Below are 288,358 nucleotides of genomic sequence, written 5' to 3'. Positions count from 1 at the left end.
TTTCGTATTTTCAAAATGACATCTCCAAGATCCAGTTAAGGAAAACATTAATCCTAAATATTTGAAGGACTTCACTAGTTCAATAGGTTGCCTATCAATCTGCCATGTATGTTTTTTATACCTATTGGCAAAAACTTTTGTCTTTTTATGATTAATTTTAAACTTGTCTTGTGTTGCTAGTTGACTAAAAGCTTTAATAATCTTCTTAATCCTTGCTGTGATTGTGACAATAAAATCATATCATCTGCATACATGAGAACTGGTGTTTTCTTAGGTCCCAATTTAGGGGGTACATAGTTGTCATTATCCCTTAAATCAATTATTAATGAATTAACATAAATGTTAAACAGTGCTGGTGCTAACAGACAGCCTTGACAGACACCATGAGTAGTTGATATTGGGTTTGACAGTTAGCCAGCAGAATCCAATCTGACTTGAATTTTAGTATCAGAGTGGAGGGCTTGTATCAGCATCAGCAATCTTTTATCTATTGATGTTTTAGTTAGTTTATTCCAGATCTGTTCTCTACTGATAGAGTCAAAGGCTGCTGAAAACATTTGGGTCAACTTTTTTGAATATAGGGACAACAATATTGATATTCCATTGCGGAGGGTAGTAACCATTATTATTAATTTCTGTGAATAGAACTGAGAGAATAGAAGGCCGCCAATTTGGCGCTGCTTTATAAACCTCACCTACAATTCCATCTTTGCCTGGGGCCTTCCCATACTTTAGAGTTGCAATTCTTTCACATATTTCCTTAGAGGAAATGGGCTCCCAAGCTGGTAAGTCTTTTTCCCCCTCAAAAGTATAACTTTTGAATTATTTATAGAAACCACTGAGCAGGGATGTAGCCGGGGGGGGGGGGTCTTGGGGTCCGGACCCCCCCCCCTTCCGTTAGAAAAATTAATGGTGTGTGCTGCTGCGCTGCCACACCCAAGCCCCAATATAATGGTGGCACTTAGTCTGGACCCCCCCCCCTTCCTAAAATCCTGGCTACGTCCCTGCGCTGAGGAATTATTTCTAGGGATTTCATTAAATAAATTATAAAAAATGGGATTCCCAGACATGTGAGGTGATTTTGGGTTCAGTTAAAGATTGCCTATTTGAACTTGATTTATTAATGAGTTTCCAGAATTGCTGGGGATCTTTGCTTTCAGCTGCTGCCATAAGTTCCTTCCATTGTGAACTAATACAGATCTGTTTTTTGTACTTTAATAACTTCTTGTAATTGCTTCATACTTGATAATTATGGTAAATTAGGTGCCTTATTTAACTCAATATAGGCGTGGTACACACCACCAGGAAGGCGCGCGCACCAACCACATGCTCCCGAACCCTACTACGTGCGGGCAGCGCCACTATTGAGCAGCACTGCCCACATGGGGGGCATATTGAAGTCATGTGGGCATCTGAACGCCCACACGTCTCTTCCAGGAAGTGGCATCATAAAGGCTGCAATGCAGCTCTTACGACGTCGCAAACGAGAGCTGCTCTAGGTGGCTACTTTTTTTGCTGCGCAGCGGTGCCTTGCTGTTTGGTTGCCATGGCAACATTATGCAGCAAAAAGGGGCAGCGTTTTCCCACCCGTCTCAACCCATAGTTAGCAACTCATGAGATTCAAATAGAAAGGATTTTATCAACTTCATTTCTTCCAAGATATCTTTAACCCATTGAAATAATGATTTACAATTTTTCTTCTCTCTCTTCAATTAAAGTTAAGAAGGGTTCTTTCTCTGGTTGGGCATGACATTGTGCCAGCTCATCTATTTGCTTTGTTACAAAATTGTCCAGTACCTTTCCTCTCTCCTCTTGTTCCATCCTAGTGATGAGACAAACATTTTCTGCAATTGCTAACTCAGGTGCCAATTTAATGGTGCCCTCTTCTGAGCCCATCTCATGTGTAGAGTATCTGTGGTCAACTGACCAATCTAAACTAGGCTCTGGGGGTGATAAAGATGTATCCTCAATAACTGCTTCCCCTCCTTGGGAGGGGAAAAGTTTAGTGGTTTTCTTTTGTTTCATTTCCTTATTACCTGGTGAATCTCCAGATAGTAGTTGGAATCCCTTTTGCTTATAGCCCTGTCTAATAAAAAAACATTTTCGGTATATAAAATCCAATAGAAAATAACCAGATGAGGTAGATTTGGTCTGATAACAATAATCCCAATCAAGATAGTGGTGCAAAATGTGAGTCCATTTTTGAAGCATTAGCTTCAGAGACCTCCCTGCCCTCTTCAGTCTGGTAATGGAGGGAAGAGCAGTTTTTATAATTGCCGCTTTTGCGTTCTTCCTACCTCCAGCAGGGTGGTGTTAGAGGGAACGGAGTCACCACTGGAGCCAAAGCCTCTAGCTCCTCTGAGCCCTCCACAGACAGCTAATGGAGGGAAGAGAAGTTTTTATGGTAGCGGCCTTGGTCTTCTTCCTACCTCCAGCAGGGTGGTGTAAGGGGGAAGGGAGTGGCCACTGGGGCCAAAGCCTCAAGGTCCTCCTTGTCCTCCACCTACTGCATGATGGAGTCACTAGTCCCAGCTTCTGCCAACCTAGCAGTTTGAAAGCATGTAAAAGTCCAAGTAGATAAATAGTTACCATTTTGGTGGAAAAGCAACAACATTCTGTGCAGCCATGGTACCCAAATGACCATGGATTTGCCTTTGACAACACTGGCTCCCTCACCTTAGGGAGCACCGCTCCCTACAGCTGAACATGACTAGACAATCTTGTCAAAAGGTAAACCTTTACCTTTTTAATATCTTAGGATTTTTATCATGCAAGCCTCATTCCCACTTTGGTCCTGCCACAACTATGTTATTAAAATAAAATGAAGACATATTGGATTTGGAACTTTTAATATTACAACTCCATAGCCTATCAGATACCACCAGGCATCCATCATTTGAGCAAGCGTGCACAAGAAAAATTATGAGATTTTCTTGCCTAATTTACCAAAGCTCATATTATTTGTAAATTGGAAACTCTACCATAATTTTACAATGGAAACCTGGGTGGCAGAGAATATTAGGCCTGTGGAAGAGATTCAGATGAAAGAATCCTGCTGTCTAATACATTTTTTTCCATTTCATCCGAAAGACACAACTGTGTCCTCATTTAATTCCATTTAGAGATTCCTTTATTCTCCATGATTCATCTGGAGTATTTCCCCCCCACCCCCACCCCCCCAAAAAACCAGTTAATATTTAAGAGGTATCTTGGTTATGAAAGAACTTCAAGGTTCTGCAAGTAGATATGATTTTCACACAAGTAAGAACTCATTATAATCCTAAATTGGCATGGTGTAGCCATTCGAGTGTTTGACCATGGTCTGAATCCCCATTCAGCCATGGAAACCTCCCAGCTGACTTTGGGCAACTCACATTCTCTCAGCCTCAAGGAACATAACATCCTCAGAATAAATCTTGACAAGACAATCCTATGACAGGGACACCATAAATTGGGGTGAATTTGAAGACACACAACAGTATTATAATCCCAGTGAGAATGACCCTGGAAGGAAGCATATACCTTCTTAAGTCTTCTGCAGCGTGATAATTACTGAGAAGGAAATTAGGACCACTAAATAGATTGTGGCAAACTAGACATGGATAACTTCCTTTAATTAAATCTAATTAGCCATATATTTCAGATGCATGAACATCAAGGTGACATTCTAAGTATTACATTCTGGAAAACAAAAGTGGTACATTTAAATAGATTGTCAGGAGTGACATAGGCTGAAGGTGTTTCATTAAAGCTCTTGAGTGTGACATATATCTTGGAATGTACTGGCATAACCACACCATTGGGGAAAATGCACAACAAAGCTTTTGGCAACATCCTTGAGATGCTATCCACCATTCTTTGCTTCCCCCCTTCGCCACTTTTTGTGAACTACTCTGAAGTCTAGAAGTTGATAACTGACACTTTCTCATGTGCCAATACAGCAAATAGTACTGTGGTAGACTGTTTCTAAGTCTGTTGTATCTTAAGGCTAGTCTTCATATTACTTCAGTCTTGCAAGGAAAGCCAAAATTGATCTGCAAAAGATAGTTTTGCCATTCTACCACCACAACTGGTAATACTGCTGATTATGGAAGAAATGTACATTGGCCATGCATAGCTCTTGTTTCTCCAGATGAAAGTAATCCCTAGCCTCTTTTGATTAGAAATTGAAATTCCAATTTATTACAAAAGAAAGAAATCCAGCACTGGAACACTGAATCCCTTAAAGACAAAGAAAACCTACAGTGAGTCAAGTTATTATCATGTTATTTTTGCCTAAGGAACTGAAAGAAATATGTGAGTTTCAGGTGTCTAATTTAACATCTAATTGAAATCTTTTTGGGAGGCTCTCTGGGAATAGAATTTGTGCTCTATTAAAGAACTGCCAGTTTCTTTTAAGATTGCCCATGTGATTTACGTGAACAGAGACACCTCTGAAGGGAGGGAGGTCATTTTCATTTGCAGCCACTGCACGTTCAAATTAAAGGGGTAAAGAATCTAATGCTCATATTAATAACTGGAACATTTTGCCAGAGGCGTTTTGTAAGGGAATGCTGTAAATAAAGCACCGTAACCTGATAATTCTAAAAGACTATTATATGTTGGCCCTATTGTCCCTTTATTTAACTTGTGGGTAGATAAGAGTGGACTAAAAGATTGAAACTGTCCTCTCCTGACATCTGTTTTTAATCACTTGGGGCTTTCTTCAGCTTTTGGTCATTTTTAAATAACAAGAAAGATGTTCTTTCTCTCCCCTGCTCCCATTACTGTTGGGTATTTAAGGGATAGGTGGTCAACAAAATGCACAGGCAAAAGATGGCAGCAGATACATGTAGACAATGAGAGATGCTCCAATGTACCTTAGATTAGACAGATGAACATTCATGTGTGTCACATCCAGTGATGATTGGTACCTTCCATATCAGTAGGGCCGTAAATCAGTATTAGGTTTTCATCTGAACTTTACAGGAACTATCAAAAGTACTGAAACCATTTGGGGCATGATATCTGGCATCTTAGATAGATCTTTTAAAGTTCTGATTAAAATTCTACATGGATTCACCACCCCTCTAACATGGAAGCCACCAGCTCCCCCTGGATATACTTCTAAAAGAAATCACCTCCTCTCAACCAACAGCGCATATACATACATACATACATACATACATATAATTCTCTTCCATTCCAGCATTCCTTGAAAATACCAGCCACAGATGCTGGTGAAATGTCAGGAATAAACTCTTCTAGAACACAGCCCCATAGCTGAAAAAAACACAAAAAAACTTGTTTTATATATTTATGCCTTTAGGGCTGAAGAGTGGGGTATAAATACAATAAATAAATAAATAAATAAATAAATAAATAAATATTCATTATTTCTGTTTACTGTTTTCCTTACACCTAATAGGTCTTGGGGTGACACAAATGCACACAGAATCCAAAAATCACAATATAACAGTCAACTAATCACAATAAAAGCAATCAGTTAAATGCAGTACAGAGCAAAACATAGACAAATCTAGTAATATCAGATATAAAAGTCCTGAAAAATTACAGAGAAGCAACACAATTATACAGAATATTAAAACCTTAGCTGCTGTTTGTGTTGCCCCCGCCCCCATCATCATCATCATCATCATCATTCTACCCTTTCATATAAAGTACAATAACATCCAAAATCCACAAAAACAGTGATACATTTATTGGGACAACCAAAATGCACAACATACATCTTGTGTCCTTTTGAAGCTCCACTGGCATCTTCATTAGGCAAAGGTGTTAAAATCAAACAGCATAAAGACAAATATGAAGATGTTAGTCACAGGTCTGCATTTTGTTAAGATGCTGTTGTTGCTCTTAGTTAAGATGGTATGGAAGGATATTCATGCAGGCAAGTCATTTCACTCTCCGGCTTGTGGGCTCTGGCTGGTCAGGCCCCACCTGGAATATTGTATCCAGTTCTGGGCACCATAATTTAAAAAGGATGTTGAGACACTGGAGTGTGTCCAAAGGAGGGCGACTAAAATGTTGAAGGGTCTGGAAACCATGCCCTATGATGAATGATTTAGGGAGCTGGGGATGTTTAGTCTGGAGAAGAGAAGGTTAAGAGGTGATATGATATCCCTGTTTAAATACTTGAAGGGGTGTCATATTGAGGAGAAAACAAGCTTGTTTTCTGCTGCTCCAGAGAATAGGACCCGGAACAATGGATGCAAGGAAAAGAGATTCCATCTCAACATTAGAAGGAACTTCCTGACAGTAAGGGCTGTTCAACAGTGGAACACACTCTCTCGGAGTGTAGTGGAGTCTCCTTCCTTGGAGGTCTTTAAGCAGAGGCTGGATGGCTATCTGTCGGGGATACTTTGATTTAGATTTCCTGCATGGCAGGGGGTTGGACTAGATGGCCCTTGTGGTCTCTTCCAACTCTATTATTCTATGATTCTATGATTCATGATTCAATAAAGAGCTGCAAAGTTCAGAAAATAAAATGTTAATCTCATTAGTAACACCACAAGGTGTATAAGGCAGGGATAGAAAATTTGTGGCTTGATAGTATAAAACATTAGTTAGCTATGCTGGTTAGAGCCAGTGGGAGTAACATTTCAACAAACATGGGAGGGCCACAAGTTGCCCACCTCTGAGATTATGTAGAATACACAAGAAGGCCTATGCTTGGTGTGATCTTTACTTATCCTTTATTAAGGAGGAAAGATATAGGTTTATGCACACAGCCAGAAAGAAGTATATGTCTGGAACAATGATGCATATCCTCCAACATTTCACAAAACTGGGACGTACATGGCCAAGCAACATTAGAGTCTGGTCAACATGGCAAAAGTTATTAATGAAGACTATACAAGCTGCAGCAGATTGCTTTTGCCAGAACCTACACAAGGGCAAGATTTTTGCCTTCTCTTATCTGTCTACTGTTAGTGCAACCATGTTTTGCAGTTTGAGTTTAGTTTGCAGCAACTGAAGTAAGCTGAGGACAAAAGGGGGGATGGGAGAAGAAGAAAAAAACGGAGGCATTTTAAAAGCAGCTGAGAAGTGGGATGGCAGAGGATTAATTAGGACTGTCCTTGCCAAACTGGAAAAGTTGGAGAGCATGTCTTTTTACTGGGAAAAAATGAATGGTACTTTCACTGAAACTCTGCTACTGCTGGCACTGCCATTAGGCTTAGATGCTGTTAGTGAGCAGTGACAGTCATTCCAGCTGTTTTCCACTGCTAGAGGATAGAGTCATGTATGGCACATAACTTACCCTTGAGGCACCTAAACTAGATTGTTCTTCTGGTATGGTGTTGTTGAGGGCAATAGCCTATTGCCAGACAAAGTAAGATCCAGCTGCCTGTGTTGTGCTTTGATTAAGAAGGAGCACTACCTTGCCCTTCATCTAAGGCTGCAAAATGCCCTGTTGTGATTCTTATAAAATAAAATTAGACCAGTTACTGCTTCTCAATCTTACTTTATTCCAAGAAAAGCCCTTCATCATCATCTGGGACCCTTTCACACTATAACACTATAGTTTAGCACTATACTTTTATTCAGAATTTTAATGATTCCACTTTAGCCACCATGGCTGCATCTTATGAAGTGCTGAGGTTTGTAGTTTGGAGAGGCAATGGAAATGTTTGGGCTGAAAATGCTAGGTGTCTCTCCCTAAATTATAAAACCAAGAATTCTACAAGATGCAGACCCAGCAATTAAAGTGGATTCATGGTGCTATAATTGTGCAATGTGGAAGGGCTCAGAATAAGCCCTGAAAGCAGAACATTGTGGGTAGCTTCAGAAATGTTGGTTCTGTACAACCACCATTCTGGGTCACAGCCAAAATTGGATCTTGGCTCATTGTTGGCCTTTCTCTCTCAGAACAAGTCTTCTGACTCTTTAGAACTGCCTTCATCTTCAATCCATACCTTAGCTTCCAACTCTGCCAAGAAATACTCTCTGTAGACAATGCTACCTATGTTTCAGCTCTAAGTGCATTAAAATCTAAGGGCAGAAACAGAAGTTGCAGAAGATCCATAATCAGATCCACCTTGTATTTTGTTTTCATTTTTCATTTTAAATTCCCCTCAAGGGATTTAACTTTCATTAGAGCGGAGACTGTGAGAACAAAGATATTAAAACATTTTCCTTCATGCTCCCCCCACCCCATTTAAAGTGCCATAGGTCTAACTCAAGATATTTTGCTGCCTGAAGCAGTGCTACAAACTATTCCAGCACTACCCTACCATCACAATTCAAGAAGTACAGCACCCATAGTTATTTGTGAACCTAAGCCAAAACATTTCACAAGTTCTGCATCTTCCTTTTTGAGAGTAAAAATATAAAAATACAATAAATTGATAACTAGACATTCTCTTTGTTTTTATGACACCAGAATACTACTGCTTGAGACAGTAACCCCTCTGCCTATTGGTAGGGCCATTACAATCATAATATTGTTATTAGTCCAATAGCTGTAGAAATAGTTGCATGGTAGAGGTATCTCTTTTTTCTCTCTTGGGGACAATATTAGTTTGAAAGTGCTTTGTTTTGATTGAGGAAATCTGTTGGAAGAAGGGTCAAATCTCCATTTCCTCAGTGTCATTGGGTTCTCAGCAACCTCTTCAAAATAAAAAGAAGTTAGGAGTTGTAACCATGGATTTTCAATGTCTTTCTGAGAGTGGCCCAATATATCAGTGGCTAATCTGGGGACAGAGATACAGTGTAAATCCTTCCACACTTCAATAATCATATAAGCAAAACAACCACTGAATATTATTCCCTTGGTGACTTATGTCTTCATAAGTGAACTTACGTTTATGGGAAATAGAATTGGGTGGTTTCACAACATCCTTATTCAGCAAGGGGCTGCTGTTACTTTACTAAACAGGGGAGCCAACAAAGTGAACCTTGTGCATCAGTGTCCTATTTTACCTTTCAGAAACAAACCAGAGGAATCAGCATCCCAGAGATTTTAAAGAGCGAAAGTGTTCAAGCTCACCAAAAGTAAGCTGAGAAACAGAGGTACTCCAGGCTGGTCCATGACATTTATGTTTCAGTCCATGCAGGCAGTCCAAAAGGTTATCCAGAAGAGTAGTCAGCAATCCAGGCAGAATTCAAGGCAAACAAACAATCAGCCACAGAACACAGTTCTAGCATAGCTTTCTCCCAAGAAAGTTGGTTGTCAGCCACACTTCTCCAGGGAGGTGCTGGATTATTTATAGCCTGCCAGGATCTTGCAGGTGCTCCCTAATTGCAGCATGCTTCCTATATACTGTAAATCCTGCTGGCATCTATGCCTTTCTGTGTCCTGACAGCTCCCCATGTGGGTAAGTACAGTGGGCTCTTGGTATCCACTCGCGTTCAGTTCCAGGACCCCTTATGGATACCAAAATCCATGGATGCCCATTAAATACAGTGGCAGAGTAAAATGGTATCCCTTATATAAAATGGAAAAATCAAGGTTTGCCTTTGAATAGTTTATATTTTTTTTAAAAAAATGTTTTCAATGCATGGATGGTTGAATGTGTGAATAAGAATCTGTAGACACAGAGGACTGATGATATTGGTAAGTCTGGCTCTTCCTCTGAGGGTGATGGCTTCTGGGAATTCTGCTCCTATGGTTGCTGAAGGCTCTGCTCTTGTGGCTGCTGGAGCCTCTCCTCTTGTGACTGCAGATCTAGGATGTCCTCTGAGTTCTCAGGCTCTATATCAGAGCTTCTCAGAGTCCATCCCAGGGTCATGGTGTCAGAACATGATAATTGGTCCCAATGCACAAAGGGAAGTACAATTGCACTTTCCAGTAACCATTGGGACATTCTTCCTGGCATCCCATTATGCATCTTTGCAATTTGCTAACAGGGTTTCCTGATTCCTCTGCTATGTAGCTACATGTACATAAAGTTACATAATGTAGACTACAAAAGAAAATTTCTGCTACGGCCTTGAAAACATTCCTCAGCTAAGATCCCAAAAAGCACAGTATATAAGGAGTCTTTTCCAGAACTGCAGTCATTCAAGACTCATCTTTTGTAATCCTGTTTTAACTCATACTGATCATTAGAATCTTGTGCTAGTGTTCCATTTGAGGCAGAAGCAATCTCCAAATTGCAACTTTCTGATAGGATGATTAAATTAAAAACAAAAAAAAATCCTTTGCTCTAAAATGAGCATTGGCTCTAGTTCATCTATCATGAAACTTAATGAGCTGAAATAAGCTTGCAAGCATTCCTTGCCTTCCTCTCCATTTTTAAAAAATGAAATTTTGATGTAGAAAAAAAAAAGGCTATTTTAATCGGAAAAATATAATGATTGCTGCTGATTGAGCATTTCTGCTCTTGTTTAGTAAATTACATCACTATCTAGGTAGCGTGTAAAGTATAAAGTCCACCTCTGCTGTGGAGTTAGCGTGTGTGATTTCTGAAGTAGTATTTTTCACATGAATCAGTGAACCCCTGAGATACTGTAGAAACTTTTCAGCAGTTTCTTGATGAAAAGCTTAAGAACAGTACACCAGCAGAGCCATCTCTATAATTTTTCTGCCTGAGGAAAGGATAGAATGCCATCCTTACAGTATCTTTCCATACCCTCCAACTGTCCCAGTTTGGTATGGACAGCCCTGATTAATTCCCCAACCATCCCACTTTTTCAGCTACTTTTAAAAAGTTCTAGTTTCTCTCCCCTCCTTCCATTTTTCTCTTTTGCCTTCAACATACTTTGATTACTGCAAACTGATCTGACCATGCAAAAGTAGTTTGCAGTCTCCTGAGCAGGGGGAGTGGAGAGGAAGAGTGATTTCTCCCCATTTCCAGTTGGCTCAAGCAAAAGCAGACTGACGCAGCCTATCCTAGTTTGTGTGTTTTTCCTCATTAATTATTTTTCCCATCTTGGATCATACTCTGATGTTGCTTAGCCACATATGTCCCAGTTTTCATCTAGGAAATGTTGGAGGGTATGCTTCCTACATACAGAGATCAGCCACAATGATATTTCCATCTTACATCTATATCAACATTGGAATAGCACCATCCCTGCTACCTGAGCATGCCAAGGTAACATGACGCAGGAGTAGACAGCTCCTAAGAGCAAAAGGCCACATTGGCCTTACATGAGACCTTGGAGGTATTCACACCCTCCCACCATATTTTCCAAATGCTGCCATGTCTATGTCTTGGGTTGAATAAGCTGAGAAGAGGCTTTTTTTTTCCCAACTAGGAAGTACAGTAAATTGAAAGACATCATTTGAGTCTAAAACAGCTGGGTGGTGGTCGTGCGGAAACACAACAAAATTGCTCACCATGTCACCCCAGGAACATAACAAAAGGGGTACTAGGGTTCACCTGGTGGCCAGATTGCCTTGTGGACCACCTGTGGCCCACAGATTACACTTCCCCAACCTTTGGTTTAAGGGGTACCTGGCATACAGGAAAGCATCCACAGCTGTGTTCTCTAACACTGTACTCCTGATCCACTAGTACTGACACCCTAAGGCAGCTGCCTCACTTTGACTAAGAATGGGGATAGTCCTGTACTTTCATGAAAAACATCTTGCCGGCACCTACAGATGTTCCAATCTCTTAGAGATATAGAAGAGCCCTGAATCTTTTTAAGGCATACTCTTAGATCTTATATGGTTTCGGTGAAATAATAAATAATTAAATAAAATAACATAGTAAAGCACCACTAATTAAAGACTGTATAAAATCACCTGAAATGTAAAATACACACATACCATTAATCAACAAATGCCTGTTTAAAAGAACACTAAAAATGGGGCCAAACTACCGTCCTGTGGAAGGGACCTTCACAGCCTGGGAGCAGCCATTAAATAAGTCCTCTCACAATTCCACTAGACAGAGCTGTGACATTGAAGGAATCAGGAGAAAACCCCTCCTCAAGGGTCTTAAGATTTGATTGGTCTCATTTAAGACATAAATGGGCAAGATACAAGTTACTGGCCACATATGGCCCCCAAAGTCATTTTTGAGACCCACCCTGGGCCTCCCCTGGGGGATGCTTTTGGAGCATCCTAAACCATTTTAGGGCTAGAAGATGCCTTTTTTTAAAGCAGGAGGTGAACAGAAAGTGACTACCAGTCACCTTATATTGTTTTAAAAAGTGTTTCCTGGTCTTAAAATAACCCAGTGGTAACCATTCAGTATTTGTGTATAAGCAACAGTTTGAATTGTTACCAGATATAAATTGGTATCCAATGAAGGTGTTATATGTTCCCTGTAACCAGTCCCAGTCAACACTCACCACAGCATTTTGGACCTGCTGACGTTTCCAAACCATCTGCAAAGGCAGGCCCGTGTAGATTGCATTACAGTGAGAAACTAAATGGGATGGAATCAAAGCGTGTGTCACATTGATGATTCCAATAACCCCACAACATCTCGCTTTAACTCTCTGCTAGCTTCTTTTGGCCTCCAGCCACACTCCAACTCTTCAACTAATTCTCTTGGTCACTGTCTTGACCTGGTTCTTGCTGCAAACTGTGCCATTTCTGACTACCTGGCACTTGACTTTCCACTATCTGACCATCATTTAATCTCCTTTGCTCTCACTTATACTCCACTTCCTCGTCATACTGTTCAACGCCATTTTCGTGATCTTCAATCTGTTCACTCTAACCATCTTGGTCTGACCCTGGATTCATCTCTCTCTTCCCTAAATCTCAGGGATTCTGCTGATTCAGCAATGTCTTTATTTAACTCCACTCTTTCCTCAACTCTTGACCATTTTGCCCCTGTCTCTGTACGCACGTCTTCCTCTAAGACTAGGCCTCAGCCCTGGCTTACCCCCAACATTCAGTTTCTCCGGTCCTGCTCTGGAGCAGCCGAACGTCTTTGGAGAAAGTCCAAAGAGTGGGCTGATTTTATCCATTTCAAATTTGTTCTTTCTTCCTTTTCACGGGCCCTCTCTATGGCAAAACAGAATTATTACAAATCATTGATCTCCGCCAATGAGAGGAGCCCGCAGCATTTGTTCTCCACCTTCAACACTTTGCTTAAACCTCCCTCTCCTCCTGTCTCTTCATCATTCTCTCCTAATGACTTTGCTAACTATTTCATCTCTAAGATTACCACTATTCGCTCTGAGATAGTCCCTCCTGATTCTTTTTCTGCTCTTAATGTTCTATCGCCTTCGCCTAACGTATTTTCTGTATTTCCTCCTGCTTCTTTGGATGAACTCTCTACACTTCTGAACTCTGCCAAACCTGCAACTTGCTCTCTTGATCCAATTCCTACTCGTCTTCTAATCTCTATAGCTCCCTCCTTTCTGCCCTCGCTTCTCCATATCTTCAATCTCTCTCTTTCTACAGGCTCCTTCCCGTCGGACTTCAAACATGCTCTCATTTCCCCAATTCTGAAAAAACCTTCTCTTGACCCCTCCTCCTTGTGTAGCTATCGTCCGATTTCTCTTCTTCCCTTTCTTTCTAAGGTTTTGGAACGGGTTGTCTATTCGCGCTGTCTTGAGTTTCTTGAAGCTAATTCCATCCTCGATCCCTTTCAGTCTGGCTTCCGCCCAAGGCATTCTACAGAGACAGCTCTCACCAAGATCTCGAATGACCTTTTACAGGCCAAGGCTAATGGCCTTTACTCTGTTCTCATCCTTCTTGATCTGTCTGCAGCCTTTGACACCGTTGATCACTGTCTTCTAGTTGATATCCTCTCTGATCTTGGGTTCTCAGACTCTGTTCTCGACTGGTTTAGATCTTACTTGTCTGGCAGATCTTTTGCAGTAGTTGCAGGTGGTCAGATTTCATCTCCTGTTCCCTTATCTGTTGGAGTTCCCCAGGGCTCTGTTCTGGGTCCCCTTCTGTTTTCTCTCTACACACTGTCCTTAGGAAAACTCATCAGCTCTTTTGGCTTTTCCTACCATCTGTATGCCGATGACACCCAGCTGTATCTTTCCACCCCTGACCTTTCTCCAAGGCTTGAACAGCAAGTTTCATCTTGCCTCACAGCTGTCTCGCAGTGGATGTGCCATCGGCGTTTGAAGCTCAACATGTCCAAAACGGAGCTTCTTGTATTTCCTCCTAAGCCCACCCTTCAACGCTCCTTTTCTGTCTCTGTGGACAACATTTCTATTCAACCAGTCCAGCAAGCCCTCAGTCTTGGTTTTATCTTTGACTCTTCTCTGTCGTGTATCCCTCTGATCCAGACCATAGCCAAGGCTTGTAGATTCTTTTTGTACAATATTGCCAAAATCCAACCATATCTCTCCGCCTCTACTGCCAAGATCCTGGTCCATGCCCTAGTGGTCTCACGACTTGATTACTGTAATGTCCTCCTGGCTGGGCTTCCTCTTTCTCACCTCCGTCCTTTAATCTCCGTTCAGCATTCAGCCGCACGCATTATCACTTCCACCCACCGCTCTGACCACATCTCTCCTGTGTTGGCATCCCTTCACTGGCTCCCCCTCCCTTTCCGCATTCAGTATAAGCTCCTGCTGTCCACGTTTAAAGCCCTCCATGGACTGGCCCCTCCCTACTTATCAGACCTTCTTTCTCCTCACCTTGCCACTAGGGCCCTCCATTCTGGTAGTCAAGGTCTGCTGTCTCAGCCCAGGATTTCCTCTGCCCCATCCCGGATTCGCCCCTTTTCACTCGCTGCCCCTCACTCCTGGAACCTTCTTCCCCCACAAGCAAGAGCCATCACTTCTGTTACCAGCTTCAAAACAGAGTTGAAAACCATCCTGTTCAGAGAAGCCTTCCCAGGCATTGCATAATTGTCGCTTACTATTTGATGTTCTTTTGGTGCCTGTTTATCAAACCATTTCCTGTATTGCTATGTACTGTATATGTATTATCCTACTTGAGAGTATGTATTTTCCCTGGAAAATGATTAACCATCCATTATGAAGCCTCGCCCTCCCTCCAGTCCATCTGCCTTGGTCCAGGCCTTGGAGGTAGAGAGGAACTGCTGGACCTCTTACCCTTTCCCTCCACCACTCCCTTCTCCTTCTGTGTCATGTCTTTTTAGATTGTAAGCCCGAGGGCAGGGAATCGTCTAACTAAAAGATTGTATGTACAGCGCTGTGTAAATTTACAGCGCTTCATAAATAAAGGTTAATAATAATAATAATAATAATAGCTAAATCTGACTTTTTAGGTAGATTCACAGCTGTCACACTTGCTTTAACCGTGCTTTAACTATGCAGATGCCCTCCTGGTCACTACTGAAATCTAGGCATCCAGGCTCAAGGCTGAAGCCAAGCTGCAAGCCTCCATATTCAGGAAGAGTGTAACCCCATCCAGCACAGGCTGAATTCCTATTCATTAATCTGTCTTTCCAGGACAGCTCTGTCTTGTCTGGGTTAGGATTCAATTGGTCGGTCTTTATTTAGTCTGTTACTAAAAACAGACACTAGTTTAGTAACAAAACAGGTTTCTTGGTATTAGATGGAAAGGAGAGAAAGAATTGGATGTCATCATTATACTGTACAATAACATCCAAAATCCACAAACCATGATAGCTATATCGGAACAAGCAAAATGCACAAAATACATGTTGTAAGCTTTTGAGCCTCCATTGGTTTCTTCATTAGGCAAACATGGTAAAAATCATACAGGAGAAAAAAAATTAAGATGATGTTAGTCCCAAGCCTGCATTTTGTCAAGATATGATGGTTCTCAGTTTAGGTGGTATGGAGGGACATTCATGAAGGCAAGCCCATCCTCCTTCTGACCATGTGGGTATTCCAGGAAATAAAAAATTAAGTTCCATTAGCAAGACCAAAAGAGATGCTCTTATTGAGATCCAAATTGCCTCTTTCCTTTGTGAAGCTACAAGCTCTTTTGTTAGGCATAAAGCATACTGTGACACCAAACATCAAAATTCTGGATAAACTCTTCCAGTGTGGTTTCGTGCATTTATTGAACAGAATAGGGATAGAATCCAGGGACTGCACAGGCCAATGCCCAGGGTGTCAAACAGAATCACTGTCTGCCCCTTTAGGGAGGACCTAAGCCTCTGTAAAACAATGCCCCAAATCCCATCCAGAGATTCATAAATTTATCGCACAGGACTTGGAGAACAGGAACGGAGTAGAACAGAAGGGAGAGGGAAGGGAACAGAAGGGGGGAAAACAGGTGTTATCACACAAAAGAACGCCACTGATGCTGCCGGGAGTCCCCCAACAGTTCCCGATCCATCCAGCCAATTTTGAGGGAAGATTCGGAATCATTCTTCAAAACCGGCTGCTATGGGACGGATGGGGAACAGTTTGAGGACTCCCAGTGGTGTTCTCCCATGTGATAACATAGGTTTTTTCCTTATTCCTTTCCCTTCTCATTCCCTTCTGTTCTACTCTGTTCCCATTCTGTTCCGCTCCGTTCCCATTCTCCAAATCCTGTGCGATAAACTTAATCATTTCTGAGAAGGCAGCAGAACTAACAAAGGCACACTCTCTCAGCCCAGTTCCCAGTGTAGGTCATCTACCAAAACAAACCAAGCCATCTCCATTTCATAACCAGGCCTGCAGCCACACTGAAATAGATAATCTGTAACAGAATGAATAATTTAATGGAATTAAGGTAGGAATTCAGTTTTGTCCTCTGTGAGATGCAGGCCAGCATATTTTCAGATCCATCCAGGGAGTATTAACCATCTTTACCTGCAGTAATGACTTGTTAGATGGTGAAAAGCTGTGCTGTTGTATTTAATATAATCTGTAAATGTGACAATAACCACTTCAGAAAAAGAATTCATTGTCTAAAATTAGAAACGAATAAGAAGGCGATGTTCTTTGAGCAGTTGATTTATTGTATTATATAATGGCATGCATCATAAAACAGAAGCTCTTTCCAAAAAAGAGGAGAATTATTGCAATGTGTTTATTGTTTTTTAAAAAAAACAATTAAACAACTGCAAAAAAAAATCTCCTCAGGCCATTTTGTGCTTCTCTACTGAAGAGGCATAATTAAAACCTCTTCTAGAAATCTACAACTGGGAAACTGTGCTTAAATAAATGGGTAGCTTTATGTTGCATATGTTTTGAGGAACACACAAGACCCTGGAGTCCAAACAAACCTGTGAATCAAGCTGGCAAAGATGTTAGAGGTACTTGCTCCTCTCCTTTTATGAAAGGTTATCTATCACCATCTGCTTCATGGGAAGTATTCTAGTGGCAAAAAGGAAACAGACAAAGATTACATCACAGATCTACTCTTCCTGAAGCTGCATTTTCTCCTCTCTTCTTCCTTCTCAAAGAACCTACAGGCAAAAGGGATGTAAATTACAATTGGTTTGATCTTTAGACCCTATTGCATGGGGTTAAAATCCTGGCTTTCCTTTCCCAAATTCAGTCCTAATTAGGGAGGAAGCCAGGTATTATCACAAAAAATAACCACCGAATTGCCGCCCAGGTCCATCCTGTAAGCCAAAGTCAGAAGCCAAACATTGTGTGGATGACATTCACCTCTATTACCCTTTTTCATATGCTATACCAAGGGAAATGGGAAATTCTGTATCTGGATGTACATGTGTGTGGATGAAGCTTTAGAAACAAGCTGGGAAGATGCTGAAAACAAGAACTGCTCAGCAACAAATCTGCAAAACATAAGGCCAATCTGCTACCTAGGATGGTGAAGTGGTATGCTTCAGGTGTAATGTTGAAACAGGAAGGAATAAAACAAGAATTGGTGAGTGAATAGTGCAGCAAAATAATTTTTTAAAAGTGCTATCTTTCAGCGGAGAACGAGTAATGGCCAATAAGCATTTGAGCTCAGCAGAACTGCCTCTGAAAGGCACTTTGTCTAAACACCCTGAAGGGACCAGAACCTACCTGATCTAAGAAGCTAAGCAGTGTCAATCCTGATAGACACTTGGAAGGGAATCTATCAGGAAATGCCGGCGCCCATAGGCTATATTCAGAGGAGGACAATGGTAAACTACTTCTGATTATTCCTTGCCTAAGAAACCATATGAAACCCATGAATGCACCCTAAGTTGACAGGGAACATGAAGGCAGTGAAAGCCACTGCTTAAGGGGAGGGGGAATAGCAGAAACTGTAAGTGCTCTGTGACATTAAAAAGAAATCACTTCTGATTTCTAAAGCTTATTAGTAACGCAAACAATATTTCACAGCTCTTTCCATTGTTAATGAAGGAAAGTGGGGGGGGGGGGACTGGCAGCTCACTCATGTAGGGAGGCAGGAAACATGTCAAAAGTGAAGGTTGTCCCCTCCCAGTCCTGATTGGCTGGCATCACAGGACAGAATAATCAGTCAGTTCTCCTGTTCCTAGTCAGGGTTAATCAAGAAACTCTTTCTGAGATACCAAAAAAAAAAAAAGGGGGGAGGGAGGAGGGACAGGCTTCTGCCTCAATGGGAGATTTTATGAAAGCTGTAGGGTTTTGTGAAGATCTAGCCAGTATCTCACAGCTGGTTTAGACTGCTAAAACAGTGCAAGGGGATGATGATCCTAATTAAGCTGCTAATTACATTCTCAGCGGAGGTGATTAATTAAGAACAGGGATGCTGTGGATGCTGCCAGTGGCACCATATAGGAAGATGGAATTGAGGAAGCACTGATCTTGAAAAGCTGAGGAGGATTTGGATCCTACCTTGTTTACTCCCACAGAGCAGTGCCTCTCTGGATGATATGTTGATGTAATCCTGGGATTCTAGTAGCTGTTCAACGTAACAAATTTAGAAATCCTGCAATTCTGTTATCTGCTTCTTTAAAAAAAAACAGTATTATGAGAAGCAGGCAGTTACTAAATCAGTGAACATTGTTAATTGAGTCACTTTATTAGACAGTGCTCATTAAACTCTCTCTTTTTTTAAAAAAAGTATTTAATATCATGAATCCTACTGAAGTTCATAAAATGATAGACCCACTCATCTTGGACATATTTGTTTTTTAAATCCTACCAGTGCAAGATAACCAAGTGGTCATTCAGGCATCAGGTTTTTTTAGTAGGACCACGTAAATAATCTCACTCACACATTCCAGGTTTGTTATTCACACTATGGAACCACATGTATGCACATCTCTGGGAACTTGGTTGTTCTCATGTGCTAGCACTCAAATAAAGATGGGGTCAACTATGCAAATGTATTTGAACACACATTCAAGGCATGCAGAGTTTTATCCCAGTTTATCCTGGGTCTATATGCATTGGTTATTCACACTGCAGAAGATGTGAATCGTTTTTTTAAACCCAGCAGAAAAAAACAATATTAATTATCCCAGGTTAAGTGGGACTTTTGACAGCCCCCCCCCAAAAAAAAAACCTTAATCGGATGCATTCAAAATGCATGTGAATAACAAATATTCAGCCCAGATTCGCTCTGGATTATTTTCACCATCTGAATTGGTCCCAACAAGTCTTCCTATATGAATATGTCAAATTCAGTATCAGTGGGAGCAAGGTGGTATTATTCCTAATCATTTAGTCTGAAATTAATAATTCATGTTCATTCCCATTAGGGTTGCCAGGTGTCCTTTAATATAAGGGATGCACCTTATTTCATAGAATCATAAAATTATAGAGTTGGAAGAGACCACAAGGGCCATCCAGTCCAACTCCCTGCCATGCAGTAAATCACAATCAAAGCGTTCCCAATAGACGGCCATCCAGCCTCTGTTTAAAGACCTGCAAGGAATCACACTTCAAGGGAGTTCCACTGTCAAACAGCTTTTATTGTCAGGAGGTTCTTCCTAATGTTAATGTGGACTCTTTGTTCCTGGAGCTTGCGTCCATTGTTCCATGTTCTACACTCTGGAGCAGCAGAAAACAAGCTTGCTCCATCCTCAATGCGACACCCCTTCAAATACTTAAACAGGGATATTGTATCACCCCTTAACTATCTCTTCTCCAGGCTAAACATATCCAGCTCCCCAAGTCTTTCCTCATAAGGCATGGTTTCCAGACCCTTCACCATTTTGATTGCCCTCCTCTGGACACACTCCAATTTGTCAACATCCTTTTTGAATTGTGGTGCCCAGAGTTGGACACAGTATTCCAGGTGAGGTCTGACCAAAGCAGAATAGAGTGGCACTGTTACTTCCCTTGATCTAGACGCTATACTTCTATTGATGCAGCCTAGAATAGCATTGGTCTTTTTAGCTGCCGCATCACACTGTTAACTCATGTTCAACTTGTGGTCTACTAGGACTCCTAGATCCCTTTCACATGTAGTCTCCTTAAGCCAAGTGTCTCCCATCCTATATCTATACATTTCATTTTCTTTTTTTTCTTTTTCTTCCCCCCCCCCTAAGTGCAGTACCTTAGATTTCTCTGTGCTGAAAGTAATTATTTGAGGACAAGAAAGCTAATCTCTTATAGGGTTGGCAGGAGCCTCTTATTACAGATAGGTTGGAGAGTTATTCCTTTTATAAACAAGATGTCAAAATAACATGTATTTGGAGGATGCCTTTCATAAATATAGACACATATGCATCATATGAGATCCGTCAAATTACTAATCTAGAAAGCTTTTAAAAAGCCATTAAGACAGATCTCTTCCAGCAAGCCTTCCCGGAATAAAATACTCAGCCACAAAAAAGACTTCCCCATTTATTGAACTCTGCCCATAGTTATTGTTGGATTTTAAAATGTTAGTTTTAGTCTTATACTGTTTAATCTTGTTTTAAAGGGGGTACTATGTATGTATGTATATATTTTAGCTTGTTGTACGCCACTTTGATTGCCTGGCAAAAAGCAGGATAAAAATTAAAAAATATATTTATTAATTTATCATGTAATTTATGAATGTGGACAATATGGTAAGTTCACAGATATATATGTTGCAACAGAAATGAATACTTCCAATCTTTATATAGACAGAAACCAAACTTAACAGCTACTTCCTGATTGTCAACCATATATGTCATGGATTTTGATTTTCCCTTACTGCTCTTTTTAAAACATAGTAACATTACTTCTTATTCAAGTGTGTAGACTATGCTAGGAATAGCCTTGGTGTTTAATAGCTAGTCCTTTTATGTGATTAGTTATGTCTCATATGACTGCCTCTTTCTCTTCTCTCCCTTGTCTGAATTTTGCAAGCCAAAGTGTCAGTCTACATAACCTGTCACAACTTAGTATGCTGAAGCATGGCAGGCAGATGGAAAAGGGCTGAATTCTGACCATGCATTTTTCTGTGCAGATCTATCCCCTAGAACACTTTGCAACACTTGAAAACAGGAGAATATGGCACAGAAATATTTGTTTTCTACTGCAGTGAGAAGATTATGTAATTATGTATTCTCACATGCATGGGTGAAATAGTGGCAGATTTACATTCTTATTCAGGGGGCACAAAAATGGACTCTTCCTAAGTTTCACCAGCCCTTCCTGATACAGAATAGGGTAGGGAAGTAGGGATATGTTGCATCTCTAATTGGAGCATGAAGAGGACAAACTAGCCAAGATCCTCTTGTTCCTGAATAAGGAATTAAAGAAAGAGGGAGACTAAACTGATTCATGGCTAAACCCTGGAGTCTGGGAAAAGGGTTATCTGAAAGAAAGTGATTTCAACTTAAAATGGGGAGGTTTGAACTGTGTTCTAGTAATAAGCTTCTCACAGAGATAAACGCAGCAAGCAAGATATTTGTCCTTACCTGAATGAATATCTTGAATCTAGGCTCTCATTTTATGTGGTGATGAAGTGGGGGAAAATGCTTCAGCAGGCAACAGATCCAACAACACAGCTAGGTGTCCATCTTGCTTTCCCATGACACAATGCCAGGTGCTTGGCTTAAACAAAAGTAATGCTATCTCAGGTACTTCATGATCACCTATATAGTTTGCTGCCCATTGGTCTTTCCTGAGACATTGCTAGTGACTTGGTTTAACAAAAAGATAGCAATGTCTCAGACTCTCAAAACTTGGACTCATAACTATATTTGGACCAGAGGGGCACTGAGGAAGGGGCAGTGCTGTGGGCCACAGGTACTCCTGAAGCACTTATAGAAATCAGCCAAAATCTTCTTCTTGTCTTTGTGTTGTTGTTGCTTGGCTTTGTTTTGCTTTGCTTTTCTGTTTTATTTTACTTTGCTTTTGGAGGATTTGGGGAGAGCCAGGAAGGTTAAGGTGCCAATTTTTCAGGTGGTTTTATTGTGTTCTTTAAAAATATTTTTGTCCTTCCATTTCTATATATGAAACACTGTCTTCCTTTGCTGGCCCAGACATAACAAAACTGGTTAACTTGGATTTCCAAAAATCCTGCCCATCAGCATCCCTGACCTATACACAAAGTCATTCTTTGGTCCAGGGAAAACAAAATAATATGGAATAATCATTCTGGTAGCTAATGATAGTTCTCCTATAGCATGGGGCATGCCACTTAATTCTTGTGCCCTAGAAAATCTTACTTTTCTCAGAAGACTCTTAAGGGGAATAATTAGGCAGTACCTGTTCAGCGTGTAAAACAGTAGTACTGTGCAACAAGATATATACTTCACGGCTGCCTATTGCTATTATGTTCTCCGTAGATTACTTGGAGGTCAAAAAGGACTCCTCTAGCAATGAGGATTTTTGTGTAAATGATATCTTTGAGTGAAACAAAGCAGAGAAGTGCACCTCCTACAGCAAAGGAAATGGAGCATCTCATAAAAGCATAATAGTTAACACAGTGGTCATTATCCCTTTTATAATCACCAATAAACGAATAATAGAACGATTATCCCAATGTGGTTCCCAGTTCCATCCATCAAGCAGTATTACACAGTGCAAAGAGGTGATCATGGTAGCGGTTTTCCTTCTTTTAAAATGGGTCTGTGTTTTTTAAATGTCTGTGATAAACATTTAGTGCTCCAGTTACTCCAACAGCAAGTGGAAGCTGCCATCTCAGCAGGAAGATGCCAGTTCTACACATCAGCCCTGACTGAGAGCCCAGTTAATAATACTCAGGTTTTCTTCAGCTATAGATCTGCCAATAAACAATATTGGCAGTTATAGAAATATGCTTACAAATAGGGGTGGCAGCTGACTTTGGTATCAGTGGAAGCAGGGCTGAATCTGCTTCTGGTTTGAATCTGAACTTTAATAGTTAAATGCTAACCCTTTTCTCCAAATTAGGTTCATACCTTGGATAACTTCTGAAAGTTCAGAATAAACCCTAAAGTGGGTTCACCCACAAGCAATGTAAAGAGCCAATAACTGCCACTGCCTGAAAAGTTGTTCCCTGTGGAATAGTTTAAGATCTTTGTTAGTGATGCAAAGAACATACTTTCACTTTTATGTGTGTTTCTTGTGAAACTGTGAGCTATGTTTGTTTGCTTAATCAGAAATGTGGCTGATGCACATGTGTCCTGTGATAATGCTTCATTTATTCAGTTGATTGATCATTTATAAAAAGTATAGCAAAGCAAACAGTTAATTGCTAAGTTTTTGTCATAGACTCTATGGCTTCCAATTCCACCAAAACTGCCTACTTCAGTCATACAGGAATAGAACCTTTAAAGCACTCAGCCTGAATGCTTTTTCCTTTGCCTTATTTCTTAAAAATGTAAATCAGGCAGAATTAAGAGGTACTGGGACTTGCAGAAAAACAAGATTATTTAAAGTGTGGTTTCAACATTGTAAATAAGAACAGAGTGGCATCCTGTTAGTGGGTTATTGCTGTGTGCCTTCAAGTAGTTTCCAACTAATGGCAACCCTAAATATGTTATCATGGGGGTTTCTTGGCAAGATTTGTTCAGAGGAGGCTTGCCATTGCCTTCCCCTGAGGCTGAGAGCATGTGACTTGCCCAACGTCACCCAGTGGGTTTCATTGCTGAGTTGTATCAAAAGCTATTCCCCAGAGTCACAGTTCAAGACTCAAACCACTATGCCACACTGGGTTACAATATCCTAAATTAGACTTAGGACATTCTAACTGCTTCATATCCTCATCTGCAATTGTGGCACTATTGCCATGACTGGAAATTACTCTGAAACCCACTTTATAAATCAATCAGTCATTTGGAAAGAAACTACCGATTTGGAAAAAAAATGGCTGCTGAAGCAACTTACGGGGCCCAAATTCAGCACTGGAGGCAATGGGAAGCCATTTTGAGAAAAAAGTCTGTGCAATAAAATCAGCATAATTTCCAAATTTGAGCCAATTTAAGTCAGGCACTTGAAGCGGTACAATAAGCTCTTGAGACTGTTGTATTTTGGATATATCATGAGAGGATATGACTCACTAGAACAAACAACAAAAGTAGAAGGCAGCAAGAAAAGAGGAAGACAGCATACTAGTAATATATATAGTCAAGAGGCTCCCTCCATAACTGTCATCTTTCGGCCTGCGAGGGAGTTGACCAGGCAGACCCAGCTCCATCAGGGCTAGCCTGAAGGATGAGGCTCCTCCCTCTATAACTGTCATCCTCCGGCCTGCGAGCAAGTTGACCAGGCAGGCCCAGCTCCATCAGGGCTAGCCGGAAGGAAGAGGCTCCTCCCTCCATAACTGTCATCCTCCGGCCTGCGAGGGAGTTGACCAGGCAGGCCCAGCTCCATCAGGGCTAGCCCAAAGGAAGAGGCTCTTCCCTCCATAACTGTCATCCTCTGGCCTGCAAGGGAGCTGACCAGGCAGGCCTAGCTCCATCAGGGCTAGCCTGAAGGAAGAGGCTTCTCCCTCTATAACTGTCATCCTCCGGCCTGCGAGCAAGTTGACCAGGCAGGCCCAGCTCCATCAGGGCTAGCCGGAAGGAAGAGGCTCCTCCCTCCATAACTGTCATCCTCCGGCCTTTGAGGGAGTGACCAGGCAGGCCCAGCTCCATCAGGGCTAGCGTGAAGAAGAAGAGCCCTCCCTCCAGTCCATCTGCCTTGGTCCAGGCCTCAGAGGGAGAGAAGAACCACTGGACTTCATCCCCTTTCCCACCACCATTCCCTTCTCCTTTTGTGTCATTTTTTTAGAATGTAAGCCTGAGGACAGGGAACCATCTAATTAAAAATAATAATTGTAAGCGGCTCTGATAGCCATTAGGGCTGAAGGGCGGGGTATAAATACCATAAAATAAATAAATAAATAAAATATCTATTAAATAAGCCACAGCCCTGAGTCTAGAAGATATGAGCAGAACTGTTGATGATAAGATGACTTGGAGGTCTCTCATTTATAGGTATGTCTTGACAACAGTTAACAACAATTATGTTAGAGTTTATCTCTGTGGGTACTCTCCAGTTTGCAGCCTCTGAGGCTGTACATTATCATGCTCATAAAAATCCCTGACTTTCCAAAATCCTCTTCTATGTCAGTAACAAAAACTCCTGTTCACAAAACAAGATAAAGGCTGAGATCCTACTTCAAGTGGGTACAGTGTAATGCTCCACCTTTAAAGTTCCATGTCCTTCCTGCACCCTGTTAGCTGTTTAACTGGAGGGGAAGGCTATGTGGCTATGTGGTATCTTTCCTGGTAAAGAGGGAAGTAATTCAGAGGAGGAAGATACAGTTTGTGCAGACTTGGAGCAGAGAAGAAATGAGAATGCACTACCATCAATAACAAACATGAGCAGCCCTCTCTGGTCTTGACAGCTCTTGAGAGAGAGAAATTGGATAGGATACAAAGGATAGGAGAATAGTCGCCTGCATCTCATTGAAAAAGAGATATATCCATGCATAAGCCACACCTATGCATGTATAAACAATTATTCTGCCCCCCCACACACACACACACAATAAAAGGTTGATATCAGTTAAATTGACATGGTTTCCTCCTGTGGAATCCTGGGACTTACAGCTTGGTGAAGTACTTAATATTCTCTCCTACAGAATTCTAGCCAGTCTCCTCCTGAGTTATGGTGCCTTAACTCCCTAGCAAAAAAATCCATTCCTAGTGTAGTTCTCTGGCAAAAAAATCTCTGGCTCCATCCTATAGAATTTTGAGATGGGTAGTTTGGTGCAATTTTCTGCAAGAGACCTCTAGTGGTCTACCTAATTCAGATAGAGTCCAAGCGTCCACAAGGGCTCAGTCCTTGTGAAATATACTCGAGTTGTTGACAACCTCCAGCAACATGCTGCATATATATTAGCTGATATCATATTGTTAGTTTTTAATTGTTGTTTTTATGCATTGATATTGTGTTTTAATATGTTATACTGTTTAATACTGTCTTAAGGGGGGAGGGATAAAGTGTTTTTAATTGTCATATTTTATATTTTACTGTTGTTAACCGCCCGGATTGGTTTGCCAGAGGGCGGTATACAAATAAATATTATTATTATTATTATTATTATTATTATTATTATTAGTTCCAACTAGAGTAGATCCATTGAATAAACAGGACTTACAGTTAAGCCATTTGATCTACTCCAACTTGGGACTAACCAGCAGGATTGAAAACTATTTTCTTTAAAAATAAAAAAATAAAAACAGCATTTGCTAAGTAGAGGACATCTGTGCCCATAGTTTTGATTCCAAAATGAAAAATGGGAAGTCTCATGCCATTCAGTCTTACTGTGCTGCTAAAATAAGGCTCCTTCCATTGTTAGAATTCATGTTGCATGCCTGTTAAAGTGTTGGCCCTAACTTCTACTTTCCTGGCTTTGTGAAGCATGACCCAATCTGAGATAATTTTAATTCTGGTCTTAAACCACGGCTTTTTTTTTAAAAAAAAAATCTGATTTGTTATGTAACTTTTGAATATTAAAACCTAGCTTATTTAATACAAGGATGTTAGAACAGTGCTCCGTCTCTGAGCAGTATCTTTCTCTTTTTCAAAATAATGTCACCTTAAAAATCTGAAGTAAGAAAAATACATATACTACAGCAAAAAGATAGCAAACTGTCATGGTTGAAAAACATAAATATACCTATACATATTCCTGGATTAGAGTCTTCATCTGTGCCAAAAAATTTAAAAAAAAACAGAAATAATTTGAAGTAATTGCTTACCTGGATAAATGCCCAGTAAAAATCATAAGGGAATAAGCTATGTTGTGCTTAATTGTTCTCCTGTAGCTCAAAGCAAAGACCTTGAAACAATACTATGAAAGTAATTAAAATAAGGAAAAGTATCAAAATGTGAACTTAAAGTTTTGGAAAGCTTCATGCAAATAACATGGGTTTCATAGATGTAAAATAAACATTTATATAACAGGAAAAGCAGAAAGATTTTTTTTCTTTAATAAAAGCCTGCCACTTAAGTCTGACACAAGTGATGTTTATTCTACTGTTGGATTTTAGAAGTTACATTTTGGAGACTATTTTGTTATTTGGCAAAGTTACCAAACTTTTAACATGTTTCCAATTTTTTTTTTTTTTTTTTTTTTTTTTTTTTTTTTTTTTTTTTTTTTTTTTTTTTTACCTTCAGCAATGTTCATGGGAAAATGCACAATTTTGCTTACTAATGCTTACTAATTTTCATGCAGGAAAAGAAATTGTCTTCCTCCAAAAAGAATGTTTCCTGGATTGTAGCTACAAAAAAGCAACAACTAAAAAGGGAAAAAACTGTATGGTTCACATGTCATGAGAACTTGTCACTGGGACAGACAATAATTTTGTTTCCTTTTTCTTTTTGTGGGCAAAGGACCCGAAGAGTGCTCCAGCATTACACACTCAAAATACCAATGAAGAAGACAAACAGAAATTATTTGAACTTCAAAAGGCCAAAAACAAGAGAAAATGGATCATGAGGTCATTACAATGGAACATTATAATGGAATACTAAGCTGTTCTGAGAAGTGGCTTCTAACAGTGGTGTTTGGCATGTTTACAGAGATTAAATAAAAGAGAGCTGTCACCAAATGACCGTACAGGATGATTCAGGCCAAATTTGTGCCTTTTAATCACCTCGGGGCTTTTGTTGTTGTTAACTGCCTTCAAGTCAACTTTGACCTATGGCAACAATATGAATGAGATATTTCCAGATCAACCTGTCCACCACCACCCTCCTCAGCTCTCGCAGATTCATGGCCATGATTTCTCTGATTGAGTATATTCATCTGGAATGTGTTCTTCCTCTTTTCCTATTGCCCTCAACTTTACCAAACTTTATAATCTTTTCTAGTGAGTCTTCTATTCTCATGATATGGCCAAAATATGACAACTTCAGTTTTAGTAGCATCTTTTACAAATGTATTTTAAAAACAGAAGCATGGCAAAAATGGTGGAGGCAGAATGTTTAAAGGCTCCAGCTTCCAGCCTCATCTCCCCTTTTCACTGGACTTCAACTGACTTCATGGAAGAGCACTTGATAGGCACTATCAATGGAATCAGGGGGCAGAATGACCAGATCTCTTTATTTTCCAGGACATGCCCTACATTTCAGCATTTTGCCCAGGAAGAATTTCAAAATGTCTTCCATTTTGAGCATGACTAAGAAGCATGAATTTGCACGTATATGTGTGTTTTTAAACTTTTATTTGTTAATGTCCTACATTTTTCTTGAATATCCTAATTTTATGGTGCCTTGTCCTCCTATGCAGTTTGGACATCTGGTCACCCTGGCAGAGTGCTGGTTCCAAGAGGTGGTGAGGTCTGACCAAGTCGCAGAGAGTCTGATTACATCACACTTCATCACTACCACATAATCTGGCTCAGTGTTTTGTGAGAGTGGCTAGAGCAATTAGTTTCAATCAGGCCTCTAGGGCAACATCCACACTGCATAAATAATCTGGTTTGACACCACTTTAACTGCCATGGCTCAATACCATGGAATTTTAGAAACTGTAGTTTTGGGAGACATTTATCTTTCTCGGTCAGAGAGCTCTGGTGCCACAACAAACTACAGATTCAAGAATTCCATAGTATTGAGCCATAGCAGTTAAAGTGATGTAAAATCAGATTATTTTTGCAGCCCAGATGCAGCCTGGGAGTATTTGGGGGGCACGGTTGGGGCAACTAGCCCCTATTTGGGCCTTGGGTAGAGATGTTGGCCACAGTTGGTGCAATTGGGCCCCATGTTGGCCTGGGTGAATGGGGCTTCAGTCAGACAAACCAGTTAAAGCCCTTACTGGCCCTGGGAGAGCAGGACTCTGCTGATGGAGAGGACAGTTATGCTTTCCATATCTACATATCTTCCCTTAGTTCTAAGCACCCCAATTCTCCCAGTTTGGCTTGAAGGCCTCAGGACTTTGGACAGCTTCTGTAAAATCAGCCATATCTCCTGTAAACCTCAGCATTGGTTCACTGACCCAAAACAACAGTTATTTGCTGCCTCAGAAGATAAGAGTGTAAGGACTGTACTTTAAAGTAGGACTGACATTCTCATGGGTAGTCTATTTTTCTATCCCTAGGGCCAACATAAAGACTTTACAATCAATGGACAGCAAATATTTCCTGCTGTAACTTCAGCTCTCCCTCTCTCAAACATACACACCCCTACCCCACCCCAATGCCTGCAGTTATATCAGCTTTTGTCTCAGCACCACTTAATGTGACAAAAATGTGTAGTCATGCCTAAAACTTTTTGTACTGTAGTAACAAAGACAAATATTAAATGTTCTATTAACAAAGAGATAATGGAAGCCTTGTGGTGCTTTATGAAGCAGAATTCTCAATCCCATGGGGCTAAAGTAAACCCAGAAGTGACTGGACAATATATTTAATATATATTTAAATCCAGACGTGAATGGACAATATGCTGAATCAGAAAAATAGCAGAATCCTTCTGCTGTTATCAGTAGTTTCAAGTTTCTGTGATGCATAATATTCTTTTAAAAACTACAGTGAGCCCATAGGGGAGAGGACTCTAATTGCTGGATCTCCTCTAAATTAAACACCATTGACCAGATTTGGTCAGTAATATTGCTAATGCTTTCTTAATGCATATATTTTTGAGTTCTCCCATACCAACTACATTTTGGGAGGAAGCATAAGTTTTGTATTGGGAAGTTCCTTGATATTCAAGGAGGTACATGCCCTGTTGAATTATTTACCTGTTTCTGGGAAATTAACAAATGGCCAACAGAAGTGGATTGATTGCCCCCTGTTGACTGCCAAAAGATTAATGCTTCATAACTGGAAATATCTTTTTTTTTCTCCATCTGTGATCCAGTGGATAGAAGATCTAACATTTGAAAGAATGATGAATGGACAAAATTTACAAATGGACATATATTTGGACATTTGGTCAGCTTTATAGAAACTTAAGACTAATGCAGTTATTTTTCCTCCTTTTGCATTTTGATCTTCCTGCTTTTGTTATAATGGAACATTATTGTATGTAACTATACTCCCTTGGTAATGTAAATAAAATAAAAAAATAAAAAATCCACCCATTTATGTAAAACACCACATTTAAATGGCTAGTCCTGCCATTCCACAAGCACAGAGTAGTCAAATTAGTCTATATTCCGTTCCAATACAAAACGACAGGACAATGCCTTTTGGCAGGAATATTTATAATGAGTATGACACATGAAGCTGCTTTGAGGACAGGAATGGATAAAGAAAGCATTCTTCTGGATTGCTATGAGGGCAGACTGAACAGTATGCAATCTCATGTGTTTCTGGGCATTAGCACAATTGTATCTGGTGAATCTACTGGAAATGATGGACAGCTCTAACAGGTTGGCTTGCTTTTGGTTTAACACTAATGTGAGAATGTCAACACATGCCATTCTGAGCACCACAGTAACTATGCATTTTTGCCTGAGACAGAAGTATTCAGTCTGTCCATTTATATACACATATAATCATCATTTTTCTCTTCCATCTCTTCACACACTGTACAGCAAATATTTGACCTCCCCTCAAAACTATCAGGAGTGCCTCCTTTTCTATGCATATCTACTGCGGTCTCTTCTTTCTCCCCTTGTAGTCTAATGTGAGTCCTGTTACCTGCTTTCCACCCAGAGGCTGTGATGGGAAACACACTGACAGTTTTCTTGTATCTCACAGGAGAAACATTCCTGTTTATTCATTCATCATTCAAGCATAGAAAATGTGTTTTCTGCTCCAGAAGAATCCATTTGGGATATTTGGCTTTTCATCACTTTGTCCTCAAAATGGGGTGGGGGGGGGATCACAACATCCAGAAAAATACAGTGTATCCTCCCAGAAAACAGCTGTGTAAAAGAGCATGATATAATTCATTTAAACACAATAACATCCAAAATTCACAAAACAATGATACCTTTAATGGGCCTACCAAAATGCACAAAATACATGTTGGAAAATTTCAAAGCTCCACTGGCTTCTTCATCAGGCAAAAATGTTAAAAATCATATGTGTGTGTGTGGGGGGGGGGGGGGAATGAGAATGTTAGCCACCAGCCTGCCTTTTGTCAAGAAGTGGCTGAGTCCAGGAGGGACAATCAAGAAGCCAGGCCCCTCCTCATTCTGGCAATGTGGGTACTCCAGGAGATTTTTAAAATGTAAAGTCCATTAGCAAGACAAAAAGATATGCTGCTCTTGAGATCCAGGTTGCTCCAGTCCTTTGTGTAGCTACAGGCTCCTTTGTTAGGCAGAAAGTGCTGAATTTCTAAAGAAGGCCTCCATGTTTTGCATTAGGAAATATGTTTAGGTGCATGCCAAATATAACCCAAATGTTTTAGATTTGTTGGAGGTAGAGACTAAGGTCTGTTACAGACAGCCAAAATAAAGCTGCTTCGAGTCACAGTGGTGATATGGTGTTTCAATGATGCATGCATCCTAAGAGTCCAGAAGCCACACCAAAGCCACGCTCCAGTCCTTAGGGCTGGTGCGTGGCTTTGGTGCGACTTCTGGACTCTTAGGATGCATGCATCATTGAAACACCATATCTCCACTGTGACTCGAAGCAGCTTTATTCTGGCTGGCTGTAACAGGCCTATGTCCCAGACCATAGGCCCTCTGTTCTGGTTTCCACGGAAGACATGAAGGGGATAAACAGACTGCCCCTAAGAGGTGGCTTCTCCCCGCCCTTGGAAGTGCTGGGTTGGGGCCACAGCAACCACACACCACATCCCCAACTCGGCAGTTCCACAGTGCAAAAAGAAGCCACAAATAGTGGTTCCTTTTTGCACCATGAAAAGGGTGCACTAACCACTGTCGCCACAGCTGTTCCACGGCTCTTTGGCGCAGTGCATATAAACGCTGCACCAAAAACACAGAGTGATGCCTCCCACCATGCAGTGGGGCACGTGGCATCACACCAGCATCAGGGCGAATGGCATGTAGTTGCCACACCCCCATTCTGCCCCCACACCAGCGTTTATCAACGGTCTGTTTAGGCTCTTAGTCTGAATATAGTATTTCTCTTGTCTTCTTAATGCTTTCTTGGGATGAAGAGAGCACATTTGTAGTTTTCCCAGTATTGCAACTTTAGACTCTATAGCATATACATACATAGATTAAGCCAAACATATCTATACAATCAGAAAATAATATATATATTTCATTTAAAAAAAACAGGATGGTTTACTCTTTGTTTTCAGAAAACTAGTCCAGTTATTCATAAAAAGTATACACATGTACATACTTCATGGGCAAGATTAGACATGTTTTTGATCTCGTCAGTGTTTTGTCCTCAAGTAAAAAGCATAGATATGATGACTAATTTTACCTCGGACCATAAATCTGTAACTATGGTTCTGTCATTCGGGGTTCGTAAGTTTTCATGGAGATTAAACACAAATCTCCTTAAGGAGGAAAAATTAGTAGAAGAGGCTAAACTAGAATTGGATAATTATTTTAAAGAAAATACTAAGGAAGAAACCCAGATCGAGATAGTATGGGATGCTTCAAAAGCCGTCTTGAGGGGCTTCTTTATAAAAAAAAATGCTCAGAAATGGAAAAAAAACAAGGAATAAACTATTATTTGAACTTCAAAACCAGCTACGAACAAAAGAAAAGGACCTTATCAAAAATAAAAATGATAAGAATCTTATTTTGGAAATGGATATTATTAGAAAACACATATCTATTCTATTGACAGAACAAATAAATAAAAAGATTAAATATACTAAACAAAAATTCTTTTACTCTGCAAATAAACCTGGTAATTTTCTAGCATACAAACTGAGAAAAGAAATTTATAAGAAACAAATAACGAAGTTAAAACACGGTGACAGACTATTTACTAAACAAAAAGAAATTGAGAAAGCGTTTACAGACTACTACGCAAGTTTATTTAAGCAGGATAATATCTCAGAAGAATTAATTAAAAGATATCTGGATGGAAATCGGGAAAAACAGCTGGTCCAGATGGCTTCCCAATTGAATATTATAAAACTTTAATGGAAAAAATTGCTAACCCTTTGAGATTGGTAATGAACAATTTAATCTGTGGTAATATCCCACAGACGTGGCTTGAGTCCAACACTGCATTAATTCCGAAGACTGAGGATGCTCCCGAACCAAAAAGCTTTCGCCCCATTGCGCTACTTAATGCGGATTATAAAATCTTTGCCGCTATTTTAGCCAACAGACTTAAGCTAATACTAAAAGAATATATCCATTCTGATCAAGTAGTTTTTTTACCGGGAAGAAGAATGAGGGATAATATTCGCCACGTATTAAATCTTATAGAGTACCATGGGAAAAGTTGTGATAGAATCTTGGCCTTATTATTTGTTGATTATGAAAAAGCTTTTGATAGAATTAATTGGAAATTTATAAAGGAAATTTGTAAGAGGGTTGGTTTGGGTGAAAATTTTGGTAGTTGGCTAGATCGAATATATCAAAAGCAATCCGCTAATCTAATTATAAACGGCGAAAGAACCAAAGCAATAGATATCCTTAAGGGAACTAGGCAAGGATGTCCGTTATCCCCTCTGTTATTCATTTTGGTTTTGGAACTTTTGAACAACGAAATTCGTAATAATAATGATATACATGGTGTTAAAATGAAAGGGCAAAATATGAAGCTCAAAGCTTATGCAGACGATGTTGTGATATCATTTTCTCAACCTCTGAGGGACATTGAAAGAATGAATAGAATACTTAAACAATTTGGTAATGTATCTGGGTTGGTTGTTAATAGAGATAAAACTGTTTGGTTAATCATCAATATGAATAAGAATGATAGAGAGGATTTAAGAACGCGATCTGGCTATAAGCTGGTAGATAAGGTAAAATACTTAGGTGTATGGCTTACTAGTAAAAACTCGGAATTATTCAAAAATAATTATGTAAAACTTTGGCAGAATATTAAAAAAGACTTAATTCAATGGTCTAAGTTGGGGCTTTCGTGGATGGGTAAAACTGCTACAATCAAAATGTCTGTACTGCCCAAAATCATCTTTTTATACCAAACGATTCCTATTTTAGAAAATGATAGACCCTTTAAAGACTGGAACAAAGAGATCAGCTGCTTTATTTGGGCTGGCAAAAAACCAAGGGTTAGATTTAAAATTCTGTGTGATAACCCGACAAAAGGCGGTCTAGGTCTCCCAGATTTGAGGGTTTACTTCTATGCTTGTGCCTTCGACTGGATGGTCGAATGGTTTAATCTACAGAATAAACAGCTTTTGACTTTCGAACTATCTGACACAATTTTTGGAATTCACGCTTTTTTATTTTATAATAAGCTTACAGTTAATAAAGAATTTCTTAATCATTCTATTAGAAAAGCGCTATTCCATGTTTGGAATAGGTTTAGGAGACTACTATACCCAAAATTACCACTTTGGACATCAATTAACGAAGCGTTCCATAGAAATGATGTGATAAGGGAAAATGGCTGGGTAACTTATAAAGATTTAACTGTCATAGATAACAAATCTGGGATACTGAAACTAAAATCGCAAGAGCAATTGGAAGTTGAGGGTTACAACTTTAATTGGTTTCTGTATCTCCAAATTAGAGAAAGATTTCGCTTAGATTTCAACTCTTGTAATATTAATACATCATTTTCAGACATGGATAAAATAACCATGGGCACAAACAAGAAAAGGATTTCCAAACTTTATAATTTTTTATTAGATCTAGAAATGCATGACGAAACTGTAAAATCAAGCATGGTTAAATGGGCACAGGATTTAGAAGAAGCATTACCATTGTCGCAATGGGAAAAGACATGGAAAATTAGACTTAAATACACTGCCTGTATTGCCTTAAAGGAAAACTATCACAAGATGCAAAATAGATGGCACCTTACTCCTTTGAAACTCAGTAAAATTTATAAAGATCAAAGTCCAGCATGTTGGAAGTGTGGTACTTGCCCCAGCTCGTACTTACACATGTGGTGGAAATGTAAAATGGTAAATAAGTATTGGAAACAGATTTATGCTAAGATGAAATTAATTGTAAAGAAAGATTTTATTTTCGAGCCTAAACTTTTTCTCTTAAATATGATTTCAGATAGTAGTCTCAAGATCAAACATGGTAAACTTCTTCTTTATATGATCTCCGCTGCAAGAACAACTCTCGCAGCGCATTGGAAAGGGGAAGTAATTCCATCTTGGAAAGAGTGGATTTTAAAAGTCATGGATCTCATGGAAATGGACAAATTAAGGTGTTATGTTGAAAATTTAAATTGGAATGAGGAAAAAAAGATTTGGCTTCCGTTGGTAGATTTTTTAAAATCAGAAAAAATAACATATAATATATAATTTATTGTGATAGAACTTTGGTTTGTAAACATAACAATCGTATACTCAAGAAAATTACTTAAGTTATAAATTTTTCTTTATATAATTATATAATTGTAGGTAAATGCAAGTGTGGTAAACTCTATTTTTTCTTTCTTTTCTGTATTATTGTATAGCCTGGCTATGTCATGTTCTAGCTTACTCCACAGGAAGTCAATGTGGATGTGTCTGTTGTTTTTTGTTAAAATGTTAAATGTTTAATGTCTAGTGTCTTATCATGTGTTTGATGTATTTTATATATTTTTGTGATAAAATAAATAAAGACAATTGAAAAAAAAAGCGGGATACAAATAAAAGTTATACTTTACTTTACTTAAAATACTGGACAAATACAGTGTGAGCAGAAAAAGGAAAAGGGAGATATCAGTCCAAAAGACAATGCAAAAATAATCTAGTTTGAGACTGCTTTAACTGCCCTGGCCCAGTGCTAGGAAACTCTGGGAACTTTGGCAGTAAAATCAGGAACTGCATAAAAAGCAACATGCTACTTGCCTAGTATATGGTTTTAAGAGGAACAAGAAAGTCACTTTCTTTGACACTCACACCCACATAGTTCAATGCAACACAGCTGATTGGTCTCATGTAAAATGGCTGATGAACTAGCAATACTTAACAATGGCCCAATACAGCAAGATGGTTTCCTAGCCAGGGGGCAGTGTAATAAATGTGAACTGAATCTGAGACTTCCTCTAGTATTTTGCCCTAAATGATTTAAAACTGTTCCCTCATAAATTGTTTGTGAAATTAGTATTGCTGCACTTTTTGGGCTAAAATACTCTATCAGCACTTTTAATGGTGCCAAGTTGTGTATTTAGTCCTTACTTTAGAAAGAGATGGGAAGAGAAAAACAGTCACCTCAGTGCAAGTAGCAAAGGGAATTGTTCTACCTTCCCCCTGGCTAGGTGATAATTGACTCATTATTTGGAGTTATAGTTTTCAACTTGCCAAGATCCAAATCCACAATGTTAGTCTTCAGGACATGGTTCAAAGCAAGTCCCAAACAAGAGGACACAAGATCAAAGGAAAAGGACAGCAGAGGAAGAAGACTTAAGTGATGTGAGAGCATTCAACTGGAAGACACTTTTCCCCCTAAGCTCAGTTTTAGCAGCTCAAAATTTCTGTTGCTACTATCTCAAAGCAGCTAACAAAGTGATAACAGCAAGGAAGGAACTGTGCAAAGTAGAATTATGTCTCTGAGGAATCTATGTACCATGCTTCATAATCAAATGTCACTCAGAACTGTGTTTCAGGCTACAAAACATTTTTCTTTCAAAAACATACCCTGTTTGACATGCCTGTTCTTTCCCTTTTCTTGTCCATCATTTTGCTGAAACTGCTTTTAGTTTCCCATATTCATCTGAAAGTCAAAGCTCTATCACTGATTTTAAAAGTTAGGGTGTGTGTGTCCTATACTCATCTATTCTCCCCACCTACAGGCTAGTTTCCAAAGCCAAACTGGTCTTGCCCCTTCATTTCCATACACGTTAGTTCTCCATGTCTTTGTTCACTAATGACCATTGACCATCATTAAAATCGGACTTGCTACTTCATTTCCATACACAAAGGATTTTGATTTTGAATTGATTCTCACATACCAGTGCATATATATATATATATGTCTGTCCCTGGTTTCCATTCCACTAAATGCATCTGAGGAAGTAGACTGAAGTCTACGAAAGTTCGTGCTGCCAACTTCTTTCTTTCAGTTAAGCCTGATACAGACCAGCGCTTTGCACCAGCCTGGGGCCAAAAGTAGGGCTTGGTAGAGCAGAGCATCCACATTCTCCCAAACCCTATTGCACGCTGCGGGCAGCATCTTAGTGTGCCGCCAATTACACAGGGTGCACTATAATGACATTGCTCATTCACATGCACACATGGCGCTGAGCATAGGGAGCATCATTAGGGCATGGCATGACCCTTATAGTGCTGCTGTAGTGCTGGCAAAAGAAGCTCCTTTTCAGGGTTTCTTTTCCCAGCAAGTTGGGAGCATGACATGGCAGGGGCTTGGACTGGATGGCCCTTGTGGTCTCTTCCAACTCTATGATTCTATGATTCTAGTTGCCACGTCCCCACCCCAGCATTGAGGGGAGGCACAGAGCCACTCCTTTTGGGTTGTCTGTACAGCCTCTTAGTCTCAAAGGTGCTACAAGATCCCTCTACATACTATTCTACAGTCTAACACAGCTATATCTTTGAATTCAAAAGTTAAGGGGGTTATCACTTGCCACCATCCAAACAGAAAACATATCATAATTGTCTTGATGTAAGCCTTAAACTGGAAATTTTTATACATACTGGTAGGATTCAAAGACATAGATGCATACTGTGGAAAATCAGTATGCAAAAGGATCTTGTAGCACCTTTGAGATTGGAAGAAAGAGGTTGGTAGCATGAACTTTTGTATACTTGAGGCTATTTCCTCAGATGCATCCATCTTAAGTAGGCTCAGGTCTATGAAAGCTCATGCTACCAGGCTCTTTCTTTCACTTTACATATACTGATTAGTGTTGAAAACATATCTTTAATTTTAGATAGAATTAATAAAGCTATTTGATCCAAAACAATGAGCTTTCCATTAGTTATAACACATAATGCCTACTGTAGGTAACTTTCCTCTACTTCACTTTACTTCAGTTTTTTATTTTCCATTGTTCATCTCATCTGTCTTGATTTATTCCTGTCTGTTATCACTGCAGCAATTCAGTATGTTAAAATCAGTTGCCATGTACATTTTTAGTCTTTGGTTAGACTTTACCATGGAAATCTTTCCTGTTTGCTACTCCTTGCTCATCTGACCATATAAGAGAAAAACAAGATTCTACCATGGTTTAGCAGTAGCATTTGCTAACAGATATCTAAATTTGACTACATGCATGCATTCAGTTGAATCACAAGATTTATGCTCATCTGACCATTGTCGTTTACTGTAACAAAACCCTCCTTTCTCTAGTTTTAAAATGTGCACACATACAACAGCTCCAGCAGATCCAATGGTGTCACTTGAGGGACAAGGTGTTCGTGTATTAAGCAGCTTCACTTTCGACTAGCTGTTGTGCAGTTTAAGTAAAATTCCAGCTCTGATCCAGAGTATATGGTTTATTTATCACATTTGTGTCTGCATTTCTTCCACAGAAGTCAGAGTGGATACACATGGGGTGACTCTATCCTGTCTTTGCAGCTCCATAGTATAATGTAATCTTTTTGTTGTCAACTGCCCTTATAATCTACACCCGCACATTGACCATAAACACTGCTGAACATAACACTGGCACCTTGGCCAAACAGTTTCCATCCTCCCTCATTTCTCCATGGTGCAGACTGGGGAGGAGGGGTGAAGCCTGGCAGAGTCAACTTATCACGGTTGACTCTTTGCTAGGCTTCACTCCAGTTAGCACCATGATGAAATGAGAGTAGGAGGCTGAATAACAAGCCTAATCACTCAGCAGCACATTGGCTGAACAGCTTCTGCCCATGAGGTTCAAAAAAAAGAACATGGCCTAGTGGTTGTTGTTGAGGATGATTCTCTGATGAAGAGCAGGGTGATCCTGCAGTTTCACTAGCCATGTTATTTCCTCCCATTTAGTGGGAAAATACCCACTAAACACATCCAACACATCCATTCCTTGAGCCTCCCTTCCCCTTCCATCATTAATCAAGGAAACTTTCCTCATGAGTAGGAATCACGGTTGGGTGGGCAGAAATCATACCATAACATTCAAAGCAGTGATGCTGTACACTCAACATTAAAAATAAAATGGCAACAACACACTTGCCAGAAGGAGGATGTCACCCACCAGAACAACCTACATATCCCAGGATTCCATACCACTGAGCCATGGCAGTTAAAGCAGCATCAGACTGCATTATTTCTGCAGTGCAGATGCAGCCTTTAAAGCTAAGCAGGATCAGGCCTGGTTAGTATTCGGATCCCCCCAAAAATAACAGGTGCTCTTAGCTATATTTCAGAGGAAGGCAATAGCAAACCACCTCTGGGCAGTCCTTCCCTAAGAAAATCTTCATTATAAATCAGCAGGCAACTTGAAGGTCATCATAAGTCAACAGGCAACTTGAAGGCACATAAACACCCACTGATCTATGCAATGATCTTCAGGCTGTGGCTAAAATTTGTAATACTTTTAATGAATTTTAAAATTGGTCATTGACATTTAATAAATGAAAAAATGTTTATTTGGTCATCCATCATGACCCTCTCGTATTCAAAAAATTTGTTAACCACTCTGGCTGAGGGATTTTAGGAGTTCTAGGAGTTTTAGCCTCTCAGAACTTTCCCCAGTTCTGCTTCTATCTAGTACAAAAGATTAGCACTGCTATGAAGAAATATGATTGTTTTAGTTATGCAACTGAGAGTTGAAAAGTCATTAAAAAATTAATTTGGAATGTGGCCTGACTTGCTGGCATAAATCATTTCGTAGAGAATTTACTGTCAAAGTCTCAGCCCCCCCCCCCCCCCCCCCCGCTTTTCTGTTTCGTTGTTGATTAAGGATGCCCATATATGAGCACTTTGCCCATACCCATTTTCCTCAATATTGGTCTAGTACAGTAACAGTTTTTCCTTTCACACATCTCAAGTGATACTTTGTTTTTGTATGATGAGAGAAGAACATAACAGGATGGTCACAAAATTGTGACCAATAGGAGACTACCAACCTTATTTTCCTGATATATCTTTTCCAATGATTTGATAAAATACATCAATTTAAAAGGGGGGAAAACACAACTTCTGAGCTGAAGCTGTATCCTTATTTCATGCCCTGCTTAAGTTCCCGGGGGATGACAGATTAATTTAATTAGTTTTATTGAACTGCCTAGTTGCTTTTATTGGCAAAACCACTCATATGAGGCCTCCTACAAATTTCTCTGGAGGATAATGCCATCCTATTGGCCCATTTTTTAAATTAAAGTAAATTTATTGCCCTGCCTTGTGTTATTTTCAGCTATAGCTTGTGCCATTAAACTCACATTTGTACAGTGCCTTCATGGCCACTTACAGTGAGAAGCTGAAAGTTTGATTCGCTGCTTTCTGCCACCCCTAGTCCTGAGCATGATTAACGAATAATAGGAAGCAAATACATATTGCCAAATGGACTGTGAACTAAAAACACTGCTCAGCATTCACCAGGGAATTAAACAATGCTGACCAAAACAGCACAGCAGATGCCAGTTGAATGCCACCTGGAAGCACATGATGAGTTAGTCACTTCTCAGCTTCCTGTTTAGTTTGGTTTTTCTAAGCAGCTTGTGCAAAACAATATAGTTTTAAAAGCTGTTAGCATACAGATACCGAGGTTTCTTAGGCGCAGTGACAAAGAGTGACACTTGTGTAACACTTCAGATCAAATAATACAAGTTTTGTCACTGAAACTAAAGATCAGCTGCCTCAAAGATAGATAGATTCTCTGATCTCTGGAGATACCTCTGTTTCACTCTGTAATTGGCAGAAAGTAGGAATAGTACATATTTGAGATCTTATATACATAATATGATCACTGTCAAAGCTTCAAAGTAACTAACTGTGGTTACACAGTTATTAGTAATTTTCTTTTCAAAGTAACAAAGTTATAGCTATACTACATTACAGTTGCAACTTAATGAGAGGTAGCTGCAATTGCTTTGTGGTGTAACTGTAACAGTTATAGTTGCAGGGAACTGTCTTTACTAAATGAGGGAAGAGGAATATCACATGCTCAAATACTGGCTCATGCTATGTCACATACTGCATCATGTTTGATTGTGGGCATTAAGGGCCTGAACAGACAGGCCAAGATAAAGCTGCTTTGGGTCACTTTGGAGATATGCTGTTTAGATGACGCACACATCTTAAAAGGCCAGAAGCTGCACCAAAGCTGCGCTCCGGAGTGTGGCTTTGGCACGGCTTTTGGACTCTTAGCATGCATGCATCATTTAAGCAGCATACCTCCAAAGTGACCTAAAGCAGCTTTATTTTGGCCTGTCTGTTCAGGCCCTGAGATAATGAAAATGTAAATGGAAAGAAAGTGTATTTTGTATTCTCCTAGTGCAAAACATTATATGGCCTCTAGAATTAAGATGTTTTTAAATAGCTAAAATTAACTATTCTTATTACTTTTAGAAAACAGTTACTTTTTAACAATAAAAACTAGTATTTTAGACCTTGGAGCAATGTGTAACTATTTTAAAAAAAAAATAATAACTTTCCATGCTCAGTCTCAAGGTGGCAAGGTTACCTGTTGTTGTTTTTTCCTTAATTGTGTGTGTGTGTGTGTGTGTTTAAAAAAGATGAAGAATGAGAGTAACAAACTCTTGAGTGGAAAAGCATGTCACCTGGACTGTCAGTGTTATATTTCAGTGGCAAATTCCCAATAAATACCTTGTTGGATGTTGTTTCTGCCTAATAGTTCTTTTGTGTGGCCAAAGGACCGTGGCCAAAAAGATAAATATATGGGGAACAACCGCTGACAAAGGTGCTATAGGAGAGCCACAGAGAGCAGGAGAATCCCTGACTCAAACATTGCTCATGAATATCCTGATTGGAATAATAAAGCCACTTTTAGCTTTAAGCATGCCAAAAAAGGAATGGAAACTTCTTGATGCTAGATCCAGCTGCTTAATGAAGAAAATGGTGGGTGGTTTACGAGTGGATGGTATATTCAATATGGACAACTACCAAAGTTTTCCCCTGACACCCTCAGGGTGAGGGACCTCATGGATAGTTGAAAACCAAAGCAACGGTAAACAAAAGTCCAGTTCTGATTTTGAAAAACTGATACGTTTTTATCTCAGATTGGTGGGGGTGGGCGGGGGGTGTCTCCAAACCTGTTTAAAAAGTGACCTGCTACTCCAGGATGTTTCCAAGAGAGGCAATTCACTCCTTATTATTATTATTATTATTAAACTTTATTTCTATAGCGCTGTAATTATACACAGCGCTGTACAAAGTCGGTAAAATTAGAAGTAAATAAAAGCCTGCCCAAGGCGTACATTCTAAGATAATAACAATTAAAAGAGGAATAGATAAAATTACCATATAGAAAGGAAAAAACAGAGTAAAAACATCAAATATCAAACAAATCACATCACATCAAATATTGTCAAACAGCCAGATAACAATCACAAATTCCCTGAGAACGCTTCCCTAAACAATATGGTTTTCAGCTCAGCTTTAAAGCTGGTTAGGGAAGTGATGAGCCGTGCATGCAGAGGAAGAAGGTTCCAGGAATGAGGGGCAGCAAGAGAGAAGGGACGGATCCGGGATGGGGCAGAGGAGATCCTGGGTTGAGAGAGGAGACTTTGGCTACCAGAGCGGAGAGTGCGAGTAGGGATGTAGGGAGAGAGAAGATCAGTTAAATAAAAGGACAGTCCAGGTTTCTGGATGGATTGAAGGGTACAAAACAGCTTTGAGGGCCACATCTGAGACCTTTTCACACCAGACAATTTTAGCACTGTGATTTTAACTGCCATGGTAACATCCAATGAAATCGTGTGATTTGCAATTCAGAGGGGAAATTACATTTCTCTTCCAGAAATCTCTAGTGCACCATCAAACTATAAACCCTATAGGATTCCATGCAATGTTGCCATGGTAGTTAAGGGGGAATCATAGCATGATAATTGTGGAGTGTGAATGGGATATCTGTAGTTTCTTACTGGGATTCAGAAAGAACAATAGAAATTAAGGAGGAGGAGGAGGGAAAAGGAGGGTGAGTAATGAATATTGATTAACATGCACTTGTTGTTGTTGTTGTTGTTGTTGTGTCTTCAAGTTGTTTGCAGGTGTTGTGTGCCGAGGGTGAACCTATCACAGGGCTTTCGTGACAAGATTTTTTCAGAGTAGGTTTGCCATTGCCTTTCCCTGAGACTGAGAGCATGTGATTCCCATGGCCAAGCTGGAAATCAAACCCTGGTCTCCTGAGTAGTCCAACACTGAAACCATTATGCCATGCTAGTTCTCAACATGCACTTAGAATATCTTAAAATGTGAGCATCAGCATGATGTAGTGTTTGAGCACTGGATTATGACTCTGGAGATCAGGGTCCAAAATATCTGGTTGGCTATGGAAACCCACTGGGTGACCATGGGCAAATCACATTCTCTTAGCCTCAGAGGAAGGCTAAGCCCTTCTATGAATAAATCTTGCCAAGAAAAACCCAAAATAGGTTTGCCTCAGAGTCAGGAACAACGTAAAGGAACACAAGAAGAGGAAACCATGCCCTATCAGGAGATGCTTAGGAAGTTGGGTATGTTTAGCCTGGAGAAGAGATTGTTGAGGAGTGACATGATAACCATGTTTAAATATTTGAAAGTATGGCACATTGAGGATAGAGCAAGCTTTCTTTCTGCTGTTCCAGTGACTAGGACCAGGAGCAATGGATTCAAGCTTCAGGAGAAGAGATTCCACCTAAACATTAAGAAGAACTTCCTCACTGTAAGAGCTGTTCAACAGTGGGATATCCTGCCTTGAAGAGTGCTGGAGTCTCCTTCTTTGCACATTTTTAAGCAGCAGCTGGATGACCATCTGTTGGGAGTGCTTAGATTGAGTATTCCTGCATGGCAGGGGGTTGGACTGGATGGCCCTTGTGGTCTCTTCCAATTCTACAATTCTATAATTCTTACTATAACAATAAATCTAAAAAAACAGTGCATTGAAAAGTTATATATTTGAACTACTGCTCTGAGAATGAAACATGTGTACTCTCTCCATGTCCTGATTTGGCAAAAAATAATCTCAGTTAATCCTCTCTTGTCTCACTTTTCCAGCTGCTTTTTAAATGTTCCTGTTTTTCTTTCTCTCCTCCTTCCACACTCCTTCTTTGTTCTCAGCTACCTCAATTGCTGGAAACTGAGGAGAGAAGTAGACAGAATCTTGACTTCAGGGACGTAGCCAGGATTTTGGGAAGGGGGGTCCAGACTAAGTGCCACCATTTTGAGATGCTAAGAGCCCCCCCCCCAGACACAAAATGTAGGAAAAATGTAGGACATGATGCACGACAAAATGTAGGACAAATTGTAGGATGTTCAAAAATGGAGAATACACCCAACTAAAAGCCAAAAACATTAATAAAAACAATATAAATTCATGTTTCTCAGTCATGCTCAAAATGGAGAACATTTTGACATTCTTCCTGGATAGGAGGTTGGGATATAGCTTTGTGTGTTAGACTAGGAGGAACTTCCTGAGAGTAAGGGCTGTTCAACAGTGGAACACACTCCTTCCTCGGAGTGCAGCAGAGTCTCCTTCTTTGGAGGTCTTTAAGCAGAGGCTGGATGGCCATCTGTCAATGGGGATGTTTTGATTGAGAGTTCCTGCATGGCAGAATAAAGGAGTTGGACTGGGTGGCCCTTGCAGTCTCTTCCAACTCTAGGATTCTATGACTCTGGAGACCAGGATTCAATGAAAATCTGATTCTCTCCAACAAAGAAGGCTAAATATCTTACATGGGGTTCGTGTCAATGACGTGGCTTATGCATCATGTCCAAACTGTGCGGCGTACAAGGGACATCACAGCGCTTGTCACACTCTCTCAGCCTTAAGGGAAGGTGAAGGCAAATCCCCAAAAACCATTGGGCAAGTCACATTCTCTCAGCCTCAGAGGATGGCAAAGTCAAACCCTCTCTGAACAAACCTCCCAAGAAAACCTCTTGAAGGCACACACTCACACACACCCAAGTCACCAAAAGCAGACTCTCTGAAGAAACCAAGAAAACTGTCAGGCTCCCAATTGCCACCCCCCAAACAACAAGAGGCTGTGCTTCTAAGAGTAACAGCTTTATTGAAAGTAACAGCTTTATTGAAAGTGACTTCTTTGTCAGGAATGAAGATACATAGTTACAGATGGGTTATATAGTCCTATGAGCAGACCCACCCTCATAAAGCAATAAAGTTAATTAATTGGATCAGTCTTTCCCGCGCAGTGAGGAATCTCCACCCCGATGACGTACTGTCCTCTCGTCCGGGCTCTCTGGCCTGTTCTCAAAACAATTAAGTTCTCACCAAGCGTTATCTCCTCCTTGCACCTGTGACCTTGAAACCCAGACATCTCTTACTACTGAACTAATTATTATAAAATCTTAACAACCTATGAGTATATGTAAGAATGGTTATACATCCCATCACCCACAACCCAACATACAAGACAGCATATAAAGCATAACCTAACAACATACATTAACATCATGAACATATTAATATAACAGCCTATAAGTAGTAGCATTAACTCCTAAGGTTAAACTCACCCCTCCCAACACAAGAGCAGTCTCTGCCTGGCTGGGTAACTCCCTAACATTGTAACATTCCAATCCTAATAAGCAAGCACAGAAGCTAGCCATCTATCTATCACCTTCTAGCACATTCTAACTAACCAATATATATCAAACCCATTATATTCTTAATCAACTAATATCTAAACAAAACCCTAAACTAATAATCCCTCTGACAGAATCCCCAAATGAATATATAAATGACAAATGAATATATGAATGCAGGGGAGTTCTGACAGTCTGCCCCCCTGAAGATACACTCACCCCATAGAAAAAAACGAACAGCAAAATATCAACAACAAAAGCAAACTGCCATAATCAGTACAACCTATAAAGTTCAAAACTGTAGCATCAAACAAAATGAGTAACTTAATTCAATTCAAAATTCAAACTGTAACCAATCAACTCTCATAAAATAAAACAAAGGCATTATGTGATTATAACTAGTAATACAAGAACTTCATCAATCAAAGTAAATCAAACATAGGAACAATACAAGAAAACAAGCATCAATCAGATATAGTAACATATCATAAAGTAAATGTGTCCCAAAGACAGTACAAACCCCAAACTGTTACAAAGTTATGCATGATTAATAACTAAAAGCAGTATCAAAGAAAATAGAACTTAACTTTATATTACCATACTCAGTAAGGATACTCATACAGCATTTGAAATACAGGTAAATAGGCTCAAACCCAATACCAATACTATCTAAACCAGCATATAAGTCCCACAACCCAAATCACCCAAAGTCTGAAGTATTATTAACCCAATGTCCAACACCAACAAAAATATCCTTGCAATGTGGAACCTCCGGATTCTTGCGTCTCATCAATCTCTTCTTGCAAATCTCCAAATCTCTGCGTTCAAGTGAGCAAACATTCACAGCATTCAACTTAGTTGGGCCCTTTTGGGCTTTCCCTCCCCCCGAGAGACCACAAGTCAGCCAAGCGGCTTGCCGCTTGAGCTTGTCTTCTTCAGCCAGCTGCTGTAAAAAAGTTGGAGGCAATTTAAGAGCTCTTCTCTCCCTAGAAGCAAAAGAATCTGGCCCATCAGTTGGCAAACAAGACCAAACTTCTCGAGGCTTGACAGAAGCTCTGCCCGGCTTCGTGGCTTTGTCCTCCACCTGGGCGAGGACCGGCTGACGTTGTCCTGGCATCTTTTTGGTAGGCCACTTAATTTTAGTCTTTTTGCAAAACATAACCTCCTGGCCAACCATCTCAAAGGCACTAGAGGAAGCATGACTAAACACATGGGCTATCTCTGCATTTAAAGTCTCTGTTCGACGGTTCTGGTTTGATTGAACTTTGGTAGTCCCTGAATTCCGGGGACAGTCTACGGCAACCTTGGAAACCCCCTCAACAATTCTGAACCTGGAACCAGTCTCTGGTGTCAGTGCAACCCTCCTCCTCCCCATGGAGTTAAGGGTGATCTCTCCCCCTTCAGGGCAAAATCGGATGCCCTCACAGGCATCGGTAGCAGACTCTCGAGAAAAGACTTTTAATTTCAGCATATCATGGTCAAGTTCTTGCAACTCAATTGCCTTAATAGTTTGCGCAGCTATATTTTCTTTAAGTCTGGCTTCCAGCTTCTCACAAAAGCTGGCTTTAGAAGCACGCATAGTCGAGTTTATATGGCACAGTCCTTTAATCTCTGAAGCCTCATTGTCACTGCGATTGTGTTCAGGGAACACCTGGCCCACCGGCCCAATCTCAGCAAGTTGCTGGGACACCGCATCATCCTTTAGGGGCCCTTCCCCTTCTTCAACATCTTGGCCCTTTACTGGCACTGGGTCATTTGGCTTGTCCGCCCCTTTTCCCAGACTCTGGTCTATGTCAATGCCTTGGGAGGTTGCCCTTAGTGTTAAAGCTTGCATTGCAAAAGAGCCAGCAGTTTCGGTAGTTGTCTGTGCTGATGCCTGGCTATCTCTCCAGCGCAAGTTAAAGCTTTGAGAGATTAATGTAGCCGTGTCTGTCATCTCCCCAGTCCCATCCGGCGAGGCTGGTCTGCTCCATGGCTGTCTCCGCCAGCTCAAGGCTTGCCACCACTGTGGAAACCGCACTGGGGCCCCTGGGGGGTCTGGGCTTGGTGGTGGGGTGGGGGGCATCTGGCTAGGCTTAACAGTCTCCTCTCGGATCTCCCCCACCCCTGCTTGTTTTAGCTTGAATGGGCACAGTCCTTTGTCCGGTGGCAATCTCTGTTCAGGCCCTGAAGGCCATGATAACTGGGTAGGCTCTGGCTCTTGGGTTTCTGGACCATGTCCTCGCCTGTGCTCCTTGTGGCCCAAAGCCCCAGGTTCCGGGGCTTGGCCCAGCACCCCACCTTGGGAGTCGTGCACTGCGCCTCTGGTTTGCCTTGGGACTCCATTCCCCCACCCTTGGGCACGTGGCAACACAGGGGCCATCCACTGAGTCCCAAAAAAGGGTTTGGCATTGCTCACCATTGCTGGGGGTCCGTTCCCAGACGCCGGTCTCACCTCTGGCCGAATCTTCCGTCCTCCGTTGCTCGATTTTGATCCGCTCAACTGCCCGCTGCTGGTAGTTGCTTGGCTGTTGGAGAAGTCCTGCTCCAGCTGTCTGTCCTCCTGTCCTCTTGACTTCCCTCCTCGGGCTGGAGCTGGAGTTATTATTGTTGTAGCACCATCCTCTCTCTCCGCAGTTGCAGCATCTAAACTCATGGTTCCCTGGATTGGGCTTGGCTGAAGTTGCTGAGGGTTAGGAGTTGCACTCCCCATCTTTTTGGTGATCTTCAAGGATGACACCAGAGCAGCTGGGCCATGACTCCCTTTGCTCTGGGGCTGTAACTTTAACTCTTTGGTGGCAAGTCCTCCTGAGACTGTAGAACACTCAGCCACGGGGGCTTTAGCATTGGGTCTCGGGATGTCATCAACTCGGTGTGTCTGAGGCCTCTGGGTCGCTGCCGTGGCCCTCTCTGCCTCAGATGCCTCTGCTTGAGACACCACCCACGCTGTTGGGACTTTCCCTCTCTCACCCTGGGGCTGCTGCCACTGGGTTCTCTCCGTGGGTCCTGCTACAGCCTTGGGTCTCCGGCCCACCCCGTTTTGAAGGACAAGGTCTGGCCACTCACCCCGCTGCGACGGCGAAGCCAACTGCTTCCATCTTCCTTCTGGGTCTTTGGCTTGGGTCTTGGAGGGACCTCATGCATTCCAACACTCCAACCCAAGTCTGTGAGACATGCAATTGTATGCCTCTTACCCGCTGAAGAATCTCCGCCTCCCTTGAGGCTTCTGGGACCTGGCTCTCCTTTGCAGCCGTCTGGCCCCGGCTCCACAACTTCAGGGCAAGCCGTTTCCTCCTTGGAGACAAGATAGCCGCCACCCGGCTCTTCAGCCCCCTTCCTTTGGGGCTTAACTCCTCCAAGCAGCTTTCCCTGGTCCTCCTGCCCGTCTCGCCTGTTCCCTGCTCCAGGTACTCCGACAGACGCTCTGCAGCCCTTGCAATCTGCTCCAACTGCAAGGCGAGGGCGACACACTGCTGCTCCAGTCGCTCCTCCATCAGGCAGGTTTAAAAAAATTAGGGGAAAAGGGAATGGGTGTAGGTTGCTGGGCTTAGAGAGGTCAGCAGAAAACAGCACCTCCGCCCGAACCCTACAATGGTGATTCCTGACAAACTGTCAGGCTCCCAATTGCCACCCCCCAAACAACAAGAGGCTGTGCTTCTAAGAGTAACAGCTTTATTGAAAGGTAAAGGTATAGGCAACAGAAGTGACTTCTTTGTCAGGAATGAAGATACATAGTTACAGATGGGTTATATAGTCCTATGAGCAGACCCACCCTCATAAAGCAATAAAGTTAATTAATTGGATCAGTCTTTCCCGCGCAGTGAGGAATCTCCACCCCGATGACGTACTGTCCTCTCGTCCGGGCTCTCTGGCCTGTTCTCAAAACAATTAAGTTCTCACCAAGCGTTATCTCCTCCTTGCACCTGTGACCTTGAAACCCAGACATCTCTTACTACTGAACTAATTATTATAAAATCTTAACAACCTATGAGTATATGTAAGAATGGTTATACATCCCATCACCCACAACCCAACATACAAGACAGCATATAAAGCATAACCTAACAACATACATTAACATCATGAACATATTAATATAACAGCCTATAAGTAGTAGCATTAACTCCTAAGGTTAAACTCACCCCTCCCAACACAAGAGCAGTCTCTGCCTGGCTGGGTAACTCCCTAACATTGTAACATTCCAATCCTAATAAGCAAGCACAGAAGCTAGCCATCTATCTATCACCTTCTAGCACATTCTAACTAACCAATATATATCAAACCCATTATATTCTTAATCAACTAATATCTAAACAAAACCCTAAACTAATAATCCCTCTGACAGAATCCCCAAATGAATATATAAATGACAAATGAATATATGAATGCAGGGGAGTTCTGACAAAAACCCACTAGGCAAGTAAGTCACACACTCTCAGCCTCAAGGAAAGGCTGGCAAAGGCAAACTCTCTGAACAAACCAAGAAGACCCACTAGGCAAGGAAGTCACACACTCTCAGCCTCAAGGAAAGGCTGGCAAAGGCAAACTCTCTGAACAAACCAAGAAGACCCACTAGGCAAGGAAGTCACACACTCTCAGCCTCAAGGAAAGGCTGGCAAAGGCAAACTCTCTGAACAAACCAAGAAGACCCACTAGGCAAGGAAGTCACACACTCTCAGCCTCAAGGAAAGGCTGGCAAAGCAGGATGTTTTGAAATTTCTCCTGGGCAGAAGTGTAGGACGTGTCCTGGATAAAGAATGATGTCTGGTCACCCTGATAAAATGGAGGATGTTTTGACATTGCTCCTGGGCTGAAATGTGTGCTGTATCCTGGATAAAGGAGGACATGTGTCATCCTACCAAAAATGGAAGACATTTTTACATTCATCCAGGCCAGAAGGTTGAAACATAGGACACGTCCTATAAAAGGAGGACATCTGCTCATCTTACAAAAAATGAGGACTTTTGAAATTCCTTCTAGGCAGAAGTCTGAAATGTAGGATGTGTCCTATAGCCATGAGCCAGAAAAGAGCCAAGCCTCAATATCTGGACCCCAGAACATACTCCAACTCCCAGAATTCCATAGCAATGAGCCAGAAAGGAGCCAAGCCTTGATATCTGGACCCCAGAACATACTCTAACTCCCAGAATCCCATAGCAATGAGCCAGAAAGGAGCCAAGCCTTGATATCTGGACCCCAGAACATACTCCAACTCCCAGAATTCCATAGCAATGAGCCAGAATAGAGCCAAGCCTCAATATCTGGACCACAGAACATACTCCCAGAATTCCATAGCCATGAGCCACACAAGAGTTAAGTCGCTGCCAAACCTGGTTATTTCTTGAGTGTGGATGCAGCTTGATGCAGCCTCTTGTCCCTCCCTCCCTCTCCTCCAGGGCTTTTTGGCTCCTCCCCCTCAGGCCCCGCAAAAAGTTTAGGGGCGGCACTTGCGCTCCTCCTGGCTTTGCCAGGGCCGGGAAGAGAGAAAAGGATGCTTGTTGGAGCGCGCGTGTGCATGCGCACAGCCCCCCAAAAACGCCAGGGAGAGCGCCACTTCTGCTCCTCCTGAAACCTAGAGGAGAGCAAGTGGCGCTCTCCCCGGCGTTTGTTTGGGGCTGGGCGCCTGCACACGCATGCTCCAACAAGCACCCTTTTCTCTCCTGCTGAAGGGGGGGCCCGGACCCCTGAACCCCCCCATGGCTACATCCCTGTTGACTTCCCAGTAGGCTCAGACAACAACAAACTGCTGACGCCTCTCAAGTTCTGTGTTCTTTCTCATTAATAAGATTTGCCATCTTGATCACACTCTACTGTTGCATTGCTGCACACCTCCCACTTTTCATCTGAAATATTGTAGGGTATGCAATTTGTTGTTCAAACGAACACTCAGATATGAGTGAACACAACCCACCTATGCAAAGGGGATAAAAGTCCAGAAAGTTTAAATTTGTATTACTCACATAAATGAAAAAGTCCTTTCTCTTTTTACCAGTGAATCTGCAGCAAGCCCTGTTCCTTTTTAAAACTTTGGCGGGATGCAGACGGGCAGGAGAAGACGTCTTGGAGGTGTATTCTGCTGAATACGGAGCCTCCAGACCGCCCGCCCCGGGGACGTGCTTCAGGTGTTGGGGCTTCCACACGGGGGGCAGTGAAGACGCCTCACCTGGGTCCGTTTTGGACCCGTAGCTTCTATACCGCTGCCTCGGAGGACGCCGCAAAGAAAGGGGCAGCTTACGCACGGGCGGCCGAAACCGCGGCTTTTTTTTTCTTTTGCCGCATGAGAAGTGCGCAGCTGCGACACTCCAGCAGCAGCCGGCAAATTTCCCTTTTGCCGGCTGCAGAATGCGCATGTGCACATTTAAAGCGCCAGGCCCCTTTAAACTTTTTTCCCCGCCCTGCCCAACAACAAAGGTGGCCTCCTGCCAGCTGGTGATCAGCTGATGTTGGCATCCTTGCCCGCTTGTGCATTGCGAGTGCCACCACTGGCATCATGGATGCCTCCTCTCCTTTGTTCCCTGTGGTCTTCCTGAAGCTGCAATCCACAGCCACAGGTGTCGCCGGTGCCACCACCGTCTTCTCCGCCTCCTCCGCCTCCTCTGCCCCCTCTGCCCCCTCCGACCCCTCCGCCCCCTCCGGCCCCTCCGCCTCCATTGCTGCTGCAATGGAGGTCCCATCATCCACCACCATAACAGCTGTAGACTTGGATGACAGCAGCAGTGATGATGATGATGACACAGAACAGCGCACGGCAGTGGCTGCCATAGCACTTCATCAGGCTACTGTTGGCGGTGCCATGGCCCTGGCCAGAGTGGCACGCCTCCGCCGATGCTGGAAGGTCCCTGCATCCCAAGACTTGTGGGACAACTTTGTGTCAACCATATGGTCTGATGAGCAATGGAGGCATTTCTTCCGAATGCCCCGTGCCCTCTTCCACAGGCTAGTGGGCATCCTGCGCCCAGAACTGGAGAAGGCAGACACAGTGATGAGGAAAGCCATCCCAGTGTAGAAGAGCGTGGCCATTGGTGTCTTTTCACTGGCACACAAGTCCAGCTACATTGTGACGGGGGCGCTGTTTGGGACTGGCGTTGCCACCGTGGGGGAGATCGTGGTGGAGTTTGCCCTGGCCATGGAGAAGCTGCTGCTGTCACGGACCGTGTACCTGGGGAACGCACGTGAGGTAGAGACAGCCAGACCACCTTCCCTTTCATCTTTGGCAGCTCTGTGATATTTTGTGTCAAGTGTCACCCCCTCACTGTACATTTGCTGTTCTTGCTATGGTGCAGTTGCGCATGTGTAAAAGCGTTGTCATCTCAATTCCTCTGTTTCTCTCCCTTTCTTTCCCCCATAGATTATGGATGCCTTTGGTCGCCGCGGCTTCCCACAAGTGGTTGGCCTCATGGACGGGTGCCACTGCCTGATCATACCACCCTTGGAGCTGAGGAATGCCTATGTCAACAGAAGGGGCTCCTATTCTGTCATCCTGCAAGGGACATGTGACCACACAGAAAGGTTCATGGACGTGGAGCTCGGATGGCATGGGTCAGCCCACGATGCCAGGGTGGCACGGAATTCTCTCATCTACGAGGCCATAGAGGCTGGCATCTATGTGCAAGGGAACCCCAGCATCAACATCAGAGGCCAGCAGATCGGGCCCCTGATACTGGCTGACTGTGCCTACCCCATTCGGAAGTGGCTCATGACACCGTTTAAGACCCCCCACACTCCCAAACAGAAGCTCTTCAACAAGAAGTTGAATCGCGTGAGGGGGGCCGTGGAGAGATCGTTTGGCAGATTGAAGGCGAGATGGCGCTGTCTCACTGCCCCACTGCTGGTGGCAGAGGAGAACGTGGTGCCCATCCTGGCATCATGCGTCATTCTGCACAACATCTGTGAGACCAAGGGCAGGGTCCTGGATGAGGGCATGCGATATAGGCGCCGTTTTGTGCTGCCCACCCTGGGAGCAATCACGGCGGATGAAGAGGATGCCAAGAAGGCAGCAGGGGAGGATGTGAGGAAGGCCCTGGCAGATTTTTTTCTGACAAGGAGAATCTGAAGGATGGCTCCTGTGCCATCATCTGTGATGTCAGAGTGCAATGTTCTGTAATAGCATAAGCACATGAATAAATGTATCCCATTATCCACAGTTTGAGTCTGCCTATCATTCCTGATCTGTGCTGTGGGCATGTTTTGCCACGTGCCTGAGGGGGACACACACAAACACACACACACAAAAGGTCTCCTGGCGCCTGTTTTCCTGGGTTAAAAAGATACATCAGCTCCAACTGCCAATTGCCCCTTTGACAATGTATCAATCCCCCTCAAATTCAAGCTTTCCTAATGGCCCATTTGAATGTATCAATAGGGCACCCAGAGGGCATCTATTGGGGGAGAGATTCAAACTGCCCCTCTGAAAGCTTTCATTGGCCTAGGACCACCTTGGCCTAACGGCCCTGAGCCACAGGTGCCCATATATACCCGTGCGCAACTGTGCAAGACCCCAGGACGGCGATCAAGATGGCAGCGCCACGCAGGAGAGTCCCGGTCCGATTCGCCTACTGGACCGATGAGGAGGTGGGGATCCTCCTGGACTCCCTGATGCCGCAGGCAGCCGCTCGAAGGGTGATGGCCAGCACCAACAAGCCGAACCGGGGGTATTTTATCCAGGTGTCCCGTGCCCTCGAAGAGCGAGGGTTTCGAAGAAAGATGCATCAGTGCAGAGTAAAGTTTAAAACTCTGAAGGCATCTTTCTTCGAAACCCTCGAAGACTTCGGGGAGCACCCCCCGGTTGACAGGCGGCCACCATTCTTTGAGCGGCTGAAGGACCTGTGGGTCAGGGAAGATAGGCCCAGACCAGAAGATCGCCGTCCTCCAGGTAAGCCAGAGCTCTTGCCATGCCCTGTCCTACCCTCCTTGACCCTTCCCTTGCCCTCCTCTCCTTCCTGCATGGTGCCAATGCCATCCCTCCTCTTCCCTTCTGCAGGCGTGCGGCCGAGGCGGAGGCGGAGGGAGGGAGGGCACCGTGCCAGGTCGCCCTCTCCACCATCCTTGGGGGACGAGGATGTCCCCGAGGGTGGGCCACAGCCAGGACCAGCTGCTGTGGCCCCTCCACAGCCACAGCAGGCTCCTCTGGCGGCAGGTAGGTCCCCAGGGTGAGGGGTGGGGGTTGCCTGACTGCAGCCCCCACGACACTTGTGCCCTCGTCTGCCATGCCAGCATGGTAACTTGGGCCATTTCTTCCTTTTTTGCAGGGCTTGAAGTCCTTGCTGCTGTCGCCGCCGCTGAGGAGCCTGGCCCGAGCCGCCGCCTGCCAGGGGAGCCAGGGGACTTGGCCCTCGATGCCAGGACCCTGGATCAAGTCCTCCAAGCCCGGCAGCAAGGTAAGTGCAGAGGTGAACCCAGGGAAGGGAGCGGGGGCACCCAGAAACCCTGCCTGTGGGAGTGGGTGATGGGCTCCACAGGCTGACCCTAACCATCCTCTTTCTTTTCCCCCCACAGAGAACCGGACGGAGAGGAGGTTCGCTGCCCTGGAGGAGAAGGTGGACAAGCTGGCGGAGAGAATCTCCTCCATGGAAGAGACCCTCCAGGAACTCCTCCGCCAGCTGCCCGCCCCACCGCCTCCTCCCCCTCCCTGAAGCAGCTTCCCTCCCCTGCCCCCTCTGCCATCCCCCTTCACCACCACCCCCTTCACCCTCCCCCTTCCCTTTGTATATATTGTACATATGTAAATAAAAAATGTTTTGTTATTGTGAATAAAAAAGTTTATTTTTTTAAAAAAATTGTGTGGTTCATTATGCGCAACTGCGGCAGTGTGGCTGTGAGTGTGAATGTGACAGCTTAGGCGCAACTGTGCAGTCTAAAGCTAGGCAGGAGTGCTGGGAGGTAGCAATGTCCAAACTCTGTCCTTCCAGGCGTTTGGACTTCATCTCCCAGAATCCCAGACCACAGGGCAAGGTGGCTGGGGATTCTGGGAGATGAAGTCCAAACGCCTGGAAGGACAGAGTTTGGACATTGCTGGTTTGGGGACCAGTGAGCCAGGCATGGTGGGAGGAGAGAACAGGAAGGGTAGACTAGAGTAGATAGGGCTGGGAGGGAACACATGCCCTGGGAGGCGAAATGATGTCTTTATGGGACATCATGGGACCTAGTGCCTTGTCAGTGCTCCCTGCCCCTTGATCCCAGGCCCCCTCTAGTTGCCCTTTGCCTTTGGGGGCGGGGTGTGGGCGGTGGGACTGCCACAGAGTCACTGAAGAGGCTGGAGGATGGCCCAGCAAGAGGCTGCTGAGACAACTCCACCTCCATGGCAACTCCCTGCTCCTCAGCTGGAAGGATTGCTCTTGCTGGGGGCTCCTGCTGCCCTACTCCTTCCTCCACGACCCTGGGGACAGCCCTGGCTCTTCCAGGTCTTGCTGGGGGCTCCTGCTGCTCAAACCCTTCGTCCACGACCCTGGGGACAGCCCTGCCTCTTCCACCCTGCTCCCTACGTACCCTTCTGCGTCTCGGGCCACCCTGCCCTCCCCTCATGATCTCCAGCATTTGCCCCATCAGAACAGTCTGGGCTTCCAAGGTGGTGTTGAGTCGCCTCTGCTCCTGGTCTGACCTGTCTATTGATCTCTCCTGGTTCTGAACGGCCCTCTCTTGAACTTCCACTGCCCTCACTTGCACTTCTAGGTTCCTCTCTTGAAATCCCAGTGCCCTCTCACATTAACTTCTAGGTTCCTCTCATGAACTCCCAGTGTCTTCTCTTGAAATCCTAGTGCCGTCTCTTGAAATCCCAGTGCCCTTTCCATGAGCTCCCTACGGGACTGTCTGCCCCTCTCCCTGTCCTCAAAGGCTCGCTGCCCCTGCTGCATCAGTGCTGCCATGTGCTCTTCTGAGCAAGCCTTGAGCTGATCCACAGCCGCCACAGTTTTAGTAGCTGCTGACGGACGCACCCTTTTCTTCTTGGTGGCAAGTCTCTCCTCTGCTGACATGGCAGCTATGGGATTAGCTGGAGGTGGTTCTCCTTCTCCTTCTCCTTCTTCTTCTGCTTCAGTTCGTCCTCCTACTATGGGACATACAAGCAGAGAGTCACAGAAGCCTACAGTTAGCAGAGACCCTGAGGGCCATCTAGTCCAACCCCATTCTGCCATGCAGGAACTCTCACTCGAAGCTGTGGCAAAGGGTAGAGCTTCAAACTAAGGGCTTGGGGAAAGGAGAGATTTACATGCAAGGGAGGGGTGCCTTAGGAATGTGGGACACATGCAGCACATGACCATGCCAGGGACACTCACAATCCTACTTCCACAGCAACCTTGCAAACATACCAGCACAGTAAGCAGTGAAAGAAACATGCCACAATTGCGCAGTTGAGCCATGCAGTTATAAACATAAATATAGGGTTTACCTTGCATACTCTCTTCGGCCTCACTGCCATCGCTGGCGGGTGCACTGGCCCGGGAGACAGGTGAGCGGTCACGGTAGCTGCTGGTCGTGGAAGAGGACCCAGCACGAGATGGTGGTCTCCTTCTGGAGCTCCCGGCCCCAGCAGACATTTGTCTGAGCAGGGCGCGGGGGTCCAGAGATCTCTGGCTGCTGGAGGAATCGCCCGAGTCGGGGTGTTTCTCCTCCTCCTGCTCCTCATCTGTATGACAAGGGACAAGGGTCATCTCTGCCCTGTGCCCACCCCGGGGCCACATCTTCCCCTTCCCCCATTTCCCCCTCCCTTCCCCCCAGGGGCCCTGGCACATCTTACCCTGAGGGGGCATCAAAAGGTCTTGGGCACATTCAAGGTCCGGGGTCTCGTCCTCCTCCTCCTCCACCACCACAGGCTCGGCTCTGGCTGGCTGGCCCGCCGGGACCCTCACACGCTCCCCACTGGTGGCTAGTCTGTTGGGCCTGATGCTTCCATCACTTTTAATGAAAGCATGCAGCTCCTTGTAAAAGGGCAGGGGAGTGGCCTTCTTAGTACCTCTGGCCTGGGCATCTCTGTATTGTTTGTATTGAGATTTTAGCGACTTGCATTTTCGGCGACACTCCTCCAAAGTTCTGTTGTGGCCCTTGGCTCTCATGGCTTCTTCCACTTCTCGATATGTGTCAGCATTCAGGTAAGACTGCTCCAATTTTTGCAGAATGTTTGGCTGGGACCATATAGCTATGAGGTCAGCCATCTCCGCATGAGACCAAGACGTCCCCCTGCCTTTTTTCGGGGTGCTGGTGGATGGCTGTGCCATCCTGCCTGGTGGCAAAGGGGAGCCGCCGCACAGCTGTGCCAGGAGCAGCAGAACTGTGCCCATTCCCAGGTGAAAATGGCGCAGGAATGTGTGTAGGGGGTCACTTTAAATTCCAAACTTTCCCTTATCACTTTCTACAACCAAAACATCCGCCGGCAAAACTTACAACTTCCCGCGATTCCAGCAACGCATGCGCACATGGAGCTCTAGGGTTAGGATTACGAGACTTAAAATGCGCCGCAGCTGTGCCGCAGCTTCCACAGCTGCATGGAAGCGGACGCTGCAATTAAAGCCTGACTGCAAACCACGCATGTCCCGGACCCCGACCCATTATGCGACGCAGCTGACACGGAGCTTTTAAATGGGCAACTTATATTTGCGGCGTGGCAATTCGGACGTACCGGTGCAGCAGCTTACAGACGGAAATGCGCATGTACGCCGCAAATCAAAAAGAAGCGGAAAAAAGCGGCACCTTTTTAATGCCGCCTCTTCCCGCTTGGGGCGTGCGGGCGGCGTGTTCATGACGGCATTCAGGTAAGGGCCGTCTGAAGGCTCTACCTTCATGACATCATGAATACACCCCTTTTTGCCCGTCTGTATCCCGCCTTTATTTCATTAAATGGCTGGTTCAAAGAGGCAAAATGAAAGAAATAAAAATGCAATAGAACACAAACTCATCTTTTGCCATGCTACAGCTCTGGAAATCTTTGCACTTTAAGAGGATGGTTTGGGGGGGCGGGGGGGGTGTTGAACATTAAAGAGAAACATGTTAACAAAAGTATTTTAAAAGCAGAAGTCATAACTCACCCACACCAACACACATCATTTGTTTAGAAACAGTTTCTCTGAGGAACAGAAAAAGCTGCTATACACTAAGGAGCTTATCCCATTAACAAACAAGCCAGTTTACCTCTTCCAGCATGAATTCAGGACCTGGGATGCCCCTGGATGTTATCATGCCTAAATTGCTGCCTATCTAGGTGGCATCGTACCACCCGGATGCATTCCAAGTTGAAGCCTCCCTCAGCCAACATTTTTTCACGTCAGGAAGTTTCCAACTTCAAAAAGTGGCTGGCTGAGCAAGGCTTCGACCCCGGATGCATCCGGACAGTGGCATCCCACCTAGATAGGAAGCAATTTAAGTATGATAACATCCAGGGGCATCCCGGATCCTGAATTCAAGCCAGAAGAAGTAAGCCGTCTTATTTGCTAAGCTCCTTTGTCAGATCCTTGGCCCATCTAGTTCTATATTGTTTCTATAGACTAGTGATGGCTCTGTTTCTGACAGCATTTTTCCCAGCCTGATCTGGAGATGTCAGGGACAGAAGATGGGGCCCTTTGCATATGAAAGCTGTATTCAGAACCTGCCCTAACACTAGGAAGAGTGAGGCTGATCCCTTAGAAAGCAGATTTGTGGTACTATTTTACCATTTAAAATTAATTTAATTTATTTTCACACCCATGAAAGAGAAAAAATTTATGAGATCATCTGTCTCATGTATTAAAATCCGGCTCTGGATGTTATATGCATCTGGACCTGGTACCCTTTCATAATATACATTTATAGCACCATATGCCACTTTAACAGCAATGGAAACATGTGGGACCTGGGGTTAGTAGTTTGGTGAGGCACTTGAGCTCTCCAGGTGAACATTCTTAATAACCCTCCCTATTAAGGCTGTAGCAAAATAAGGGCTTTCCTACTCCAAATAAGAATTCTTCCCCAAAAAATGAAATGTTCCTTCAACCCCCAAATGTTTAGTATTCCAGAGAGTGAGACATTGGAACCGTATTCCTGAACCTGAAATTTTAAGTTACTGCAATGCTTGAAATTTGGGGATAGAAGGAAAATTTCAAATTCTTATTTGGAGATGCAGTGTGCTGATTTTATCGCCCTGGTAGCTGCATCCCTGCCTAAACTGACAGCTCCAGGTTTCCATAAGATGTTTCCATGGCAATTAAAGTGGAATACAGCATAATAATTGTGTAATGAAAGTACTCCATATGCTATTCTGTCTCACATAGTAAACTTTCTTGGCCCAGCCCTGCTGTGTTCTGCCACTGAGGTATAACCCTTCCTAAGGGTATTACAGCCATTTACTTTTTTTGGATACCAAATAGAATTTTAAAAAAGGAAGGGAGGGAGGGAGGATAGGTGTACCCACACTGAAGAAATAAAACAGTTTGACACCACTTTACCTGTCATGATTTATCCTACAGAATCCTATGATTCATAGTTTGGTTTGATTCAGCAATGTGTTTATTTAATTCCACTCTTTCTTCAACTCTCAACAGCTTTGCCCCTGTATATGTACGCGTGTCTTCCCCTGTGACTAAGCCTCAGCCCTGGCTCACTCCCACTATCAAATTCCTCCGGTCTTGCTCTTGAGTGGCCGAACGTCTTTGGAAAAAGTCAGCCGATTTCATTCATTATAAATTCATCCTTTTATCTTTTTCACGCGCTCTGTCTATGGCAAAACAGAACTATTATAAATCATTGATCTGCACTAATGAGAGGCGCCTGCAACATTTGTTCTCCAGCACTACTAAAACTTTCATCTCCACCTGTCTTCTCTTCATTTTCTCCCACTGACTTCATCAACTGCTTCATCACAAAAGTCACTACTATTCGATCTGAAATAGTTCCTCCTGACTTGGCCCCTACCACTAAACTCCTGGTACCTTCTACTAATAAACTCTCTGCGTTTCCCCCTGTTTCTCTGGATGAATTCTCTACGCTGCTAAACTCTTCCCAACCTACAACCTGTTCTCTTGATCCTATTCCCTGCCGTCTCCTAATCTCTATAGCCCCTTCTCTTCTGCCCTCGCTCCTCTATATCTTTAATCTCTCTCTCTCTCTCTCTGTGAGTTCCTTCCCTTCGGACTTCAAACATGCTCTCATTTCCCGAATTCTGAAGAAACCCTCTCTCAACCCCTCTTCTTTGTCTAGCTATTGTTCGATTTCTCTTCTTCTTTTTCTTTCTAAGGTCCTGGAACAGGTCATTTATTCTCGCTGTATTGAGTTTCTTGAAGTGAATTCCATCCTGGACCCTTTCCAGTCTGGCTTCCGCCCACGGCACTCTATAGAGACAGCCCTCACCAAGATCTCAAACAATCTCTTGCAGGTCAAGGCGAATGGCCTTTATTCTCATTCTTCTTGATTTGTATGTGGCCTTCAACACTGTGGATCACTGTCTCCTGGTTGATTTACTTTCTGACCTTGGGTTCTCCGACTCTGCTCTTGACTGGTTTAAATCTTACTTGTCAGATAGATCTTTTGCAGTGGTCACGGGTGGTCAGACTTCGTCCTCTGTTCCCTTATCTGTTAGAGTTCCCCAGGGCTCTGTCTTGGGTCCCCTTTTGTTTTCTCTATACACACTGTCCCTAGGTAAACTCATCAGTTCTTTTGGTTTCTCCTATCATCTGTACGCTGATGACACTCAGCTGTATCTCTCCACCCCTGACCTTTCGACGGGGCTTGAACAGCAAGTTTCTTCTTGTCTGACTGCCATCTCTCAGTGGATGCAGCTTCGGCTCTTGAAGCTCATGTCTAAGACTGAGCTTCTTGTCTTTCCACCTAAACCCACCCTTCAATATTTCTTTTCTGTTTCTGTTGATGACACTTCTATTCAACCAGTTCATCAAGCTTGCAGTTTTGGCTTCATTTTTTACCCTTCTCTGTCGTTTATTCCCCAGATCTAGGCCACCGCCAAGACCTGTAGATTCTTTCTCCACAACATTGCCAAGATCCATCCATTCCTCTCAGCCTGTACTGCCAAGACTCTGGTCCATGCCCTATAGTTGTATTGCGACTAGATTACTGTAACCTTCTTCTGACAGGGCTTCCTCTCTCACACCTCCATCCTTTAATCAATGTCCAGCTTTCAGCTGTATGTATTATCACATCCGTTTGCCGTTTTCACCATGTTTCTCCTCTTTTCTCCTCCTTTCATTGGCTTCCCTTCCCCTTCCGCATCCGGTACAAGCTTTTGTTATTGACTTTCAAAGCCTCCATGGACTAGCCCCTCCTTACTTATCTGAACTTCTTTCTCTTTACATCCTTACTTATACCCTCCGCTCTGGTAGTCAAGGTTTCCTGTCCCAGTGTAGGATTGCCACTACCCCTTCCCAGATTCGTACCTTCACACTTGCTGCCCCTTACTCCTGGAACCTTCTTCCACCACGTGCACACCTCATCACTTCTCTACCCAGTTTTAAAATTGAGTTAAAGACTATATTGTTTAGTGAAGCATTCCCAGGGGGGAGCCCCTCTCTGCCCCAGGATGCCTCGTTTTAACTATCCATTAAGAAGCCAAGCTCTCCTTCCACTCCATCTCCTTTGGTCCAGGCCTCAGAGGTAGAGAAGAACTGCTGGACCTGTTCCCTTTCCCCACCACCACTCCCTTCTCCTTTTTGTGTTGTGTCTTTTTAGATTGTAAGCCTGAGGGCAGGGAACCATCTAATTTAAAAGATTGTATGTCAAACGCTGTGTACATTTACAGCGCTTTATAAATAAATAAAGGCTAATGCCTTACCAAACTACAAACCCCAGGATTCCACAAGATGGAGCCATGCCAGTTAAAGTGGTGTCCAAATGCTTTATTTCTGCAATGTGCAAAATAGATGGATAGGATAGGATAGGATAGGATAGGATAGGATAGGATAGGATAGGTAGAAGACAGATAGAACTATAGGTACATAACATGCATCTGTGTGCATGCACATACCTACAAGCACACACATACACATTTGGACAACAGTGTAGAAAATCAAAGTGGTTGTTTTTAAAAAATTTAAAACTGGTCTGTGGCCAGTTCTTACATAGAGTGTCTAGTTATTTGCTCTAAGGTGTTCTCTTTGCTGGTGTCACCATGGGAGCAAACTGAGAGTATTTGCTTTATCTTCCTCACCTGCTTTCCTCCCTCCTTTTCCTCCCTCTGGCTTTTCTCTCCTTCAGAGCCAGTGACTGAGTGATGCTCAGTTCTACCTGAAGGACAAGGACAAGTGAGGTGCTGAGTGCCAATCAGTGAAGCATGCCACGTGATGTAATTGGAAAACACATTGCTTCTGGAATAAGATGAGAACATTACTCTTAATAGAATGCGGTTGGGCAATATGAACTTGACATGGTCATTTTCAAAGGCTGATTTAAAGAACCCATCTGTTTTGGGCTTATCAATGAGATAGGTCAGAGCTACAGAGTTTGGATCCAGCCCAGAATTTTGCTAAGGCTCAGGGGTATACAGATTTATGATGCTATTTTAGATCAGAGGCAGTGGATTGATGTGGTACTGATGCCCTTTCTCACACTTTTCACCATACTCTAACAGAGAATTAAAAGTCCTTACCTATTTGGATCTTATTTAATTGGTTCATAAAATTCTGTATATACTTTCTTTCATGATTAAAGATTATACATGGTGATTTACAAAACAAAACCAGTAAGATTTTTAAAAGTTACAATAAAAAGAACAAAGATCTTACCAAGTATCCCAAAATGTTGGTGGTAAAGATTAGTAGCTACCAAAACCTACACATTTAGGACTTTTATTACTTTACCATAGCTTCCTGCCGTATGTCCAGTAGAAGGACAAGAATTGTGTGGGCTATGTGTATCTCAAAGAGGATTTCTTTTAATGTTTATTGTTTACAACCCCATCCCCTTACCCCATCCTCTTACATTGTACAAAAATGCAGCAAAAATGATGATTCACATCTCCAAAGGCTCTCACAGAGCTTTAGTTTTAATTTAATTGTTATCTAAACATACTTCCCTTGAGTCCAAATTAGCAATATAGAGAAACCAGAAATGATTGTCCTTTCAACTCTGGTTTTGAAAAACAGATGGGTGTCACCTACAGGGGTCCAGGGTGGTCTGGTAAATGGGGCCCCAGAATCTTCATAGTTGCCCTCGCTCACTCTGTTATTGGTGCCAGGTGCAATATTGGTGGAGGAACTCAAAAAGGGAGCCTAGTAAGCAGGTCAGCTCTGGTTAGTATTTGGATGGAGGATCACAAACAAATACCAGGTTCTGCAGGCTATATTTCAGAAGAATGAACTGTCAAACAATCTCATGAGTATTCCTTGCCTATTAAAACCCTATGAAATTCATGGGGTTGGCATATGTCAATGGGGGATTTGAAGGCACAGACACACACACACAGAGAAGCTTTTGTCTTACATAGCATGGCTCTTCTCATCTTCTTTAATGCTTAACATTTTTATATATAATCAAGCATGTGAAGTCTTGATGTAGCTTCTTGGTTGTTGTTTTTTAAAGAAAATCTCTGTGCTACAGGCAATGTTACCAGAGAGTGACTGCAGTTTCCTAAGTAACAAACTAAATGGGCAAGATATTAGCTCACCATAGCAAGGTTGTAATAGACATCAACAGAGTTATGTTCCACTTGCAGTACACAATGATTATAATGGATACCACTGTAGTGCAATGTATGTGAGTGACAGCTAAATGCACATGGCAAGGAGCATGTGCAATTGCAATGCATGTCACAATGCATGTCTTCATGGATAACTACTCGCCAATCACTCACTTTTATTATTAAAACTATCCTGTGATATATCTTTAACTTTATGTATTGTATGCCTTTACTCTAACCACACAAGAGCCAATCATCCATTATTTTATAGGCAGCCCAGAACTTCTCACTTTCAAAGTAGACAGATGTTATCTGTATGGTGTTTCCTGCCAAACTACTGGTGATCTAAGACGCTTGTCTGTGCACTGTAAGTAACTGTTTGTCCACACTGTGCTGGATCATATGAAATCCTACTGTGGTCCTTGATTATTGTTCATTACATGATATACACATTACATGATATACACACCAGAGGCCTATCATACCGAAACCAACTGAATCCACTCATAACAAAAACCTCACTATTCATACTATGAATATTATTATAAAGCCTGAAGAATCATTAAGGTCATAAAATATCAATCCAGTTTGAGTAAACAAGGATAAAAGTCCAACCAGTTGGAGAAGCCAACATTTTAATCTATTTTCCAGCTATTCATTTTTCAACTTCAGCAATCGAAATGGACAGCCTTGAACTTCCTAGTTGGAAATCCATATGGTTGGATTGTGTTGTTGGATTCCACTTCTAGCCATCCTTAGCTATGTTGGCTGAGCCTGAAGGGAGTTGTTATTATCACCAGTATTTGAATTTCTTAGAGATTTTTTAAAGCAAGACTTAAGGTTTTTATCATTAAAAGACATGAAACTATGGCCCAATCTAGACTGGCACTTTGCGCCAGCCTGGCCACGTACTAGGGTTGCCCAGAGGCAGAGCATCCACACACCCTGCAACACTAGTAAACTGAAACAACAGGCCTCTGCCTGCCAAGTTGAAGAGCCCTCCCCCGACCTCCATCTTGAGGGGAGAGAAGCAGGCAAGAAACAACAGGCCTCTGCCTGCCAAGTTGAAGAGCCCTCCCCCGACCTCCATCTTGAGGGGAGAGAAGCAGAGGTTTTTTTGTGTTTTTTTTTTTTGTTTTGTTACTTGCTTTGTTGTTGTATATGCATATGTATGCTGTTAACCGCTTTGATCGTAGGAAAAGCGGTATACAAATAAATCATATTATTATTAGTAGTAGTAGTAGTAGTATGTGGTGGCAGCGGCATCATGGTGGCCTCCCATCGACATGGGGGCTGCCATGATTATGTCACGCATGTGCCGCATCCAAACAGCACAGTGCACATGTGACATCTCCGCGCTGCCCCAGGCCGCTTACAAAACGGAGCTCCTTTTGGGAGCTGCATCATTCCCACAGCAACCAAATGGCTGCGGGAACAATGCCTGGGAGAAAGGGGCCGGGTGGCCCCTTTCTCCCATGGCTCTGACTCCCAGGGTGTCCAGGAGCATAGTCCGGAAAAACTCCAGATTGGGGCTGTAGCACTGCCAGTGAGGCTGCCCTGCCCCCAACCCAGAGATAAAAGGGGCAGCTGCAGACCGCCCCAAAGGGTCGGTCTGTACCACATCTTAAAAAGAGGATAATAAATTGAATTACTAGTCCCAAACAGAATGGACCCAGTGAATTCACTGCTGAATATGAACAGCTGTGTAAATCTCATTTATTAAATGGGTGGTTTACTGTAACTGGGACTAGCTCTTGAATCTACACCAAAAGAAATATTATTATTGGTGGTGGTGGTGGTTGTATTTATTTATATCCCACCTTCCTCCTGGTATAGGGACCCAAGACAGCTAACAAAATTTAAAACTGTGCAAGTTAAAACAATAACAAAGCATTAAAAATACAAAGTTCAAAAAACCAAAACAATTTTTAAAAGTTAAAAACATTACATATTAGCATTTTAAAACTCTACATAAAACTCTTTTACAACCTTATACAGCACCTATGTGAATTTGAGAAAGCCTGGTGGCAGAAAAATGTTTTTATCTGCCACCAAAAGGAAAGCAGAGATGGGGCCATTCTGGCCTCTCTAGGGAGGGGGCTGCAGAGCCTGGGAGCAGCCACCAAGAAGGCCCTCTCCCTTCTTCCCACCAAATGATCCTGAGAAGGTGGTGGGATAGAGAGGAGGGCCTCTCCAGATGATCACAGTATTCTAGTGGGTTTGTAAAAGGCGATATGGCCCCAGTATATACCTCCGTGAAGTGGCGTGCCGGCGCCAGTTCTAGCATTCTGGAACATGCAGCAACCGCACACTCTGGAACCCTAGTTCAGATGGACTCCATCATCACGGCAGCCTCCCATCCACATGGGGGCCGCCATGATGATGACAATGACATGTGGTGTCCAGATGTCACTTCCAGGAAGTGGCATCATGGCGGCACCCCTTCCCTTTTATGGCGCTGCAAAAAAGAAGCCGCTCTAGGCAGCTTCTTTTTGGCGGTGCATCGGTGCTGCAGCATCCGGCTGCTGCAGCACCAACTCGGGGCAAAGATGGGTGGTGCAGAGCTGCCTGTCTGTCAAGCCCCATGGTCCTTCAAATAGCTTGGGCTTTATAGATCAAAACCAGCTCTTGAAATTGTGCCCAGAAATGGAGTGGCAGCCAATGGATCTGTTGCAACAAGTGACTTGTATGGTCCCTGTAGCCAGCTCCAGTTAATAACTGGCTGCAGCTTTCTGAGCCAACTGAAGTTTCTGAGCACTTTTCAAAGGCAGTCTCATGTACAGCACATTACAGTAATCCAAATGGGATATAACCAAAGCATGTACCATTGTTGCCAGATCTGACTTCTCCAGGAACAGGCACAGTTGGTGCACTTGTTTTAACTATGCAAAAATGCTCCTGGTCACTGCTGATATCTGGGCCTTAAGGCTCAGCTCTGAATCCAGCAGTACCCCCCCCCCAAAAAAAACCCTGTGAACTTGTGTTTTCAGCAGGAGTGTAGCCCCATCTAACATCTCCCCCATCTCTCTATATATCTATAATATTATTTTATATTATATGTTATATTATTTTAGGATTTGTAGTCCAAAAGTAACCTTTTCAAGCTGTGAAAACATACATACACAAATACAACTAGAGAGGGGGGTGTGTGTGTGTTTAGACCTTGGAAATGTTATTCTTGGACTACAAATCCTACTATTCATCTGGGATAATTATGTGTTTTGTAGTGTAAAAATGGACCTTTCTCAAGCGCTGATAAAACTACATCTCCTCTGCAGAACAAATTGTATGGATAATCACCACAGCATAGATTCTTTATTTCTACCTTAACTTGTCAAAACAATCAATTGATAAATTAAACCTGCTACATTTTATTCTCACAGCAACCATGTGAAGTAGGTTGTGCTGAGAGACTGTCTTATATGCTAGGGATCCTCCTGGCCAAGTTGAGATTTGAATTCACATATCCCTAACATAATATGAATTCATTAGCCTAGATGCTGAACCACATTGGTCCAATGTGCTTTATAAAACAGACTGAAACAAAAGAGCTTCACCTGGAGCATCAAAATAAACCATGTATCATTAATAAACCTTTCTAAACTCCGTAGAAAGGTTGATGGAGAAAGCACTGTTTTCAACATATGCTTTTTAAAATACCAAAATATGTTTGTGTGTGTGTGTCTTAGTTTCACAAAAACAAACCTAATATTAATCTCTCCAGAGACTGACTGTGCAGATAATAATTTACCAGACCATTGGAGTGGTTTATGCAAATTCTTGTGGTTTTACAAAAGGAAGAAATGTTGTTTTATTTGTCATTAGTGTTCCGTTATTACAGCTATTATTCTAAGCACTGTGGTATACTGGGGTACAGTAAGAGACCTTTATGAAAGGATATTTTTTAAAATAAAAAATGAGTATCCAGGCAGTAATAAATAATCAAAGTAATCATTGTTAATGTCTTGCCCTTCTACATCAACTCCCATCAGAGAATGTGAAAGAGCAGCAGAATATTGAAAAACTGTATCCTGCATTGTTTCGTGGATGGCAACCTTTATGATGCTCACTAGGAAAATGTCTGTTTTCCACAAGTTATGACAGATGGCTTGTGTTGAGAGAGAGTGAGAGGAAGCTTGGATATGTCACGCACCCCCAGGGGTATAACCACTGTCAGCTCCCTGTGCCACATACTCCCTGTAAAACAGTTTGGGGCATAAGTCCAGTTATTAACCCTGGCTGGAGTAGATTTACTGGGTTAAAGGATTTATTTATTTATTTTCCTGTTGCTTTTCAGTGATGAAGTGGTGTCAGCACAAAGGGGTGATTCAACACATACGTCAATTCCATTCATCCAGATTTCCTCCAGTCTAAATGAATGTTTAGGAAAGAATGAAGTGTTTAGAAAAGAGAGGAGAAGAAAACATGAGGTTTGAAGGTTCAGGAATGAAGATTAGAAGAAAGTTATAGAAGGTGAAGATGAAAGGAAGAGACATGTAGAATGAAGTATTAAGAAACTGATGTAATGGGAAGAACTTGACATGAATTCTTTAGCAATATGAAGAAATGTATTTGAATTGATTGTGATCGATGTGGACATTTGTATGCATCTGAATAAAAGATTATAAATATAAATTCCATTTATATAATGGCCCCACTTTAGTTGGGTAAAACAACTGGATTTAGGTCTTGGTCTTGTGCTAATATAATGTCCAATTTAAAATTTAAAGTAAGAACTTACCTAGTTTTTCCATGAGAATGAACAAAACCATAAACACACACAGTATATATACAGTGTGTGTGTGAGAGAGAGAGAGAGAGAGAGAGAGAGAGAGAGAGAGAGAGAGAGTGAGAGAGAGAGAGAGTGAGAGTGAAAGCAAAGGATGAATTAGGGACATGGCATTGAGATTTCAGTTAACTCCAGCCATGGCAATTCTTATACTCACATGTGTACACTAGAGTCCAGATTCCCACTCCCTACTCTACTACAGTCAGAGAGAACTAGACTGGTAACTACTTCCCAGAGGACGTTTTCAGCTGCCACTCCAAAAATCTGGAACAATCTGTCAGATGAGATCCACCAACTAAAATCTTTGGAGGCCTTTAAGAAGGCAATAAAAACAGATCTCTTCCAGCAGGCCTTTCCAAACCGATCCCCTAATCTCACTCTCCACTTGTCTAAATTGTTCTCTTCAGACTGATTTGTTCTTGACTGATCTTATTGCCCATTGTTTGGTAATTGCTTTTAAGGTTAATTTTAGGAGGGGAGGGAGTGGGAATCTGGAGTCTAGTGTACTTTTATCTACCGTTTCTGTGCTTTTGATTTTATTGTTTTCTCTTTTTTATATGCTGTTACCCGCCTTGATCCAACACAGGGAGAGATGAGTTATAAATAAATATTATTATTATTATTATTATTATTATTATTATTTCTCAGTTTTCAGAGCACTGGCTCTTGACCACTGTAAAGTATACCCTAGAGGCTAATCCAGCCTTCTGTGTCTCCTGTCACTTTATCACTTCTTGAAGCACCTTCCCTTATCAAAAGCCTCATGGAGGACAAAGGAAAGGTAACAAAAACAGATGTGCAGAGTCAGCTAGAAAAGCCCCATGTCAATGAGATGTGTTATAGTGGAAACCTACCAGTGTTTATCTGGAGAAAGGCCCATTGTGTCCACTGAGATTTCCTCCATTGCATGTGTGTTCAGGAATAGAGCCCCAGTATAGAGCGTCTGTACTGTAAAAATAATGCCGTTTGTTACCACTTTAACTGCCATGGCTCCATCCTACAGAGTCATGGGATTTGTAGTTTTGTGAGACACCAGCACTCTTTGGTGGGGAAGACTAAAGAACCTGTAAAATTACAAATCCCGGGATTCCATAGGATGGAGATAAGCGCTCTACTGTGTAGATGCACCTTCATGCAGAGGGATAGGCCAAGTGTAGCTCTCCACATGTAGATTAATTGAAAGTATCAGCATTTCTCACAACTGACTGTACTGGCTAGTGCTACTGAGAGTTGCATTTAAACACCTGGAGGGCCACACCTTTCCCACCCTGTCTCCAGCAAAAAGTACGCCTCTAACCAATGACTTTATTTCCTTATCAAGATGATTCTGGCCTTTCTTCTTTTTTCCCTCCCACTGCAGTCTTCTGTTGCAATGAAAATCTACTCCAGAGAGTTTTCCAATGGGTTTGAAGGTTTAGGAATGAAGATTAGAAGAAGATTATAGAAGGCAAGCAACAAAGGAGGAGAGATGTAGAATGAAGTGTTAAGAAAATGATGTAATGGAAAGAACTTGGTATGAATTCTTTAGCAATATGAAGAAATTTATTTGAATTGATTATGATCAGTGTGGATATTTGTACCCATAGGAGGTTGCAAGAGGAAGAGGAAACTGCTAATTTTGGCAGAAGGAGTACGAACCACACACCCACCACTGGATATTAGCCTTTGACTCCTATTTTATACACTTACTTTTTGTGTGTAGATAACAGCACAATCCCATGCCTTCCAACATTTCATAGATAAAAACTGGGGCATTTATGACCAAACAACACCAAAATGTGGTTAAGATGGGACTGACCTTAGATCTCTATGCATAGTCTTCCATCCTTTTCCTATCTGCTCATTAACAACCAACAACACTACCTATTAATGCATGACTACATATCCCAGTATCCATATCAATACCACATAATATGTTATATGCAGTGCCAACAAACCTGCCTCTCATGGCAGGCAAAAACACACAAGCTAGGAGAGGTTGCAATAGTTTGTTTTTGCTTGAACATACTGGAAGAAGCAAGATTCTGTTCTTCGCAACTGCTAAGTTGATTGAGTGCAAATTGGTTTTGCATTTTGAACTCAGTTTGTACCAAAGGAAGTAGGATGAGGACAAAGGGAGAGAAACTGGGACATTTCTGAAACAGCTGACAAAGTGAGATGAGGAAGAATTTGTCGGAACTGTCCTGCCAGTCAGGGTCAGTTGGAGGGTACAGAGTGCCTCCAGATGATTAAAAATATCTCTGGAGGTATCAAAACTTTACGATTCTTTTTGTATCGATTATACTTTTATATTCATGGGTCTGCATCCAGCATCTGTCTTGAAATATCTCAGGATTCTTTCCTTTCCACTTTGCCCTGATAATGTGTCACATTCAGTCTAATGCAGCTTTTCAGAAATTGATTTCACCAGTTTCCATTGAGCCTTTTTCTTAAATACAGGAGTTATAGTCAAAGTGGTAAAGTGATTTAGCAATAACATGAAGACAGTGGCATAGTGGTTTAAATATTGTACTGTGACTCTGCAGATCAGGTTTCTAATCCCTACTCAGCCATGGAACTCCACTGGGTGACTTTGGGCAAGTCAAACTCTCTCAGCCTCAGAAAACCCTGTGGTAGGTTCACCTTAAAGTCACCATAAGTCAGAAACATCTTGAAGGCACACAAGAACAGTGACAAGAACAATGCTAATTAAAAATTAGGATCGGTTTCCTTAGTGCTAACATCTCTCTTTCCTTCACTTGATACCTTTTGAATCTGTGTCTTCAAAACAAAAGCCGTGTTTAACTTGGTGGCAGTCATCTCTGCTGGCTCTCAGAGGTTACAAACACAATGGCAAGTAAAGCTACATTTCATATCAGAATGTACTGGATTAATTTAAACTGACCTGGGGAGTGGGAATTAGGAGTTTATCACATGGACTTTAAACCGTCTCAAGCCTCCCAGACCACAGCCTGGATGTGGGATGGAGGCAGGGATTATTGCATGCTACATCACCACCTAATCACCGCCCGCCATCAGCCCAGGTCCAAGCCAGGCCCCAGCTGTGCTCTGCCAGCACTTTTTCAAAGTCAGAAGCTTGCCGGCTTCTAAAAAGTGCTGGTGGAGCACAGCTGGGACCCAGGCTGATGGCGGGCGGTGATTAGGTGGAGATTTGGCATGTGATAATCCCCACCTCCATCCCGTGTCCCAGTTGCAGCCCAGGAGGTTTGAGACAGTTTTAAAGTTCATGTGATATAGGAATTCCTTGGTAATTCTTAGAGCTCCTAGGATATAGCTCCTAGAATAAAGAAAGTGTTCTGTGGATCTGCAAAATCAAATTGGTTTGCACAAGAGCAAACCTTGGTACTTCCATAGTTCGTGTGTTTGTTTGTTTGGTCATCTGGAGGTGCAACATGTCTAGGGAAATAAGGGTCCCTTTGATTTCAAAGTGGCTTACTCTCAATAAGCATTACATCCTAAACTCAACATGACATAGATGTACTGTATTTTTACTTTTTGGGGATCGTCACCATGGTCTCTTCCACACAGAGTTGCATTAATTATTTTTTTAAAATCAAATTTTAGTAACAGCCATATCCATCCTGAAAAGGGTGTAATTCTCTTTCTTACAATTGGAAAATCCAAGGATTTTTTTTTAAGATTTAGTGAAGCAGAAATGATTTTCTTTTTCTTTGAAAAATAAGCATTTTCTCCTGCTCATCCATCCAAGTTCCTTGTAATGAGGTTACTTGAAGCTATCCTTCATTAAGGTTTGCTGATCATCAGCAGATTGTGCAGAATCAATTTATGCGTTCCCAAATGGGAGTCTACCTCCCCACTGTTTAAGTCAAATGAGGAAAGCCACTGCTGAATCATGGAAGCAGGTCAGCTGGGGATTAGCATCCGTTCAATTACACAGTTATTAATTCCATTAAACAATGAAAAATGTAGCGTGGGCTTGGCAACAGGCTTCCCATTATTGTATGTGCAGTGTACTTGAACATTTCATTGTGATTCTTATAGGCCACTTTATTTTTAGCTGCCTGCAAAGAAATTAAATGATGATGATAATAAATATGTGCATTTCCTAAGCTGCTTGTCCATACAACTGTGTACAGAAAACACATGTGCCCCCATTTGTTTTCACCTGCTTTGAGCACACAACCAATTTATACATTCACATGGCAGAGAGATAACTTCCAACTGTCCCGATTTTGCAGGGACAGTCTGGATTAATTCTCTGTCATTCCATTTTTTTACTGTTTAAAAAATATCCAAGGTTTTATCTCCTTCATTCATTTCCCCTTTGTCCTCAGCTTACTTCAGTCACTGCAAAGTGAGCTCAAACTGTAAAAGACATTTGCACTCAGTTAATTCAGCAATGGAGTAGCAAAGGAAAATCTTTCCCTTGAGCAGGCTCAAGCAAAAGTGAAATGCTGCAGCCTTTCCTAGTGTGCATATGCTTCTTCATTTATAACGTTTGCCCTCCTGACCAGACTCTGATGTTGCTTGGCCATAGGTGTCCCAGTTTTCATCTGTGAAATGTTGGAAGACATGCAGAGGATCATCAGTCCAGAGATACACTCCTTTCTACCACATGAGTAAAGCTATATCTTTCATCCTTATTAAGAGTAACTGGAGATCACATCAAAGCTATGCCTGCCTGTGTCTGTTCTGTACTATCTCAGATGTAGACCACTGATGGCCCTCCCAGTGTTCTTGAAATGTGACTCCCTCTGGCCCTAACTAGCACTTGGTAGGTCGATGCTAAGGTTGCTATGTGTCCCTTATTATAAGATCTGGCAAGCTTGTCCCTTATGTAAACTAAATTGGAAATCAAAAATCCTGTATTTGGGGCTGTGGGAATGAAAAGAATAGATGTTGCATAAATCTAACTAAATCTGATGTTCACTTATTCTGAATTTTAATAGTAATTAATTTTAATCATTAATATTTTATATTATTTTGTATTATTTTATTTTATATTATTAAAATGGAATGAATAGCCACTTCCTGACTGTCGATACTACAGACCATGAATTTATATGGCCCTTATTGTTATTTTGAAAACATACCAATCCTAATACATACATGGGTAAATGCTATTGACTTAGCAGGCTTGCTCTAGCTGGAACTAGCAACAGAATTCTGGCAAGTGGTGGCTGGCACTTTCCTTGTCAGTGGGATGGTAAAGCCACACTTTGTTTTAGTTTTAGGATTAGATAAAAGATGGAAATTACCTCAGGGTTTATCAGCAAGGACAATACTGAACAGAATGTGGGCAATGGTTCTATCAGAGATATTAAACAGCAAAATGAAATACAACAAAAGAGAAAAAAGAAGCAGGCAGTATTGAACCTGTTTGGTTCCCATTGCTTATTAATTCAACAGGAATATAGCATAGACCTCCAGAAATGCAATCTGACTTTTGAACAAATAATAAAGAACAAAGTTTTTATAAACTAGCAGTTAAAACTAATGGACTAGCAAGTGTGAAGTTGAAGGCTTTCATGGCTGACATCCATAATTTTTTGTGGGGTTTTCAGGCTGTGAGGCTGTATTCTAGAAGAGTTTACTACTGATGTTTCACCAGCAGCTGTGGCTGGCATCTTCAGAGAATGCTGGAATGGAAGCGAGTGGGGTATATATACTGTTGGTTGAGAAGAGATGATTCCCATGTTAATCTGTGTATTGTTCTGTTGCTGAATGGTGTTTTTCAGGACTGGTAGCCAAACTTTGGCCCAGTACAGTCCACCCCAAAGGGCTGGCCTGCACTTGCCCCTTTTCGTGCTGGATTGGGACCAGGGCAGCCTCACTGGTGTTTTTCTGGGCCACTGTGATTTTCTAGGCCACGCCAATCTGGTGTTTTTCTGGGCCATGGAGAAGCAGCAAAATGCTGCTTCTCCATGGCCTGGAAAAGGGGTGTCCTTGGGCCCCCGGACACCCCAGAACTAAAGAGAAGAAATGGGCAGCCCCTTTCTCCTCAGGATCATTCCCGCGGCCGTGCAGTTGCTGCGGGAATAATCCACTCCCCAAAAGGAGCTCCATTTTGGAGTTTTTTGCGGTGGTCCTGACAGGCCGCCGTAAGCTGCCTGGTGCAGCATAGAGATGTCACAAACGTGCCACGCTGTTTGGTTGCAGTGCACGCATGACATCATCAATGTGCACAATGTATGGATGGCACTATGTAAAGATGGCGCTGTCCATACGTATTAGGGTTGCAGAGAGTGCAGTTGCCATGCGCTCTGCAGCCCTAATTTTGGTGCTGACATGGTGCTTTGTGCCTGTGTGCACCGGGCCTTTGTTTACTTTAAGAGTTTCTTCTTTCCTGTTGAAATTGTCCAGGTGGTTATGAATTTCAATGGCTTCCCAGCGCATCCTGACCTGATAGTTGTTGGCATGGTCCAAACTTTCAGTGTTTTCAAACAGCATTTTATATGCAGGATGGTTTATAACATGTTCTGCCACTACTGATTTTTCTGCCTGACCCAGTCTGCAGTGTCTCTCGTGTTCCTTGATTTATGTTTGAACACTGTGTTTGGTGTCCCTATGTCAACTTCTCTGCAGCTGTACAGTATGGAGTAAACTCCTGTGGCTGTGAGAGGGTCTCTCCTCTCCTTCGCTGGTCGATCTATAGATCATCTGAACGTTCTGTGTTCCTCATCAGTTTCCCTATTCTGTCTGTGCCTCCTTTAATGCATGGTAAAAATATCTTCCCTTTGGGTGATTGTTTGTCTTCACTCCTATGAGTTTTTTCTGAATCTGGCAGTCCTTCTGATGTCTGAGCTGGAGTAACAGGCTAATGGTTACTCCAGGCTACAGGAATCAGAAGGGCTGCCAGACCCAGAAAAACCCATAGGAGAGAAGACAAACAACCACTCAAAGGGAAGGTATTTTTACCATACATTAAAGGAGTCACAGACAGAAATTGGTGAGGAAATATAACCTCCAAATGGCCTACAAACTGACCAAGAAAATGCAGCAGATGCTATGTTCAGTGAAGGACAGGCGAGACCCTCTCACAGCGGCAGAAGTTTAATACATACCATGCAGCTGTGGACAAGCCTACATAGGGATCACCAAACACAGTGTTCAAACATGAATCAAGGTACACAGTAGACACTGCAGACTGGGTCAGCCAGAAAAATCAGCAGTAGCAGAACATGTTATAAACCATTCTGGGCATAAAATGCTATTTGAAAACAATGAAATTCTGAACCACACCAACAACTATCAAGTCAGAATGCACAGTGAAGCCATAGAAATTCATATATACCTGGACAATTTCAACAGGAAACTCTTAAAGTAAACAAAGGCCCAAGACAGGCCGAAAGGAGTGTGGCAGCGGCGATACTAGGGTTCCGGTCCACACAGCAACTGCACAGTCCCGAACCCTAATATGTAATGGCGGCGGCCTGATGGTGGCAGCCTGTCCACACAGGCACTGCCATTTGACGTAAGGGACGCGCAGCATCCGCACTTCACTGCATGTCCGTTACATCCCAGGCACCACTAAAAGAACCTGGAAGAACCAGGTTCGTTTTACTCCAGAGGGATGTCACTTGGTTTGGCGCCTGCGGCATCTCTCCGGAGTTAAAACGAGAGCCTGCAGGCCGCCATTTTCAGGCAGTCTGTACTGAGCCAAAGTTTGGCTACCAGTCCTGAAAAACACCAAAATCAGGACCCAGTAAATGCAAATGAAAACCACCTAGGGTGCGGGGGATTCCCAGCAGACAATGGATCATTAAGTAAATGGACACCCTGTAGGCCTTGCCATTCAGCAACAGAACAATACACATGGAAATCATCTTCTCTCAACCAACAGTATATACTTCATTCTCTCCCATTCCAGCATTCTTTGAAGATGCCAGCCACAGCTGATGTTGAAACATCAGGAACAAACTCTTCTAGAACACGGCCTCATAGCCCAAAAAATCCTCAAAAAACTATGGACTAACAAATGTTTAACTGTCTGGTTAAACAAAACACCCTAAACCTGAAAATGGTGCCTGAAATAAGCTTATGTAGGCACAGAACCTGTCTGATCTTTGATTGCATCTGCACTACAGGAATAATGCAGTTTGACATTCTTTAATTGCCATGGCTGAATGCTATGAAATTCTGGGATTTCTATTTATGTGAAATATTTAGCCTTCTCTGCCAGAGAGCTGTGGTGCCACAACAACAACAACAACAAAAATGTTTCTAATAATTTGAGCTACCACATTAAGAGGAATAAAAGAACCTAATATTTCTTCACACATACAGTTGTTGTGATATAGGGCTGATTGAGTCTGAAAGGGTTAAAGCTGCAACTCATTGGTGGGTTTCCTTCTGAACTATCTGAAGTGAGGGATATGGTCACAGTCAGTTAGTCACATCAATGATCACTCAGAAGCACATCTGTGTTGCCTACACAAACACTTTCCTTGCTTGCCTCCTTTCTGTGATATGAAGCAGTCAAAGAAACATCCACAAGTACTGACATTTGAATCTCTGTTTTGGTTCAAATATAACAGTAGGAAGGAAACCTGTCCATCAGCCAGGTAGGTCCTGATGCTATCATATACCTGTCCAAGTGCACAATTTTTCATTTCCCTTTTTTATTTTTATTTTTTTATTTTTTTATTTTTTTATTTTTATTTTTTTTTTTTGAGAAATAATATAGGTGTACTTCAGCAGCAGGAAAGGCATGACAGGCCAGCCTTAAACAGAAGACAAACTGTGAAGCTTTAGGATACTGCATTGTCTTTAACTGATTATTTACAAAACTAGCTTAGGACCTACCCATAAATGTTAGAGAATTTTTAGAAATGAAGTCTTGTGATGTGTAAAAGCAGCACTACATTGTCCGATATTCATTCATGCTTACATATCACAAAATATCTTTCCTTCTCTTCTTCTTTCTCCTGTTCCTCCACAGCCTCCCTCTGACACACTGTGGGTATGGGAGAGACAGTGGCAGAAAAATTACTTTTGGACTATATTTCTCCAAATATTGTCCACTTGTACTAGATAAAGCATTCTGGGTGCTACAGCCTAAAAGTTAAGTTTTCCATTCTCTGTGCATATATGCATGAAGTAACAGCACAGGGTGTAGCACTCCAATGAAGTCTATATTCAGATGTGGTGATCCAATATAGGATCATCTTATGGTATAAAATGAAGTAGGATGACTAGACATTCATACCCACTTGCCATGGGAGAACAATTTCATCCCTCTTAGTGAAAGTTACAGGATATTTAATGTTTTATGCCTTAATTCCTTCCCTCTTTCTTTTCCTTCTATTTGTAATATAGATCTTATTTGTGCATTTTATTTTATCCCTATCAAAATCTTTGTACTTTAAAAAAAAAGACAAGGGGGAAGTAGAATTGGAGGGGAAAGGGGATATCTGAATCTTGGGGCATGTTTAAAATTGAGTACTTTTAAAAGGCCCATGTTTGTAAAGGAGTTGGGGGTATTCATTATAAATCATGAGTCTATCCTTTTCCCCTCTTCATAACAGAGCTGTGGAGCATATTTGTACAGCACCTGACTTACTGCTTCATTAATATTTGTCATTACATTATTCACATAATTTTATATTTTTCACATGCACATTGCAGAAATTGGTGGTTCACTTCTGTTTGCAAATGACAGAGCACAGAGAGTCTAATGAAGGTACCACTAGGTGAATGGATGCTCAGAACAGACTTGCTTCTGCCTTGCATATATTTATTTTGTCAAAACCCCAATACATAATAGAATTTATGCATATACATCTGCTTTTCAAGATGATTTAGAATGCCCCCTTTTACATCATACAGTTAAATCAATTTGATACTACTGTAACTGCCATAACTCCACCCTATGGAATCCAGGGATTTGCAGTTTAGGGAGGACTCACTGCTCCACCAAACTACAAACCCCAAAATTCCATAGAATGGAGCCATGCCAGTTAAAGTGGTATCAAACTGCCTTACTTGTGCAGTGTGTAAGGGATTAATTTACTTTTAGAACTAATAATGGGCACTGATATTGAGAAATGACCACCTGTTTCCGTGGAGGGCATGTTATGTTCTTCCAGATATTTTGGACTCCAAATCTCTATCATCCTCAGCTGTGACAGCTGGGACTGGCAGCATTTAGAATCTAACAACCTATCAGGACCTAGTTCCCTATCACACTTGCATCTAAAAAGCTATTTTTGTACTAAAGGGAAACAAGTATCAGACCTCAGAAAAAGAAGGTTAAGTAATCTTACCTTTTTAAAAGGCAAAAAGATTTCTTTGAATTTTCAGCAACCTGCTGTTGGGCCACATGCTGTGAAGACTTGGGGGGAAACCAGTCATGTTTCTGTAAAACAAGGTTACAGTTGGAAAATGTTGTTGTTGTTGTTGTTGTGTGCCTTCAAGTCATTTCTGACTTAAGGTGACTCTAAGGCAAACCTATCACAGGGTTTTCTTGGCAAGATTTGTTCAGAGGGGATTTGCCATTACCTTCCTCGTAGGCTGAGATAGCTTGATCCGCCCAAGCTCAGTCAGTGAGTTTCTATGGAGGAATGGGAATTCAAACTCTGGTTTCCCAGTGTCCTTGTCCAACACTCAAACCACTACATCACGCTGGCACAGTTAGAACATGCTTCTAATGATTATATTTATTGGCATTTATGTAGCACTTTTCACATGAAATGTAGGTCCCATTCCCACTATAAAAAGAATCGGATTGCTGAGCGAATTAAATGACACTAGATCCCATTTGAAACCAGTTCCTGTCACGATGTGATCAAATCTGTCATGATGAAGTGAGGCAAAGGCAAAATAACTGGTTTTTCCAGACACCAGCTAAAAAGAGGTTCTTTTGAAAAAATGTGATTCCAAAGCTTGTCGAGCAAGTGGGAAAGAAAGATTGGAATCACAGCATTTTGGAGGAGAGGGACTAATGGCAGAGGGGTGTTTAACATCCCTCCCCATTTTTTGGAAGATGTCATCCCCCCCCCCCCCCAGGTGCTGTCTTGTCATTATTGGTGTGATGTTTGGTTCCTTTAAAAAAAACTAAGCGATGAAGCGACAGAATGGTTTAGCAACTACTTGCAATACATAGGCCTGATGCCAACATCCTCCTGCCAATTGTTTGTATCAGAAGTAAACTGTTCTTCTTGAAGCTTTCAGCAGCACTGGTTCATTTCTAAAGCAACGTATACAATCTTAGGCCTGAGACAGACAGGCCAAAAGCATCGTGCTGCTGCCGATACTAGGGTTCCAGAGTGCACAGCATCTGCATGCTATGGAACCCTAGGACATGCAGACGGCGGCCTAATGGTGGCCTCCTGTCCACACGGGGGCCGCCATTTTGACGTAAGCAAGGCACAGTGTATAGATGTTACTGCATGTTGCTTACGTCATGAGTGCACCAATGGCAACCCGAAATGAACCCATTTTTTCCGGGCTCCCTCCACCTCTTTTTGGGGTGGAGAGACACTGCACAGTTTGGCTGCTGCAGTGTCCCTATGTGGGAAACCAAGACATATCCAGTCCGGCCTTTCCCACAGGTATGTACTGGGCTTACTTTTCTAAAAATGTCCCTTTTTAGTGTGTTTCAAATCAGAAGTAAAACTTGCAAACACTTCACACATATATATATATATATATATATATATATATATATATATTTTTTTTTTTTTTTTTTTTTTTACAGGTATGCAGCCCAAAGTGGATCACAGTGTGGCCAAAAATGGCCCACTCCAGTTTCAGTTCCTTCAGAAGTGGCTGGACTTTGTAATAAAATTGTCAACATCTTTCAGTAGGGGCTTCATAGTGGTGGCTCTGTAACAGATGCATGGGGATTACACATAAAACTCAAACATAGATGTAGCACATATTTACTTAAATTTATTGGAACCCCAGGATATGAGATAAAAATTCTTTTGTGCTCTACTTTGGGATTGCTCGCCGTTAATGGGACAACTCTGCTCTATAGTAAGAGGAAGAGTTATATTTCTTTCATAAGGAAAGAGTGGGCAAAGTGACCCACAAGGATGTTTTGTAGCTCTCAGTACTTCCTGGCTGCCTTTTGCTGACCAAAAAGAGGGTGAGTTGCCTCTTCTCAAGCCTCTAGGAATAGCCATTCACTTCTTCAATAGGGGTGCAACCACACTGCAGAATTAAATCAGTTTGATACCTCCTTAATTGTCATCACTTGGGAGCCATGGGATTTTGTAGTTTGGTGAGGTATTCAGCCTGGTTTGTTAGAGAGATCTGGTGCTTGCCAAACTACCTGTAGCATAGCATAATGGCAGTTTCAGTGGCGTCAAACTGATTTCATTCTGCAGTGTGGCTACACCCTAGGTTACACAGCCTCATCTGCATTTTTAATAATTAAAAATACCAGTTTTTCAAAACCAGTTGCCCCCCATTTAAAATATGCAGTTGCCATTTTGGTGGCTTGTGTGGCCCCAGGAGTTCTGTGTTAAAATTTCTTATTTTCCTGTTCAAGAGATCTCAAGAAGACAGACCGTAGTAAACTTTCTAGCTAAATTCCTGGAATGCTGAGGTTGACATTTCTAGCCTGTGTGCACAATTAGTGTTGGTCAACCAGTCAACTGTACAATCTTTTGCTATTGTAAACTGCAAAGCAAATAAATTGAAAGCCATCAGCATAGAGCAATAGTTACCCAAGCCCAAACCATTATGTGAAAGTATATTTCACTGAAATCATTTCTGTTCCAGAAATCATTTATTATATTATGACTACTCTAGGGGCACAGATCAATGGATTGCAATGTTTAAATGAAGAAACGAATTCTGAACCCAGAACTTGGAAACATTACTTTTTGGTTTACAAACTCCATAATGTCCCAGCGGGCATGGCCAATAAGTGTGGTAGCTGTCAGGTCCTGGGATTTGTAGTTCAAAAAGTAACTTTTCAAAGCTCAAAGAGAAAGATAAGGGATGAGGCTCTTGGTGGGTCCTGGTGCCAAGAAATGGGTCCCATACTCTCCAAAGTTCTTCATTTCTACTCATGGCACCATTATTGTGGTTGGATTTCTCTCCTATCAAAGTCATAATCCTACCAGTGTGCTCTTGCTGATCATTTGCAAAGGATCTGAATATTACGCTCTGAATATATGGTTTCAACTGCAATCAAAGAATCTCTCATTCATATAGTTTCAATAAGAAATTCACATGGATCAGCAAGGTCAAGTCAAGATGTTCGGCTGACTGAGGTGAAGGATAATGAGATTGGCAGTTGAATCTCACACAACCCATGTGGGTTGGTTCCACCACATCTTGCATCAGCAGCCTAATTAAGGAGGTTAGTCAGGACCAGCTGTGGGTACAGATACAGTTCTCACATCCAGTAGTTCATCATCACTCCCCACCCTGCAGTATCTGTTACTAGAGACAACTGCCTCACTTTGCCTTATGGTAGGACTGGAACTGATGATGAAATGCATAGGAAAGAAAGAAGACCTAGACTTTCTGACCTGAGCTGTGCCTGTCCAGCCCTTGCTCTTGTTTTTACACAATGCTAGATTGGAACAAATGGTCTTTCAGGCACAGACTATTGGTAGTTCCACTGAACTGAAAGAGAGCTGGATATGGACATAGTCATGCTCTTGTGGGTTCTCTTGTGTCTCATGCACTTCCACAGAACTTATGCAAGAAAATGTTCTGAAATATTGTGTCCTAAGGACACCAAGACCTTTACATTTAACTACTTTCATTGTCTTCCATGTGCCACCAACCCCACATTTCTGAAGAGCCCTCCTCCAAAGTAGAAGCTGGTGCAACTTGTTCAGACAATCCTGAAATGCCTCTTTGCCCTTGGTTACCACTAAACAAGGGCTGACATATGATGGCATTTTTGCAGGTTTATGTTGCTCTGTTTCTGTTAGAAGCTCACTGAAAACCATGTTACTGAACGTTTACTGCACTGCATGACTGCTGAGCCATATGGCCTTGTTCTCTCTAGAAGTAAATGTGTAATTTCAAAATGTCACATCTTATTTAGCCCCTTGATTACCTTTGCCATACCACTTTTTTTCCAGACTGTGCTTCCCATAGCATTTTTATGAAGGAATTGCTTCCATTGACAGGCAGTGATGCTAGGATGAGGAGAGATTACTTGATCCATTCAAAAAAGGTCACATAGCCAAACAGTGACTGATTTTATAATCCTGGATTTCATCTTCTCGTTCTGTTTTTCAGATATTGACAATAGAATCATGGCTTGTTTCCCACAGAAGATGTCCCTTCAGATGATATCAACCATTCATAACTCATCTCTGATTCAACCAGGGTTTTCTTTGCTGAACTTTGATGGCTATATTTTCCTGTTTGGACAGAAAGGCTGGCCGAAGAGGTCCTGCCCCACTGGGATTTTCCTTCTTGATTTCAAAAAGGAAGAACTAAAACTGAAACCATCATACTTCTCCAAGGATTCCTGCTACCTTCCACCTTTACGGTACCCTGCAATTTGCAGTGCAGCACAGTCTGAGAAATGCCAGTATATCATCCATGGAGGGAAAACACCAAACAATGAACTTTCTGATAAGCTCTACATCATAAGTTTGGTCAGCAAGAACAGCAAGAAAGTCACATTTAGGTGTACTGAGAAAGAATTAGTTGGGGAGGTCCCTGAGGCCAGATATGGCCATACCATCAATGTGGTTCACAGTCAAGGTAAAAATATGATTGTTATAATTGGAGGAAGGTCATATATGGCTCATGGACAAAGGACTACTGAAAACTGGAATAGTGTGGTGGACTGCATGCCAGATATATTCCTGATTGACCTTGAATTTGGGTGCTGCACTTCATATACCCTACAAGAACTTCAGTGTGGATTCTCTTTTCATCTTTCCCTTGCCCAAAATGATACCATCTACATTATAGGAGGTCATTCCATTCAAAATAATACCAGACCCCCTAATCTCTATAGAATAAAAATTGATCTCCCCTTAGGAAGCCCAGCTGTCAGTTGCTGTGTCTTGCCAGGAGGAATTTCAGTTTCCAGTGCCATTATGACCCAGATCAGTGACCAAGAATTTGTCATTGTTGGGGGCTACCATTCTGACAACCAGAAAAGAATGGTTTGTAATACAATCAACACTGAAGATAACAGGATAGAGATAGTGGAAATGGAAGCACCAGAATGGACCCCAGAAATCAAACACTGCAAGATATGGTTTGGGAGTGACATGGGAAAAGGAGCGATTCTCTTTGGAATTCCAGGAGACAACAGACAGCTAATATCAGATGCAAATTACTTCTATGTGTTGAAATGTCAAGGAGAAGGTGATCAGGTCTCAGAACAGATGGCACAAGTGTGTAGTCAGAGTTCTACAGAAGATGCAGGAGAATCCACTCCTTTTGAAGATTCAGAGGAGTTCACTTTCAGCTTTGATATTAATGACATTGACATTTACAATGAAGATGATGAAGAAGATGAGTCAGATTCAGGATACTGGATCACCTGCTCTGCAGGCTGTGACATTGATATAAACACCTGGGTACCCTTGTACTCAACAGAGCTCAACAAGCCAGCCATGATCTTCTGTTCCAATGAAGATGGCCACTGGGTCCATGCTCAATGTATGGATCTGTCTGAGGATACCCTTATTCATCTTTCACAAGTAAATGTCAAGTACTTCTGCACTGAACATATCCATTTGGCCAGGGGACTGCAAACTCCCAAGGAGACCATTCCACTGAAAAAGAAACCCATGAAATCATTGCGCAGGAAAAAACCCATGAAAATATTCACCCCTGCAAAAAAGTCCTTTATCCGGAAACTATTTGATTAAATTCACATAAGTACTCAATAGTCAATATTCTTTTGAGATGCAAAGCTGTGGCTCCAAATCCAAGGCCAGTTATAGCTCAAATAATTTTTAGACTTCTTAGGAGTGCTTTGGTTCCACTTTTTTGTTTTCAATCATTTGGTGGCAAAGGAGGGGAGTTGAATTAAAAGGCTATTTCCTTGAGTTTGGCCTTTATACTGTATAGTAAATACCGTTCTGATCCATTTTCAGTGTTATTAGACCCTTTAATATGGGATCAACATTATGACTTTGCATAAATATGGCAAGGGGTGACTGTTGTTAAGATAAGATGTAACAAAAGCACAAAGGTACTCTTCATTGGTTCACTTTGCATGGCTCCCTCTCTGTTAAGAATTATAACAAGTTTTCTTTTGCTAATTGATCCCTTAACTCAGTATAGTTTACACCAAGAATGGGAAATCTTTTCTAACCCAAGTGCCACATTGGTATCCAGGAAGCATATCAGTAACAATTTGCCAACAGTATACAGCACCAGATTCCCACACTAGACTCTATGTGGGCTGACAGCGGCTGTTTCAGACTTTATTGGAGGTGCCAGGTTTAAAACTTAGAGATCTTCTGGCAAAGCATATTGTTTACTGAGCTGCACCCCACCCCTTGTTGACCTTCAGTTGACTAGAATAGTTCTCTTCAGGTTAATGAATTTCCCTGAATTTATCCTTTGTTATTAGATTGTTTTAGTTAGCTATGATCATGGCCAAGATCTTATACACTTGTAGTGTAGCATAAATGTACGCCAACATAGTTTGCTTGGCTCCCATAGTTGTGCAAATGATTAAGATCAATTATTGAGATTGGCCATTGCACAAAAGTTGACTAGCTCCCCATACATCAAGCTAAAAGTGTGAAAGAGGTCTATGGATATGCTTGCAGAATGATAGGGACAATTCCTACCCAGCCTCTAAAACAGTACAACTGCTTCTGCAATTTTGTTTTGTTTTGTTGTTGTTTTGCTAGTGTAATGATCCAATGGGATTCTGGCCTATCACCTACCATGTGTCTTTTGGGGTGTTTGGATATGGCATTAATGCTCCCTGAAGTGAATGAAAATATTTAAAATAAATAAATGGTTATATGATGTGCAGTGGAAAGAAGCCAACTGATTTCTGCATCTTATAAAAAAAGAAGTGACTGTGGTGCAGGTCTGAATTTAGATTAATGCTCATAAATGGGTTTTTATTTTGTTTCCAATAGAAGAGAGGTTTGAGATAAGGAGACCAAGACTGGCAAGGTATACTGCTACTTGAAATATGGGCTTTGAGCATGGTTTTGTTTTTTTCATGTGTTGAATTTGTAATAAATCAAAGGTCTAAACTTTACATGTTAATTAAAAAAACGTAAAGGTAGATTTTGCAATGTCACCACCAGAAAAGTTTTTACTGGGTATTATGGATAAAGAATTGGGTAGTAAAGATGGACTACTTCTTTGTTATATAACAGCAGCAAGAACACTGTTTGCTTAAAGTTGGAATTGAACCAAAGCACCGACAATGGAAGAATGGATTGTTAAGGTTGCTGAGTTAGCTCAAATTGTCAAATTAAAGTGGGTATTAAAGGATAAATTAATTGGAGACTTTTTTAAAGATTAGAAACCATTTATGGACTTCTTGAGAAATAAGAAATCCAACGATGTAATAATCCATGGTTATGGCTACGAGTAACTCTAGTAAGTTTATTTAGTTGCGTTTGTAATGGTATAATAACCTATTGCTTCTTTCGGGTTTTTTATTATTACTGTTTGGATTGGGAGAGTCTGAGCCCATTTGTGTTTTAGTTAGTGTTTAGTGTATTAATCCACTTGTGTTTATTATTTTAGTTTACTGTTTTAGAATTGTGTTTTAACCTTAGTTTTGTTTTAGTTTTACACACACGAATATCTTTTTCCATCTTTTCCTTTTTTTCTCCTGAATGTTTATTATTTTGGTTGTGAATTAGACTGTCTATATTAAAATTAATTAATAAATAATTTAAGAGATTTGGGCTTTAAGCACTATGGCATTTTGTACTGATGACAAGTTGCACAACAGATGTTTGGGCTTTGTATTGGTGGCGGTGGCAGTGGTCTGGGGATACAGATGCACCAGAAGACACTGTTAGAGACACTACCAAATTATTTTATAGACAGTAATTTTGGTCTACACTACTTGCTTCCTTGGACCCAGGAGGACCCAGTTTATCCCCACCCACCTCCCTCACCAGGCCAGATCTATCCCGTCACCTCATTCTTGCTCAATCCTTTGGCCATGTAGGGTTGCTTAACTTTGGAGCAACTTAGAAAGTAAGGAATGGCCAAGGAGATGGTGGCAATCCCCAGGAGAAGGACATTTTTTTTCTACTTCTCTTCAGAGCCACCACTGCCTCCCCAGCTGAGCCTCGTTTATGAAGCTGCTCTGAAGACAAATGATTCTATGGGCCAAAAGTGTCAGCCAGAATAATCAATGGCAAGGGGCTAGCCCAATGTACCCACTTAGGCCCACTTGGATGGGGATAGACCAGGTCCTGCTGGGTCAGAGAAAATAAGTTGATGTAGACCAGGTCTGTCTGTTTATGTTTTTATGTACAGGTGCAACAAGGATCTTAATTTTAATCAATTGCAATCTAGGAGGGCATCAGAGATGCCTAAAACACATGAGGGCTGGGGGAGGGGTGGAAAGAAACAAAATATATTGCAAATCCATGATTTGAAGGTAGGTTTTTTTCCCCCATAGGGATGACATCATGAGTTACCACACAAGGTGACACCAAACCTAGTGATTCCACTCATTGGTGGACTCTTGCCCAATTTTTGTTTAGGTCTCTCATTTTGTATGAAGAAGGATGGCCCTTGATGAGGCCTTCATTGTGCAATTGCCCTTCTTTGTGCATTGATATTTTTTCTGGGTCCAGTGACTTTGATGCCTTCAGAAGACACATAATGCACAGGAAATGTCTCAAACAACAATGTAGAGAGAGCAGCAAAAATCTTGCAGCTATTAGAACTATTGGGACATCCAGTTTTCAGTTGTGATTAGAGTTGGACATAGGGTACAAGGCCCTATGCCTAGCCCAGCTGACCTCCACACAGTGGAAGAGAAAGGCCAGCACAAGAGAGCCTGCTGGACTCATGTAGACTCCCAACATGATTCTCAGTATGTGGATAGAAGTGGGGCCAGATATAGGAAGAACTCCCTCCTCCCACAGTTCTAAGCATGCAGTTACAACTGGGAACAACTCCACCCAAGTCTTTCTATCCCCCAAAGAGCATACCCAGTAAACACTGAAGAAGGGAGATTATCATGGCCTTTTTTTGTATCTTTTCATCTCTCTGTGCTTTAGTCATGCAGAGTATTACAAGGAAGAATGGAATAGATGGTGAAGAAAGAGAGTGAGACTGAAAAACTGAAAGAAAAAGAGAGTGAGAATGAGAGAGAAGGAAGCGCAGAATTCTGAAAAAGGAAGTAAAGGAAAAGCAAGAGAAGGGAAACAGTGTAATGGTTTTTAATTAATTCTCCAATAGACATGTGTGTTTCTGCAGGTTCCAACTTGTTTCTTCCCAAAAATCTTATAATCTTTCTCCAGATCAAAGCTCCAGTTCATTGCATCAGTATTTTGCCTGGGAGGCCGGTGCTAAAAACCACATAACACCATATTGGAAGAAAGGCCACAACTTTATTAGCAACAGCAAACCAAAACAGAAGGGTTGGCACAAAGCATAAGGTCAGGATCTGAAGCATCGACTAACCCCTCGGTTAATCGATAAGCAGCATGCCTGGTGACCGCCAGGCGTTGGGATGACCTAGGGGCTAAGTAACGCAAACTGGCCGCCATCACACCAGGCGTTCTCTAGATCACAAAGCCCCTAGTCACCGGATGGCATATCCATGTTGTGACCCCCGCAATGGCCACAACCCTTGCACAGCTTGCCCCCGGGTCTCAGTTGACTCCCAAACCAGTGCTCCATAGCCCTGGTAACCAAACCAACCAGATCCTGGCCTATGCTGCTGCCCCAAGTTGTGACAAGAAACCCATGAACCCAAGCGGAGGGTGGGTGGGAGAGCCGAGCGGCAAATGGCTGCGGGGCCCGGCCTCGTGGCCAATATATATAGACCGAGGCCCCGCCCATCACCCCATAATGAGGCTCCTCCTCCAAAGCAGCCCCAACCAATGGGCCGCCCTGGAGGACTGGAGCCCCGCCATGGAGACTTCCTCCGCCCTTACTAGAGCGGCTCGGGAGGAAGGGGCGGGCCCTTCCAGCCCGAGCCACCAATCGGGGCGGAGAGCAAGCCCCAACCCGGAAGTTGGGGCCAGGGAGCCGCACCGGCTCCCCTCAGCAAAGTGGCCGGCCCGGGGAGTCGGGCAGCCGCTTTTTATTATAAACATACAGATTAACATACACACCACCAAAAATACAGCTTGTGCAACTTGCTCCTGCCTCTGTTTTTAAGCATCTTATCTCCTATTTTTCTGATAAATTAAATGTAACATTTTTTGCTTAGAAAAGGTGCCATTCATTCCAGTAATCTGTGGGAAAACATTACAGAGCTGTTTTATAGATAGCTGACCTATCCCTCATCCCTCTCTCTCTCTCTCCCTCTCCCTCCAGTCTTCCTCCACCATCACAGCCAACCACCCTGCTAGAAATATTGGCCAGAATTCTGTGTCTTTAAACTTTAGAATAATCTGTACCACAGCACAGGCAGAAGCAGCAGGACGAAACAGGCCATCAGTGCATAAACATGAAAGAAGAAAGGCATTGGAAAAAGAGTCTGCTCAGACTTGGCAGATTGTACCTTCCTGCCTCACTATAGCTGTGTGACTCTGGGAAAAATGCAACCGTTAAGATGGTGCATCAATAGGATGACAGCCACTTATTTCCCTTCAGTTATAAATTGTTTCATATATTCTTGTTGTTGTTGTTGTTGTTGTTGTGTCCCTTCAAGTCATTTCTGACTTATGGTGGCACGAAGGCGAACCTATCATGGGGTTTTCTTGACAAGATTTGTTCAGAGAAGGTTTGCCATTGCCTTCTTCTGAGGCTGAAAGCATGTGACTTGCCCAAGGTCATCCAGTGGCTTTCATGGCCAAGCTGGGAATTGAACCCAGGTCTCTGGAGTCATAGCCCAGCACTCAAACCACTAGCCCTTGTTGGCTTTTGTTTCATATATTACAGGATTACAAATCGATCATGAGCAGCCTACTGGACTTCTGCCTTTACGACACCATGATGGTAGGAATGGATCCTCTTAAATGGAATGCAAAGTCTATAGAATGATAGTAACACTTACCAGTGGCTTCCATGTCAGTAGTGCTGTTAATCTACTCTGGATTTTATTCCAAACTTTAGAACAACCTTAACACTAAACTCAAAATAAGACCAGCACATAGCTCTTTGAGAGTTTGGAATAAATCCAAGGTAGATTCACTGCCCTGATAACACTACACTCTCTTCCTTTCATGGTGTAATGGTCCGAGTGTGGAACTAGAAGTCCAAGAGACCAGAATCCCTGTTCACCCATGGAATCCCTGTTCACCCAAATCACCACATGATTTGGAACAAGCCACATTCTCTCTTAGCCTTAGAGCAAAGAAATGGGAAACCTCCTCTAAATAAATCTTGCCAAGAAGATCCTATGATAATAGGTCACCATAAATCAGAGGTCCAAAACATATTGCAGAAATAATCCAGTTTTAACTGCTCTGGTTCAATGCTAGGGAATTCTGGTTACTTTAATTTTTTAAGACAATTATCCTTCTCAGGTGCCACAATAAACTACGATTTCCAGAATTCCCTAGCACTGAGCCAGGGCAGTTAAAGCAGTCTCAAACTGGAATACTTCTGCAGTGTGTTTGGACCAGAATCAACTTGAAGGCATATAATGACAATAAAAAAGAAAAGGATGGAGCTTTTGCCACAGTGGGACACAACTAAGCCAGAAGGAGGGGCTTTGTGGTACCGGGGTAATAAAATTACTAGCTTGCACTTTCCTCTTGGCATTTTAACCCCTGAATTTGCTTAATAGGCACATCCAAATGTCTCAGATTTCCTTTAGAGTCAGACTCCATCCTGTGCAAAAGCTGGAAAAGTTGCACTTCTGTACTACAACTGACAGTGTGCTGACTGGACCTTTCTGGGACATGTAGTCCAAAATAATAACTTTCCCAACCACAAGATTACATAGACAGCCAGCTCCCATGGGTCTACAATAAAAAAATTACTGTTACTCCTGATCAGTAGTAAGCTATTCAAGAAAGAAAAAGAACTAGTACTGTATGATCTTTGTTCTTCCTTCTCAAATGGCTTACCACATTCACTTTTTGCTCTCAAACTGCAATTTCAAAATTGTTGTTGTTATCTCAACTCCTTAAATTAAGCAGATGCTTCCTTTTTATAGCTTTCAAATTCAAACTCAAACTTTTCTGTTATTCCAATACTTACCTGAATCAATCAGATGTCATTCTAATCAAGGTTTTGTTCTTGGTATGAGACTATACCATATCAAGATGGCATTGTACAAAACTGTATTCTGGTTGGGCCCCTGAAAAATCAGGACTTCTTCATGTAGCTCAAAAGCTATTCACTACTTAGGAAATATCTGAATCAAAATCCCTTTTCACTCCGTGTTTTATCTTCCTGTGTACCTAATTCATAATAACCCTTCCCTATTTTTCTGTCCTCAAATGTGTTGTGATAGGATCTCAAAAACTACATTCCCCACCTTTTTATGTGAAGATGTAGTTCATTTGTGGTGAGCTCTAAGGTCTGCTTCAAATTCTTCAGATCAGCTGTAGCAATCTGTGGAGCTGGATTCATTTCACAGATGTAGAGTTCCCTGAGACTGTTGTTAAGAGTGATATAACTGACTTCAGCACCAAGTTGCACTGTAGGGACATATTTACTCTATGAGAAATGTTATGTCAGTCAGCTTCCTTTTGTCCAGGAGTCACTGCTGACAGAATTGTGTGGACTGATGTGGAAGCAGGATGTTCTTACTTTAAAGAAAGCACTTGCAAGGCTAACACAAAATATTTGCCTGAGACAAAGACAGGACCTTATCACATGGAGAAAAAGACCCAAAATAGATTTGTGGTTGCAAACTCAAAAGCAGGTATTACCACATGTAAAATCACTGCTGCTGCTGCTGGGTGACTACAACCCGGGTCCCAATTGTGCTCATCCACCTGCTTTGCAAAAATGGAAAGCTCCTGTTTTTGCAAAGCGGCCAGCTGAGCACAGCTGGGGTCTGGGTTGTAGCATCAATGGTGGTGATTTTACATACAGTAATACCCACTTTAGAGTTTCCAGTCCCAAATCTATTTCAGGTCTTTTTCTCCATTTGATAAGGTTCACAGTGTCATCCAAGGAGAGGAGGGTAGATTAAGAGGAGCAGGGCAGGGCAAGTGGAACATACAGCACTTACCACTCTGGGCCCCTCAGCATGTGTCATATGGTGCAATAGACTCACTCTGCCTAATGGTAGACCTGCAACTTGTGACCAGTGACTGGAACACAAGAGATTAGTATACAAACAAATGGGTTCAAATTACAAGAAAAGAGATTCCACTTAAATATTAGGAAGAACTTTTTTAATTGTATACAACATTTAGCAGTAGAATAGATTCCCTTAGAAAGTGGTGGGACTCTCCATCTTTGGAGGTCTTTAAACAGAGGTTGGCTGAATATTTTCCAGGAGTGATTTAGTTGTGTATTCCTGCATAACAGGGACTGGACTATATAATTCTTGTGGCCCCTTCCAAGTCAAAAATTCTATGACTCTTGTGAATCATCAGTTCTTTCTTATTATATGATTCTGTCACAGTATCCAACAGTGCCCCAAGGAAATGCATCTTGATCTTTGTTCTTGCCAAGTGTGGTAGGATTGGCACTGTTTGACCCCATATCTGGAATAGATTCTTCTCCTCAAGACAACAGGATTTGGAGAGGTAAGACTGTCGTGGGGTGCTTTACACTCTCTGAGACACTAATTTGTCAATAACCTGGTTATTCCCCGAAGGGGGATTAAATGTATCATGCCAATAGAGGACACAAGAGCCAGTGAGATAAGAGATAGGCCACTTGAAGAGAACTCTAGGGCATGCTCCCTTTTTTGCATAAGAATGGTGTTGGACAAGCTAGAAGTCATATGTGGCTTTATCATACATGCAGTTTCTTCATGAGGGAACCCATGTGAGAAATAATTCACCATCCCAGCCAAAAGCAACACAAGAGAAACCTATGCACTATAGTGCTGAGCAGCCTAATACATATGTGAAATGAACAGGATCATTTCATGCACGTATCAGTCAGCTTACCATTAATAGCCTGAAAACACCACACATATGCCCTTATAGACAAATACATATTTGGAACCCCATATAAGAAGAATAACTTGTGGTAAAATTGAAATGAGAAATAATCAGTTGTGAAAGTGTCAAGCACCTTATTCTGTTCCTGTCTTCTAGGGGCATTCTTCCTGGAACAGCCCTCCACAATCACACACACTCCAGATGTCTTTTGATTACAATCCCTATCATCCCTGACCACTGGCTATGTGAGTAAGGGCAGCTGGCAGAAGTAGTCTAACACATCTGAAGAGCAACCAGCAGTCAGACCTCTCCAGATGTTCTTGTTCATGATGCATACTTTATGGGTCCTTAGTGGAGTATTTCTCATTCCCTGCTCCAGCATTTAGCAAAATCCATAGGATCTCCTCATTGCATCCATACAATTTTGTGAGATTTCTCAAGCAGTAAGAACAAGAGGGAAACTCAAGAAGTTTATTAAAATCTTTAATTTAGCAAAGATATGTCACAAAAGAGAGAAAAAACAAAATAGTAACATGTTTAACATCTTAAAACTTTATATTATGTTGGTAAAGAGTATATGGGTCAAATGACAGACCAATCTCTAACCACTCTGATTTCTTTCCCAGACATGAAGTTGCTAGCTTATGTTTGCTTGCTAACACAAGTAAACATAAGGGACAAGTAACAGTTTAACATAGTATGAATCATTGCCTAAAATCATAAGAACCATTCCTACTGTAGAAGTAAATAAAAGGTGTGCTCTAAAAATAAGGAATACAAGGAGTTTCATCCTACAATGATATGGGGACCATGGTGGCATGGATTGTTCCTGACATACAGGAAGCAATTTTTAGAAGTGTTTTTAGAATTCTAGATTTTAGTGATAGTGGTTGAATACAGAATTTCCACATTCTATAGAACACAGATGAGTACACTACAGGATGTCTGTAGCCCCTAGACACGACTTTTGTACCTCCTTAAGTCCCCCACCAGTTCCCCTGGACTCCAGTTTTAATAAATGGTGTAATTTTTGTCCTGAATCAAACAGTAATAGCAATAGCAACTACACTTCTATACTGTTTATAATTGCACTTAAACACTCCCTAAGCAATTTACAGTGTGTAAGCTAATTTCCCCAACAAGCTGGGTACTCATTTTAATAACCTCGGAAGGATGCCAAGCTGTGTCGACCCTGAGCCCTGGCTGGTATTGAACTCACAACTTTGTGGTTTGTGAGTGAGGGGCTGAAAATCAGGCATTTAACCACTCCACCACCAGGGCTCCTACAAATGTATGAAGACACATGAAAATATGCCCTAAAGCATCCCAGAACTCCATACTACCCCCAAATACCTCCATTTTCATTTGAAGTCTATCTCAAAATGATGTCTGTGAGTCAAACAATGACATTTCCTGTCACCATTTTGAAAGGAAAGGGGGTATTTTGGCTTGCTGTGGGTGTGTGTCCCATGGGAGAGAGGTTGGTGGAAATCAGCCTCTGTCCCCAATGCAGTTGGCCACCCATGCTCCAGAACATTGGACACCAAGGATCAAACCTATTGAGCCTCCAAATTGTTTTTTTTTCCCATTTTGGAGTGGCACTTGATCTCAAAATTTGGAATAGAAGGGCTGACTCAAGAGTTTAAAACCTTTGTTACTGGCTCAAGCCCATTTCCCTTAACTACAATGTAATAAAGTGAACAAAGAACAGACTGGGACATAAGAAACCAATTTCACTTGGTAACATTGGCCCAGTCCAGACGTGCCAAAAAGGACACCCTCGTCACATGCGAGGGGTGCTTCGGGTGGCACTTCTAGATGCCCCTCGCCCCTCGCACATGACGAAGGCGTCAGAATGGTTGCGCCCTGTCCAGATGGGCACCATCATTATGACATGCCAGATGCATAGTGTCCACATGTTACGGCACCATTATGAAATAGTGAGTGCTCTATTGGCGCACTGCAACATAATGACGTCACAAGAAGAACCTGCTTTTTGTGGGTTCTTTTTGGTCTGCGGGGAAGTCCCGCAGTCTGAAGGCTGCCACTTTCCCATGAACCAAAACTAGGCGCCGGGAAACTGTCCTTTTGGGGCGGTCTGTACCCTGTCATTGTTACCAAAAAGAGCCCCTGCCATCTATCTGCCTTCAGATTCACCATCCAGTTTAATTACTGGCTCTGGTAGGAGTTCAATCAGCCAAATTAATGCACTGAATTAATCAAATTAGCTTAAATACAGGTTTCTTGGCTACCAATCAGGTTGAAACACCACACACAAATCTTTAAGACAAGAAAGCTAGAGAAAATGATTGCCAGAAGCAAGGTTTCAATACAGTTTAACAACAACAAATTTCTCAACTAACAGTGTGAGCATCTGAGGTATTTATACCTTTTTAGAGCAGAAAGGAAGTGTAATTCCAAAGAGGAGAGGGAACGTTAAGTGCTTCCACTTATTTAAAGCTACTTCAAAGCCGTGGCCCCAAGCATCACAATAAACCATTCACCTAACCATGAGTCAATAGCAATGCATTTCTTGACAATCAGGAGGAGGAGACCCATTCTCATTCAGATGGCTGTGTGGGCCTCCCATTGTTTTTCTCACCCTTTATCCTAAAAAGAATCAGTTTCAAGTGTATTTTTGGTTTTTTAATAAAAAAAAATGAGTCAAGACTCTCTCAACTAAACAGACTCCTCTGTCTACATAAAATAACAGAAACAAATGCATCACTAAGTGAAAATCAAATAGATACAGAGCAAACACCTCCCCCACAACAATAACAACAAAAGCAGCCTCTACTTTCCTAGGCAGCTTGTGCATACAACCCTCCCTCCAAAAAAACAAAACAAAAAAAAAAAACCCTGACATTATCCCTGCCAGGTGTCTTGGGGGTCTAATAGTGTAACTTCCAAACTAATATCTAAAATGAGAATATTGGCCATCCCTTGTAGTCCTCAGGCACAAATATTATGAAGAAGCTGTGTAGTTCAGAGTGCTAATATTTCTCTAGGGCACATGTCCTTCAGAAGATGGAACAGAATCCTTACTCACTCTCTCTCTCTCACACACACACACACACACACACACACACACACACACACACATATCTATATCTCTGCTGGCTCTAATAAGTAAAACATCTGGCTCCATGAATACAGTGTGTGAAAAAAGGGGCAGGGGGGTGTCTTGTGGATTTATCCACAAGCTATGTTAGCTACAGCTCAGGCCCTAAAAATATAATTGTATTTAGGGTATTTGTGTCTCTGTGTGCTATCAGAATAATGCATGGTAGGGTGGACAGTGCTATGGGCCTCTTAAATTTGGCATGGTTCAAGCCTTAGTTTTATTTAACTGGATTTTCAGATTCCAGACTGCAGTATACCAAGCACACTCATTTGAATCTCCCCCCCACCACCAATCATGGAGGCTTTGGAAAGAGATCCCAGAAATATATTTTGGAAACAGATTAGGTATGTGATACCAAACTATTAACCACTGTGCTATATATCCCAGACTAACGAAGGGGCAAAATAATTGAAGTGTGGGTAGATTGGAACAGATCTGTTGAACTGATCTCTATGGGGAAAGGAAAGTACTGGGCTGATTGAGCCTTCATGGCTTGTCTCTAAATGAGTCTGGTCTTGAACAATTGGGGCATGATAAACATTTATGCATTCACCAGGTTTATTTATGAGAGTCAGTGTAGCGCTGTGTTCTGAGCACTTGGCTAGAATTCTGGCAGACCAGGATTCAAATCCTACTCAGCCATAGAAACTTACTGGGCAACTGTGGGCAAGCCACTCTCTGTCAGCCTAAGTGGAAATCAGCAGCAAAACTCCACTGAAAAACTCTTGCCAAGAAAGCACCATGAGAGGTTAACCATAAGTTAACCTATCTACTATGCTACTAGGTCTGTATATCTCTTGAAGGGAAAAATCAATAATAAAAAGGTTGTTTATATTAAAATCTATTTGCCACATATCTACCCAATAAGGGGATTCAAAAAGCAGAGGCTTGTAAGAGTCACGAGATGTGAGTTCTGTACAGTGATATCTGTGTGAAAACATCAAAGGCTGGAAATTTGATAGGATGGATTAATAATTTGCAGGCTGCCCAATGCTCTTTACAGACAACAGTCCTCTTTTTGAAGGGCTGTCAGAGGACATCCTGTCAAAAGACATAAAGCCATAAATCCTGTGTGAATAGTGGCTAACATATCAATAGTAGCACATGACGAATTGCATGCAAAAAGAAAATCAGGTCACGGTAGCATAAACATAGCTCCCTTGGACTGTGTTTAGAACCAGATGAAAATTATTAATATACATATAGATGTATAAATCTAAAAGTAGAGAATAATTGTGTATATTAGAGTATTATCTAAGCCACTGAAATACCAGTCAGAATATAACCAAGTGATATAAACTCTACTGTAAAGCTAAAATATGGTATATAAAAACACAATGGAAAAACTTCTTTTAAAAAAATAGGAAGTGCAAGAAAACACTTTTTAGAACAACAAAATTGGTTTAAAACACATTAAATGATAAGACTGCTACTATAACATCAATTGGATTTTTTTCTTTTGTTCAGAATTTGGCAACAAAATATGAGACTGTAATAAAAAGTATATGCTGTAGTTGTTTGAACAGCCTAGATAGGCATCATCCTAGTGTATGAACAATTTAATAAATACTGTAATGAGGGCTAATAGATAAGCAGCATTGCAGATATGTAAATTACATTAATCACAGTCCAAAAATGCAATCAAAGCAAAATGTGTACAATGGAGCAAGCTGAACTAGTTACAATAAATTCACTGGAGTTTTAGCAAACCTATGAAATTGCTGGTGTTGATGGCAGTAAGAATGAGATTGGGCATCGGAAGTCTTCTGGCTAAACATCAAGCATTCACTTCTTTTTCTCCTATCGTATTGTTCAAATATATGCATGTACACCAACAACAATCTACTACAAGTTCACCAGTATAACTGCTTGTTTTTGGAACAGCAACTGTTTTAAAATTATTTACTTAACACAGGCCAAAATACAAGAGAGTTGCTGTTTTTATTAGCCATGTCCATTAGCCATACAGTGAAGTTTAGAAGTCTGAGTATTGGAATAGGATACAAGGGTCCAAATCCTCCTTCAGCCAAGGAATCCGACTGAGTGAGCTTGGGCAGGTCACAAATTCTCAGCTTACAAGGAAGGCATTGGCAAGAAATCTTGTCAAGAAAACCCTGTGTTTTCAATAACTCTTGCAATGAAAACCCTATGATGGGTCACCATAAATCCAGTCAACTTGAAGGCACGTAACAATAAGAATAGTAGTTGCTGTTCCAAAGCATTTGACCAGCACCAAAAGGCTTTTTAAAACAGTTCATTGAGGTATGTAGATAAGTTTTCCTTTAATCAAACTTGGGGAGTGAAGCAGAAAAGTGAAATCGTGGTGGAGTTAAGATTGCAATGTTAACAGTTTTAGTACCATGGACAGATAACTGTAAAAGATATTGCAAAATTGTTAACTTTCCAAAATACACTGCCGAAATAATCAGTTTGAGAACACTTTAACTGCCCTGGATCAATGCTAGGGAATTCTGTGAACTGTAGTTTTGTGAGACATTTAGTCTTCTCTGTCAGAGAGCTCTGGTGCTACAATAAACTACAACTCCCAGGATTCCCTAGCACTGAGCCAGACAGTTAAAGCGGTCTCAAACTGGATTATTTCTGCAGTGTGTTTTGGACCACAGATATACCAAAAATAGCTTCTGTGTGCTTCATTTATAACAACTATTACATACCTTCACAAAAATATTGTGGGCCCCATGTGGACCTATTTATCTCCAGTCCAGAATGAGGTAGCAATATTTAAACCCATTCAAAGTAATGGGATTTGTCACAACTAGCTTATCTCATTAATTATAATTGTATTTAAGCAGGACTGACTTTCTCTGAACTGAATAGAATCTAGATTTCACCTCATGAATTTCACCACCAATGGGTCTTAAAGGAATCCAAAGTCATATTGCTGTTGATGGGTTTACCCTAAATATGACCAGATCTGTGTCCTACCTTATGTGCTTTAACTAATGATATTCTGATATATTTGTATTCCCTACTTTTTAGATTCACACAATTACCAACTATCATTATTCTTTAAATTTAAAGAATACCTTAAACACAGATCAAAGATATATTTTGTAAAATTCTGATTTAACAGCGCATAGAATAGTTAAAAATCAATAATTACAGAGGTTATTATTTTAAAACTAGTTTTATGTATATTATATATCTAAAATATCAGGACCCATTTAAAGCCTAAAATAGCTTCCCAGTTAAAAACATTTAATCAACATTTTTGCACTCAAAGTTTTATATGCTACAAGCCCTGTATATAAATGCCTTAATGTCATGGATTTATTAGAAACTAAAGACTGATGGTTATTAACATGGAAATGTTTTAAAATGAAGTGAAATATTATTTATTAGAGAAGTTAACATCCCACCCTTTATATAGATTCCTAGAGCAGTCAACTTTACAGTTATAAAAATAATTTTTCAGTAAGTAGAATTTAATAGGATCTACAACTGGCACTTCCACAGACTTTTCTAAACTTTCTGAAATTTTCTCCCTCCCACAAAAAAAGTTCATGATATAGTGAAATCAGGATAAAATTACCCTTTCCATTCTCCACATACAAGCTAAACAAAGTAGCCCAAAACAAACTACCACGTTCTGAAATCTTTTGTCCAGAACAGCCCACATAATGCCTTTGATCAAAGGCAGAACTCTTTACCACCATTAAAAGTGTTTAAGAGAAATGCTATATTCAGATCTGCCCGCACCCTATTAAAGGCAATTCAGCTGTAAGATCAATGCAAATTGTTCCCCCACTTAAAATTCCATAGAATCAGGAATTTCCAAAGACTCATCCAAAGTCATGAAATCTCGCTCATTATTTTCTGGACTAATTGTAAACCCCTGGCTTTTCAACATATTATGAGCATTCATGAACTTTTGTAAATGTTTTGAGGTATACAGCCAATGGTGCTTTAAGACATCTTCCATTTCATAGCATTTTGATTGCCTGGCATTCATTTTTCGAAAACGTCTAAATAGTTTGTTCCCAGACTCATTTCCTTCACTTGCCCAAGCACCAATAGAGCCATCTCTTTCAATTATTTCTGGAACATGAGCAAGGGTTTTGTGAAAGTAATTGGTAATCTTTCCGCCATATCTGTAACGGAATTTTGTAGCCAGCAGCTCTGCAAAACGTTGGGAATTGAAACTATACTGGCATACTAGTTCTGGGCATTCTTTGGTGGGACATGAAGACCGCCACACTGGTTTCATCTTCAGGTAAAGCTCCATGAGTTCTCTGAGGGCTTCATGTCTCTCCTCACTCTTTATCAGTTCACAAACTGCTTCCACAGTCTCCTTGGTCATAAGCTTTCTGGCAAAATTCCCATTCATCCTTGTTACGGGCTTCAAGTTCATCTTCTTTCTGAGGTGTTTGTCAAGAGCTGACTGCCATCTCTTTCTCTCTTCTTTTGATGCATCAGGATTTTTGTACACTTCACCAATCTCAAACTGGAATATCTTGTAAAATTCAGCTGCATTGCCAATGTCACAGTGCAAGGCATCTATCGAAGGAACAGTCTCTAGAAAAGGCTTTGCAGAAACCCCCTTCACTCTGTCACGCAGTTCATCAACAGTCTCTTGGTAAGGATTGGACCTCCATACCTCGTACCGTTCTAGGTTTTCTGCATGACTCCTAGTGATGGAGTGAAGGATCAAATTCTGGGAAGCTTCCAGGCGTGTTGCATCACACAGCGTGCAAATGTAAGTAGAACCTGAGGCTTCAAGGCCCTCTACTTCACGAACTAGCTTTTCATCATAGCCAGTGCCTCTAAAGATAAATTTGAATGTTCTGGGGATTCCAGCCATATCAAGTGTCAGTACACTGTCTTTCATGGCCTCTCTTTCTGCCACAAGAGGACTCAGGATGGCTGTGAGTGTCTCGTGGTCTGACTCATCAGCCAGCATAAGGCACAATGGTTTGCAGCATAGCTCTGAATTGGGCTTGTTTTCTTCAAAAATTCTTATGCTTGCATTTTCATGAGTAGCAGAGATGTTCATGAGTGTGAAGGAGAATCGAACTGCTTTCTCAGGGACAGCTGGTCCACAACCATGTTTCTCACTAACATCTCCCATTCCATCACAGGACTCTTTAATCACCACAGTGAAAGGGCCTTTGAAGTAGTCGTCCAAGTTCTTACTTTTCAGGCCTTCTAGGATGTCTTCTTCCATATCCATCAAGGCAGAAACCAAAGCTGCATCATATCGAAATCTCTTTGCAATTGTATCTACTGGGTAGTCATCAACCAACTGTTGTATGCCTGAAAGCCCATCAATAATGCCTACTTCTGTGTTACTAGAGACATTTTTCAAGGGTGGTTTCCACTCAAATGGATGGTAACCTGGCAAGAGGGACTTTTCAGCAGTTCGGAGTGCATGGAGTGGCTGGAATATCTGTCTCCCAGTTACAGCTTTTACAGTCCTGTACATTTTATGGTACTGGCTACAGCTGAGAAAAGTATTGACTCTGATTGCCAAGCAAACAGCTGGATGGAGGCCTGTCCCTTTCCCTTGCATTATAGCTTCCAACTCATCAGCTTGTCTGTGTTCATTTCTGGCTCTCAGAGCCAGTAGGAACAAAGTTAGACACACAGATTTGACATCTCCCCCTTCTTCTTTTTCAGCAAAAGCTTTTACTTGTAACTTCAGTTCTCTTAGGCGGTGCTTTTGAGCTCTCCGTGTCAATGAAAGTAAGTGTTGTCTTGGTCGGCCACCTTTGTTTATGTACACATAGCCCTCTTTGTCTTCTACCTCTTTGTGTCTGGAAAGATGGTAACAGTATTTTCCCAAACAGATTTCTTCCTGACAATCTTTTACTGGACATACCACAGGTAGATTATTCAGGATGTTCAGGAATGATTTCACAGGGCTTACTAGATCAGTAGGAAAGCAAGGATAGCGACAAGCTGGACAATAGCTTCCCACTATTTTGAGATATTTAAGGATGCAGGTTCTGCAGAATAAGTGTTTGCAAGTTGTTTCTACTGGGTCAGCCAGGATGTGTTCACAGATCTGGCAAGAAATTGACTTTACAAAGTCTGCAGGATAGTCTACTGCAAGGATTTTGGTACTGAGATGAATCTTCTTGCAGCTGGCAATCATTTTCATTAAACTCTTTTGACTGATTTGTTTTGGATTCCTTATTTGTCTTATTTTTCTAGCATGTCCAGATACCATTCTCAATTTTTTGCTCAGCTGTGGATTAAGAACTTGCTTCTTTCTCTTTACTCCATGTAAGGAGGCGCCACAAACATCACAGCTTGAGGAATGGGGATTCCACTCCACTGGGCTTTTCCTTGAGAAAAACATTTCACATGGGGAATTGTTTAATTTCTTTTGAACCACAGTCCAACATTGATGACAAAACTTTGTAGGATGGATTGTGTCAATATCTCCCTTCACATCAATCTTAAAAACTTTGGCAAGAAGATCTGGCCAAGATGTTGCCTTTTTCTCTTTCTTTCTGAGAAGGGCCTGAGTCTCATCATCTACTGGTCCATGAACTGGGTAGCTTCTCTTATAAGGATCAGTTTTAAATGAGCCTCCACAGAGGCGGCAGAGATGCTGCAGATTTGCCTGATGTGTTTCTGCCTCTGTATGGCTCATAGAAAAGGCACTTTTATCTATTGGCTGCATACCTTTGTTCAACTCGGTGTCTGTTTCAAAGAGTGGATGTGACACTAGAGCCACTGGCTCAATCTCTTTCTCAATGACTTTATCCAGAATAGCTGCCACTTTTCCTTTATTGTTGTTAGCCAGACGGTTGTCATCAGGAAGTGGCTTCTCAAGTGATCTTACTTTGAAGAGCTTGAATTTCCATTCTGAAAATTTCTTATATGGCTGTTGACTTTGTTCTGACACAAAGCACAAATTCATGCTTGGAGGTGGAAGCATCTCCATTCTGGTAAATGTTTAATTGCCTGTGAAAGAGAGAAAAGAGAGTAGATGTTGGTAAGGAACTTCAGTGAACAAAAATAAATGATAAGATGAACAATGAAATGATATGATGAATAGATGTTAATGCTAATGTTAAGGTCAAGGCTGCTTACATTATTTGATACCTAATTTAAAATATTATGGCTGGCATCCTCTTGGTGATATATGCAGGCAGAAGTCCGATTTACCCATGTGCTTGCCTTCATATGCTTTTTTTTGTTTTGTTTTTTGTGGGAAACTGATGCATCTTTTTTGGGAAACTCATGCAAGGACACACAAATCACAAATATCACCTCCTGCCCCATACCCCACACTAGCTGGAAGAAGGCATGGGACAGCTACATAGTATCCAAATATGTTATTTGAGGACTTCATCATCTTAGACCTTATAAGTGTCATCTAAAGGTTCCAGATGCTGATTTCATCATCATGCATCCAGATCAGAATGTATCCTATATTACTATCCCCTGTCACCCTCTGTCCAGTAAATGGCTGGAGCGGGTGGCAAGAGATTGGTGAGTTCTTCAAAAAAGGAGGTAGGATGGGTCAAAGTTTCACCTGGGGCTTGAAAATGGGAGTGGGGTAGGCACTAGACCCTTCACAGTTACCCACCCCTGATTTATAATTGAGCTGGGGGACTCAGTTCTACTGATTTGCTACAATAACCAGTGCTAAGTGTTAATTTGGCTGACATTTTGACATCACAATTCTCATCCTAAAACAAATGAGAAATCGTGTTGTTTTTGTTGTTGCTACATTGAGTTAATGTTTGTCTATTCACCAGAAAAACAGCAATGGAATTTACTGTGTAAATATGTTCTACTCATCAGGGCTTGGAAACATTAGAGTGTGGACCACAACCTCAAAAATTTCCCACTCATCATGGCCACCATGGTTATGGGATCTTTAGTCCGAAAAGTAACATTTCCATAGTTTTGTGAAAGGTGGAAAGAACCAAGATTACTAAGCAGAACAGACAATTTGTACCCTGCAGGTATGGCTACACAAGGAATCCATAATATATAGTGGTTGGAGGGCAAGGTCAGAAAGTGTCCAGGGTGGAGAATGTATAACTACAGAGGTCATTGGTCTAAAACTCCTGCTATACTTCACTATTGGTGGAGGTTGATCAGATTTAGAGTTCAACAAATTCTAAAGGGAAATTCTAGAATTCTAGTGGGAATCATCCAGATGTTGTCATCATGTGGCTATTGGTGTTTAACTCCAGCTCTAGCCAGCAAAGCCAATGTTAAGGAATTCTAAGAGTAGCAAGCAGTCTAAAAACATCTGGAAGGCCACAAGATTCTTACCCCTGGTCCAGAGGTCCACAGTTTTCTCATGTTCACATGTTCTAGGTGATTTCACACACTTGCATATTCCTGTTATCATACTCTGAAAAGTTGAATTCTACATATCATATTGCTGTTAAAGACACAGGAGCAGACCAGCTGTGGCAACTATAGGCATAAAATCCCATTGGCCTTTTGAGCTGCCGCATCGCACTGTTGATTCATGTTCATCTTGAGTCAACAGTGTGATGCAGCAGCTAAAAAGGCCAATGCAATTTTAGGCTGCATCAATAGAAGTATAGTGTCTAAATCAAGGGCAGTAATAGTGCCATTATATTCTGCTTTGGTCAGGCCCCACCTGGAATACTGTGTCCAGTTCTGGGCACCACAATTCAAAAAGGACATTGAGAAACTGGAGAGTGTTCAAAGGAAAGCGACTAAAATGGTGAAGGGTCTTGAAACCATGCCCAATGAGGAATGACTTAGGGAGTTGGGGATGTTAAGTCTGGAGAAGAGAAGGTTAAGAGGTGATATGATAGCCCTGTTTAAATACTTTTTTATTAATAATTTTTATTATACAAAAAATACATATAAAACAGACATTACAAATATCATGAAAAACATACAAGAAAAATCATTCATATAAACAAACAACAAATTACATACTACAAACAAATTATCAGAAATACTATACAAAAAGATCATTTTCCAGCACTTCCAGTAGATCATATGATACCCTGCTTACTTAATTTAATGTATTCCCACTAAATTATAGTTAATTGTATAACTTCTGTCATAAACTATAAGAAACTCATCTTCTTTACATATCCTCACTTAATTTTCCCAAGATGAACCAAAGAGAGGGGGAAAACACCATCCATATACGATAATTATAAAAGATAATTATATCTATTAAATCTATTATTTCTATTTCTTAATTTATATTAATATAATATATCTTATATCATCACTATAACACTTTTACTCCACAATAAGTATCTAAACACTCCCATTCATTTCTGAAAGACTCAATTTTATCATTTCTTAAATTTGCAGTAAGAATATCCTATCTTTTAGCCTCCCTAATCTTAACCAACTATTCCTCTTCTGGTGGTATCTGCGAACTTTTCCAATATAGAATTCTGGCTAAAGTAACCATATACAAAATTAAATGAGATACTTTTTTTTGCCTTAACACTATCAATAGAACAGGCCATATTTAACAGAAATAAATGAGGATCCATTGGAATATAGCCCTGTTTAAATACATGAAGGGATGTCATATTGAGGAGGGAGCAAGCTTGTTTTCTGCTGCTCCAGGGAACAGGACTTGGAACAATGGATGCAAAGTGCAGGAAAAGAGGTTCCATCTCAACATTAAGAGGCACTTCCTGACAGTAAGGGCTGTTCGACAGTGGAACACACTCCCTCAGAGAGTGGTGGAGTCTCCCTCCTTGGAGGTCTTTAAGCAGAGGCTGGATAGCCATCTGTCAGGTATGCTTTGAGTGAGATTTCCTGCATGGCAAGGGGTTGGACTGGATGGCCCTTGTGGTCTCTTCCAACTCTATGATTCTATGATTATGTGAGAAGGAAAAGGGATAGCATCCTTGTGGTTGATGAATGCAATCTGTGTTATTACAGAAGATAACAATGCTTCATAAACACCAGGGTAGTCATCCACTGAGTCTTTCCCAGAGAATGTTCTAAACCTAAGGAAACTATGGCTCATAATATATACTTGTAAAGAATCCCTGATATTAATTGTCATACATAATATGGTAATATATCATATAAATAAATAAATGCTGCCCAAATCTAGGCAAAATAACAAAAAAAATTGTATCTGTTCAAAGGAGTTTGTAGCCCTAGAGACATATGTACTGGATTTTAGTTACTCCATAGTAAATATTTATATTGATGTGCCTTTGATCCACACATCACTTAATACATCTCTCAGTTGCATTCCACAAATTGCTCAGACCAGCTTATTTTGCATGTGGGACTTCTAAGTCCCATCATTTTCAATGGGGCTAATGCAATTTATATGAAAAATTCCTCATTTACAGACATCTGAGATGCAAGCTTCTCACTTGTTCATTCTGCTATGGATATGAACTAACAAGCTTATCAGATTGAAAACTGATACCCAGTTCTAAACATTGAAAACAATGATTGAAAACAGCAAGAAACAGTAATCTATATACTGTAGTCTCTGCTTTAACTCAATGAGGTATGGCTTTTCAAGTGTAAAATAAAATGTTTCATAGCTCACATATTTGTACCATGACAAGTCTGGCCAAATGTTCATCCATCCTTCTCCAACACCAACCAGTCACTAGGAGCTGTTTCTCATAAATAACAGATAAGGGAGAAAACTTATGACTGAGCCATATCTCAGGCTGCAGGCATGAGTTCAGCTGATTAAGAGCAAAACCCTAAGTACCACTGAATTAAACGGGGTTTACTGAGCAGCAAGCTTCCTGAGGATTGTGCTGCTGATGGCCATCTATACTCTACATGCAGGGAAAAGTGGCATATTAGTGAAACAAGCTCATTCTCACTCCTTGTGGTGAACCACATTGCAGTAGATGTCATTAAATCAAAGCTGTTCATAACGTCATCTCACCTTGTCTCACCTTCCCACAGTGAGTCATCAAATATCACCCACCCGGGCCTAATACTTTCTGTGGTTCTGCAGCTCAGGAGTTAACATGAAATTGATTTCATCCCCTTGCTAAGAAAAGTTCAATGCTAAAATGCCAGTGCAACATTACCTAATCCCTATGGCCTCATCATCAGATACTTTATCTGGTCTCAATGTAACTCCTATCTACTTGCTCAGGAGATTATACAAAAGGTCTCCCCATTAGGGAATTTTTCCTCACATATTACATCTGCATGTATCCATGCTTTCTCGGTTCTAATTAAATGAAATAACCTTGCCCAAGTGCACAGCCACTGAGATGATGTCCTGTGCAAGGTCCATGCACAGACATTCTCAGTGTCTTTTGTCCCTGGTGTTCTATCTTAATAGGCAGTCACATACTGTTACAGTTATCTCCAAACAGCTCCTCCCCCCCCCCCCGCAATATTACAAGGGCTGCTTCCAGATTGATGTGTCCTAGTGCTATTAGTCAAAAGATGGAGCTGTTCCACCTTTCCTTTCTTAATACATTTCTTAAAAATAATGTTGAAGTAGCAATGAGAAAACACAGGAGGGTTCAAATGACAGGTGATATCATTTGGAGCCCAGATTTTTTAAAAAAAATATGAATAAAAGTGGGCAATGGTACAATAAAAGCTTCATCTGAAAGTATACTTAGTCGGACAACTTCTTTAATTCTCAAAAGACCAAAAATATTGTTAAATCTATTAACCTTCTTACTTTCCATGCAAAGTGTCAAGGAGGATGCTCCTTTCACTCTATGAAATTTAGATGGAAGGTCACAATCTGTTTTTTCCTTTTTTTTTTTTTTTTAATGGGGCATTGGTTTCATTCCAAAATATCAGACTGGCTAGAGGAAGCTGCTATTTTTCTGTTACTTCTGCTTAGGAACTATACCCTTAAGTAAACTGCGGTCAGAACTCTTATTTAATTCATCATCATCTTCCCTAAGATGGATTCTGTTCTGGAGAACAGGTCTTGATTCTGAGGTCCGGGCAATAAGAGAAACAAAGCCAACATAATTTTTGGAGGTAGAAAATAATTTAATCCAGTAACAGTTCTCCCAAAACATTGTAGTAAATTCTATCTGCCTACCTTACTCCCACTCCCAATTTTGTACTGTCGCTTGTTATATCTTCTCACCTGGCACCACGGTCTTTCTTACATGCAGAGAGAGATGTACATCTCTCCCCTTTACTGCTTTGTGTTTATAAAGCTCCTTGAGATGTTGTTTATCTTATTATAAACCTGTCCCTCCTCCCAACTCCCTGTACAGTTTGGTTACTAACCACAAGCTGCTTACAGTCATCCACAGTTGAGATGTCCCAGCTCCAGCTGACACCTGGTTTGGTTTGTGTGTGTTTTTAACACACCAGTTATGCAGCTCATCAAAACAATATCTTCCTGTGGGAGACCAGAAGGTTACGGATATATTTCAAATGTTGCTAAGTACTTTCCAAAAATTTTCTAACCACAGCTATTGGGTTATTTGCATCATATAGAAAACTGGACTGCCACATTAGGATAATAGCTGGAGCATGGAAATTAAATGTACAGCTCTTCAGATGTTATTGAACTGCATCTTCTATCTTAGGAAGATTAGGAAGAAAAGGCTTAATGTGTTTTGTTAACTAGTGGGAAACACACAAATCAAGCCTGTTCATGTTAGCATTGAGAAGGAGGAATTTTCAATACTGAGTTACCATTGTGCTACTCATTAATGTTAATATCAGAAGCCATGGGAAAGACAAAGAAAATGCCAGATTATGGTTTGATTTGACACCTTTTTTACCAAGTGACACATTTTCTTGTTGGCTCCTTCAAGGATGCTCTCTGGGGAATATAAGGTGCCCTTTCCAACACAAGTCTTCCTAGAGTTCTACAAACTGCACAGTTCAATTGCTATTAGTAGGAATTTTAGTCCAACAAATCTGGAAAGCGATTAATTGGGGAAGGTTGTCCTTAAAGATTGTCCTGTGCAATCAAGTTTAGCCAGTGATGTGCTACATCTCATTTCTTATTTCTCCTCCCTTGCATCCCCAGCAACATGTGTGCTGTTCATTCACCCTTCAAATATCATGTATTGTTTAAAACACGTTGGCATAAAAACTGAGTAATTTTTGTCCTAATGCCTCTAAAGTGGCTGAACATACCCTTCAAAAATAACTTTAGGGCCTGAACAGACAGGTCAAAATAAAGCTGCTTCAGGTCACTTTGGAGGTATGCTGCTTAAATAACACACACATCTTAAGAGGCCAGAAGCTGCACCAAAGCTGTGCTCCAGTCCTTAGGACAGGAGGATGGCTTTGGTGTGGCTTCCAGCCTCTTAGGACACATGCATCATTTAAACATCATACCTCCAAATGACCCGAAGCAGCTTTATTTTGGCCTGTCTGTTTGGGCCCTAATATTACTTGTTACACACCAAAAAACAAACAAACAAAACCTGTGTTATTGTCATTATTACTCATTATATTGCTTTTCAAGTGTAACTCTATAATGCTCTTGTTGTGGGAAAAGAACTAGTTATTGGAAAGCTGTGTTATATTCCAAGCCAGGATCAGATACCTCCAATTTCAAGCCTGCTAGAAACAAGGATAATTCCTGCCCATTGCAGCCAACCTTCACAGCCAGTTGTCATCCCTTCTTATTTGAGAAGACAGCAGGAGTTACCAATGGTGAAAAGAATCTAGAAACAGAAAATTCCAGAAAAAAAATACTTTCTGGAGTACAATTCCAAGAATCTAGGAATCTAAAAAATAAAAATAAAAAAGGAAATCAAGGATTTAGAAGACTGTTAAAAAAAAACCACCTGCCCTTTTTACAGTTGCAAAACAGTAAGGACAAGACTCGGGTCAAAATGATAATGGGTGACTCCATAAGGGAGGGGGGTTAGAAAACTAAAGGAATCATACCAAACTGTTGAATCAAAGTGAATCATGTGAATCTACAGAGAAGGGTAATGTAAACCAAATAAGAAAATCAGTCAATAGCCACACATTACAGTTTGAGTCACAGTCTTGAGGTCAAAGAATTATAAATCAATGAAGTGTTTATTGATTCCCTGTCTTATCCATCCATTCTTTCTTTCAAACATGTATATGCTTTGTTTCTTGAAACAGCTCATCTTAACATGTTGTCCTACAACTGCCATCATCCTCTGTCAGCACACCATAATGAGGATTGTAATTCAAATACATCTCAAGAGTGTCACATATGTTGGCAGCTGCTCTAATGGCAGTAACTGCCTGCCCCTCCACATTTTTTTAACATTTCAGAATATGGTTTTATTTTGTTTTATGATAATGTTTTTGCAAACATTATTCAAAAAACAGTGGCTGGAATTCTGTATCACCCACTTAGTTACATAACCACCTTACTTACATAGCTAAGTACTGTCTCCCAGCCTGACCTCCCCAATCCTCACTTTCCAGATAGAAGCTGCTGGAATGAACAGGGGACCTCCAACCATGAGAGAGGACTGGAAGACCTTTGTGGTCCCTACGTATTTTCTAAACTCGTGAATTCATAAGGATCATGAGTACAAAATAGTATGAATGAGTAACTCTAAGTTACACATATGTAACAGTCTTAGTAAATTCTGCCCAGTATCATTTCTGAGGAGGGGGGGGGGGGGGAAGGTTCCAAAATGTGAAAAAATGTTCATTGTCCCAATGTAATATTTTGATGCACCAAGACACTGTTTGTTCAAGGACCGGAGAGATATGAGAGTAACATTTTCATGTCTATTAACATTATACACATATATACATGTACATGTACATATATACATGTTAGCTGATTATAACAGCTAACCATAGAAACTTGGGTTGGAGATATGGTGTCAGGGTTTGTGGCCCTTTCCCTGTCAATAGCTTCTCCACTAGAAATGACCTCCAAACCATTTTTTGCTTTTCTAGCTTTCCTTCAACCTTTCTCTTGCTTTGGGATCTCTCCAAGGAAAAAACTACTGAGTAGACAATTTGGATGGAATATATGAAAGATTATTTTGTTTTTCAAAGGAACAGACATTGGCAATTCTTTTATGTACCTGTTTATAATCTCCCATTACTTTGCAAGAGTATTTGGTGAGAACATAGGAGAGAGCCTTTTTACTAGAGACACCCAGCTTGTGGAATTCTCGTGACAAGCTCAGTTGGCCCCCATCTGCTTTCTTTCCACCAGCAAGCAAAAACTTTTACTTAGGCAGATATTTACCACTTGTGGAAGAAGAGTCTTTTAATGTTTAATGTTATGCTTTTATTGTATTTTTTACATTTTAATGCTTTTTAAAACTATTTTTAGTTTTTTCAGTATAATTATTTAGATGTTTTTGTATCAAATAAGCCTAAGCTGTACTTCATTTTAATTGGTTGTAAGCCATCTTGGGTCACTGAACAAACACATATAAATAAATAAATAAAATTTTGTTAGACTCAACAGTCTTGATGACAATAATGTTTTCATACTTCCCAAGACTAACAGCAAGAAAATGACCTCCTTTTCTTGACCACTTGCACAACTGCAAGACTTCCATGACATTTCAGAGAAGCAAAATATTATTTATCATTTATTTATTTATTTTAAAATGCCAGTGGCTAAGATGTGTATAATCAGAGTTGTACATAGAGACAAGAGACACATAATCAGTGCATAATCAGAGCTGTACATAGAGACATAGAAACACTACACAGTTATAGCACTGTGATTCCACTTTAAGTGCTGTGGCTCCATCCTATTGAATTTTGGAGCTTGTTATTGAGTAAGGTACTAGAAGGCCCAAACATTTAAACAGCCCTCCTAAACTGTAAATCTAAAGATTACAAAGGATACTGCCATGGCTGTTAACATGGAAAATTTGCATTCTAATTAAATGAAAAGATCCATGGTTTAGTCAGTGGGGAATTGTATAAATTCAGCAGAATTTACAATAAATGGCAAGTTAGGAAGAAAATATTTCAGAATGTGCAATTTTCAAAATTCAAAAAGGATGTTGACAAATTGGAGCGTGTCCAGAGGAAGGCGACCAAAATGGTGAAGGGTCTGGAAACCATGCCTTATGAGGAAAGACTTAGGGAGCTGGGTATGTTTAGCTTGGAGAATATACGGTTAAGGGGTGATATGATAGCCCTGTTTAAGTATTTCAGGGGGTGTCACATTGAGGATGGAGACAGCTTTTTTTCTACTGCTCCAGAGACTAGAACAGAGAACAATGGATGCAAGCTCCAGGAAAAGAGATTCCACCTCAACATTAGGAGGAACTTCTTGACAGTAATAGCTGTTAGACAATGGAACACACTCCCCCAGAGAGTAGTGGAGTCTTCTTCCTTGGAGATCTTTAAAGAGAGGCTGGATGGTCATCTGTTGGGGATGTTTTGATTGTGATTTCTTGCATGGCAGGGGCTTGAACTGGATGGCTCTTGTGGTCTCTTCCAACTCTATGATTCTATGATCTTTCTATGACAAAGTCTCACTACTTTGACCAAAACAAAAGTAGGGGGGAAATGGAAATGCAATTCAACCAAATCAAAACAAAGAGATTTCATACCCTTTGTCTTGCTTCACTAGCTAGATTGTGCCTGACTGTGGTAAAAGAACAACCCAGATGTCAAAAGGACATTCTTAAAAAGGGAAAGCAGTATAGGCAGGGGAAAGTGTGGCAGTCTCATAGCTAATCAGGAGACTGGAATCAGTAAAGAGTCCCAAGAGGAACATATGTAGAAAGCTAGAGAAGTCCAAGATGGAACAGATGTACAAGGTGCTTAAAGTGATGATGGGAGTGAAGATGGAAGTCATTGAAGTAAGTGGTACAAAACACTGACTTAATCTGAGTGGCAAACAGAAAGTAGTCACGGGGCTAAAGCTTTCATAAACAGAATGAAAGTTTAAGAGCAGAAGCAAACAATTTTTGTAAAAATACAGTAATACATACAGGAAATAAGTAGAATTATCCAGATATTCAAGATCCCATTGTGCTTAATTCAGTACAAATAGGGTTGACATATCCCGCCAGTAGGCGGGACTGTCCCAGTTTTTGCGGTACTGGGACAGTCCTGTCCTGGTTGCCGCCAATTCCCGTGTTTGGCTGATGTGGCCATTGCCGCGGCCACTGATGCAGCCAGCCACCCTCCTCTGCCTCTGCACAGATATGCTGCCCATGGCATTTGCGTGGGCTGCGGCTGGCACCAGCTCGCGCTCACCCCGCTTGAGTGCCCATGCACAGGGCTAAAAAAGAGGAGCTCCTCCCCTTGAGGCTGGCTGGCCAATAGCAGAACAACGGGAGGCGGGGCTGTTTCCAGTTCCAGTCTGCCATTGGCCAGCCTCAAGGAGGAGGCGGAGCTTCTCTGTATTTAGTCCCGGGCCGGAGCCTGTGACTGCTGGCAGGGGGTGGGGCTGTTCCAGCTCCAGTCTGCCCCCATTGGCCAGCCAGCCTCAAGAGGAGGAGCTTCTCCTCTATTTAGTCCCCGCGCGGGCCGGCGGCAGGTGACTAAGGCAGCAGCGGAGGAGGAGGAGGACCACCACCACCACCACCGAGGGTAGGCCTCTGGGCCAGGGGTAGGGGAAAGGGCCCTTTCCTGGCACCACATGGCGCCATTTCCGGCCTAGGCCACAGTGGGGAAGGGGAAGGAAGGAAAGGGCCATTTACTTAATTTTTTGATGACGACGACAATGATGATGATGATTACCACTCTCTCTGAGAGAGAGTTTGACTTTCCAAAGTGTATTTTTTGTGCTTTTAATGCTAACAAGTCTGCCTTGTTGTGATAATGATGGTGATGATGACGATGTTGATATCAGCAAGCCTCTGAGGCATGGGCCCACTCTTTCTGAAGGCGAGAAAGTGTATTTTTTGTGCTTTTAATGCTAACACAGGTCTGCTTGGTTGTGACAATGATGGTGATGATGATGATATTGGTATCAGCAAGCCTCTGAGGCATGGCCAATTTAAGTTGTTCTGATTTTTACAAACTCATGAGCAGTGAAGAAAAATCAAAGTACCTTGACCAAGGACACACTTCCGAGAAGTATAGTTGGTGTAAGAAACCTGAAACCGAGGGCAAAGCCCCTTCTTGTTAAACCACCTTGACATGTTGCATAAATATGCATAGTCATGTTAACCCATGTTAAATGTTAAACCCAAAGAGGTTATGGAATAAGCAACTGAAATATATAAGAAGCTATGTTAAATATATAACCATGTTAAATGTTAACCCATGTTAAGTGTTAAACCCAAAGGGTTTGGTTATGCAATAAGCCTCTGAAATATGCAACAGGCCATATTAAATGCCCAAATGTGCTGTTGTGTGTGTCTTGGAATGGGGGGGGGGGGGGGGTAGAGTTGCCATAATTCTCTACTAAAAATCGGCACAAAATGTAGGACAAAATTTAGACCAAAATATAGGACAATTGTAGGATAAAATTTAGCCCAAAATGTAGGACAGTTAAGAAAAATGGAGGACCTTAAATGTCTTACATTTTGGGCTAAATTTTATCCTACAATTGTCCTATATTTTGGTCTAAATTTTGTCCTACATTTTGTCCTGGTTTTTATTGGAGAATTATGGCAACCCTGAGGGGGGGGGGGGGTTGGCCAGAAAGGGAAGTACATTTCTGCCATCTGTCTAGGAATAATGCCAAAATGTCCTCCATTTTGAGCATGCCTAAGAAACATGTGTTTATATTAATGCTTTTTAAAATTATTAATTATTTTAGTTGTTTGTGTGTCCTCCATTTAAAAAATATGTCCTACATCGGGGGGGGGGGTTGTCCTACATTTGTCCTACATTTTTTACATTTGTCCCAGTTTGGAGGTTGACAGTTATGGCAACCCTAAGTACAAGGTCAGAATTAACACAGGTCCAAAACACACTGCAGAAATAATCCAGTTTGAAACTGCTTTAACTGCCCTGGTCCAGTGCTAGGGAATCCTGGAAAATGTAGTTTATTGTGGCACCAGAGCTCTCTGACAGAGAAGGCTAAATCTCTCAGAAAACTACAGTTCTCAAGATTCCTTAGCATTGAGCCAGGGCATTTAAAGCAGTCTCAAACTGGATTATTTCTGCAGTGTGTTTTGGACCATAGTTTCCTTTATTATATCACACATTTCAGGATTCCATCCCTAGCTATGAAGATTAGAATCTGGTTTTGAATCTTCCATCTGCAGACTTCTGACAAGCTTTAATGCTGGGAAAATATTTATAAACATGATCCATATGAATCAAAATCATAATCCAAAGAAAACAAGTGATCCTGTTTCCCTCCTCCTCCTTTCACTTTTTTTTTTTTTTGCAAGGAATAGGAGTCAGGAAAAATTCATGTCACAGTACTATAGGATTGAAATAAAACTGCACATGCCAAATATTTTTTACATATACAAAAGTTTAGTCCTTAAGACCTGTACAAACAGAATTGTTTTGAATTTAATTTCACTTTATGTGCCAAGAATATCTGATTCAGAATTCGATGACTTGGATACCTATGTGAGTTAATGCAAAAAACACAACAAAAACTGTGAACACTGTTAACGGTTACCACAGGGCTGAGATAAAGTATTCTTTTCCTGTTCCTTTAGCACCATCATGTGGTGGAGAGAATCTTTGTACTATGAAATGTCAATATAGATTTGCCTACAATATTTTTCCCCAACCTGGTACCCTCCAGATATTTTGGACTATGATTCCTGTCAATCCTGACCATTGGCCATGCTGGCTTGGGCTGATGGAAATTAAAGTATCAAACATCTACAAGACACCAGCTGAGGGCAAGCTGGACAATAAGGTTCACTGCCCAGTTTCTAGCCAAATTGCAAATGTATGGTTACAGTGGTTTTACCGAGATTTTCTTTTCTTCTCTAGTTATCTTTTTATTGGCATTTATTAAATGATTATATTCAATAAACACATCTCAAGAGCATGCAATTCCTTGGGTATATTTGAGTCTGATAGCTGATAAACAAGGTTTTTACTATGCTCCGATCACAAAATCATATATATACAAACATGTCCATTGCTACAGCATACCTTCCAAAACAGGCAAAAAAAATCTATAAAGCTTTAAACTCTGTTATAGCAATATTCAAGTTTGGCTTTCAAGGCATTTTGCATTAGCCTCAGACAGATCACATGCATACAACACAGTTTACACAGTTTACACACTGAGGCCAATGGCAGCAATTTTCACTAGAGACACATTGCCATGCAACATGAAAAGGTTTGTATAATATTTTATTTTAGTTTTATGCCACCATTTTCATATGCAATTATCATATCATGAAGACATGCCAGGACCATGCCTCCTGGCCCTTCCATTGTTTTTGTGTGCCCTGCCTCCTCTGCCCCCATGTTGTTCCCATGCTGGAAGCAAGTCTGCTAAGTTTCTATTGCAGGTTTTCAGCTTACAGAGACTGAAGTTGTTGGCTTCCCTCAGCAGACATGCACATTTTGGCCTGTCTGTTTCAGATCAATGTTTAATTTTTGGCTAACCTAAAGCACTTAGTGGAAATGGGAAAACTGTCTATTTTGATTTAAAAAAATTCATTATCCACATTTCTCAAAGACTGAAAATTTCTAACTGACTTTTTGAAAAATAATGAAGGTGATTTGATTTTTATCATTTTATCAATTAATACGAGTTAAATATATAGATGAAATGTAATTAATAGGTATGATACATAGGAGTGGAACTTAAAGATGAAATGTGCCTACAGAAAAGATAGTTGGAAGTCATATTTTTTCTTTTATTTTGTTGTTGTTTGGAATATGTAGTTTGCAGTTTATTGTGTGTGCCTTGTTTTGGTTAACTCTGTTATCCAATTTTTATTTCCTGTAGGTTTTTTATTATATAAAAATATGTTTTTAAGAGAGAGAGAGAGAGAGAGAGAGAGAGAAACCACCTAAATAACAATGTTCATTTTTGAAAATAATTTATTAAATGTGTATGCCACTTCAGTTGTACTTGCGGAATATGCAGGATTCGTTATAGAATTAATCTTAGGGAACAGCTGTACTGCTACCAACTATATCCATAGGTATAATATAACAGAACAGTCTATAAGCTGAAAAATAAGCAAGGAAATGCAAGGAAAAGCAGTTATGTGCAGTCAAGAAAGATGTACTAGATTTAGGAGTGCTATTTACTTCATATAATTAGAAAACGTGTACTCCATAAATAAATCTGCTAATTTGGCTGCATGTGTGTGTTCATGTTAGAAGTGAACACCCAAAAGTGAATGGACTTTTCTCACACACACAATAGCAATAGCAAGTACAGTTCTATACCACTTATCCATGCACTTAAGCACTTTCTAAGCGGTTTACAATATGTTGGGCATTCATTTTAGCGACCAGAATGCAAGGTTGAGTGGATAGGGATGCCATATCCCAGCGGCCCCCAGGACAAAAGGCCCCTGCCCGCCCTGGCCCGGTTCCCCCCCAATTCCGGCCTTTGTCCCGGGCCCAGCCTCCAGGCCTGGCGCGCTCATGCAGCCATTACCGCGGCCGCTAACGTGGCTGGCCGGCCACCCACCTCCTCCTCCTCCATGGCCGCTCCGTGCCACCCTCCACCTCCACCGCTTCTCCTCCACCGCCCCCCCATTGCAGCTGCTGTGCAGCCCACGGCACTTGCCTGGACCACGGCTGGAAGCAGTGCGCTCGCCCCTTTTGCGCACTCGTGCACGGGGCTTAAGGGGCAGCGCTTGCCTCCTAAGCCTTCTGGCCAATGGCAGACAAGCAGGGGCTGGCCTAGTTTCCAGCCCCAGTCTGCCATTGGCCAGTGTCAGGAGCCTTGGAGAAGGAGGCGGAGGCAAAGGAGGAGGATAGGCCTCTGGGCCAGGGGGAGGGGAAATTTTTTAAAAAAATATATCCAACCCAGCCTTGGTTTTTTATTTTATTTTATTTTATTTTATTTTATTTTATTTTTAAATATATACAACCCAGCCTTGGTTTTTTATTTTATTTTATTTTTGTTATTAAATAACAAAGTGTCCTCCATTTTGACCATGTCTAAGAAACATGCATTTATATTAACATTTTTTAAAAAATCATTATTTTTGGCATGTCCTCCATTTAAAAAAAGTGTCCTACATTTGTAAATCTTGTCCTACATTTGTCCTACATTTGTCCCGGTTTGGAGCTCCTGACTTATGGCAACCCTATCCTGGAGCCCTGCCTGGGATCAAATTCACAACCTTGTGGCTGTGAATGGCTGCATTACCAACATTTAAGCACTGCACCACCAGTCACAATTACATTGGATATCTATGAGAAGTTGGGCTCTATTAAAAATAGGTGGTAAACCCCAGTAGCCAAGTAATCTCTAGGTTTATCAGCAAAAATTTAGCAAAAATGTTTCAGCAGATTATTCCCCCCCCAAAAAAAAAAATTGTACTCTTTCACACACAAAAGAGGTTCAATTAAAAACAATTAAAATCATATATTTAAAACAATATAAGTTAACATAAAACATACAAAAGTTAAAAACATAACACACATCCCAAATAAGCCTCCCTGTCATGGTTTTTAAAAAGCTTACCAAAATAAAAACGTTTTTACTTGCTGGCAAAAGGCAAGGAGGGAGGGGTCCAGCCTCCTATGACTTCCAGAGGGTGGGAGCAGCCAGCAAGAAGGCTGTCTCTTGTGTTCTCACCAAGCGAGCCTGCAATGGTGACAGGACTGAGAGAAAGCCTTCCCCTGAAGATCTGAGGGCTCTGGTAGGTTCACATGGGGAGACACAGTTTCTCAAATAGTCTGGACCTAAGCCATTTAGGGCTTTATAGGTCATGACTAGCACCTTGAATTGTGCCTTGAAACGAACTGGTAGCTAATGAAGATGTTTCAACAAGGGAGTTACATGATCCCTGTAACTGGTTCTAGTCAGCATTCTAACTGCAGCATTTTGAACCAGCTGAAGTTTCTGAACAGTTTCCAATGGCAGCCCCACATAGAGTGCATTACAGTAGTCCAAATGGGATGTAATCAAGGCATGTGTCACTGTAGCCAGATCTGACAGATGCAAGCACACCTTCTAGTCCCCTGTTGACTTATGGTGACCCCATGAATTTTAAAAGGTTTTCTTAGGCAAAGAATCCTCAGAGGTGGTTTGGCCACTTTCTTCCTCTGAAATAAACAGCACCTGCAGTTCAGTGTTGGTCTCCCATCCAAATATTAACCATGGCTGACCCTGCTTAGTTTCCAAGATCAGATGGGATGTAGTGTTTTTGAGGTATTTAGCCCAAAAACATGACAATAAAGGAAGATATCATGATGGTGGTGGTGGTGGTGGTGATCCCTGTCCCCAGCAAACTGTTGGATAACTTCTACTCTGTAGAGTATATTTGCCAACATGTTAACCTCAATTTCCTTGTTTACAAATGTGTTAGCAGATTTGAGGTTATTTTCATTCAGTGCTAGCATTGGCAATAGCTTTTCTCCTTGATTCAGACTGTGAGGTCAAAAGTGTCTCAGATGCTGAGCAAGTCTTCATATCACTGTCCAGCCTCAGATCCACAGGGATACTATATTATCTTATGAAGATAGATGGTGGCAAAGGAATAGAAACAATGAAAGAGTTGCCTCTAAATGCTGTTTGCTTGTTTCTTCTTTATATCATCTGTTAAAGTGTCTCTCTAGAATGAGTATACTTGCTTATCTTTGAGACTAGAGTGATGTGGGCTCTTGCAGACAAGCTGCTTCATCTATTTTCCCCCCCAGATCTGTCGGTTAACGGTAAACCTCTCTGAGCTGAATTTTTAAGATGAATCTACACATAATATTCCTCTGCTTTTCCCATAACTATAAGATCAGTTCCAACTATGTGATATAAAGCCATTGAATGAAATGGCCAATTACATTAATAAAATACCCTTGAACAGCTAGCAAACCACTAGCCAAATTCGGTTGACTTCAAACCAGCATTCCAGGCAGGAAGGCACAGCTGGTCCACTTGATACATCTCATAACTGGCACTATCTTTGTAGAAAGCCTGCAGCCATATGGCTTACTTGGAGACAGCAACTGCAGGAAATGAGGACAGCAAATAAGGATAGCATTCCTTAATGTTTATGGTTACTAGGAATCTTTCCGAGCTGGCCTGTAGGTATATGGCATGATTGATCCCTCTAGTTTCTCACTTTAAAGGAAGGACAGACTCTAAATGTGACCTCCCAAAACTCTCTGTCCTTTTGATGGCATTTAGTACTGTGAACCAAAGCATCATACTGGACAAACTGGCTGTGTTGGAAGTATAAGGTACCACACTCTGGTGACTCATGAGTCTCTGTACATTTTAAGATTGGGAACAATGAAAAGTTTTTAGATGAGAGGCAGTAGGCCCTCCTGAAAGAGCAACAGAACACAGATATTTCCAATACAGAAATAGAAAACAAAGGAAAAGAGGCAGGGGGTCGATTAAAATCACACATAGCACCAGAAAAATCAAGAGGGAATCTATTTCACCTGAGCTACACAACTGATCCCAAGCATTTCACATAGAGGGTGACCTTAGACCATCTGAAAATAGCATATTGCCACCCCACAGAACTCTCAGAAAGATAGCTAGACCATGCATATCGGGGGAAAGTTAATCCCCAATAACAGAACAAGCAGACATCTTTTCATGGAAAATGATGCTTAAAATGGAACAGCAGCCTTTAGTCTACAAATTACTCTCATGTCTCAAATGGGTGGGATTAAACTATCATCCCAAGAAGAGCAGATATTTAACAATGATTGGAGCTACCTTAACAAAGAGGCAACTGTACTCACACCAGTGATGCTATTTTGAAGTGTATTGCCTTCCTGGAGTATGTATTGAAGATGTAACAGTGAGGCTAGCAAGACTCATCAGACTAAAGCCTGCTATTACCTTCAGATGTTTCATGCGGTGATTTAGAATGAACTTACTTCTCCCTTTCTGTTACCATTCTGCTTTTCACCCTTCTCCTTGCCCTCCTCTTCCTCTCTCACTCCTTTTAATTGTACAATTAAGGTAAGAGGGACAGAAGATAATGACTTTGGGATTATTGGCTGTTCCATGCCAAAACATGTTCTCTTTTGTTTACTTGCAGATCACACTTCTTGATGAAAGCACCCAGTGATTCATTTTACAGAAAAAAATGTTCAAGACAAATTTCCAGACAAAGAATTTTCCATTCTTGATTCACTGACTTCGTGGCTGTCTATTTATTGTTGTATTGGCCGTAGATAAGTTTCCTCTGACTCAAATGGATCACTCCTTATTAACCTTTACCAAACAAGGCACTTGAAGATGAGTGAAGTGTTCATGTTGGCAGGGGGTAGACAAAAAAAAGAAATGCAAATCAGAAAAAGACAAATTGAATTGGTTTTAAAATGAGATCTTATGCTTTGGGACTGCCATTCCCAATCTGACAGTTCATACACATTGTTGGAACCCCACCATTCCCAAAAACTATCATAAAAAGGACTTTGTAGTCAAGGTGGAGAAAATTCTAGATTGGGGGAAGGCAACTTTAAAAGGATAAAAATGAGCTTTTTGAAGAAGCCAGTAATAAGATGCATTCCCCTAAAGTCAAAAGTGACAATTTCCATGCCGTTTTCACTGTTGTCACTGCCCATCCAGCCAGAAGATGTGGATTACACTTTCCTGGAACAAATGGCAAAACTTTCACTGAGGCAAACAACAGCACTAATGGGAGATGTCAACTACCCTGACATCTGCTGGCAATCTACCTCTACTAAGAACAGAATGTCTAATATGTTTTTGACTTGTCTCGCTGATAACTTCATTCCTCAAGAAAGTGGAAGAAGGAACAAGAGAATTGCTGTCCTAACCGTAACCTCACCAACAGGCTAGAAATAACAGATGAAGTGAAAGTGGCAGGAACCTTAGGGAAATCTGACTGTGTCATCTTGGTATTCATGATACAGTGGCTGCGAAAACTAACCTTTGCTAGATGTGTATCTTGGACTTTCCATTTCAAAATGCTCAGAAAAAGGCTGAAAAAGTTTGAAAATGTTTTTTTAAAAAAAGAACAAATGAAATGAAAAAACTAGGGTGATTTTTTATTTGTCTCACGACTCGCATATGCCCTTTCCATTCCAGTACCCTGAAGCTGCTAGGTTAAAAAGAATGTTTCAGAAGGTGCATACATCTTCTTTCAGTCGAGTCTGAAGTCTCAATGAAATGCAGCTGTTGGCCACTGCAGTGGCATGTCTCATGCCTTGCTTCTTTGCTTGTTTCAAGCAATTTGTGGCCTATTCAACTGCACAGTCACTTAGCAAGATATGCAATTTCTTTTTTAAAAGAAGAAACCCACTTTCTAGTCACTGCAAATTAGTTCTAAGAAAGTGACTTAGAACGCATCTGCTCTGCAAAAATCATGTGGTTTGAAACCACTTTAACTGCCATGGCTCAATGCTATGGAATCCTGAAATTTGTAGTTTTGTGAGATATTCAGCTTTCTCTGTCAGAGAGCTCTGGTTGCCAGGATTCTGCAGTATGGAACCATGGCAGTTAAAATAGTGTCAAACTGCATTATTTCTGCCATATGGATGTAGCCTTAGTCTAAAAAGGAGAATCTAAATTCAAGAAAAACATATAACATGCATAGGTGCTATAAAGGCACCTATGCATGGAAATTATGTCTATTGTTTGCACATTACACAATTGTTAGAACAGAGCCTAGACAAGTTACTTTTTGGCCTATAATTCCCAATACCTCATCTGGAATGGTTACTGGCTGAAGATATCTGGGAACTGCAATCCAGAATATTAACTTTCCCAAGTTCTCTACTGGCCAAGACTGCATTTGGACTGTTAGCTGTGACAACACCAATTTTTCATAAATTATTCCAAGCAACATAGAATAATAGAATCACAGAGTTGGAAGGGACCAGAAAGGCCATCCAATCCAACCCCCTGCCATGAAAGCAATCATAGTCAAAGCATACCCAACAGATGGCCATCCAGCCTCTGTTTGAAGACCTCCAAGGAGGGAGATTCCACCACTTTCTGAGGAAGTGTGTTCCATTGTCAAACAGCCCTTACTGTCAGGAAGTTCCTCCTAATGTTGAGGTGGAATCCCTTTCCCTGGAGCTTGCATCCATTGCTCTGGGTCCTAGTCTCTGGAGCAGCAGAAAACAAGCTTGCACTCTCCTCAATATGACACCCCTTTAAATATTTAAACAAGGCTATCCTATCACCTCTTAAACTTCTCTTCTCCAGGCTAAACATCCCCAGCTCCCTTAGTTGTTCCTCATAGGGCATGGTTTCCAGACCCTTCACCATTTTAGTCACTCTCCTTTGGACATGCTCCAGTTTCTCCACATCCTTTTTGAATTGTGGTGCTCAGAACTGGACACAGTATTCCAGGTGGGGCCTGACCAGAGCAGAATAGAGTGGCACTATTACTTCTCTTGATCTAGACATTACACACTTCTATTGATGCTGCCTAAAACTGCATTGGCCTTTTTAGCTGCCACATTACACTGTTGCCTCATGTTCAATTTGTGGTCGACTTGGACTCTCAGATCCCTTTCACATGTAGTTTCATTCAACCAGGTGTCACCCATCCTATATCTGTGCATTTCATTTTTCCACCCTAAGTGCAGTACCTTACATTTCTCTGTGTTGAAATTCATTTTGTTAGCTTTGGCCCAGCTTTCTAGTCTATTGAGATCATTTTGAATTTTGATCCTGTCCTCTGGGATATTAGCTACTCCTCCTAATTTAGTGTCATCTGCAAATTTGATATGTATGCCCCCAATTCTGTCCTCCAGGGAGTAATCAATATTTTCAAAGGTGACCGTACTAAGCATGTGTTCAGTATGGAATTCCCGATGTATGATAGCATACTTGTAAATTGCTATTCAAACCAGAATTCAGGTTGAGACATCCACACATGTATGTGCCCCTTTCACATACAGATAAAATTTTGGGAGATGTGGTGGGAGTTGGTGTTCTCTCTGTGCAGTGCCCAAAGTCCCTCCCCCAACTTATATTAAAGGCCTGGAGCTGCACTCCATGCTTCAGTATGAATGGGCAGGATTGCAAAAGTGACTAGCAATTCACCTCCTCCCACAGATGGATGCATAATGAATACACAATAGGTGAAACCTCCAGAGATTTCAGTGCTGGTGTCATGACTGTGTGGTAGGCAGACCTGCTCCAAACCTGCATACTCACACTGAAGGGCAGAATCCATGAATGAAGCAACTTTAGGATGGGTCAGCATAATATAAGATCCACGTACAGGTCTTTACGCTATGCTGAGGGGATGTTGAATTGAAGCCTCAGTGTTAAAATCTCTGGATTATTGGATGTATCCCTAGAATTTTTCAATTTGATAAACTAAATCTGCTTGCTTGGGTGAGACAATGGGCCCTTGGTATCCACTGGGGTTTGGTTCTAGGACTCTCCCCCCCCCCCCCCCACCATGAATATAAAAATCTGTGGATACTCCAGTCCCATTAAATATAGTGATGCAGTAAAATGGTGTCCCTTATATAAAGTGGAATAATTAAGGTTTGCTTTTGGAATTTATATCAATTTTAAATATTTTCAAACCATGGCTAGTGGAATCCATGGATGAAGAATATGTGGATATGGAGAGTCAACTGTAGTACAATGGACCCATGATATCCACTGAGGTTTAGTTCCAGGACACCCCCCCCCCCCCCCATGGATACCAAAATCCATGGATGCTCAAGTCCCATTAAATAAAGGCCTGTTACAGACAGCCAAAATAAAGCTGCTTCGAGTCACAGTGGAGATATGGTGTTTCAATGATGCATGCGTCCTAAGAGTCCAGAAGCCACACCAAAGCCACGCTCCAGTCCTTAGGGCTGAAGTGTGGCTTTGGTGCGACTTCTGGACTCTTAGGACGCATGCATCATTGAAACACCATACCTCCACTGTGACTCGAAGCAGCTTTATTTTGGCTGTCTGTAACAGGCCAAAGGTTTGCTTTTTGGAATGTATATATTTTAAAAATATTTTCAAGTCATAGATAGTTGAATCCATGGATAAAGAATCAGTGGATATGGAGGGTAGACTGTAGAGTCCAGGAGGCAATATTTGCATCTCCTATATGTCCTCCAGTTGAACCTTTCCTTGAAAAGAGCAAATGTCTCTCATTCAGAACTAGTTACTTGTAGTATTGCAATGTTCTCTTTGTGTGATGGCCCTTCAAAATAATTCATTATTTAATTAAATAATTAATTCAATGTTTATTTACTTACTTACTTACTTACTTATATGTTATTTTTTCTCCCATACAGGGCACAAAGTGGCTTACACTATATGTTAAAACAAAATAGCTAAACATCTGGAATAAGAACAAAAATCATTAAACAACAAGCCAGTAAAAATATTAATTCAGAACAGTTAAAAACACATTAACGCCTGTTACATAGTAAACCAGCACACCCATTGCACTACCCCAACCACTGAAAAGCTGAAGACCTGTTTAAATAAGGTATTTCCCTTCTGCCAAAAAGAGAGCAGAGAAGGGGCCAATTGAGCCTCTCCCAAAGAGAGAGAGCATCACCAAGAAGTCTTCCTCCTGAGTCCTCCACAGAGGGATCTGTGATAGTGATAGGACCAAAAGAAAGCTTCTCCTCTCAAATAGGGAGGTATGATCTTTCAATCTGGATTATCAGAATGTTATTGTGGGGGGTCGGGGTGGGTGGGTAAATAACAAAGCATATAACAACAATTAATGTCTTCTTAGCAATTTGTTTCTACTTTCCATTTAAAGTATTAGGGTACTAGCCTTAAATATCTAGGAACATGTTACCTAGGAATTGAATTAAATAGAATTAAACACTTTAAAATTAAAACATGTTAAAAAGATCATTAACAATTTAAACAATAAATAAAAACAAACAACAATGGACATGTAGACCTACCTCACTCTTGAGGGTTAACACCTTTCTACATGAGATTAGACAGAGTTTCTCAATTGTGGTTCCAAAATTGCACAGTGCTTCCCACAAAGGAAGTTAAGAGAGGTCTATTACAGAAGTTTCTATACTCTCCAACATTTCACAGATGAAAACCGGAAGACATGGCCAGGCAACATCAGAGTGTGGTCAAGATGGTAAATGTTATAATAAACTAGGAAAGGCTGTAGCAGCTTAATTTTGCTTAAATATATAGGGAAGGACAAGATTCTGCTCCCTCGTCTCGTCTTCCTTTTACTGAGTTTATTGAATGCAAACTACTTTTGCCTTTGAATTCAGTTTATAGCAGCTGAACCTGAGGACAAAGAGGGAGATGGATGGAATGAGAAGAAAGAAGGTGGGATATTTAAAACATATCGGAAATGAGGGGCAACATAGAGATACTGTAACTGGGACAGTTGGACAGGTATGAGTTTCTCTTCAATAAACCCTTTCTAGTTCTGTATTTAATGACTGGCTCTAATATTTTTGAGATGCTCTGCTGGGAATAAAGGCCAAAAGACCCTAAGGGGAAAACAAATTAATAACCAGTGCATCGAAAGTTTAAAAGTTGGCAAGATATCCTCTTCATAATTTTTATTATAATATGTACAACTTACATGGCTGCTGCATTTTAATTAAATTGCACGAAGCACTTTGATCAATAAAAAGCACATGACAAGCTAACAAGATAGTACTAATTCTAATTCTAAATTATCCATTATAGCCCCTTTCTAGATCCCATAGAAGAACTTCTATCGATTGTTTTGCTGTTTAATGTGCGTAGCTGACATCAACTCATTGTAGCCTTTATTTTCATGTCAACCACTGGGAATATTCACAGCTGTTTTTCTTTTCTTTTTTAAAAATTATTTTTATTATATTAAAACAAGTTACATATAAACGATGAACAACCAAAAATAATAATACCAAACTTATATTGTGTATCCTCCAGTTTCTTTGTTGTATTTTCAAGGTTTACTGCTGTTTTTCAAGCGCCACAAGATGGCAATGTTGACCTATATAACAGCCTTTCTTTGCTATGAAGCAGTTCACTTTATTTGTCTCTCTCAGCAACACATGACAGAACACAGAGTAGAAAATAAACATATGCAAAAGACATTTGATAAGATACACAGCACTCCAGGAGTAGCTTCTTACAGCATATCCATACCTTTTCTAACCATTTTGAATAAAATATTTGCTTTATTTTATTAGATTTACCATGCAGACTGTTGACAGACCTGGCACTGTAGGCATACTACACATTTTGGGTGTTGCAGAAAGACAGCAAATTGTGCTAAAGACACACACAGACACCCATACAAAAAACTAGCAATATAAAAGGTGGTAGCAGATAGTGATTTTTAGGATTGCAAAGGGCCATACTGTGCCAGTTTTAAAAGCAAAGTTCCTGTTGGAGATTTTGTGAAGTAAAATGGCTCAACTGCCTGTGGATCCAGCAATGTTGAGGAGCCAAGGGAGATAGTGACAGAGTGTCTGTCTGCCCTCAAGACCAAATTGGTGGTGTTTTGGCAAGCACCTTTATAGGACAAAATGTATCCCAGGGCACTTTTGGGATTAAGGTGAAGTTTCCAGGAGTGAATTCAACTGGAAATCTGTAAAGGGCTGGACAATCACCATGGATCTCCCTTGATCAAGGAGTCACAATCCCAGAGGGAGAGAATCTTGGATTCCTGTTCATGTGTAAGCCCAAGGTTTATCACCCACCATCACTCCTACCAGTGAAGAGACAATGCAGATTTCAATCTTCATTGATCTGTCCTGGCTTCCCCTATGCTGAGCCAGCAGGATCTCCAAATATGATCATTATATGCCATGGCTACTTTTCCTGCACTGTGGTGCCCTCTCGGCTACACACCTATAACATTCTTTAATATTAAGTTGATATCAAAGGGGGTGAAAGAGTACTCCCCGCCAAGAAAGCTTCCAGCAAGAAAATACTCACTAAAAGCCTGCTTGAGCAGCTTGCACAGGAAAGAGCCTTCTCAGTGGTGGCTTCTACCTTCCAATGGAGGATAAGCTGCCCTCTCTTCTCCTTTTGCCAGCAGTCAAAGGTATTCTTGTTCAAGCAGGCTTTTCATGAGTATTTTCTTGCTGGAAGCTTTCTTATAGCAAGGGCAGATTTTGTTATGTTTTTCAATGATTTTACATTGATTAACTTATGGTTTTAACATGCTGGTCTTAACTGTTCTTTATTGTCACTGCTATGCTTTTATCTAACTTTGTTTTAGGGTCTGAGAGCCACCTTGGGTTCCTCACCAAAATAAAGGTGGCAGGCATGCATTCATATGTGCGTGTGTGTGTGTGTGTGTACACAATGGGCCCTTGTTTGACGTGGGGTATCCATTCCGGATCCCCTGCGTAAAGCAAATAACATGTAAGCTTGAGCCCCATTATAACCAATGGGGCTTACGCCACACAGCCACACATGTACCGCATGGCTGCGCACGCAATTCGCAAATCCCATTGGATATAACGGGGCTTGTGCTTCCCACACAACATGGCACGCGCACAAGGCGTGCATGCATTTCCCAGGAGGCTTCACTGTATGCATATGGCGCGGGCTCACTATATATATATATATATTTCATCACATGCAAAGTTTATTTACTGCATACACACACACACACACACACACACACACACTTATATGTAATAAATAAATAAACCCTGCATGTCATAAATTTGTAATGAATTTTGACTGACCCTTACAGCCATTTTGGAAACCTATTACACCTATTGCCCTTTACACCTATTTTGATCCCACACCAGGTGAAAGGCAGCATACACACACACACACACAGAGAGAGAGAGAGAGAGAGAGAGAGAGAGAGTATATATATATATACACACACACATACCTACAGCGGGCCCTTGTTATCCGCTGGGGTTTGGTTCCAGGACCACCACCACCCCCCCATGGACAACAAAATCTGTGGATGCTCAGGTCCCCTTAAATAGAATGGCATAACAAAATGGTGTCCCTTATATAAAATGGCAAAATCAAGGTTTGCTATTTGGAATTTATATTTTTTTTGAATATTTTCAAGCTATGGATGCTTGAATCTGTGGATAAAAAATCCATGGATAAGGAGGGCCAGCTGTGTGTGTGTGTATATATACACAGTTATTATATGCAATAAATAAACACTGTATGTCATGAATTTCAATTGCTCCTTATACCAGTTTAAAAACCTATAACACCTGTTGTCCTTTACACCTAATTTGTTTCCACATTGGGAGAAAGGTGGCATATATATACTCTGTGTGTACATACATATGTCTGTCTGTCTGTCTATCTATGTATTTCTGACTTATGCTGACTCTAAGGCCAACTTATCATGGATGGGGCTTTCTTGGCAAGTTTCTTCTTCAGAGGCGGTTTGCCATTGCCTTCCCCTGTGTATAATATATTCAACATATATAGTTGTTACATGCAATAAATAAACCCGATGTGTCATAAATGGCAATTGCTCCTTGCACCAATTTGGCAGGGTGACCAAAGGCCCTCCTTTTCCAGGACAGGTCCCTCCACTTCAGCCTTCTGTCCAGGAGGAATTGCAAAATGTCCTCCATACTGAGCATGAATTGTACACTTAAAGGCGTGTGTTGAGCTTTTCTGTGGTCAAGTCCTCCGTGTTTTTTCTGGACCGTCCTCCATTTTGCTGTGCCTTGTCCTGCTCCTTGGCCGTGAAGACATCTGGAGACCCTGCAATTTGGACACCTGTTGACCCTAGAGAAAGAGAAGGAGCATACTCCCTGCAGCTAACAGACACTAAAATGCCTCAGGCAGAGACAGTCACACACCATAAAAAACAAAGGTCCCAAACACTCTGCAGAAATAACCCAGTCTGAGACCGTTTTAACTGCCCAGGCTCAATGCTAGGGAATCCTGCGAAATGTAGTTTTGTGAGCCACTTAGCCTTCTCTGTCAGAGAGCTCTAGATCCACAACAAACTACAATTCCCAGCATTCCCTACCATTGAGCCAGGGCAGTTCAGGCCGCCTCAAACTGGGTTATTATTCCTGCGGTGTGTTCAGTCTCTCTTACAAGGGCTGCTATTCCACTTTTACTGCTCTGGCTGCCTCCTGTTGCATTCTGGGGCTCGTAGTTCATCGAAGGCCAAGAGTTTCTTGGCTGAAGCGTCTAAACTCCCCTCCTTAAAAACTACAAATCCCAGAATGCAACAGGAAGCAGCCAGAGCAGTGGAATCATAGTGCGGTAATAATGTACTGTAGTGGGACCAAAGCAATAGAGGAGGAGGAGGCTAGAGCGTCCGTGGGGGAGGCAGGGCGGACAGCGCCCCCTGGAGGCTCGAAGGAGCCACAACCGAGGGGAACGAAAGAAGGCAGGCCCGGCGGGGCGCTTGCGGCAATATCGGCTCGGGCGGCAGGGGGCGCTGTGTGGCTGTGTCCCCTTCCGCCATTTTAAGCTCCCTCTTCCGCCGAAGTGACGGAAGCTGGTTTCCTTCTGTTACTTCCGCAGCCGCCCGTGCGGTTCTCTGGGGCGCCTTCCGATGGCTGAGGTAAGCGCGCCTCCTTCCTCTCTTCGGCTCTTCCTGGGGGCCAAATGGCGCCCTTCCCTTCAAGGCCCCTCCCTTGCTGCTGCTACTGCTGCTGCCTCGTGCCTTCGAGTCCTTTCCTACTCAATGGAGCTGTCAAGGGGTTTGTTTGGGGGCAGATGCCTTCAGCGCCTCTCTCCTTTGGCCCTGGCAGTCCTGAGGCTGAGAGAGCGTGACTTCCCAGAGCCGCCCAGGGGCTGAGTCCTAGTTTCCAGACTCTTGTCTTCTTCATCGCACTCTTTTGCTACATGTTGCGCAGCCCCAGTTCTGGGGAAAGAGCGGGGTACAAGTCAACAGGAGAGGGAGGAGGAGGAGGAGGCGGCTGGGAGAGCCAGTGTGGCGCAGTGCTTTGAGCGTTGGCTACGACTCTGGAGGTTAGAATTCAGATCCCCACCCAGCCATTGGAAGCCACTGGGGCAAGTCGCTCTCTCTCAGCCTCAGGATGGAGAAGGCAAACGCTCCTCCGAAGAAACACGCCAAGAAAGCCTCATGATGGGCCTCAGGGCACACAGCAGCAGCAGCAGCACCTCCAGCAGCCAGCGCTCAGGCCGCTATGCCCTCTGAGGCTGTTCACAGGCTGCATCCGTACTGCAGAAATAATCAGTTTGAGACGGCTTTAACTTCCATGGCTCATTGCTGGGGAATGGGATTTGTAGTTTTGGGAGACTTCTCAGTCAAAGAACTCTAGAGCTACAACAGACTCCAAATCCCAGGATCCCACAGCAGGCAGCCATTGAGCGAAATCAGCGTCAACCTGGACAGATTATGCAACGAAGCCTGACTTCTCTCCAGAAGCCAAAATGCGGCTGTTGTGCTTTCAGCTCGAGGATAGCTTTTTCCAAAGCCTGGTGAGCAACCAAAGGCTCCCCACATCTGCTTCTATGGGGAAGCTATGCCTCCGACCCACTTCCAGGGTTTGGCTTTTCAGGAGGCCCACCAAAGCCAGCACACTTCAATTGCTGTGGAAATGGTCGCCCAGCAGGATTTGGCTCCGCTTGGCAACCTCCCTTCAAGTTGCCAAGGTGAAAACTGGAGAGGGCTCCTCTGCCTTTAAAGGCTGTGTAGAAGAGGGCATTTCATCCAGTGGGTGGCTTGTTCCCTGGTTGTGTGACAAGCTGCACCTGCTGAAGTTCACTCTGAAATGCAACCATTGAAGGTCGGTGCAGGCGTTAATCTGGCACAGTGCTGGACTATGACTTTGGAGACCAGGGTTCAATTCCCAGCCTGGCCCTGAAACCCACTGGGCAATAGTTTACCCAAAGAGAGGGCGCACTGTCCAAGGCCTATCTTTCCCCTGAGGCTGAATCTACACCAGAGAAATGAGGCAGTTCTAACTGCCATGGCTCAGTGCTATCTAATTCTGGGATTTGCTGTTTTGTAGGTATTTAGCCTTCCCTGTCGGAGTGCTCTGGTGCCACGAGAAACTACAAATCCCCATAGCATTGAGCCATTGCAGTTAAAGCCACGTGAAACTGTATTATTTCTACAATGCAGAGGAGGCCCAGAGAGGGGATTTTCCATCTCTGTGTTTATCAAAAGATAATTTTATTGATAAACCCAGCTTTGGGAGTTTGAATGTTTTGCCACTGGAATAGTTGATTTTGGAAGGAGTGTTTTTGATGACAAATAGAACATTTCTGAGGCAGATTAATTAAAAAAGAAAGCCAAACAGAATGAGGAGGCAGTGCTTTCTTCCTGTGCCTTCACTGCTATTAACCTTTCTTATTTTACTTTAGGGTCACATGCTGAGACTTGTTGTTTCTCAGATTATTCCCTTCCCACACTTACTCTGTTTTTATCTTGTCTTTTATCACTTGTGCTAACATCTTTGGTTTGGAGTGGAAGGCATGTTTCCTCCAGCAAAGCAAAAGAGAGGGACAGCCAGAGAAGTACAGAGATATTCTCAGTTGTGTGGGGAAAACACAGAAGCCTTTGCTGTTCGTCTGTGGTGGTCTCAGCTGAAGAGCCCCTAATTTTAAAAACAGAGCTGAAAGAAGGTTTTAATACTAGATCTAGGAGACCATCCGCTTAAATCTTCAATGACTTGGTTACTGAATAGTGCAGGAAACAAGTCTCTTTTACTAAAAACTTTTTTTCCTGACCTTGCTCAAAAAAACACACTGCAGAAATAATCCAGTTTGAGACCGCTTTAACTGCCCTGGCTCAATGCTAGAGAATTCTTGCAACTGTAGTTTTGTGAGACGTTTAGCCTTCTCTGTCAGAGAGCTTTGGGGCCACAATGAACTGCAATTCCCAGGATTCTTGAGCACTGAGCCAGGGCAGCTACATCAGTCTCAAACGGGATTATTTCTGCAGTGTGTTTTGGACCCTTGTCTCTGGCTCTTGAATACACATCCATACACTTTTTTTTAAAGTTCATAGTGAAGGTCTGCTTTATAATTCCCACTTATTCCTTCATTTTTTCCAGGAACCCCACTGATCTGCTTTTACCTTAGTCAGCCGTATTCAGTGAGGATCTGAGTTCTCCCAAGCTGGCAGTATATTGTGGGAGGGAGGTTGTTTTCTATTTAATTGGACTAGTTGTTTAATTTTTTCTGTTTTTATGATGAACACTGGGGGGGGGGGGAGATAAGTAAGATAAAACATTGTATTGATTTTACCCTATTGTGATATCAAAATGATTAAAATTTCTCATCCTCATTAGTCCAGTCTATCATTGATTACTGATAACATGGGAACATAAGAACAGCCATGTTACCATATAATTAAACATTATTTTCACATAGTGGCTGATTGAATTGCCAAAGCCCACCAGCAATGAAACAACTGCATCCTCTTCCAGATTCTAGAGCAAATCATTAAACAGAGGGTCTGTGAACATTTAGAAGGGAATGCCAAAACGTTAACATGGGTTTCAGAGAAACAAGTCATGCCAGACAAACCTAATCTCTTTCTTGGATAAAATTACCAGCTTGGTAGATGAAGGGAATGCTGTGGATATAGTATATCTTGACTTCAGTAAGGCCTTTGACAAGGTTTCCCATGACATTCTTGCAGACAAGCTTGTAGAATGTGGGCTAGACAATGTTAGTTGGATTAGTAATTGGTTGACTGGCCGAACCCAAAGGCTGCTCAACAATGGCACCTTTTCATCCTGGAGAGAAGTGACCAGTGGGGTCCCACAGGGCTCTGTCCTGGGCCCAGTCCTAGTCAACATCTCTATCCATGACTTGGGATGACAGAATTGGGGGCATACTTATCAAATTTGCAGATGACACCAAACTAGGAGGTGTAGCTGAGACCCTAGAGTTGAGGATCAAAATTTACAATGACATTAATAGATTAGAAAGCTGGGCCAAAATCAACAAAATGAATTTCAACAAAATTAACAAAATGTAAGGTACTGCACTTAGGGTGGAAAAATGAAATACATAGATATTGGATGGAGGACACCTGGCTTAACAAGACTACATGTGAAAAGGCTCTAGGAGCTTAAGGGAAGTAATAGTGTTGCTGTGTTCTGCTTTGGTCAGGCTTCACCTGGAATACTCTGTCCAGTTCTGGGCATCACAGTTCAAAAAGGATGTTGACAAGCAGGAGCGTGTCCAAAGGAGGGTGACCAAAATGGTGAAGGGTCTTGAAACCATGCCTTATCAGAAGAGACGTAGGCAGCTGGGTATGTTTAGCATGAAAAAGTGAAGGTTAAGAGGTGATACGATATCCCTGTTTAAATATTTCAAAGAATGTCATATTGAGGCTGGAGCAAGCTTGTTTTCTGCTGCTACAGAGAATAGGACCCAAAACAATGGATGTAAGCTACAGGAAAAGAGATTCCACATAACCATTTGGATGAACTTCCTGTGAGAGCTGTTTGACACTGAACACACTTCTTTGAAGTGTGGTGGAGTCTCTTTCTTTGGAGGGCTTTAAGAAGGCTGGATGACCATCTGTTGCGGGTGCTTCAGTTGTGTGTTCCTGCATGGCAGGGGCTTGAACTAGATGGCCCTTGTGGTCTCTTCCACCTCTAAGATTCCATGGTTCTTTCTCATGTTTTTTTAATATTCATTTAAATTGGAGCTGTCTCAGACTCTTAAGTTACATTAAATTACTTAAGTCCCTTTTAAAGCTGTTCAAATTGGCAGCCATCACTACATCTTGTTGCAATGTTTTGCAGTTAAATTACGTTCTGTATGAAGGCCTGCTTTGTATGTGTTCTTTAGCTTTAGGGATTATTCCAGGTTCTAATGTTATTGTGTTTGAGAGAGAGGGGGGGGGGGACTTCCCTATCTACTGTATATACTCATGAATAAGTCTAAAATTTTTAGTTAAAAAAAAAACCCTGACCCCAAAAATCTGAGTTGGCTTATCCATGGGTCAATGTAACTTCTGTACTTTAACTCGTTATTTTAAAAGGAAACATCCCCTGGTGAAAGTCAAGAATGTAATCTATTCTGAAAGCACTGCCTCTCTTTTACTCTCTCATCTAGCCTTTAGTGTTAACACAGTTATGCTTGCACTAATTTTCTAAGTTCTTTGGAACTGTTTTCCTTTGCTTCATCCTTTAGATCCTTTGTTACATGCCTCTAAGTTTTACCCTTGACTTATCCATGAGGCCGAATTATAGTTGAGTATATATATGGTACTTCTTCCACATATGAATGTTAATTATGCAGCTGTATCATGTTTTTCCTTACTTTTTTTAAGTTAAAAGGCAATACAAAGAACAAAAGGTTTGCAGAGAATATATATTGTAAAAAAATAAAATAAAAGAATGCTTATTTCTATATGACTAGGACAAATTTGTAAAAGCAGCAGTGTATCAGCAATTGCCTTATATGCCACTGCTGTTAAAAACTAACTCAAGAGTCTTAACAGTGGGCCCGTACAGACAGGCCAAAATAAAGCTGCTTTGAGTCACTTTGGAAGTATGCTGTTTAAATTATGCCTTTGTCCTAAGAATCCAGAAGCCGTGTCAAAGCTATGCATAGTCCTTAGGACTGGAGCATGGCTTTGGTGCAGCTTTCGGACTCTTAGGATGCATGCATCATTTAAACAGTATACTTCCAAAGTGACCTGAAGCAGCTAAATTTTGGCCTGTCTGTATGGGGCCAATGTCTCTAAAAATTGTCAGGAAGGGAGACTTATTTATACTTATTTGTGGAGCAACCATCTAGATTCCTATCTGTGCCTTTGCTGTTTGAATTTCATGCACTGAAATCGTAGACAAGAAGATTTCTGTCAGTCTCAAAGACTGAGTACAAGTGGTCTTGACTATGCAGGATCACAGCCACTTAAGGGGTTTAAGTTAAACATTTAAAAAAGAAAAACTGGGATGAACTCGTGTAATGTACTTTTGAAGCTGACTACCTGGGAGGAGGGTAGCATAACATTAGCAAAAGCTGTCATTTATGTACATCAAAGAGCAAAGCTGTCATTTATGTACATCAAAGATAGCATCATCTGGTGTTTGTTACAGTAGTTTAGATCTGAGATATTAGTGATGATTGCTCAGCCTTGACCAGGTTCAAGAAGTTAGTGTGTTTGCAGAAATAATGCTGGTGATTGTAGCTCACTGACTGATTGTTAAGTGCCATCAGATCAACTTTGACTTATGGTGACCCTATGACAAAGAGACCACTGAAATATCCTATTATTAACAGCCCTGCTCAGGTCTTTCAGGCTCAGGAGTGAGGCAATCCTAGACAATAAAGAAAGCTGACAGGAAGTGAATAAACTACAGTCGGCCCTCAGTATCCACTTCATCCATGGATCCAAGCTTCCACAGCTGGGAAATATTACCCCCAAAATGTAAACTCTAAAAAAAACAAAAACACACCATTGTTTTTCCATTTTATATAATGGACACAGTTTTACTATGCCACTGTATTTAATGGGACATGAATATCCACCAATTCCCACCAAACAGTGATACCTTTATTGGCCAACTGAAATTCACAATATACTTGTTGCAAGCTTTCAAAGCTCCACTGACTTCTTCATCACCAAGATGTTACATATCAAACAGGAAAAAATTATGTATAGATGTTAGTAAGATGCCTGTATTTTGTTGTTTCTGTCCTTAGTTAAGATGGTATGGGGAGGGTATCTTTAGCAGGCTAGCCCCTCCTTCTCTGGCCATGCAGCAGTTGAGCAAAGTCCATGAAGTTTAACGTCAATTTGCATATCAATACAGGCTCCTCTTTTGCAATCCACTATGTCTCCATTCCTGTGAGGCCACAGGCCTCTGTAGCCAGAAGATTCCTCAAGAAGTCTTCATGTTTTTACATCAATAACATTTTGTTAGGTGTAGAGGTAAAACATGCCAATAAAATGTCTAAACGGAGGCTGTTGTCTTTTCAACTCACTGATATCTTTTACTAAAGCTGAGTGAGGAACTGAAAACTCCTCACATCTACTTTTGTAGGGAAACAAATGTGTAGGGAGTATGCAATAACAGAAGGATGAAAGACATTTGGGTCCAAAACACACTGCAAAAATAATCCAGTTTGAGACTGCTTTAACTGCCCTGGGCTCAGTGCTAGGGAATCCTGGGAATTGTAGTTTATTGTGGCCCCAAAGCTGTCTGACAGAAGGCTAAATGTCTCACATAACTGCAGTTCCTAGTATGCTGTAACTGCCAGGGTAATTAAAGCAGTCTCAAACTGGATTATTTCTGCAATGTGTTTTAGACCTTACCTTTCTGCTAGCAATAACAGTTTAGCACAGAAAAAGTGCCCTGTTCAGTTTAGGAGGGAATGCAAGTGTATTTTCTTTCACCATGAAATGAAGTGTGTATTTTTGCTGAGAAACTTCTGCATTAGTGCGTGGGAAAATAATTCTTGTTTGCGTGTGCATAAAATTATGAATGCGTTAGTGAAACTGAAGGTACAGTGGGCCTTCCAAATTAACTAGTATTTACTTCTGCCCCCTGCAGATGTCCCCATATTATTCAGTGGTGGTGATGTGAACATGCAGGACTGAAGCATGCACATTCATGTCACTGCTATTTAAAAATATGGGGCAGAATTTATTATACCAGGATGTAATCATCTAGATGTGTAAGTATCAAGTAGCTAGCATCCATAGTATACTTTTTAGTTTTAACTTGTATAGGTATAATTACTGAAATTTAATGTTTTTAAAGGATGGTTTCATTCCCATTCTGTAAAAAGACTCAAAATGTTGCTTATTCAAAGTCAAAGCCAGTTTTAATTTTTTTAAAAAGATCAATACTACCAATGTTATTCTAATTCACAAGCAAAGAATGTTAATTTGTAGCTTGTAAATTAGTATAGCATTGGGAACAGTGAGTGTAACTGGAAAATCATGTGGTTCCTTTTTACTAAGTTAGGCCTCATTGCCTTACTATTTCCATAACCTCCTATCCTTTCTTGCAGTAATTTTGAGGCAACTTGGCAGAGAAAATTATTTGTCTAATACTGACCTAATATTTAAAGCTGAAATGAAAATGAATGAGCTAGACATAATTGCAGAAATGTCTGAAATATAAGATGTGCATACTGAAAGTTGCAATCTTTTTGAAACTGGAACTTATCCAAGCCTGTTTTGTGTTTCCCCTAATGGGAATGGGGTTTTCCCTAGTCAGTAATTGCCACAAACTGAAATTGAATTTAGTTAAAGTGACTTTCTAATACCATGCACATAAACAGCCCCATGTCGCTGCCTGAGGGCAGCACCAAGCAGTAATGCTGCTGACCTGCACCTTCATATGTTACAGAAACAATGAGGAATGGCAGCCATGAAAGAACTAGATACAATTCTAAAATGTAAAGATATACAACTGAGCACTAAAGTTAAAATTGTCCAAGCCATTATATTCCACATAACCATGTATGGATGCAAGATTGGGCAGTGAAGAAAGCCAAGAGAAAGAAAATATACTCATTTGAGATGTGGTACTGGAAAAGACTGCTGAGGATACAACAGGCATCCAAAAAGACAAACAAATGGATTATTGAATAGATTAAACATGAACTCACTTAGTTTCCAAGATGAGCCAGAATCTGATGACTTTAGGGTATTTAGGCCAGTGACTAAAATATCTGTAGAAAAATAACAGTCCAGCATCTTTCTGTATTAGTTGAGTACTGATCCTACCACCATTGCCAGTAAATTACAAGCAATTAATGTATTTTTTTTCCTGTTCCAAACAACAGTCCACCCATTATAACCCCTGCTCCTATTCCTGAAATCTAATTGTTTCTTCTTTTGGTCCCTAGCCTTGCCTCCCTCCCCCCCAACCTCTTTTCCCCTTCCAGCATTGTTAACATTTTCACTTAGTATTTTCTGCTGGTTTTTTTAAGAGAGAGAGAGAGCGATTTTAAGGGAGGAATTCATGTATGGGAAAACCCTGAAGCTGATTTGAAGAAAGGTTCTGAGTGAAGGAAAGGACAAACAAGTATCATACAGTAGTGGGCCCTTGGTACACATTTGTGGATATTCAAGTCCCATTAAATACAGTGGCATAGTAAAATGGTATCCCTTATTTAATATGGTAAAATCAAGTTTTCTTTTTTTGGGCGGATGTATTTATATATTTTTTTAATATTTCCAAGCCATAGATGGTTGAATATATAGATATGGACAGCTGACTGTACTGTGAGTGAAGGTCTGCTTACAAAATGCTGACTTTTTCTTGTTGGACTGTATAATTTGTAGATGAGCAAAATGTCATCAGCAGATGCAGTGTTGCATCATATTCTTTAGATTATCGAATATATACTATTATCTATTATCTGTTATTACTTGATAGACATTTCATGTTATGTCAACTGAGTCTTCAACTGTCCTTCGAATGAATAGTGCTCAACAACAAAAAGGGAGGTTAGAAGGGGAGAGAAACGTCTGGTGAAAAAGGGGAAATTGTACTTACCATAAATGTTTTCTTAGGTTTTAGCAGGAACAAGGAACTCATGACTATCCAGATGGTGAAGTGTTATTTCCATCATCCATTACAATACTGAGTGAAAACTATCCATGAAAAACCATAATAATTCTTTCATCAGTTAAGTAAGTATGCTTAGAACTAGTTCTAATGATGCTTCAGTTGCTGCAGTTTTAATATTTAGCAGCAAAAGCTGAATATTCTCTGGAAATATTTTACTAGTATTGTACCTTAGATTCTGAATATATTTGTCATAAGTTTTCTGGGCTAAAAGCAATGTGTTCAAAGTAAAAAGAAGGTGCTGTTTGTCTTGGATCTTGCTTGGACAAATAGTTTTTTAATGCATCTAATAAAATGAGATCAATTCTTACAAGCTAATTGGGGCTTTCCTAAAAGAGTAAATAATGTGTAGCAGTGGTATTATTTGTTTTTCTACAAATACTGATAGGAATTAATCAAGACAAAATCATCTCCATTTAAGATAAAACTAGGTAGCCTTTGTCAGGGAATTCCCAGAAAGAAAAGCAGTTACGTGCAGCACTAGCATATGAAGCTACAGTGGCATTATTACAAAGTGACTGTTAACAGTTTGATTTTTCTATTTGAGAATGATTTTTTCCCAACATCTCAGTGGTAGCACGTAAACTCTGGAACGATTTACTAGACGAGATCCGCCAAATAACATATTTAGGTGCCTTCAAGAAGGCAATAAAAATGGATCTTTTCTGGCGAGCCTTCCCAAATTGACTTCCAATTTTTCCACTTACTTAATTTTTCCCATTGGATTGAATGATCTTGATTCATTTTATTGGCCATTGATTGGCAATTGTTTTATAGGGTGGGAGGGAGTTTGGGAACTTGAAATGTAATATGTCTTTTAACTATTGTTTCCGTGTTTTGTTTTTTGTTTTTGTTTTATTGTTGTTGTTGTTGTTTTACTTGATTTTATTGTCTTTGATATCTTGTTACCCGCCTCAATCAAATACAGGGAGAGGCGAGATATAAATAAATAAATAAATGTTATATTATTATTAATTTCTGTTGTTGCTATTTGATGCTTAGGCTTAGAACTGACAATACTGTTATATCAAGGAGCTGTTTTGGAAAAAAATGTATATGTAAGACAGTTCTAGGGCATTTTGTTATTGTTCCTAATGTTTTGCTAGTAATATTACTTTGTGTTCAGAAATTCATGATATTTAGCTATTTTTGCTCAAAACAATCTGATACTCTCAAGATGTAGAAGGCACGGGAGTGGGAGTATGATGAGTTAGACTGGCTTCTACATTCTAATATTTACTAAGTACAGTACAATGGCTAGTAATATGCATAGCTGAGATCATGCCTCTGAGAAGGTGTGTGTGGAGAATACATTTATATATGACTTGGGGCTTATAGCACAGGCTGAAAGAAATGACCCCACTTGCTTGTGCAGACAACGCACAGGGCTGAAACAGCAGGAAAATGGTCCCAAGCTGCACCCCAGGGCATAATACCGGAGCAAAAGTAATCCTAGATTTTTCCAATTCAAGACGGAAAGAGATAACTATCACATTTGTATATGGACTGCATGTCAGTGCAGAGACAGAGGAAGGGGCCAGGCAGCCACCAGCAACATTGCTAGCCATATTTTCTTTTGTTTGCCCACTGTACACCATTGCCCCTTCGTATACCCAGTGAAGCAAAATAATGAAAAACACATCATATTACTAACAATGAAATAAATTTAAACATTAACAGACTGGCTGGTTCAACAGGGGTCTCTGGGGGGAAGGGGGTATGTAAGCGGGGGCATCATAACTGGGCAGGTGCTGGTTGCTCCAAGATGGCTTGGGGGCTGCCTTGGATCTGCCTGAGCTGGCTCTCCATAACAACAATGCTCTGCTCCAATCAGAGAACTGTTGGAGGCAAGCAAGATAAGGAGAGGGCCTCTATGATCATGTTGTGCCAGTGTGTCACTGGGTGTAACAAAACACCATACAGCTAGTTGATTGATTGTGTGATTGAGTAGATAGTCGTGCAGGGCATCCAGTGAGCTGCAGGCTAGATGGGACAGGGAAGTGATTGGCTGGTTTTACTGGTGCATCTATGTATTTGTGCACATGAGTTTGTGGCAGAACAGTAAATAATGGTGCAGCTGGTGGCTGCAATTTTTTGGCAGGTCTGCCCCACAGCAGGAGGGGGCGGTGTAGACTGCATGTCGGTTGTTGACCCATTGTGGGATTCGGTAGTGTGGTCAGTGCATTCTCCCCACAAATCGGGAAACCACAGGGGTGAACCAGCTTTTCCCCTCTGTTTGCATTTCGGCTTGGATGCCAGAGTTGATACTTACCCAGTGGATGTAACTTGCGCCCTTGCTTCTTCAGTTTTGCAATTTGTTCAACCTGAAGATGTGGATAGAATCCTTGAAAAAGCAAGAGCCACTCCCATGCCCTTACCATTCCTGGCTTATAAAAGGCCCAGGATGGGGGAGTGTTTGAGGGAAATGATTAATTCCTGTTTTTAACAAGGCAGGGTCTCATCATGCTTGAAGGAGGCTGTTGTAAGACATTTACTGAAAAAATATTCCCTGGATCCTACGGTACTGGATAATTACAGGTCATTCTCCAACATCCCATTCTTGGGCTGCATCTGCACTGCAGAAAAAAACGCAGTTTGACATCATTTTAACTGGCATGACACTGGGGTTTGTAGGGTTTTTTAAAAATTGTTTTTATTAATTAAAACGATTACAATATCACATTAAAAGGACATCTTGACAATTCAGTACATATATAACAGATATTACACCTTGTACACAACATGTAAGACAAACATTACAAAACAAGATATTAAACATTACCTACATTCTAAACTAATCTAACAAATTCCTCTTAAACCTCTATTTGTATTTGCTAATTTTCAGAAACCTAGTATAATGTAGGTACTATCTATATATCAGCACTTCCATGTATCCTGTCTTTATGTTGTTGTAGTATATGATTTTTTTCCAACTTCCATTTAATACATACTTAACTAATAACTCAAACTTTTCCTTTGTGTAGTTTTGTGAGATATTTAAGCTTCTCTGTCACAGAGCTCTGGTGCCACAACAAACTTCAAATCCCAGGAGCCCATAGCATTGAGCCATGACAAAGCAGTATCAAACTGCATTATTTCTGCAGTGCAGATGCAGCCTTGGGTAAGGTACTGGAGCATGTGGTGATTTCTCAGATCCAGGGGTTTTTGGATGTGCAATATCTAGATCGGTGGTTCCCAACATTTGGTCCTCCATTTGTTTTGGACTACAGATCCCAGAAGCCTGCGCCAACTTGGCCAACAGTTGGGAATTACAGTAACTTAAATCCAAAACATCTGGAGGACTAAAGGTTGGGAACCACTGATCTAGATCCATTTCTGGTTGCAGGTCTTGTTATGGAAAAGAGACAACTTCAGTCACATTGGTGTATGACCTATGCCAGGAACTGGACAGAGGGACTGTATCCGTCATGGTTCTGCTAGACCTCTCAGTGGCTTTCAATACCATCAACTATGATATCCTTCTGGGTCACCTCACTGGCATGAAGGCACACAATTGCCCCTCTGTATCCACTGTTTCAGTATCCATGGACTCAACCATTCACAATGTAAGAATACAGTGTACCCTTTTGTTACGCGGGGATCCGTTCCGGACCCCCCACCCCGCGTAAAAAGAAACATTTATGCTTGAGCCCCATTGAAAATAATGGGGCTCATGCATGGCACGGTAGCGCCACAGGTGCGCGCCCCATTAGTCTTAATGGGACACTGCGCCCCACAGACTCCCTCGCAGCTTTCAGCTTGTGCTGAAAATCGCGTATGGTATGTCCGCATATGACACGAGTGCACTGTACTCATTTTTTAAAAAATCCAAAAGCAAGCCTTGATTTTGGCATTTTATGTAAGAGGCACCATTTTACTATACCATTGTGTCTAATGAGACTTGAGCATTCAAAGATTTTGGAATCCACAGAAGGTCATAAAATCATAGAATCATAGAGTTGGAAGAGACTGCAAGGGCCATCCAGTCCAACCCCCTGTCATGCAGGAAATCCAAATCAAAGCATCCCTGACAGATGGCCATCTAACCTCTGCTTAAGGACCTCCAAGGAAGGTCTTTAGCTCCAGGTCCTGAAGCTAAACCCCGGCAGATATCAAAGGTCTACTGTATTGTTCTACAGTGACTCTTTCCTGGAGTGGCAGTCTGAGAGAGTGGTGGTGCGGGGATTCCTGTTCAACTCCTTGGCATGCGAAGTCCCACAGGATTCTTTTTTGCCCCCTATACTATTAAACATTTGTATAAAATCACTGGGAGAGATTGACCAGAGTTTGGGTATTAGGTGTTAGCAGTGTGCTGATAGAGACCAACTCTTTTACAGTCGGATCTGGATATCCACAGGGGATTCATTCTGGACAAACACACAAAATCCAGCTGTCTCTAATGGTGGTGCAATGTGCACATGCATGTGCCACTTTGGGGGCAACTGGGCTTGCAGTCCACAGATGGTTAAATGCACTGATGGTTAAATGTGCAGATGGCAAGCCCATGGATAAGGAGGCCCCACTGCACTTCTTTCCACCTAATCTCAAGGAAGTTGTTTCTGTGCTAAACTGATGCCTGGCAGCTGAAAGAGACTAGGTGAAGGCAACCAAATTGAAGCTTAATCCAGACAAGACAGAGATGCTCCTGAGCAGTCAAAAGCTAGATCTGTGGATAGGAATTCAACCCGTGTTAAATGGAATTACATTCCCCTTGAAAATGCAATTTCACAGTTCAGGGGGTACTCTTGGATTCAGTCCTGCACCTGGAGGCCCAGGTTTCAGCAGTGACTAGGAGTGCTTTTGTACAATTAAAATTAGTACACCAACAGCACCTGTTGCTGGAGAAGTGAAGTCTGGCCACAGTCACACATCCCTTGGTTACCTCTCATTTGGATTATGGTAATGTGCTCTGTGTGGAGCTGCCTTTGAAAAGTGCTTAGAAACTTCAGTTGGCCCAAAGAGCTGCAGCCAGATTGTTAACTGGGGTGGTCTACAGGGAGCACACAACTCCTTTGTTGCAGTAGCTCCACTGGCTGCTGGCCATTTTGAGATCCTGTTGGCTAATTTAGCAGGGGTTGTTACACTGTTGAAAGCAGAGGGAAGTACCAGACAGAAAAAGGTGCCAGTGTGGTGACTGGAGTGGACAATTGAGAAACATTGTCATCTGGGGTGGGACCCAAAGGCTAGTGAATCCAGTAAACCTTGTTCCTCCAGAACATGGCTTATGGGGAGGGAGTCAACAGAAGTAATACACTCTGGGAAGTGTGGCCTAGTCAGCTGGCTATTGTCCAGGCCACATTTCCATGCTTTGCATGGATCCAGCAAGTTTTCCTTCCCATCCCAGTTTCTGCTTCCCACAGGTCCCTTGAACAGCCTGGAGAAAAAATAATCACATGCTTAATACATGCCAGCAGGATTCTGGCTTTACAGTTCTGGAGATGATATAGTTATATACCATCTACATTTTTTTCTCCCTGTCGCATCTCTGAAGAGGAAATGCAGCCAGCTTTAATGCAGGTGAAAGCAATTTGCTAGTCTTTGTTTATTCAATGTTGCAAAAGCAAAGGTTTAAACATAGATTATTTTATATAATCTTAAAATTCCTTGAATATTCTTCCTTCATTTCTTTCTCTTCTACAGTATTAATATAATCAGGGAGTCCCTCTGAAATCCATCGGGTTCAGTATATTTGACAGTTAGCTTCTAAAAATGGTGGTAGTTGTCCCTCAGTGACTGGATAACCTCTTTTGTGATAATAATGTTTCCTGTTTGTAGCTGAGAGAGGAAAGTTTAAATATAAGGAATGAGATGATTTTACCATTTGTAACTGTGACAGAAGCAGTACTGCAGTATTATGGAGTAGGACAAATATAAAGGTGGGACAGAAAATAAAGTAAAACCTAGGTTTCAGAAAATCAAACAAAAATAGCTTTTTACAACATGCTGATGTGATGGAATGTAAAAATATAGCCCTTGGATTTATTTTTTAATTTCTCTTTATGTCTCCCCCCCCCCCCCCCATTTGTCCCACAGGTTATCCTCTGGCACCTTACACATTACTATGAGTTTGCTACCTAGCAACACTAGCTTTGAATCGAATAGTCAAGAGAGTGGCTGCTGTGCAGCCATGGCCAGTGCTTGCAGCGCTGTAGCCAAAGAAGAGAGCCTCAATGCTAGTGATAGCAATGGCACTGGTGGAACACTTTCGGATTCTTTCACAGAGGAAACACAAGGCTATGATGTGGAGTTTGATCCACCACTGGAGAGTAAATATGAATGTCCTATCTGTTTAATGGCACTGCGGGAAGCAGTGCAAACGCGATGCGGACATCGTTTCTGCAAGGCATGCATTGTAAAATCTATAAGGTAACATGGGTTGTGTTATTTGTAGAATTATTTATTTATTTCTTGTGTTATTTGTAGAAGGGAAAACTAATCGAGGAGAACCCAGTTCCAATAGTAGCAACTGTTATAAACTAAAACTTAAGAACAGATGATAGTGTTCACTATTATATTAATGAAAGAGCCTCAAAGATCCAAAACATAATGCAGAAATAATCCAGTTTGAGACTGCTTTAACTGCATTTGCTTAATGATAGGGTGTTCTGGGAACTGTAGTTTTGTGAGACATTTTACTTTCTCTGTCAGTTCTGGTGCCACAGAGAGCTTTTGTGTTCCTTCTGGGAGAAAGGCAGTATACAAATAAAGTAAAGAAATAAATAAACTATAGTTCCCAGGATTCCCTAGCACTGAGTCAGGGCAGTTAAAGTGGTCTCAAACTGGATTATTTCTGCAGTGTGTTTTGGACCAAAGATGCTGGGTTCATGATTATGTATAAAGGCATACTTCAGTTTAAAAGCCTCTGATTAAGAAGCTGCTTTTTACAAAGTCTTTTTATGTCCAGCTCTGCCTCCTTTGTTTAGATAGGTTTATAAAAAACATCAATGACAATTGGAGGATGGCAAAGGAAGGCCGAAGAATCACAGACTTTGGGTGTAACATTATAGCAGCATGTCTGCGATAAATGTAGATCTGTGAAAGAATGGAATATTGTGTTCTAGATGATCCTACTGTAGCTGTGTGTGCCTATGTGCAACAGGCAAAGTAAACAGCAGGTGACTCCAAAACACTTTTCTGCAGATGCATGAACAGCAAAAAAAAAAAAAAAGGGGGGGGGGGGACCAGATTAGCCTGCTTTTTATTATTTATTTATTTATTTATTTATTTAATGTTTTCCCGCCTCTCCCGGTGGATCGAAGCAGGATTACAGTCAGATTATAAAATTCACCAACAGTAATTCTAATACAGTAACAATGTTAAAATCACAATATAAAAGTCATGCATTATCTAAAACAAGTTAATACAATACAATGTAACATCTCAGGTTAACATCCCAAAATATACTCCTGTTAGAGAGAGAGAGAGTATTGCTTCACCAACTACTCCCAATATGTCAACAAAGCATAAATCTATAAATTTGGTCACCAAAATAGAAATAATAAGGAAAGTGGGCATTGGTGAAAGAAAGAAAGAAAGAAAGAAAAATTGTTGCCACTCAGTCCTATGAGTAAAAAATAAGGACAACACTTAGCAGAGGGAGAGGGGAAACATACCACTACATGTGTAAAACATAGGAGAACAAATCTCCACGCACCTTGCAGATTCCTGCATATCATCCCTTCACATGCAAGCTAATGATCATAATGACTGCCCTTCCCACCCCCTTAGGGCTGTACATGGTTACTCCCACCGACCCAATTCCTTAGTTCAAGTTGAACTAATTCATTTCAAACCTGATTTAGACCCCAATCAAATGGAGAAAAGGAATGGTTCCCAATAGGCAAAGGAGTCAGTCAAGGCTGCATATTATCACCATACTTGTTCAATTTGTATGCAGAAAATATTCCTTGGAAAACAGGGCTACATTCAGAAGAAGGAGTGAAGATAGGAGGAAGGAACATCAACCATCTAATATATGCAGATGATACAATATTAATTAGTGGAAATTATCAGTGACTTGGAACAATTGCTAAGGAAGGTCAAGGAAGAAAGTACAGAGGCAGGCCTGAAAGATTTCTTGTACTTGGGATCAAAGATCATCCAGAATAGAAACTGCAGTCAAGAGATAAGAAGAGTAGGAATGGGAAGAGCATCCATGAAAGAGCTAGAGAAGATTCTAATGAGTAAAGATAAACAACTGAGTGCTGAAATTAGAATAATCAAAGTCATGGTATTCCCAATCACTATGAATGGATGTGAGTGCTGAACAAGGAAAAAATAAAATAAAAAGAAAATCAACTCATTTGAGATGTGGTGCCAAAGAAGAAGTAAAGAGGAAGTACAGGAATACCTGGTTAATCTAAATGAATTTAAGTCTCCGGGATTAGATGAACTACTTCCAAGAGTATTAAAAGAACTGGCAGATGTAATCTCATGTTTGAGAACTCCTGGAGAACAGGAAAAGTCCCAGCAGACTAGAGGAAGGCAAATGACGTCCCCATCTTCAAACAGGGGGAAAAAAAGAGGATCCCAACAATTATCAGCCAGTTAGTCTGACATCAATATCAGGAAAGAGTAGCTCATTAAACAGAGTGTCTGTGGACATTTAGAAGGGAATGCCATGATCACAAAAAGTCAGGTTTTCAAAAACAAGTCATGCCAGACTAAGGATTTCCTTTTTGAATGAAATTACCAGTTTGGTAGATGAAAAGAATGCTGTGGATGTGACATATCTTGATTTCAGTAAGGCCTTGGACAAGGGTCCCATGACATTGTTGTGAACAAGCTAGTACAGTGCGTCCCGCATCATTTGCAGCTTTCAGCATATACTGAAAGCCACGCAGGGGGTGGCACACCGTGACACACACGCACCTCCACATGCACGAACCCCATTCACTTGAATGGGGCTTGAGCATGCGCGGTATTTGACTTATGCGGGGGGTCTGGAATGGATCCCCCACGTAAGCCAAGGGCGGACTGTAAAATGTGGTCTAGACAATGCAACTGTTAAGTGGAATATAATTGGTTGACTAGCCAAACCCAAAGAATGCTCAGCAATGGCTCCTTTTCATCTTGGAGAGAAGTGGCCAATGGGGTGCCACAGGGTCCTGTCCTAGGCCCAGTGCTATTCAACATCTTTATCAGTGACTTGAATGACAGAATTGGGGGCATACTTATCAAATTTGCAGATGACACCAAATTAAGACGAATAGCTAATACCCCAGAGGAAAGGATCAAAATTCAAAATGACTTTAATAGATTAGAAAGCTAGACCAAAAATAACAAAATAAATTTCAATAGGGAGAAATGTAAAGTACTATACTTACACAGAAAAAAATGAAATGCATAGATACAGAATGGGGGACACCTGGCTTGAAAACACTACATGTGAAAGGGATCTAGAAATCCTAGTAGACCACAAGTTGAACATGAGTCAACAGTGTGATGTGGCAGCTAAAAAGACCAAGGCAATTTCAGGCTGCATCAATAGAAGTTAGCTTCTAGATCAAGGGAAGGCATAGTACCATTCTATTCTGCTTTGGTCAGGCCTCACCTGAAATACTGTGCCCAGTTCTGGGCACCACAATTCAAAAAGGATGTTGACAAGTTGGAGTTTACCCAGAGGAATGGTGAAAGGTCTGGAAAGCATGCCCTATGAAGAGAGACTTAGGCAGCTGGGTATGTTTGTCCTGGAAAAGAGACAGTTAAGAGGCAATATGATAATCCTGTTTAAATATTAGAAGATGTGTCATATTGAGAATGGCACAAACTTGTTTTCTGCTGCTCCAGAGAATAGGACCTGGAGCAATGGATTCAAATTACAGGAAAAGAGATTCCATTAGGGGGAACTTCCTGATAGTAAGAGCTGTTAGACAGTGGAACACACTCCTTTGAAGTGTGATGGAGTCTCCTCCTTTGGATGGCCATCTGCCTGGAGTCTTTTATTGTGAGCTCCTGCATGGCAGGGGGTTGAACTGTCTGTTACAGTTCTATGGTTCTAAGTGCTGAGAATACTGTGCACAGCCAAAAAGACAAATATATAAATAATTTTAAAAATGGGTCCTTGCATAGATCAAGCTAGTAATACCCGTGGAGGCCAAGATGAGAAAACTGAGGCTTTTGTACTTTGGCCACATCATGAAAAGGCACGACTCACTAGAAAAGACAATAATGCTAGGGAAAGGCAGATTAAGTGGATAGAGAGGAAGACCTGACACCAGGTGGATAAACACCGCCATGGAGGTCACAGGCCTGAAATTACAGGACCTAAGCAGAGCAATGGAGGACAAGGAAGTCTTGGAGATGTTTCATCCACGGGGTCACTATGAGTCAAAGCCCACTCAAGGGCAACTAACAACAGTGTGGGAGGGGCATTAAGAAAACGGTGTATTTTTCCTGACTGATACTCCAAATGCAGTTTACAAACATTATATGAACACAACTTGCACACAATTTTTGTCTTCCTCCTCACTGTAGTTCCCCTCCCTCCCCTGCAAACCCCTATGGCCCTGGAACTCTCTGGAATTGTTTGGTAAGCATATCATCTCTTCTGCTACAACAGAAGAGATAGTATGAGCAAAGTTTGCCCAAGGAGAAATGTCTTTACGATCAGGCAGAACATTGTCAGATCCAAAACTAAGCATTAAAAACCCTTACTACAGTCCACACATGTTAACAATTGCATATGCAAATAGGATTGGTATTTTAAAATATATGCTTTTTCAACAGAGATGCTGGTCATAAATGTCCAATAGACAATGAAATGTTACTAGAAAATCAACTTTTTCCTGACAACTTTGCAAAACGGGAAATCCTTTCACTGACAGTGAAATGTCCTAATAAGGGCTGTAACCAGAAGATGGAATTAAGGCATTTAGAGGTGAGAACTTAAAATGTTTCAGTCCAGTTTTATGTTAGTCTGAGCAGCAGGACCAATGCTTTTAGAACTGCTGAAAGGGATACCTGATGCATACCCCCTACTTTTGGATAGCAGTTATAATCATTGCTTTGGAAAACCACTGAAGAGGCTTTAAGGAAGACTGGATAAAGATGGTGAAGGATTATCAGTGGCCTTTACATTGACTCCTGTAGACCGCTGAATTGAATCTATAGGAACAGCAGAATAAAGCAACAAAGAAAATTTGTTACAGAACCTCTGAATGCTCTTTCACCATTTACATTGTATAGAATATGGTTTAGCTGTTGTACAATCCCGTGCTTACATTGTAGCAGATAATTTGTTTCATTCTGAGTTTGCTCTGGATTTGCTCCGGCTTTGGAGAAATCTGTTTCTCTTAAGAGAAAAGCTACAGATCTGTGGGTCATTCCAAAGTTACAGTTTTCCTAAATCACTTGGACTAAATAATACAGTGGGCCTACGTCATATGCGGATACACCATGCGCAGCTTTCAGCATATGCTGAAAGTTGCTAGGGCGCCCACAAGGGCGCAAGGGGTGGCGCTTCCCATTAAGAATAATGGGGCACGTTCCCGTCGCCGCACCACCGCACCATGCACAAGCCCCATTATTTTTAATGGGGCTTGAGCATACACGGGGTTTTTATGCAGGGGGGTCCGGAACAGATCCCCCGCATAAAAAAGGACACAGTGTAATAATAATAATAATAATAATAATAATAATGAAAACTGCACATAGATCCTCTTCTAGGTGAATACTAAAAAATTGCAACCTGATGTCCACTCATGATACCCAGAATCTGCTGCCTGAGCCAGCACCTAGATCTGTCTCATGGTGGGCTTGGCTCTGTGGAAGACCACTGAATAAAATGCTTAAGGCAAGAATCTTCATGGGCCACTACAGTAATATAAATGTAGCTGTACAATATTTTGCATATTGCCAGCATAAGTGCCATCCCTAGTGTAGCCACACCTTCCGTAAGTACACAGATCTTTCTCTCAGTTTTGATTTGTTGTGTGGGGAGTTAATTGACTCTTATGCAATACATGCGCTCATACCGTGGTACTCCCATCAGTTGTAGAAATGTGAGGCAGTGTAACTCTGCTGACATATATTTCTGCTACAGTAAGCACTTCAGAGCATGATACAGCATTGTAACAATGTATAGAAATACTGTTGACCTGTTAGCCCACATATTCTGTGTAAGTTTTTAATGGCGTATTATCAATTAAAAAGTAAAGGAGATCTTTCCCTTCACTTTGTAACAGCTTTACAAGTTTGTTAACATTAAAACAATTGTTCTTACTATAGGTGACTGGACCCATGGTTATTCACAAGCCTGTCTTAATGCCACACAGTAAATTACTCACTTGAGCCATCATTTTATACTCCTTCGATTTCTTAAGGTACAGGAGAAATTGACAGGTGAAAAGAGCCAGGATAGTGTAATGATTTCATCATGGGACTATGACTCTGGAGACCAGGATTCAAATCCATGCTCAGCCATAAAACCCCACTGGGTGACCTTTCGCAGGTCAAAGGCAAATCCCCTCTGAACAAATCTTGTCAAGTAGGTTGCCAAGAACCCCATAGTAGGTTCATCTTAGAGTTGCCATATGTTGGAAACAACTTGAAGGTATACAACAAGAACAACAAAAGTTGCTGACCTCAGCTTGGCCAGCACTGACTTCACTGTTCATTTTAGTGTTGTTCATATTGTTTATAGAGGTAATAATTTTGACCTCATGTCCAGTGTGTTTCTGAATCTGGTTTTTGTTGTTCTTTTTTAGGATCATGAGCTACACTGTGGTTTTGCTTCCGAAAAGTGTCCACAGTGCCAAGGCATTTTCCAGAAGAATCAACTACATGATCACATAAAGCTAGAATGTCCACGGCGGCAAGTCTCCTGCCCAAACTGTGCATTGTTTATGCCTTATGAAGAAAAAGAGGTATGGTCAAAACATACAGTTCTTTTTTAAAAACAACAACAACTATCAACTTGATGATATTTATCTTTTGAATGAAGCATTGTTCATTTTTTGTCAAGGCAGGAGAAGTTGCTATCGTGATGTATTGTCTGACACGATAGTCTCAATATTTACAATTGTAAGAGCGGAATATATTATGGGAGGATATACAGAAGGATATGACAAAGAGATTTTGCTTTTTTGTGTGCCCCAGAAGATTCTAAATTTGTATTTTTCCTTTTCTTAAATAAAGAAGTCTAGAACAAGGTAGGTCTCCTGTTTTCTTTTCTGAAATAATTCCTTTTCCCCTTGAATTATGGCTCACTTGGCTTTCAGAAACCTGGTGTCACATTTTGAATTTTCACTTTTGCTATCCATCTATTGTTAAAGTTCCAACTGGGGATCTACTGGTCAGGTTTCATCAAATTGATGATAATTTTCATTCACTTTCTTTTGTAAGAGAAAGATACTTTATTCATTCATTCATTCATTCATTCATTCCAGATAGAGTCTTTTGAACTTTTTCCACAATGCCACAACCATCCTAGCTTAGCTCGAGGGCACATTCTCCTTAACTATGAAATCTTTAGTGTTAGCCAGCATCACGTTTGCTGTAGATTTGACCACTCACAAGAAAAATTTTCTTAGATGGCAAAAGAGACCTCCGACCCATTTTGAAGCATGTACTAAGAATACAGGTTAAATGTATTTGACATATTTTAGAACTATATTGAAGTGATCTTCTTGGATAGTAGCTTAGATAACTCTTTCAGAAAATTTTGTTTAAAGATAACGTTTCTTAGAAAGAAAGGATTTTTGAACATCAACTAAGAGTGTTTCCTCCTCAGTATTACTAAGCCAGACATTGCAAAGATAGGGTGTTTAGTTTAACAAATGCTTTATTAACTAAAATTTCTGTGAACCTTTGAGAAACGATGTTTTTGATAACTACTGCTGATTGATTAGTATTACTGTTTTTCTGACACAGAAACTGATATGGGAAAGAAATTACATTCTAGCTGACAGTACTTCTAATAATACTTATTGCCTTCTGCTTTAAATTCATTCTAACTTACTTTTTGTTTTCACTGAAATGAAGGTTCATGATGGGGTATGCCTTTTGGCAAATGTCTCCTGTGAGTACTGTAACACAGTGCTAATCAGAGAACAGGTAAAATACTTTCTTGGCTCTTCCCCCCTAATCTGATAGTCATGTAGATTTGGTCATTCATACACTGATTTTTTTAAAGAGGTACAGTGGAATTGGGAGGAAGGGTGAGGACCCTTGGTAGAGCTAAGCAGCTAAGGAGTGAGTATGTGTTGTGGTTCTAGTTATGTGAACCTTTTCTTACATAGGAATTTGGTGGACACTTGTCATAGTTGAGCAAAATACTAATTGGAGTGTGCCTCTGTGTATGTGCATTACACATAAACTACAAATCTAGAGACCTGGTCATCTGAAAGACTGCCGTTTCCCACATTAAATGAATTGCAGTTCTTTAAATAGCAATATTTACATTATTACTAGCCGCCTTGCCTCAAATGGTGGCATTACCTTTTGAGATTTGGAGAATCAGACCATGAGATCTGCTGGACGTCTCTCCTCTGTATCCCAACAATAGGAGCAATATATCTTTTAGAAGCATGGAAGAGGGCCTTCTCTTCTATGTTGCCTCTCAGTGGAGGAGAAATATTCCTTTTTTAAATACTATTTTAAAATACTGTTCTAAAATAAATAAAATAGAAAACAGTATATAGCACAAATATTAAGAACCCATCTATCATTTGTCCTGTAGAAGAGATTATTGGCTTACAAAATATAAGTCATGTGATACTATCCCGAATGTGTGACACCCAGTATTGCTATTTTCAGTTGAACTTTTTGTGGTCATTGTAGAGTATAATCCTTTATGTACATATCCAGAAATAAGTCCCCATTTATTTCAGTATGTCTAAATTCTAGGTAAGTAGATACAGACCTGGAGTCTTTAAAACTTTTCATTTTGTTTTGGAAGATTCAGCTGAAAGGTGTCATAAAAATCTGACTATAGTATAACATAACAATATTTAGTGTGAACTAGCAAGTGGTTTTCTCAGCATAAAACATTGCACTTCAAAATAAGTTTGCTAATTTATATTTAGATAATTTTTGTTATGATATGGGCATGGTATGCATGTTCTCATAAATACAGGCCACTGGTGACTAATCCTTAGGTTTCATATTGTTTGTTCTCAGAACTAGAAACTATGCTATTTAATCAGTAATTTTTTGTTTTGTTTTTCTAGTTGCCTAATCACTATGATAATGATTGTCCTACTGCTCCAGTACCATGTACCTATAGTGATTTTGGATGTCCAGAAAAAGTAAGTTATAGCACAGCCCTGTACATGCATAATTGATCTCTATCTCATGTAAACAGATATAGGACCCAAGAATTTTTACTCCAACAAGCTTTTTTATTTGCTAGAAAAGAATACTCACTTTATTGCCACAGTGCTCAGAACAATTTACTGATAAAAACATGAGAAGAGTTGGTTCAGAGCAAAATTTATCTATTCCAGCTTTCTCAACCCGCATAGGACTGGAAGTGCAGGGCAGTGCAAACATCTTCAGTCTCAGCTACCAATTTTACCCTTCTGCATATCAATGAAAATCAGATACCCTAGCTTGTATAAGTGGAAGTGCTTTCCATTATTGTAAAACTACCATTGGCTACAACCCATGGTTTCCTAGTTAAGATAAAATGGGAAAATATAGAAATGGAAGATATTCTTGTGGTTTTTGACAACTTGTGTGAAAGGAGCTAAGGGGCTAACATAAACCAAGATGTGATCCAAACGTCGTCATTTACTGGGACAAACCATTGCTGAAAATTTCAGTGGCACTTTAGAAAGAAGACCATTGACCTGTTTTGATTTCCCTTCATTTATTGTATTACTTAATTCTGGTTTGTTACTGAAATGTTTGCATGGTCATCTGGTTTCCTTTTACTGAGCTTTCTTGTTGCTAAATGTCACAGCTAGTTTTTCTTTGAACATCTCATAGACCAATAAGTAGTTTTCTGTAAAGGTAAAGGTATTCACCATTGACAAGGTTATCAAGTTGTGTCTGACCATAAGGGTTGGTGCTCATCTCAGTTACTAAGCCGAAGAGCCAGCGTTCTGGCCAGCATGATTGCACAGAATCCCACCAAAGTGGTACCTACTTGCATTTGCATGTTTTCGAACTGCTAGGCTGGCAGAAGCTGGGACTAGTAAAGGTATCAGTTTTCTGTATGGAGGTCCAAAACACACTGCAGAAATAATCCAGTTTGAAACCACTTTAACTGCCCTGGCTCAATGCTAGGGAATTCTGAAAACTGTAGTTTTGTGAGACATTTAGCCTTCTCTGGCTCTAGTGCATCAGTAAACCACAATTCCCAGGATTCCCTAGCACTGAGCCATGGCAGTTAAAGCAGTCTCAAACTGGGTTATTTCTGCAGTGTATTTTGCACCTGAATTTATCTTCCTCTTTTAGAGTAATCAATTATAAACAAAACTAAATTATACAATCCAGGGGGGTCTTCTAGTTTTTATGCAGTATTCATGCTGTGAAATGTGACATAAGCTGCCGATCTTGAAGTCAGATAGGCAGAATAAGGCCAAACTTTCTTGCTGCTATAAAATTCTAGAGAAATAATTTAAAGTAATATTGCTGTAAATCAATAGTTCTAAACCTCTGTTCCTTTACATGTTTTGCATTTCAACTTCCAGAATCCCTTACCATTGGCAGTTGAAGTCCAAAACATCTCAATATCCAAACGTTGTCTCCATGGGATTTCCAGTGATTAACACAAAACTAAAAATTGAGTGCTTACCCTTGATACAGAGATGGGAATCCCCACCCCTCTGGTTTCAGCTAAAACTCCCACAGTAGATTACTATTGTTTATTTTGAGCAATTTTTCTGAAGCACTGACATTAGCCATCTTGAGTACATTGACAGGAGAGGGATGGGATATAAATGGATTGATAGAATGAATGAACGTAGAAAAACACATTTATTTTAGTTATTTAATATCCTGCCTGTCTCCCAACATAGGACCCAAGAACGAATTAAAACAAAGTACTGCTAAAATCTTATACAAAATTTAAAAATAATTAAATAAACAATTCTATTAAATGCCCAAAGTGAGAACAGTTTAAAACACATTTAAAACATAATTTTAAAAAGATAACAGCATAGAACACAGTATTAATCTTGATGGAATTTAGAATATTATTACAAGCAGTAAAAGATTCGTTAGCTGTCACCACCGCATGTTTGATCAGGTGCTGAATTATATCTAAGATTTTTAGAAGTATCCTGTAGACATCTCCTAATTTTTGAATAACTGGCAAACTCCCTCCCTAGTATTCCCAAAAACCTCAGTAATAAATAGTACAGTGGGCCCTTGGTATCCACTGGGGTTTGGTTCCAGCACCCTGCATGGATGCTAAAATCTGTGGTTGCTCGAGTCCCATTAGATACAGTGGCATAGTAAAATGACATCCATTATGTAAAATGACAAAATCAAGGTTTGCTCTTTGAAAATGTGTGTATGTCTATGTGTAAATATTCTTGAACTTGGTCGAAACCATAGATGCAGAATCTGTGGGATACAGAGGGCCAATTGCAATAGTAGGAGTGTTTTAGGTTTAAACAAAAGGTTAGATTGTGATCATTGTAATCCTGTTCCTAGTCATAAAAATCTTCAGAGAATTCTGTGGAACATTTTAGGAGATGTCCTTGAATGACACAAGATGCTGACATTTTTGGCTAACTGCTCATGTGAAACTTGTGGCAATGACTGAAAATCACTCTGGCTAGCTTCTTTCATAGAATCATACAGTTAGGCCATCCAGTACAACCCCCTGCCTTGCAGGAAATCTCAATCAAAGCATCCCCAGCAAATTGCCGTCTAGCCTCTGTTTAAAGACCTCCAAGGACGGAGATTCCACCACACTTTGAGGGGAGTGTGTTACACTGTCGAACATCTCTTACTGTCAAGAAGTTCCTCGTAATGTTGAGGTGCAATCTCTTTTCCTGTAGCTTCCATCCATTGTTTCGTGTTCTAGTCTCTGGGGCATCAGAAAACAAGCTTGCTCCATCTTCAATGTGATATCCCTTCAAATACTTAAACAGAGCTATCATATCACCCCTTAACTGTCTCTTCTCTAGACTAAACATACCCAGCTCCCTAAGTCTTTCCTCATAAGGCATGGCTTCCATGGCTTTCTGCTGGCCAACTTGGGAAGTGAGCTTCACTGTCTGTACAAACCCTGTGCCTTCTATGTTTCACTCAGCCCAGAAAAATATTGTCATTGACCCTAGTAATCTACATTCTCAACACTGAGGACTATAAAATTGGTAGGATGATGAGGCTTGTATTACTACAGTGTATTTTTTTTAAAAAAAAACTGAACAAAATAATAACCAAAGTGATCCAAAGGACTAGAGAAGCTCCTGTATAAGGAAAGGGGCTCTATAGCTAAGAAAAAAAGATAAGTAAGGGGAGACATGATACAGCCAGGGAATTCCTTTAGGGGTTTAACTGCTTCCCATAAAGGCATTGAATTGCTGTCTCACCTATACAGTAATAACACTTCCTCTTCAGTTTTTCAATTCTTGTTTCAGAGAATCACTGGAAGATAAAGCCAGTTCTCTTTTTAATACAATATTTTCCCCTTTTCTATTAAGACTCAGTACTTGATTTAAGTCAACGGAAATGCCTGTAAGCTATATGTGTTTTTATTTAATTCCAGATGCAGAGAAATGAGTTGGCACGCCATTGGCAAGAGTTCACTCAGGTTCACATGAGGATGATGGCCCAGAGTCTCCGGAATGTCAGTGTTAATAATCCAGCTTCTGTAAATTTCCACGGAGGTTTATCCTTTGACCCATCCCTCTTCTCTCAAGCAATGCCAACATCATGTGAATGTAGCCCTGAAGTCCAGACCTTCAAGGAGACCATTCAGCAGCTGGAAGGTCGCTTGGTGAGACAGGATCACCAAATCCGAGAACTCATTGCAAAGATGGAGACACAAAACTCTCAAATGGGGGATCTCAAACGTACTATCAGAAATCTAGAGGAGAAAATCACTGAAATGGAAGCACAGCAGTGTAATGGTATTTTCATATGGAAGATTGAGCATTTCAGTGTCTATCTGAAAGCCCAAGAAGAAGAAAGACCTGTTGTGATACACAGCCCAGGTTTCTATACAGGGAAACCTGGCTACAAACTTTGTATGCGTTTGCACATCCAGCTGCCAAATACTCCAAGGTGTGCCAACTATATTTCCCTTTTTGTTCATATTATGCAAGGAGAATATGACAGTCATCTATCCTGGCCGTTCCAAGGTACCATACGCCTTTCTATTCTGGATCAGTCAGAAGGATCTTCAAGGCACAACCATGAAGAAGTAATGGATACCAAGCCTGAGCTGCTAGCTTTCCAACGTCCAACAACTCATCGCAACCCAAAAGGCTTTGGATATGTGACTTTTATGCAGTTGCAAACTCTAAAACAAAGGACATATATAAAAGACGATACCCTTTTGGTACGCTGTGAAGTGTTAACACGCTTAGACTTAACAAGTCCCCGAAGAGAGGGTTTTCAGCCTCGTAGCACAGATGGGACAGTGTAGTCCACCTCGCCTTCAGTCTCAAGCTATTTTTGTTTATTTGTGAGAATGTCTGCAAAAGATTAAAGGTTCTGTGAGAATGACAGATCATTGAAGTGGAAATAAAACTGCTATTTGGAGAAGTCATTGTGTTTTGCAAGGAAAGGAAAGTGTTTCCTCTTTATCTTTGAGCATATAAAAGAATGACTGTGTGCCCCCTGTTGATCATAATAAGTAAGTTAAGTAACTGCTTTGGTATGGGAAGTTCAAAATTATGCATTAAAGGAGTTCTATTTCTGTTACAGTGGGAGATGGGTCAGATTCTACTTTTATTTCCTTGTAGCAACATGTTCCTGTTTAGTGATGTTTAGTGCCTTTAATCATGGTATCTCAGAATCTGATTAAGATTTGAATGAGAATAGTCTGCCTAATAAGCCTTGAGAACTCAGCACAACTGTAACAGTGCTCCTTACAGGCCAGGACAAGAAGTTCAGTGTTTCCATTTGCCATTCATCTTTTTGAAAATCCAAAATGAGTCAGGGCTTTACAATGGGAGGGGCTAGACATCTTTGACACCTCTAACAGCAAATAGAGTTCTGACGTATTGGTCTGGTTAACTCACACTTTATCCCAGTAATCTCTAACAACAGCAACAGTAATAAAGTATCCAGATATCTTTATCTTCACCCAGTTGCCTTTCCACTTTTGCTTGTGCTGTTCAATCATATGCCTGGTCCAGTTGCATTTTTGTATTTGTACCAATGATTTTTAGTAATGTGAGATAAATGTACTGATGTCGAGCCTATCTCATTTTGTATATGGCATTATAATTTTAATTAGAGACCAGGGACAAATTTAATTCTAACTTCCCATGAACACTTGATTTTTCCTTAGCTGAGTCTTGACAGCTACTTGTACTTGTTATTTAGAGTCTTCTCTCCGAGATTATCTTTCAGTTCTCCATGCATGCTGCCCAGAGCCAAAATCTAGTTAGGATCAGGAATGTCACATTTGAGCCATACATGTCTTAAAGATCTAGTATAAGAACCTCTTGTTCTGCCTATAATTCTGAACTATGCACAGTTATCAATTTGGGTGCTTCACTGATGCACAGTTTCCTCATGGGTGCCTGTGCATCCTACCCAAGATCTAGTCTTGCTTAAAGAAAGCTCTGATCATTGATGCTGACAGAATAATGTATAGGTTACTGTTTTGACCTCTGCATTAGCTATATGACTTCAACAAAAAAGAAGTTGAATGATAATTGAGGGATAGCATTTTGACCGTCAGCTAGGAAAGAAAAAAAAAGCCTTACTCATAATTGACAAAGCCCAACAAAGCCAACAGAATGGAGATACCTGTCAAGAGCCCAAAGTCCATACAATGCTGCATATGAATACGTAGTATTACTGTGTTGTGATAAATAGTAATAAATAAATGAAAGCTTTATTTATACCCCGCCTCTCTGTAAGAAGACAATTGAGGCGGCTTTCAATTAAAATACCTTTTATATTCTGTACGGGACTATTGAGTGTGCCTTACTTGCAACCCAAATGAGAAAAAATTGAAAATGTCATTTACATCTCTGTTAAGAAGTAACTCTCATTTGGTTCATTGGGAAGTACTACTTGGTAAGTGTATAACTGGCAGCCGCACCTGAACTTTTTAAAAACTCAATACACTGTGCTGCTTTATTTGAAGAATATTTTGATCCTGTTTCTTTGAAGTGGCTTCAATGTATCTTTTTTTAATTACTTTATTTCACAGTGTAAGACATACAATTCATAATCAGATCCTTCAGTTGACATAAATTCAGTCAAATCAATTTGCTTTAACAGAGAACTTTTAAAAGAACAATTATTATTTAAGCTAGCAGCCATAACATCTGAATTCTTTGAAGTGGCTTCAATGTATCTTGAAATCTTACAACATATTTCAAATGTTTTCATTCTTTTCCCTTTTTTTCCCTTGCTTCTTTATTTTACCCTCACACCTACAGCAGGGGTGGATCTGAGTGTGACACTTCATTAGGGGCTGTGCAAAAATGTGCATTCATGGCATTGTCAGTATCTCTGCTGTTGATGCCACAAAACTGTGTAAGTCTAATTGGAGCATGGCACATCAAGATGATGTACCGTATTTACTGTGAGAATCACTTTGACTTGTGCAGTAGCAGAGACCTCCTGGATGCAAAAAATGCCCAGGGAAACTAGATATCGCCGCTAGGCCATGCATGTTTCCACACCTGTCCTAGAGTTACACAGGCCTGAGTTAAAAACACTTTTTTCCAATTTTAATATATTGTAGGTGCTAAATTAAAAAAACACATGTCATATCACACACAGTTCTTTCACAAATTTGGTATTTTTATCAATTTAGAGTTACTTAGCTTTGATTAGGTGGATGCTAATGTTTCAGTACAATTTTTAGTGCTTTTGAACAGATTTTTTCATATCAGTGAATTAAACGTGTTTTGAAAGTCCATTAGAAGAGTAACATTTTCTTACACTTTATAGGATCATTCTTCGCAGGGTCATTTCATTCAGGACTCAAGCAGACAAGCAGGAAATTGTGGCCTGAAGCTGCTGCTTCCAAGAGTGGACAGACCCCACTGTCCACTCCCAAGGTGACCCACATGTGCATACCATGACCACACAGCATAGCCTCAAACTGTGCTGCTGGTATGGTTTGGTTCTTTACTTTTGCCCCCTCTGTCCATGCACACGGTCCCAGGAATGCACCACCAGCAACTGCCTCCTGCCTAGATGCCATCCCATTGGATGGCTGCTCCCTTTAATCGTGCACACGGTCGCACCTGCAACCCTCCACTGGGCATCCTCCCTCTCCCCCATGCTCCTTTCACTCCATGCCCTGTCTTGGGCTGTCTGGTTTGTTTATGTTATACCTATAGCCATTGGAAGTGTCATAGTTTCCCTTTTTTTCTATTGCCACTTTGACCGCTGGCTCCATTGTTTTTAAATGCACACCTGCACTGGTGCATTTATAACCAGGTTAGGGTTAGGATGGAGCATTCATTTGAGACCAGTCTAGCATCAGGACATTTATATGAAAGGTTGAAGGTGGGCACTTTTATGAAAGGAGGTTTCTTTCAGCTTCTTTTTAGTCCAGATTTTCCTCCCCCAGTTCAGCTGCAGCACAGTTTCTGGCAGCTTTTGGGGGACATGTCATCTAAATGCCATAGCCTCAACGCAGCCTGAAACCACTTCTTTTGGACCTTCTATTTGAGGCCTTCATCACATATTTCAACATAGAAACATCAAAGCAAGTTGTGAAAAAACTATGTGATGGAGCAAATCTAAGGTCATTTTTGGATTTAGAACACCAAATTCCTATAAAGCCAACATACATTTTATAAAAAGTTTTTCTGACCCTCAGTTTCGTAAGCCTGTGTTATCTTTGGAACTTAGTGCTACTAGACATTCATAGGATCTGAACCTTTTCATTCTAAGAAATGCATTGATACTAAATCTGACTTCATTTATTTATTAAACTAATAGTTAATTTGCTTCATTTCCTCAGTTCTTTTTCTTTTTTGTTTTATAACAAAGCATTTTGCTTGTAAGACAGCAAGGCTCTGTGGTCTTTTAGTCATTGTTTTGGAGTTTCTTTAGGAATTTAAGGTAACATAAAACAAATCAAATGATGCTACCAATAAGCATGAGAACTTGTAGCAAGAAAGAGAGAGGTGATTTTGTAAATTCTGATTTTTTTTTCCAGCTGCCATTTCAGATTCTTAGATTTATTTTCACCACTAACAGTTGTCTGCAATGGACTGTATTCAGACCTGGTTTCTGTAGAAGAAGCTGCAAGTAGATATAAATGAAAATTAATACCTTCTTAACCCAGAATCTTGATTATGTAAAAATGGTTTTGTTGGGAATCATAAATTGTCATATGGGTTCACTAAATGGTTGGGTCTTATTCTGTTAGCCGACTAAATTCAGTACAAAGACTCAGTAACAGTCTTTATGCTTATGCGGTATTTTAACTTGGCCCTATAGTCTTTTGGGGAATACATTTAAAGACTATATGGTGTCTTTATGAACTGAAGCATAGTTAAATATACTCACTTAGCAAGCATGTTTGTCAAGACTGCTACCTCAAGAATTTTAGGGATATACTATTTTAAATGAAACTTCCTGTTTGCCTTAAGGTTTTAAATTACTATTGCACTGTAAGATGTTGGAACAGCTTTCCCACTACAAATGTACATTCCATGTTGTACAGGCAGAACATGAAAAGTGCCTTTTAAATAAAGAATTGGTGTCTCACATGTACTAAATGTGTAATATGCTATAACCTCATGAGTTAGGAGTCACTGGTGACAAGGACGTATTATCTCACAATGTCAGTTCTATTACTTCCTAATAACAATACTTTGACTATGTTAGTTACAGTTTTGCCGTCAGCACCTGGATGGCATGAAACAGTTCTTAATTTTGATATTTGTCATAGCGGTTAAATTACACTATCCCGGCCATGTCAGTTTCTCCTCTGGATAGTTCTGTTAACTTGCATTTATTAAAAGTTTAGCTTCATGGCTTTTCCTTTGCTTCCTGTTTTGAATACAAAAGGAATTATTGGAGAAACAGGGCTATTTCCTGCTTACTTATGCTAAAGTGTGCTATGGGTGAAAAATAAACTGGGCTAGCTAGTCTGAATCCCAATGGTAATCCTTAACTAAGGTAAACCCATTGATTTATGTAAATGTAGACTCATAATCTGCCATTGATTCAATAGGTTTACTTTAGTTGAGAAAGGCAATAGTGGTTTAGCTTCCCACTTTAAAAGAAAATACTATTAATTCCATTTGAGGAGTTATGGAAACTTTATAAAGTGCTTTAAACTTTTAAAATGCAAGGCCCAGAAACCTGTGGCCTTCGAAATACTGTTGGATTGCAGTTCCTGTAATTCCTGACCATTGGTCATGCTGGCTGGGGTTGATGGGATTTGAGAGTTTGGAGATTGCTACGTAAAATGTTGTATAAATGCCTAACAACTACTGCCCTTATAGTGTATCTCGGGCCACAGAGCCAGTAATAATTTTTATTTCTGTGCATCTGAATCCTGAGATAGGGGAAAGTGAGAAGCTGCAGTTTGTTTTGCAGCTACTTGTGAGACTCCTAGGAGATTTTAGGCAGTAAATTAGCCGATGAAAACCCCTTCTTGTATAAACAAGAGGTGAAATTAGTAAGAACTTGGCAGTAGGCAAGTCCCTTGGGGTTTATTCAGCCAGCATCTTTGAATATGAATTAATTGGGAAGCCTGCCTTACAAGAAATAGACAAATTTACTAGTGAAATATGTGATGCATGAGTGGCTTTACTACTTTCTTGATCAGAAGACAACTGAGAGAAAAAATATAGTTGCATAGGGAGGGTACAAGTATTTATTTTTATTTATTTTATTTATAGTATTTATACCCCGCTCTTAGGATGCAATGACTTCTATTCTCTGGCTACAGCTGTAAAATGTTTTATAGCTGTTCAATCTAAGCTGCCAAATCCATGGTCTGGTATACATCAGTTAACAAAGTAAATGTATTTCTGTGCATGACTTCTTTAATAGAAGCTTTAGTTATAGTATGTGACTGAGGCAGAACTAACTGAGAAAGACTAGGAATTGGTTCCTGAGCCACAAAAAGATCAGGTCAACAAACTGCATTAGTCGCTCCACATTCACTGGGATTAGGAGTGAAGGACCTTCATGAATGTGAAAAAACCGCAAATAAAAAAACCACTATTCTTTTTACCTAAGAGAACACCTCTCTAGGAATCTCCAGGTCTTCCAGTGCCACTCTGTGATCAACAAATGCCAGAAGTTGATCATGGTGGAGGACCTACAAATGCCTAGAGAAATATTTTCTCAAGGACTTACTAGGTTCTCCAGCACAACTCTATGGTCAACTTCCAGCAGAATTGTGCTGGAGGATTTAAGAGATTCCTAGAGAGAACATATTAATCAAAACCACAAATAATCAAAGCCACAAAGGTCAAAGCCACAAATGTGGAGGACCAATTGTATATTCAAAACTAAGAATGTGCACAAATGAAATGTAACTACCAAATCAGTTAAGCCTTGCATAAGTTAAAAATATTTTGAACCTTTTAGGTCCATTTTTTTTTTACCCCTTGAAAACTTATTCCTAAATGAATCCAGGGATGATTTTGTTTTCTTTCACCTGTTATTTTCTTTAGCCTGTCTTCACTTTCCTTTTTATTTCCATTTTGATTTCCATCATATATATAAAGTAGCGATCTATAGATTTTGCTACAAAATTGAAATCAAAAGAAAAGTGAAGACTGGTGAAAAGAAAACAATGTCATCCCTGGATTCATTTTGGAATAAGTTTTCAAGGGGTCAAAAAAAAAAGGGGGGGGGGACTAAAAGGTCCAAAATATTTATTATACATGTACTGTATATATTGGGGGTAGCTGGTGAGGCAGGCAGGCTTATCTGTTCTCCCTATTTCTCTCTGTTTTTCTGTTCATGCATGTTTGATAAGGGATTCTAGAGGTAGCTGCTGCTTACCTTGCCTGTTGTAGCACACATGGCTATGGCAAGATCTGCTTAAACAGAATCTCACTCTTTCCCTGCTGAAGTTTGATTGCACTGTTTACTGCAGGCACAATACTGCAAATCAAAACTGAAAGTATGTTTCTCCATCCTCTGTCACCATCCTCCCAATGCTGCTTTAAAAGGTTTAGCTGGGCAGATGACAGGTAGGAAAGGGGGAGCTGGGTAGCCATAAAAAGGCTTTGTAAAAAGGAGCTTTGTCAAAGGCTTTGATAGCTGAGGCATGTTTATACAGAAAAGCAACAGCAGAAATCTATTAGCCATATGCTCCCATGTAACAGTTATTCATGTAGGCCATATCACTGGCCCAAAAGAAGGTTGGTAATCCAACCAGCCTACATGTGTTTAGAGAAGATTAGTTAACAAATGGGCAAAACAGACCACTCAAAAAGGGTGGATCACAGCCATTGCAGCAAATGCACACACGCAGCCCAAATCTGGCCCATCACCACTGTTCCCAACCAGCCTCTGAAAAGGAGCGGGTTTTTTTCTGTTCCTTTTCAGGCCAGCTCTTCCATGTCAAGGCTCTTCCAGGTTGGGGTAGTTTCAGGCTGTGTTTGGGGTGTGCATCGTCTAAACGCCATGTCCCCAACACAGCCCAACGGCAGACCTCTTGACCTGTCTGTTTCAGGCCAGAGTTAACATTAGTTAACAGTCCTACCTTTTGGGCAATACATTTACGGTGGTGTACATGACTCTCTTCTTCCCCATTTTTGTTCTCACAACAATCCAGTTCAGTCTGAGTGACTGGTATTGTATTGTGGGCTACAACCATTAGTGACCATTTGCAACTGTTGCATAGAAGAATTGTTCTAGTTTTTCTCCTCAGGACAATATTCATATACTGGTTCATCTCAGTTAACACGGTAGTTGTGGTCCTGGCATTACTACTTTGAACAGAAATTTTACCAAAGACAATAAAAAGAAAGACTAGGGACGGGGCTCCAGCACTGCAAAGGAGAAGAGCTGTTCAATATGCTTCAGTGAACTTTTCATTGAAAACTAATACAGTAAATGTGTGAAATCAGGTAAAATCCTACAAAAGTTAAATCTATGGAAATGTGAAACTACTGAAAACGATGACATAATTTTCTTAGAATTTGCAAAACATTAGCTTGAAGGTATGTATGTAACAGTGTGCTTGATGCTGAACACTCCACTGATATTTAACTGAATATGCAGATTAATTGGATTTTTGTTGTAAAAATTTCCACCATCAGCCTCACTTCCAGCATCTGTATGTACTCAGTTTTTAAAAAGCTAACAGCAGGGGTCAGTGTTATTCCACTAAACTCAAAGGAGGGGCCTCTGAAAACTAGAGGGTTTTGCAGAGCTTTGTGTGACAGCAGCTCAAAAAAAGGGGGACTTGTTCTAAAATTGTATTCAGTAAGTTCACTGAAATCCTATTTAAATACACGCTTAGTGTAAACCATGAAATTCCCCCTTGCAGCATTTGGCAAAGAAGTGGTAAGTAGTCAGATTTTAGTGTTTTTCTTTCACGTTAATATTGCACATCTTAACTTGATGCTAGATGTTAAGTGGAAATCCAGATATCAAGGAAATATGTAAGCATTATACAGACATGAAGAAGCAACCTTTAAACACACTCTGTGAGTGCTACAGGGAACTCTCAAGTAACACCACCTCTTCACCTTGTTAACAGGCACTTAAACCAGAGCAGATGGTGGTTTGTGTTTTATATATATAAAAAAAGAAGTGGTTAAAAGCCCAGCATCGACAGGAACATTGTAGACGTAAGTCAAACAGCTGCCGGATATAACCTGCATTTTGTTCCTGACATGTCAGGGCCAAGCGTTTGCCAGTGGCACTGGCCTATTACAGCTGTTCATGTTGCAGTTATGACTAAACCCTCCAACATTTCAGATGCACTTTTTCTCAATAAGAAATGAAAAAATATATAATGGATTTTAAAATCATGCTTCCCTATGCAGGCAGGGGGTTGCTATGATAACTAAGAAGAACTAACCCCCATCCATATTACCCCAAACCGCTTCTTAAATAAAATGCCTTCAGAGAGCAACCCTGCCAAAGAGTTTCAAATATCCCATCAAGACAATTTTTTTATGTTCTTCTGCTTCACCTGCACACTTAGGCTTGCCATATCCCGCCTGGGGGCGGGACTTTCCCAGTTTGGGGTGGGGCCACATGGTCCCACTCCGGTTTGGCCCCTCCCCCGGGACCTCCCCCCCCAGCAAGGCCCTGGAGGCAGCTCCAGCCCTCCCCATGGCTGTGTGCCACCCTCCCTGCCTCCCTGCCTGGCTTAGCCTAGAGAGCAGGTCTTAAAGACATCTGCCACTCAGAACTATTGCCAGCCCACTTGGTATATATACCCTGCAAAAGGCATTACTTTCAGGTTACAGTGAGCAAAGAAAAAAAAGGCCACCAATCGTTCCTGTTTCCCTGAGAGTCTAAATGCCTCATCTTTTAAATGTCTACCACTCAGTATTGTTGTAATTCTTTATCACAGGGTCGTTTTTGAGCCCCTAAACACCTTTCCTTGTAATATGCAAATTTCTCCCGAAGCTGACCAATGGGAAAGAAGCAATCAGCCCTCCACTTGGGTTGGTTTTCAATGGCTTGGAAGGAAGAGATTTTGCCTTGCTTGTAAATAGGAAGGGCTTTGGGATAGCAAAAGGCTGCAGAAATAGTTTGACCCCCCCCTTAAACATCCATGGCTCAGTGCTATGGGATTCTGGGAATTGTAGTTTTTTGTGGCACCAGAGCTCTTTTGACAAAAGGAGACTGAATGGAGGCGTTGCCTGGCTGGGGGCAGAGCCTCTTGCCAGCAGTGAGAAGGCTGCGATGATGAGGAAAAGCAGGGGCTCCTCTGGTGGTCCTGGCTCCCTCCCTCCTCCTCCTCCTCCTCTCAGAGCTCATTCACACTCCCTGGCTTTTCTCTCTTCCCCCCCCCCTGCACTTTGAGACCCCTTTAACTGCCAAAGCTCAATGCTCTGGAATTCTGGGGTCTGTGAGGCATTTGGCCTTCTCTGTCAGAGAGCTCTGGTGCCACAATAAACTACAATTCCCAGGATTCCATAGCACTGAGCCCTGGCAGTCCAAGCAGTGTGTTTTGGACACAGAGATCCTCCAAATGAATCCAGTCCCTAGCTTTTATATCTCTCACACACACTGCAGGAATAATAACCCGCTTTGAGACTGCTTTAACTCAGTGCTAGGGAATCCTGGGAATGCGAGTGTTTGGGAGACAGTGATGGCTCTGAGGCCACAATAGACTACAATTCCCAGGATTCCCCAGCACTGAGCAGTCTCAAACTGGACCATTTCCTCAGTGTGGATGCACCTGGGGAGGAATTCTGGGCACTGCAGTTCAACTACGTTTGGAGGGTTATGGGACTCCCTGTCAGAGATAGCTCTGGGGCCACAATGTACTACAGTTCCCAGCATTCCCCAGCACTAACCCAGGACAGTTAAGTCACTCTCAAACTGGATTATTTCCTCAGTGTGGTTGCAGCTTTTGGTGAGGAACTCTGGGCATTTCAGTCCAGCTATGTTTTATTTCAGCAGTGTATTTTGGACCAGAGACAAGGTGACCAGGCATCCTCCTCCTTTTCCAGGACATGTCCTCTTCTGTCAAATTTCAAAATGTCCTCCATTTGGATCATGGCTAAGAAGCATGGATTTATAATTACATGGGTGTTTTTAGCTTTTATTTTTGGCCATGTCCTACATTTTTTTTGCTTGGGTGCCCTACATTTTGGGGTGAGGGCATTGGTCACCTTGGTCAGAGAGCTTTCCAGGGGTTAACTGCCATTCTGCTGTGGTGCTGGAACAGACCACCATTCCCAGAATTCCATAGCATTCAGGCAAGACAGTTAAAGTGGTCTCAAACCAGATTATTTCTCCAGTGTAGATGCAGCCCAAGCCTTTTGCCTCTCTTATGCCTGAGATTTCAAAGCCCAGCCCTGGCACCACAACAAACTACAAATCCCAGGACTCCATAGGATGGAGTGATGAGAGTGAAAGCAGTGTGGCAGCAGCCTAAGGCGGGATACATACCGCCATTTAGTACGTATAGAATACGTACTAGGGTTAGGAAGGGGCGGTGCTTTCGCACCCCCCTAACCCTAGTACGTATTCTATACGTACAAGATGGCGGCGCCCCTTCCACATGGGCGCCACCATCTTGACGTATTGGACGCTGAGCGTCCGTACGTGTCGCGGGCGTTGTGACGTAGCGAGTGCGCCCCTGGCGCCTCGCTACATCGCAAACGCGACACAAGAAGAAGCTCCATTTTGGAGCTTCTTTTTCGCTCCGCACGGGAGTCGCGCCGTATGGAGGCTCCGGCTCCCCCGCGGACTAACCAGCGGCGGCGGCAGACCGCCGCAAAGCGGCGGTTTGTATCCCGCCCAAGTGTGCTTAATGCAGTTCTTAAGATGGTGCACCTCTTGCCTACAGAGTCTCACAAGACTTTTTTGTTGAACAACTTGTACCCATTAACTCCATTTCATGTCTCCTTTATTTAGTGGGGAGGAATACAGACAAAACAAGTCAAAATGAAGAAAAACCAAAGTCCCTTGACCAAAGGGTTTGGTTGTGGAATAAGCCTCTGAAATATGCAAGAGGCAATGTTAAAATAAAGCCATGTTCAATGCTCAAATGTGCTGTTTGGAATGGGGAGAGGGGGTTGGCCAGAAAGGGAAGTACATTTCTGCGATCTGTCTACGAATAATGTCAAAATGTCCTCCATTTTGATCATGCCTAAGAAACATGGATTTATATTAACATTTCTAAAAAAGCCTCAATTTTTTGTGTGTCCTCCATTTTTATAAAATGTGTCCTACATTTGAAAATGTTGTCCTGCATTTGTCCTACATTTGTCCCGGTTTGGAGGTCCTCACTTATGGCAACCCTATGCACACTAAATGGGAAGCACTGGTGTAAGCAAAACCTGCATTGGAAAAAGGAGGTAATGGACACTTTGTTTTTTCTCTTCTGCTACTCCAGTGTTCCAAAGTAGCAAGAGTATAGTGAACCAACTGCTAAACAGATTCTCCTTCCGGTTTAATCCACACTATTGGAAGGAAAGGTTGGTTGGAATTTAAATATGAGGTGAAGTTTAGCACAAAATCTTTTATGTCATTTTTCAGTGATGCATGCCAGATAAGATTTGTTCTATCTGTAGCAACCCTAGCCAATTGTGAATTCAGCTTCAGGGGGTTGCATGGTTCCCATCTTTGGTTTCGAATGATCATTAAAATATACCCATTATGTGACAACTTTTGATTCCTCCTACTATATTCCATAAGTATTAGGCTTTTTAGCTTTTTCACAATCCTTTCTGAACATTAAACTCTGTAATTGTGACTTAGTTTGTCGAAGAAAGTGGGGTATTGATATAGTGACTGACTACCTACCTGTGAACCTCTACAGCTGTGATTCAGACCTGTCTTGAAGTAGGCCTGGGTTTTTATTGGCCCAGCACAGGAGATATTGTACACATACCAGAGCTAGGCAATTAGTACTGTATCATCATCATATTTGGGATTATAACACCTACAGTCTATGAGCATTGACCATGCTGCACGAAGCTGATGGGAAGGTAGTCCAACATATCTTGAAGGCATCAGGTAGTCTACCCTTGCTGACTTCTCTTCTAGAAATATAAAGCACACAATGCCAATGCAAATAAGGTGGGGTGGAGTTTGTATGAATAGGCCTCAGAGCTTTACTTGAGTCAGGAGGATATAGGAACTTCCATAATAATGTTCAGAATGATTTAGCGCTACTGCTGTGTGCTTTCAAGTTGTTTCTAACTTATGGTGACCCTAAGAAGAACCTATTATGGGGTTTTCTTGGCAAGATTTGTTCTGAAATGATTTGCTTTGCCATTTTTTTAAATTATTCATTCCATTTTCAGAAACAAAACCACCACCAAAAACGTTCAAACTGGCAGATATGTATCAACAGAAAAGTATACAGAAGGGACACTTAAGCTGTTCCATTGCAATAGTTATCCAGGGGGCACTGTATGATTCCTATCAGGATGAACATAAAGTTCTCTGATGGATATCTTTAAGATGTGGTTGAGGTCAAACTGTAAGGACCTTATCACACGAGGCACTTACTGCACTGGAATCATGGCCCAAACGCTTCAGAAGTATGGAGGTGGGATTGCCGGTCGCACTTCTGAAGCATCACTGAAGTGCGTCCCACTCTTCTCCCATCAATGAATCGTTCGCAGAGCAGCCATTTCTGTAATAACAGGATCCTCTATTATGCAGAAAGTTGCTGCTCCATGAACGCTTTGACAATGGAAGCGAAATGCCTCAATTAAATTTGAGAAAGTGAGACAGGCAATCCTACCTCTGTGCTTCTGAAGCATTTGGGCCATGATTCCAGCACTAAGTGCCTCATGTGATAAGGGCCAAAGTGTTCTTTCATAAGTCAGAAGTTCCTGATGGTGGTTTAGGAGAATGCAAGGTGGTAGTACTATGATCAATAAGAGTTGATTTCTTGTATCCATTGCAAGAGCTGATGGTTTAGGAAAGATTTTCAAGTGACTATGTATTCCAAACTCTCATCCACAATTTTTCTAGAGTTAGATCACTCATCATCTTTTAAAGCCTGTTGAATCAACAGGTGGTTGAGATACTACATTTTAAAAGATTTCTTACCATATAGTCTATACAGGGCAGCTGATCTCCTGGTCAGCCTCACATTTTCTCTATGTGAGGAAAGCAAAAGAATTGGAGAAGAGCAGCCAGGGCTAGTGTGTTCCCTACTGTGTCTGTTAATTTAACACGTTTTGCAAACTACTATGTTTTGTATCACAGAGGCACTGAATGAGAGTAGCCAAGCATCATTTCCTCTGCTCAGATTATTAGAATTGTGAGGGAGATAAAGCAAAGAACACATTAGCTAGCTTGCTCAAACCCCTCTACTGCCTCTACCCACCATATTTGGAAATCTACATAATGATGATTCTGAACTGGATGCTAAGAATGCAACTAACTCCTCACTATCCAGTGGATGAAGGTTGAAAACGGAAATTTGAGGGAAGGCACAGAGTTTAAAAAAACACATGCCCAGTGTTTCCACCACGAGGAAAAGAATGCCTGAATTGGACTAGCACCTTATATAAATTTAGAACTGGCACAGAAAGAATCAAAAAGTCATATTAGTATTGATATACATTCTTTTTTCCTGACAGTTGCACAGAATTATGCATGAGTCCTCAGTCTGTAAGATGAAGGTGAGGGCAACCCAGATCTGATTTTTTTTTCTCTCCTCAAGCCATGGAGAAGAAAACCCCCAAAAGAGGAAGACAGCAATTCATGTCCAAAAGTGATTCCAAATGCAGCCCATGCTGCAAGGCACCTGCTGCTTGTGATGACAGAATTTTATTAATAAGGGATTTATGAGCTCAGCCCAGATTAAAAATTAATATGGAAACCAACTTCTTTCAACTATTGAAGAATGCATTTGTTTTCAACAAAAAGCTACAACATTCATACAGTCTAGAGGGAAACATTCCGCTTACAATGGGTGCTTGCAATGGAAGCCTCTTTTTAAAGAAATCTGCATTGCACACCATGCTGTTAGACCAGGGATGAGACCTTCCAGCTGTTTGACTGTAAACCCTAAGAGCCCCAGCCAGCATGGGCAATGGGGACAAATTCTTCAAGTTGCAGTTTGACAACTGGAGAGACACAGAGTCCTCACCACATCTTAGAGATTGCTGGAAGTGGCTTGAGGAAGCACCCATTCTGTGTGTGCGGCTGGCAAAGACTTTGGCTAAGCTACAGGAGGATGAGAGAAGGGTAGAATTGTAAAATTACAGAATCATACAGCTGGAAGAAACCTCAAGGGCCATCACGTTCAACCCCTGCCATGCAAGAATACACAATCAAAGCACACCCAATAGATGGCCATCCAGCCTTGTTGAAAAACCTCAAAGGAGGAGACACCACCATTCTCGGGAGTGGGTGGGTGTTCCCTTGCCAAACAGTTTTTATTGTCAAGAGGTTCTTCACAATATTGAGGTAGATTCTCTTTTCCTGTAGCTTGCATCCATTGCTCCATGTCCTAGCCTCTGGAGCAGCAGAAACAAGCTCGCTCCATCTTCAATATGACATCCCTTCAAATATTTAGACAGGGCCATCATATCACCTCTTATTCTTTTCTGCTCCAGGCTAAACATACCAAGGTCCCTAAGTTTCTCCTCACATGATATGGTTTCCAGACCTTTCACCATTTTGGTCACCCTCCTCTGGACACAATCCAGCTGGTCAACATCCTTTTTGAATTGTGGTGCCCAGAACTGAGCGCAGTTTTCCAGGTGAGGCCTGACCAAAGCAGAATAGAGTGGCACTATTAATTCCCTTGATCTAGACACTGTACTTCTATTGATGCAGCCTAGAATCACATCAGCCTTTTTAGCTGCTGCATCTCACTTTTAACTCATGTTCAATTTGAACTCCTAGATCCCTTTTACGTATAGAGCAGCAAGTGTTTTCTGGCAGCCTGAGCAGGGAGAAGGTAAACTGGCAAGTCCAATTCTAGGTACAGACCCATTCCAATAAGTGATTAAAACACACATTCCGTGTATCAAATATGTGCTGAAACAACATCTTGAAGCCTCTTCAAAGCTATTCATCATGTGAATGTGTAAAACAAAAACTTATTATGATTTTTTTTAAAGCACAGGTATCTAGAAGGATTTATGTGTAATCGGTTACTACCAGTTATTTTCCTACAGTGCTCCATTGTCTTCTATCTTTGGTCTAATGCCAGTTGTTAATCTTAACTAAAATACACCTGTTACACAACTGGGTATTTTGTAAAACAACACTAATGTAGATTTCACTGATCCTTTGAGTCTATTCTAGGTGGGACAAACAATTGCATCTAGGCTTTAGAGTACTTCCACTAAATTTTTGAAGTAAAAGAAGCATCAAGCTAACCTTTGCCATGGACTAGAGCAATCACCATCACCAAGATTTGATGTAATTTCAAGTAGGAACATATTTGGGCAAACTCTACCTATACATTCAAATCAGACGCACAGCTCAGCTGGATTGGGGGATAAAGTAAAAGGTAATTATTTTCATACAGTGAAACATGTAGAACTTGTATCAGAAAATGGAGTGGTGTTTGTTTGTCCTTTATATGGAGCCTAATTTAGAATCACTAGAGTTCGGACACAAATACACCTCTTCATATCAACTTTATTCTGCAGATCTTTTGGTAGAACAGTCATTTGACAGTTCAAACTTAATCAAAAAATAAATGTATCTATATCCAGAACAGCAGACTTTTTTCTCAGTACCTATCTGTTGATAGCCTTAGTAGCTTCCTTCTTAATTTCATTAAAGGCTAGGGCTAATTTCTTAGATCAAGGTCTATTTCCAATAACAGAATAAAATCATAAAACAAATATTACAAGACAACAAAACAAGACATAAGTTAAAAAAAATAGAAATAAAAGGCTGTCTATTCCTGTAAACCAACAGGAGCTGCTCCCCATTCATGTTGCTCGGGAAAGCAAGCCTCACAGGTCAGAGTAACACTCACATGTCTGAGTTTCCAAAAGTACTTGGGAAGCAGACCTCTGCTGTGACTGAAAACAAATGTTCCTAAAAATAGGAAACCTGACATCCAAAAAGGTAGCAGCACCTAGCTCTAAGAAAGCTATTGCATTTATTACGGTGCTGGAGTTGTGTAGCAGACACAGGAAAATGAAGACACACATCCTTTGGATCAGTGCCTGACTTTTGCAGCTAAGGATGGAAGATCTGCATAGGAGGAAAACTGCCTCTGGGAAAGCCTAGTTATTTATCTGCATAAGAGTTACACAATATGCAATGCCATCTCATTCCTGTAGAGAAAAAAGTCAACTCTGTTTCATTCTTAATGCTTCTGGAGACTTTTTCCAGAATACAATTTCATTTCCAAGGTGGACATTTTTATACTTCAGCTATTCATGTGTAGAAATGTCTTCAAGTAGCACAACAGAACTGTTGGATACTTAACAATTTTGTCACAATATTTGTTCTTTTGATACCACTGGGAAGTAGCTAAGGCACTTTTACTCTGGAGCCTAAAGAAGAACTTTTTTTTTAATTGTGTCTCCTGAAATCTAAAACACTCAGATAATTCTCTGGAGTATACATAAGTGATCCCTGAGAAGATCCATGTTGAAAATTAAAATCTCAAAACAATCCACAGCAGAAGTAGCATAAGAACTTTTTGTTCTCACTTGCAGGTAGTAAATGAGTTCACTCAGTATTCCAAAACAGCTTCGGTTCTGGAGATGGAGTACACTGTTTTGCAACTCTTGTCCCTGCATATCAGATTTGCACAGTCCCTTATATGAAAATATCATCACTATCCTATAGAGTCACAGACCAGGATAAAGCCCTTCCAGGCTCCATGAGCTCTAAAAAATCTAGAGAAAAGGGAACAAAAATGAAGAAGGAATGCTTAAACTGAGCAGACATGTACCTTTTCTGGGGAAAAAACATGAAACTGCAATCAGAGAATTTCCAAAAATGTATCATATATTCATTGTCCACCAATAACTTGCTTAGTGCACATGAGTCTTCTCTCCCTCTACCATATGTAGCATTTCAGCAGACTGATGTACAATTGAGATCTGCAGAGTCCTGCATGAGAGGTGTCCCAAGTCCTTCTGGTCCATCTGCTATACTGGGCTCACTGGAACACTGCCTGTGGTTTAAGCTAGGCTGCAAAAGAAGACGTTTGTCACCATTTTCTGGTTCTTCTACCACCATCCCTGAATGCATAATAGAAGCCATAGCCAACAGCTGGATATCAGAGTGAGCATTGGCGACAGTGTGGCGACGGATGCTTCCACATTTCTCAAGGTAAGCTTCACCTTCCTGCTCAGTTAGGGGTGTCAAGGCTGTCTCGCTGACCTGTCGGGTTGCCATCGTATGAGAAGACAAGCTCAGCCCACTGGGCTTGGGACGAGGTCTGTAATACCGTCTCTCTAGAAAATAAGAAAGGAACTATGTGAGTTAACTGTGGGCTGTACAGTGGGATTCTCAGTGTGAACTTCCCCAGTGCCATCACTATCCAGAAAGGATGGCTATATGCAAGCTGTATCTGTAGGAAGGTACAAAAATAAAAGTTTATCAGTTTTTCCTTGAAACAATCAAACATCTATGTATACACAATCCTCCTCCCCAAATTCTGTTGTAGGACAAAAAATGTAATTCTTTTTTCAGCAGTTATTCAGTAGACAAGTGGGAAAGTCAGAATTAATTTTTTATGAATGCCTATAAATTATTACTCCAGTATTCCTAGGGTGGTATATTTATTGGCATAGCAATACAATGGTGCGCGTGCGCGCACACATACACACACACATATATTTTATGCCATTGGTCCTTACCAATACGTTAATGTTATATGCCTGCAAGTTGACTAATTTATGGTGATTTTATCATAGGTTTTTCTTGCCAAGATTTAGTCATACCACTGACTATTTTTAAGGCTATGATTTGCCCAAGCCCACCAAATGGGTTTCCATGGCTAAGCAGGGATTCAAATGCTGGCCTCCAGGAGTCTTCATCCAACACTTAATCCACTATATCACACTGTCTCTTGTACACATATCACTCCTCCTTTTTAGACATTCATACTGAACATACAAAGGGCAAGGAGTGGGGCCATGATTCACAATTCATTTTTTCTTTCATATTTCCTATACATGGTAAGCAGTTGGTGAAGACTGGTTAAGTACTACACCATCATAACAATGACACTGGCAAGGAGAGCACAGCATGAGCTGAAGCACAAAAGGTTGACTGGCTGTTTCAGAGGTAGCTCAGCCTTCTGTGCCTTCCAGTTATTTGACTTATGACAACCTAAGTGTTATCCAAGATACTAGTTAAGAGGGAGTTTGCCATTGTCTTCTTCTGAGTCTGAGAGAGTGCAACTTACCCACTGGGTTCCCATAACTGAACAGGAGCTCAAACCCTGGTCTCCCACAGTCCTAATCCAACACCCAAACCACTACACTAAAGCTCTTCATTTTATGATCAAGCATAAAATTACAATTAATATGAGCTGTGAGTAGGGTTGCCATAAGTCAGGACCTCCAAACCGGGACAAATGTAGGACAACATTTTCAAATGTAGGGCACATTTTTTAAAAATGGAGGACACATGAAAAATTTGATGATTTTTTAAAAAAATGTTAATATAAATGCATGTTTCTTAGGCGTGATCAAAATGAAGGACATTTTGGCATTATTCCTAGACAGGCAAACTTATATATTATTAATAATAAAATTAACCAAAAATAAAATAAAAAACAAGGGAAACTTATATATTTTTAGTAATAAAATTAACCAAAAATAAAATAAAAAACAAGGGAAACATATATTTTTAGTAATAAAATTAACCAAAAATAAAATAAAAATAAATACACTGAAACCAGACTGACTCTTTTACACAACCCTGCCCTGAAAAAAGAAATAAATAAAGAAGGCTGACCGGAAATGGCCACTCTCCTCCTCCTGCTTTTCGTCTTGTCAGTGATTCCCAAACTTGGGCCCTCCAGCTGTTTTGGACTACAGCTCCCAGAATCCATGCCAGTTGCCTAAACTGGCTGAGGCTTCTGGGAGTTGAAGTCCTAGAACCTAAATGACTAGAGTTTGGGAAGCACTCTCTTGCTGCTTGGAGCCATATGGGGCCAGGAAAGAGCCCTTTCCCCTCGCCCAGAGTCCTCCTTGCCTCCGCCTCCTCCTCCGAGGCTCTGCCTCCTTAAAGGGACAAGCTACCTTTTTAGGTCGGTGCATGATGCGTGGAAAGAAGCACACGGAGGAGGAGGAGGAGGGTAGCCGGCTGGCTGCATGAGCAGCCATGGCCATGAAAAGGGAGCGCGCAGAGGAGGCGGCAAAGGAGGAGGAGGTAGAGGCGGGTGGTTGGCTGCTTCTGCTTCTCGCTGCCCACCTCTGCCCACTGCCTCAGTCCCTCAACGGCCCACGTGGCCAGCCTGCCAGCCATAGGAGGAGCTCCAGCCTCCGACAGAGCCCTGCGCGCGCCAGAGCAGAACTGTGAGCGTGGGCATGTGGGGCACAGGCGGGTGCCAAAGGCCGCGGCGGTGGCGGCCAGAGGGGCCACATCAACAGCCGCATTGGCGGCAGCGGCGGCAAGAGCCGCCGCACAAACAAAAACAGCCACATTGGCGGTGGCAAGTAAGAGTGGCAGTGCTCTAACCCAGGGGGGGACCCGTCCCGGGAGAGAGGCAAAACCAGACCATGACCGTGCGGCACGGTCCAAAACTGGGAAAGTCCCGCCCCCCCACCGGGATATGGCAAGCCTAGCTGTGAGCAATATAGGAGACAATGAAGAGCCCAAGACACATGGTCCTCCTCAACACACCCACACCCTCTACTGTATTACTTTGTTATTGATGCAATTAATACAAAATTATTGTTGTTATAAAACAGAAAGAGAAGGGAGCAATATCCATAACAAGGGGAAGTGGCAAAATGACCAGCCACTGCCTATCAATCCTATGAAAACTGAAGGTATCAATCGATACCAAGATAGGAGCTAGTCAAATACAAGTTGTCTTTCTTAGTATGGAACTTCTGTACGTCAGAGGTTTGCTAGTGCAGTGACTTACAGCGCCACAAAGACCCCTTAGTATAATAAGGCTATAGACTTGACATGTCATGAATGTAAGATGTATGTGGGACAGCATGTGAGATCATATGACCTGAGTTCTTGAGGAAGCCAAGCTCCAATCTCGATCTGCCTAACTCTGTAGAATGAGTCCACAAATCTCTGTTGAATTATTTTAGTACAGCCAGGTCATCATGTTCTCCTTATGAACTGAGCAAAGCCAATTCAAAATACATACTCCTAGCTCCTAAACATCAATGCAAATGAGCCAAATACAGTGGTATCGGCATCAGCAACTAAGAACTACAGCGTGAGGCTTTCTCTCAGTCCCACCACCATCACAGGCTCACTTGGTGAGGACAGGAGAGACAGACCTCTCAGTGGCTGCTTCTACCCTCTGGAATAATAATAATAATAATAATAATAATAATAATAATAATATCAACAAAACAAGCTTCATTTATATACCGCTTCATACCACCTAAGCAGTGTCTACTGTAAGCTAATTTGCCCACAACAATCTGGGTACTCATTTTAGTGACCTCAGAAGGATGCAAGCCTGAGTCGAACTTGAGCCCTTTCACTGGTCTTGAACTCACAACCTTGTGGCTTTGAGTGAGTGACTGCAGTACAGGCATTTAATCACTGTGCCACCAGGGCTCCTTTTACTTCTTACCCGCCTCTCCTCATGGCTGGAGATGGGTTATAACATAGTTAAAATACAATCATTACATAAGTTACACATGTTAAGCTGCATGTCTATGCAATATTTATATTGCAATACATAGGACAATAATTAAACATAAATTCATGTTTAAAATTCATGATTAATGCCATTCTACTGGGGGCTAGGCTAGCCCTCCTCCCTGTTTTCCTTTTGTCAGCAGGCAAAGGCATTTGTATTCAAGCAGGCTTTTAATATATAATCAGGTCAGGGAGGCTTTTATGCAAAGTGTGTGCTTTAGCTATGTTTTTAACTTTTATATGTTATTTTATACTGTTTTAAGCTAACTGATTTTAATATTTTTTTTCAAATTTTCATTGTAAATATTTAAACAGATTTATCTGTGAGCTGCCTTGAGACCCTTTCTGGGAGAAAGACAGCATAGAAATAAAATAAAATAAAATAATTCTGTTCTTAAGAACTGATGTCAGAATAAGAACCACCCACCCACTGCCATTCAGTCTTTTGGTGCCTATTTGATAATGATAAGCATCTAATCTCTGAACCAGAGTTGTCTAACCTGATTGTGTTGCTATTCTTCATTATGTGTCTGGTCTGTGGTGGGGTTCCTACAGGGAAACACTGTTCAAAGAGATTTGAACCTCTTTCCGGGAAAGTTCTGGAGGTTATAAATGAAATTGTGGGTAGCTACTCTCTTGTTGCTTGTGCTGGGAAATGTTCTTTGGGTGATTTCTCCTAGCACACATGGTGGGTGGGAGAAAGGTACTAACATGTTAATTCCTATCTTTTCTACATGGATAGCTGCGGGGGGAGGGAGTGGAATAATTATTATGCATGTGGTGGCAGACCTTTAGTATACTAAATTATAAAACTTATACAGAGATATAAATATTAAATTTCACTCAAAGTACACCTATAGATTTCTAAACTTAGTGTACAACTCTCCCAGAACTGGACCATTGCATGTTTCTTCCATCTTCTCAGCAATTATGTGTGTGCTGCATGAGGGAGAGCCAGTGAGCCAGGCTTACATGCTGTAAAACTAAGTAAAAACATTATCCTTATCCCAGAACATGGGCATGGCTGAACCAACTAGAAGAGAAAGAGAAGAGCAAAAAAAGATGGGAACACACCTTTCTAGCCTTTAATATCAGAGCTCTCAAATATTATATAATGAAATATATCCTGAAGGCACCAAATCCTATTTGATCTTGGATCCCAAGCAGGGTCATGCCTAACGATGTAAGTATTCAAACTTTCCCTAATGTATTTATCAATCCAAACACAGTTTGATGTACCATTGAGGCATCAGATGTGGTCTGCAATGACATGCATCACACCAGATCTACCACGTTACCACACTACACTCTTATAGTGCTGCTATTCCACTTTTACTGCTCTGGCTGCCTCGTGCTGCATTCTGAGGCTTGTAGTTCAGTGAGGCCTAAGACCTCTCTGGCTGAGAATTCTAAATGCCGCTCCTTAAACTGCAAATCCCAGGATGCAGTAGGAGGCAGCCAGAGCAGTTAAAGTGGAACAGCAGCATTATAAGAGTATAGTGTGTTAATCTAGCACAACAATGTGAATGGCATGCACGCTCAGCCATGTGAAAAGGCATAGGGATGGAGGAGCTTGCAAGAAAGAGCACTGCCACCCACCCCTATACTCTGCATTTCTGAGAGAGACCAAAAGCCAAAGGATGAGTTCTGTCAGATCAAACAAGACCAGAATCTTCATTTCATCTCTTATGTACTGCTAAGCATCCTCTTCCTGCCATTTCATTCCTGGGCACTCCACGTCTTGACTTGGTGTTGTAAAGTCCATGAAGCATAAAAGAACACAATCAAACCTTCTCACTTCCTGCATATCTTAACAAACTCTCCACTTTGGAAACCTTCTCCGGTTCCGTTAAGGGGTAATCAAACTTTTGGTTTCCCACAGAACTTTTATGGGTTGGGGTTGGTTTTAAGGGTATAAATATCACCCAAAACAAAACCATTTTGCTGCACCCCCCCCCCATGCTTGTAAACTTGTAATGTTTGCTAAACTGAGCAATTACCTTTAAGGTTTACAAAGAAGGTCTTTAAATTGGGGTGGGCAACGTTCCTGCGCCAGCCCCCAATACAGCCTATTCTATACAGTAAGGCACATGTTCTCTACTTCCTCCACTTTTCTTTCTTTCTTTTCTTTTCTTTTCTTTTCTTTTCTTTTCTTTTCTTTTTTTTTTGGAGAAGGTAAAGTACCATAGTGAACTAAGCTGGAAAATGCTTCATCATACAATTTATGCCTATTTAATTTCAGGTGAAATCTCCCTTGCTCTTAAAAGGAGGGAAAAAGTGCAATAGCGTAATTATAATGGGTTGAGAAAAACTTGCCTAATACATACTGAAGGGATTCTATCACAGAAGGGACTGCTGTCCACAAAGAGTCCCATTGCAGTAGGCAAGAGAGAAAGAATGAGATTGTGGGCAGCTTCCAATGTCAGTGCATCCACTCTGATCTGTCTAGAGAACTGTCCAGGTGCTGGAACATATCCAAAATAGGTTTTTTTGATACTCAGACTAACCCTGAAATGGATTTACTGCTTCACTGATATGAGAGCTACTAGATGCCATGGGATGCGGTTGCTCACTAATTTCCCGTTAATTAGGCCACTTGTCCCCTTCCACTTTCCATCCTCTTCCTGCCATCTCATTCCTCTGGGTCTCTCAAGTCCTGTGGGACAGATTTTCAACATCAGAAAAGGTTACAAGAAGAGGAATAAACCAGTAAAAATAGCCTCTTCCCATTTCTCCAACAGAAGTTCCCCAAGACAAAAGGTCCACTCACAGAAGCTTTGAAACCAAGCCAGCCAATGTAATTCTTGCAACATTTTATGCCTGAACTAAGTTGCAAAACAAAAAGCTCTTTACAAAGTCTTCTGCCACACTCCATATGTGACACGTTCAGTACACACAGAGAAAATCATAACAAACTGTTCTTCATGTTGTGTCCAGATACTTCAGAAATCATTCCCTGGAGAGAATGAGGAAGGAGGGAGGGAGGGAGAAAATGTGAAATTGATTTGTATAACATCCAGATTTTATGGCTAGCAGACTAGGAGATTAAGAATTTTTTTTAAAGCAATACTATATAAGATGAATTTCTCATGGATTTGATTTATATTGTATTCACCAACAAAAAGACAACTGAGTGCTCAAATATGATTCAATCCCAAATTAAGCTGATCCCATTTTCAACCAAACACTCCATTATTCTCTCCAAAGCCTGACTAATTATATGACCAGCAATTGTTGAAGGTAAATGAATAAAAATTTTCTCTCCAAAAATACTTCAGATTATCCTATCATTTTGATAACAAATATTGAAAGTCAACAGTCAAAAATAACAGGAGTGAACACTGAAGCTAGCTGTATTCAGTGGAGATGAGAGAAAAGGTAAGAATGATCAGAGCTAAGAATATTATCTTTGATGTTGATGTGTTATCAAGAACTCTTTCCTATCATTTTTCTAGGGTGGTGGGTGGGAAAGAAATGTGCTATGCCATTTGTTTGTAATTAATAATTGTCATGACAGAAGTGGGAATAGTGTTGTCTATCATCTTTACTCTATACAAGGCAGCTGAATATCCTTCCCTCAGTTTACAAACACTTAAGCAAGTATCCTGTGCCACTGACCTACACAAGACCATATTTCCTTTAATCATCCTGTGTCCTTCCAAATAGTGATGGGCAACAGCTTCCAATATACTTCACCATTGGCTATGCAAAACCAGGACTGGAACTTGCAGTTCCACAACATATGGAGGCCCACATGACTCCCATCCATGCTTTCATATGTCACAGATAGTGTGGCCAACTGGCAGCCTCATGAATCATATCAAAGCAAGGAACAGAATTCTGCACTCCATCCTTCTTCTTTGCCAGAGATCTTAAAACAAACAGCTGATGCAAAGGCAAAGAGAAAGAGAGAGGAGAGTGCAGTCTGAGCCCCAGTGTGTGTGTGTCCGACTTCAGCCACAGCAATCCCCAAACTATCCCCTTTAAGGGATTTTGGACTTCAGCTCCCAGAATCACAGATTATTCACCAACATGGCTGAGGCATCTGAGAGTTGAAGTCCAAAATCCCTTAAAGGGGACAGTTTGGGGATCACTTCAGCCTTCCCTTCGAGCCAGAGCTCTTAAAGCAACAGCTACTGAGCCAAAGGTAGGGTCAGAGCAAGCGAGATAGAGAAAAGGCTGAGTTCTACCTCGCTCTTTCCTGTTTATGTCTGTCTGTGTCCTGCTTCAGCCTTCCCACATAACCAGGGCTCTTAAAGAAACAGCTGTTGAGGCAAGGCAGAGACACCCACATACACAGATTTGTCATGGTCTGCATGTGAAAATCATTTGCACATTTGATCTCTTTCTTTGGGATGCACATGCTTTTATCATTATCGGGATGGAGGCACAAAAACCATTTGCGCAATTGTGAGTTAATAATGGGTTCTGAACATTTTAAACATCCAATTTCCCCCCATGTGATAAACTCCTATATGCAGGAGCAGATGGGCATGACAGAGCAGCCCAGGTTCACTCTCGCTGCAAGTGGGTCAGGACCCTGCTGACTACATGACCCACTCCAAAAGTGGGCTGCAGATGCAGGGCCCAACCCGTGCCATCAGGAGCCAGATTATTCTGACTCTCTTTTGCTCTGATCCATGCGGCTTTAGTGCAGCTTTGGGCTGCTTTGGAGGCATGCGTCATTTCAATGCTACACCTCCAATGTGGCTGGAAACCACTTCATTTGACCTGTCAGTCCCAGGCCTATATTTTAACAAAACTTTTGATCAGAACTAAAGATATGAGCCTGTGAAATTAAACAACCTGGTCAGGTAAGTCTGGCATGAATAAACAAAACATTTGAAATCATCTAGGGACTCCTTCAAGGCTTCTGCCAAAACACATCCAGGGATGATGATGATATTATTATTATTATTATTATTATTATTATTTTACTTATTTATATCCCGCCTTCCTGCCAGTACAGGGACAGAAGGGAGCTAACGAATCTAAAACAGTCCAAGTTAAAACAGCAGGGATGGAGCCATCCTGGCCTCCCTGTGGAGGGAGTTCCAAAGCTTGGGGGCACCCACTCAACAGCCCCTCTCTATTGTTCCCACCAAATGTGCCAGGGAGGGTGGTAGGGCAGAGAGGAGGACCTCTCCTGATGATCTCAATACTCTTGGGGGGGGGGGAGGCTCGTACAGGGAGATATGGTACTTCAAATAGCCTGGACCCAAGCTGTATAGGGTCAAAACCAGCACTTTAAACTGTGGTCAGAAATGGAGTTGTTGCAACAAGGGGGTTGTATGCTCCCTGTAGCCAGCTCCAGTTAACAGACCTGGCTGCAGCTCTTTAGACCAGCTGAAGATTTTTATTTTCTTTTACCAGTCACTTTTTCTAATAATTTCCATTCTGGTGGCCAAATGCTTTTTTTAACATGCTGGGGGAGAGACTGGTGAGGCTCTGCTCTCCCCTTTTTTCTCTGTTTGCTTTCACACATGGTCAGTAAGGGATTCTAAAGGTAATTGCTGTTTACGTTGCCTGTTGTAAGTGGACACACATGGCTAAAGTTGAATCAACTTGAGTAGAATCCTGTTTTGTCCCCACTCAAGCATTATTGCATTGTTTACTACAGCCATGCTTCTGCAACACAACACCAAAAGTTTGTTTCTCCAGTCCTTTTTCACTATTCTCCCAATGCTGATGTTGAAGACTAGAGAAACAGAGAGGCTGGAAAGGCATACAAAGACTTTGTAAAGAGAACCTTCTTTCTCAGAGGCTTTGTTAACTCATGTATACCTGTACTCAAGATACAACTGGCAGGGTACTGTCTATGTACATACATTACTGCTGCCCAGTTTACTGTGTCAATTTTGGGAAAGAACCAAGAAACATTTCTTATTCATCCCCCTTCAAGAAAAAATGTTTCTCTTCATTGCTTACTCTAATTGTATGCAGCAGTAATAAAAAGCACTCAAATGCACACTGTCATAACCTCCAAGATAATAAAGGAAAAGGGTGAGCTATAGATTTAGTTGTCTGATTATGTCTTAGCACTGTGGCATCTTTGCCTTAAAAATGAGAGACGCAACATGCAGACACTCCACAAGTTCTGTGATGGCTTACATTTTTAATCTAAGAATTCAAAGAAATAGTCATATTAGTCTGTAGAATCAGTACGTACAGATTTTGTAGAACCTTTGAGACCAACTGAAACAAAGAAGTTGGCAGCATGAGCTTTCATAGACTTAAGTCTACTTCCAAATGCATCTGAGGAAGTAGACTTAAGTCTACAAAAGTTCATGCTGTCAAATTCTTTCAGTTAGTCTCCAAGTATGAGTGTTGCCACTAGAAAAACAATATTTCCTGTTTTCCCAGTGGCAGCAGGTAGGAGGAAGAGAAGCCCAGAGATAACCTTTTGCACCAGAAGCAATGACACATAGATAAAGAGGAAATGGAAAACCAATAGCAGCTGCCAGAGCCAGATCCACCAGCTAAATAGCTTTGGGAGCTCATGGCCAGTGGGTAGTGAGGGCAGCCACAGGGGGGACAATTACAATATTATTTTGAAACCTTGGGAAAAGAGGAAAATTTCTTAGCACTTGACTGTTGCTTCATATTGGAAACCCCAACAGAAGCTGAGTCCAGGGGACCTTTCCTATTTCTATCAAGGCTTATGAGAGGAAGCTTTCAGCTTCCACCCTCAGCATGGATACAGTAAAATTATAAAGCCCCTCTGCTGTGCCTCTGCAGAAAGTAAGCTAGAGCAAGCAGCATTCCTCCCACACAGAGATTCTCCCCCTGGTACTTTAAAAGCTAGAGACAGCATGGTTGACAGAAGAAAAAAACCTATCATCTGGAATGCAATCTATCTTTTTAGGAGCAAAGGGGAAAATATTCCTAGCATTGTCACTGAGCTGTTTTTCACTTTCCCTCCTGGGCTTTCAGCAAGAAATCAGTATTTTCTTCAGTGTCTGAGCTAAGAATTTATACTGAATTCTGGTGGAGCAGCAGATTTTTGCATTCTACCCCTGTGAAGAGATAGCATCTTGGAAATTATGTAGCATGGGGGGGGGGGGGGAGTGATGCAACATTATGATGAATACCAATAACTGCCTAAAGCTATGTACTGAAGGATGCTTCCGCTATGCAAAATGACCATCCTAAACCTGCTGCTGCCAAAGGCTGAGCCCATTCCTAGTACATCCTATCAGTCACCTCCCCATTCCTATATTACTATAAATATGGGTGGAACATATTTATTCCAAGGCCTTTCTCATTCAGGTCAACCCTCCTTCCCCAAAAGTCTTTCTGCCATAATACCCACCATAGGTCCCCACCTTTTTCTCCCACTAAAAATACCCACTGGCATATGGGGGGAAGGTTCACCATGCCTTTGGCTCACAAGTGACATTTTAAAAATAGGGAGAGAAACAGAAGTCAATGTTTGGTTTACTTCTTTGTACAAAAGAGCTAAAAGATACCCCATGGGAGGCATTTTTAGTTTTTCTTTACATTAAAAATGTAAGATTGGCAGGCACCTGAGGGCCTGAAAAATCCACCTTGGGAGGTTGCATGTGGCCTACAGGCCACACTCTTCTCATCTATGCTACAAGATATTGACCAAGAGGCCCAGTTCCCACTTTCCCCCCATCATTTTCCTCTTCAATAAAGCACAAGGAAAGAGGGTATTAGTACTGCACAGGAGTGAATATCAATCACTTTATTTATATTTCACCTTTTTCCCAAGACATGGGACTCTCAGTAAAAAAATATAGCTAAAACATACCAAAAATATCAAAATTATAGTACATGGGCCCTTTGTATACACAGGGGATCCATTCTGGTTGCCCCCCTCCCCCTGTGCATATGGGGAAAACTGTGGGACCTCAAGTCCCATTGATTTCAAAGGCGGCCCATTCCTGCACGTGCACTGCAGGTGCGCAAGCCAATTTGTCCCCCCAGGCTTGCCGTCCGTGTTAGCTTAAATCTGCATATGGCAAGCCCATGTATGAGGCGGGTGGGCTGTATTATTAAACTGTAGGATTCAAACCATTTAAAACATTAAATGCATAGAATATAAGTAACACAGTACACCAGAAGAGAAAGCCCTTTGCATGTAAAATTATCTGTCCCCATATTCATGCTGGAACAGAAAGGTTTTCATGTCCCAACAGAAAAGACTGTAAAGGAAAGAACCAGCCTAGTTTCCCTGGGAAGAGAGTTCAAAGGTCTAGGAGCAGCTACAAAGAAGGCCCTCTCCTGCTTTCCCACTGAATGTTCCTATGACAGTGGTAGGACTGAGATTAAGACTTCTTTGCTGCTTTGTTGGCTCATAGAGGAAAATACAATTCTTCAGACAGTCTGAACCTGGGCCATAGATGTAGAACACCAGGCCCTGGCACCCAATGGAGCTCTCCTAGAAGCCTTATTACCTGGGTCTTTCCTAAAAAACCATCATTTGGAAGTTTCCCAGCTTTTGTTCCATCTGGTGCGGCTCGGGGATTCATGGAGACCATGGCGGCCATGGGCCTGTCCCAGCTGATACAGGGTCCTACGCATTGTGCGGGTAATACTCTCGATTTGGTCTTCTGTTCGGAGGGGGAAAATCCGTGGGTGGAAATAGCCAATATTTCCCCCTTGTCATGGACGGATCATTTCCTGGTAGAGGTGAAAATCAAGGCCTCTACCCAGATCCCCCCCGGGGGTGGTGGACCTATTCGGATGGTCCACCCTTGAAGGCTGATGGAACCTGGGAGATTCCAAGAAGCCTTAGAGGGGCTCACGGTTGGAAATGATGGCGACTCTGTTGATGCCCTTACCGGTATCTGGAATACCGGTCTTTCGGGGGCTATACACAGAATCGCTCCCAAGCGCCCGCTCAGGCCCGCTTCCAAACGTAAGCCCTGGTATATGGAAGATCTCCGGGCCAGGAAGCGGGTCCTGCGACGGCTAGAGTACCATTGGCGGAAACACCTTTGCTTCGACGACAAGACTCTCCTAGACCGACTATTAAAGGACTACGGAGAGGCAATACGAGCAACAAAGAATTCGTTCTATGGTGCTCGTATTGCGTCCGCGGAGTCGCGTCCGGCAGAGTTGTTCAGGGTGGTTAGGGAGCTAACTCAGCTCCCTCCCACCCTGAACCAGATCCTTGAACCTTCTAAGGCCTGCTGTGACTTGTTTAACGACTTTTTCGTGGATAAAACTTCTCGTATAAGCGAAGGTCTGAACGCCGACGTTTTGGCAGAACCTAGGGTAGAAGTGTCCAGAGCCTCCGTGGACTATGTTAAACTGGATCAGTTTGAGTTGGTGAGTACCGAGGATGTGGACAAGATCCTCGGAAGTGTTCGGAAGACGACCTGCTCCCTCGATCCCTGTCCCTCATGGTTAGCGGCCCAGGGGGGACCGGCGGTAACGTCTTTGCTACGCCGGATAATTAATACATCTCTCAGGGATGGGCGATTTCCATCGGATCTTAAATTGGCCATAGTAAGACCGATCCTAAAAAAGCCCTCCCTCGACCCCCTGGTTCATAATAATTATCGGCCTGTTTCGCTGCTACCATTTTTGGGAAAGGTGATCGAGAGGGCGGTTGCGATCCAGCTTCAGGCGGTCTTGGATGAAACGGATTATCTGGACCCATTTCAAACTGGCTTCCGGGCGGGTCACGGGGTTGAGACGGCCATGGTCGCCTTGGTCGATGATCTCCGTCTGAGCATTGACGGGGGAAGCGTGTCCCTGTTGGTGCTCTTGGACATCTCAGCGGCTTTCGATACCATAGACCATGGTATCCTTCTGGGGCGCCTGGCTGAGGTGGGAATCGGGGGCACTGCGCTCCAGTGGTTCCGCTCCTACCTCTCTGGGAGGTCCCAGATGGTGCAGCTGGGAGACGTGTGCTCCAGCGAGCGGGCCCTTAAAACCGGGGTCCCTCAAGGAGCCATTCTGTCTCCCATGCTATTTAACATTTACATGAAACCGCTGGGAGAGATCATCCGGAGATATGGGGCGCGGGGTTATCAGTACGCTGATGACACCCAAATTATTTTCTCTATGTCTCCGACTGATGCAGTGACCAGGGATGGCGTCTCTCCTCTCGTGGCCTGTCTAGAGTCAGTAATGGGCTGGATGAGGGAAAACCGACTCAAACTTAATCCAGAGAAAACGGAGGTACTGGTGATAGGTTCCCCTGGTCCAGGAATGGTGGTGGTTCCACCTGTCCTGAACGGGGTCACGCTCCCCGTGAAGGACTCCGTGCGCAGTCTGGGGGTGCTTCTTGACTCGTCCCTCCACCTGACTGTTCAGGTGAATGCGACGGTCAGGAGTACCTGTTATCAGCTTCGGCTGATTCGCCAGCTGCGCCCATACCTGGCCCAGAGGGACCTTGAAACCATCGTACATGCTCTGGTAACTTCGAGATTGGATTTCTGCAATGTACTCTACATGGGGCAACCCTTATACCAAACTCGGAAGCTGCAAATGGTGCAGAACATGGCAGCGCGGCTGGTCACTGGTGTCCCCAGGACCAGCCATATAACACCTGTGCTTAAAGATCTCCATTGGCTGCCCATCCGCTTCCGAGCTCAATATAAGGCGTTGGTTATTACCTATAAAGCCCTAAATGGCTTGGGCCCAGGTTTCCTGAAGGACCGCCTCTCCCCATACATTCCGCCTCGCACCCTCAGAACATCTGGGCAGCAACTCCTGAAGGTGCCTGGGGCCAGGTTGGCTGTTACTGCCAGAAGATCCTTTTCCACAGCTGCCCCAGCCCTTTGGAATACGCTGCCCATGGAGCTCCGCTCATCTACCACCCTGGCCCAATTCAGGAAGGGTCTTAAAACCTTCCTATTTAATCAGGCATTCCCCGACTAAATATCCTACGGGCCTCCCTCCTCTCTCGTGGCCGAGAGGTTGGGCTAAGGGGCTTTTTATTGTTTTTAAGGATTGTTATTATGTTTTTGGTCTTGGCTGTTTTTAACTTTGTATGATGTTTGCACTCTGGTGCTCTTGTAAGCCGCCCTGATCGTTTGGAAGGGCGGGGTATAAATAAAAATTTTATTTATTATTTATTATTTGTACAGGTAACAGAAGGAAATCTGCCAACTAAGGAATACTTTTATAAAGATCAAATACAATAACTTGTTATTTTGCTTTTAGAACTTAATGTTTGTTATCTAGTGCATATAGTCAGTCTGGTGGTTGCAAGGGCATGTGGAAGGTTTATGCAAAACCCAGGCTATCTCCTACTGCTTAGGAGTTCTCTGTGTCAGAGTTCTTCTAAATTGCTGGTTTTTAACAGTTTCAAATCAGATGAGGTGAGGTGAGAACTGAATAGATCTATTCTGGTAGCCAGCATATGATTCCACTTTTCAAAATTAGATTTTGTCATAGTTTCACATGTACCTCATTTGTTCAGAGGCCACAGCTCTGGTTCTCTTCCAGTTAGGAGAAGCAATAATAAAAAAGCAGTTAGGAAAGTATATCCTGAAGGTGATACTTTTCAAAATCTAATATAGGATTTGGCAAAATGGAAGCACCCAAGCCAGGAGCAAACAAAAACACTGACTGGTTTGTTCCACTGCTTTGTATACGCTATGGTTAGCCACCTGTGATACTGTAAGACAGGCATTCAGAAAATTGCTGTACTCTTACCAAAGCAACAAAAGAAAGCAATCAACAAGTTCTAATGCAAATCTATATATAGTTGGCCCTCTTTATCCACTGATTTTTTATCCATGGATTCAAGCATTCACGGATTGAAAATATTCCAAAAAAAGTAAAAATTCCAAATAGCAAACCCTGATTTTTCATTTTATATAAGGAACAACATTTTGCTCTGCCATTATATTTAATGGGACTTGAACATCTACAGATTTTGTTATCCATGGGGGATGCTGGAACCAAGCCCCAGTGGATAACAAGGGCCCACTGTAGTAAGTCATGCTTATGCTACAAAGCAAACACATAAAGCCATGGAAACTCATTTAAGATGTACTTGAATTGTAGGAGAATTAAAGTTTACATTTTTAAAGGCAGATCCTCATAATGACTGTGCCTCTATCAACATCCTCATGTAGAGTTCAAAAATGCAAGAAGTCATCTTGTTAAATCTAGCTATCTATAAATTAGTCATTTTCATCTCCAGGAACAGGTCTTTCCTAAAACTAATAGGAACTGCCCACTCAAGACCAGGCCAACCTCCAAATAATTTGGATTTTAGGTTGGGCTATCTCATAACAATACACTATTTCTGGAAAAATCCATTCCCATACCAGCTATCATGGTGATTGTAGCTAAACTTGTGAGAACAGAAAAAGCCAGACAGCAGATGATAACCTAAATGTCACTGTTAATGGAACCAGGGCTTTTACCTTATAAGCCCTGGCTCCATTACATTACTTGCTAAGTCAAGGTTGTGATTAGTGAAACAGCATTAAAAAATGATATGTAGAGGAGCAAAAAAGCTAGCAGTTTACAGGAAGAAGGTTGAAATCCAATTTTAAAAGATTATGAGTTTTAGCTTCCATCTTCAGCTGCTAGATCACTTTCACAACTCACTTCCTAAAAAAAAGTGGTTACAAAATATATCCATCCTATCAATCAATTGTATGTAATGTAGGAGCCACAGCTGCCAGGTTACATAAGATCAGAGGAAGAGCATTAAAGGTAACAGTAACAGGAACTATAAGAGCAAGAAAATGGGAAAGAACTTTACAAGATCATGAATTTGTTAGTTGCAAAACAGGATAGAAAAGATATGATCACAGAGCACAGAAAAACCACAGAGTGGCTGTAAGGGAAAATTAAGAAAATACCATCAAATATTAGGATAAGGAAGGCAACAAACTTACAAGAAAAGGCAGAATGGTGGCAAAATGAAATTGGTGCTGGAAGTTCTCTTGCCAAAAATGCAGCATAACACCCTGTGAGTGTGCCAAAGATGCCCCAAAGAAATGATGTTCTAGAGCTCATCCACATAGCCCCAAAAAGTACCACACAAATGGTTTCCCCAAAGATGGCCTCTTTATGAGTTTCATGGAAATAGTCAACCCAGTGAAAATCCCTTAGACTTCAATGCCCAATATTGTTATTCATTTCTCTTGCATGCCATAGATTCCTTCTGCAACCCATGTTACATCTACAGTCTGCCACTGCAGTGTGCTTTAGTGAAAACAGCTTGATCATCAGGGACTCAGGTGTTGAACTATTTACACCTAGCCATCCAGTTTTTGACACCTTCATTCAAAATGCATCCAAATATTTAATATTTATACTCACTAAAGCACACTAAATAGTTTTCCTTCTTTCAATTGCCAGTAGATGGGGATATTGCTCAACCGTACTGCCAGATATATGGAAAGGAAAGGAACAGAAACATTGCTGCAAACTCTAAAGTAATATGTGCAATATGTCATCTCAGTCAACTTTTCCACCATCTACCCAACCCTACTCACTGGAAAGTGGGGAAATGGGGAGTGAGGAAATAATGGGCAGAATGAAGTCATATTACACACTTCTTTTCAGAAACTGTTACCAGGGCAATGTAGAAAGTAGGATTGACTTGAAGGCAATAACAACAAGGGCAAATGAGGAAGCATGGCTCAGCAGCAGCCATGTAGTATCAAATTAGGCCCTAAATAGTCAAAGGGTAAAGTTCATCCATTGAGGTGTGGGTATTGCATTCTCCAGTTTGCAGCTTGCAGTGTAGTTAGGTTTAAAAGATGTGTTTGAGAGCAAATTGCTTTAATTTTGTCATCGATAAAGATTTTATACACCCAAATTAAAAGTGGAAACAGAACTATATAAAGCTCCCTCCACCATTTAATTTCATTTTCTACCAGTGTGGTTTATGAACACTATATAGTATCTAGTTGGTATTAATTAAAAGATTCCAAACAATGCTCCTATTTTTTTTTTAAAAAAAGGAATGGATGCCAATAAGGGTAAACACTTCTGATTGCAGCATCACCTTAATCCTTAAAGCCAGGCCTCCTCCCTCTGGAAGTCTTAAAACCTCTTCAGACATCCTTTCTGTCCTTTATTCACTTATTCTTACTTCAAACAAAGTCCCTCTTGCTAATGGTTGAGCATCTAAAAGGAGGCAGAATCAAATGCCTCTATCCCAATCAGAAATTGATGTGTGTTTCCCCATTTCCTCTTCCAAACATACAGAGACAGTATAAATTGCAGTGGGAGCTTACACCAACCCTCTCTAACCTGGCATCCTCTAATTTGTTTATTTTTTAAACTTCAGCTCCCATTATTCCCAGCCAGCATAACCCATGGCCAGTAATTCTGGGAGCTATAGTCACAAACATCTAGGCAACACTGACTAAAGAAATCTGGCTTCTTCTTATTAAAGTATTATTGTTCCCTTAATTTCTATTCTGCCATTTCCTCCAAAATCAAAACTCAAGGTCAATTGTAAATTAAATCAGATACAATATGGATTTTAAAATATGGATTAAACATGTAAAACATCATTAAATGTAATCAAACTATCAGTAACATTTAAAACAACTTCAAACATACACTAAAAGAAGACAAAGCAGTTTAAAAATACAGCAGCCTACTAATGGTCTTTAATTTAAAACCAATGGCTGTCAACTGGAAGGGCAGCAAGGAGGGGACCATTCTAGCTCCCCTAGAAAGGGGTTCCAGAATTTAGGAACAGTCACTAAGAAGGCCCTATTACAGATCCCCATTAATCATCCATGGAAAGGTGGTGGGATTTGAAGAATCTCATCTCCTAGGAATATCAGTGCCCAGACAGACTCATATGGGAAGATATAGTCTGTTAGATAGCCTGCACTTATGCCATGTAACAGCCAGTGGAGCTTTTATAATAGGGGAGCTATATGGTCCCTGTAATGAATGCTGATTAACATGCTGCTGCAGTTCTTTGAACTAATTCAAGTTTATCAGTAGTCTTCAAAGGCAGACCCATGTTAATCCAAACAGGATGTAAATAGCTCATATGTCACTGTGGCCAGATCTGATATGAAGGACAGGGAACAGCTGGTGCACCAATTTTAAAAGCACTTCCAGGCACCAAAGAAAGTTGGGTCTTCAGGCTCAGTAAAGAAGGACCCTCAAACTCTGAACCTGCGTCTTCAGGAGGCTGGATCCTATTCCTTTTCATTTTACCAGGAACAGCTCTGTCTTGCCTGGATTAAGCTTCAATTTATATACCTGTCTATAAGTAAAAAAAATTATGCTAAAAATTGACTCCAAAAAATCAGGGTCGACTTATACACAGGTCAATATGGTAATGCTACTTTAAAAAAAATGGCACTAGTGGCTGTTTGGGATACGGCAGTAACAGCACCATCTCAAGGCCCACCACCGTACCCACACAGACAGACCCACACAGACGAGAAGCCCTACCAGTGCAACTAGGAGGGCAGTGGCTCTGTTTACAGTCGTACTGTCCAAGGATGCCTCACGTGATCTGGACCTGGAGAGGGTGCTTGGGAGGTTTTGGCTGGCTGCACGGGGAAGGCAACCCCAGGCCAAGCCTCTTCAGTGCAAGTATGCTGGGGGTAGGTGGGTTCTCCGCATCCGTGGGAGCAGCTTCATCCCATCCCCGCTGAGGGCCACCAAGTAGGATGCCCGCACAGGATGGATGGGCTCACCACGCTCCCCGAGGGACCCCCTGACAGAGCCACTTCCCTCAGGCCCATCTTCCACTTCTGGCCTCAAATCGCTGTCAGGAGGTGGGGCAGGGGAGGTCTCTCATTGAGGAATCACAGTCTGAGGGATACCAGTTCAGCCTGGCAGAGCTGGTGGGGAGGGCGGTCGAGGAGGGAGATGGTGCCACAGTCACCAGACCAGGGCCTTCTTCCTCCATGGAGTGCAGGTGAGGAGTACCAGGAGAAGCTGGGTGCCAGCTGGGTCCCCCTGCCTGGAGAAATGAATGGGGGGTAGGATCCCTGCCCTTCATCAGTTGCTTGGCTCTATTTTTTTCTTTAAGAAAGAAAGAAAGACTACCCCGCAGTGGAGTGGACCAGGCACCAAAGAGGCTTTGACTGGATTTGCCTTGCCCCCGCACCCCGCCAAGGCTTCCCAGACTGCACTTACCTGGCTCTCAAGCACCCTTTCCAGGTCCAGGTCCCGTGAGGCATCCTTGGACAGTACGGCCGCAAACTGAGCCATGGCTCTCGGCAGCCCCAACAACCCAGAGACCATATCCCAGCAGGAAGAATTAAGGAGGAAGCAGTAGAGAGGAGGAGTGGAAGATGGGTCATCTGTAGAAGCCACCCTCGACTTATCCAAGGGCCATTAAAAATTCCCTAATTTCCCCCCATGATCTGCTCTCCACTTATACGTGAGGTTTATTTATAGTCCAGTATATATGGTAAAAAGCCTACTCTAATTGGAACAAGCAATATTACTCAAGTCTTAGGACTTGCTACTCAAGAAAAAATTGTAATAATTTGAGAAAGAAAGTATTCAAAAGTATGAGAATTTGGGGAAGAATTTTGAAATCACTGTTCTGCCAAACACATACAAAAAAAGGAAAATATGGGTACAGTGAAAATTACTTGCTTTCCCAAAGCCAATTCTTCTCTTCTCCTAAATTTATTCATTATCACTAATTTTTAATAGTGTTCTGGATGGCTATAACCTGTATTTGGTTGTCATGAATAAACTGTACTGACTAATAGTGTTCTGAGATTAATAGCTTATGTCAGGAATTAAATCATACCCTCATTTATGGCACAAACCTGTCCTACCTACTGAGAACTAGGGATGTAAATTGTTCACTTATTTCATTATTGGATGCAAGAAGAAATAATCTGTAAAGTATTGTCACTACTGACAATAGTTTTTGCACATTTTTCAGTTATTTTTTCAGATTTCAGGGTTTTTTTTAGCAAAAAGCTCATTTGCACACAAAATTGTTTTTGGACATTTTTATGCAGAAGAACATGCCTTTTGCACAAAGTATGCTGTATTTCTTACAAAACCTCTTTTTTCTTAAACTATTTTTGCACATACTTGCCACAAAATCTCAAAATGAAAAAAAAAAAATACAACAGATGACCTTTTTGGGGGGAAAAAGTTGAAAATCCTTTCTTATCAAGGACAAGAAAATTTGCACATATTCTTCATATTCCTACTCAAAATAAAGTCCCAGTATACTCACAAGAGTATATACAAGATTGCAGCCAAATCTGATTGCTAGTCCCAACTACAAAATACCCACTGAATCAATAGGAAGTTGATTGCACTTATTCAATGGACCTACTCTAGCTGGAACTACCAGATTTAGTTTAATGAAGACCACTAGATTTTTATGTGCAATACACAGGCATCCAAATGGTCCACTGGAAACAATTCCAACTTACTCTAAAATTCAAACCCACAACTCCTCTTCTGTGGCGTGGCACCAAAAATTTCATGCCACATTGTGATGAGGGCAAATGTGCTTTCTGTTTTGTATCAATACTCCCTTCAAGGCCATTGACTACATAAAACCGTGCTTTATGACACCAATCCCTTGTTTTATTGGCAGACAAGAAGATAACGCAAGAATTGCATGGCTACCTCCCAAACTTAACAATTTCACCATAATGTAAGTCCTGTACACTTTGTATTATTTTCCTTCTGTGGGAGAAGGGTCATTATTTTATTAGGGTCATAGCAAGCTATGTTGTGATAAAGTTTGTACTGTGAGAGGTACACTGAGTTTATTCATGGAATTTATTTACAGCTGCTCAGATTTTGCAAAGCAATGGGATATGGCTAGCCTGAAGAATAAGAGCCCTCCTTCCAGTCCATCTGCCTTGGTCCAGGCCTCAGAGGGAAAGAAGAATGCTGGTCCTGATCCCCTTCTCCCCTCACCATTCCATTCTCCTTTTGTGTCATGTCTTTTTAGATTATAAGCCTGAGGACAGGGAACCGTCTATTATCCCCTCCGCTGTAAGCTGCCCGGATTCCCAGTGATTGGGCGGCATATAAATAAATCCTATTATTATTATTATTATTATTATTATTATTATTATTTGATATTACCATCATTTTTCTTGATTATCATTTCTGGATTATGACTTGGGCAGCAGTTCCCACAAAGTGGGTTGTCTAAAGTCAAAGAAATCTTACAGGATACTACTCCACATTTCCCCAAATGTTTTTACACAAAACTCACTGAAAGTCAGTCTGGTGTAGTAAATAGTTTGAGTGTTGGACTACGTCACTGGGAGACCAGGGATTGCTTGGCCATGGAAACCTACTGGATAACCCTAGGCAATTCACAGTCTCTCAGCCTCAGAAGAAGACAAAAACAAACCCTCTCTGAACAATCTTGCCCTATGACTTGGAAATAACTTGTGGGCACCCAACAACAAAAAGGTTTAAAATTCAAGGCTACATTTAGACAGAACCTTTCACCACAACTGTTCTATAAACCACCTAGAGAAGGGTGTCTCAGTGAAGGGATACAATCTATCAAGCCAAAGAAAATGACCTATGGTCTTCTGTTGGACTAATACTAATGACCCCTAGGAATCACATTCATGATACATATACAAAATAGGATAGATCAAGCTAATAAGTACTGTAATTCAGTACTCTGAGGAATTCCATGTGCAATCAAGATTTTCTTGCCTACTAAACTCTTTTCAGAGGAAAACAATTGCTCTCCCCTCTTCACCAGCAAAACAGCACTGAAACAGATTATCTTTACATCTGAAAAAACAAAATGACCAGACCTGTGTTAACCCCTTTTCCACCCACTGCCACAATACGCTAGTTTAAAAGCAGGAGAAGGGCTACTGTTCTTGACAAGCAGAACTTGACACAGTGGTCCTTCATTCTGTATAAACATGCACAGAATTGAACTGTTGAGGTATAAGCTTAGTCATTTAGGTTGCAACCAGATGACTCCCTCTTTCAACTGGATGCTAATTCTTATGCAAATAAGGGGCTCATTCACAATACAATTAAAATGCTATTATTCCATTTTAACTACTATAGTTTTGTTGAATGGAATCCTGGGACTGGCATTTTAGGCCCAGGCATTTAAAATTCTCAATCAGACAGCTCCATTGTCTCACCAGACTACAAACTCCAGAATTCCATAGGATGGAAACCTGGCAGTTAATGTGGGATAATAATGCTATAACTGTGTATCATGAATGGGCCCGGGATCAGCTTGCTGACAGCTAAATCAGAAGATGCATAGATGCAATGCAATGTTGACTACTCATAATCCTGCATGGGAAGTTTCTTTTATAGCAGAGATGGGAGTCCTGCATTCCATAGATGTCATGCAATCCAGGAGTTTTGATGTAGTATTTAGATCCCAAACACTTCCCCAGATGCATTTTTTAAAATGTCCTCTTAAACCATGCCTCCTGAGGCCTTTAGAAGGCCCAAATTTGTGTTTGTTTTCAGGAGAGACCTCCCCAAATGAAATAATAATAATAATAATAATAATAATAATAATAATAATAAATTATTATTATTATTATTATTATTATTATTATTATTATTATTATTACTGTAGTTGCTGGACATGATTAGAACAACACTTGGAGTTCCCCCAAATGGCAGCATGTGGTCTTACAGGGGCCCATGGGACCTCAATGGTTGTGGGCTTTTAACCCTCCAGGACTACCTGTTTTACATGGATAGACTCACTTTTAAATCAAGCTTAAGAGACAGACAGGCTAATAATAATAATTAATTATTATTAATTAATATAATATTATTATATTAATAATAATAATTATTATTATTATTTATGTATGACCCGCCTTTTCGCGGAGAATCAAGGCGGGTTATAACATCTAAAAATAGTGTATTACATATCAAATCTAGTTAATCCCCTGCCCAACCGCCCATTCCTGATTATAAAACTAAATTATTTACAATATAAAAAAGTTGTGATGATAAGATCAACAAAATTGGGGGGAAATATAAGAAGGATTCTATAATAGGAGGGAATAAGCTGCATCGTAGTCGGGGAGGGGAGGCTAGTTTGGAAAGGCCTGCCAGAAGAGATCCATCTTAACGGCCTTTTTAAAGGTCACCAGGGTGGTAATGCGTTAACCAAAAAGTGCTCAGGAAAAAAAGGTGAATAGCCATTAGATTAGATCTGAAACCAGACATACAGCCATGTAATGGTCAGAATCACAACACAACAAGAGCTCATGCTTTGTACTTTTCCAGAGTTTCCAGTTCAATCATCTTGGGCAGAAGGAGTGAAAAAGATGGCTCAGATACTGGGGAGCTGCTGCCAGGAATGAAAAGAGTATAGGGCTCATTAATCTGATACTGCTGATTTTAAAATCATTTCCTTTGACATGCTTTATGAAGAACAGGATATAATCATCATAGTTACTATACAGAAAAAAAATTCAGTTGCAACAAGTTGTCCATTCAGAAAAATACAGCAAAATCCACAGAAAAGTGATACTTTTATTGAACAAATTACCCCAATAGGGGAAACTTTAATAAGAGTAAGCAAACTGACTAGGGCCTAACTCTTAGAGGCTTCTGCCTCCAAAAATGGCAAAACTGTTTCATCTGAACTACAGTTGTCATGTGTTATCAGTAGAGCACCTAAAAGGTTTTGGGTTTTTTCCCCCCAGAAGTAAGAGACTTCTTGAGAAATTCAGTGTTTTCTGCCTAAGCTTCACATACGACAGCTTCACATAGGACAGGAACAGCTTGGATCTCAAGAGAAGTTACTTTTCTGTTGCTAATGGAGTTGACCTTTTATTATCTGTCCCTTTGTCCACATGCACACAACACAACTGAATATGAAACATGGCAATTGCAGGCAGTTGAATTCACAGATTACTATAACCCATTAATGCAGCCAGCCCTTGAATATACCACAAGGATAATACTTTTCTTGTGTGTTATGGTGCTATATCTGACCAAACATGTTTTGCAGTGAGTTTGTAGTACTACAGAGGCACTGCTGGGATGAGAGCAAACACTCTGGCAACCAGTTGACTTTTTAAATTCAGCCTTCAGCACCCTAAAATACTACTTCACTATGTCCTCCATTTCCATTATTTGTCTGGCATAGACTTCCAAGCTGCGCTGAGCAGAAAAACAGCGTGACTGTGGGGATCTCCAATGCATCATACTGCATCTTACCCAAGGCACAAGTACTGCCAGGAAAGCAGTGTTCTTCACACAAACCAAGGTATGGCGAGACAGCCAATTTAACAAGCTCTTCCAATTGCACATAGGCCTTACTGGGACCTGTAGGTTCATGAACTCCCTGTAACAAAGGGGGAAAACCTGTATGAAAACATACACATTTCAACCAATTCTTCATTTATTCATATGAACAGATACATATGTTTTAGACTAGCCTCAGAAGAAATATAATTTAGCTTCTTTTTATAAAAAAAAGATGAGAATAATGAAAAAAGGAAGTCTAGCACATAATAATCAGCTGCATCAGATCTGGAAAAAAAGGAGAGGTCCTGTTCAGTGTTTCAGCCATTCAGCTATACTCTCTCCTCAGGATATCCCAAGATAAACTATTTCATTTCCCACCCCTCCTCCCTTCAGTTTACATCATCATTGTTTTGCAGCTGACATTTGACATTTTGTTGTTTGTAAGCAAATTTTATAACCAAGCAAGAATTTGTGGAACCTTAAATACTAAGAATTGTACTGAGATATAAGTGTTACCTAGTCCATATCAACTGTTAGATATACAAAAAAATGATGAGAGTTGACCTTTTATCATAGAAGACAGAAAAAAAAAAACCCACTGTGGGTTGTTAAGGGAGGAGATTTATAATTCAGGAAACAGTCTTTGTGGACCCAGAATAAAAGGGGAAAATTAACTAGTATTATCTCTTTAATAAACTATTTGGAAAACAGTATCTTCATTTCTATGTTTTCTATAATTATTACTACAGTAAGTTCTACCTTTCTGGTCTTCATAGGCATTCCTCTACAAGACCTTCCACCCATTCATTAATCTTCATAACAAGATACATAAGAAAAGCAGAAATGGATCATGTCATACTTGCAAAATGAGTAGCATCTGGACAATAGAAGGTGGGAAATTGGTTTGGAACTGAGGAAGAATTTCATCCAACTTGACTCTTAATAAGACTAAATCTCGGAAGCCAAGCAAGGCAATTTCACGAACAGTCAATTCTTGACCCTGTATAGACAAAGAAAAAGAAATAAAGGTGGTAGTGGTGGTTAATCAGCATTGTGGTGCATTCAATTGTATTTAGAAGTAATGGCATGGGATAATGCGTGGAGAAACTGGGGAAACAGAGTTTAAGGAACAGGGTAACACTGAACTGGTTATAAATTTAAAAAAAAAGATTTTATGGCTAGCTTTCTTAAGGAACTATAAGTCTATCCAGAGGCATGGAGGCAGAGAGCTATTTAGAAGAATGTGGGAGCATGAACAGTTCCTTCACAGTCTGGCAACATATTCTATACAGATGTTATCCTTCCCCAAATTTCTGAAGAAGCCTCATAAAGAATCATAAAATCCTTAATCCAATTTGTTATCCCACACCTTCAGATTTCTAAGGCTGTTGTTAAGAAATCATGCTCTACATAGTGTTAGCAAAAGTTAACCACTGTTGAAATAGTGTTTCATTACCAAATATTATATCAAATAGACTATAGCATTAAACAAGCTGCTGCCAAGATTAAGCTTTTCAAAATGCCTTCCCACCCTCCTCTGATGCTTTGTTTCAGTGCTGAATTTACAATTCCTTTTACATTCATGTTAACTGTATTCTCTGCTCTCCATGGGAATCATATAGCTAGTCAATCCACAGCCAATGAAGCAAACCTCTAAGTGGAGGGAATCAATGTTTGTTAATCATCAATTCATAATGGGGTTAATGATACAACTAACAAGTTCATAAAAATGCAAAATAAGAACAAAAGCTAATGACTCTGAAGCTGGTCTTACAGCTAGAAAAATGTTTTGCCTGCCTAAAGCACCAAGGGCTGTTTTTATCGGCATGCAACAAAGCCAGAACTGAACTATAGGCAGGAGGGGATGTAATTCCTACAGGATCATGACAACACATTTGTGAATGTGCGCAGTTCAGCTCACTGGCTTTATTTAGTAGGATGAACATCTACATACTAATCATAGACAGTGCAAATCAATGAAAGCTACCCAAAGAGGAACTCAGTGTTATCTCAGCATGCACACATTCTTAATCTGGAAATAACAGGAATGAAAGGATATGGAGTCATTTATGAGGAAGAGCCAGCTGTTGGATGGGGTAGCTGTGTGATACATGTGCAGAAGAGGATCATGCAACTTTAGGCTACTTTGATAGAACTGTAATTTTCAAGCACATGACAACTCCCAGGAACACTCTGTTTAACTAGTTGGGCCTTATCTAGAATGTCAAGAGAATGACAAACAAACAAATCTGAACAAGTTCAAAATATGACAAACAAAATAGTCAGCAGTAAAAAGTAAGGCCTTTTGGTAAAAGGATGAAAGAACTATCTGTTTTAGCCTTGAAAAGCATATTGACAGACATGACAGCACTTCTTCACATACCTGTAAACCTTACACTAGCAGGTTCAGCATTTAAGGTATGGTGATAGTGACATACAACTAAGGAGATTTTCGCACTGGCCATTTTCTCCCAATCTGGGGACAGGCTGAGACCATATATAAACGGATGTTATCACACAGCTCCGTGCCCAGATCGGAGGCATCCTGTACCCGATCGGGATTTATCCCATAGTTAGAAAAAATGGTACTTTCCCATTTATCGCAAAGTATGGGAGAAGTCCCAGTCGGGTACGGGATGCCTCTGATCTGAGCATGGAGCTGTGTGATAACATCCGTACATACACAGTCTCAGCCCATGCCCAGATTGGGGGGAGGGGGAGCCATGCAATAATCTAAACTAATTGCTGGTGTAACTAGATGAATGCTGAAAGGTCTTTTTTCCACAATGTAGCTGGCAGCACTCTGTTTAAATGTGATGTGCACTGAACCACATCACTATTAATTTAATATTAGTATGCATTCTCATCTCCCTCCCAGTCAATACCTCACATTTCAGTGAAATGTCATTGAGGGCTTTGCAAGTGAAGCATCATATGCAATCAGTTCTTTATTAGCCTCATCACTCCCAAAATGATTTGCTACCATCCAAACATAACACTTTGTTCAGGACTAACTTTCCATCCTCTGATGTGAATTTTAAAAACCTCTTAAGTCTCACTGTATACTAGAGTGCCCAACATACATTTTTAATTATATGAATTGGTGCTTCCAAAGGGCTTCTAGCACTACATATCAAAATGTATGTCTTTGACCATTTTGTCTCAAGCAGATTTTTAATGGTAAAGGAATAATTGGAAAATATGGGAGAAAAACAAACAGTAGACAATGTCTGAATGATGCTCTAGCCCAGTGGTTCCCAACCTGTGGGTCGGGACCGCTTTGGGGGTCGAATGATCCTTTCACAGGGGTCGCCTAAGACCATCAGAAAACACCTATTTAATTACAGTTATGAAGACGCAACAGAAATAATTTCATGGTTGGGGGTCACCACAACATGAGGAATTGTATTAAAGGGTCGCAGCATTAGGAAGGTTAGGAACCACTGCTCTAGCCTGACAAAATTCCATGTCTGATGAAGAGTGATTGCAAGAACATAGCCTCAATGTGGTACAATTACATTCTTATCAGGTTCATAGTTCAATCCTAAACACATTATATGGTGCACATTCCGGTAAAATCAAAACAAAAAACAACTAAAGTGTTCATAAAGTACAGTTAGCCCTCCTTATCCATGGATTCAAGCATCCACAGCTTGAAAATATTTTTTAAAAGTATAAATTTCAAATAGCAGACCTTAATTTTGCCATTTTATATAAGGTACACCATTTTAATGGGACTTGAGCATCCACTGATTTTGTTATCCAGGGGAAATCCTGGAACCAAACCTCAGTGAGTAACAAAGTCCTACTATATTTAGATTTAACAACCAAAAGAGACTGAAGTTTTCTCAAAGGGGCAAATTCACCTGTCTCCATTCCCACACATACCTGCAATCATCTGCTGCAAGTATAGGAGAGGGCGTAGGAAGAGGGAGAGAGAAGCACACATTATGGGAAGTTAATGTTTCTATAGTAAGAAGCAAACATTTACTAGAACTCAAAATAGTAGCTTAAACATTAATTAATTTTATTAATAATTGATATTAACAACAATTGGTTAGTATCTATATCATTAGCGAATATCTTCAATTCATTTAATTAAACATTGCATAAATTATTATTTTTAAAGCGAACCACAGGCAGTTTGCAAACCCAGGCACCTGTTCCATGCAACATTTTTGAGGATCACAAACATCTGACTGCAAACCTTCCCAGATTTTAAATAGTTCTATTTTTTCAGTCAGAGAAATAAGGCAATATCAAGCCGCCATATACTTCAGGAATATTTTTGAATACGTATGATCCTTGTAAATTGAAAGCAAAATATGAAATTGTTTCTCCCTTCTCAATATGAATCCTCAACAGATTAAACACAATATTTTCAATTTAATTGACCTTTTAAATGTTTTTTTTAAAGCCAGACTAAGTTTTTAATCTATATTTTATCACTGTTAGCCCACTTGAGTAGCATTTTCCCAGCAGACAGGGTCCTAACCTCCTGTATTCTGGGTTTAGCTCCTCCTATTCGCTCCTGTAGGCAGGGACAATAAACAAAGGACCGGCCCCTATATAAGGAGGAGCTAGCCCCCTTGAGCCTCAGTCTTGTTCCTGCCTATGCTCCTAGCAGGATGCGTCTCTTCGAGCCAGCAAGGTTTTTCCTTTCTCCGAAAGCAGTTTGAGAGTTTTATTGGCCTTCCCTTCTTCTCCTCTCTCCTGCCTTCCCCCCCTTCCTTGGTGGTGGCTATGGCAGAGGAAGGACCCCAAGAGTACTGGCTAAGGGTCATCCTTAGCTCAGGCTTCCCTAGCGCAGGGTCTGCCAGCTCAACAGAGGGAGCTGGCTTCAGAGGGGGATGTGTTTGCTGTTGCTCTGCAGCTTCTTCACTACTGCCACTTCAGTCCTTTTTTTCTCTTCGTTTCTCTTGCTGCCTTGGGAGCATGAAGAAGGACTTAATATGGCAAGGGCTCCCAGGATTGGAGAAAGGTCTTGGCTTTGCCAATGACTCTCCCCCTCCTCCAGAGCTGTCCTCTATCATGGTGGGAGCACAGGAGATTTCTGCATACAGCATTGCAGCACATGGGAGCCGTGGGAACAGATGCTGAGGGGTTTCCCCTCCATGTCTCTGTTTCTCCACATCACCTCTGCCCAGCCTATTGAAGGCCAGGGATCAGTGAGGAAACTGGCCAGAAGTCATGGAAACTTCCCTTCCCATCATCCATGCTCAGCCCATTTGGGGCCAGAGTTCAGAGGACAGGCCAGCCAAAAGCCATGGCAAAGGATTTCTCTGCATTATCTCTGCCCAGCCTGTTTAAGGCCAGGGATCAGTGAGGAAACTGGCCAGAAGTTATGGAAACTTCCCTTCTCAGCATCCCTGCTCAGCCCATTTGGGGCCAGAGTTCAAAGGACAGGCCAGCCAAAAGCCATGGCAAGGGATTTCTCTGCATCACCTCTGCACAGCCTGAAACAGGGCCAAGGTCAGAGAGGCAAGCCAGCCAGAAGACACAGGAGAAGGGTGAGTCCCAGGGGCCCTCTCTCTCCAGCCACCAAATAACCTAGGCAAGATCTAATGCCCTCGCTCAGGGCAGGCATTGCCATGAGGCCTCTGCCATGGCTATTGCAGGCACTATGCCTAGCATAAGGTTTAGGACTCTGCCAGGAGGGCAGATGGGGGCATAAACCCTTGGTCTCCCCCTTCCTTCCCATCTCTGGCCCCAATAGCACCCAGGACCTCAACAGGTGTGGGGGATCCTTTTGCAGACTGGGAAACACATGGTGGTGTTGCCAGGGCTCCTGCACTTTCATTTTGAATTCTTATAATGAGATGGAGGCAGAGGACTCCTCCTCTGTTGTACAGCCGCATGGCTGTATAGAAAGCTGGACTTGGCCCAGCAGGAGCTGAAGCTTCCAACTCTCAAATGGTCTTTTTGGCTGCCACAGAGCATCCCACAAAAAAGCACAAAATGGCTTCGTGTCCTCCCCAGAGAGAGCATGGCCTCTGCCACCCACTTCTAAACAGAGGCTGGAGGGTATCAGTTATGCTTTGATTGAGAGTTCCTGCATGGCAGAATGGGGTTGGACTGGATGACCCTTGGGGTCTCTTCCAACCCAAGGATACTATGAGAGAGCACATGGATACAAATCCTCCTGTGTTCCCTCCCCAAAAATTACAACAACAAAAAGGGGTAAACCACTTGTGGATATCATGGGTAGAGAGTTCCCTTCACCCTCAATTGTGTTTGGCTGCCCCAGACTATGGCACTCTTGAGAGAGCAGCTTGGAAGACCTATTGTCACAAGGTCTACCATGCATATGATGAGTTGGGCTGAAGGCCATGAAGGTTCATGCTGCCAATCTCTTTCTTTTATTGGTCTCAGGGTGCTACAAAATTCCTTTGCATATTGTTGGGCTTGCTTTGATTGTGATTTCCTGCATGGCAGGGGGGTTGGACTTGATGGCCCTTGTGGTCTCATCCAACTCCATGATTCTATGATTTTATTGTTATAAGGTTAGCTGCTGTGTGGGTGAGTGTCTTATCCCTGACTGGGTTTCATGCCAAGGTCTGGCCCAAACAACACCATTGTCCACTGCCTTCTGAGGCTGGGAAAATGGACTTCCTAGTGCCTATGCCTTGTTTTTCTGCTAGCCCAGCTTGTAATATATATATATATATATATATATATATATTCATTCCAAAAAACAAACAAACTGTGATTTTACTATTTTATACAGGAGACTCCATTTTACTATGCCATTATATTTTCTGTGACTTCGACTTCCATGGATCTGGTATCCATGCAAAATCCTGAATCCAACTCCAGTACATATCGAGGGCTCACTATACTATTTAAAATTTAGGTTTGTGTTCCTTTGACAGATCCTTTTTGTGGAGAAAATTCTCTCCTCAAAATGAGATACCAGAGGGCTATCCTTGCCAAGCCCTCTGTTCCCATTTCATGACTCCTTAATCAGCAGTTCATTCAGCCGGGAGACCCCTCAGCCTTCATACAGATTGATGATAGTCTGCTACATGGAGTTGGGGTGATTTTTGAAGCCTCTAGACAAGTTCATCCTCAGATGAAATCAGACTTAATTCTGACCACATGCCCTGTTAACACAGAGTGCATCTATGCTTCTGCATGGACTCACCAATGTCTGCGAGATAAAGGTTAATCCAGTGTCTTCTTTGCCTAACCATGGGATTAGTCTTATTTTACACAGGTTCACAGATGTTCCAGTAAAGAACTGCACATTGTTTTGAAATTTTAATTGGAGGTCAGACATTAACATTCCTCTTTCAGAGTGGTAAGTCTTAATTACTACAAGTGAAATCACCTTAATATCACCTTCATTGCTATAACCAGTTGACAAGGTGATCAGTGATAGGCTGGAAGCTGCCATAGGTCCAGATTAGATCAGGTTCTATTCTGATTGATCACATAATCCACCGCTTAGACAAGTTCTCATCAACTGCTTCAGGTTTTCAGTGGCTGACCTGCTATAGTCCATCCAAGATGACATTAAGAAGGGACTTGACCCAACATGGTTATAAGGCAGGTGTCTGCCATCACGTCGTTTCTGCTCCATACAAGAGCAGCTAGAATGGCGGCCATCCTCACATTAATAGGCTGGTGAGGGGAGTTTCCAACAGGGCCAGCTCACCAGACATCGTTTTCCAACTTGGGGTGTGAACATGGTCTTAAAGGCGCTGATGGTTGGGCTGAGCAAGTCCCTTCGGGAGGCCTTCCTCAAACACCTCTCCCTCATGGTCATCTTCCTCACGGCCATTACCTCCGTCAGACGGGTGTCAGAGCTGGGGCTCTGTCAGTACGTAAAGACTTGTGTATTTTTAGGCCGGTCTCAGTGTGCCTTCGTCCAGATCCTACCTTTGTGCCTAGGGTCAACTCAGCCTTTCAGGTGTCACAGGACATTCTCCTGCCTTCATTATGCCCCGATCCTAAGAAGGACTTGGAAAAGACCTGGCACACATTGGATGTGTGCAGAGCCCTCAAAATCTACATCAAGAGGACTTCAACCTTAAGGTCATCTGAGATGTTGTTCATTTCCTTTCTTCCAGGCTCTTTAGGGTGCAAGGTATCTGCCTCAACTCTGAGTAGGTGAGTCAGGTCTGGTATTCAAGAGAGCTACCAAACTCTTGATGTCGCTCCACCCGAGGGGGTGATGGCACACTCAACCAGGAGTGCATCTCCCTCTGCGGCCCTGGCCACTAGCGCCTCCCTGTCAGACATTTGCAGGGTGGCTACATAGAAGTCGCCTTCGACCTTCATAAGACATTACAAACTGGACGTGTCTCAGTCCGCTGAGGCGTCATTTGGAAGGAGGGGCCTCCAACAGATTGTGTCAGGGGCCACAGTCTCCTCGCAGCACCTCCCTCCCAGTTCGAGAGGGCTTTTGTAAATCCCAGAATACAGGAGGTTAGGACCCTGTCTGCTGGGAAAATGAACGTTGGTACTTACCCGTAATACGTTCATTTCCAGCAGACAAAGGTCCTAGCATCCTGCCCACCCGGGTGCTGCCTGAGGCCTCCGACCCTGCCTGCCTGTTGGTGGACCTGCCTTGTTCTTCTTCTTGTTGTTGTTGCTGGATTGGTTTTTCTGAGTTCTTGTTTGTTCTTGGACTAGTTTTTTCTAAAGTGTTCTAGTTAACCCCTAGCTGATGTTAGTAAAGTTCAGTTCCTTGATTTACCTTACTACTCGCTTGGCTTGTTATTGACTGAGGCTCAGGGGGGCTAGCTCCTCCCTATATAGGGGCTGGTCCTTTGTTTATTGTCCCTGCCTACAGGAGCAAATTGGAGGAGCTAAACCCAGAATACAGGATGCTAGGACCCTTGTCTGCTGGAAACTAACGTATCACAGGTAAGTACCAACATTCATTTTTCATTTGTTTGTTTTTAAAAGCTGGGATATAAATGTAATAAATAAGTTCCCTATGCCTTTTGCAAAACACTGGCTTGGCAAACATGTGTGAGAGAGATAGTAAATGTTACCTATTGACATTTTGGACCCAGACAGGAAAAAAAAATTGTAAGACAACCAACACTAGATTGCTATGAGCAGATACAAAAGCAAAGAGAAGATACATAACCGTCTTAGGAATTTCATTCTGCCTGAAATGTGTACTGCCAGTACCTTCTCCTGTCCAAACAAGATTATTTCCTTGATTCTCAGGGTAGTTGTCTCTATAGGTTGTTCAAATATTTATGGGGTGGGGGAATTATCTGTTACTCCCAAGAATAGTAAATGTAAATGTTGGAATAACAAACACAGAAAATCTATCAGAAATTTAATCTTTTCTGAAAGTAACAGGATGAATATAGTTTCCTCTTTAAAATACCCATATAAAAGTTACTCAGTAGTTAGGATTCTTAGATCTGCCCAACAAAGGATACTTAGAATTGTTGGTTCTTTATTGATGTCAACAGAGTGAGAGGCCAACACACAATTTTATTTGCTTATTTCTCAACTCATGACGGAAAACATATTCCTAAAATCAGAAAGGCTAACTTGACAAATATACTTACTTTGTTATCAATCCTTATCAAAATTTGATGCCAAAATAATGCCAATTCTCTGAAAAATACAGCTTTAAAATAACAAGTATTCTATCCTCTGCTCTAACTTATTAAAAAGACATAAACCTCTTTAAAAGTTTATGAAGCTTTGTCTCTCTCCACTGCTAATGGAAGGTTGCTTTCCATGTATTAGCAAGTAATATCCACAGAATTTTGAATCTGTTGTCTGGAACAATGGAAACTAGAGGTTTATATTTTCAGAATGAAAGAGAAGATCTACCATCATCTTTAGAGTAACTGAAAGGAAGGAACTGGCAGCAGGAGCTTTCATAGACTTCAGTCTACTTCCTCAGATCAGGGACGTAGCCAAGGGCAGGGGGGGGGGGTTCTTGGGGTCAGGACCCCTCCTTCCATTAGAAAAATGAATGGTGTGTGCTGCTGTGCTGCCGCACCCAAGCCCCATTATAATGGTGGCACTTAGTCTGGACCCCCTCCCTTCCTAAAATCCTAGCTACGTCCCTGCTCAGATGCCTTCCTCACTATAAGGAAGTAGACTGAAGTTTACAAAAGCTCATGCTGCCAGTTCCTTTCTTTCAGTTAGTCTCAAAGATGCTACAAGATCTCTCTACGTACTGTTTCTACAGACTAACATGGGTATATCTTTGAAATCATCATCTGTAGAGATAGAATTCATGACTCAAAAGAGTTTATCACACTAGGAAGATCCCATAGGAAAACGGGATTTAAAGGAGAGTTAAATTGGAGAAAACCTGGAAATGCCCAAAGTTTATAATACAATGTCGCTGTTAATATGAAATAACGCTAAGTTAAACTGGAGAAAAACAGCAGCTTTTTACTTTGGGGAAATTCTGAAAGTAAAAAAGATGGCATTTTTCTCAGTTTAACTTCTGTTTAACTTTGCATAATTTCACTTTAGCAGCAATTTGGTGTGATAAACTTTCCGAATTTGCGGGTTCTGTTTACATTCAAATTTAATTTAACTCTCCTTTAAATCCTGTTTTCCGTGGGATCTCACTAGTGTGATAAAGCCCATAATTACATGCTCCTCATTATCTGAAACATCTAGCCCATTGTGAAACAGTTTATGTTCTATATGCAAAGGGATCTTGTAGCATCTTGTAGTGCTACAAGGTGCTGCATTAAACTCTATATGCAAAGGATCTTGTAGTTTAAGAAAGCTCATGCTACCAGCTTCTTTCTTTCAGTTAATCTCAAAGGTGCTACAAGATCCCTTTGCATACTGATTTTCCAGACTAAAATGGCTATGTTTTTGAATTCTACAAGTTTAAATTCTAGTGTGATTACTATTTTAATCTATTAAAACAATGTTTTTCAAGCTAGGTGATGTGGGGGAACAGCACTTCTAATGTGCCAGTGATCAATGTCAGGCATTGGTAGCATATTTGTATCTGTTTTTTTAACTTTATTTGTTTTAATTTCAGTAAGGCCCCTTGGGTTCCAATATTGTGGAAAATACAGAATATAAATGAATTTAACAACAACAAAACCCAAAGATTGTTACAACTGTTGTTGGTTTTTCTTTCTTGGATCAGCAGCCAATGGCTTGTGGTCGAACAGCAGTTCATAAACTAGCACTTTGATTAGCAGTGTGTAAGGTACCATACCACTGCAAGAGAAACACCATTGTCATGGTATATGGTTTCGTTATTGTTAATTTCATTTAATAAGATATATTTTGCACAGGTTCAGATAACACCAACTGCAACAGGGTGTGGTGGGGATTGTTAAGGGAGGTCAGAACATCCTGCAATTGCAAGAGGTAGATGTGTACCACTTAAATACATATGATATACTAAAAAAGGGGGGGGATCCATGTTCCATCTGCACTTAGGTGCATATGTATTGTGGTATGGTAGATTCCATTGCAATATGAGTTTCAGTTGCAGAGTTTCCAGCAACAATTTCCTGGCATTTTAGAGCTTGAATGAGCATCTAAAGGATTTTTTTTGTTTCTGTTGAATGCTTACATTTGTTTCATTTATTCACAGTATTTGCATACCAATTAACAACGTCTTCTGGACATTTAATAAACTATGTTATTCACAGCAGATATACATCCACCAGCTTCTAACAAAGTGAACTCTAGCCTCCTCCTGCCTTTCCCTTCTTTTGCCGTCCTCTGACGGCCCCAGAAGGGACCCTCAGGGGCTGGCAAAAACTATATTATTCATAGCAGAAATACACCCACCAGCTTCTAACAAAGTGAACTCTAGCCCACAAAAGCCTGTGCATTAAGCCTTGTTCTGCCCACTTGCCTGAATGCATGAAGTTAAATAACAGAAATAGGGAAGGGCCATGCACACTAATCCTTACACAACCTACATCCCCATGTAAAGCAGAGGGACCCCACCTGTGTTTACTTGAACATGTAAGTAAAATGGTTCCCACAATCAACAACTCTGATGTATCAACATGCTCCTTTCCCTCTATTTCAGGGATGGCTAAAGTATGGCCAGTATACCCCAAACACTCCGCGGGGTGGGGGGGTGGGGGTTTGAACAGAGTAATTTTGTCATGTTTTCAAGGCTCTTGCAGTTTTACGCCAGTGATTTCTAGGCAGAGTTTAGGGAGAAAATGTTCTCAAATATTTGGAAGGGGCAGAAAAAAATGATAAAATTTCACAGCACAATCCCTGGATGACTAAAGGTCCTTTCTGTGTCAAAAAAGAAAAAAAAGATGGGGGTGACAGGTTCACTTGCAGCTCTTTTAGATCCTGGAGAAGGTGTGTACAGCCCCTAGACTTCTGAAGAAAGCCCTCCTCTGTTCTACCTACTTAGGGCCTATACACATAATCAAGTAAATGCCTTAACAAGACTACTTTTTATTTTTATTTTTATGTGCCAACAGACTCTTTGTTGTTCAAATCCTAATACAGTCAAACTAGGTTTGCTGGCTGAAGAAAAGCTTAAGCAACATGTCTAGTAAAATACTTTTAGATTTTAAATATTTTTCTTTTAAGATTTAAAATCCCAAGCTCTTCAACAGCTTTGTGGTAAATTGCAAATGCATTCTTCGTGTGGTAACGCTTTAACATTATTTTCCTCCTTGTAAATCTGTATCTTAACTGGACTTACCTGAACAGGATAGAATATCGCCTGAAGTGTGGGAAGAGTCTCTGTGAAAAAGTGATCCCAAATTTCAGATAGTACATGGATGCGATTCTCTCCTGAAGCAAAGAAAAGGAAGTTGGTAGGAAATACAGTCTTTTAGGCATTAGCTATCTCTCATTACTATGTTTTTCCCTACCAAAATAACACTGCACTTTATAGATAAGATGACAAGATTTGGGTGCTTTAGCATTTTATATTTGCTCACCTTTAGAAATAAAAAGGATAAAATGTTAGCTCCTGTCCAGAAATAATGAGTCTCCTGTACTGTCACAGTTTAAGGTCATATAAAAAGCTACATAAAACCAAATGATTTATTCTTACAGTAAAATGCAAAGGAGGAGATTATGCATCTTCTTAGCAAAGAAACCAAACTATCAAGAGTCATGCTAATCTTGTTAGCCTTTAAATAAAAATATTAGTACTCTCTGGGAGAGAGAAGGAAAAAGAATAGCATTAATACAGAATCAGCCAGAAGTTTAACCACTGAAAACTGTTATATCATCACTGATTGATAACAGAACAAGTATATTTCATAAATCATAACTCCTGGAGATGTTTATGCTTTCTAGTTGTAGAATCCCTCAATATCCTTGGAATATAGTAAGTTTTTCTCATCATCACAAAGGAATCAGGCCAGAGCCTGGAAAAGTTACCTTTCTGGATGGGGGCATGGGAGACCATGCTACCCAGGGAATTTCTGAGAGTTTTGGTAACTTTCTGAAAGTCTGCTTCAAACCTTGTGCTCTTTGGCTTATACAGTAAACTATCATGAGTCCAATTGTACATGTGAAATGTTTAGTATCAGGAGAAGAATTCACAGATGCTGAATGTCTATAGAGACACTCAGTCAAGAAGCCACAACATCCTCATTCCCACTTGTTTGGTCCCCAACCTTCCTGTGTTGAGGGTGAATATCTGATGTTGGTTTCTACACACTTTACCAAAAGTGCTAATCATGAGAAACCTTGTACTCACAGTGCAAGAAAATTCTAGTAGAAGTTCCCATCAGACCTCCCTACTCAGTGTGGGAACATCAAGGACAGGGGTGATGGGGTCTCCAGAGTTGGGTTTTAGTGCAAGACCATCCACTCCCCACCTTTAGTGCTCAAGTGAACAAGCTAAGTGCCTGCCATTGCTAAAATAAATGTATAGACAGGAAAGCTCAGCTACCAAATGTCCAATTAAATATATTTTAGTCATCTTACATGGCTTATATATCAACTTCCACTATGGAAAAAAGTTGCACTGGATCCTGTCATGGGGTTGCTACATGTACTAACTTCCTGTACCATTGAGCCATAGAAATACAAGCTTAGAATAGCTAAGCAACTATAATTATGTATTACTTATACATCAATTTATAGCCCACCCTTCCCTGTAAGAGTTTGGAGTAGCTAATATAAAGCTGTGGATATAAGCTTGGAAAATCAACATCCCTCCCACACATTAAGCCCATTTATTTATTTACATTTGGATGCTATCTTATTCCACTACCTTTTCCAGGAGGCTTAAAACAAAGGAACACAAAACTGTAAGATCAAATACAGTACAGCTGCAAAATACAGCAACTCCCAAGACAAAAACTACAACAGATTTTTAAATGGAGAGGAACAGACTGTGAACTTGGGTGTAGAAAAAGGTGGCATCAAGCAAACCTTTCTTGAGAGGCCGATACAAAATTGTCCCTCTCTCTCATGGCTACCTTCCTCATTTCACTGGGTGTCACAGGGGCACTAAGAACAGTTTTGGAAACCATAAAGCTGATATAAATGGAAGAAGGCAGTCTTTCAGATAGTCTGGTCCAAGCCATTCAGGACTCTGAAAGGTTAAAACCAGTATTTTGGGGGGGGATTAGAAATGAACTGGAAGCCAGTATAGTTAATTGATGATACATAGGTATAATATGGTCCAACACTCATACCCCTGTTAATAATTTTTCAGTTTTATTCTGGACTGATTGCAGTTTTAGTACCATTCTTAAAGACAGCCTGATCTATAACATGCTGCAACAGTCTGAACTATTAGATTTATACCCAAGCTCTAATCACCAAACCATAGGTAATTGCCACCAACACACCTTCATCCAGATAAGGTCACAGCTGGAGTAGCTGCCAAAGGTGCTATGATACCCACTGAGCAAGTCTTTGCCTCCGCTATCTCTCTGTTAGCACTCGCTCTATCCATGGAATTGATTATGCCATTAAGTTTTCAAGTGTGGTAAGAAAGAATCTACAAAAACTTTAGTATGTCAACTCATTTATTCAAACCCTGGGTGTGAATCCAAATGTATATCATAAGGAACATACTAGTGCCAATGCCATATATCTGCACTTGATTTGTAAATGCCTGTGCATTCCCAGCAGCATAACACTTGTACCTGAGATGCAGAGACATATGTTTGGGGACTCACCTACAGGATTTTCACCCTTCCACAAAATTATTTTATCATCAGTTTGGTATGCTTGAGCCCAGCATGGTGCAGTAGTTTGAGCATTAGACTATGCCTCTGGAGATCAGGGTTTAATTCCCCACTCAGCCATGGAATCCAAGTGGGTGGCCTTGGATGAGTCACTCTCTCTCAGACCCAGGGTCGCCATAAGTCAGAAATTACTTTAAGGCATATAACAATAACAGCAGCAGCAGCAGCAGCAGCAGCAGCATATTTCCTGGAACCAAAAATGGGTGGGGGGCAAAAACTGTCTCTCTCACGCACAGCAAGAATCCACTAAACTAAGTAGCTGTACTCTTCACCACTGATTTCATAACTTATTTAGTCACCAGGTTTGCAAACATTTTCAAATCATATGCCTAAAAGGTCATTTTCATGATCTTTGCTGTAACCATGGAACAGAAGAATAATTCCCCCTCAAAATTAGCTTCTGCAACCACAAACTGGCACAAGTTGAATTTCCATATAAACTTAAATGACTCAAAAGCTCACCACTATGAAGTTGCCAGAATGAGCTTTTCTTTCCAAACTTGAATCACCAGTTTTAAACTGCTATGTGTTCTACATAAAACCTGGGATCCACACTGGCACACACAGGCCTTTATGTCCCAAAAGGATGTATTAACTTGCATTGTGCATCTCAAATTACTTGCTGTAGTTTTGAATATTCTCATACTGCCACTAGATCTTTTTCTTTGTACTTAGGCTTGCTTCCAAGTAAGTACACTGAGACCTGTAGCCTTAGCAACCTATAGCCCACTGATTTTCCACATAATTTTACTGCTTTCAAAATTAAACATACTGTATGCTGAGAAACTCCCTTGAAGCAAGTCTGCAAGTTAATTTGAGCTGGAATGAAGTTTAGGAATTGGACTTTAAACATAATGGAGTTTGTCAGGCCCTAAATGTGTTGCACTGCACCCAGTGAACCATATGATCTCTAGCTAAGAAGAGGTTTAAGTTCAATTATTTAAAAGTATACAAAAACAGTCACAGCATATGTCTATAAAAGGAGGAGGTGGTGGTGGTGGTGGTGATATGGGCGAGTTTACTTTCTTTCCCATGATTTTGGGGACCAGTTGGATCCAAGTAACAGGAAACAATAATACAGAGTCACACATGATGATAAACCAGACCCATAATTGCAATGAATTTATAACAAGTCATAATTACTTTCTGGTGACCAGATAGGCTAGGTTTGTACTACAGAAACAGACTGGCTGCTTTTGGAGCAATGGCGAGTAACTAGCAGGAAGACAAACAGGCACCAAAACCCTTTTGTGGCTTTTAACACTTCTTGACTTATTTGCATGTCTAGTGGAGATAAAGTCACATCCCACAACCCATGGAAATCTGCCCAGGTTTTTCTAGGTATAACCTTAATCTGCTGCCCATGAGTTCCCAAAATTTTCAGTGTAACCAAAAAGTTGAGTATTGTAATATACTCAGTTGTAATCAGATCTGGATATAAACTGCAGACTGATTATGTGTTGGCCTGACCTGTTTTCTCCTCCTTCAGGAGGAAAGAATTGTAGTTCAACTTAAAATTAATTCCCAAAAGATAAGCCATGGCTCCCTACAGAAATATCAGCAATTGCTAAAAAACAACAATAACAAAAACCTCCTTTGATTAACTGTTGCATAAGTCTTGATTTGATTACATGAGTTTTAGGAGTGATCCAGTTTTATCTTTGTATATTCTGATACTTGTATTTTACCATTGATATGGTCAGTTGCCTAATCAATAAACTTCGTGTTGTTGATTACAAGATTAAGCACATAACAAAATGCACATGAAGTAGTCAACCTTCTTCACCATAAATCTGTGATGGGGAGTTGCTATATTGTTTTAATGTATTTTAAGCTTTTTAAGCTTTTTAAATTTGATTTTAGCATTGAATTTGTTTCAATTAGTGTAGTAATTTAATTCTAGTTTAATATACTATTTTTGTATGTTTTTAACTGTATGATGCTTTTTAATGCTGTAAGTCGCCTTGAGTCCCAGCCTTATATTTATAAAAATAAATATAATAATAACAGTAATAATAAATCTCTTGTCAATGGGTGGATATTAACGATATTTGCTAAAACAGTAATTTAACCCAGGATATACACATAATATATACTCGTGGGACATGATTCTTTTAATTGTTTTACCAAGCAGAGAGAAGGACGTTATTTCTACTGATCTCTGATCAAAATTCCAGAAACACAATGGAGTCATGAAATTATGTTAATGACAAGTATTATGCTCATGACAAGCAGTTATGATCATGAAAAACATATTGGCAAGTTGGTCCAATTTGAATTGCTTCAGCACTTTTACGCCTTTGAACTTTTAACTTACTGTTAGGCCTGTTACAGACAGCCAAAATAAAGCTGCTTCGAGTCACAGTGGAGGTATGGTGTTTCAATGATGCATGCGTCCTAAGAGTCCAGAAGTCGCACCAAAGCCACGCTCCAGACTGGAGCATGGCTTTGGTGTGGCTTCTGGACTTTTAGGACGCATGCATCATTGAAATACCATACCTCCACTGTGACTCGAAGCAGCTTTATTTTGGCTGTCTGTAACAGGCCTTAGTTTTAATTTGGTGTTATATGCTGAAATCATTTTCCCTAGGCTGGTCGTTTTATCTTGGTTTTATAATCTGCTTCTTCACTCAAGGTATGATTGTATTATTGTTGTATTTTAAAATATTTGATATTTTTAACAGATGGTGTACTCACAAGAGAAAGCTTTGATTAATGGGTGGTTTAAAAGTGAGTTAAACAGATTTTAAACTAGTATATACTGGAAATTAACACTTGATAAAATTGTTTTGTGCTTGCTTAAGCAAGGAAAGTCACGTCTACTCTGTTATTATTAAGATGCACCTGTGTTTCTTGTATATAACTGCTACTTCAGACACCTAGCCATGCAACTCAGGTGCTGGTTTCCTACAATTTCATTTCAACAAACCAAGCTTCAAAAGATGAACCACACAGTTTTCTGAGAGCCTAAAGCCCTACTCTAAAGCAGCTTCTGTCTACTTGCCTTCAGAAAGCTTAACCTTTTCCTCTATGAACAGCAATCCCTTCGTAAGGAGCTGGTTCTGCCAAAGAGAAGAAAAAGAAAAACATTGGATTTTTCCATAAAGTCAAACACACATGCTTGATCATTTCAGTTTAAGATCATTTTAGTTTAAGCATTTGCAGTGTGCTGAATAAGCAATATGTTTGTGTCTCAATTTGGTTTGTGTCAACCAGTTTATGTCAAGGCATACATTTCTACCACAAGTTTCATGGAGGTCTAAGCTGCTAACTGGCCTCATTTTTCACCTGCTGGAAAAGAAAGTGGTCTTGTTTTTGTTGTATTTTAAACAATGTATTGCATTTTATTTTGAGTTGTGTGAACTGCTCTGAGAACGTATGTTGATTGATGGCCATATAAATATGATTGATAAACAAAGCAAATAAAAAAGCTATATGTGCCCTTGATTATCTGAAAGTTGCCTTTGCACTGTCTGTCAATTCAGTTTTACAGTAATTCTCAAACAGCATTAACATGGAACAGAGTTAGAACACACATGCAGCAATAACGGAAGGTACCAAATTTTCAAATCCAGAAAATCACATGCTGTACATGTAGCAAGTTTATGAAAACTGAAGAAAAGGTGGTTGGGTTAAGTTAGGTAACTTAATGATGTAAACAAATAACTACACAACACAAGTCTTGCACAAGACACAGAAGCCCTGATCCCTCCTCCTCTTCCCAAAATATTTTATGTGTAAAATTTATACATGCATTGAGTTAAATATTGATTTTACTTAACCAAAACTGTTGTCTTTATAAAATGTTAAAATATGAATACAGCGGGCCCTTCCCTTATGTGGGGATCCACTCTGGACCCGACTCCCCCATGTAAGGAACATAAAGTGTATGCTGCAACCCCATTAGAAATAATGGGGCTCGTATTTATAGCGCTGCGCCATGCACATGCCACAAGCACATGCCCCATTACTTCTTCCGGAGTGTGCCAGGGCTTTTTCTGGTGCAGCTTTCAGCATATGCTGAAAGCCACGTATGATGCGGGCATACTGTATGCATGAATGTGCAAATGAAAATACACACACTAAGTAAAATATTTTATTCATATATTATACTGAGTTGAGGGGAGCATTACATTCACATAAAGATGTAAAGACGGGTCCAAAAGGTAAAAATTTGAGTAGCACTAGTGTACTATGTTCAGTTTGTCTTTTTATAGTATTAAAAAGCATATAACACTGTATAAAGCAGAACTGGAACCACATTGTTTTCTTTCCTATCTTATGATCAGTGGGCTGTAGACCAAGTGGAATGGGAACAGAAGCTGGCAAGTGACACACAGCTCTTGCACTGTCAGGCTGTATGCCCTCCTTTACAACATAAACCATCCAAAGGAGCTGATAGCCCAGTGCTTGACAGTGATGATATAAAAGAATATAAAGAGCAAAACATTCAGACTATAAACATTCTTTAAAAAAGTCATATTAATCATACTGATTGGGTATCCCTTATCCCAAATGCTTAGCACCAGAAGTGCTCTGTATTATGTGGGGGAATATTTGTTTGTTTTGAAATACTGGTATTTGCAAGCACATAATAAGGCATAATGAGGCTGGAGATAGTCTGAGGATCTGTGAAATGGTGGGAATCCAAGTGTAGTGCTTGGCATGCATCCATGCCTCCTGCCATTTCACAGATCTTCACATCTCTCTCCAGCCTTGCTAACACAGTAGTCACATAGTTGAAAAAGTTTTGGATTTTGGAGTATTTCAGAATTCCAGATAAGGGATACTTAACCTGTATGACCTTAGGTGATTAACTTATCACAACCATTGCATCTGAGGAAGTAGGCTATGCAGCAAAACAGATGGCCCCAAAGGGGTGAATTGGGGCTGCGGCAATTGCACACCACGTTCCCAATCTAGCCTTTTGCCAGAGCAAAAACAAATAGCAAATTGCCACTCTTTTTTGTGCTGGTAAAAAGCCAGCTTTCCCCACCCTACCACAGCTTTAAGGTGCTCCTGTGGCATGCTGAGTCTAAATGCTGGGCCGTCGGAGTACCCAGAAGCCAGCCCACATGTGGGCAACTGTTATTATTATTATTAAGCTTTATTTATATAGCGCTGTAAATTTACACAGCACTGTACATAAAATCTTTAAATTAGACGGTTCCCTGCCTTCAGGCTTACACTCAAAGAAGACACGACACAAAAGGAGAATGGAATAGTGGGGGGGGGGGGGGGGAGAGAGGATCTGGTCCAGCATTCTTCTCTCCCTCTGAGGCCTAGACCAAGGCAGATGGACAGATGGGCAGCATGAAGCTGGCTTCCAAGTGGCTTCTGAGTGTGCACATCAAACTGCCATGCTCTGAAACCACCAAGATGGTGGCGTAAGGGGATGGTCTGTTTTGCTCCTAAGTCTGCAAAAGCTTATGCTACAACTTCTTTCGCTCAGTTAATTTCAAAGGTACTACAAGAGCCCTTTACATACTGATATTTCAGATTAATATGTCTATGTCTCTGAATTTTACAACAATGTAATCACTTGGTAAACTGGCCCTCTGGCCCTTCTTCCTCAGAGTGTAGTGGAGTCTCCCTCCTTGGAGGTCTTTAAGCAGAGGCTGGATGACCATCTGTCGGGGATGCTTTGATTTGGATTTCCTGCATGGCAGGGGGTTGGACTGGATGGCCCTTGTGGTCTCTTCCCACTGTATGATTCTACATAGGAGATGAGAAGATCATACTACTCCTGCAGTTATGACTTTGAAATAAGAAAATGGAGGGGCAGTTTATCATGTGGTAACATCATGCGCTGTGGTAAAATCATGATTTTGCAAATGGTAACTTGACAGACTAAAATTTGACTACAGAGCGGGGCAAGGATAATGTGAATGTAAGTAAACAACTTAAAGACACTCAGATATCATTTGAATATGGATTCTCACAGTTTCTGAATATGTTTCAACAGCATTTGTCCAGATTTAACTCTTATTATCCCTACCTTTCTCTATACTTAAACTTTAGGTTGTCAGTTCATCTGGGAAAGCTTATGATTTAAGCACATGACAGCAGAACTAAAGGTTTGCCTTGTCCAGAATGCTGTATCCCTTAGTGGCCAACCAATGCCTACAGGAATCTATTCTGAACCTGGAGGTAGCAAATAGCTTAGTCACTGAAAAAACCACTCCATCTTGAATACAAATCCTGAAGAACAGCACTCTGTGATGTCTGAAATACTTTTTTTTATTTGTCCTTAATCTCCCCCATTTTATCTTAACTGGAGGACTCCATGTTCTATTGCTGTAACAGAGGAAGAAAAATTTTCTCTACTTTTCAACTGTCAGCCATTTTTAAATTTGTTATCTATTTTTGCCTTTTGTTATATGTGAAAGTAAAGACCATAGAGCAAGAGATTCTAGAATTGTTTTCTTGAATCATTATAACAAAGTAAAGTTAAGCTAAGTCAAGGCAGAGGCAAAGTATATGCAGTAATGGGAAATAGGTTCTATATTTTTCTTCCTTAATTTACTTAGAAATGGACTAAGTTATTAATAATCTTAAGATTCACACATATGTTGTCAAATGGTGTTCAGATACTACATGCAGATTTGAGCGTAGAAAAGTTATTTTGAGGGGCTCTGCAAACTACAGACACACTATAAACATAGGCAAGCACATATTGCTAACCAAAGGAGAGGAGTGAAGCCAGGAAAAGGGGGGGGGGGGGAGTCACATACAGATTCAAAATATTTGGCATGTGTGGGAAAGAAGTTGTTCTCATTTTCAGAAAAGCAACTGTCTGTTTGCAGTGCATTCTGTTGAAACATCTGTATTTATTCTGAAAGCATACAAGAAGAATGTCAACCTAATCAAAGAAGAGACAAAATCTGAGATTAAAGTAAGCAGCACTTACTTTCATCTTTTACTTGGTACACAGAGGTCTATATCTCATTTTAGTGGTAAGGCATTCCTTAAAACTAGATAATTTATCATTTATTTAAACATGTTTCAAAACAGTTAAACATAATATTTGGGAAAAGCTAAATGAATGAAATGTGTCTCATGTTTTCTAGAACAACAAGATGTCAACCACTACCAGAGCCTGGAAATGTTAATTTTTTGAACTACAACACACATAATCTCCTAACGTTTTTATTCATGCTATTCTCATGCGTCAATGGAAATATCACAGGTTCATAGTGTATTTCTTTCCAAAGGATGTGTGAACTCAGTGTAATGATATTGGAAAAGAAAGAAAGTTACCAGTAATTAAAAACCCACATTCGGAGTGAAGGAGCAATTTAAGAAAAAGACCAGAGTTGGTAGAAAGAAAGAACACAAACTACTGTAGAGGTTCTAAAAATCACCTTGCCCTCTACCCCAGCCACAACAGGAACACTAATTTACTTCACACCCCATTTGCTTAGGATCTCATTCTCTCACCCCAAATTGTCTACATTTTTATTTTGAGTAATCATGATGCAGCTTTGTGTTTGCAGTTTTTAACTGACCCACAATCAAGGCATTCTGACTACACATACAGAGCATCAGAACAAAGACACTTTCCTATTCACTGAAATGGAAAAGACAATGTCATCTGTGCATCTATGCAATGGAAATGCCCTTGTGGCTATAAAAGTCATGTTAACATGCTTTCTGTATTTACAGTTAGATGCATGGACAGAATATGCATGTTGAGGGTTTGCTCTGCTGGATCAAAGGTGGATGACTATGACCTGTTCAGATGCAGTTGGACTTCATCTCCCATCAGGGCTAGTGGGTTATCAGGCAAAATAATGAATAGGGCTCTTATACATACAATGGTTGTGTAGAAGAGGGAATTTCAGCAGGTCCATTTTTAGTTAATCCTCTGAAGAAATGCCACTGAAAAAAATGATTATATTCCCAAACAAAATATTCTTTTCCAAGCAAGTGGGTAGTTTAAAGTATTTTGGTGAGTAATACAGGAACTAATTAAATCTTCAAGAATTACATAAATGATGGAGCAACATTTTTTTACATTCTCCACACTGTTCTGTAAATTGCTCCACAGTCCTCATTCCTAAGTATGAATGTCATTTCTTTAAAGGAGCACATACTTGCCATAAGTGTACTGGTTGTTTGTTCTAACTTAAAAGACACAGAGGGAACTAAATTGCTACAAATCTAGTTCAGTCCTTTTGCAAGTTTAATTGTTTAAAATTATCTACATCTGCATGTAGTTTATATTCTACAATAAAAAGCCATCTCTAGTGGGTTTTTTTGCCTTTACATGTTACAAGAAGAGTTCACATGTCTGAGACAGAAGTTAACAAGCCCTAGCTCTCAAGTAAAGTTACTACCACCTAATCTTTACTGGAATGAGGTATAAGCCATTCTAACTGAATTCCATTCCCAAACTCTCCCACCTCCTTTAAATATCTAGTCTGGGTAGGAATCCAGAGATCCTTGCACAAAACTGCCTATATGCCGCTTCCTATGACACACAATGATCTGTTAAACTGGGACAATAAATCTAGTACTGATGTTAGAAGAGGAAAACAACTGAACATCTAGAACTACTAGATCTACAACTCCCAACAGACAGAACAAGGGTAATGCAGCAGTTAAGGCCTCAAGCAGATGAGCCTAATGCAGTGGACTGCAGCTGCTCTGACACAATTCACATCAGGGCCATGGCAACCACAAACATATAGCCCCAATCTGGGCTGCTGCTGCAGTTTTCAATCTGGCTAGCAAAAGGAGCTATTTTTTTCTGCTCCTTTTGTGGTCGGATTTGAGCGATCTTAGGCAGACCCAGCATGGCTTCCGCATGGTTTCGGGGTGTGCATCATCTAAACACCATGCTTCCAACACAGCCTGATGGTGGGCCTCTTGGCCCATCTGTTTCAGGCCTTAAAAACCAATGTGATTCTAGGCTGCATCAATAGAAGTATAGTGTCTAAATCAAGGGAAGTAATATGGCCACTCTATTCTGCATTGGTCAGGCCTTAGTTCTGGGCACCACAATTCAAAAAGAATGTTGACAAGCTGGAGCATGTCCAGAAGAGGGCAACCAAAATGGTGAAGAGCCTGGGAACCATGCCTTATGAAGAGAGACTTAGGAAGTTGAGTATGTTTAGCCTAGAGAAGGTAAAGTGAAGAGGTGATCATGATAGCCCTGTTTAAACATTTGAAGGGGTGTCACACTGAGGATGGACCAAGCTTGTTCTCTGCGGCTCTAGAGAATAGGACCCAGAGCAATGGATGCAAACTACAGGAAAAGAGATTTTCCCCTCAATATTAGGAAGAACCTCCTCTCAGTAAGAGCTGTTAGACAGTGGAACACACTCCCTCAGAGTGTGATGGAGTCCCCTTTGGGGGGTGCTTTGATTGAGAGTTCCTGCATGGTAGGGGGTTGGACTGGATGGCCCTTGTGGTCTCTTCCAACTCTATGATTCTAAGGCCTGTTACAGACAGGCCAAAATAAAGCTGCTTCGAGTCACTTTGGAGGTATGGTATTTCAATGATGTATGAGTCCTAAGAGTCCAAAAGCCACACCAAAGCTGCACTCCAGTCCTTAGGACTGGAGCATGGCTTTGGTGTGGCTTTTGGACTCTTAGGACCCATGCATCATTGAAATACCATACCTCCAAAGTGACTCGAAGCAGCTTTATTTTGGCCTGTCTGTAACAGGCCTAAGATTCTACTGCCTAAAATAACACAAAGAAAAATATTATTAGGCATTCCTACCTGCACAGATGAAAACAGAATGATAAGGTATGGATGTAAAATGTATCTTTAAGATTCTTCTATGACAGAGGGCCCAACCACTGTCCTACCCCAGTTCTCCATAGTTCTATGCTCAATTGCTTTCTTCTACTGTCAGGTGTTTTTTTGTCAGCAAGCTCAAAGAAGCCAAAATTCTGTTCAGACACAACAATGACATGGTTGCCATTATTGAGCACAAAACAGGGTTTACATAAACTGTAGAATTCTTCATATACTGCTAACCCTAGCAAGCACAAAAGAGGAGGAGGAGGAGGAGGAGGAGGAGGAGGAAGAAGAAGAAGAAGAAGAAGAAGAAGAAGAAGAAGAAGAAGAAGAAGAAGACAATGAAATTAGGCAGGTCTTAGGTCTGATGGATATTCAGGCTTGTAACTGTAAACTATAGCTCCCATTGTAACTGGACTGAGTCATATTCTTTCAGATATCTCGTGTTTATTTCAGCCAAAGAGCTGTACTGAGTACTTCTCTGCTTCTAGGTAAAAATACAAAACAAAACAAAACCATGCACATCGAAGCAGAAGTTTATTGAGAAATAAACTATACCAATCTGGAGAGCTGAATGGGTCAAAACTCCAATTTATAAATCTCCATTGGACTACTGTCTCAATAGTTGCTATATCTCCTGCCTTGACAAGATAAAGTTCCTAATCATTTTGCTAGATATTGGCTTTGTTCACATGGAATGATACGCTTACTGTAAAAAAAAGCTTCATATTGCTATATACATGTAGTACATTTGCTGCCCCTGACTGATTCTTCCCACTAGGAGAAGTGGTGAAAAAAACTAGGAATGGTGTGGCTAGCATATTGGTTTCTGAACAAGTAATGTGGAAGGATAATGCAATTTATTCATTCAAATACTAATAATGACCATTCAAATGAAACATCATATATCTCCTTTTACTCTTCCTCCATCCAACCAGCACAGTAATACACCAAAACCAATAATTAGCAGTTAGCATTTTTAATTCACAACTTTGATAAATAAAACTTGTTTTCCTTGATTAATTAAACCTTTAATCGATCTATCTGACATGGTGCAGTTTGCCTCCCCTGAGCACTGCCATTTCAAATTTGTACTAAAAATGGCATCTGATAAAATACCCACAGAAACTAATCACAGCCTCTTTTGGTGTTGGTTTGTTTTTTATATTAGTGACAAAGTATAAAAATAGTTTTGATACACTTAGTAACTTCTAATTTTCCTTCCACTCTTTCCAGCCATGAGAGAATAAAATACAATGAAATCATATGGAAAGGCCCATCACAGTTCCATGGTCATAAGACATGATCATGCTACATCATTGTAATGTGCACGTGTACCCTGAAATAAAATACAGTTGGCTCTCCTTATCCACTGATACTGCATCCACAGATTCTACCATCCATGACTTGAAAATATTCCACCCCTCCAAAAAGAAAAAAGCAAAGCAAAGCAAAAAGCAAACCTTGATTTTGCCATTTTTAAAAAAACAATGTACACTGTTTTACTATGTCATTGTATATAACGGGATGTGAACATCCACAAATTTTGATATCTACGGGGGTGGGGAGCGGGGCTGGAACCAAGCCCCAGACAATACCAAGGGTCCAATGTATCAGTTATGCACATTTTAGACCTTTATGTACAATATATGTCTAAAAAAACCCTCCGTCAGCTGCGGCCACGCTTCTGCCACTTGGTCGGGCATCGGTATGGAAGCCTCAGGTCACACAGCTGGCAAAGCTGGGGCTGGCCCAGGCTGAGTGGAAGCGCGCTCCCCTGGTGTTCTGGTCTCCTCAGAAGCCATAGCTCCAAGTGAAAGGCAAGGGAAGGAAGGAACAGGCAAAGAAAGGAGGGAAAAGGGGAGGGAATCCTTTTTTTAAGGGGGAAAGAAGCAAAGAAAAAAAGGGGAAAGCAAGGAAGAGCCAGGCAAGTCCAGGGAGCTTGAATGAAAAAGGCTTGAGAAAGCAATGAAGCACATCCTACCAGGAGCAAGGCAAGAAGAAGACTGGGGTTCCTCGGGTCGCTCTGCCCATGAGGCCAGGGCCAGGCCCCAGGTCTATTGTTTTTTCTCCCTGCCTATCAGGAGCCAAAGTGGGCGGAGCTACCCAAAGTTAAGATGCTCGGCTCCTTATCTGATGGGAAATATACATTGCTAAAGGTGTGCCACTGCAACAATCACAACCTGTTCGTTTCTTGACTCACCAGGAATGCCAGTTTGCAGAATGCAGCCATGGGCAAAGTGAGGATGGATGCCATCTTTCAAGTGCCAATGTTATTTCGCTTTTCTAGAAGCCCATAGTCTTCGCAGGCTCTGCTATGGAATGGGAAGGCCAGCCTATCGGAAGTAACTTAACTGGCTGCAAGAGGCAAGGCTCATGACTAAGTGAAGGCTTTGCTCAGATCTATTCCTATTCCATCAAATGGATGGAAAACCTCAGGATTCCTGCATCTGGTAGGATGGGTGAATGGCTTGCCATCATCTGGTAAGTAGGTCAACCAAAGCCTGCTTCCAGACCCATGCTGTCGACTAAGCCTGTTCAGCTGTGGCCAATAATACTGTAGTCTTACTTGTTCCATCAAAATGAGTCTTGTGCTCATTCTTGCTAAATGCAAAGTCCTTCATTCACTGTTAGGTCTGTAAGTAGCACCACCCTGAAGGACTGCAAGGCCAGTATCATTTTGGATTCATGCAGATAATGAAGGAGTACATCTCTTGTAGTTTATGGTTATAATTGCCAAGGTGGGCAATGAGAAGCTTTCTAGATGTTTTTGAACTGCAACTTCCAATACCTCACACCATTGCTAATGGTGGTTATGACTACAGGGAGTAGTAGTCCACCAACATCTAGAGGGCTCCCCTTTGCCCACTTCTCATCAACAGGAACCATATAACATCAGTCAGAAGGTACCTACAATCTTTCACTTTGACTAATTTATTTCCTGCCCAGTTTTAGAATTAATGTTGCCCTGCAAACTAAGCAAGTTTCAGATAGCAGTGCCAAACTCCCTGAGAGACTTTTGAAATAAGATTTCCATTCACTGTTTCAAAGCACACATTAGAAATATGTGGTTAACACTTATCTAATATGCATTCCATATATGAATGCCACAAATCTGCATCTGCATTGGAGCTAATGCCCCACCACCATATCGTCTTTTTAAAAAGATGGAGAAGGGTAAATACAAATCCCTGCCAAGCCAGTCTAGTCAAAGAAATTGTTCCTCAAAGGAATACCCATCATAGAAGCATGTTTGGGGAAAGAATCAGGACAGAATTTTGCCAAGCATTCCTGAAAGTCAGCCAATCACAGTCCTCACAATGATGTGAAAAATAAATAGTATATTAGAGCAGAGACTTGGCTGTTTTTTAGGTTCGGTGAAGACAGAGGAAGGAACAGGTACTCAGCAGAAAAAAGTTAGGACAGGGATAGGACCAAGACAGGGATAAGAGCCAACTAGAGTCATGGACAGATGAATTCAGATAGAAATGGAGATAGGATGAAATAGGAGAGGTAGTAGATTCTGATTAGTTAAGAGCTTGGTGAAGGGGTTGACGGTGAAGTGTATAGGGCCTAGACTCTAGGCAAAGAATTCAGGAAAATGGCTGTATTAATTTTCAAATAAGATCTTATATTTAAATAAATATAGAGCCAGCTTACATGTTTGTTGTTTGAACCTTATCTTATTCAATATTTGTTAATAGTTCACTTTTATAGCTCTGCCTGAGAGTCATTCAGTTAAAGATTTTAAAGAAGAAAAATGGTCACAAAGTTACAACCCTGAACCCAACATAAAACACATTTGCTTGTGCAGTGGTGCAGCCATCTTAGAGTCCCAAACATTAAACTCAGTGGGTAGTGGTTTAAAGGGTTTTAGGGCAAGGTGAGTGCCAGGCGGCAAAGGCTGGCATCTGTATGAGAAATCCAGAGAGGATCTGCACTCTGTTACTTTATTTACACAGTGCTGCTGTGGAACTAGTGCTCACACAGTCAAAGGTACCAGCTCTTTCCATTAGGAATGAAGATGATATAATCTGCTACCATCTTTAGATTCCATTATTCCCTCTCAGTTTAGCTTCAGTCCTCACTGAAGCTATGGTGGCAAAAGTTGCAACAACATATTATTCTGTGCAACAGTATATTATCTGAGTTATCACTGTGTGAATGCAAGTATTGTACAATTAAGACCTAACAGTTTTACAAATGACATGCTCTTGATGGAGGTGAAAACTTCCAGGAGTAATTGATTTATATGGATCAGCACAGCTACCTAGATTTTTGTCCACTCCTTGGGGAGGGGGCATGACCAATTGGCAAGTAGTCTTTCTCCCTTCTTAGAGCAACACATAGGATAACCCAGAAACAATAATGCAGCAGAGGAAACATCTCAAATTACTTTGTTTTGTACAGTAAACCTTTATTTTATTTTATTTATTGCATCTATATCCTGTCTTTCTCCCAAAATGGGACCAAAGTTGTTAGCATGTTGCTTTGACACAATCTGCTTATTGGTCATACCACTGGGGGTGGATCATCATCCCAAGTAAACAAAAGATCACTGTTGGAAATAATTTCTAATGCTGTGCTTAGCTCTCAAACATATGAGGAAAGGAATAAAAGATTTTTCACCACCACAAGTGTCTCCAAGTAAGTACAACTAAAAATGATCATTACAACTCAGCTAATTGGAATCTTATGACAAACTGGAATACAGTTGTTCAGCCTTACTTTGACCCTTATTACCACATAATTAATGTTATTCATGCAACTAATGCAAGACTATTCAAAACTTGGTATCTTCCACAGAACATAGCCAATGTGATATAACAACTGGAATGCTGCACTAGGACTTTGGAGATGCAGGTTTCAAGTCCCAATTGATCCATAAAATTCTTTAAGTGACCTTGGCCAATCCCTCATTCTCAGCCTCACAAGACTATTTTTGGTACTGCTGTAGTAAGGAAAAATAGAGAGGAACAGGGAGCACATATGGGTCATTAAGCTTACAAAATGGAATATATACATGCAACAAACAATAGCCTAGACCACAACATTAAGGCAGGATATAAATCCCATAAATATAATCAATGAAAATATACACAGCCATCAAAAGGCATTCAACTTGCTTCAATACATATCAAAAGATAGTAGGGACACAACTGTCCACTGTCCATTTAAGAAATAGCTGTTACCTGAAAATAGTCTGTGATGAAAGGTCCAAGTTCACTCTTCAACAATCGCCTTAAAAAAAACAAACAGATCACATGTTATATAAAAAATGCTGGATTTTCACACTTGCTTTATTTGAACTCTACAAAGCACAGGTAAGGATGGCAAACAACTCTGAAATTATTTCCTTCAATTCTTGCATATTTTCTCATCATACATCCAGCTAGCAGCCAGTATTATCAAAGACGCAGGTCAGTGCCTCTCTCTGCCTTTACCCTCTACAGCTTTTTTAAGAGTCATTTTGTTATTAACTGCCCTCAAGTCAACCTCAACTCATGGTGATCCTGTGGATGAGACATCTCCAAGTACCCTGTCCTCCACTGCTCTGCCCAGGTCCTGCAGGCTCAGGCTCATGGCCTCCATGATCGAGTCTAACCATCTGTCTTCCTCTCTTTCTACTGTCCTCTACCTTTACTAGCATCATTGTCTTTTCTAGTGAATCATGCCTTCTTATGATGTGACCAAAATACAACAGTCTCAATTTATGTATCCTAGTTTCTAGAGAGATTTCTGGGTTGATCTGTTCCAGAGCCCATTAGTTTGTCTTCTTGGCTGTCCACAGTATATCTAGCACCACATCTCAAATGCGTTGATTTTCTATCAGCTTTCTTCACTGTTCAGCTCACACATTCACACATGGTGATGCGGAATGTAGTAGATTGGACAATCCTTCCTCAGGTGTTAACCATTAAGCCGCTCTGATAGCCTTTGGCTGAAGAGCAGGGTATAATAATAATAATAATACTTTATTTCTATACTGCTCTTCCGGAACGATCAAAGCGGTTCACAGATCTTTAAAAATTATACATCATAAAAGTGCACATCATAAAATATGTATCAATAAAACTAATAAAACCAATAGCGTATAAAAACAAACATGGAATCTATCGATCGCAATTAACCTTTTCTATCAGAGGAGACATTCTCTATAAAGAGTCCGAAGGAAATGCTAATTGGAAGAGGTGCGTCTTTAGAGCCTTTTAAAAAGCATCCAATGTAGAGGTCATACGAAGCTCTTCTGGAAGTTTATTCCAATACATTGGTGCAGTCGATGTAAATGCTCTCTGGTGAGTTGCTGCCAATCTCACCTTAGGATGTACTAGTAGATTTTTCCCTGATGTTCTGAGAGTGCGGGGTGGACTATATGGGGAGAGGCGTTCCCTTCAAGTAACTCAGGCCCAAGCCATATAGGGCTTCATAGGTAATAACCCACACTTTGTATTGAGCCCGGAAGCTAATAGGCAGAAATCTCTGAAGATGGCAGCCACAGATGCTGGTGAAACGTCAGGAAGAAACTCTTCTAGAACATGGCCACATAGCCCAACACCCCCCCCCCCAAAAAAAAAAAAAACTAAGGTCCTGTAGTTGCTACAAACTTTTGTCTCCTCCTTTTTGTGGATGGGAATGTATATTGTTCTCTTCCAATCTGTGGGTCACTGCTTTGTTAGCAGATTTTAGCTAGAACTATACTTGAATCTGTTTCTGTGAATTCATTTGGTATGCTGTCTGTCCATGAACATTTATTCGTCCCTATCACTTTGAGTGCAACTTTCACTTCACTTTCCAAAATCTGGAGTTCATCTTCATAAATTACATCTTCCTATGTGTCATTCAACTTTTCACATTTCTATACAGCTCTTGTCTGTATTGCCTCCATCTTTTTTAATTAGATTATTATTTCATCATGGTTGTGTATTATGTTCCCCTTCTGATTGGAATGCATTCCCACCTTCGGTTTAAATTTCTCTTTGATTTCCTCAATCTTGTATGAACAATCTCTTATCCTTCCTTTTTTTTTTTTTTTTTTTTGGTTATCTATTTCTCTGCATTAATTGTTGTAGTATAATTCTTTTTATCTTTGCACACTAATCATCAGACAGTAGAATTCATGGTTCTAAATGTGTTTCTGTCTCCCTTTTCTCTTGCTTCTCTTTTTCTTTAAATCCTTGAAGTATTTCATCTGTCATCCATTGTTTCTTCTCCTTCTTTTTCACCACATCATCTTTCTGCATTCCTCTTTTACTTCTGTTCATAGCTTTTCTGGTTCCTGGTCAAGTTGGCTTAACAGTACAAATGTGTTTTTCACACTTTCTTTAAATTCTGTTGTTACGTTATTTAGATATTTTGGCATAATTGTTGATTTGGTGTTCTTTTTCAGCTTTATTCTAAGTTTGGATATTAGTAGTTCATGGTCTGTGCTGCAATCTGTGCCTGGTCTTGTTTTTGCTGCAAGAATGGAGCTTGTCCATCTTCTGTTATCTGTTATGTAATCTATTTGGTTTTGGCATTGGCCATGTGTATAGTCTCCTTTCTGGCTGTATGAAGAAGGTATCAGTTGCTCACCTGCTTCTTTCTTGAACCAAGCCCAAATCTCCCTACTGCCTTTAATCCTGTTCTGCTTCCTACTTTGGCATTCCAACTGTCTATAGATACCATGCAGTCCTGTTTTGGTGTGTTGTTCATTTCTTCCTGGACACTAAATGTTCACTCATTCCCTGCAGTTAGCCTACTGTAGGTTCTCAAAGTCACCGACTGATTACTACTGTAGCTTGCATTCTTTTGTATACCTCATTTGATATGTTAAGCACATACATGCACAGCACACATGTGGACACACACATCTTGTCACTACAGAAAACAAAATAAATATTCTATTTTTGAAACCTAGATTAAAAAATTTCTTTTCGAGCAAAACTGGAAATGCACATTTAAAAAAGAAAATGGGTTGGTGGTCTGATTATAGAGAACACTTAAAAAGTAATTTATCAAAGCATTAAGAAAAAACAGTTTTTTTAAATGGAATGCTATAAGCAGCAGTGAATAAAATTTTATGAAGCTTTCATTTCTGAATCAAGATATTGTGGGAGGAATTTTATGCTTTACAGATTTGCTTTTAAGTAGGACAAAAAAGAGTACAAAAAGTCTTTATGTTGCTGTAGATATTCAGGCTATTCCTAACTTAGCACATAACTCCAGCAGTAGTATGCAAGATAAGGTTTTTTTAGCCTCCCCTACATTGACTATATTCTAGCCAAGTTCACAGAACTGAATAGAGAGTAAATATAAAGGAGAGGGAGCAAAAAAAGGTCATTCTTTATTCAGGCTAAGGCTTACTATTTTCATGCTCAAACTAACCAACATTTGTTCCCATTTCTAGAACCAACGCATGCCTACATAATGTCCATGCTAGAAAATTAATCTGACATGGTAGACATAATGTCTATGCTAGAAAATACATTTGACATTGTTTTATTTGAATAAACTTAGCGTGTGACTTAGTAGTGTGTCTTCACACTGTTGTGAACGTCCACCAGTGATGGGAATACTCAGAATTCAAGAAACACTTAAATTTGTGGTGAGGTGCTGGAGATGATACACCTCACTCAACAAGGGCCATGACTATGTTCTGTCTCTCTTGCCCTCTTAACCCAATGAAACAGTAAACTATGAATTGCATCTTAGCTGGACACCAGAAACAGGCACACTTGCCCCACAAAGCCAGTTACCAGAACAAAAATGTAAGCACACTTCCTCAAAAGAATAGAAGGAGACATCAAGAATGACATTAGGTTGAGGCTTATTTCATAATGCCAGTTCAAATGATCAGCTCATGAAACACTCACACAGCCTCTCATACATTAAGAGACAGAAGCAGAACAACAACCTCTCTCTACCAGAAATCTCTGCTCTGGAACATGCAAAAGATATGGTAAGATGAAAACAGTGCCAATTTTACTAACAGTCATGGTGCCTACAATCATATTGCCTCTAGTATCAAAGGCTGTATACCTCTAATACCAGTTGTGTGGGAACATGAGTAGAAGGGTTCAGTCTCACTCATGTCCTGCTTTGTGGATTTTCAAAAGGCAGCTGACTAGGTACTGTGGAAACAGAATGCTGAATTAGATATGATTGTTGTCTTATGATACAACATCCTTCTTATGTTCCCATATAATTATGGAGAACAGCATCTCTATCCCTGTCAGAGCATGGTATAAATTGCTATTGTTGTTTTAGATCTTTAGCCTTACAACCTATATCATATACACAGTGAACTCCTTTCCACAGTTGCTTCGCTGAGAATTTTTCTCATTCATTGAAAGGACAGCCCTAATGCCATTGGGCCTGAAGAGGAAGAGCCCTCCCCTCCCTCCTTCCAACTGTCATCTTCTGGCCTGGGAGGGAGTGAAAGGACAGGCCCAACGCCATCGGGCCCACCCTCAATTAAGAAAAAGAGCCCTCCCCCCAGTCCATCTGCCTTGGTCCAGGCCTCAGAGGGAGAGAAGAATGCTGGACCTGATCTCCTTCCCCCCTCACCATTCTCTTCTCCTTTTGTGTCGTGTCTTTTTAGATTGTAAGCCTGAGGGCAGGGAACCATCTATTATCCCCTCTGTTGTAAGCCGCCCGGATTCCCAGTGATTGGGCAGCATATAATAAACTACTAATAAACTCTCTGTGTTTCCTCCTGTTTCTTTGGAAGAACTCTCTTCGCTGCTGAACTCATCCAAACCCACCACCTGCTCTCTTGACCCACTTCCTTCTTGTCTTCTAATCTCTATAGCCCCCTCTTTGTTACCCTCCCTCCTCTATATCTTTAATCTCTCTCTCTCCTCGGGTTCCTTCCCCTCAGTCTTCAAACATGCCTTAGTTTCCCCTATCCTGAAAAAACCCTCTCTCGACCCCTCTTCCTTGGCTAGGTATCGTCCAATCTCTCTTCTTCCTTTTCTAAGGTGTTGGAATGAGTTGTCTATTCACGCTGTCTTGAGTTTCTTGAAACCAACTCCATTCTGGATCCCTTCCAGTCTGGTTTTCGCCCACGGCACTCCACAGAGACGGCCCTTACTAAGATCTCAAATGATCTTTTGCGGGCCAAGGCGAATGGCCTTTATTCTATCCTTGTCCTTCTTGATCTGTCTGCGGCCTTCGACACCGTGGACCACTGTCTCCTAATAGATGTACTCTCTGACCTTGGTTTCTCGGGCCTTGTTCTCGATTGGTTCACATCTTACTTGTCAGATCGATCTTTTTCAGTGGTCTCGGGTGGTCAGACCTTGTCCTCTGTCCCCTTATCTGTTGGAGTTCCTCAGGGCTCTGTTTTGGGTCCCCTTCTGTTCTCTTTATACACACTCTCCCTTGGCAGACTTATCAGTTCTTTTGGTTTCTCCTACCATCTGTACGCCGATGATACCTAGCTGTACCTTTCCACCCCTAATCTTTCGCCAGAGCTAGAGCAGCAAGTGTCATCCTGTTTAACAGCTGTCTCCCACTGGATGCACCATCGGCGTCTGAAGCTCAATATGTCCAAGACCGAGCTTCTTGTTTTCCCTCCTAAGCCCACCCTTCACTACTCCTTTTCTATTTCTGTCAATAACGTCTCTATCCATCCGGTCCAGGAAGCCCGCAGTCTTGGTTTCATTTTTGACTCCTCTTTGTCATTTATCCCCCAGATCCGGACTACAGCCAAGGTCTGTAGATTTTTTCTCTATAATATCGCCAAAATCCATCCATATCTCTCAGCTTCTACCGCAAAGACACTGGTCCATGCCCTAGTGGTCTCACGACTAGACTACTGTAACCTCCTCTTGGCAGGGCTTCCCCTCTCTCATCTCCACCCATTAATTTCTGTTCAGCATTCAGCTGCACGCATTATTTCACTCGCTCGCCGTTATGATCATGTCTCCCCTCTGTTGTCCTCCCTTCACTGGCTCCCTTTTCCTTTCCGCATCAGGTACAAACTTTTGCTACTCACCTTTAAAGCCCTGCATGGGCTGGCCCCTCTTTATTTAACTGATCTTCTCTCTCCCTACATCCCTACTCGCACTCTCCACTCTGGTAGCCAAAGTCTCCTCTCTCAATCCAGGATTTTCTCTGCCCCGTCCCGGATCGGCCCCTTCTCTCTTGCTGCCCCTCATTCCTGGAACCTTCTTCCTCTGCATGCACGGCTCATCACTTCCCTAACCAGCTTTAAGGCTGAGCTGAAAACCATATTGTTTAGGGAAGCGTTCTCAGGGAATTTGTGATTGTCATCTGGCTGTCTGACAATATTTGATGTGATGTGATTTGTTTGATATTTGATGTTTTAAATCTGTTTTTTCTTTTCTATATGGTAATTTTATCTATTCCTCTTTTAATTGTTATTATCTTAGAATGTACGCCTTAGGCAGGCTTTTATATACTCTTTAATTTTACCGACTTTGTACAGCGCTGTGTATAATTACAGCGCTCTAGAAATAAAGTTTAATAATAATAATAATATAAATATAAATAAATCCTATTATTATTATTATTATTATTATTATTATTATTATTATTAGTCTTCTAGTTCCAGAAACTGATAAAACTGTGGTAGATGTACAGCAGGCCATGCTATGTTCCAATAATAGCAATAGCAAGTAACAATAGCAAGTACATTTCTATACCACTTATCAGTGCACTCAAACACTCCCTAAGCAGTTTACAATGTGTAAGCTAATTGCCCCCAACAAGCTGGGTACTCATTTTAGCGACCTCAGAAGGATGCCAGGCTGAGTCGACTCTGAGCCCCTGGCTAGGTATTGAACTCACAACCTTGTGTTTGTGAATGAGTGGCTATGGTACACGCATTTAACCACTGCGCCACTACATACAAACCTACAAACAGACCTTTGAAATACAGTGGACCCTTGTTATCTGTTGGGGTTTGGTTCCAGGACCCCCCATGGATAACAAAAATCATGGATATACAAGTCTCATTAAATACAGTGGCATAGCAAAATAGCTTCCCTTATATAAAATGGATTTGGAATTTATACTTTTTAAAAAATATTTTCAAGCCATGGATGCTTGAATCCATTGATAAAAAAATCCATGGATAATGAGGGCTGACTGTATCTGGATATTTCATACTATTTTACAGTAGTTGCCTAAATCCAGCTGCTATTGTCAACTAGAGTAGAACCACTGAATCAATTACTGAATTACCCTGATGGGATCAAATCCTATCTGATTGTGGAAGTAAGCAGGGTCAATCAGGTTAGTATTCATTTAGGAGATTACCAAGGACATCAGGTGCTGTAAGCTTTTTTCAGAGGCAGGCAAGGGCAAATCACCCCTAAATATTCCTTTCCTAAAAAAAAATTCTTAGGTTGTCACAAGTGGGTGAGCAATTGGATTTATGACGACGGCACTTAAGTCAACTTTTACACAAATTCCATTGATGAAATTGGTCTGTTCTGGTCAAGACATAGTGAATGCAGTCCTATGTCCTAAATATTACAGCAGTAAGGTGAAGAATTTGCCACAGGGATACTGCTTTCACCAACAGAAAAAGAAGCCAGTTCCTGACTTGAAATCTATTAGCGCTACTACCACAATTATCAGCAAACGGCAAGGATAGGAGCACAATATGGGTCTCTAGTCTCCTATGTAGAATAATTTAGTATAGGACAGCTCTTAGACTTACTGTATGTTTCTATATTGATTTAGCAAAACAGCTTCTTGCAAGAGTTACTGTGCCAGCCACCTTGAAAATGTTCATAAAAAGGGTCAAGTAATGAATCCAAGTAACAGACCAGTCATCATATTGGTACAATTCTCAGACAGCACCACTTGTCTGTATCAGGCAGACTATTCCCATCTACAAGAGTCAGAGCAACATACCTGACATTTTCATTGAGAGTGTAGAGTTCATTGTTTTGCAGGCCTCCACCTTTGAACACATTGATCACTGCTGTTTGAACACTGCCAAATGGAAGCAAGACAGTTAGGGCACCCATAAATAACAAATATCAGCATGATTTACACCAAGCAATGAAACTGCAGTCAAGAACCATGTAAATATATCAGTAAGAAGAGAAGGAGATTAATTGTCTTGAAATTGCTTCTGCTTTTTTCTTCCTCCCTGGAATCACCAAACTTATTTGCTTATGGCTGCCAATAAGTAACAGTAGATCAAATATTGTTTATACACACACCAAGGGATTAATACACAGTTCTCCATACATGACCAGACTTTTAGACTTTTTTTTTAAGATCTGCTGTAAACCACTGTCATTCTGCAGCTATTATTCAGTGCCTTTATATGGCCACTGAAGCCCTGTCCAGCAAAAAATTCACAATGGAAATGTTTGCCATCACTTATGCAAAGTTATCCCTGCAAACAAGTGGGCTAGACACCAAACACATGCTACAAAAGAGTACTAGAAAACAACAAGCATTCTGTATGGGTCCACAAGTTTCAAATGTCTTGTTCCTCTGGTACCAGATGGTCAGTCCTAATGCGAAAATGAAGTCTCCCTCGACCACCAAAAAAGTAGAGAAACACCCTCTAAAAACTGGAAGACAACAAGCCACTGAAATCAGGGTTTTTCTATGTATGCCGGCCATGAACTATGGATGCCGGCCGTGAAAGCCTTCGACTTCACGCTGTGCTTACAACTCCTGATTCAGTGATATGAGGTACACAAATAGAGCAAATTCTGAATCAAAAACTGAACCATTGTTTGGCATCACATGAGTGAGCCTTAGAATCCCCTTCTCCAGCCAATGAATCAACTCCTCTCTTGCCTTCCCACTTAAAGAACAGCCAAAGCCCATTGTATTTGAATCAGCAAACTGTGGCTCACCCTTGTCTTGCAAACCAGAACTGTGAAATTACAGATAAATACAAACTGGAGAGGATCAAGATAACCAGAAACCTGAATATGGTTTCCAACATATGAAGAAACAAGCAAGGGATAATGTCAGTAAAAACATATAATAAATCTGTACCATTTAAAAATGCATACCCATTATCTCCCAGTAAGGGATCCCTAGATTGGAAGTTCCTTTTCACAATACTGTGGTGTAAAACCCTGCCTGACAGCATCTGACAAGAAGACAAGAATTTACATTCATACAATCTTTATCCTTACTTCACTAAGGAGAAAGTTAAACCAGGTGAAAATTCAAAGCTGCTTTTGTGGCCCAAACTTCTTTATCGACATAAGAAAGAGCCACAGCTGAGCAGTAAAATATATGCTTTGAATGCATAACAAGCAAGATTCAACCCACAACTGTTTCAGGTAAGAGGACTGGAAAAGATATCTTCTGAGAACTTGCAGAGCACTATCCCTTGGCGTAGACAATACTGGACTTGATAAGCCAAGGATCTGATTCAGAAGCCTTTTCACATATTTGGGTTTTCTTTCACACCAGGATTATGTCAGCTAGAAAGAAGACCTCTACTCCTCCCTCAGACCTGCACATGAATATCCAGAAAATAAATAAATATAAATATAAATATAAATATATATATATATATATATCTGTGCAGGCAATCTGCAGGTGCACAATGAAACATATGTATGGTTGGTGAAAAGGGCCTTTCTGAAGCTATATGTATGTGGAGAATCCCAACATGTCATAAAGACTAGTACAAAGCATTCCCATGGTTTTTTCTCACCTGTTCCATGCAGAATTAGAGCTGAAGTGTAGAGATTGCCGGGCTGCCAAGAACCGTGGTAAATCACTCAGCACTGGGGAGCTCATAAAACGTGGCCGAGGTCTCCGGAATGAGCCCATCTTCTGAAACTGGAAGAGAATTGCTGGGGTTGTGGTAGAATCCCTGGTCATTAGTTCAGGTGGAAAGAAACTGAGAAATGTTCTTGCAAAAGAAGGCCAACAGACCACTGTTGAGGATGTAAGCTAGTGGCTCTGTTGGTGCCTTCAGAATCGGAATTCAGTCTGTTACAAGAGGAAAAAGAGATACATTAAAACTGAGGCTACTGAACAAAAACATGCCTATTGTAAAATGTATGACTCAAAGTTATTCATTTAGATGGTGGTGATCTGGAGGATGTATATATCATAGAATCATAGAACCATAGAGTTGGAAGAGACCACAAGAGCCATCCAGTCTAATCCCCTGCCATGCAGGAACTTTCAATCAAAGCATTCCTGACAGATTGCCATTCAGCCTCTGTTTAAAGTCCTCCAAAGAAGGAGACTACACCACACTCCGAGGGAGTGTGTTCCACTGTTGAACGGCCCTTACTGTCAGGAGGTTCCTCCTAATGTTTAGGTGGAATCTCTTTTCTTGTAGCTTGCATCCATTGCTCCAGGTCCTGTTCTCTGGATCAGCAGAAAACAAGCTGGCTCCCTCCTCAATATGACATCCCTTCAAATATTTAAACAGGGCTATCATATCATTTCTTTACTTTCTCTTCTCCAGGTTAAACACCCCCAGCTCCCTAAGTCCTTCCTGATAAGGCATGGTTTCCAGACCCTTCATTATTTTGGTGGCGCTCCTTTGGACAATCCAGTTTCTCAACATCCTTTTAAAATTGTGGTGCCCAGAACTAGACACAGTATTCCAGGTGGGGCTTGACCAAAGAAGAATACTTCCCATGATCTAGGCACTATATTTCAAATGATGCAGCCTAAAATTGCATTGGCCATTTTAGCTGCTGCATCGCACTGTTGACTCATGTTCAACTTGTGGTCTACCAGGACTCCTAGATCCCTTTCACACATAGTCTTGTTAAACCATCTGTCCCCCATCCTATAGCTATGCATTTCATTTTTCCACCCTAAGTGCAGTACCTTACATTTCTCCATGTTGAATTTCATTTTGTTAGCTTTGACTAACAAATGTTCTCTTTCATATATTGTGTTAATTTTACATCACGATTAATAGAATGATTTTACAACCTGTACCATGGCAAATCCCAAACCATTTGACATCAACACAGAAGATTTTAGGCTTGCAATGCCAAAGTCCTGATGGTTTTTGCCAGTGGAAATTTCCTTTACGAAGTTGAGACAGTTCATGCCTCTCCCACTGAAAATTTGTACTGTCACTATGCCAAAGGAGATTCATTGTGTCACCCAATCCGGATTTGTTTTGTTTTGTTTTTTCCAGATTTAGCTTTTGGTCATGGCTACACAATGGGTATTTCAAATTTGCTTCACATCTCAAAAAAACCAACCCAACAGTGGTCACCAAAAAGAAAAGCAGCAAGCTTTCTTGCACTGTCCCATGGAATAATGCTGTGATTAAGGTCAGAAGCTGAAACCCTTTGTTCAGTTCTTAGTTAAGGAATAACTGAAGCTATTCATGGAAGCCATTCTTTCAGTCGCAATTCACTCCAAACTGCAGCAAAGGAATAACAAAAAGTCCACACTCCACCCTGCAAACCACAGAGTTGGCAGACCAGTCAGTGGACTAAAAATAATATAAAGTGATGTAAAAATGATATTAAAATTATATTTTAAAAGATGGAGAAAATATACAGCAGAGCTGTATAAAAATGTGAAAAGTGAAATGACATATGTGAAGAAGAAACATATAAAGATGAACTCTAAATTTTGGAAAGTGAAGTAAAAGCCACACTCAAAGCAACAGAAAAGAATAAATCACTAGGAACAGATGACATACCACTAGAACAATCCACAGACGCAGAATCAAGTTCAGTTCTAACTAAAATCTGCCAACAAATATGGAAAACAAAGCAATGGCCCACAGATTGGAAGAAATCAATATACACTCCCATCCACACACAACAAAGGAGACATAAAAGACTGTGATAACTACAGAACCATTGCAGTAATTTCCCATGCCTACAAAGTCATGCTCAAAATTCTGCAGCAGACTCCTGTAATAAGGAGTAAGAAATCCCAGAGGTGTAAGATGGATTCAGGAAAGGAAGAGACTCTAGGGATCTCATTGCAAACATACTATGGATAACTGAGCACACCAGGGGATTCCAAAAGAAAATCTATGTATGTTTTATTGGCTGCAGCAAAGCCTCTGACTGTAGAGGACATGAAAAGCTATGAAACTGTCTCAAAGAAATGGGAGTGACACTACATTTGATTGTCCTGATGCATAACCCGTCCTAAGGACAAGAGGCTGCCATCCGAACTGAATACAGATAAACACAATGTTTCCCAATAGGCAAAGGGGTCAAGAAAGGCTGCATACTCTATTTATTCAAACTGTACGCAGAAAATATCATATGCAGAGCAGGCTTAGGCTCAGAAGCAGGAGAAATTAACAATGGAGGATGGAACATTAACAACGTAACACATTCAGACAACACAATACTACTAGTAGAAATCAACAAAGACCATCTATTGAAGGAGGTCATGGAGGAAAGTGCCAAGGTAGATTTAATGGTGAATACTAAGAAAACAAAAATAATGACTACAGAAGATCTACAACAATTTTTCTAGACAATGAGAAAACTAAAATAGCCAAAGAGTTCTCATATCTAGGATCAAATATTGATCAGAACAGTGACTGCAGTCAAATTAGAAGATAGCTAGGATTGGGAAGGGCAGCTAATGAAAAAATTGGACAGGATCCTAAAGTGTAAAGATACAAACATTGAACATCAAAGTGAAGATCATCCAAACCACTGTATTCCCCATCAACACTTACAGATGTGAGAACTGGACAGTGAAAAAGGCAGATAGAACAAAAATAGACTCATTTGAGATGTGGTGCTGGAGAAGAATGCTGAGGAGTGTAAACGACCAAGGAGAAAAACAAATGGCTCCTGGAACAGATTAGCAAACACTCCCTGGTAGCCAGGATGACTAAATTGAGGCTTTCAAACTTTGGCCACATCATGAGAAGGTAGTGGTGTCACTGAAGGGGTCTGTGGAGTTCAGACCACACTGGATGACATCCCAGAGAAGAGGTGACAACTGGTTGGTCCCTTCTCCATCTTTGGTGCAGGAGGGACAAGTGCACACTGGCTGCTGCATCACCAGGCTTTCTCCTCAGGGAGAAAGTTTAGCAACAGAGCAGCCAGAAAGGGCACATGGTCACCCCTCCTACTGCTCCATCATTGGGCTTTCTCTTCAGAGAGAACACCCAGCATGAGTGGTGAATACATTCCTTCTGTCCCCACCTGCTGCCTCACTTGTCCAACCAGGACAATGCAGCAGCTGGGGAGGAAGGGGAACCAAGGGTGTCTGCTGGCAGCCCTCTACACCGGGTGACATCCTAGCTAGTGACATCATTGTGAGAAGAAATGAATAACTGGAAAAGACAATAATGCTAGAAAAGATAGAGATCAATAGAAAGAGAGGAAGACCACACAGCTCCAAAGGCTGGACTCAATCAGAGAGCCATGGGCCTGAGCCTGCAGGACCTGAGCAGACCAGTGGAGGACAGGGCATCTTGGAGATGTCTCACCAATAAGATTGTCATGAGTTGTCGACTTGAAGACAGTTAACAACAAAAAGGTTTTTTGGAGTCTTTCTGGTATACTGGCACCTTTGGCTACCAGGAATTTTACAGTGACAAAACAGAAAGCAACGTTTACAAACTGCTCACTGCCAAAGGAACTGACTCTCTCAAAAAGATATACACACATTTAGTCAAAGGTAATTTCCACCACTAATTTACCAATCTGTCATCTGAACTGCTGTAGTACTAATGAGAACAAGCCAAGCACTGGAGCCAGAAGTCTATTAGTCACAGGAGCTGCCAAATTCCCATAAATTTCTCCCAGCTGGCACACCAGCATCACCAGCACAATGAGGCCACATCAAAGCTCTTTGCCTTTAAGAGAATGAAAAATTCAGCTGACTAACTTATTAAACATGCCCCATCAGTTCATTCATTTAGATTAAATTGGTATTTGCACAACTTCACTTCAGAGAAATTGTGGCTTAAAACAATGATAACAAAGCATTCTTCATACCAGTCAGTGACCAAGATCATTCAGTTCAGTTATGTGCATGGCTCACAGGGACAAAACAAATTGTACAGCATACACACACACCCTGTGAAATCCATGAAAACACAACACATTCACACTCACAATAATGTGACTGGGAAATAGGTATTGCTTTTTACAATTCTGGTTTTGAACTAGAAAGTTGCTTTCTAGTTGAAAGAACACCAATCTTAAGGCTCAGTACATACAAATGAACACCACCCAGGGTCAGGGGTTTCCCTGCAGACATTGGATTGCTAATTAAATAGACACATATCCTCCCGCATATCCTCCCACCTCAAGGCCTTGCCATTCAACGACAGACCAAAACAAAGATTAACTTGTAAATCACTTCCTCCCAACCAAGGGTCACACAAGTATATATACCCCACATACTTCCATGCCACCACCCACTAAAGATGCCAGCCACAGATGCAGGCAAAACTTCAGGAATAAATTCTTCCAGAGCGCAGCCACATAGTCCAGAAATCTATTGTTGGGTACCTTCAAGTCATTTCTGACCTATGGCAACCATAAGGCTACCCTATAATGGGGTTTTCTTTACAAGATTTGTTCAGAGGGAGTTTCCCATTGCCATTCTCTGAGATAGATGGCATGCACACTAATGACACAGAAATATTCACAGACTATTTAAATCCAACAATGCCTCAAACTTAAAATAACTACTTTTCTACATCCCCTCTTCCAACACCAAAGTGCCACATATTCCCCAAGCCTTTTCATGCTTACTTAGCAAAAGTGCTACAGTGCAAATGAATCCATGGTAAGAATGCATACAAGCACAACTATCAGTTGAATACAATGTATAAACTTAGAGCTTTTAATAACTTAAAGCATCTAGTTAAAAGTCTCCCAATTAGTTGCCATTAGTTACCACTGATTTTAAAAAGCTGGTCTTTACTTCCTTCTTATCCAAAAGTAGAGTTTAAAACTTTTTTTAAAAAAAAATTAAGGATAAACATTACTAGTTGCTTTAAGTGTAACATGCTAAAGACATTATTAGGGTGTCTGCATTATGGTTCTTTAAAAAAAAAAAAAGACTTACAAATCAAAAACTAGCCCCAAATTCCATAAAACTACTTTAGAAGCAATGAGTAAAATTTTCTTAAAAGTAATATTACAAATTTGTTATTTATCATTGTTATTTGTTATTTCTAAGCTTGGTTTGAAAGAAGCTAAAATTAAACACTCTTGTGTGGTGATGTTGTTGTTTTTTTATCATAATGCTACACACTGCTACCTTGTGGTACAAAGCACATCTAAGTAGTAAAGCCTTAGATAACTGTAACTATAAATTAACTAAAACAATCAATAATACAATGCAAAAGAAGAGATACTATGGACCCTATCGCATGGTAAATCACTGCCGAATCGCTGGGCGCCAGCATCCCATATCCCAGCTGTGTTCAGACAGCCATTTTTAAAACTGAGGAAACTTCCATATTCAAAAAAGGGGCCAGCAGAGTATGGCTGGGACATGGGATGCTGGTGTGTGGTGATTTGGCAGCGATTTACAATGCGATAATTCCTGCCTCTATGCCACATCCTGGGTGCAGCCTGTTAGACTGCTGCTGGCTTGGTTACGCTTGGTTACAGCAACATTTGAATTACTTATGTTTGTTTTTTTAAAAACTGGTTAATTCCACATTGTGCCACAGAATACAATATCAAACCAAATTTCATAGAGCTTTATCATTTTTCCTGCAGAGACTCAGAATTTACCAAGAATGCACAAGCATGCAAATAAGAAAAGCTACACTCCACCACTCTGACAACAAATCTAACCTTGATGTAAAATTCATCTTCCTCTTTGTGCTAACTATTTACCACACTTTCTGTATCTTATGCTTGATCTGTAGCATACAAACTGGCTAATAATTCACAACATCTATATTAAGCCTACCAATAAAAGTTACTTGATACATCTAGCAGTTATTCAGAATCCAGCTGTGAGGGTACTTTTGCGTTATCAAATCATTGGGTCCCCCCCCCCCCCCAATATAAGCTCCAATTGGGATTGTAATGGCTCTTCTATACATGTCTGTTCTTTTGGCAGGTAACTGTGCTATGTTGATAATACCACTGAAACAAAACATAGTTATGCAACAGTGGAAAGGAAAATTCTTCTCGCTATTCCTATTCCTCCCCCACCGTTGAGCCAGATTTTGCTGAATGCACTCGCAAGCTCCCCCGAGCATTTCTGGTGTACAAAATACTGTCCACAAGGCAGACAGGGTAATGCAGGGTTGGGACTCTGATGTCAGTGCAGTGGTGAATCCACTCCAGGTTTAGTCCAAGTTTTAATGAGGAAGCTGGATCCTATACCCAGATAGGATTAGCACTTTGGATAGCTCCTTTAACAGTCAAACCATTAAATTCACTTTAGAATCACCAGCTTCTATTCCCCTCTCCCATTTTACCTCACTTCAGCCAGTCTTTTGAATTGTGCATGCTATTGTCTAATCACTGATTTATCAATACCTCATCATACCCCCCTTCCTTCCTTGTTTTAAAACAAACATGGGGCTTGTCACTCAGTGCTTCTGCAACCCTTTCTTTAAAAAACCTCACAGAAACTCACACCTTAAAAACAGTTCTGCTCCTAAAGTGTCTCAAACATGCTGCTTTTTCATCTTTAACAGTGGCAACTTTAAAAGGGAAAACAAAAACAGATTTGTTTGTTAAAGGAAGCTGTGCCTCAAAAATAATTTAATTATAGTCTGCAAATGACCTGAACATGACATCTTATGACCATTCCATGAAAAGCCAGCCTACACAAGAAAACAACAATGATATAAAAATGACATCTGGAATTATCCTGGGAGCATTTGTGACAACATTTAGAGACAGAGAGGTTTCCACACATCAAGAGGTCTAAGTCGCGTACAAATAATATCTAACTTTACAGTAAGATTTGTTTTTACAATAGCTCTGTATGTCCACCTGCTTTTCAAAACTGGAGAGGTTTCAAAAACAGTCTTCAACGCCACAACAAGAGATGGTATTCTGCAGTGGGTAGATCAAATGTCCCATTAGGCATGTAGAAGCCCTTGGGCATTTTGAAAGGTGCTCTCCAGATCATGTGCCTAATGCCTGCCCAAAACATCAATACTTGAATAGTTAAAAGGTCTAAAACACTTCACAGGTAAGACAAACAGGTTTTCTAAAACACTTGATGCAGAAACAAATAATGATTCTGAGACAACACAAAAAATGCTATTGGCAACATAAATTTAGAAATGGTCTTGCAGATAGTAGTTCAAGCATCTACTGGCTTACACTAAGAAGCCTGCTGTTCCACAATATCTTTCATGATGAATCTACATTATCTGCTGGACTTTCATCAGGCATTTGCTAATTTAGACTACAACATTAAACAAACTAGAGGGCCTAAATACTCTGATCTTGGAAAGTAAGCAGGACCAGCCAGGTTAGGACTTAGATGGGAGACCGTCAATGAATATGAAATATAGCTGTAGGTTATATTTCAGAAGAAAAACCTGCCAAAATCACCACTGTGTATTCCTTGACTAAGTAAAAGCCTATTAAATTAATGGGGTCTTCATAAGTTGATAAACAACTTAAAGACACAAATACACAGTACATACTCCATAAGTTGACATACTCCACACACATACTCCATAAATTCACAAGAAATTTGAAGGTACATACACTCCTGAACACTTGCATGGGAAGAAAGTCCCATTGAAATCCAAGGAGCTTGTTTCTGAATACACATTATAATATTATACTCTCATCATTTAGCAGAAGCCTAAAGCCAATTGTGAATCCCAACTAGAGAAGGCCATTGAATCATTTGTTGAGTAGTAAATCAACATATATGGGATATAAGGAAAGGTTGATTTGTCATTCTGCAGCTGATGCAGTCAGTACATGCTAGTTAAAAGCAGTGATGATTTAGACTTCAGTGTCTGCAGGTAATTCTCAATTGCTCCAGGGAAGGTTTGCTATATATTATAGTGCTTGATGTATTTTTTCTTGGATTGCCATTCTACATATCTCTAACCATTCACCCTCCCAAAAAAGATGTGGATGAAAAGTTTTAGGCAGTATGGAACAGGTTTTGGGGAAGATCCATCTAAAGATTAATGATCTCTGTGAATTTCTAAAAAAAATATCAGATACCAGTAGCTCCTTTCTACCCATTTCAATCATGCCACAGAGAAATAATCAGCACAGATATCTGTTTCTTTCAAATAAAGTAAATCTTTAACTGAAAACAGTATCTTTCCAGACCCATGTTTATTTTCAAAACACATATCATATATTTATGTGTGAGTGTACATACACATGTGTGAATGTGCACATCTACTTTCATACTGGCTTCATCAGAAGATGTAACCAGCTTTAAATAATTCACGAATAGCTTTTTTTTTAACATGCACTGTTAAAGTTTACAGTTATTTCTACAATTTTTGGACAGTTACCCTTCTGGCCTACTGGCCATGCTGGCTGGGAGATTCCAGAGGCAATGAAGTAGCCTTTACCAAGTTTTTCCATTTTTTATACATGAATACTTGTCTGTAGCTACTTACTTGTGTTCAACGTATACTATAATGCATTTCTTGCCAACAGCTTTCAAAGCATACCAAATACATGGTTTGTTTCCCGTTGCATTCCCCACCCACACATTGATATTTCTAGGCAAATATCTGGTTACACAAGGAAAAAATGTAAAGACAGAAGACTAAAGAGAACCACAGAGGTGAACACAGACAGTTGGAATGGGCTTCAATTGTAGTTTAATCCTTCAAAGAATTAGAAACTGAATTGAAAAGCACATTCTTGAGATAACCTTAAGTACCACATGAGAAACTAAATATTTTTTGAACTAACTTGGGCGGGTTACACACCGCCATTAAAGTACGGAGTCAGTCCGTACTAGGGTTAGGAAGGTGCGGTGCTTCCGCACCCCCCTAATCCTAGTACGGACTGAGTCCGTACAAAATGGCGGCCCCCCTTCCACATGGGGGCCGCCATGACGACATCACGACCGCGCCGCCTCTATACGGGGCGGCGCGGACGTGACGTCGTCGGTCCGCGCCAGGGCGCTTAGTGCGCCCTTTCCGTGGACCAGGAAGGAGCTCCGCTTTGGAGCTCCTTCCTGGTTTGCGGCGCCGCTTTGCGTCACTGGGTGCAGCCTTCAGACGGCTGCACCCAGTGAAGCAAGGGAGAAAGGGGCCAAGCGGCCCCTTTTTCCTTCTCCCCGACGCCGCGGGGTGTCCTTGGGGCTTGAAGCCCCAAGGACACCCCTTTTCAGGCTGCAGGGAAGCGGCGTTTTGCCACTTCCCCGCAGCCTGAAAAGCGGCGGATCGGGGCCTCAGCAGCTGCCGTTCTGGCAGCTGAGGCCCCGATACACCGGGGAAAGGGGCGGGTACAGCCCGCCCCAAATGGGCTGTCTGTAACCCGCCATGAAAGAGTTTTCAAGAAAAGTCAACAGTTCAGATGTTCATACTCCATAGGATAGGAGAAGGATTCATGCAGTGCTCCAAATTGTGCTGGGCAATATCTTTCATTGTCCTTTATTGTTGGCTATGTTTCCAAGAGCAGATGGGACTTGTAGTTCAACAAGAGAACCACATGATTCTCACCCTTGCTGTAGAACACTGTGAAGAAGAGGACATTGAATTTGTTATGGTCAGTTTGCAGAAGGCATAAGATTAGCCTTAGTCTTAAAAGGCTTCAATTGGATTGTTAAGTGCTATCTATTCAGATGCAGCAACTGGGTTGCTTTCTAACCAGGTTCCATAGTGTCAGGCACGAAAAAAAAAAAGGGGGGGGGATCTATGGCATAGGAACTATGGCTTCCATGCCATTCCTTCAGCACACATCATATACAAATATAATCTCAATAGTCAATTAATATAATTTGTGTATTGTTATCCATATATATATATATATATACACACACAAATTTGAATAAAAGTAATTGAAACAAGACAAATACTTTATGCTTATTAATAATTGCATTATTTGAATAACCATATCAATAAGCTATTTTACATATACTAATAATTATGGAAAGATTTGAGAGCCAGCATGTTATAGTGGTTTGAATGTTGAACTATGCCTCAGGAGTTCAAATTTCTGCTCTGGCATGGAAACCCACAGGGTGACTTTGGGCAAATCAGACTCTCTCAATCTCAGTCTCAGAGTAAAGCAAAGGCAAACCCCCTCTAAACAAATCTTGCCAAGAAAACCCCATAATAGATTTGCCTCCTGGTTGCCATAAGTTGGAAATGACTTGACTGCAGACAACAACGATGGAAAGATTTAATATAAAGCGGTTATCCAAGGATATCTTGTAATAACTGAATATGTTTTAAATTGTTCTTACCAAACTTTGGTTGTTTCCATCATGTTTTATATGTTTCACACAGAATTCAAAAGAGTGTTGGACTATATCTTTCAGATACACACCCTCATAGCAATGTGGCCAGTGCTAATGCAGACTGAGGGATTCTGGGAACGAACATTTCAAAAATAGGTTTTTCAAGCTCTGGTTTAATAAAAACACACCGAGCTCCCCACCCACCCACAATATTTGTTATATGGGTGAGGTCAGCAACTAGTTTTACTGAAAAACAATTCTGAGAAAACCTAGCAAGATCTTGCCAAACATCCAAGAGCAAGGAGAGGTACCATATATTTCAGGTATATACAGCCAAACTTGCTTTGCTTTTTACTTTACCACAACCCTGTAACCTAGTGCAAAAGAGTATATATGAACTTCAGTTTAAAGAATTACAACCCTTAAAAATGAGTTACCATGTTTTCTTTCCATTTCATCTATATTATTTAAGGCAAAGAGTCATTTTGTGCTCCTATTGATCAACAATGAGGGTGTCAAAAATCCTTGCTGATTTTGTACAACAAATTACCCCACATGCTTCTGCTAGATCTTGATCTATCTTCTGCTCTCAGTGCACTCCCATCTTGCAATGGCCTGTTCCCAAGTCTTAACATCTCCTTGCCCTGTTTCATATCTGGAGTTGTAACTATGCAACAAACAGATTTGCCCAGAGACCTGTAGTGGCAGACTATACTTGCAAATAAAATTTTAAGAATATAAAAATTCCCACTGCTGGCCTAGCTCCTTGCCACTGCAATCCATCTGCCCAATAAACCCCCATGGCAAAAACCTGGCCAGTCCATAGGTCCTGGGAAGCTAACAAGCAATACTCAGTGGTGACATTTTAAAACAGACCATCCATGTTCAGTGGCAACACATTTATCAATACCAAGTAACAGTAGATACCTAGATCATGGAGAGCCAGTGTGGTGTAATGCTTTGAGCGTTGGACTACAACTCTGGAGATGAGGACTTGAATCCCTGCTCAGCCATGGAAACCCACTGGGTGACCTTGGGCAAATCACACTCGTTCAGCTTCAGGAAAAGGCAAAGGCAAAACTACAGGTTCACCTTAGAGTCACCATTAAGTCAGAAATGGCTTGAAGGCACAAAACAACAACACAACAACTACACCTACATCATGACAATTATTTCATATCTCAGAGAGTAATCTAGCACAAGAATTTTCTAATCTGTTTCTAAGGTCAACTATAATGATGCTTCCCAAGCTAAATAAAGCTTGCTTAAATTACCACTATGTTAAATTACCAACTTGGGACTGTTTCATTCAGCAAGGTATTTCACTGAAAGAAAAAATCACAGGAAGAATGCTTAAAAGACACAATTCAATCCATACCTCTTCACTCCCAATGTGGTGGTGTTTATTATTTAATATATTTTTTAATATCCTGCCTTTTTCCTGACACAGGACCCAAGTAGTCCCTAAACATCTGAAGAGTGGTAGATTTGGAGAAGCTATTCAAAAGTTAAATAAAAACAACTGTGTACAAAAATCCACTAGTCAAGCCTAAAGACAGTCAAAGCCAGAGGTGAGAGGTTTTCAAAGCCCACAGACCTCCAGAAAGTCCACACCTACACACACAAAATTAAATCCATACTTGCATTGTCATCACATCAGTACCTGCAAATGAGGCAGTACCTTTGTTAGTGATGGACAAAAAAGCAGGACCTCTAAAGCTTTTCACAGTATATTCAGGTATGCTTAAGCAGTCATTCAAATAACTTCATCTTAAGGTCATTTAAATCCCTCAAAAAATTTAAATTGAGTCTGAACATTAATTGGTCAACAGTGCAATTGGTGGAGGATAAGGGTAATATACCCTGCTTGTCTGATTCATACTTGCATGCTGCTCAGCTTATTTTGAACCACAAACAGTTTTCAAATTGTCTCAAAAGTCAGTCCCACAGTAGCCGAGTCACTGCACCACACTGGCTCTCTGAACCATGTGATTCCTAAATTCTGGCCTTCCAGGTGCTTTTGGACTTCAGCTCCCAGAATCCCAGATGACTGGACAAAGTGACTGAGGCTCCTGGGAAACGCTTATAGGCAATAAAAGAGTTGAAAAAACGCAAGTCTGGGATGGGACAGAGGCTGCCTGTGGCTTTCAAGCTAATGAAGTATCTGGAAAAAAGGCAATGTCGGGTCCGGCACAGAGGGACGGGCTCAATGGCCACTTTCTGAAGCAAAGAGCGCACTTCGTTGAAAAGGGTGTCTGAGGGGGGAGTGGTGAAAATGATACCCCTTGGGGGAGAGGATTGGAGCTCCAGGGCATAACCCCTACAGACGATGGAATGCACCCAGGAGTCAGATGTTATGGAGGCCCAAGAGTGGTGGAAGTGGGCCAGGCGGTCCCCAAAGGGAGTTGACAGAACGAAGTGCACTGGGGAGCTTCAGAAGTGGTGCTTGCCTTGTTCTGCATCCTTCTTATGGAAGGGTTGCTTGTATTTCTGTTTTTGTTGGTGTTTCCTTTGTTGTTGGGGAGGGAAGCGCTGTTGTTGGTAGTCCGAAGACTGGTTGGATCTACCCTGTTTGGGAGGTAGGAAGGTCATCCCGAACGGCGTTGAGAGAAAGGAGGGTGAGAAGTCGAGGAAGAAGACATACCACATTTACAGGCTGTGTTCTTCATTTTGTTCTTGAAGTCTAGCTTCTCATCAGTCTCCTTATGAAACAGTCCCTTAGCGTCGAAGGGGAGCTCTTCGATGACCTGTTTGGCTTGAGGCGTTAGATCCGAGGACCTTAGCCAGGCATGGCGTTGGAGGGTCAGGGCGCCCGAGAGTTGTCGGGAAGCACATTAATTTACTATATTGTCCGGCTTGTATTTGCTAATTTAAGGATACCTTTCCAGCCTATGGCTTTAAACATCATGTTCTACCATGGTCCACCTGTATGAACTTAAATCATAACGAATGTATACAGTATGGCAAGAGGAATGGACTACTAAAACATTAAAGGGTAGCATGAATTTAGAGAAGGAGCTGCTAAAGTAATTCTGTACTAAACTGGTATTTTTCTCCCTAATTTCCTGGCAATGTGTCCCATTAAAGATTTTCCTTAATTATTTTTATATTTTACACTTCATTTTCTAAAAGTTGTTCTAAATGTTGTTACCTTAATGGGTAACAGAATAAGCTATAAGGCAAAAAGTACCACCCTAAGCATGTTAACTCAGACATTCAATCTGTGTTGAGTTTAGTAATCTTGGGGCCCAAACAGACAGGCCAAAATAAAGCTGCTTTGGGTCACTTTGCAGGTATGCTGTTTAAATTATGCATGCGTCCTGAGTGGCCGGAACCCATGCTAAAGCCACTTTTCATTCCTAAGGGCTGGAACACAGCTTTGGCGCAGCTTCTGGCCTCTTAAGATTCCTGTGTCATTTAAACAGCATACCTCCAAAGTGATCCTAAGCAGCTTTATTTTGGCCTCTCTGTTCGGGCCCTTATTTCCCACAAACCTGCTTAGGATGTGGCCTCAACTAGTTAACAGGTTTCAAATAATGAGTTTTTTATTGTGTTATCTTTTCTTCTAATTTTCAATTACTGTCCTTTCAAAAGCCTTCCTTTTCTTCTTTTTTGTATCATTGCTTTTTATATACACATTTATTTATTTATTTGCATTTTTTTAAAAAAACATAAACTCACAAACAACAGCACCGCAGTTAGGGTGAGACAGAGTTAACAATAAGTGGGGAGAAAAGGCATATATTTCTGGCTATGCTTCATAACACTCATAAAAAGGGCAAATGATGAGAAAAGGTATGATAAATTCATTAGTTAAAATACATAAAACTAAAAGCCTAGCGCTGAACTGATAAGAAGAGAATGTCATTGTCACTGAGGTCACAATGTGAAGAACAAATATTATTTACAGTAGGTCAGCCCCATCCAGGGGCCTACTTTGAGGCCTTTTCTTCTTTTAAATATTAATAGTATTTTATGCCCCCTCAATTGATATACAATGTAATTCCACAATTTATCTATTCAGAATTAAGTCCCTATGACTTCATAGTAGCTTACTTCAAGATAGGTGACTGCAGGTCTTGCATCACGAATTATATCCAAACTTTAGTTTTTTCTGCTTTTTAAAATTTTACAATTGTCAGAATACTTTTTAAAAGGAGGTGAGATGAGAAAAAGAATTTAAAAAACCCAAGTTGGATGTAAGAAAAAATGTCTTGCTGAAATTAGCATTGTTAATAAGACTACATATTATGAAGAATACAAGAATATAACCATTCAGAAGCAATCTTAAATTGCTTTACGTAGCACACTTCCCCCATAAACATATTTCATTCTTAATACTCTTCATTAAAACATGCTAATGTAGCTTCCATACCTTCATGTCATAATTGAAGAACAAACATCGACTATCAGAGAATCAAAGCAAAAACTGCAGTAGTACACACTGCTGCAAATAGGAAAAGACAGAGGTTAGGAGGTCCCTTCCCACAGCTTCTCTCGTTTGCTGACCATAAGAGGCAGGTTGTTGGTTGGCAGCTGAGAGGAGAAGATCACTTTTGACTTGGGTTCAGAAAAAGAAGACTGCTCCAATAGCTAGGCTAGAAACTCAGCATTATGCATTCTGTGATCCTGACCAAACACATAAATTTGGTTCCACTCTTCAGCAGGATGGATTGGATTTAAATCAAATTGATTTGAAACATTGCTAAGAAAGACTCAGTTTAATTATATGATTCCCTGCCCCCCAAAAAGGACACTGTTCCTCACTATTAACTTAAAACATATTTTACACATCTCAAAATTACCGAAGACTCATTCTTGCTGGTATAACCTTAATATTTACAACCAGATGAAGGTTTAATTTTTAGATTAACAATTTTTCAGATTAGTTTTATAGTTATATATTTAAAAAAATACTGATTTGGTTATATTATTAGAAGCACACCACAGATAAATAATTATGAAATTATTGTGATGTGAACTATCTCCAGTTTAATAGGTTAACGATTCATATTTGGACTTTTCTGCTGTACTTTATTGCCTAATAATCTTACAAAAACCTCTGGAAGAGTGTGACATTAAGAATGGATTAATGGAATTCATTTATCAAGAAATTTAAACATTGCGCGTATATATATATATATATATACACACACACACACATACACATACATTCTCATGCTACTTAATTAAAAATAATCCCAATTTCATGATGAATAACCTTTGGACCATAATGTATCTTAAATAGGAAAGTTTCTTTAGATACCATATATACTGGTGTACAAGTTGACCTCATGTACAAGACGAGGAAAGGTTTCATGGTCAAAATCCTGCATTTTGATATGACCCATGGATAAGTCTGGGGTAAAGCTTAGGGGACTATAAGGAGGAAATGCCACTTCCGTCCCTCCTTCTCCTTCTCTGGACTTCTCCCAACCAATTCCCAGGTGCTGGCGGAGAGGTTTTAATATTGGATTGAGAAAGGAAGCAAGTGGATTTAAATGGACAGTTTTTTCCACAGGAAGCAAGGTCTTGCAAAATGGACTGGACAGTGGATTTACATGGGGAGTTTTTTCCCTCAGAAGCCTGGGCTTGCAAAATGGACCAGAGAAAGAAGCAAGTGGATTTAAATGGAGAAGTTTTTCCATAGGAAGCCAGGGCTTGCAAAACGGACCAGAAAGAGAAGCAAGTGGGTTTAAATGGGGAATTTTTCTGATAGGAAGCAAAGGGTTGCAAAACGGATCAGAGAAAGAAGCAAGCGGATTTAAATGGGTTGTTTTTCTGATAGGAAGCAAAGGCTTGCAAAACCAACTGGAGGGGAAAGGAATTGGTGTTCAATGGAGATTGGGGCACCAGGCTTGCTTGCTTTAGGACTCTTCTAATCACTACTGATGTAATGACCCTTATATAAGCTTACCCCAAATTTTAGGGTCAATTTTGGGGCATAAATTTCTCAACATATAATCAAGTATATAAAAGCATTCATTTTTTTAAAAAAATCCAATTTTTTAAAATATCATTAGATTTTTATCCACCCTGGTCTTCAATGTACCTACAGTAATTTAAGACTTATTTAAATCCTACAGATTTTAGTGGGTCTACTCTGGGGTGGACAATTGTGTGGGGCCAAAGGACCTCACCCTTAAGCAAGGCCAATTACCTCAAATTTCATCTGCATATATCTTTTATTGATATACAAATAATAACAAACCTTCTAAATAGGATACACAAACATAAACACATAAAATCCCACAATAAACACACACCCCACTCACATTAGGGAACATTAAACATAGTTGATTTCCCACTTTCCCAACATCGATGTCGATGTATTACCTAGGTGTCTTTCCACTTAATTACTTAAATTAAATCTATCCTTAATTTGGAAGAATAAACCATCCATTCAAAAATCAAATCTCAGAACCAACAAGTGCCATCTTTTCTCTTTTTCACATATAAATTGCAGGAAATTCCATTCCTTTCAAATTTATCAACTCAATTCTCCTTCAGCAGGGTGGTTGTTTATCCATCTCTTTATTATCCATTCTTCTACTGACAGGATTTTCATAGATTTCCATCTCTGGGCATATAGTATCCTTGCCCTAGTGAACATATATTGGACTGTCTTTTCTTGTTGTTTCTTAATTTGCTCATCTATTATCACCAGTAAAATAAAAATCAAGCTTAAACCTCACTTTTATCTTGAGGACCTCCCCTGTATCACATCACAAATTAACTTCCAATATTCTTTTCCCTTTTTACATGCCCACCACAAACATCCTTCTTGCAATTTACATTTCCAACAGCTATCCTCCACCCCCACCCCTTATATATTTTAGCCAACTTTTCTGGTGTTACATACCATGTAAACATAACTTTATAATACAGTCAGCTCCCCACATTTTCTGCTTTGAGTTTTGAGGATTTGACCATTCACAGATTTGATGTTCTGTCTAGGATGTTATGTCTAGGAATCTCCAGATTCTTCAGTGCAACTATGTCAAAAGTTGACCAAAGAGTCGTGCTGGAAGACCTATGGTATGTTCTGCAGTGTGATTCTATTATGATCTTCTGGTGGATGCTGATTATAGAGTTGTTCTGGAGGGCCTAGAGATTTCTAGAGAGGTGTTCTCTCAGGTTAAAAAGAATAGGGTTGGTTTTTTTAAAAAATTGCAATTCTTCCACTTTCAGGGGAGTCCTGCAACCCTAACCTCAGCAAATGTGGAAGACCCTCTGTAAATTGTCTTAAGATGGTTAGATAATGTAAACTTTAACTCAAGTTTCCAACATCTATTTTTCACTCCTCTGTACACTTTAACCAATTTTCTGGTGTTAAATGTTATGTAAAGATCATTTTATAACAAATCTCCTTAAGACTGTTTGATCATGTAAACTTTAATACACTCCTCAAAATGACACACGAAGTAACCTATTTCTTTTTGCCATCATTCTGAGGAACTGCGGGGGGGGGGGGGACCTTAGCTATTTAATGGAGGCAGAAATGTGCACATGTTTTCATCTATATGGGGGGTTCTATATGATTTAGGGCCAAAATGACCCCAAATTCACACCATTTAAAAATGGGAGGTGTTTTAGGGCCCACAAGAGTTGGGTCCAAAGGAAACCTGCAGTCTATCCTATGTATGACTAATACCGGATACAACAAATTAAGTATTTATTTCTTCATTTGTTGCAGAAAACAATACAAAAGTGAAACAGTATCATATTAGAATATATAGGTGGGAGGAGGCACAAGTCAGAAAGTCATTACTCAAAATTCAACAGTCCTGCTGCTGCATGCCAGGCAAAAATTCAGCAAAAAGTTGTTTTTTGCTCACCACAGCATCTTCTTGCAAAAACAAATTTCTGCTCTTCACTTACATGTTAAATATCCATGAAGTTTATGGACAAAGTAAGGAGGCAGTAAGCTTAGGCCTTAAAACATTTCTACCATATATCATGTTTTGGGGAGGACTACAAAGATAGCCATTAGAACAGATGACCACACAGTCAGAAAAGAGAGATGTAGTAGTGATGGGCGACTTCAACTATCCTGATATTTGCTGGAAGTCAAACTCAGCAAAATCCTCAAGGCCTAGCAAATTCCTCACTTGCCTGGAAGACAATTTCATGGTCCAAAAGGTGGAAGAGGCAACAAGGGGGTCAGCTATTTTAGATCTGATCCTAACCAACAAGGATGACTTGGTTAATGGGGTGCAAGTGGTGGGATCATTAGGTGGAAGTGACCATGTTCTCCTGGAGTTTGTAATACAGTGGAAAGGAGAAGCCAGGCAGAGTCAGACACGCATCCTAGACTTTAGGAGAGCGAATTTCAGTAAACTTAGAGAAGTATTGAGGGCGATTCCATGGTCAGAAAAACTAAAAGATAAAGGAGTTCAGGATGGATGGGAGTTTCTCAAAAGAGAGATACTGAAGGCACAATTTCAAACAGTTCCAGTGAGGAAGAAAAACGGGAGGTGTCTCAAGAAACCAGGATGGATGACTAAGGAACTTTCAACCGAGCTAAGTTTGAAACGGAACATGTATAAGAAATGGAAAAAGGGGGAAATCACGAAAAAGGAATTCAAAGAAATAGCAGGCATGTGTAGGGGTAAAGTCAGAAAAGCCAAAGCGCAGAATGAACTCAGGCTTGCTAGAGAGGTTAAGAACAATAAAAAGGGCTTTTTTGGATATGTCCGCAGCAAAAGGAAGAAGAAGGAAACGGTAGGGTCACTGCGTGGAGAAGATGGCAAAATGCTAACAGAAGACAGAGAAAAGGCAGAATTACTCAACACCTTCTTTGCCTCAGTCTTCTCAGAAAAGGCAAAGGGTGCTCAACTTGAGGATAATGGAGCAGAGGACAGAATAGGGGAATTTCAGCACAGAATAAGTAAAGAGATAGTAGAGGAACACCTTATTAATCTAAATGAATTTAAGTCTCCGGGACCAGATGAACTCCATCCAAGGGTATTAAAAGAACTGGCAAATGTAATATCGGAGCCATTGGCAATCATATTTGAAAACTCCTGGAGAACAGGAGAGATCCCAGCAGACTGGAGGAGGGCAAACGTTGTCCCCATCTTCAAAAAGGGGAAAAAAGAGGATCCCAACAATTATCGTCCAGTTAGTCTGACATCAATCCCAGGAAAGATTCTGGAGCAGATCATTAAACAGAGAGTCTGTGAACATCTAGAAGGCAATGCCATAATCACAAAAAGTCAACATGGGTTTCAGAGAAACAAGTCATGCCAGACAAACCTAATCTCTTTCTTTGATAAAATTACCAGCTTGGTAGATGAAGGGAATGCTGTGGATATAGTATATCTTGATTTCAGTAAGGCCTTTGACAAGGTTTCCCATGACATTCTTGCAAACAAGCTTGTAAAATGTGGGCTAGACAAAGAAACTGTTAAATGGATCTGTAATTGGTTGACCGGCCAAACCCAAAGGGTGCTCAACAATGGCTCCTTTTCATCCTGGAGAGAAGTGACCAGTGGGGTCCCACAGGGCTCTGTCGTGGGCCCAGTGCTATTCAACATCTTTATCAATGACCTGGATGACAGAATTGGGAGCATACTTATCAAATTTGCAGATGACACCAAATTAGGGGGAATAGCTAATACCCCAGAGGACAGGATCAAGATTCAAAATGACCTGAATAGACTAGAAAGCTGGGCCAAAGCTAACAAAATGAAATTCAACACAGAGAAATGTAAGGTATTGCACTTAGGACGGAAAAATAAAATGCACAGATATAGGATGGGTGACACCTGGCTGAATGAAACTACGTGTGAAAGGGATCTAGGAGTCCAAGTAGACCACAAGTTGAACATGAGTGAACAGTGTGATGCGGCAGCTAAAAATGCCAATGCTATTTTAGGCTGCATCAATAGAAGTATAGTGTCTAGATCAAGAGAAGTAATAGTGCCACTGTATTCTGCTCTGGTCAGGCCCCACCTAGAATATTGTGTCCAGTTCTGGGCGCCACAATTCAGAAAGGACATTGAGAAACTAGAGCGTGTCCAAAGGAGGGCGACAAAAATGGTGAAGGGTCTGGAGACCATGCCTTTGAGGAACGACTTAGGGAGCTGGGGATGTTTAGCCTGGAGAAAAGAAGGTTAAGAGGTGATATGATAGCCCTGTTTAAATATTTGAAAGGATGTCATATTGAAGAGGGAGCAAGCTTGTTTTCTGCTGCTCCAGAGAACAGGACCCGGAACAATGGATGCAAGCTACAGGAAAAGAGATTCCACCTCAACATTAGGAGGAACTTCCTGACAGTAAGGGCTGTTCGACAGTGGAATGCACTCCCTCGGAGGGTGATAGAGTCTCCTTCCTTGGAGGTCTTTAAACAGAGGCTGGATGGCCATCTGTCAGGGATGCTTTGAATTGGATTTCCTGCATGGCAGGGGGTTGGACTGGATGGCCCTAGTGGTCTCTTCCAACTCTACGATTCTATGATTCTATGATTCTAGGACTGCAATTCCTATCATCCCTACCAATGCTCAGGAATAATAACAGCTGTAGACTAAAACATCGGGATCAAAACTACAAAATGTTACTTTTGGAGCTACAAATCCCAGAGCCCCATTGGAGGAAGAATTTTGGAAGTTGCAGTCCCAAAAAGGAACTTTTCCAAGTAGCAACCAGACTATGAAAATCTTCCACAAACTAGCAATTAAAGTGCTTTGCTAGAAAGTAGGTTGTGGAATTTCTTGCCTCCAGAGCCTTAGCTGTCCTCTTCTCTCAGTTTTTCAGGACATGTAGATGGGGAAGCAAGTGAAAGTTGACTCTAGATTTAACTTTCTTTCACGTTGTTGTGGCTAAGGTGGTTGATCTTGTTGCTGATCTGCTTGGTGTGTTTAGTTTTTATGGTGCTTTTGAGTTAATGTTGGACACATTTTATTTCATTGGGCAATATTCCAAAGTCACAAGCAGACTTCCACTTGTTCAGTGAAATGCCTCCTTCTCCTTTGCACCTTCCTCTGATCTATTCCAGAGCAGTTTCCCAGTCCTCCAAAGAATAACAGGGAAATCCTTTCTGCTCAGCACTATCTGTTCCATAGGCCAACAGACACAGTAACGTAAAACTGACTAAGATTTATGAATTTTAGTAATCTTCTGTATGCCTTTGGCTCAGAAAAGCAATGAAAAGTTCCAGTGACTGACCTGACACAAACTGCCTTTTGCTATGTAGTGTTCTTGTTGGTATGAGACAAATGTAGCAAAACAAGTGGACATGGATTAATTTGTGTTCATGGTTTATAGTAAAATGTAGGCTGCTTGCCTCTCACACCCTTATTCATTGGACAATACTAATTCTCACTGATCTCACTGGAATGATAAACTCAGCAAAATGGAGAGCAACTCATCACGCACATGTACATCGAATTAAGAGCTGGCACACTGAATATTCATCACAATTCAGTGGTATCAACCAGGTTTTATTCTGAGTTGTGGAAACATGAAAAGGAAATTTATACAAAATGAAACTGGAGAAAGTATCTGAATGTAAGTAAATTCCTAAACACCGTGTTTGCTTCTTTAAGACAGATCGATTTCAAAGCTAAATATACTTAATGGAAAACCAATTCCACTGACTGCTATAGAAATCTGTTCTAAATAAGCACCTTTACAATCCACATTCTTCCATGAATTTTAAAGCCATACATTACCTAAGCCAATATCTCTTGCTGTTCACCATTTCATGTAAGGGATGCCATTTTACTAGGCCAGTGTATATATATTCTTATACACTGATTTTTTATACATGGATTCAAGCGTCCACGGTTTGAAAATGTTCAAAAAAAGTATAAATTTCAAATATCAAACCTTGATTTTCCAATTTTTGTAAGGGATCCCATTTTGCTATGTCATTATATTTAATAAGACTGGAGCATTCACAGATTTTGTTATACACAGGGGATCTTGGAACCACACCCCAGCGTATAACAAGCATCCACTGTAATGGGACTTGAGGAACCATGGATTTTTATAGGCACTGGGGGTCCTAGAACCAAACTCCAGCAGATACTAGAGGCCTACTGTATTATTCAGACTCTCATTTCTTACAACTTCAGTTCATTGGTTCAGATACTATATTCTGTTGTAGCTGAAACACACCTTCCACATGACAACCCATCAGATGGCTATCATGTCACTTCTCAATATTCTCTTCTCTAGGCTATATATACCCAACTCCTTTAGCCATTTTTCACAACAATGGGTTTCCACACTTTTTACCATCCTAGAGCCCATTCACACTACAGAAGTAGAGTGCCATGTTTCCACTTTAACTTCCATGGTTCCATCACATGGAATCATCAAGTTTACAGTTTGGTGAGGCACTGGAGATTCAGACTGAGAATTCTAAATTCCCTCCCAAAACTACAAACCCTAGGGCTGCATAGAATGGAACCATGGAAGTTAAAACTGAATCAAGACACTAAGTCTGTAGTGCAAATGGGACCCTGGTCATGTCTCCAGATTACATGTTTTGAACAGAAAATGGTGCCAGAGAGTAAAAATGACATCTACTTCATGTCATGTAGCAAGTGCTCTGGACTGTTTTTATATATTTGTAATCATGGTACCTTCAATGATTGTGACATAGCCTTTCAACCATAAACTAAAAATTTATCACAGAGAGGGGGAGATTTTGACTAGTACATCCCAGTGACTAAATGTAAACAAAACACTACCTTTAATGGCAACAATAATCAGCCCAGAACATATGACACATTTCTTTGACTGGAAGATAAATGTGGCATCTGGTCTAAAAACCTTTCTGCTACAGATGTGAACAGCTATATCCACAGTCATCAAATGCACATGTCAGCCTGAGCATGCAGCCTTTCTACTACATGAGCAAAAGGACGTTTTCAGCTAAACAGAGTTTCAATGTTGTCTGAACCAGCAAACTAAGCGGAACACAAATTAAAAGTGGTTTAACATCCTAGCTTGTTCTGAATTTGCTGGCAATAATCTTCCAGTTCAAACAATATGGTTCATCTTAATTTTATCACTCCCAGTGCAAAGTAAGCAGAAAGGCTCATTCATAATTCTGTTTATCAGGGCAAAATTATTGTTCAAACTCATTGGGTCTCCTAACGTTGACACCATTTTCAACAGGCATGAAGAAAAGTCAAGAAACACATACATTTACAAATTTAAATATAGAATTATCTGAATAGACTCCAAACACAGACTTTGACACTAAATGAACTTTTTCTAGGTATTTGAGGGAAAGCTAGTAATAATAAAAAATTTAAGGGTTATGGACTGACTGCTCAACCAATCACCCAGCTGGACTGAATAATCTGCAAAAACAACCACCACAAGAAGTAGAGAGGAAATCCTACCCTTTTAAAATATAATGGCTTATCTGTTTTTTCTATCAGAAATAGCAATGAATACTAAAAGCCTATTTCAATAGGAGTTTTGAGACTAGGTGAAATGAAAAGTCACTACAAGGAAAGATATGTCCCTCCCAATATTGACATAATAACAAGAAAGGATTTATTACTTTCAACATCATGTTAAACCAACACATTATTTGTTCTAAGCAAATAGAAGTTACACCATTGAAAGATAATGTGGGAATCTTGGATCAGCACATATGTGAACCAAACATAGTGTAACATTTTAATAACTGTGAATGTACTATTCAACACAAAATTCACACATATGAAATTTACTCTATTTAAATAGACCAAACCCAAAGAAGTAATTTTGCTGGTTTCTGATTGTCAAATGGCCATGGTGGGGGGCAGGGTATAGACCACCTGACAAACTGCTGTGCTTTTGAAAGAAATGTATCTGTAGATTATAATTCACACAGTGTGGAGATAAATTTTATCTTTTTGCCAGCAACTCTATGTTAAAGGACAGAGTATAAATAAAGTAAAAGATAAGATATGGGTGATAAAAATTATCACTTGCTAATGTTTATAAACCAAATCCTGTTAAAGGCACAGAAATGTGTTTTAAAGATGCTGAGTAGTAGCACAATAAAGAGTCTCAGAACAGCAGTACATGAGGCTGTTAATTTTTAGACCATTTCTGTTCCTTTAATGGGATTCAATTTGTAGACAAATTGATTTCTGAGAAAACATGTCCAAAGCCCTGTTTTTATCACCGATGCTGCCCTTCACACTAAGAAGACCAAAAGAAAATAGATCTTCTATGAAGTTCATGCTCAAGAATTGGAAACATCAATATTCCAGTGTCCAATACAACAATATTATTGTTTTTGCTAGAGCTGATTTGGTGCACAGGTGGTGGTGGTGGCTGATTTAATCTACTAAACTAAATTTCAATACACTCTGAATTGATATAGTGAGGTTCACAAAAGAAAAGAATTTGGGAAGCAGATTAGAAAAGAAGTTATCTTAAAAAGCAGGCTGCTATTAAGATAAAAGCTACACCTAGAAATCCTAATTAAACTATTGAATAACCAACTGCCTCCTGACATTCAAAGGTTGCAGTACAATCACAGCAGAAATTACACAGCTTCAGGGAGTCATTATGAAGTAGCCAGGACTCAAGACGACATCTTTCCCTTATTAGCAAACTCAGTGCATTTTATCCTCTTTCTTGTTCTGTATCCTCACAGCTCTCTACTCTGTTCAACTGACAAAACCTATTGAAACACATAACCATCTACTGAAGTTTGTAGAGACAAGGTTTTTGAAAACATCTGTCATTGAGTGAGTGAGTGAGAGAGAGAGAGAGAGAGAGAGAGAGAGAGCAGCTATTTGGACTCTTTTTGTACAGATGCTCTACATTTTTAAAAACTCTAAATCAAGAACCAAACTGGGCTGGACATAATTTAGGAGAAGTCTAAATTTAAAAAGGTGTAAGTGAGAATTAAGTTATTGAGGTATTGAAAATACATTACAAGTGGAAGGCTAGAAATACAGAGCATGGACTATAGAATCCTTTCAGCACAATTGAGTGGGGTTGTTTTAATAGACACAGCATGGAAGACTACAAATGAACATAAGGTTTGCTTGTGTAGAAAAGAATTAATGTAGAGCCAGTTCAAACATTCAGCCAATAAGGATTGGGAAAATGGGAGAGGGGTTGCAATATTAATGTACATATCAGGATGTGGTCTTTCCATTTTACTAGATGGATGGGAAACCACAACTCCCAAAAGTCCTAGCTAGCAAAGCCAATGGTGAGAGATTATGGAGGCTGTCACTCAAAAACATCTGGAGGCCACAGTTATGCACCCCAATGCACATACTTAGCAAAGTTGTTATGAAATCAAACATGGATATGTATTAAAATATATGAATATTCAGGACTCTTGTATGGTATGTATGTTTAGTAGAGGAGCTGATTAGGACAGGGATTTGGTTTATACCTAGAAGCATCTCTGAATGGTCCTTTTGTATGTTTGAAATCTGAAAGACGGTTTTCAGAGATATTGTCCCAGATGTGTCCTTGGTAACAAAACAGTCAGATGATTTTATGGAAAGTGCAGCATTAAAAAAAAAAGTAGTGGAACATTATAACATCTTGTAAAATCAGAAGCCTATAAAAACCAGCATGCCGGTGTGGTATAGTAGTCTGATTGCTGGACTATGACTCTGGAGACCAGGATTAAAATCCCCCTTGGCCAAGGAAACCCACTGGCTGCCCTTGGGAAAGTCACACCCTCTCAGCCTCAGGGGAAAGCAATGGCAAATACCCACTAAACAAATTTTGTGAAGAAAACCCTGTGATAGGCTCACCATAGGGCCACAAGTCGGAAACTACTTCAAGGCAAACAACAACAACAACAACAACAGAAAACCAATTCCAATTATAACTTACTTCAAAAATCAACATGCAAAAGAAACTTAAACAGGAGTTCCTAAACAATACTGTATATTGCAGAGTAATCTTGAAGCAAACTATGGCGAGATTTCTTGTATCTCCTGAGCTGCAAGCACCTCCCAGTGAATGCAACAAGGCTTACTTCTGAGTAGACATGTACAGGATTGCACTATTAGATCAGGCATGTTTAAGATAATTTCTCCCAATTTAGATACACCTAAATCTATCTGAGATCAGGCTACCAATACCAAAGAAATTCCCCTACAGCCTCATTTGTTTTAGTCAGAGCAGGAAATAGATGAATACATTCCCCAGCCCTGTAATACAAAATTTAATGAGGCCACATTTCCTCTGCCTTGAAATGGCAGAAGCCAATGCACAAAAGACAGCACAGAGTTAATGAGAAAATTATGCATTGAGTATCTTGCACTACACGGGCATCTTATGCTATGCCAATAGCTAACTGCATCCTGTTAAACTGTCTTGTTAGTCACATTTACAAAATAGAAATGGGAGCAACATCCACCCAGTGTTAAATGAGAACAGAAACAGTCTTTCTGGACTTTTTAGAATGAGCTTTTTCTTGGAGATTTATAAAATCTTGGAAAGGCTGGGATAATCTGAGGGTTGTTTGCTAGCATGCTATAGCTCCCTTCTTTTTCCAAATTTACCTTGCCAGATTAAAAACAGATACTGGCATCAGTAAAGCTGATGTAGCTACCCAAACATCTCAGTTCCAAAATATAGCATCATTAACTATGTTTTAGCATTCACAAGTGAAGTTAGAGTAAAACAGATCTAGCACAAAGAGCTGACTATAAAACAAAGGAAATTGTTGCCTTCAACTCACTTCTGACTTAGAGACCCTAAGGCAAATCTATCACAGGATTTTCTTGGCAAGATTTGTTCAGAGGAGGTTGGCCATTGCCTTCCACTGAGGCTGAGAGCATGTGACTTGCTCAAGGTCATCCAGTGTGTTTCATGGCCGAGTGGGGAATTGAACCCTGCTCTCCAACCACTCCGCCACACTTGTTCTGTGTAACCTTCCAAATGCTACTAACTACAACTCTCAGCGTTCTTCACCACTGATTATGCTAATTAGTGCTGCTGGGAGTTGTAGTTCAACAACATCTGGAGAGCCATCTTTCTTCTAATATCTGCAACCCATAAGATTGCTGCAAAATGGTTTTAAAGGTCCAGATAGATATACTTGTGTCTTGAGAGGCACAAATACATATATTAATGAACTACTACATTTCCACATGAGGGTACATTTTCTGAAAACTTGTGTTAACACTCAGTATTGGTAAAACACACACACACACGTATACATACACACAGATTCCAAATGGCAAATTTTAGGAATGTAAGCTTTAAATCATGCAATTAACCAAAGTTGTAGACCACAGACAGTCATATTTAATGGTATTCATCCATCACAGAATGAATAACACAGGTGAAACAGATTTTTTTGGTGCTTTTTCTACAGTTCCCTCCATAGTAGATCTGCAAAGGAAGAGAATTAGGTGAAGGCATGAGCAGGTGTCTCCTCACATAGCTGATATAGCCCCAGTTAATCAGGGTAATATTTTATCACCTTCATGTTTAACAGCTAGCCTGGTAGCAGTAAATGATTACAACACAGGAGGCTGGCAAAGACCAGCAGCCAAAACAGGGACATTTGAAAGCAAGGGAGCAAGCCATCCCACATCCACACGCCTGTTCAATAGAAGGCCACTTTTGTTTAACTATCCTGTTGCAATGCCAAAAGGTTTGGCTGCTACACTGGTTTTGAAGGCAACAGCATCCCTTCTCCCACAACCAATACAAAATTCCAAGCTTCCACCCTCTCAGACTAGTTTTTTAAAAATCACAAGCTAGCACTTTTTTGTGTACTTATTCACAAGTCTGATGGACTAACAAGAAGAAAAATATTTGTGAACTGGTAATCAAAATTTGTTCAGAGAAGGTTTGCCTTTGTCTCCCTCTAAGGTTGAGAGTGTGACTTGACCAAGATCACCCAGTGGGCCATGCAAACCTCACATTCTCTCATCTTCAGGGGAAAGCAAAGGCAAACCCCCTCTGAACAAATTTGGCCATGAAAACCCTGTGCAAGGGTCACCTTAGGGTTGCCGTAAGTCAGAAATGACTTGACAGCACGCAATAACCACCACCTTGAAGAATCTGCCAATATGTATGCCCAAAAGATGTCCTGGTTCAATAATTCCTAAAACATTAATCAAGTATTCTGTCAGAATACTCGTTAAGTATCTGTCCAGAAGAGAGCAACCAAAATGGGAAGCCAAGTTTTTAAATGGAACAGTTGGGGGATCTGGGTATGTTTAACCAGAAGAAAAGATTCAGAAGTGATATAATAGCCATATTTAAATAAACATTTATCTAATGGGCTGACATGTACAAGATGGAGCCAGACAATTTTCTGCTGCTGTAGAGATTAGAACTTGAACTAATGGATTCAAATTCCAAAGAGAGAGATTCTGTCAAAACACTAGAAAGAATGTTCAATAGTAGGATGGATTGCCTCAAAAAGGGATGGACTCTTTCCCATTAAAGGTTTTTAAAGAGAGGGTGGATGGGCATCTCTCACAGATGCTTTAGCTGTGGATTTCTGCACTGGTGGGGATTAGACATGATTATCCTTGTGATTCCCTCCACCTCTACAATTCCATGATTCAAAAACAAAATAGAAAAATAATTCCTGAGCAACTAATTAATGGACTTTTTTTCATTTTATATGATCACTAGTAAAATTACATGGTCTTAAACAGATTGAAATAATTCTTTCTTTGACACACTAAAACTCTGAAACAAAGTTACACCACTATCACATATGAATACATTGTGTCAGGCCTCTCTGAATGAAGCCTTAACTGGTGGTAACCCTTTTCTGCTGCCATGCTGCACCTCACCAGTCTGGAAGGAGGGATTTGTCTGCTCCATAGGATGGTCATCCTAGCACTTGAACTACCCTCCTCAAACAATACAGACTCTAAAGATATGTGTTCAATAGACAGGTGTGCCATCTACTAATTGAAAAGTTACTACAGGTTTACAACACGTATGGGTGGGTGCTTGCCTTCAAGTTGCCTGTCAACTTACAGTAAACCCATGAATTTCATAGAGGTTTCTTTGGAAAGAAGTACTCCAAGGTGGTCTGCCAGTTCCTTGCTCTGAAATATAGCCTACAGTGCCTGGTATTCATTGGTGGTTCCCCATCCAAGTCCTAACCAGGGCTGACTCTGCTTAGCTTCCAAGATCAGGTGGGATCTGGTGCCTTTAGTGTATTTAGGATGTGTTCAAACACCTGCACACATTTAAATTTAAGTCAATGAGTTTTAAAAATAAGCCACTCCCTAGTCCCCATTCTTAGTGTACTGGACCCAAACCACAGCAGATACCTAGGGGTCACTTGTCTTGCACTTATCAGAAAACAAGGCACACACATTTAAATAATAAAGTGCAGCCTTGTTTTAAGCAGTAAGATGAACATAGCTTCAAGGTCACAGCAGAGCCTTCACAAAAAGGTTGCAATGCACTTGTTCCCCAAATGAATCAAGCTCCCACAGTACAAATGAATGAGAACTACTTCCATGCTCACCTCATTGGTTCTAGCAGTGTGTACCAAATGAAGAAGTAAGTTTTGCTAACCTTTCCACTGGCTACTGTAGCTGCACCTTCCACAGCAAAGTGACAAACAGTAATATAGAAGTTTATAAGTCCCCACCCCCCAATGTACCAGGGGCAGAACTGACTACAACTTTTTCTTTCTTTCCTGGAAACTTATCACAGACTGGCAGCCAACAGCTTTCTGGGCAATACCAGTCCACAGACCACCATTTTGAGTAGCATGACTTGGACTGGATCTACACTGCAGAAACAATCCATTCGGACACCATTTTAACTACCATGGCTCAGTGTGATGAAATTCTGGGATGTGTAATTTTGTGAGATATTTACCCTTCTCTGTCAGTGACTCTGGTGCCACACAAACTACAACTCCTAGGATTCCATAGCACTGAGCCATGGCAGTTAAGCGGTGTCAAACTGAATTAATTCTGCAGTGTGGATGCAGCCAGAGACTTCCATGCCTGGACCAAATCTTGGTGTATCCCATCCTTGTCTGCCATTCCACCTGTTGTGAGGAAATAAGGTGCATTTGGTCTCTCAGTCCCTAGTGGTCATAGCTATCTGTGATGACGATATTGGTTTTCTAGGCTGCAATTGGCTTTCCTCAAAAAGAACCAAGTTGGTTCCAGGAACCGTACCTGCCCCGCAGTGTTTTCCAAGTGGTCAGGACACCTCCTGGGTCTGCACAAAAAGACAACAGAGAAAATTTTCTGCTTGGACCTGGGTCAAAACGCTGTGGTTCAACTTTACCTTGCCTTCTCTCTTTTCACGTAACTTAGGACTATCTATGTACAAACACAATGTGCACATTGCAAAAAGAAAGAGAGAGAGCCTTGCCCTGTGGTGCGTTGTCGGCTGAACAAAATTGAAACCTTCCCCGCCACAAAATTGCACACTTGTCTATAAATACGGAGCCACACTGTGTTGCTAACAAAAACACTGAGGAGGCCGTCTTGAAACTCTGAGTGCCAGAGTTTAGTCATTTGGGGACTAGGGCTAAGCAGAGGGGGGCCGAGGGTGTTCCTCTTGTGTTTTGATGCTCTTTCCCCCCCTTTGGAGCCCTTTCACATTGCAGCACCCGCAAAATCTGCATAGAGATTTGCATTCCTGTCTGCCTCCAGCAAAGATGCAACTCTTTGCAGACGCTGCTAGAGTTTTCCACAAGTGAAAGGGAAATGAAAGAAACTGGGGGAAGGGGTTGAGGGAGAGAGGTCTGTCCTGGACTTGTACTGAGCTAACTTTACTTTAAAAATAAAATAAGATGCTGTAAAGGAATGGAGCTCCTTCCATTGTTTGAATTCAAAGACCTAGCTGTGTTGGTCTGGAAAATCAGTATGCAAAGGGATCTTGCAGCACCTATGAGACTAACTTAAAGAAAGAGCGTTGAAAGGCTGCAACAAGTATCTTGTTGGCCAATAAAGGCATCACTGATGGATTTTTGTTAAGTGGCTTATAATTTAAAAAAAACTGGACAATTAAAACAATGCATTATTAGTTTCTCCAGAGCTGGGAGAGACAGTCCGGCCCTTGGCAGTTCTTTGATAGATATATTTTTTAAAACTTTCCACTTTTTCATCTTCAACTTCACACAGGCTCCATCCGCACTGCAGAAATAATCCAGTTTGAGACGGCTTTAACTGCCCTGGCTCAGTGCTAGGGAATCCTGGGAAGTGTAGTTCTGTGAGACACTGAGCCTCCTCTGTCAGAGAGGGAGCTCTGGTGCCACAATAAACGACCATTCCCAGGATTCCCTAGCAGGGAAAGGGGGTCTCAAACTGGGTTGTTTCTGCAGGGAGCTTGGGACCAGTGACAGAAAAGAGAAATCAAAATAGATAAGTAAGTAAATAAATAAATAAATAAATGGGGGAAGCCTGCCAGGTTTGTTTTCTTTCTGCTGACTGACTGCAGCTCTGACTCCAGCCCTTCAGACTCTCCGTTAAAGCCTTTAGGCTGCATCCAGACTGGAGAAATAACCCGGTGTGGCACCGTTCTGGACCCCACAACAAACTCCAATTCCCAGAATTCCATAGGAAAAAGCCAGACAAAGAGTTAAAGCAGTGCCAAACCGGGTTATGTCTTCAGTCTGGATGCAGCCAAAGCAGCCTTTCTCTCTTTGCCTTTCTCTCTCAGCTGGTAGAGCAATTCTCTCCCTCCCCTCCCATTATTTATTTATTTAATGCAAATAGCTGCTGCTGCTGCTGCTGCTGCTGCTGCTGCTGCTGCTGCTGCTGCTGGAGAGAAGCAATCCCTTTAGCCCCCCCCCTCTCCCCCAGGAGGCTGTTTGCAAACAATAAGCAAATAAGAAAGCGACAACAACCTTTCAATGCTGTCCTCCTCTTGGCCAGCGGCTGCCCATCAGCTTGGGCCTGGGATCCCCGGGCAGCCGTTGCCGGGGCAACCGAGGCGGCCCCTCCCTTTCAGCTCCCGCAGTGCTCACCTTTCCAGCCCAGCTTTGTTTGCCTCCGTCCTTTTGCGCTCTGCAGGAGGGAAGCAGCCTCCCTTCCCACTCTCCTTCTTCCTCCCTTTAAAGAGAGCCAGGGAGCCTCTGGGGGAGGGCGGGGAGGAGGCCCAAGGCACTGCAGCTGGGCGGCTGAGCAGGGAGTGGATTCCTCATTTATTTGTTTCATTTTTATGCCGCCTTTCTCCCAAAAAGGGGCCCCCAAGGCGGCTCACGAGATCAAAACACCTTTTTTTAAAAAAAATAACCCAGTTAAAACACTATCAAACCAAGACTGAAAACATACAAAAGTTAAAAAAAACAACCATAATCTAAAACACATCTCCCATATACACTCGTCCCACTATATTTGCAGCTTTGATATTTGGTGATTTGATCATTCACAGATTTGATTTATATTTTATTTATTTACGGTATGTATATCCTGCCCTTCAGCCCTAAAGGCGCTCAGAGCGGCTTACAATTATTATTACTGTATGTTCTCTCTTGGAATATCTAGATCCTCCAGTGCAACTCTATGGTCAACTTTAACTAAAGGTTGCACTGAAAGACCTAGAGATTCATAGAGAGAACATTCCACTAGGCCTTTGTAGCTCCTCCAGTGCAGTTCCATGGTCAGTGTCTGTTGGACACTGGGGGACCTAGAGATTCCTAGAGAGGTGTCCTCTCAGGTTAAAAACATGGTGTTTTTGTTATTTGCGGTTTTTCCATATCCACAGGGGTCTTGTGCCCCTAACCCTAGCAAATATGGAGGGACAAGTGTATAACGCCACCCCTGTCCTCCTGCCTGAATAAAAATGTTTTTACTTGCCAGCAGGGAAGGGGCCAGGCTAGCCTCCTGTGGAGGGGAGTCCCAGAGGTTGGGAACAGCCACCTAGAAGGTTCGTTTCTGCACACTTTTTATTTAGAGTTGTATACACTGCAGTGTAATCGTCCACCAGGCACACGTGACATTGAAGATTTTCTCACCAGCTCTTACAATGGGTTAAGCGCCAGTAAAGTGTTCCTGAAGTGCAAGGTGCGCAACCTGGTCATGATTCTGAAATGTCAGGGAAGTGTCCCTTCAACTCTACCATCCTTGAATCGTTCGCAGAGCAGCCATTTCCAATTAACGGGAACTTTGCATCCATAGGGAATGGCTGCTCTGTGAATTATTCAAGGACAGTAGAGGTGAGGGGACGCTTTGCTGATGATTGAGAAGCGCAAACAGCTTTCACACGTTTTACTGGCGCTTAACCCATGGTCCACACTGGCTCTATACCCTACCATACTAAATACCTCACCATACAGATTCTTAGTAATGTTTTTTGTACTAATATTAGGTATAAATAATCATCCCCATATATCACTGAACGTAATGGCAAAGGTTGTGACATAAGCAAGTTTTGTTGTTGTTGTTTTCAAATCAACGTCAACTCATTGTGACTTTATGAGACATTTCCGAGGCCCCCAATCTTCCACCCTTCTGCTCAGGTCCTGTAGGCTCAAGCCCACGATCTCCCCAATTGAGTCTATCCATCTGGCCTGCCCTCTTCCTGTCTTTCTAATGCTCTCTACCTTCCCCAGCATCATTGTTTTTCCAATGATCCTACCTTCTCATCATGTGGCCAAAGTACAATAGCCTCAGTTTTGTCTGGCTTCCAGGGAGAGCTCAGGGTTCAAGGACCCATTTTGTTTGTCTTTTTGACCATCCATGGTCTCCTCGGCACTCCTCTCCAACATCACATCTCAAAAGAGTTGACTTTTCTCTTCTTCAGTTTCTTCGCTGTCCAGCTCTCACATCCGTACATGGTAAGAGGGAGTACAGTGGTTTGGATTATTCTAACTTTAGTGTTCAGCTGTTTATCTTTACACTTTGGGATTTTGTCTAGTTCTTTCATAGCTGCCCTTCCCATTCCTAATTTTCTGATTTCTTGATTGTCATCTTTGTTCTGATCAATGCTGGATCCAAGAAATGGGAAATCTTCTTTGTTATCTTGGTTAAATTTATGTAACTCCTCCATGGTCTTTATTTTTATTTTCTTTATGTTTAACATTAGGTCTGCCTTTGTGCTTTCTTTAGTGATTTGTTCCAAGTCTGTGATGCTTTCCATTCGTAGTACATATCTTTAGACTGTTGATGTTCCTTCCTCCTTTCTTTATTCCTCCTTCTTCTGTGTCTAAACCTGCTTTATTCTGTATACAATTTGAACAGTTAAGGTGATAAAATGCAGCCTTGCCTGACCCCTTTGCCAATTGGGAACCATTCTGGTTCTCCATATTCTGTTCTTACAATAGCCTCTTGTCATAAGTACATAATTCTCATTAGGACTATCAAATGCAGTGCCACTCCTATTTTTTATGAGCATTCTATACCATTTCATGATCTGTGAAGTCAAAGGCCTTGCTATACTCTCTAGAACACATGCTGATTTTTTTCTGGAATTCTTTGGCTCACTCCATTATCCATCATATGTTTGCAGTGTCATAAGTTGATGTAAGTCATAAGTTGATAGAAGTTACCACCAACAACAACAAAAACAATTTCAATCCTGCCCTGTCTACACTGATTGGATTGAAAACCTGACTGACCTCTCTGAGTGCTTTGCTTGCATAAGACTGGGCTTTATGGTTAATAAAACAAACAAATGTGAACTGTTTTAATTTAGCAGGGCTGGTTTTAGCTAGCTAAAGGTTCTGAACTCTTTCACTCAGTCCCATTCATCTCTTGCACAAATTACCTTAATTTAACAAAATTAACTGAGGCTGCATTCAGCAATTTGAGCATAACTGTTTCACAATGGACCCTATCACATGAGGGGTTTTGCAGCTCAGATCCGCAGTCACTGCGGGTCCAGTCATGTGTATTCATGTTATAACATGATGTATTATCAGACATGATTGCTTTCTATGGGGGGGGGTCATTCCGAGGTGGATCCACAGTCAATTCGGAGTGACTCCTCATTTTTATGAATTTGGTAACAAGCAAATTCACAAAAATTCTTTCCAAGCTCACTTCAATTTCACTTCAAATTGGTCTGGTGTAGAAGATCACCGCTATCTTGCCCCCAGTGATCCCCTGCGACCTGTCCCATCATCCCCTGCCTGCGCCTTCACCCCAATCTCGCCCCCAGTGACCCCCTGCCACCTGTCCCATCATCCCCTGCCTCCTCCTTCAGCCCAATGAAAGATGACAGCTAAGGAAGGGGCAGGGAAGGATGACAGCATCCAGAGCCCCACTGAGCATGCTCAAGGGTGCCAATTCAAATAGTTGAATTCCTCTGGTGTGGTAATACAATGGGCACTCGGTCCGCTTTGCCCAAGTAGAGACCACAATTTCGTTCCTCAAGTATGATAATACATCACGTGAATTGCCTTGGATCCGAAGTGAGTCTGCTACCCCCTAGCTTCGAATTGGAGCTCCTGTTTCACGTGTGATAAGGCCCAATGTCATCTTCAGCTGAGACTAGTTGCATGAGTTTTTCCTAATCTCCAAGATGAGTCATCCCTTTACACACTCAGACCTTGTACACCTACCAGTCTTCCATAACATAATACAATAAACATCTGACAACTGGCCTGCAGTTCTTCAGCACTAGGTGAAACCCCTTTGAAATCTTCCTCCTTTTCTTGGGAACTAAGGGCCTATACAGACCAGCACTTTTGTGCCAGCCTGTGGGTGAAGTCAGGGCACAGCGTCCTCACACTGGACGCCCTAACTCCGTCCCCATGGCAACATTTTGATGTGCACTGGTCCACACAGTGCACACACCATCATGATGTATCTCTGGCACTGCATACACACAATGCAACGCTGAAGGGGCATCATAAAGCCATGTTGCCACAGCTGCCGCATAAGGTTGCTGCAGCCTCGATCCAGCCAGTAAAGGGGCGGCTGCATGCCACCCCTTAGGGGCAGTCTGGAGAGCCCCTAATTCCTGAGCAGCTGCTATGAAACACCTCAGAAGCACATCATCATCTAGCACAGTTGGTCAAAATCCAGTGCTTTAACTACTTTGTGATCATCATCATCTACATATATTTTATACTGTATACTCAAAATACTTTTAGAATTTCCCAGAGGCAGGGTGTATGTAAGCATTGACAGGATAACTAACATTCTTGAACAAGTGACAACTTTTTAAAGTATTGTTTACAATTATATTCAATGATTTATCTTTTTAAAAGCCTGCTGACTTAAAACTATAGTTAAAGTTAGCTATATCATATTGACTCAAGCTCCACAAACCATGGAAATGTGAAACAAATGTGTGTGCCTAGAATTAAGAGATGGAGATAAATTGTATAAAGAACAAAGAGACTTAAGGAGGATCTTCAAAGAATTTTATGAGGACTTGTATAAAGAGAGAAAGATAGGAGAGGTGGAACAAGATAAGATTAGGAAATATTTGGAAATGCAAGAAATAACAACCTTAGAAAAAGAGGAGCAAGATAGGCTCAATGCTCCAATTTCAGATAAAGAAATAAAAGAGGCAATTAGGAAGGCTAAAAGCGGATCATCACCTGGACCTGATGGGCTACCAGCCTGTTTCTATAAAAAATTAGAAGAAACATTAATACCTCAATTGAGGGAGATGTATAATAAAATAGGAGAGGAAGGAAAGCCGGACTCATGGAAATATAATAACATAGTGGTGATATTAAAAGAAGGAAAGGATGCAAAAGAACCCAAAAACTATAGGCCAATATCACTTATAAACAATGATTATAAAATACTAACCTCAATATTAGCGGATAGAATAAAAGTAATATTGGAGGAAAGAATTCATAAGGATCAGAACGGGTTCCTACCAGGAAGGCAAATGAATGAGAATATAAGAACAGTGATAGACATATTAGAATATTATAATACAAAAAAAGAAAAGAAAGCTGCTATTATATTTCTCGATTCAGAAAAGGCATATGACAATATAAGGTGGGAATTTATGTATGAGCTAATGAAGAAAATACAAGTTGGAGAAAAATTCTTAAAATGGATAATAGAATTATATAAAGATCAAAAAGCGAAGGTGATAGTAAATGGAGAAAAATCGGAGGAAATGGAGATTCAAAAAGGGACAAGGCAGGGGTGCCCATTGTCCCCGCTGTTATACATTATGATTATTGAGGTTCTATTACAGAAAATAAGACAAAATGAAAAAATACAAGGAGTAAGGATTAAAGATCAATGTTACAAGGTTAAAGCATACGCAGACGATATAGCAGTATATATGGAAAATCCGCTAATCAGTATAAAAGAATTAAAGAATACTATAGAAGAATTTGGAGAAGTAGCCGGGTTAAAGATCAATGAGGAAAAAACTGTCATAATTACAAAAAATATGACAAAACAAGAGGAGATAGAACTAGAGGAAATGACAAAATTCAAAATCCAAAAGAAAGTTAAATACCTGGGAGTGTGGATTACAAAAAGGGTAGGAGAGCTATATACAAACAATTATCAAAAAAAATGGAGGGAGATAAAGGAGGAATTAGGGAGATGGGCAAGGTTACGACTCTCTTTACTAGGGAGAATGGCGGCAATAAAAATGAGTGTGCTGCCCAAGCTCCTATATTTATTCCAGAACCTTCCAATTATAAATACAGACAAGTGCTTTAGGGAATGGAGAAAGGAGTTGGCAAATTTTATATGGGAGGGGAGGAAAGCACGAATAAAATGGGATAATTTGATAGATAAGAAAGGTAGAGGTGGCATGGGGGTACCAGAACTGCAAAAATACTATTATGCATGCGGAATGGTATGGATCGAAGAATGGATTAAGTTGAAAAATGATAGACTTTTATGTTTAGAAGGTTATAACATGAAGTATGGATGGCATGCATACTTAATATATAAGAAATGGAAGGAGGATAAAGAATTCAAAAACCATATTATAAGAAAAGGACTATTAAGGATATGGGAACATTACAAGAACAAGTTTTACAGGAATATACCCCGATGGACATCACCGCAGGAGGCGCAGTTTGGGAAGTTTAAAAGAGGTAAAGAGCAATGGATAAGATATGAACAAATAATAGAGGAAGATAGAAAAGGGAATTTAAAAATTAAGTCTAGAGAAAAATTAGAAATGGAAAATATGATTATAGAATGGTTCCCATACAAACAACTGGAGGAAAAATTTAAGAAAGATGTAAAACAAGAGGGAATAGAAAATCATAATAATGAGCTAGATAAGATAATCTTGGAAACACAGAATAAAAAGAAAATATCCAAATACTATGATGTGTTGTTAGAAAGGGATCTGGAAAAGGACAGGATAAAGGATAATATGATAAAATGGAGTCAAATACTGCAACATAACATAGAGCTGGATGAATGGGAGAAAACGTGGGAGAAAACGAATAAGTTTACCTTAGCCCAAAACTTGAAAGAAAACTATTATAAAATGTTTTATTTGTGGTATATTACGCCAGTTAAGATATTTAAGATGTATAAAAACATAAATAAGACATGCTGGAAATGTAAAAAAGCAGAAGGGTCCTTTTACCACATGTGGTGGATCTGTATAAAAGCGAAACAATATTGGAAGGGGGTGCATAGTGTGATCAAAGATATAACAGGAGGAAGATTTCATAAGATCCCGGAGCTATATTTGTTAAATATGACCTGTAAAATAGAAAAAGCAATAGAGAAGAAATATTGGAAGATAATTTTGTATATGATCTCGACGGCAAGATTATTATACGCACAAAGATGGAAAACAGAACAAATACCGACCATAGAGGACTGGTTTAATAAGGTGATGGAAATGAAAGAGGCGGACAGACTCTCTAGAAGTATAAAAAGAAATGAAGAAGAAGAAGAAGATAAGGATGTGTGGAATACAATAGAACAATACTGGAATAGTGTAATGTGAATAGAGGAATGTAAAGCAGAAAAGATAAAGAAATAGGAAATGGGTTAGGTAGGGAGAGGGGAGGGAAGGGAGGAGAAGAGGGGGAGAGGAGGGATAGGGGAAGGGGGAAGGGAAGGGGATGGAGAATATGTAAGTGGAGAAAGCGAATGTAAATAGATGTGTGAAATATAATAAAAATTTTTAAAAAAAAAATAAAAAAAAATATCTTATCCCGCAAAAAAAAAAAAAAAAAAAAAGAAACAAATGTGTGTGCCTGGACAGAACTAACCTACACTCAGATGTTGTGCAGTATCACATGCTGTAATTGCTCGCAGCTTACCAAGCAGTCACCCATGGTGGCCTAAATCCAAATGGAGAAAATGAAGTGTCTGTGACCACTAAAGAGGCCCAGTATTCTCTTGGTCCTGTATTGCCTTATGATACAGCTCAGCCCTGGTAAAGCAGAAGTGGATCAAGTAAAGACCTAGGGCTCCACGTGGCCCACAAGTTAAGTGTTGCAGTCTTTGACACCTCTAAACTTCTTAGATCATACTTTTTGCAGCCCCAAAGTTGAATTGCTTCCCCTGGAATCCTCCAAGACCATCTGCACTTTTTTAACATAAAAAAACCCTGATTTTTTTCAAAGAAGAAACAAACTGCTAGTTACTTCCTCTTCCCCTGCCCCCCATTTTCACATAGTCCATGGTCCCCCCCCCCATCCCAGGGCTCAAAAATTACTTCTAATCTGATACTGTTGCATACTTTCCTACTTCCCCAGTTTGGAAGGGAAGGCTCCATTTAATCGTCTGCCATCCCACTTTTTCTTCTAAACAGACGAAGATGTTCCTCTTTCTCTCACCTTCTTTCACTTTGGCTTATATTACTGCAAACTATGAGTTTAAAGTGTAAAAGTAAATGGTGCTCAACTGAGCAAGAGTTAGAAGAAGGAGTGGAGTCTTTCCTTTCTGAGAAGGCTCAAACAAAAGCAAACTGCTGAACCTCTGAACTTTGGAACAGAACCTCCTGTGCTGTGTGACTGCAAATGACTTCTTGAGCAAAGCAAAAGGAATGAATGTGAATTCAAAGGCTTTCACAGCCAGCATCCATAGGGTTTTTTGTGTGTTTTCCAGGCTATGTGGCCATGTTCTGGAAGAATTTATTCCTGACATTTCACCTGCATCTGTGGCTGACATCTTCAGAGAATGGTAGCATGGAGGTATGGGGGGTATACGTACTGTGCAACCCTTAGTTGAGAGGAAATATTTACATGTTAATATCAGTGGTGGTCTGTTAGTTAATGGCAAGGCCTCAGGGTGGGAGGATTCTCCAACAGACCAACACACACATTAACATGTAAATCACTTTCTCTCAACAAAGCATCACACAGTATATATACCCTATACACCTCCATGCCACCATTCTCTGAAGATGCCAGCCACCAATGCAGGCAAAATGTCAGGGATAAATCCTTCCAGAACATGGCCACATAGCCCATAAAACCCTGCAAAAAGGCATAACAACACTTTGTAAAAAGCATGAAAAGGGGAGCCCTGCCATTTAGTAGGGTCTTTTCTTGAAGAGATACTCTTTCAATTACAGCATTCCCAGAACTGTGCTCATGTACCCCATTTGTCATTTGCAAAATGTTGGAGGGTATGCAGTTGCTCACCCTATGCTACTGGAAGCCTCACTTGGTTGACTCGTGTCTATTTATTGTTTGTACCAGTAGCTGGCACTGTGAAAGAAGATGGGGATCTCCTCTAATGTGGGAGTCATAGAATCATAGAATCATAGAATCGTAGAGTTGGAAGAGACCACAGGGGCCTTGCTGCTAATTAATTGGGGTCTTAAGTATTTATAGAAACATGTGTACAGTTGGTTTTATGTAAATATATACAATTGTTAACATAACATTAAACAAATGGACACTCAATGTACACTATATTCAGACTTGAAATAATGGTAGAAAGTGAATATAGGGGAGGAGAATAGGAGGGCATATGGTTCATATTTTTTCCTTAGAGGATAATCCTGAACCCATGTGCTCAAAACTTATCCCTATGATGTTAAACTATGGGTGTTTGGCATCCATAGTTGGTACAGAGTGTATCTGTAATCTTCATAAATACTATTCCCCCCCCCCCTGCCCCTGCTTTGCTTAGTTGCTAAGGGCACTTCCTTTGTCTCCTTTGGTAATTGTTCCTCATGGTCTTTCCAAAACTGAAAGCAAATCAGTGAGATTAAAGGACTTTTAATAATACCTCTAACTATACTCTGACAGGTAGGAAAATATTACAGTGAGTGTGTCTGCTGGGAATGGTGCACTTCCTCTGCAGCCAGCTGTTGGTTTCATCCATTATAATTTAATGCACACAGTTCATCATTCATTCTTTGTAGACAATTTAGTGTCTAGAAAATGCTTGAAAACTAGCTTTTTGTATATTCTTACATTTGTGCACATACCTTTCGCCACATAAAAATGGGATAGTACTCTAGCTGTGCATGAGCCACAGTACTGCAAAAATAAACATGTACTTGGACTACAGTCAAACATTTTCATTATGTTTTTATTTATTTGTAGTTTTATTTATTTGTAGTAGACACACACCTTGTCTTTGGCTGCAGGCAGGTGGCCAGCTAACATCAGCACCAAAGCTTTGACTCATTTTTATTGGGAAAGGGTGAGGAAAAGAGCCTTCTTGGATACAATAGTGTTTTTCTTTGTGGCGGAGTGTCACAAATGAATCACTAGGAATTAATGAGTGTGATTAATTCATGAAATGCTAACTGGGAGAACTGGAACAGATTCCACTATTAAATGTTTTTCTGGATGCACTTTCCTTTACTCATTTTATGCTTCACCTTGAATCATTTTCCGAACTCATTGTGCACAGGCCTGAACAAGGTCTTTTGACCTTCATCTGATGCTGTCTGAGTTTCTTCTTGTTAATGATGGAGGACATCAAAATTATTCTCTCATTGTCAAAGGCTGTTTCTTGTCTTTTCTTATTTCTTCTCTTTCCCTTTTTTATGAAGTGGGAAAGTAGCATTTGTGGTTTGTGGTGCATTATGGAAAGTGAAACAGTGGTGTGGATTCAGCAGTAGGGAATGCTTACCTTTTGGTTCCACAGTTTGGAATAACTGCTGCTTTCAGAAGCTCAGATAAAAATGTATATCCTCTTGGAAAGAGTTGAACAAAACAGTCTGGACACCTTTCAGCAAGGCCTGAGTCAGTGACCTCCGCTTATCTAGGCTTCCCAAAATATATGGAGGGTAACCAGTGGGAAATCATTCTTCATTTTGAGCTGGTTTCCTATTTGTTATCTTGTTGCACATGTAGCAAAGCATAGCCTAACAAATGAGCCTTGGTTTCCAACATCCCCTGCTTCTTCTGCACCAAAAGGAATTCACAGATTTCATACTCTCGGAGGGATAAAATAATATCCTCAGAGGGATAAAATAATTACAAGACTATGAGAAGCAACACTGTTTCTCCATGAACACTGTTCTGTTTGTTTGCTTATTTATCTCGATATATATACCCTAGTTTTCAGTGATGAACTCTAACTCGAATTAGTTGGCTATAAAAATCTATGTCAGACAATCATCAAAAGCAGACCTAAAATAAAACAAATAGCTATTAATCATTTTCACATTTTAGAGTTTTGGAGACCTTTTTCCCCTGGAAATGTTTGTCTAGTAAGCCTAATTTACTTTAACCAAATTGCAGAGCTATAAGTGAATGCATGCTGTGTAACCTGATAATGACAAAATTAGTATCACAGATTGCTATGCTGGAAGCACAAGATTACTGGAAGTCCATATACAATTGCATATAAAATCATTTGATATATACTAGGCTCTGTTAATGCATAAAAGTATATTTACTTTCACTAGACTATTTGGAAAGGTACTAGAAGGCGTGAACAGAGCCACCAAATAAAGAAAACAATAACAACAAGGCCAAGGAGTGTATTGATATACTGGGATCCAATCAAATAATTCAAACTGAAAGTACATCTACATAGTAGAAATAATGCAGTTTGACACCACTTTAAGCGCTATATCTCTATCCTATGTAATCCTGGGTTTTGTAGTTATACAAACTCATTAGTCTTTTCTGCGAAATAGTGCTGTTGCCTCACAAAACTACAAATCCCAGAATTCTGTAGGATGGAGCCTACAGTGGTGGTGTCATAGTGCATTATTTCTACAGTGTAAATTCACTCTGATAAGGTCTATAAAAATAACCTAAGGAAGATGAAGGCATAAACATTTTACTCTCTAGAAGCTAGGAATGGACAACTGTGGTGAACCAGATGCTTTTGTTTTACAACTCCCTTAATGCCCCCACCATAAGCTATATTTGTCAGGATAGTAACAGCTGGTGACTCCATGTCAATTGGGCAGTTCATAGAATCATAGAATTGTAGAGCTGGAAGAGACCGCAAGGGCCATCCAGTCCAACCCCCTGCCATGCAGGAAATCCAGATCAAAAGTTTTCCTCCCTCTTGAAAAAGTTACTTTTCAAGCTCTGGTATATATTGGTTTTTATGTGAGCCTCACCAAGTGGTTTCTATAAAAATATTAAAGAACTTTATCACAGCAGGCTATAGAAGTGGAATTTTACAGGATAAAAACATATTTGACTAGTACTTAACACATGACACAATGTCCATCCTGCATTCCATTGTTTACCTTTTAACTGATGGGCAAAATCCATCAATAAGATTCTCAGTCTTGCTGTTGTTCCATTACTTCTTCCTAGAAGGCAGCATTTGGCAGCGCAGAAAACAGATTACATGATCATGGACCACAAAAGTGCTATTGTGGGGAAAAATGTTATAAGAAATAATGCCAAACCAGTATGCTTCTATTCTAAAGTTAGCACAGTTGTGGCAGAACAGCACTATGGTGTGAACAGCACTATGGTGTGATAAAGTCCTAGAACAATAAGCATTTTAAAGATATGCAAGAAAAAGTAGACAGGCAAATTTGAAAGTCTCATCCTCTCAGGGGAAGGATGGTCTTCAAGGAGCTAGCAGATGAAAGAGGGATGAGCTGACTCAGGACTCCTGACTCCCCAGGAATTCTTTTAAATTTTGTTTTGAATTATTTCCTTCCTCTGCGCAGGGCAAGACGGTGTTTGAGTAGCCTTGTTGAACTGGAAACCTAGTTTGGACTAAGAAGGCTAAGTGTCCAAGGAGAAGTGTTCTGAGAATCATCCTGAGAAAACATAGCAAACTTAGAAAGTAACAACCAAATCATTGTAGGCAAGAGTTGCATATTTTATACAATAAATTTATATGAAGTTTGCAGAAGTAAACCTAGTCTATTCAGGGAATAGAAACAATCAAGGCAGTGAAATGTCATGAAACCTATGATTCTCCAAAGCTCTATTTTCAGTTTTCTAAGCCATACAAAATGTGCATTGTGGAACATAAAAACAGCATCGGTGCTAGAAATAATTCCACAAATTAAACCATCTTAAATTCTGGACCCAGAGACTAGCCACAATCAGCCTGGGGTGATTTGGATAGGCTATCTACTCTGCAGCTTATATTGATTCTGCATTTAGAAGACAATAGCAGGGCTTGTAAATGTGGATTCAACGGATTCTTTTTTAAAAATGGAACAGAGAGAAAGATTTTTTAAAAAATTTTGGTGCTTTGTTTTATTTGACCTTGAAAAGGATGTCCTATACTTCTTTTTTAAAAAAAACCAATCAGTGTAAAGTGAGAGGAGGAGAAAATATTATCCTTAGGGAGGAGTGAATGTTTTGACAGTTAATAGGAAAGGCTGTGGTTTAAAAAACAATGATGATACTCTGTCTGAATTCTAGGATTCAGCACAGAGAAATGAAATCCGTTCCCATACTTTATACCTCAGACTGAAGAGAGAGAACAGAGGATGGGGAGGGCATAAGTTACAGTGTGAAAGGGCAGGAGGAACGGGCCATCTTTTACTGAGTGCAAAAAGCAAAAGTTAGTAGTAAGAGAAGTCGTCTAATAGTGAAATTTCTACATTTCTTGAATACTATGGTTAACAAAGATGCTAGGAACTGCTGAAGTGTGCTCTCAGCAGTTTTGTGGGCTTTATCATGTCAACATGATTCATGTATTGGTAATAACGGGCCTCCTTGAGAAAAGACTTTGAGTAATTTTGGGAGAGAAAGGTGGGGTAGAAATCAAAAAAATAAGTAGAAATGCTCGGATTACCAGTTACTATTTCTCTCTCTCTCTCTCTCTCTCTCTCTCTCTCTGTGTGTGTGTGTGTGTATGCATACATACATATATAATTAGCAAGTGGTAACTACATTGCTTGTCATTTTTTACTTCTGAGGCCTGGTATATAAGCCACTATTTACTACACAGTATTAAGTTCCCATGGGGATATGCAGTTTTGGTACCTTACCTTTTTAAACAGGCACTACAACAATGTATGCACAAATAATCGTCTTGGAACTCCATGCTTTTATGCACTCAATAAAGATACATCGTTCCCATGTTCACATGCATCATCTTAGGTTATAGTGAAGACAGTAAATGTTTAAATGGACCAGTAAATCTTCACATTGCAGTCAAACTTGTTCAGCAACTCTAATGGTAGTGGAACAATCCTATTCAGATAGCTGAAAAATAATGCAGATATACCAGGAAGTAGACTATACTACTGAATTACCATCAAAACTTAGCTGCTTTAAAAATTATCTGTCTTGTCCACATTATTGTATCTGAAAACATTAAAACAATCTTAAATTTAGAAATGCACTGAACTCATACTTTTGAAGCCTAACACTTAAAGGCCAGCCCTACCATTAAGCTGAGCCTCAACCAGCAGATTTTGTGGGGCAAAAGTGAGGTGCTGAAGGTCAGATCTCTCCAGTTTGAAGCAACCATAAGGAAGGAGAACAAGGGCTTCAAAGTTGACAGTTTACTATTAGAACTTTGCCAGCTGACTTAGCAAGGGCACAGTTTAACCTAGTGGTCACAGTCTCGCCCTCTACAGTGAGTCTGTGTTCCATAGCTTCTTCCAATAATTTTCAAAAGTAAAATCACCTGTCTTCTAGTTCCAGGGAATTTCCAGTCTGGCAACAGCTATCAAAAATGGCAGGGGGTTGGACTGGATGGCCCTTGCAGTCTCTTCCAACTCTACGATTCTATGAAAAAGACAATAATTTTTTTGCATGTTTCAGTAGTTTATTCTCAGAGAGAAATGCTGAGAATAAGAGAAGGGCTAGGCAGAATTTTATTGTTTGTTTTATAATTTGGGAGACATCTACAACTGAGGACCAAATTCATTTGCTCTTGGGCATTCCTGCACTTATGCAAGTAGGTGCCCTTAACTCTGCATCCTCACAACCAGTTGGAGTTTGTATTTTTTGTTATCCTTGCCAATTACATTTGTGTACTACATTCGTGTAGTGTTTTTAACATATTTTCTTTAATGGCAATCGATCTAGATTTAAAGGGGGGCAAATTCCAAATTTAAAGCCATTCAGGTTCTAGGATTTCTAATTGTGCTTCTGCTTCTCAGGGGTAGAGACCCCTCCCAAAATGATCTCCTGTCATCCATTTGTACAGCTTAACTGGCTGTCTTTTGCTGGGTATGTTTATTTGAGTGAACATGTGTTCAAATATGGCCTGGGCTCATGGAGTCTCTCCTATGTGTGTTAACCATGATGTGAAAGAGGTGACCTGTTGAAGATAAAGCCAACTGGGAATTGAGGGTGCTAGTCAGGTCTTCTTTGGTTTTTACTCTATGGAATAAATCCTGAGCAGTTTATAGCCCTTCATTTTCCCACGTTGTGAACTGAATGAATTTGTGAAATTTGTGAAAGTGGATGTAGTAAAAAACGGGTACAACTATACTGGTCAAAGACCGAATAAATTTTATTACTATTACAAAATGGGTACAACAGGAGATGGAGCATGAGCCATTAGGCATTTTTATTTTCCCCAACCCAACAAGGATGGATTTCAATGGCTTTTAGCTGCTTATTGACAAATCTGAAAAAACGGTGGAACTAGAAGAAATCCTAATATTAAAGGTCCAGTAATTAAACACTAGGAACATAAAATTAATTTATTTGCTCACAACATTTTCATTTT

General features: G+C 40.9%; 4 protein-coding genes across 13 annotated transcripts; 2 read left to right on the top strand and 2 right to left on the bottom strand.

Annotated features, from left to right (window-relative positions):
- Positions 1 to 83,288: 83,288 nt before the first annotated feature.
- Positions 83,289 to 84,869, top strand: RAG2 (recombination activating 2). Its single transcript, XM_089523500.1, has one exon. It carries the CDS (start codon positions 83,289 to 83,291, stop codon positions 84,867 to 84,869), a length of 1,581 nt encoding a protein of 526 aa, XP_089379626.1.
- Positions 84,870 to 100,084: 15,215 nt separating this feature from the next.
- On the bottom strand, positions 100,085 to 103,228 carry LOC149314594 (V(D)J recombination-activating protein 1-like). The gene has a single exon (XM_089523499.1). The coding sequence runs from the start codon at positions 103,226 to 103,228 to the stop codon at positions 100,085 to 100,087; it is 3,144 nt and encodes a 1,047-aa protein (XP_089379625.1).
- Positions 103,229 to 130,506: 27,278 nt separating this feature from the next.
- LOC149314593 (TNF receptor-associated factor 6-like) lies at positions 130,507 to 163,704 on the top strand. Of its 8 annotated transcripts, XM_089521453.1 has the most exons (10): positions 130,507 to 130,685; positions 135,248 to 135,305; positions 139,593 to 139,712; positions 145,008 to 145,164; positions 145,681 to 146,013; positions 150,376 to 150,526; positions 152,355 to 152,513; positions 153,631 to 153,702; positions 154,818 to 154,895; positions 158,315 to 163,704. In XM_089521453.1, the coding sequence occupies exons 5-10, from the start codon at positions 145,709 to 145,711 to the stop codon at positions 159,194 to 159,196; spliced, it is 1,647 nt and encodes a 548-aa protein (XP_089377579.1). In that variant the 5' UTR covers positions 130,507 to 130,685; positions 135,248 to 135,305; positions 139,593 to 139,712; positions 145,008 to 145,164; positions 145,681 to 145,708; the 3' UTR covers positions 159,197 to 163,704. The 8 variants fall into 8 exon arrangements, with proteins under 8 accessions (XP_089377579.1, XP_089377582.1, XP_089377574.1 ...); XM_089521456.1 differs by lacking the exon at positions 135,248 to 135,305 and having other exon boundaries at positions 145,139 to 145,164; XM_089521448.1 differs by lacking the exon at positions 135,248 to 135,305.
- Positions 163,705 to 174,971: 11,267 nt separating this feature from the next.
- PRR5L (proline rich 5 like) lies at positions 174,972 to 273,479 on the bottom strand. Of its 3 annotated transcripts, none has more exons than XM_089521446.1 (10): positions 273,391 to 273,479; positions 271,592 to 271,634; positions 240,841 to 241,121; positions 239,058 to 239,138; positions 231,383 to 231,431; positions 219,445 to 219,502; positions 213,926 to 214,017; positions 202,142 to 202,282; positions 201,253 to 201,379; positions 174,972 to 176,762 (listed from the first exon to the last, which is right to left on the bottom strand). In XM_089521446.1, the coding sequence occupies exons 3-10, from the start codon at positions 241,008 to 241,010 to the stop codon at positions 176,380 to 176,382; spliced, it is 1,101 nt and encodes a 366-aa protein (XP_089377572.1). In that variant the 5' UTR covers positions 241,011 to 241,121; positions 271,592 to 271,634; positions 273,391 to 273,479; the 3' UTR covers positions 174,972 to 176,379. The 3 variants fall into 3 exon arrangements, with proteins under 3 accessions (XP_089377572.1, XP_089377571.1, XP_089377573.1); XM_089521445.1 differs by having other exon boundaries at positions 273,271 to 273,460; XM_089521447.1 differs by lacking the exon at positions 271,592 to 271,634 and having other exon boundaries at positions 273,391 to 273,466.
- Between the last annotated feature and the right edge of the window lie 14,879 nt (positions 273,480 to 288,358).

This window comes from Sceloporus occidentalis, unplaced genomic scaffold (genome assembly GCF_023333645.1).
Source record: "Sceloporus occidentalis isolate IW3139 unplaced genomic scaffold, rSceOcc1.0.p SCAF_4, whole genome shotgun sequence".
Classification (NCBI taxonomy): domain Eukaryota; kingdom Metazoa; phylum Chordata; class Lepidosauria; order Squamata; family Phrynosomatidae; genus Sceloporus; species Sceloporus occidentalis.
The sequence above is the reverse complement of the archived record's forward strand: the minus strand, read 5'-3'. Positions and strand labels throughout refer to the sequence as shown.

What these genes read in the sequence shown, in the direction of transcription:
- RAG2 (XM_089523500.1), top strand. Translation starts at nt 83,289, where the DNA reads ATGGCTTGTTTCCCACAGAAGATGTCCCTTCAGATGATATCAACCATT.
- LOC149314594 (XM_089523499.1), bottom strand. Translation starts at nt 103,228, where the DNA reads ATGGAGATGCTTCCACCTCCAAGCATGAATTTGTGCTTTGTGTCAGAA.
- LOC149314593 (XM_089521449.1), top strand. Translation starts at nt 145,709, where the DNA reads ATGAGTTTGCTACCTAGCAACACTAGCTTTGAATCGAATAGTCAAGAG. An exon ending in TGGAATTAAGGCATTTAGAG is followed by an intron (nt 150,527 to 152,354) that starts GTGAGAACTTAA and finishes GTTCTTTTTTAG; the next exon opens with GATCATGAGCTACACTGTGG. An exon ending in CAGTGCTAATCAGAGAACAG is followed by an intron (nt 153,703 to 154,817) that starts GTAAAATACTTT and finishes TTGTTTTTCTAG; the next exon opens with TTGCCTAATCACTATGATAA.
- PRR5L (XM_089521446.1), bottom strand. Translation starts at nt 241,010, where the DNA reads ATGACCAGGGATTCTACCACAACCCCAGCAATTCTCTTCCAGTTTCAG. An exon ending in TCTAATTCTGCATGGAACAG is followed by an intron (nt 239,139 to 240,840) that starts GTGAGAAAAAAC and finishes TCCATTTGGCAG; the next exon opens with TGTTCAAACAGCAGTGATCA. An exon ending in TGGCAGTACTTGTGCCTTGG is followed by an intron (nt 176,763 to 201,252) that starts GTAAGATGCAGT and finishes CTTATTTTCTAG; the next exon opens with AGAGACGGTATTACAGACCT.